The sequence below is a fragment of the Bos javanicus genome, chromosome 14 (assembly GCF_032452875.1).
Source record: "Bos javanicus breed banteng chromosome 14, ARS-OSU_banteng_1.0, whole genome shotgun sequence".
In the NCBI taxonomy this organism is placed as follows: domain Eukaryota; kingdom Metazoa; phylum Chordata; class Mammalia; order Artiodactyla; family Bovidae; genus Bos; species Bos javanicus.
This window is the reverse complement of record NC_083881.1, coordinates 76,276,904-76,565,261: the sequence shown is the minus strand read 5'-3', so window position 1 is coordinate 76,565,261 and position 288,358 is coordinate 76,276,904. Positions and strand designations below refer to the sequence as shown.

Below are 288,358 nucleotides of genomic sequence, written 5' to 3'. Positions count from 1 at the left end.
AGCTGGTTTTAGAAAAGGCGGAGGAACCAGAAATCAAATTGCCAACACCCAATTTAATCATCAAAAAATCAAGAGTTCCAGAAAAACATCTATTTCTGCTTTATTGACTAAGCCAAAGCCTTTGTGTGGATCACAATAAACTGTGGAAAATTCTAAAAGAGATGGGAATACCAGACCACCTGACCTGCCTCTTGAGAAACCTATATGCAGGTCAGGAAGCAACAGTTAGAACTGGACATGGAACAACAGACTGGTTCTAAATAGGAAAAGGAGTACATCAAGACTGTATATTGTCACCCTGCTTATTTAACTTGTATGCAGAGTACATCATGAGAAACACTGGGCTGAAAGAAGCCCAAGCTGGAATCAAGATTTCCAGGAGAAATATCAATAACCTCAGATATGCAGATGACACCACCCTTATGGCAAAAAGTGAAGAAGAACTAAAGAGCCTCTTGATGAAAGTGAGAGAAGACAGTGAAAAAGTTGGCCTAAAGCTCAACATTCAGAAAACTAAGATCATGGCATCCGGTCCCATCACTTCATGGCAAATAGATGGGGAAACAGTAGAAACAGTGGCTGACTTTATTTTGAGGGGCTCCAAAATCACTGTGGATGGTGATTGCAGCCATGAAATTAAAAGATGCTTGCTCCTTGGAAGGAAGGTTATGACCAACCTAGATAGCATATTAAAAAGCAGAGACATTACTTTGCCAACAAAGGTCCATCTAGTTAAGGCTATGGTTTTTCCAGTAGTCATGTATGGATGTGAGAGTTGGACTATAAAGAAAGCTGAGCACAGAATTGATGCTTTTGAACTGTGGTGTTGGAGAAGACTCTTGAGAGTCCCTTGGACTGCAAGGAGATCCAACTAGTCCATCCTAAAGGAGATCAGTCCTGGGTGTTCATTGGAGGGACTGATGCTGAAGCTGAAACTCCAATACTTTGGCCACCTCATGCGAAGAGTTGACTCATTGGAAAAGACCCTGATCCTGGGAAAGACTGAGGCCAGGAGGAGAAGGGGATGACAGAGGATGAGATGGTTGGCATCACCAACACAATGGACATGGGTTTGGGTGGACTCCGGGAGTTGGTGATGGACAGGGAGGCCTGGCGTGCTGTGGTTCATGGGATCACAAAGAGTCGGACATGACTGAGCAACTGAACTGAACTGAACTGAAAACAGTCAAATTCATAAAGTCAAAGAGTGGGATGGTGGTTACCAGGGGCTGAGACCAGGGGGGAATGGGTACTTATTAATCAGAAGTCATAAAGTTTCAGCTAAGTAATATGAATAAGCTCTAGAGATGCACACCATTATAACTATCAACAATAATGCACACTGAAAATTTAAGAGGATAAAGCCCATGTTATGTTCTTATCACAAGAAGATATTTTAAATGAGGGTGAAATATAATTTAAGTGATGGGGAGAAAAGGTAGAAATGCAGCAGCAGCAGGGGCAGAGTCAGCAGCACCCTGCCACTCAGTCTCCTACCCACCTGCTTTCCAGAGGGACAGTGAGCTAACCCGTGTCCTGGATTTCATAGCAGGAAGGTAAGACTAGAAAAAAAAGCATGACCCCCACACCCCCACAGATAACAGTGTGGTAGCTTTGCAGTTGTGTCAACTACACATTTGACTATGCTGAACTACATTTCCCAAATTTTTGAGTTAAAATGAACCATTAGGAAGAATTCTTTTTTTTTTTTTTTTTTCTAATTTTTGTTTGTTTGTTTCGTTGACTGTTCTGGGTCTTAGTTGTGGCATTTGAACTCTTCAGTGGTGACATGTGGGATCCAATTCCCTAACCAGGGATCAAACTCAGGGGCTCCTGCATTGGGAGTGTGAAGTCTTGGCCACTGGGCCACCAAGGAAGTCCCCATAAGGAATATCCTTGAGTAAGATTTAGAAAACAGAAGTGAAGCAGCAAATCATTTTGATGTTTCACACTGACAATGAAGCCCTTCTTGACCAAACCTAAACCTCCTTTGAGCCCTCATCCTTTGAATTGCTGAGCAGTTTAGCAAGAGTACCCACACTGCTGCCATCTAATCAAGTTCCTCTTAGTTTTCCTCCATTCACTGACCCCTCACTCTGCGTTGGCTATTAATCCTCACATGTCTTTGCTGAGTTTGGAGTTGAGTTCAGTTCTGGACTGAAGTCTCTTTCCCCTACTGCAGTAGCTTGAATAAAATCTGCCTTGCCATTTGTAACCAGCATGCTAAGCAATTTTTCTTTTACAATATACACTGTGTTATAGATGATGGCCCACCCCTTTGCTGTAATTGTTGTATATCTGCTGGCTTATCTCATTAGCATGAGGCGGTAAGTAAACTTGTAGCTCTTCCAGCTTCACCAAAGTCCTCCTTCAGCTGCTCCAACTTCTGGGTCTGGTGTATGCTTAGTTCCAACAGGAAGGGCCTCAGCTTCGGTGAGATACTCATGCTGTCAAGGTGAGTGCTGATAAAACTAAGATTTCAGTTTACCCTTGTGAGCTCCAGCCTGTTCTTGTTCTCCTTCCCTTTTACATCCACTATCCTTTCTGGATGACCTGAACTTCAACTTCCAGCTGCAGACTTGAGGACTAGAGACATCATAATCAGTCTTACTAGAGACAACATAATCAGCTCCCACAACTAAATAAAGTCAAATCGCTTTAACAGGCAAATCCTCTTCATTTTCAAAGCTAGAAATAGAAGAGATTCAGATACAGATGCAGATAAAGAGCTATAGACGGCCCTATACATAGATGAAATATATGCAGATGTAGATACAATTTCCTAGAGCTTCCATTGCTCTAACTGATACAAGGAGCAAAAGTATATGCCATTTCACGTATCCCTTGAGTTCAGTAGTATTCAAGTATGTCAGTCACTCAGTGGCAAAGAATCTGCTTGCCAATGCAGGAGACTCGGGTTCAATCCTTGGGTCAAGAAGATCCCCTGGAGAAGGAACTGGTAGTCTACTCCAGTATTCTTACCTGGGAAATCTCAGGGACAGAGGAACCTGGTGGGCTGCAGTCCATGGGGTCGCAAGAGAGTCATACATTACGTAGCAACTAAACAGCAACAAATGTCTGTGACACTGAAAAATAAGAGTGTAAAACAAGAGACTTGGGCTGGGGTATCAACCCCCATTCCTGGCATTCTCAGCACTATCAGAGATTCTCCAAATACATCAGAAGCTTCCTTTGAAACAGGATCCTTACTCCATGGTGTGTATTCTTGAAGATTCTAGGTGAGACTACTCCATTAAAAGGTGAATCATCCAGTATTAGGCTCACTGGCACAGCTCCTCTGGTGCCCTGAGAATTACCTTCTGCACAGCATGTAGGTGAGCTCAGCCATTGGACAAAAACTCTGGAAAGCGAAATGAGAAACTTCCATGACCATGCCTTTTCAACACATGACTCAAAAAACAGCAATGGGAGTTGCAAAAAGCAGAGAATCAGAGACGAGGGAGGCAAAGAAGAGACATTTTGAAAGACTAAATTGTATAGTGAGTTGCCATCCTGAAAGGTTTACAATGTTTTTCCTGTTTATTCTTCTTTTTATTGCATTCTAAGAGAAGATCTGTCATGACAGATGTAATGCTGTCAGTCTTGCTAAACGTGTATCATTAGCTCAATGGTACAGATATGCAAAAAAGAGGCTCATAGAAGGGAAGCTGCTGCTGCTAAGTTGCTTCAGTCATGTCTGATTCTGTGTGACCCTATAGACAGCAGCCCAACAGGCTCCCCGTCCCTGGGATTCTCCAGGCAAAAACACTGGAGTGGGTTGCCATTCCCTTCTCCAGTGCATGAAAGTGAAAAGTGAAAGTGAAGTCATGTCAACTCTTCAAGATCCCATGGACTGCAGCCCACCAGGCTCCTCTGTCCATGGGATTTTCCAGGCAAGAGTACTGGAGTGGGGTGTCATTGCCTTCACCAAATAGAAGGGAAGTTCAGTTCAGCTCAGTTGCTCAGTCATGTCCGACTCTTTGCGACCCCATGAATTGCAGCATGCCAGGCTTCCCTGTCCATCACCAACTCCCGGAGTTCACTCAAACTCACGTCCATCAAGTCGGTGATGCCATCCAGCCGTCTCATCCTCTGTCGTCCCCTTCTCCTCCTGCCCCCAATCCCCCCCAGCATCAGAGTCTTTTCCAATGAGTCAACTCTTCGCATGAGGTGACCAAAGTACTGGAGTTTCAGCTTTAGCATCAGTCCTTCCAAAGAACACCCAGGGCTGATCTCCTTCAGAATGGACTGGTTGGATCTCCTTGCAGTCCAAGGGACTCTCAAGAGTCTTCTCCAACACCACAGTTCAAAAGCATCAATTCTTCGGCGCTCAGCTTTCTTCACAGTCCAACTCTCGCATCCATACATGACCACTGGAAAAACCATGGCCTTGACTAGACGGACCTTTGTTGGCAAAGTAATGTCCCTGCTTTTCAATATGCTGTCTAGGTTGGTCGTAACTTTTCTTCCAAGGAGTAAGCATCTTTTAATTTCATGGCTGCAGTCACCATCTGCAGTGATTTCGGAGCCCAAAAAAGATAAAGTCTGACACTGTTTTCACTGTTTCCCCACCTATTTCCCATGAAGTGATGGGAGAAGGGAAGGGACTTGTGCAATTCATATGCCTCTATGTTACTCCAAAATTTATGTTCTTAATACCTAAATTCTACTGTTTGTAGAATTATTTGTAGAAAAAAATTTTACTGTTTGTAGAATAAATTCCTGATTTATTAATTTTTAATTAATTTTTATTGAACTGTAATTGCTTTACAATGTTGTGTTAGTTTCTGATGTACACAAAAGTGAATCAGTTACACATATACACACACACTGTTTTTCAGAGTTCCTTCCCACTCAGGTCACCACAGATCTCTGAGTAGAATCCCCTGTGCTGTGCAGTCTGTTCTCATTAGTGAGCTATCGTAGACATAGCAGTGTATATATGTCAATCTCCAGATCTCCCAATTCACCCCATCCCTTTCCCCCCTTGGTAATGATAAGTTTGTTCTCTACATCTGTGGCCCAATTTCCGCTTTGCAAATAAGTTCGTTTGAACCATTTTTCTAGATTTCACATATAGATGATCTTATATGACATTTATTTTTCTCTTGCTGACTTACTTCACTCTATATGACAGTCTCTAGGTCCATCCACATCTCTGCAGATAGCACTAGATTTTTCCTTCTTATGTATCGGTCAGTTCAGGTGCTCAGTTGTGTCCAACTCTTTGCAACCCTGTGGACTTCAGCACGCCAGGCTTCCCTGCTTTACCCCTGATTTAAATGTAAGTATGCTAGTCACATGCGAAGAGTTGACTCATTGGAAAAGACTCTGATGCTGGGGGGGATTGGGGGCAGGAGGAGAAGGGGACGACAGAGGATGAGATGGCTGGATGGCATCACTGACTCGATGGACATGAGTCTTGGTGAACTCCGGGAGTTGGTGATGGACAGGGAGGCCTGGCGTGCTGCGATTTATGGGGTCGCAAAGAGTCGGACACAACTGAGCGACTGATCTGATCTGATCTGATCTGATGCTAGTCACATTATCAGGCTGAAGACCCCTCATGTCTATTCTTCCATAAAAGCAACAAGATACTGAAAAATTTGTCAAAATCAATTTTTTCTATACTTTAGAATCTAAGTCAAAAACTGTCACAATCTACGGAGAATTTATTTAAGAAAAACTTCTGAGCTTTAATTAATACAGTTGAGTTGGTAGGTTTTAAATTCACCCTATTCCCATCCTCCTTCCCCTAGCTCCAAATCAGCCTTGAAAACCAACAGCTCTGAAATCTTGCAGCTGTAAAAACAAGCGGTGTTGCAGGCATTGAAAAGTGATAAACTAGGAGCCCCTCAAAGAGCACCGCCTCCAGAGCATTCTCCTCATTGGACCTATCTCTCAGCTCCTTGAAAAACTCCATATGCAGGTCTTGAAAAAATCCCTAACAGCAGGATATCCAACACAAACAATCAACTGCAATTTTGTTTAACACAGCAATAGCCTAAAGCAGCAATGCCAGTTTAGGGGGCGAATTGGACAGGGGAAATCCAAACCCAAAATTTAAAAGGAAGATCTGGAGGAAGAGACATCCAGAAGACATCCACTTTGAAAAGTGCCAATGTATTCATAAATATCTCGAAGGCCACCTGCACATCCAGGACTGTGCAAATGCCCAGAGAAGGCCTGACGGGGCCCCAAGCTCTCACTTTTGTCTGAACTGAGGCCCTGTGAAAACTCAAAATGAAGCCTAAGTTAGATTAATAATTTGCCTGAGCATAGAAGGAATGCCTTAACCTACACAGAGCTCCTTAGCAAAGACTGGAAGACTTACTGGCCCCAAGCACTTATGGGAACCTCTGATTAGTCATTCAGTTCAGTTCAGTGGCTCAGTCGTATCTGACTCTTTGCGACCCCATGGACTGTAGCACACCAGGCCTCCCTGTCCATCACCAACTCCTGGAGTTTACCCAAATTCATGTCCATTGAGTCAGGGATGCCATCCAACCATCTCATCCTCTGTCATCCCCTTCTCCTCCTGCCCTCAATTTTTCCCAGCATCAGGGTCTTTTCAAATGAGTCAGTTCTTCACATCAGGTGGTCAAAGTTTTAGAGTTTCAGCTTCAGCATCAGTCCCTCCAATGAACACCCAGGACTGATCTCCTTTAGGATGGACTTGTTGGATCTCCTTGCAAAAGGAATCTCTCTCCTTGTGAGAGTCCAAGGAACTCTCAAGAGTCTTCTCCAACATCACAGTTCAAAAGCATCAATTCTTCTGCGCTCAGCTTTCTTTATAGTCCAACTCTCACATCCATACACAATTACTGGAAAAGTCATAGCTTTGACTAGATGGACCTTTGTTGGCAAAGTAATGTCTCTGTTTTTTAATATGCTGTCTAGGTTGGTCATAACTTTTCTTCCAAGGAGCAAGCGTCTTTTAATTTCATGGCTCCAGTCACCATCTGCAGTGACTTTGGAGCCCCTCAAAATAAAGTCAGCCACTGTTTCTACTGTCCCCATCTATTTGCCATGAAGTTATGGGACTGGATGCCATGACCTTAGTTTTTTGAATGTTAAGTTTTAAGCCAACTTTTTCACTCTCCTCTTTCACTTTCATCAAGAGGCTCTTTAGTTCTTCTTCACTTTTTGCCATAAGGGTGGTATCATCTGCATATCTGAGGTTATTGATATTTCTCCTGGCAGTCTTGATTCCAGCTTGTGCTTCATCCAGCCTGGCATTTCCCATGATGTACTCTGCATACAAGTTAAATAAGTAGGGTGACAACATATAGCCTTGACGTGCTCCTTTTCCTATTTAGAACCAGTCTGTTGTTCCATGTCCAGTTCTAACTGTTGTTTCTTGACCTGCATACAGATTTCTCAAGAGGCAGGTCAGGTGGTCTGGTATTCCCATCTCTTAAAGAATTTTCCACAGTTTATTGTGGTCCACACAGTCAAAGGCTTTGGCATAGTCCATAAGGCAGAAGTAGATGTTTTTCTGGAACTCTCTTGTTTTTTTGATGATTCAGCAGATGTTGGCAATTTGGTCTCTGGTTCCTCAGCCTTTTCTAAATCCAGCTTGAACATCTGGAAGTTCACGGTTCACGTGCTATTGAAGCCTGGCTTGGAGAATTTTGAGCATTACTTTGCTAGTGGTTGGGATGGGTCATTAGCTGACTACTAAGCACAGCTAGGGGAGAAGGCAATGGCACCCACTCCAGTCCTCTTGCCTGGATAATCCCATGGATGGAGGAGCCTGGTGGGCTGCAGTCCATGGGGTCGCTAAGAGTAGGATACGACTGAGCAACTTCACTTTCACTTTTCACTTTCATGCATTGGAGAAGGAAATGGCAACCCACTCCAGTGTTCTTGCCTGGAGAATCCCAGGGACAGGGGAGGCTGGTGGGCTGCCGTCTATGGGGTCCAACAGAGTCAGACATGACTGAAGTGACTTAGTAGTAGTAGTAGTAAGCACAGCTAGTAAAGAATTCAGAGCTGCACATTGAGGAATACAAGTTTTTTTTCTCAGGGCTGCCAAAATAAAGTACCAAAACTGAGATGTCTTAAACCAACAGAAACTTATTGTCTCATTGTTCTGGAGGCTAGAAGTTCAAAATCAAGATTTCAGCAGGGCCACATAATCTCTGGCCGCTCTAGGTGAGAATCCTTTCTGGTCTCATCCAGCAGCAGGTGATTTCTGCCAGTCCATAGCACTTCCTGGTTTGTAGATGCAAGACATCGGTTCCATGCTCTTTTCTCCCCGTGTCTTCTTTTCTCTCCTTGTCTTTCTTATTTCTTCATAAGTAACATAAATTTTTGTTGAAATTGGACATTTTAGATAAAATAAATGTCACAACTCTGAAAATAGGATCCCTCCTCCCCAAAGTTTGTTGTTATTGCTATTGCTTCAGGGGTGTGGTGTGTGTGTGTGTGTGTGATTGCTTAATCACTTTCCTAGTCTAATTCTATAAAATTCATATTATGGGTTGAATTATGTAACTCCAAAAGACATGTTTAAGTCCTAATACCTGGTACCTTAGAATGTGACAATATTTGGAGATAGAGTCTTTACAGAGGTAATTAATTTAAAATGAAGTCATTAGGGTGGGCCCTAATCCAGTATGATTAATGTACTTTCACATTGATGAAAAACAAATGAGTCCCAAATAGAATAAACTTAACTAAGTTTATACCGTAGCACACTGTATGCAGACTTAGAAAGACATAGACAAAGGATTCTTGAAACCATCAAAAGAAAAATACTCATCATGTATAAGAAATTCTCAATAGAGTTAACACCAACTTCTCATTAGAAACTATGGAAGCCAGAGGCAGTGGAACTATACAAAGTGTTGGGAATGGGAGGGGGAGACTATCAGTCAAGAATTCTATATTCAGGAAAACTATTCCTCAAAATTGTGAGAGAAATCAAGACACTACAAGACAAACAAATGCTGAGGGAATTCACAATTACCAGTTCTATGGGAATCTTCCAGTCTAAAATGAAAAGACACTAGGGGGTAACTCAAATCCACACAAAGAAATAGATTATTAGTAAGGATAACTACACAGATAAATATAAAACACAATATAATACACGTTTTGTAATTTTTTTCTTCTTCTGTCTGATTTAGAAGACAACTATATATTACTATTAATACAAATTTTTGTTGATGGTCTTATAATGTTTAAAGGTATGATTTGTAAAACAATAATATCACATAGAGAAAAGGAAGGAATGGAGCAAAGTTTCCCCATTAGAGCAAAATTTCTATATACTATTGAAATTAAGTTAACATTAATATTAATCTAAATTAGATTGATTTAAGTTAAGGTGCCAGTTGTCAGGGCAAACACTAAGAGAAAAACTTTTTAAAAAGAATAAGCAGAGAATTTAAATGGTACACTAGAAAATATCTATTTCACACAAGAGAAGGAAGTAATGGAGAAACAGATGAATAAAAAAGACATATAGAAAACAAATAGCAAGATTTCAAATATAACTCCTACTTTAACAGCATTTACAGTAAATGTGAATAATTAAATGCTATGATGCAAAATGTAGAGACAGGTAGGATGGAATTTTTTAATGATCCAGTTAAATATGGTATATAGAAGATAGTAAAATTCAAAGACACAAATAAGTTAAAAGATATATAATACAAATAGCATGCAAAAGAGAGCTGGAGAGATTACACTAATAAAAGACAAACTTTTAAGAAAAAAATGCTACTAGACTGGAAAAACATTTTATAATAATAAGAGAATTGAGTTACAAGAACAAATAATTATAAAACAAATTACAAACAAATAATTACAAAAACCTAACAACTGACTCCCAAATATATAAAACTAAAATAAAAAAAATTAGAGATAGGAACAGAAAATTCAATGATAGTTGCTCTTGAGAATTCCCTGGGAGTCCAGTGGTAGGAATCCTTGCTGTCACTGCAAAGGGCTGGGGTTTGATCACTGCTGAGGGAACTAAGATCCCACAGACTACATCATGTGGCCAAAAAAAGAAAAAAAGAATTAAGAAAGTAAATAGCTGCTCTCAAAAAATTGATAGAAAAACTGGAACAAAAATCTGGAAGAATATGTATAACTTAAAAAATATCGTCAACCCACTTAATCTAACACCCATCATCAGCAATATTCATAAATATTTTCTACCACAGATGGAACATTTTACAAGATAGATAATATGTTAAGTAATGAAATAAGCATTAATAAATTTAAATGGACTTAAGTCATAGAAATGGAGTTAAGTTAGAAATCAAAAACAGAAGGAAGCTACAGCAATCAAGACAGTGTGGTATTGGCAAAAGAAGAGACAAACAGATCAAAGGAACAGAAGCGAGATCCCAGAAATAGACCCACCCAAACGTAGTCAACTTATCGCTGACAAAGGAGCACAGGCAATTCAATGGAGAAATTCTCAACACACGGCACTGAAACACTGAACACCAAGGGCAAGAGAAGATAGATAGATCCAGACACAGAGTAGACATTTTTCATAAAAATTAACTCAAAACAGTTCATAAACCTAGATATAAAACACAAAACTACAAAGCTCTTGAGGACAACATAAGAAAAACTCTAGGTGGCCTAGGGCTTAGTGATGACTTCTCAGACACAACAAAAGCACAACTTGTGGGGGAAAAAATGTGATAAATTGGACTTTTCCTAATTTAAAAACTTTGGCTCTGCAAAGACACTGTTAAGACAATGAAAAGACTAACTGCAGACTGAAAGAAAATCTTTGCAAAATATGTATCTGATAAGGTACATGTATCCAAAATATAGAAAGAACTCTTAAAACTTAGCAGTAAGAAAACAAACAACCTAATCAAAAAGTGATCAAAAGAACTGATAAGCTACCTTATTAAATGCTGCTAAGTCACTTCAGTCATGTCCGACTCTGTGCGACCCCACGGACGGCAGCCCACAAGGCTCCCCCGTCCCTGGGATTCTCCAGGCAAGAACACTGGAGTGGGTTGCCATTTCCTTCTCCACTGCACGAAAATGAAAAGTGAAAGTGAAGTCGCTCAGTCGTGTCCGACTCTTCGAGATCCCATGGACTGCAGCCTACCAGGCTCCTCCGTCCATGGGATTTTCCAGGCCAGAGTACTGGAGTGGGGTGCCATCGCCTTCTCCGACCTTATTAAATAAGATATGGCAAATAAGCACATGAAGAGATGCTCCACATTGTACGTCATGAGGGGACTGCAAATTAAGTAAAACTACACACTTTTAAAATGGCTGAAATCCTTGACAGCACTAACAATACCAAATATTAGTAAGGATGTGGGCAATAAGAACTCTTATTTATTGCTAGTGGGAATCCAAAAGTGGTATGACAACACTGAAGACAATTTGGCAGTTTCGTAAAACATTGACCACTGGCTTACCGTATGATCCGGCAAGGCACTCCTCGGTATTGACCCAAATGAGTTGAAATTAATGATGTGCACACAAAGTTCTATTCACAACTTAACCAAAACTTGTAAGCAGCTATGATGCCTTCAAGGGTGAAAGAATAAACATCTGTGTTAATATTAATGGAATATTATTATGTTGTACACAATGGAATACTACTCAGCAGTTAAAATACATGATAAAACATGGAGACATCTTAAAAATGTATATTGTGAAGTGAAAGAAACCGGTTCAAAGATACTACAGGCTACTTGATTCCACCTGTTGAAAATTTAGCTAGGCTACTCCATGGTAGCACTGCCTTGACCTCCATTTTGGAGGGCAAGAAACTTGCAGTGGCCTTAAACTGACATCAGCTCCACATGCAAGAACATTGCCCAGAGAGCAGCCTGCAGAGGCACAAGAAAATCAAGTTCCCAATATGACTTCCCCCAGAGCCCTTGTGATAGACTCTCACCCCTCCGCCCAGGGCCTTCCCCTTGTGTGCTCCTGAGATAAGACAGCTGCCGAGCTTATCAAAGTCCCGTTCCTCTTGGTTTGAACTAACCAATCTGGCTTAGCGGGAAACCCTGAAGCACTCCACCCATGGACCTTAAAAAAAGCCCATGCCCCACATCCTGTCTCTCTCTCTGCCTGCACCCTGCCTTGACCTCCCCATGTGCTCCCCCAGTGTATGCGGTGCACTTCCTCTATGATCTACGGGCAATAAACTTCTCTATTTCTATTCCCTTGTGGCCTCTTGTTGAACCAGAGCTCACCATCTGTCATCGCAAAACTCAACAAAAGCTAGTTTAACAAAGGCACAACAGTTGGCATCTGGAAAAGGCAACATTACTGAGACAGTAAAAAGATAAGTGGCTTCCAAGGATTTGGAAGGAGGGAAGGATGGATGAACAGGTGTTGCAGAGGTTAACTCGGGGGCAGTGAAGCAATTTGTATGGTACCATAGTGGTGGATATATTTGTGAAAACTCATAGGATATACAACATAGTGCGAACTTTAGTGTAATATTGGGTCATCAAGTGTATCTCTAGCACTAGATCCAGCGATTGTTGGATCACATGGTAAGCCAACTTTTAGTATTATTTAACATATTTAACAAGATATTGATAATAGGGTAAACTGAATAAGGGTAGAGGAGAATGATGGGAGGAGGAGTAGGTGGGAAGTTTCTGTACTTTCTGCTAAATTTTTCTGTAAACCTAAAACTGCTCTCAAAAAATTAAGCCCACTAATTTTTTTCAAAAGGTACAGCAAGTTTGCTGGATATAATATCAATCTGCAAAAATCAATTGTATTTTGATATATGAGCAAAATTAAGAATAAAATTTCACTCACAATAGCACCAAAATGAATGAAATACTTAAGAATATATTTAACAAGAAAAGTACAAAGCATACACTGAAAATCATAAAACTTTGCTGAGGCCAATTTTAAAAAGTGTTCGTCACTCAATCATGTCCGACTCTTTGCAGCTTGCCAGGCTCCTCTGTCCAAGAGGCAAGAATACTGGAGTGGATAGTCATTCCCTTCTCAAGGGGATCTTCCCAACCCAGGAATGGAATCCGGGTCTCCTGCATTGCAGGCAGATTCTTCACCATTTGAGTTACCAGGGAAGCCCCAGACCTCAATAAATAGGCATTCTGTGATTATGGATTAGAACACTCAATATTGTTAAGATGACAATTCTCTCCCAAATAGATTCAGCACATTCCTATCAAAAAACTTCTTACAGAAACCGACAAATTCTAAAATTTATATGAAAATACAAAACACCTAACAGCCAAAATAATTTTGAAAAGGACAAAAAGTTAAAGAACTCTTATTTTCTAATTTCAAAACTAACTGTAAAAGCTAAAACAATCAGACAACCTAGTAATGGCATATGTGTGTGTGTGTTAGTCTCAGTCGTGTCTGACTCTGTGACTCCATGGACTGTAGCCTGCCAGGCTCCTCTGTCCATGGGATTCTCCAGGCAAGAATACTGGGGTGGGTTGCCATTCTCTTCTGCAGGGGATCTTCCCAATCTAGGGCTTGAACCAGAGTCTCCTGTGTTGTGGGCAGATTCTTTACCCTCTGAGCCAATAGAGAAGCCTGGTATTGGCATATAGACATGCAAATATAATTGACCCTTGAACAACACAGATTTGAACTGTGAGGGTCCACATGTAGGCAGATTTTTTTTAAACAGTAAGTACTATAATACAGCACTACATGATCTGCAGTTGGTTGAATCCACAGACGCAGTTATGTGAAACCTCAGCTATGGAGGGCAGACTAAATTTATGTGGATTTTTAAATGTGAGAAGAGCCAGTGCCCCTAATCTCTGAGTTGTGTAAGGTCAACTGTATGTAGATTAATGAAACAGAATTGAGAGCCCAGAAATAAAGCCTTATATTTCAGCCAACTGATTTGTTTTACAAAATTCCAAAGCAATTCATTGGGAGGAAAGGGTAATCTGTTCAACAAATGGAACTGGGGTTAGATCCATTAGATACATATACAAAAAAGATCAATTTTGGCCTTTGTCTTAGAACATACACAAAATTAACTCAAAAGGGATTATATACTTGAATGTAGGAGTTAAAACAATAAAACTTTTAGAAGAATATGTAAAAGAAAAGCTCAAGACCTTGTATTAGGGAAAGACCAAAAGCATAATCCATAAAATTAAAAAAATTGTTAAACTGAACCTCATCAAAATTTAAAACTTTTGGACTTCAAAAGTCACAATTAAGAAAATGAAAAGATAAGCAAAAGACAAGAAGCAAACATTTTCAAAACACATGCCCAATAAAGGACTTATACCCAGAACCCGTGAAGAATGCTGACAACTCAATAAGATGAGCCATCAAAAATGTTTAAACACGTTAACATACATTTATGAAAGAAGATGCATGAATGGCTGATGTAAAATGTTACACGGAAAAATGCTCAAAAATATCATCCATTGTTGCTGTGTTCAGTCACTCAGTCTTTGCGACTCCATGGACTGCAGCACTTGAGGCTTCCCTGTCCTTCACCATCCCCTGGAATTTATTCAAACTTATATCCATTGAATCAGTGATGCGACCCAACCATCTCATTCTCTGTCATCCCCTTCTCCACCCGCCTTCAATCTTTCCCAGCATCAGGGTCTTTTCCAATGAGTCGGCTCCCTGCATCAGGTGGCCAAATTTTTGGAGCTTCAGCTTCAGCATCAGTTCTTCCAATGAATATTCAGTCCTTCCAATGAATATTCCTTTAGGATGGACTGGTTGGATTTCCTTGCAGTCCAAGGGACTCTCAAGAGTCTTCTCCAACATCACAGTTCAACATTGTCCATTAAGGAAATGCAAATTTAAATCACAATGAAATGTCATTTCACACCCACGAGAATGGCTCTAATAAATCAGACCGACATTAGCAAGTGCTCGTAGCAAGATGTGGACAAATAAGAACCCTCTGATGTTATCAGTTACAGGGTAAGGTAGTTCAGGCATGTTGAAAAAGAGAGCTTCCACGTGAAGAAGCCAGAATGCTTCCACATACGTCTGTGTCTCAAGCTCCAAAAGGACAGAAGTTTCTTTGTTTGGTACCCCACCTATGTGTCTCTTCACCAGGTTGCTGACTCATATGTAATAAACTGGTCACCTCGTGAGTAAATGAATTTTCCTGAGTTCTGTGAGCTGTCTAGCAAATTAACTGAACCCAAAGAGAGGGCTGTGGACATGAATTGGAGCAAACTGCAGGAGACACTGAAGGACAGGGAAGCCTGGCATGCTGCTACTCATGGGGTCGCAAAAAGTTGGACACAGCTGAGCAACTGAACAACAAGAAAGGACAGGGTTGTATAAACCTCTTGTTTGCAGCCAGTTAGTCACAAATACAGGTAAAACCTGGGTTAGCAACTGGCATCTGAAATGGAGAGCAGTCTCCTGGGACTGAATCTTTACCTTGAAATTTGATTCTATCTCCAGGTATGTAGTGTCCGAATTGAACTGAATTTACAGACACCAGAACTGCATGTGCCAAGTATGGTTCCTCCCCTGATTGAAAACTGAGTGTCTCAACACCGACTCTGAGGGAAAGTGGGGATGTTAGTGTGACGTACTAGGGGAGCAAGAGACACACACATCCACCAGAGACGCCTGTGGAGTGCAGAAGGGGTCTGCGGGGTCCTTTGGGCCCCATTTGTGGCATGAACAGTAACTGGGGGAAAGCGTGTTTCCCCTTCGCGGATGGTCCCACAACTGGGACAAACAGAGACACAACCACCAGGTCCTTTGTGGCCATCCTCCAAACAGAAGGGCTAGAGTGGGGTCAGGGACCACCAGTGTGACGAAGCAGAGTAGATGCCAAGATACGGCCACGTTCTGTCCAGGTTGCCATTTGAGAAAGCATCATACTTCCCCGTTGCCGAGAGTCTAATAGTATAAATTACGTGGAAGGCAAGGACCCAGTGCAGGACTTAATAAATCAAGACCCGCATGAGGTCAGGCCCCTCCCGCATAACCCACGGTGGCAGTTGCATAAGCCCCTTAAAGTTTAAAAGGGGCTTAAAATGTAAAATTTCAACCCAGGAGAAAGGAAAAGATGGAACAGGGGGCAACACGGTGAATGTAATCAAGCTTCAAAACTTAAGGACTGAAAACAACAGAATTTATTCTTAACTTAGACACGACTAAGTTTTCTGCCTTGGGCAAAATAAGAACTTTGAGGCAAAAATCAAAGTGAATTATACAGAAGAGAAAGGAAACGGCATTAGAAAAGCTTCTAGAGCAAGAACCTACCCTCCACTGAGCTCCCCAGATTTGAACTTCTAGAGGAGGCGGCAGCAAAGGCTGACCCGCAGTTGGCGTGAGGATGCGCGCGCAGCCCTGGGACCGGCAGGGCCTCCGCCCTGGGACCGGCAGGGCCTCCGCACACGCCGAGGGCTGCAGCCGTGGCAAGGGTGAGCTGCCATGGGAGCGCGTCAGTGCTTGCAAGGAGGCCTAACGAGGAGGCCTGGGAACTCATTATTTACTTGTTTTAATAATTTACAGACCAGGAACAAAGGTTTACTTCTACAAACAGTGATTTTTCAACTGAGAGAGCTTTCAGCAGTCTTGCCCCTGAACTTTGGATTCTGGTTAAATTACTGTCTGTTCAGATTTTTTTCAGACTCATATGGACAGAGAAATCGTGTTTCAATACATTATTTTACCTTTCTTGAATTTGGTAAAAACTGGAAAAGATGTTCTGTTTTGTTTCTCTCGTTTGTAAGCTAAGTGGCCCTTCTTGTCTAAGGAGATGGCTTAAGCTTACTTTCCGTATGTCTTACTCAACATTAGGCTGTTTTTAATTTTTATCCTGTTCAGTTTAAAACACTTCAGTTCGGTTCAGTTGCTCAGTCTTTTCCGACTCTTTGTGACCCCATGAATCGCAGCACACCAGGCCTCCCAGTCCATCACCAACTCCCGATGAAGATCTTTTTTGTACAGTTCTTCTGTGTATTCTTGCCACCTCTTCTTAATATCTTCTGCTTCTGTTAGGTCCATACCATTTCTGTCCTTTATCAAGACCATCTTTGCATGAAATGTTCCCTTGGTATCTCTAATTTTCTTGAAGAGATCCCTAGTCTGTCCCATTCTGTCGTTTTCCTCTATTTCTTTGCATTGATCGCTGAGGAAGGCTTTCGTATCTGTCCTTGCTATTCTTTGGAACTCTGCATTCAGATGTTTATATCTTTCCTTTTCTCCTTTGCTTTTTGCTTCTCTTCTTTTCACAGCTATTTGTAAGACCTCCCCAGACAGCCATTTTGCTTTTTTGCATTTCTTTTCCATAGGGATGGTCTTGATTCCTGTCTCCCGTACAATGTCACGAACCTCCATCCACAGTTCATCAGGCACTCTGTCTATCAGATCTAGGCCCTTAAATCTATTTCTCACTTCCACTGTATAATCATAAGGGATTTGACTTACAACATACCAAATTATATTATTTAATCCTATCTTAGACACTGACTGAGCTATATTTTGCAAGTTGGTATAATATTAAAACACACAGTGTTTTTATACATGTGAGTAGAAAAATATTGGTAAATAATCAAATATGATTATGGATTTGTGATCTCATATTTCAAAATGATCAAAAATCATTTGATCATTTTGGCTTGGATCATAAGTCTCCAACTGTGACAAAATGGCATGTACTTCAAACAAGGATTGTATTTTTATAGAAAAAAAAAATGGAGGGAAATTATTTGAAACTGAAAATCTCAAAAACTTTTCCGTTGCTGATTATGTTGTATAACATGTTAACATGCTGGCAAATTCCCCACAAAATGCATAAGGACAAAATGTCTACCACAAAGGTACATAAATACTTAGAAAAATGTCTATATTCTTTTTTTTTTTTTTAGATTTATTTTTACTTGTTTTTAGCTGTGCTGGGTCTTCGTTGCCACACGCAGGCATTCTCTAGTTGTGGTGAACAGGGGCAACTCTTCATTGCCCAGGACAGTCTTCTCATTGTAGGGGCTTTTCTTATGGAGCACAGGCTCTAGGTGCCCGGGCTTCAGTATTTGCAGCACATGGGCTCAGTAATTGCAACTCTCCAGCTCTAGAGCGCAGGCTCAGCAGTTGTAGCATGGAACTTAGCTGCTCTGTGGCATGTGGGATTTTCTTGGACCAGGGATGGAAACTGTGTCCCCTGCTTTGGCAGGCAGATTCTCAGTGAAGGTGAAAGAGGAGAGTGAAAGGCTGTCTTAAAACTCAACATTCAAAAAACAAAGATCATGACATCCGGGCCCATCACTTTATGGCAAATAGATGGGGAAACAATGGAAACAGTGACAGACTTTCTTTTCTTGGGCTCCAAAATCACTGCAGATGGTGACTGTAGCCATGCAATTAAAAGACGCTTACTCCTTGGAAGGAAAGCTATGACAAACCTAGACAGCATATTAAAAAGCAAAGACTTCGCTTTGCTGACAAAGGTCCGTATAGTCAAAGCTATGGTTTTTCCAGTAGTCATCTACGATGTGAGTGCTGGACCATAAAGAAGACTGAGTGCCAAAGAACTGATGCATTCAAACGGTGGTGCTGGAGAGGACTCTTAGTCTCTTGGACTGCAGGGAGATCAAACCATTCAATCCAAAAGGAAATCAATCCTGAATATTCATTGGAAAGACTGATGTTGAAGCTGAAACTCCAATACTCTGGCCACCTGATGTGAAGAGCCAACTCATTGGAAAAGATCCTGATGTTGGGAAAGATAGAGAGCAGGAGGAGAAGGGGGTGACAGAGGGTGAGATGGTTGGATTGCATCACTGATTCAATGGACATGAGTTTGAGCAATCTCCAGGAGACAGTGAAGGACAGGGAAGCCTAGCGTGGTGCAGTCCATGGGGTCACAAAAAGTCAAACACAATTGACAGAACAACATCAACAACAACAAAGACTACTAGGAAATTCCCGAAAAATGTTTGTATTCTTTATGAGAAATGTAGGAAAGATTTTTTTTTTTAAGGAAAGAAAGAAGATTAAATAGAGAAAAAAACATTGTGAGAGGAAGGAAATAATTGGAAACAAAGAGAGAAGGAAGGAAAGAAAAGAGAAAGAAGAGAGATCTAATTTATTCTCTGCTATTAATTACATTGTATATTCAAATCTCAGGAGTTCTTCCAAAGTAAAAGTGCTTATATTGATTTATGATAATGCTTTGAGAGGAATGGCCAATATATAAAAACCACTGTTTACAAGACAATATAATTTGCTCAGTTCATGTGAGGTGGTACTCACAATTAGACTTATGAAGAGAAAATGATAAATGTAAAGGATAAATGCCAAAATAGTAAATGCACTTTTTAATTTTGAAATTGGTCTTGAAATCTTTCATTGTATTGAAAAAAATAGGACAGTGTCCAGTTTGACTTCAGTATCGTCATCAGTCCTCTAAGTTTTGGCCTGACCCTCTTTGGTGTAACCATATTTTATTGTATCAGTTAGGACTGCATGCAAATAAGTTACAGGAAATTGAAGTAGCTTTTAAAAATATAGTCATCTTTTTTACTTGCCTCAGAGGAAGGCTGAGGTAGAAATTGGTCCAGTGACTTACCCTCTAATAGTTACTAGATAGATGGCTGCTAGAACTCACGCTTAGCACCAGCAACCAAGGCCAGAGGAAGACAAACTCGCAATGCTGCCTCGCAAGTTTCTTTTACCAGAAAATCCAGAAAATTCAGGGAAATTCTCCAGTTCAAGGGGCAGGAAGAGCCGCTGGATCAGCCAGCCAACAGTGACAGCAGTCGTTTGCAAAAGCTGTTTTTATTTCTTTGAACTAAGATCCTGATTATGAAATCAAGTTCAAGTGCTCCATAATAAGTTACAAGGAATTTATTTCAAAAGAACGGAATAGTCTAGCAACTAGATTAATCTTTAGTTTCCTACTTTGCATTATACCCAAAAATGCCAGTATTGCCCCATGTTGCATACCTCTTTCTGTGAGAACTTGCTTTGCCCCAGCATCTGTGTCTGCTGGGGAAGGCAGCTGGCCCAAAGGCACGCAGCACACTCAAGGTTCAGGGCTTGTGGTACTCTCTTAAGACCTGGTGCTCTCTTAAGACCTGATCAGAAAGATGAGCTAGACCAGTATGATTCCTCAGTTAAGAAGTGAAAACTGAAAAACAGAGGCAGAAGCAGTGGTGGTTGTGAAATGCAAGTGTTCCATAAACCTGAAATGGACCCATGGTAAGCAGTATTCAGGTACAGGGAAAGTTTTGACAGCAGAAGTTTATTAAAGTACATGATGAGTGCCCTGAAAGTGTAGTTTAAATTTTTTTCTTGCATGATTCAAGAATCAGTCAATTAAAAAAAAAACAACAGCAAGCCTAATGTATACCTAAAACTGACGCATGTTGATATATTGCAGAAACCAACACAATATTCTAAAGCAATTATCCTCTAATTAAAAATAAGCAGATTTAAACAAAAAATAAAAGCACCTGAATGTGAAAAAACACAGCAGGCCTAGTGAGTTGCCCACATTAAAAAGAGAATGCACATTTCAAGAAATATCTATTCATTTTATAAATAAGGAAAATAAAATGCTATTTATTCCATTCTCTGAATAAATATTGACTTATAATCATGAAGCAGAAAAGTAAACAGTGTTAAATCTCAACTAACTCACCCAGAAAATTAAACCCAGTCCTTTTTAAAATTTTTTATTTTATTTGTGGTCTTCTTTGCTGTGCACGGGCGTTCTCTAGTTGCAGAGAGCAGGGGGCTACTGTCCGCTTGCGATACATGAGCCTCTCATGGCGGTGGGGGGGTGCGGTTCCTTGTGGAGCACAGGCTCCAGGGCAGGTGGGCTCCAGCAGCTGCAGCACATGGGCTCAGCTGCCCCATCACATGTGGAATCTTCCCAGATGAGGCAATTGAACTCATGTCTCCTGGATTGGCAGGCAAACTCTCAACCACGGAACCACAAGCAGAGTCCAGCCCTTAGGTGATTAACCACAGTGTCAGACACAGCTTCCCGCTGCTTTGGGGGTGTCTCTGGGAGTCAGCACTATTGCTGAAGATGGCAAGACCCAAATCAAGAACTACCAGACTGATGCTTTGATGGCACCTTACCCAGCAAGAAGCAGACCTGGAACTGTGAACAGAGCTCCCTGGACCTGCATTACTGTCAGAAGGCAGTGACAGCTAGTGGGAGTGCCACCACAGGGCGAGAAGGGCTCTGTGTGTGCGAGCCCTCCGGCCCCACAGCTTGACTCTCAGCCCGAGACGCCCCGTCCTGGGAAGACCCACAGTGGCTCCAGCCCCTCCTCTGCCCCCCATCCTTCTCCCAGGGCAGCAAAGGGGCACCTGGGTACATGGTGATCCCACCCCAGGATCCTGAATCGTGGCTTGCCTAATAATAAATATTCATTGGAAAACTGGAAGGAGCATATTAAAAAGTAACATATACATATTACTACATGTAAAATAAATGGCAGTGACTCACTGTATAACACAAAGAATTATACTCAATATTTTGTACCAACCTATATGGGAAAAATATCCCAATCACTCTGCTGTACCCCTAAAACTAACACAACCTTGTAAATCAACTATACTTCAATAAAAGTAAATTTTTAAAAAACAATATTAAAAGATTATGACCTAGTATTTCACGAGAATATAAGTTCTACCTGATGGCACTTTAGAAGTCTCTTTACAGAAAAGAACACTGAAACTTCTATCTTTTTCTGGACCAAAGTAGCAGATTTTTAAAAAATGTATAATAATGCCAAAATTCCACTCATCGAGTACTTTAAATGTTTATCTTCTAGGATTTTTTTTTTTAATTTTTCATGTTTCACAATAGTTCCATATGACTACCATCTAGAAAATATCTCAGCATAGCAATCATTTTTCTTATTCCCTGCTAACTTCACATATAGGTGTTAGCTGCTGCTGCTGCTGCTGCTAAGTCATTTCAGTTGTGTCCGACTCTGTGCAACCCCATAGACGGCAGCCCACCAGGCTCCGCTGTCCCTGGGATTCTCCAGGCAAGAACACTGGAGTGGGTTGCCATTTCCTTCTCCAATGCATGAAAGTGAAAAGTGAAAGTGAAGTTGCTCAGTCATGTCCAACCCTCAGCGACCCCAAGGACTGCAGCCTTCCAGGCTCCTCCATCCATGGGGTTTTCCAGGCAAGAGTACTAGAGTGTTAGAACAGTTCTCAAATGAAGAGTTCATAAAATGAATTTGTAAATGTTGGATGGAACCTATCTTCCAGGTCTAATGAAGTGAGCAAAGCCACCAGACTGTATTAGACAAGTAAATTTTAGATAAGTCAAGTGAAACAAGTTAATCGACAACATCAGAAATTCTCCAGTTGTCTATAGAAGGATCCCTGGGCGTCTGTGGCTGTCTTGTTTCTGGTTGAATGTGCTGATGAAGTCAGGACGTGGCCACTGAGGCCCATTCCCTATCTTGGAGGAATCCGACGGAAAGAGTAGTTCCACTGAACTCAGGGAAACCCAAGGGCCTCGCAGGGCTGTGTGCTAGCACGACATTTGAGATTATTTAGATCTCTGTCATTCATATTTGAAAAAGTCAGCAGTTTGCTTTTGCTTCTGGTGACAGGCAAAGGCAAAATAGCCTTTATGGCTCAGTGTCTGCAGCCAGGAAAGGTCACACGCACAAACTGGGAAACTATTTTTGATAACTTGGACTTGGAAAGACCAGCCTAGTGCTCTGTGAGCTATTTAAAACCTGCTCTGGATTCTCAGGCAACACCAGATCCTCTGATTACATGTTTACAAGCCAGTCCTTAAAGATTCATAGAGCTCTCCACCCCATAGCCAGGACACCTAAAGTTATTCACTTCAAAGTGAAATCTAAATACTAGCGGAATAATCTCCATAAACACCTGTGCATGCAGATGACTACAATTAGCCCCATTTTAGAAATCAGCCAATAAACTCTTTGTCTAGTATCGTCAGGAAATTCCACAGTAAATTTGGATCTAAATCATACACTTTTCCAACTTAGTTACAGCTCTTAGGATAAACCTGATGTACTAGAAATTAGGGCCTTCTCAGGTGGCTCAGTGGTAAAGAACCCCCCTGCCAATGGAGCAGATGCAGGTTCGATCCCTGGGTCAGGAAGTTCCCCTGGAGAAGGAAATGATCATCCACTCCAGTTTTCATGCCTGGGAAATCCCATGGACTGAGGAGGCTGGTGGGCTACAGTCCTTGGGATAGCAAAGAGTTGGACCGAACTTAGTGATAAACAACAACAACAAAACCAGAAATAAAGTGTTTGGAGTATAAGGTTCGTTCTGACGAGCATGAGAACACTGATTAAATTATCCACCCCAGAACCAGACTGGCCATGTATGACCTTTGGTTGTTTGCTAAGCTTCCTTACCTTAGTTTCCCCATTTTTCAAATGGGGCTGATACTAATAAGCACCCCATAGATTTTCTGTGAGAACAGAATAAGTTTAATATTCGTAAAATGGTGAGAACAACTCCATGGAACATTGTGAGTATATCAGGAGTATTAGCCAACAGTAGTGCACAGCAAGAGAGCTTATTCTCCATAAAGACTTATTTCTCATCACCAAGCAAGGAGACCCAACCAGTCCATCCTAAAGGAAATCAGTCCTGAATATTCATTGGAAGGACTGATGCTGAAGCTGAAACTCCAGTACTTTGGCCACCTGATGAGAAGAGCTGACTCATTGGAAAAGATTCTGATGCTGGGAAAGATTGAAGGTGGGAGGAGAAGGGGACGACAGAGGATGAGATGGTTGGATGGCATCACCAACTCGATGGGCATGAGTTTGAGCAAACTCTGGGAGTTGATGATGGACAGGGAGGCCTGGCGTGCTGCAGTCCATGGGGTCACAAAGAGTCAGACACGACTGAGCGACTGAACTGAACTCATCACCGAAAGTAATGCAGTTACATGTCTGAACAAAGGAAATCCGCACTGCCCTTCTGTGACACTACTGATCTATTTCTTCTATCTTGCTCTGGGATCAAGAATCCCTACCATTCGTGAAACAGTGGGTGTGGAGATTTGTAACAACAAATATTGACTGTGCAAAAGTCTATAAATACCTTATTTCTCTGTAGTTGAAATTAATTTTATTCTCAAATGCTAATTTGTGGTAGAAAATTAATTCAAGGTAAAACTTAGTCATCTTCAGTTTAAAATTTAGCCTCTCAAGACTGTCCCATCTTTCTCGTCACCTTTATGCCCTTTCCCCAGCAGTAAAGTTCCTGAAATGCTGGAAGTTCCTGAGAGAGTCATCCTGGGCTTGTGGGAGTGGAGCGGTGTGCTGGCGCGTCTCAGGTAAGACTGCGCTGAGTGAAGCTTGAGCTACTTGATCTTGGGCATCCGTCTCTGTCTCCACCACGCCTCATGTGTGGCCTCAGCTGACGTAACCTGGAGTCTGGTTGCCTTGACGTGGGCGGCCCACTCTGCAGACCCTAGCATAGGGTTCTGTCACCCTAGTCCTGGGCTCCCCTCTCAGATCTTAATTCTTAACCAAAAATATTTGTTGGGGGAAAGATAGATCACCTCATGCTCTCTTTGCACAAATCTGCTATACCACTGTTTCTCTCAAAGCATTTTTTTTTTTTTTTTGGTGCTAGACTGTATCAGTCACCCTTTGCTGCATAACATATTATCCCAACACTTAGTGGTTTAAAACAAAAAACATGTATTGTCTCAGTTTCCGTTGGTCAGAAATTCAGGAGCAACCTATGGGTGGTGGGTGGTTGTTACCTGGGGTCTCTCCTGAAGCTGAAGTCAAGATGTTGAAACCAAGCAGGACCCTGTGGGTCTCCCAGGCACAAATCCCTTCTGTGTCCTTCATTTCTTGTTTGTAAGAAACAGACTTCAACCTCCTTGGTCTTCCCTGAGTTCCAAAGAGCAGATTCGGTCTTTAATCAGGGATGGAAGGGAATGAACCCAGAAATAAGGTGAAGATATAATAGTGCAACCTTGGACATGGAAGCAACCTAAATGTCCATAGACAGATGAATGGATAAAGAAGATGAGATACATATATACAGTGGAATACTACTCAGCCATAAAAAAGAGTGAGATGTTGTCATTTCAAGCAACATGAATGAACCTAGAGATTATCATACTAAGTGAAGTAAATCAGAAAGATAAAGATAAATACCATATGATATCACTCATGTGTGAAATTTAAAATGCAACAAAAATGAACCTATCTATGAAACAGAAACAGATTCATGGATGTAGGGTACAGACTGGTGGTTGCCAAGGGGAATGGGGGTAGGAGATGGATGCAGTGGGAAGTTGGGGTTAAAAGATGTAAGGTTTCATATATAAACTGGATAAACAAGATTCTATTGTATAGCACAGAAAACTATACTCAATATCCTATGATAAACCATAATGGAAAAGAATATTTAAAAAAAGAATGTATATGTATGTATAACTGAATCACTCTGCTGCACAGCTGAAATTAACACAGCATTGTAAATCAACTATACCCCAACTAGCCTTGGGTCAGGATCCTGATTCCTCCTCAATGAATTTAGGTAACAGTATCTTCGGCAGAACGAAGGCCCCTCCCCAGACAGAAGATGGCAACTTCAGGCTGAGCCCAAGATGCCAGGAGTACAGCCCTATCCACCCACCATCAACCAATCAGAAGAAAGTCACATACCCTGCAACTCTGAGTCCAAATTTTGCCTGTAAAACCTTCTCCCCCCAAACCATCAGGGAGTTCAGGATGCCTGTTTTCCTTGCTTGGTGCTGCAATAAGCCTTTCCCTGGTCCAGACTCCAGTGTCTCAGTTTTTCTGGCCCCACTGTGCATCGGGTGCACAAACCTTTGTTCGGTAATACCGTCAGCAGGGCTGCAGTCATCGGAAGGCTCAGCTGGGGCTGGAGGAGGTGTGCTTCCAAAGTCACTCATGTTGTTGAGGGCCCAGTTCCTCACCATCTGGGCGTCTCGGGAGAGATTCTGAAGACACCCCAGGACATGGCAGCTAGCTTTTCCCAAGGCCAATGATCTGAGAGAGAGAACAAAAAAGAAGCCACGTTGTCTTTCGTGATCTAGCCTAGCGAATCGCATACCATTCGACTGGGCGCAGTGACACGGCGGAGCAGTTCTACACGAGAGTGCCAACACCAGGAAGAGGAGGTCACGGTAGGCCATCCTGGAGGCCGACTCTACACGCATCTTCTGCCAGGTTCCTCTTCTCCCAGAATTCTGCATGGGGTACAAGGCGCTAGTCATTCTTTCTGAGCCCCAAACTCACCAGAGACGGTGCAGGCTTGGGAGTTTATTGTCTGGCTTCTAATTCTCTTCCAACACTTTTTAAGTGTGTGACCTGGGAAATTTACTTAATATTAATATTTCTGCATCCAAGTCCTCATTATAAAACAGAGCTAATAATGCCACCTACAGTGAGGTGTCGTGCCGTGCTTAGTCTCTCAGTCGTGTGTGACTCTTGGCGACTCCGTGGACCGTGGCCTACCAGGCTCCTCTGTCCATGGGGATTCTCCAGGCAAAAGTACTGGAATGGGTTACCATTTCCTCCTCGAGGGGATCATCCCAACCCAGGGAGCGAACCCAGGTCTCTTGCATTGCAGGCAGATTCTTTACTGTCTGAGTCACCAAGGAAGTGAGGTGTAGGGAGAATTATAAAAGATAACCCAGGTCAAGCACTTAGGACACTCTGGCCTATTGTTATTGTTCAATAAATATTAGCATCATCACTGACATTCAAAAAGATTTCATCCAGGGAAGCAGAGAATGGGCAGGCAGGGAATAAAACTCCACATTGTATCTGAGCTCTCTGACTCTTCTTTCTAAATCCTCCCCATATATCTTTCTCATATCAGGGGTTTATTTTTGGATTTTGAGCTTCCGTTTTGGTTCTTGTTTTCTAATTCCCTTGCCCTGTGACTTAAAACTGCTCTTGTATATGTATCCTACAGTCTCAGACTCCATAATGTTGTGGCATACTCTTTAAGCCTACAGCTTTGGTTCGTGATACTTATCAAGATTTTGAAATTTATTGAGCATTTTTCTCTCCTAAGCACCTGGTCTTGGAAGCTTTGATGCCCTGTTTTAAAAACGCAAAGCCACTACAGAAACAATAGCAATTGCTTACCAAGGGCCAGGCCCTAACGGAGATGCTTCATGCATTAACTCATTTAATCACTGCAACAACTGCTTCTCATAGATATTATTACCCCATTTTACAGGTGAAACAAGCACATAGAGGGTTAGTGGGCAAGTCCACAGAAAAGAAATAGCAGAGCTGATCTTTGTCCTTTGAACCAAGGCAACCCCGACCCTGCAGACCCCCACTTCCCACCCACGCCCTTCCCCACACTGCAGGCTATGTTCGTGTCCACTGCCTTGCACAACCTTTCAAGAAAGTGCTCTTGCTATTCACTTGTTCTTTTGCATTCTCCTTTTCTTGTAGCACTTTATCTCAGCCTCAAGGACACTTCTTTTAGCTTTTTATTTTATATCATTTCAGACTTACAAAAAAGTTACAAAAATAACACAAAGAATTCCTTATAACCATCATCCGAATTCTGCAAATGTTAATATTTTACCATATTTGCTTTACCATTCTCTCTCTCTCATCTCTCTATGTGTGGAGATTATGTGTATATAACCATATAAATTTCCTGAGTAAGTTGCAGACATAAAACCTCTTTGCCCTTAACTATTTCAGGATTTGTTTACTAAAAACAAAGATAATCTTTTACGTAGTTTAGTACAATTATCAACAGCAGGAAATTAACAATTCTAACAATACTAGCAGTGGAATGCCAGTAAATATTTAACAACAAGCTCTCCAGGTTTTAAAAAAATGGCCCTGGTTTGTCTTATTTGCTACTCCCCATCATATAAATACTCACTGCTGCTGCTAAGTTACTTCAGTCGTGTCTGACTCTGTGTGACCCCATAGACAGCAGCCCACCAGGCTCCACCGTCCCTGGGATTCTCCAGGCAAGAACACTGGAGTGGGTTGCCATTTCCTTCTCCAATGCAGGGAAGTGAAAAGTGAAAGTGAAGTCGCTCAGTCGTGTCCGACTCTCAGTGACCCCATAGACTGCAGCCCACCAGGCTCCTCCATCCATGGGGTTCTCCAGGCAAGAGTACTGGAGTGGGGTGCCATTGCCTTCTCCATAAATACTCTCACTATGGCTGATTTCAAGCCAACAACCTGATGTCACTAAATTTGGAGTTGAGAAGATGTTCCAGTCAGCTCTTGCGGACAAATACAAAGCAACCTCAGCACATCATTGAAAATAAACATTCAATTACTAAATAGCTATAAAAATTTGCAGAGCATTAAAGAAAAAAATATATATTTATAATAATCAAAATATTTTCCTACTACTTCATTTACCTATGCTCCTTTAGTGTCCTCCCCAGGTTCATCTAAGGATAGTTGTCGTCAAGTGCCAGGTAGAGAAAATGAGGCTTAGCAATTTCATGTAAAAGATTAACATGTCCTACTTATGAAGCAATGTTTCACATGACCTTATTGGTCGATGTGGCTTCCAAAGCAATTAACAGAAATTTGATATCTAGAATTAAAGAGATGATAATCCTGTGCTATGATTATTCTCATTTGTAATTTAAATAGCTGCTGATAATATGAATTTGAAGCTGTAAGACTGAACCTGCAAAAATGAGAATAACAGCAACAAACTTTATGTCACAAGAATCAAATTTTGCCATGTAACTATGGTATTTGAGCATAAAATTGATATGAATCTTATTTTGAATTGAATATGCACACAATAATATTCTCTAAGACATTTGAGACTTTTTTTGAATACACATAGGAAAAAAAAGATAATGATCCCAATATATCAGTCTCCCCCATCCCCCCAGGAATAAAACATTAGGAAGAAACTGTTGATTGTGCAAATGGCATTACTCACACCTTCAAACTATCATCGGAGAAAATACTCAGAGAAAACTGAAAAGAATCTTTTATTTTTTCCAATTATTCCCTTTAATTGAGCATAACTTACAAATTCCATAGAGAAAGTACAGGGAAAAAGAATATAAGCAACTCTTTTATTTAATGAAGCAATCATGCAGATTAATTTTAAAGAGATACACATTATGTATTAATAAGACAATGTGAGCCTACAACAGACTAGGTTTGAATTTAGGCACATTTCCCTAGTAGTTCACTTTGGAATTAAATGTGTTATAGTATTTTCACTATTTTTGATTGAGCAGACATTTAATTTTTATTTGGAATTCGAAGCATCCTCGCAAAGCTGTTTCTCATAGCTTCCTGCTCAGGCAGCTCTTCGTCAGCTGCATTAGGTGAAAAAGCCTTTGATAAAAACTACAAATCCGTGATCTTCATCAAAATAAAATGAAATACAAAGAATACTAAAATTAAATAAAACCTATCCCACAGAGAAAATATTATAGGTAGATAACATGGAGATGTGATCATTGGGATCAGAACTAAAATAGATGAACAGTTTAACATGAAAAACCGATAGAGTGATATCTGCATAGTTCTCTAATGATAAAACAGAATCTAGGTTAAGGACCTATGAAACAAGTTGAGCTATCTTGGAAGGTGTAAAATAAAACTGAAAGGAAGGAGATGATATCGGAGGGCGTCATTGTCAGGATTTTGCTTCAATGGTAGGAGCACGCCTTAGTGATCATACCCCAGGAATGTGTCAGGGTTGCAATCCCTTGCTGCCTGGCCAGCATGGGTCTATGGAGATTTTCTTTAGGGCAACACAAGTAAACAAATCCCAAACTAGAAAAAGTTCATACTATAAATCCACAAAACATCACCCAGCTGTGTTTCCATCAGAGGGTAGTAGGTTATTTGGTGTGATTTAAGAGGCAGGAGGGAATGGGGGGAGTGAAGTGAAGCAAAAGTCACTCCCACGTGTCTGACTCTTTGCGACCCCATGGACTTTACAGTCCATGGAATTCTCCAGGCCAGAACACTGGAGTGGGTGGCCCTTCCCTCCTCCAGGGGATCTTCCCAACCCAGGGATCAAACCCAGGTCTCCCACACTGCAGGAAGATTCTTTACCAACTGAGCCACGAGGAAAGCCCAGAACTGGTGTGTTGACCAACAATTCCCTCAGCCTTTTCTGAGCTTTATTCCTTCCCCTCACCCCAAATACCTCCACTGCTAGGGCTAATATTTCAGCCACTAATCTCAAACCACATAATGAAGGATGCACCTTTTTGCTATTGAGTCATTATGCGTTCAGGATTTTCTCTTAAAAACTAGTGTGAAGGGTAAGCCATTTGCCTAACACCTTTTAGGATAGTCAAACACTGAGATTAATGGAGAAATAAGAGTGTGCAGAAGATAACTAACTAGGACACACGGACAAATGTTAGTCAATTCTCCCGCACACCCGAGGCTAACCCTTTGCCACTTTTAAGGTGCACATGTATGTCAGGGTATAATCACAATCATAAAACCTCATCTTACTGAATGTTTACTATGAGCCAGACACTGTGCTCAGTACTTGGTTGCCATTATTTATTCGTTTTTCAATTATTAAGGGTCAAACACTATTTTTGATACATGGGTTTTAGCGATGAAAAAAAAATCAGATAATATGCCTGTTATCACAGAGTGTACATATTAGTGATAAACAAAATGTCAATAGGTCAAATGGCTATGTTGAAAAATAAAGCAGGGAAAGATGGTTAGAATTGATTCTTTTGAACTGTGGTGTTGAAGAAGACTCTGGAGTGTCCCTTGGACTGCAAGGAGATCCAAACAGTCCATCCTAAAGGAAATAAGTCCTGAATATTCATCGGAAGGACTGAAGCTGAAGCTGAAACTCCAATACTTTGGCCACCTGATGCCAAGAGCTGACTCATTAGAAAAGACCCTGATGCTGGGAAAGATAGAAGGTGGGAGGAGAAGGGGGTGACAGAGGATGAGATGGTTGAATGGTATCACCAACTCAATGGACATGAGTTTGTGTAAGTTCTGGGAGTTGGGGATGGACAGGGAGGCCTGGCATGCTGCAGTCCATAGGGTTGCAAAGAGTTGGACATGACTGAGTGACTGAACTGAACTGAACTAGAACTTCTAAAGAAGGGTAAATCATGGTGTAGTGTCCACGGCCAGTAATAAAAATTTTCCCAGTGCTCGCTGTGGGGTGCCTAGCATCCTTTGCTTGTCCCTATGTGGTCCTTACCGTGCTCTACTCACAGTTCTGTCTATTTTCTAACTCTTCCACTGGGCTGTGAACTGCTGGAAGACAGGAACAATCATTGATTTTTATGTTCACAATATCTAGCACAATCCTAAGACCACAGCTGGTGGCCAATAAATAATTTCTGGATAAATAAATTAGCATTTAAGTTAGAATTTAAGAGAAACCTTTTGAAGAAGGTAACTGAAGTAGCCTTCATTCTAGATATTCTTTTCTGCCTTCCAACATACTCTCAGTGCATTGGTCAAGAGCTTGGACAGCAGAATCAGAAATTCTGAGATTAGATCCTCAGCCTCAATCTCATTAGATGTCTGTCTACTCCACTTCTCTAGGTCTTAGTTTCTTTACCTGCAAAACATCAACAATAAAGATTTCTCATTTTTTGCTGCTATATTATATATATATATATATATATATATATATATTCTTGGCAAAAAACCTAATTCTTACCATTGCTTCATACATGTTAGCTGTCATTATTATGATAGATACTTAACACAAGCCTATAATTATATACAGATTATCTCTCATGGACAGAGGAGCCTGACGGGGCTTTAGTCTGTGGGGTTGCAAAGAGCTGAGCATGACTGAGCACACAGCTAGCCTACCTTCTCCAGGTTTAAGTCAAGAACTTTTTGACCACGGTATGCTCAGTCATTCAGTTGTGTCTGAATCCAGTGGACTGTAGCCTGCCAGGCTCCTCTGTCCATGGAATATACTTTTTCATAATAAAAATGTTGCCACCTGCTCATTCTTTCTATCAAAATCTTCCTTATCTTTTGAGGCCTTGAAGACCAAATAGTTTTTGAAACTCAAACAAAACCAGAAGGTTCAGATGGAAACTGTAAGGTGGTGGATTGACATTTTGGATTAGGAGTTCTCAAAACTCCACTAAGAAGTTGTCTCTTCTACTTGTCATATGATTAAGAAGAAATGCAGAGTGTGAATTCATAAATGGCTTCCCTGGTGGCTCAGCTGCAAAAAACCTGCCTGCCAGTGCAGGAGACATGGGTTTGATCCCTGGGTTGGGAATATCCTCAGGAGGAAATGGCAACCCACTCCAGTTTTCTTGCCTGGAAAATCCCATGGACAGAGGAGCCTGGTAGGCTACAGTCCATGGGGTCACAAAAGAGTTGGACATGACTTAGTGACTAAAAAAATAGTTTCTGAATGTTCCAGTAATGGTTTGTATGCATGACTAGCTACAGAACTGCTCTTCAGAAACAGAGTTAGGCCCTAGGATACAGAGTGTCCCTGGGTGTATCCACTCTGTAAGGTGTTCTAAGGACTTCAGTAGCTCCAGTTTGCCTTTGATGGCATCAACATATTGTCCACTCATAAAATAAAAAGAATGATGAAATTGCAGCATGATGAAATTACAATGACATCACATGGTTCAACAATTTAATAGCTTCACTGAGTTCACTTTTTAAAAGCTTATGAATTATTTTTGTTCTCTTTCTAATGCCAGTATACCAAAAGTCACTTAGATTTTCCTCTTAAGAGCGGTTATATCAGATTTACTGTTCATGTCCAATAATGATATCAATGATGTCTGCTCCTGGACACTCTTACTTCTGTACATTGCCCTTCTACACTCTTCTACAAGACCCTTGCCTATAAAGAACCTGAAGCAAAACAAAGCTACTCTGAAACTGTCTATTCACATTAAGTAATTGAAACAATGGAAACAAAAATTGAAACAAAAACCAATCAAACCAGTCAAAAAACCACTAAACTAAACAGTGAGATAGCTGTCATCTAATATTGTTTTCTTAACAAAAGGAAAAACAAGAGGGAAAAAATCCACAAGATGCTGAAGCAAAATTGGATGATTCAGTGTGATAAGCCTCCAAACCCCCCCTGTTCTGAACCACTTCTAATTCACCTTGTTGGTGAAGGAGGGATTCTTCACCCTAAGTAGTTAGATATCTGAACACATGACCCCCAAAACTGGACAGATGAGCACGACAGCAGGTTATCAGTCACAGAACTCACACCTTCGGGTCAGAGGACACTGCCCGCCGTGCAGAGCCATGCACGCCAGAGCAGAGGGAACCAACAGAGACCGTGGGAGTCAGGCTTTGCAGGAATAAGCGGATCACCCCTGGAGGACGTGATCGCTTGTTGGAATAATTTCCAGGCTAGCACAGAGGTAAAACCCAGTAGCTTAAGGACTAAGTACGGCAGGTCCAGCTGAAAGAGGTACTAGGCAGGGGAGGAACCTCTCCTGTAGGGTGGGAGGCGTATCTACGAGAGCGGGAGTGGAAGGATGTCACGGCAGCACTGGAAATCGAATGTCCTCACCCCTCTCTACTGTCGAGTAAACAAATTCCTCAGAATTCTAACACTCCAATACTTAGCCTTTAAAATAAAAACTAAGTGAGTCATCTTATTTTTGTCATACACATGAGTGATGGGAAAAACTATCCCATGGCAGAAACTAGCCTTGAGTTTGATTCACGGTGAGTCACACTGAATTGGAGAACTTATCTGAGGCTTGATGGTACTTAACTGTTTACAATTATTTTTTGAGCACCAAAGCAGAGTGTGAACCTGCAGCAGAAACATTGTTATGTGTTCATTAGATCCTTCTAATGTTACTGCTGAGCACACATTTTCTCTCTATCTCCAAGCTACTTTTCAACGACGTGTGGCCATGAAACTAAGTTTTGGCCAATGAAATGAGGGTAAAAGCTAAAAATGATACTGTCAGGCCCATGTGAGAGTATTTGTTTTCTCCTTCCTTTCCATTGATGACCCTGAGAGCCACGTGTTGAAGATGACAACCTCACAAGATGGAGGCTTTTAGCCCCTGAATGACTAGATGACAGTGGTCTTTCCCCAGAATATCTCATTGGACAAAGACTAAAATAAGTGAACTAAAACAAGGTTTTATTGTGCTAAATCTCCAAGGTTTGAGAATCACTTGTTACAACAGATAGTTTAACCCTCATAGATAACCCCTGTACACAATGTTAAGAAAGCTTCAGATAGGAGAGCAAAGCCTAGGTATTGTTACAAATACTAGATATAATTTCTTCTGAATTATCCTTTTCTCCTATGATTGCTTGTGCTATCGAAAACATCTCTAAATTGTTTCACACAAAAGAAAGTCAACTCCTCGAGGCATGGTGTAAAGAAAACCAATAATTAAATATATTAGAACAAAGATAAATTCTGAACTACACTAACCAAGAGTGGGGCAAAAATAAATGGGTAGACAACCTACTATGTTAATGGAAAAGTTTTTAAAAAGTTAAAAACAAAAGATGATAAGAAAAGAACAGGAGAATAAATGAGAGATTATAAGAATCCAATTGAGGGGCCAAAGTACATCATTACAGATAAATGAATTTAAAACATAATGGACAGAGATGAAAGTTGAATTATTAAATAGATGAAAAATTTGAGAAAATCACCAATAAGATCAATCACCAGATAAGAATATGGCAAAGGTTTGCCTACTGAAATGATCAATTTCAGATTGGAGCACAGATGGCTACAATTCAATAGAAGCATTCTGAAACCAAAGAACTAAACAAATGTAAGAACAAAAGCCTCCAAAAAATTACTGCCAACTAATAACCCTCAAATAATGATTCCAGCAGACTGAACACACATAATCAACATTCATCAAGCCATAACTTGGTAAAATCATGATACTTTAAAAATAAAGAAAACAAACATAAGGAAGAAAAAGAGAGGAGAAAGAGAAGGACAGGAAAGGAAAAGTTAGGAAAAGAAGAAATCTTCAGACATCAGGTAGGAAAAAACTCCACTGAAAAGGAGAAAGAATTGAGGCACTGCTGCTGCTAAGTCCCTTCAGTCGTGTCCGACTCTGTGTGACCCCAGAGACGGCAGCCCACCAGGCTTCCCTGTCCCTGGGATTCTCCAGGCAAGAACACTGGAGTGGATTTCCATTTCCTTCTCCAATGCATGAAAGTGAAAAGTGAAAGGGAAGTCGCTCAGTCGTGTCTGACTCTAGCAACCCCATGGACTGCAGCCCACCAGGCTCCTCCGTCCACGGGATTTTCCAGGCAAGAGTACTGGAATGGGGTGCCATCACCTTCTCCGAATTGAGGCACAGCATGATGCAAAACGAAACATAGCAGAGAGGCACATCCAGAAAACTCTAAAAGAGAAAAAAAAAAAACAAAAACTCATATGGCCCAAGGAAATAATACTCATCCAAGAAGTGAGAAAATCAAACAGACCTTCCATCTATTTCAAAGAAACTGCAAGAACATAGGACTCATGGGTTCTTATTAAGAGAAAAAGAAAGCAAAGCAAAAAACCCCCCAGAATTCCAAATTACTGAACTCAGAAATGGAAAATACAAGTAAAAGGACTGGGGGTGGAATGAAAGTCACGTAAGTGTGAAATAAGTGCCTGAACTGTGGTGTTGGAGAAGATCCTGAGAGTCCATTGGGCTGCAAGGAGATCCAACCAGTCCATTCTGAAGGAGATCAGCCCTGGGTGTTCTTTGGAAGGAATGATGCTAAAGCTGAAACTCCAGTCCTTTGGCCACCTCATGCGAAGAGTTGACTCATTGGAAAAGACTCTGATTCTGGGAGGGATTGGGGGCAGGAGGAGAAGGGGACGACAGAGGATGAGATGGCTGGATGGCATCACTGACTCAATGGACGTGAGTTTGAGTGAAGTCCAGGAGTTGGTGATGGACAGGGAGGCCTGGTGTGCTGCGATTCATGGGGTCGTAAAGAGTTGGACACGACTGAGCGACTGAACTGAACTGAAGTGAATTGTGTTCAAAAAACAGTGGTATAAAGTTGACCCTTGAGCAACACATGTTTGAACTGTGAAGGTCTGCTTATCTATGGATGTTTCTATCTATCTGTAGATTTTTTCCAGTAAATACATATTACACCACTACACGACTCACAGGTGGTTGGATCTGCAGATGGAAAACCAGGGATATGGAGGACCAATTGTAAAGTTAACATGGATTGTTTTTGCTTCACCAAGCGATCAGCACCCCTTATCTCCAAGCTGTTCAAGAGTCAGCTGTGTATATACAATGAAATATTGTTCAGCCATTTAAAAAAAAAACAAGGAAAGCCTACCATTTGTGATAACATGGATAAAACTTGAAGACACTATGCTAACCAAGTCAGAGAGAAAGATAAATACTATACGATCTCACTCACAGGTAAAATCTAATACCAACAAACAAAAAAAACAAAAAACACCAAGCCCATAGGAAAAGAGATCAGATTTGTAGTTGCCAGAGGCAGAGGTTGGAGGTAGGGGCAGTTAGAGAAAGGTGGTCAAAAGGTATAAACTTCCAATTTTAAGGTGAGTAAGTACTAGTTTTAACATGTATAACATATTAACACTGCTATGTAAACAGAAAAGTTAAGAGCATAGATCCCAAGAGTTCCCATCACAAGGAGAAATTTTTGTCTTTTGATGGTATCTGCATGAGATGACAGATGTTAACCAAACCCTCTTGTGGTAATGATTTCATAACATGTGTAAATCAAATAACACCAGGTTGTACACTGGAAACTTATACAGTGATGCATGTCGATAAACCTGGTAAAGCAAAATGAAAAAAAAAAAATGAAAAGAGGTAGGAAAAAAAATTCAATTTCACCTTAAACTGAAGAACACAATGAGACAAAACAAATGGACCGTACGAAAAGTAGAAGTGGCATACAGTTTGACAAAATAAAAAAGAATTCGGCTAACCAACAGGGGTGCAGGCACCAAATCGGAGCAGTGGAGTCAGGAAGCCAAGGCTTCGGGCCCCGGCTTCAATTCTGCTGCTGCTGCTGCCAAGTCGCTTCAGTCGTGTCGGTGCAGCCCATAGACGGCAGCCCACCAGGCTCCCCCTGGGATTCTCCAGGCAAGAACACTGGAGTGGGTTGCCATTTCCTTCTCCGATGCATGAAAGTGAAAAGTGAAGGTGAAGTCGCTCAGTCGTGTCCAACCCTCAGTGACCCCATGGACTGCAGCCCACCAGGCTCCTCCGTCCATGGGGTTTTCCAGGCAAGAGTACTGGAGTGGGGTGCCATTGCCTTCTCTGGGCTTGAATTCTAGCTTCACTGATTTCTTAATTAGTGGCCCTGGGTGATCGTGACATTTTCTTTACCTTAGTTTTTTCATGTAAAATAATAAGGATGATGCCTCTGTCTTGTGGGACTGTTGTAAGCATTCTATGATTTAATGCACTTAAAGTATTTAGAGAAGTGCTTGGCCCTTTGTAATCACTCAGTCACTGTTTGCTTTTGTTAGTAATGCCCTCATTTCCCACAGCAGAGACTTTAATCAATACCATTTAAAGTGGAAATAAGTAATTTTTAAGTATGACTCCAACTTCTTAATGCACTTTATTTTCTCTTAAGCTCAGATAAATCTTTCAGAACATAATGGCCCATTGAGAGGAATCTTATTCCTCTTAAACATGAATAAATTTAAATATAATATTTTTCATTTAGAATATGATGTCATTAAAAAATCACTTTCACCAATTTATATACCTATGCTTCCATTTATGCATATGTATAGAAAAGCATCTGGAGTAAAGTTATTTCTAAATAGGGGACTGGCAATGATTTTTTAACTTCTTTAAAAAACTTTTTTAACAAATCACTGCAGATGGTGACTGCAGCCATGAAATTAAAAGACGCTTACTCCTTGGAAGGAAAGTTATGACCAACCTAGATAGCATATTCAAAAGCAGAGATATTACTTTGCCAACAAAGATCCGTCTAGTCAAGGCTATGGTTTTTCCAGTGGTCACATATGGATGTGAGAGTTGGACTGTGAAGAAAGCTGAGCACCGAAGAATTGATGCTTTTGAAGTGTGGTGTTGGAGAAGACTCTTGAGAGTCCCTTGGACTGCAAGGAGATCCAACCAGTCCATTCTGAAGGAGATCAGCCCTGGGATTTCTTTGGAAGGAATGATGCTGAGGCTGAAACTCCAGTACTTTGGCCACCTCATGCGAAGAGTTGACTCATTGGAAAAGACTCTGATGCTGGGAGGGATAGGGGGCAGGAGGAGAAGGGGATGACAGAGGATAAGATGGCTGGATGGCATCACCGACTCAATGGACATGAGTCCAAGTGAACTCCAGGAGTTGGTGATTGACAGGGAGGCCTGGCGTGCTGTGATTCATGGGGTCGCAAAGAGTCAGACATGAATGAGCGACTGAACTGAACTGAACTGAACTGAACTTCTTTAAATGGCAATCCACTCCAGGACTATTACCTGGAAAATCCCATGGACAGAGGAGCCTGGTAGGCTACAGCCCATGGGGTGGCAAAGAGTCGGACACGACTGAGTAACTTCACTTCACTTAACTTCTTTATATAGATCCTTTGCTACTAAAATAAAATTAATATTACAAGGGAAGGAGAAAATTTGTTTCTTGCACTGTGGATTGTATATCTTTAGGTGTTACATACTTAGCTATATTTACTGTTGCAATAGCAAAGGATTTTGTACAAACACCATGCTCCTGGCAAAACTAGCTGGTTATAGTCTGTAGATCTTTTGGTTCAGCTCACTACCTAATAGAGCCTGCAGGAGGTTTTGGTGTTTTGGGTTTTGTTTTTTTTTTTACTGTATTTATCTTTTAAAAATAATTTTAAACATTCTATATTGTAAAAAGTACTACAAACTCTTGGAACACTTCAAACAAAAAATGTGATGTGAAAAGCAAATTCTGTCATCGACAGTCCCCTCTTCCATTTCCATTGCACCACCTTTTTAAAAAACATTTAACTAAATAGTTGATTTGCACTGTTGTGTTAGTTTCAGGTATACAGCTTCAGATTTTTTTCCATGATAGGTTACTACAAGGTATTGAATAATGCTCCCTGTGCCATGCAGCACATCTTTATTGTTTATCTATTTTATACATAGTGGTGTGTATCTTTTGATCCCATACTCTTAATTTATCCCTGCCCTTCCTCTTTCCCCTTTGGGAACCATAAGTTTATTTCCTAAGTCGGTGAGTCTGTTTCTGTTTTGGAAATAAGTTGATTTCTACTATTTTTTGGGCTGCACAGATAAGTGATATCAAATAATAATTGTCTTTTTCTGCCTGACTTGCTTCACTTAGTATAGTAACGTCTAGGTCCGTCCATGTTGTTGCAAATGGCAATATTTCACTGTTTTTTATGGCTGAGTAGTATTCCATTGCATGCATATGTGTGTGTATATATATATATATGTATCTCCGCCATGTCTTCTTTATCCACAACTTATTACATCATTTCAGACATTTTCTAAGCACCTACAAATGTGCACACATGCATAGAAAACATAAATCTAGTCATCATTTTTTACATACATAAGGTAAAACTACAAATATTGTTCACTGCCTTTAAGTCAGTTTCCTGGGAAATAGACTTGAAATGCAGATTTGCATGCAGAAGGTTAACAGGGAACTGATCTCAGGAATAATCCCTGTGGTGGATTAAAGTAAGTACTGAACTGCTGTGCTAAGAGCGTTGGTACCCAGGTTGCTCTCGGCAACTGCAATGATTCTATACAACTTCATCCTAACTTAACCTATCCCACTCTTACTACCAGAATTTACTTACGAATTAGATCAATATTCGGTTTCTCCAATGGAGTAATATGGGAACAAACAGGTCAGAGTTCAGAACCTGGGACTGGTATAAAAATCCACAAGAATTCTGACTTTCTATCGTTTCAATCTTCTGTTTATTTCACAGCTTTGAATGAGTTTTTCAATGCTGACCAAGACAGGCACGTTGTCCACATATCAGTTATTGCTGCAGTAATGATGCATAACAAACCAAATCAAATTCAATGACTTGTAAAAACAAGCATTTGTTCTTAAGTTTATTACATTTTATAGCATATATTTTAGTTACCATTAAGTTGTGAGCATTGTATCAAGTCATTAAATTTTCTTTTTAAACATGAGCTGTAGTCACGTATTGATGTGAGAGTTGGATTATAAAGAAAGCTGAGCGCTGAAGAATTGATGCTTTTGAACTGTGGTGCTGGAGAAGACTCTTGAGAGTTCCTTGGACTGCAAGGAGATCCAACCAGTCCATCCTAAAGGAAATCAGTGCTGAATATTCAATGGAAGGACTGATGCTGAAGCTGAAACTCCAATACCTTGGCCACCTGATGCAAAGAACTGACTCATTTGAAAAGACCCTGATGCTGGGAAATATTGAAGGTGGGAGGAAAAGGATGAGATGGTTGGATGGCATCACCAACTCAGTGGACATGAGTTTGAGTAAACTCCAGGAGTTGGTGATGGACAGGGAGGCCTGGTATGCTGCAGTCCATGGGGTCACAGAGAGTCTGATACGACTGAGAGACTGAGCTGAACTGAATTTATTTGGTAGTATACACTACTAGACATCGATGTGCATAAATTTTGGGACAACTCTGATTTTTTTCTGCTCATTGCCTTCTCACTCTGCTCTTTGTTCCAGTCACACTTGCCTTCCAGTTGCTTATCAATATGTCAGACACATTCCTGCCTTAGGGACTTCGCACTGGCTGTTTCCTTGGTGTGGGGGAACGCTCTTTTCCCTTACCTTCTTGAAGCTTTTTCAAAAATCCCAGTAAAACCTTCTGTGATCACTCCGTTTGAAATTGCAACCCTTTGTCCTTTCTTTAGCCTCATCTTTTTTTGAACAACACTTAACATCTAATACCCTAACAACAATACCTTATAATATTCATCATCTAATACCTAAATTATTATTTATTTGCTGTATTTACAATTTATAGTCTCTCTCCTTTGCTAAAACTAAGGTCTATGAAAATAAAGATTTTAGTCTAATTTTTTCACATATAAATCCCCAGTGCCTAGAAAAGTGCCTAGAACTCACTAGATGCTCAGTAAAGATTACTAATTAATAAACATCTAGAAGTAGAATTAGACTGTATTTCTGAACTTCTAAAAGTTAAATTTACACCCAAAATTGGCTTAAGAGTAGGCATTTTTAATCAGGTCACATGTTATTCAGTACACTTTATAGTGTGTCCAGATTCAAGCAAAAATTTTTTAATTTTATTAAAATTATTACCTATTCATAGGACACTTATACTTCTTGAAAGTTAAAAATTGATCATTAATCATACACAAGGCTGTCGAATTCTGTTACTAGAAAAACTGATCCCACTTCTGTTTAGTTAGCATGTCCCTAGTACGGCTAGATCATTACAATCCAACTTCTTCTTCTCTTGGCATAATTTAAGAACAGAGACAAAACTAAAAACCATTATTAAAGTCTCACATACGCTTTCTAAACTTCTTAAGCACTCACTAAAGAAGCAACAACCATGTACTCAAAAGGAATTTGCTTTCATTATTTATAACAGATACATGAGGTTTAGTGTTTTATTTAGGAAATTACTAATTTCCTACTTCTCTAGTCCTTGCTTTTTTCCACATTTCCACACCTTCCTTGGATACATTACTCCTGTTTAATACACGTTCTTCCCTTTGAGATTCTTATGGTGCACGTTCTTATTCTTTTTCTTATTTTTTCCCCCATTTTCTGTACTTAACAAGAACTCTAAAATACTGCTGTTCTAATTTTCATTATCTTAAAGGCATATTTTCAAACTGACTTCACAACAAATATCTGTAAGAGTATTAGATATTGTTGGTTTGTTGGCATTTGTTTCTATTAATCTTCAGTATGTACTCTTTCAAGAGAAAATACCCTTTTACACTCATGAGCACAATTTTTATTAAAAAAAAAAAAAAGTCACAAGGGTTGTTAAAAATATAAAGAAACTGAAACCTTAGTGTATTACTGGTGGGAATGCAAAATGGTGTAACTACTGTGGAAAATGGTATGGTGAGTACTCAAAAAATTAAAACTGGAATTTCCTTGTGATCCAGAAATTCCACTTGTGGTTATTAAAGTTAAATTAAAAGGATTAAAAGCAGATATCCAAGCTAATATTTGTACACCCATATCAATAGCAGCATTATTCACAATAGCCAAAAGGTGGAATTAATACAGGAGTCCAAAGTAAATGAATAAAACAAAACACAGTATACATAACCAATGAAATATTGTTCAGTCTTAAAAGGGAAGAAAATTCTGACACATGCTACTACATGGATGAGCATGAAGACACCATGCTAAGTGAAGTAAATCAGCCACAAAAGGATAAATATCATGATTCTGCTTATATGAGTTACATAGAGTAGTCGAGTTCATGGAGACACAAAGTAGACAGATGATTGCCAGGGTAGGCAGTGAGCATGGGGGTGGGAAGTTAATGCTAATGGCTATGGGGTTTCAGCTGGGAAGAGAAAAATGTTCAGGAGATGGATGAGGTGACGATTGCTCAACAATGTGAAAACACACCATGTCACACAACTGTCCACTTATAAATGGTTAAAATTATAAGCTTTACATTATAAAGCTTTAAACATTTTTAGTGCCCAAGAACAGATAAATTAGAGTAAACACTCTTTTCAATTAAGAACTGTGAACCGCAAATTCTTCCAAAGATGTTATAGATGGTAGCCCTGTTCATGGGGTGCTTCGGGGTGTGTGTGCTCAGCTCCTTAGTCATATCTGACTCTTTGGGACCCCATGGACTGTAGCCCGCCAGGCTCCTCTGTCCATGGAATTTTCCAGGCAAGGATACTGAAGAGGATTGCCATTTCTTCCTCAAGGGGCTCTTCCCGACCCAGGGATTAAATCTGCACCTCCTACCACTGAGCCACCTAGGAAGATCCCAGATGGTGTTTAGGAAAAGTCTTATGAAAATGGACAACAAAGAAACCAGAAACTTTAGTCACATCTTTACTATGCAGTTTCAGTTACAGTTTTTGAAATGCATTCAATATCATCAAAGCTCATATTATATTTAAGGATAAAAGTTTCCCTACACAGAAAATAGCTTTTGTTGTTTATGATAGATAATTACATATCTATATGTAACTATAACTGTACAAATTATATAAGTACAACTGTCCTCTACATGTAGAGCCACGACACTCCTCAATAATTCAGTAGCACTTGAGCACTTGACGAAGATAAGCTCATTTTCCTCTTAGTTATTTACTATCAAAGATAAATAGACGACTTCTTAGAGTGTCTGAAAAAATAAGCAGAGAAGATACCACAGTCAGTAAAGGAACTGTTGTTAACAACATGCTTTGGAATCATCTGTGGTTCTTGTTGGAGAAGGCAATGGCACCCCACTCCAGTACTCTTGCCTGGAAAATCCCATGGACAGAGGAGGCTGGAAGGCTGCAGTCCATGGGGTCGCTGAGGGTCGGACACGACCGAGCGACTTCACTTTCACTTTTCACTTTCACGCATTGGAGAAGGAAATGGCAACCCACCCCAGTGTTCTTGCCTGGAGAATCCCAGGGACGGGGGAGCCTGGTGGGCTGCTGTCTATGGGTCGCACAGAGTCGGACACGACTGAAGCGACTTAGCCACAGCAGCAGTGGTTCTTCTGTTTCTCTAAATATCAAAGAAAAGAAAATAAGTACTGTTCATTAGTTATGATTTCTGAAAAAGATATGCTCTGCAATTCTAAGGAAATAGACACATATGTTCCAGACACCTATCACAGACTTTTCAAGGTGTTGAAAATTTCATCAAATTGAAACCCAGTTTCAAATATTATTACATCCTGTTCTCACATTGTGGGCCCCAGTTTTTGGTTTAAATTATGGTAAATATAGAAATGAGAACAGGAAACTCTGATCTCTCACTAGAATGTGAGCTAGGGCCATTGAAGCTCTCTAAGCCTCAATTTCCTGAAAGCTAAATAAATATGACTGATACTATCTACCTTGCAGTTATAAGAATTAGATATAATGTCCCTGGAAAATAGTAGGAATTTAGTAACTCATTATTAACATAAGTATATTCAATAATAATAGTACAAGAACTTGGTGGCACAGGGGCATCTGTTTGGATTATCTGTATCCTCCTGTTAACTTTGTGTAGTACTCACACACAACTAAACTGGTAAGAAGAAATAACTGATGTTAATAAAGGATAATGAAACACAATTATCATCTGTTCTTAGGACTCGAACCCAAGGCACAATAGAATAAAAGCTTTTTATAAATTTTAACCCAAACTGCTTTTAAATTATTTGTGTACAGGAAACTGTACACTAGGCATCCCAGTTCCGGGACCCCACGTAGAGGAGACAAGGCCCCTTGGCTGCTGGGGAGAAAGCTGGGACAGATGGAAGATGTGAAGAAGCCTAGACTCCACTTGTGACGAGTACACAGGTGCTCACTTGCCTGCAGGCAGGGCAGAGAGAGCTCTGCACTAGCAGCTGTCCCCTCGCCTTACTCCCCAAGCCAAGCTGGGCAGACATACCAGCTCCACTCAGTCCATGCCATGGCACAGGATGTAGGGCAACCCGGTCCCAGAAAGGGATGATGTGGTCGTACATGGATGACCAACAGGCCTGGGCAGTGATCTGTGGGAGGCAGCAGTGACCACGGTCGACACTTACAGAGGCAGCACCACAGATGTAGCCCAAACTTTTGGCAGCAATGTAGGTGCTCAAAAAACTCCTTGCAACCAAAACACTGCAACCCCAGTCCCAGCTGAGACATGCCTTGGCCCTGCCCACTCCACACCACAACTTTGCGCTAGATCTGGAACGCCCACAGAAGGGGAAGGGATGTGATTTTCAGCCTGAACAGGCAACATCTTGGACCTCTGTGAGTGCAAGAGCCTCCCTTTCCTATGTACTTCACTTCTTTGGGGAAAAGTCTCCAGGTCAGGAAGAAGAAAGGGCAGATACTTAAAGTGAGCTCAGCCTGCCTGAGCTAATCTTCAGGGCTTCCACTCCAACAACTGGGGAGCAGACCCCACCCCGGGCAGGGGGACCACAGTGATGGGGCAGGAAGTCCTGGCTCACGCCCTGCACGGGCTCTAGCTCCTCCAACACAAGCTACACACCCAGACAAGATGACAGTGGCCAGCACACCCGCAGGAAAGACGGGGCTGGCATCCACACCAGATCCAGCCCTCCCTCCAAAGGCATGAAGCAAAGCAGTCTACACAGGGAGTTCCACCAGAATAGATAACGGTTTCATCTAAACTCATAGATACAGAGAAAGTGAAGTGAAATGAAAGGCAGAGGAACTACTTCCAGTTGAAAGCAAAAGAAAAACCCTGAAAAAATAAATAATGGAACATAACTAGTCTACCAGACACTCACTTCAAAAAGCTGGTAATAAAAATGCTAACTGAATTAAGAAAGAGTGTCAATGTAAATGTACATCATTTTAATAAGGAACTAGAAACTATAAAGACCACCCAATCAAAAGAGGATAATTCAATGCCTGAGATTTAAAAAAAAAAAAAACACTTCAGAAGCAATAAAAAACTGAATAAATGACACAGAGAATGCATACGTAATCTGGAAGGTAGGATAATGGAAATCATCCAATCAGAACAGATAGAAAACAAATTTTAGAAAGTAACATACGAGAACCATAGGATAATATATTTGTGCCAACATACACATAATAGACGTTCCAGAAGGCAAAGAGACAAAAAGGAATCAAAAATGGTTTTGAAGAAATTATGGCTGAAAACTTTCTAAACCTGAAGAAGGAAATAGATTTTCAGGTCCTGGAAACACAGAAGATCCCAAACAAATTAACTCAAGGCATATTATAATTAAAGTTGTAAAAGTTAAAAATAGAGAGTTCTAAAGGCAGCAAGAGAAAAACAAAGAGTCATATATAAAGGATCCCCTGTAAGGCTATCAGTTGATTTCTCTGCAGAAATTTTGCAGGCCAGAAGGGAGTAGCATTATATAGTCAAAGTCCTGAAGTGAAGAAACGTGCAAACTAGGATACTCTACTCAGCAAGTTACTATTTAGAAATAAAGAAGAGGTAAAGAATTTCTCAGACAGGCAAAAACTAAAAGAATTCAGCAATACCAAACCTACCTTAAATGAAATGTTAAAAGGTTTTCTCTAAGGGCAAAAGAAGCAAGAATCTATAGGAAAGGGACAGTCTCAAAAGGAAAGGCACATACACTGTATGGATCGAAGATAACTTATATAAGTCAGTATGTAAATTTTTTAAACACCCAAAGTGAACAAGTAACTATACCTACAAAAAAGGATAAGCATGAGATGTAAAATATGAGATGAAAAAAACAAAATGTAGGAAAGGATGGTAAAAAAATGAGCTTTAAGAATATGAACTTAAATTATTACCAGTTTAAATCAAGTATATATAATTGGGGATCAACATATATGAATCCCACGGAAATCACAAATCAAAAATGTATAATAGATATGCAAAAACCAAAAAGAAAGGAAGTCAAGCCCACTACAAAAAAATCATCACATCACAATGGGAAAAACAAAAAAGAAAAATGAACAAAGAAATTAAAAAAAAAAAACTGGAAAACAAGGAATAAAAGGGCAATAAGGACATTGTTTTTTAGTTGCTAAGTCATATCTGACTCTTTTGGAACCCATAGACTGTAGCCTACCAGACTCTTCTGTCCATGGGACTTCCCAGGCAAGAATACTGGAGTGGGTGACCATTTCCTTCTCCAGGGGATCTTCCGGACGCAGGGATCAAATCTGTGCCTCCTGCTTGGCAGACAGATTCTTTACTACTGTGCCACCAGGGAAGCCATGAGTACACACATACCTATAGGTAATTACTTTAAAAGTCAACGGACTAACTGCTCTGATCAAAAGACACAGGGTGGATGATTAGGTTAAAAAAAAAAAAAAAGGAAAGCAAGAATCTTCAAAATGCTGCCTACAAGAGACTCACTTCAGGGTGAAAGACTGAAGGTAAGGTGAGGGGATGGATATTTCATGCAAATGAAAATGACAAGAATGTAGGAAAGCAATACGCATATCAGGCAAAATGCACTTTAAAGCAAAGACCATTTTTTTTTTAAAAAGAGGGACATTATATAATGATAAAGAAATCACTACAAGGAGGGAATATTACATTCATTAACATATATACACCCAATACAGGATCACATAAATACACAATCGAATACTAAAGGAGAGGGAGAAATTACAGGAAGGAAATGACAAGCCACTCTGGTATTTTTGCCTGGAGAATGCCGTGGTCAGAGGCTACAGTCCATGGGATCGCCAAGAGTAGACACAAGTGAACAACTAACAAGGACAATAATAATAATAGTAGGAGAATTTAACACCCTACTGACATCAACAGACAGATTCTTCAGACTGAAAGTCAATAAGGCAATAGATGTCCTAAATGACACAGCAGAACAGTTGGACTTAATTGATACCTACAGGGCACCACATCCAAACAAGAATATACTTTTTTCAAACGTGCGTGGAACACTCTCCAAGGCAGGCCACACAGCAGGTCACAAAATAAGCCTCAACAAATTTAAGAGTATAAAAATTATATCAAGCATTTTTTCCAACCACAAGACTATGAAACTAGAAATCAGCTACAAAAAAGAAAAATAGGAAAAGAACAAACATGTGGAGACTAAACAACATGCTAACAAAAAACCTCATCAGTCAGTTCAGTCGCTCAGTTGTGTTCGACTCTTTGCAACCCCATGAATCACAGCATGCCAGGCCTCCCTGTCCATCACCAACTCCCGGAGTTCACTCAAACTCATGTCCAGATGATGCCATCCAGCCGTCTCATCCTCTGTCGTCCCCTTCTTATCCTGCCCCCAATCCCTCCCAGCATCAGAGTCTTTTCCAATGAGTCAACTCTTCGCATGAGGTGGCCAAAGTATTGGAGTTTCAGCCTCAGCATCATTCCTTCCAAAGAAATCCCAGGGCTAATCTCCTTCAGAATGGACTGGTTGGATCTCCTTGCAGTCCAAGGGACTCTGAAGAGTCTTCTCCAACACCACAGTTCTAAAGCATCAATTCTTCGGCGCTCAGCTTTCTTCACAGTCCAACTCTCACATCGATACATGACCACTGGAAAAACCATAGCCTTGACTAGACGGACCTTTGTTGGTAAAGGAATGTCTCTGCTTTTGAATATGCTATCTAGGTTGGTCATAACTTTCCTTCCAAGGAGTAAGCGTCTTTTAATTTCATGGCTGCAGTCACCATCTGCAGCGATTTTGGAGCCCAGAAAAATAAAGTCTGACACTGTTTCCACTGTTTCCCCATCTATTTCCCATGAAGTGATAGGACCAGATGCCATGATCTTCGTTTTCTGAATGTTGAGCTTTAAGCCAACTTTTTCACTCTCCACTTTCACTTTCATCAAGAGGCTTTTGAGTTCCTCTTCACTTTCTGCCGTAAGGGTGGTGTCATCTGCATATCTGAGGTTATTGATATTTCTCCCTGCAATCTTGATTGCAGCTTGCGCTTCTTCCAGCCCAGCATTTCTCATGATGTACTCTGCATATAAGTTAAATAAGCAGGGTGACAATATACAGCCTTGACTTACTCCTTTTCCTATTTGGAACCAGTCTGTTGTTCCATGTCCAGTTCTAACTGTTGCTTCCTGACCTGCATATAGGTTTCTCAAGAGGCAGATTAGGTGGTCTGGTATTCCCATCTCTTTCAGAATTTTCCATAGTTTATTGTGATCCAGACAGTCAAAGGCTTTGGCATAGTCAATAAAGCAGAAATAGATGTTTTTCTGGAATAAGCATCTGAATGCAGAGTTCCAAAGAATAGCAAGAAGAGATAAGAAAGCCTTCCTCAGCAATCAGTGCAAAGAAATAGAGGAAAACAACAAAATGGGAAAGACTAGAGATCTCTTCAAGAAAATTAGAGATACCAAAGGAACATTTCATGCAAAGATGGGCTCGATAAAGGACAGAAATGGTATGGACCTAACAGAAGCAGAAGATATTAAGAAGAGGTGGCAAGAATATATAGAAGAACTGTACCAAAAAGATCTTCACGACCAAGATAATCATGATGGTGTGATCACTCACCTAGAGCCAGACATCCTGGAATGTGAAGTCAAGTGGGCCTTAGAAAGCATTACTACAAACAAAGCTAGTGGAGGTGATGAAATTCCAGTTGAGCTATTTCAAATCCTGAAAGATGATGCTGTGAAAGTGCTGCACTGAATCTGCCAGCAAATTTGGAAAACTCAGCAGTGGCCACAGGACTGGAAAAGGTCAGTTTTCATTCCAATCCCAAAGAAAGGCAATGCCAAAGAATGCTCAAACTACCGCACAACTGCACTCATCTCACACGCTAGTAAAGTAATGCTCAAAATTCTCCAAGCCAGGCTTCAGCAATACGTGAACTGTGAACTTCCAGATGTTCAAGCTGGTTTTAGAAAAGGTAGAGGAACCAGAGATCAAATTGCCAACATCTGCTGGATTATCGAAAAAAACCTAATAAGTCAATGATAAAATCAAAGAGGAAATCAGAAATACCTCATGACAAATGAAAATGAAAATACAACTTTCCAGAATCTGTGGGATGCAGCAAAAGTAGTTCAAAAAGGAAAGTGCATAGTAATGCAGGTCTTCTTCAAGAAAACAAGAAATATCTCAAATAAAACACCTAACCTACCCACTGAAAGAATCAGAAAAAGAGCAAAGTCCAGAGTCAGCAGAAGGAAGGAAATAACAAAGATCAGAGAGGAAATAAATAAAATAGAGATTAAAATAATTGAAAAGATCAGTGAAACCAAGAGCTAGTTTTTGAAAAGATAAAACTGATTAAACTTTATCCAGGTTTACTAAGAAAAAAAAGAAAGAGGACTCAAACAAAATAAAAAAATAAAAGAGGAGAAATAGCAACTAACACCACAGAGATACAAAAAAATTGTGATGCCATGATTCTCTACACCAGCAGTACCTAAACTTTTGGTGCCAGGGACTGGTTTTGTGGAAGACAGTTTTTCCATGGACTGGGGGGAAATGGTTTGGGGATGATTGAAGTGCATTAGATTTGTTGTGCATTTTATTTCTCTTATTATTATATCAGCTCCACCCCAGATCATCAGGCATTAGATCCTGGAGGTCGAGGACCCCTGTTCTATATAAAGAACCCTAAATTCTCTACCCTAAAAGTATTCAAACTAATAAGTGAATTCAGCGAGTTGGCAGTATACAAGATAATGTACAGAAATCTGCTGCACTTCTATACACTAATAATTAAATAACAGAGAGAGTTTAAAAATTCCATCTAAAATTGCAAAAAATAAAAAAACCTAGAAATAAACTTAACCAAGAAGGTGAAAGATCTGCACTCTGAAAAATATAAAACACTGATGAAAAAACTGAAGATGATTTCAAACAATGGAAACATATCTCATTCTCTTAGATTGAAAAAATTAGCGTTATTAAAATGTCCATACCACCCAGTGCAATCTACAGATTTAATGAAATCCCTATCAAAACACCCAGGGCTTTTTTCACAGAACTAGAATAAACAATGCTAAAATTTATATGAAAGCACATAGGAAACCTTGAGAAAAAGGAACAACCCTGCCTGTCTTCAGACTATACTACAAAGTCACAGGAATCAAAACAGAATGGCACTGACATAAAAGATACATAAATCAATAGAATAACAAGCCCAGAAATAAGCCCATACACGTGCATTTAAGTAATTTACAACCCAGGTGGCAAAAACATACCATGGAGAAAGGATAGTTTCTTCAATAAGTGGTACTGGGGAAATGTATACTCACATGTAAAAAATGAAAATAGAACATTCTCTCAACCATATACCACACAGAAAAAAAACTCAAAATGAATTAAAACCTAAATATAAGACATCGTGAAGTCGTGAAGTCGCTCAGTTGTGTCTGACTCTTTGTGACCCCATGGACTGTAGCCCACCAGTCTCCTCCATCCATGGAATTTTCTAGGCAAGAGTACTGGAGTGGGTTGCCATTTCCTTCTCCAGGGGATCTTCCCAACCCAGTGATCAAACCCGGGTCTCCCACATTGCAGGCAGATGCTTTACTGTCTGAGCCACCAGGGAATCGCTGCAATGTAAGACATATTACCACAAAATTCCTAAAAGAGAACATAAGCTAAATACTTCGACATAAATCATAGCATTATTTCCTTGGATCAATCCTCTAAGGCAAAAGAAATAAAAGCAAAAATAAATGAATGAGACATAATTAAACATAAGAGCTTTTGCATAGCAAAGAAAATCATCAACAAAATTAGAAGACAACCTATAGAATGGAAAAAAAATTGCAAATGATGTGTTCGATTCCTGGGTCAGGAAAATCCCCTGGAGAAGGGATAGGCTACCCACTCCAGTAATTCTTGGGCTTCCCTGGTGGCTCAGTTGGTGAAGAATCTGCCTGCAATGCGGGAGACCTGGCTTCAATCCCTGGCTTGGGAAGATCCCCTAGAGATGGGAAAGGCTACCCACTCCAGTATTCTGGCCTGGAGAATTCAGTGGACTGTAGAGTTCGTGGAGTCACAAAGAGTTGGACATGACTGAGCGACTTTCACTCACAAGAGTCTAATACCTAAAATATACAAACAGCTCATATAATTCAGTATTTTAAAATCCAATGAGAGTGTGGCAGGGGCCACCACAGTGTTGTGAAGTGATTGTCCTCCAGTTAAAATAAATAAATAAATAATTTAAAAATCAATGGAAAAATAAGCAGAAGATTTTTCCAAAGAAGGCATACAGATAGATAATAGGCACATGAAAACATGCTCAGCATCACTAATTATTAAAGAAATGCAGATCAAAATCACAACCAGGTACCACCTCACATCAAACATCAGAAAATCTATAAATAACAAATATGAAGAGAATTTGGAAAACAGGAAACCCCTGTACACTATTGGTGGGGCAACCATAGAGAAAACAGTATGGAGGTTCACACACACACAAAAATTAGAACTACCATATTATCCAGCAATTCCATTTCTGGTATATATCTGAAAAAAATGAAAATACTAATTTGAAAAGATACACAAGTACCAATATTCAAACTATTATTTACAATAGTTAAGACACAAGTGAAAGCAACTCAAGTGCCTAGCAACAGATGCTTGGCTTGAGAACATGTAGTGTGTGCATATATATAATGGAATGTGCGTCATAAAAAAGAAGAAATGCTATCATTTGCAGCGACATTAGTGGACCTAGAAATACGCTTAGTGAACTAAGTCAGGGTATCAAACACTATACAGCATCACTTACATGTGGAACCTAAAATGTAATACAGATGGATGTTTATTCAAGACAAAAACAGACTCACAGAGAGAACAAGCTTGTGGTCACCAAAGGCGAGAGGAGAGTGGGGAGGGACAGATTAGAGGTATGCAAGGTTCCTGGACATGAGAAAATAAGCTTGTGGTCACCAAAGGCGAGAGGAGAGTGGGGAGGGACAGATTAGAGGTATGCAAGGTTCCTGGACATGAGAAAACAAGCTTGTGGTCACCAAAGGAGAGAGGAAAGTGGGGAGGGACAGATTAGAGGTATGCAAGGTTCCTGGACACAAACTGCTATGGAGTGGTAGTAGTGTTCACACGACTACTGTATATAAAGAAGATAAGCAACAGATACTCACTGCAGAGTACAGGGAACTATACGCATTACCTTGTAATAAGCTCTAATGGAATGCAATAATCTGCTAAAATACTGAATCACTCTGCTGTACACCTGAAACTAACACAATATTTTAAGACAACTCTACTTCCATTATGGAGAAGGAAATGGCAACCCACTCCAAGTAATCTTGCCTGGAGAATTCCATGGACAGAGGAGCCTGGCAGGCTACAGTCCATGGGGTCACAAAGAGTCAGGCATGACTGGGCAATTGTCACTCACTCATACTTCCATTAAAATAATAAGTAAACAAAGTACTTATATTTTTTCCAAAAAAAATAATGATTTTATTTCCTTTGGATATACACCCAGAAATGGAACTGCCACATTACATGGCAGCAATGTTTAAGTTTTTGAGGAACCTCCATACTGGCTTCACCAATTTACATTCCCACCACCAAAGTACTGGCTAGGGCTTCCAATACTACGTTAAATAAAAAAGACGAGAACACGTGTCCTTGTCTTGTTCCTGATCTTAGAGGAAAAGTTTTGAGCTCTTCCATGTTTAGCATGATGTTAGCTGTGAGCTTGTCATACACGGCCTTTAATATGTTTATGTATGTTCTCCTTATACCCAGTTTTCAAGAGTTTTTATCATGAAAGAATAATAAATTTTGTTGAAACTTTCTTCTACCTCTACACTCAGTATGTTGAGAGTTTTTTTAATACCTCCATTTCATTCCTTAGGTCTAGAGGTCCCTAGCCAGTCTACCTTTTTTTTCCCACTGTTCAGAGTTTCTTTTTTGCTTTATATATGATGTCCAGAAGTTTTCACTGTATTTACTGGGAAGAATAGGGAAATACATGTCAACTTAACCTTCTCTGGAGCAAAGTCCTCCTGTGATGATGTTTGGAAGTGGGGTCTTTAGGAGGTGATCAGGCATGGAGGGTGGAGCCCTCGTGAGTGGGACTGGAACCTCTATGAAAGAGGACCCACAGCAATGTCTCTACCTTCCACCATGTAAGTCACAGAACAACAAAAAACAGCCATCTGTGAACCAGGAAGTGGGCTCTCGCCAGACACAGAAATTGCAGGCACCTTGATCTTGAACGTCTCAGCCTCTGGAACTGTGAAAAACAAGTTTCTGTTGTTTACAAACCACCTAGTTCACAGTATTTTACTATAGCAAACCCAGACAGAAGAGACTAAGCCTCCTGTTTAGCAGTTTTAAAAATACTGTAACATAGCAAACAGCGATATGCAGATTTTCTCATTCATCAGAATCTGAAGATTTCTCATACAGTTGATATTGTTGTGAGTTGTTATGAGCTGAACGTGTCTCTCTAAACATTTTTATATTGTAGTCCTAACCCCCCAATACCTTGGTTGGTGGCTCAAAAGGTAAAGAATTTGCCTGTAATGAAGAAGATCTGGGTTCAATCCCTGAGTCAGGAAGATCCCTTGGAGAAGGAAATGGCAACCCACTCCAGTACTCTTGCCTGGAGAATCCCATGGACGGAGGAGCTCGGTGGGCTACAGTCCATGGGGTCGCAAAGAGTCGGATCCAACTGAGCGACTAATACTAACCCCCAATGCTTCAGAATGTGACTCAGAGATAACGTCTTTGAAGAGGAAAATAAATTAAAATGAGGTCTTTGGGATGGCCCTAACCCAATACGACTGCTGTCTTTCTAACTACAGGAAATTTGGACACACCACAGGCACAAGAGGTAGATCATGTGAAGACACAGAAGAAAGCTGTCTACAAGTCATGGGGAGAGGCTTCAGAGTAAAACAATCGTGCCAACACCTTCAGACTTCTAGCCTCCAGAGTTTTGCAAAAATAAACTTCGGCTATTTAAGCCACCCAGCCTGTGGTACTTTGTTATTGCATCCTCGCCAATTGATGCAGTACCAGAGTATTAAAATTATTTAATTACAGAAAATGTTTTCTACATGATAGAAGATAGTTATCTTTTCTTATCTCTTCCTTTTGATTTAGACTAAAAAATCACAATTGTAATAGCCAGCATATGCTCAAAAAGAGAATTTCTTTTCCTCAAGAGAGATATTCGGAGTAAACAGTTAAAAGTTGAAAATCCGGAAAGTCTTCTGCTATTGACTCTGTTTCATAGCTTGCTGATTAAAGACTCCTAAAATCACGAGAGATATACCTGTCTGGAGCAAAGGCAGATGGTGCCAGAAAAGAAAACAGTCTTGAAAAATGAAGCCATGTAAATGTGGAAAATAGCCATATGGAATCATATGATGAGTCAAGTAAAAGAGAGACTGAAAGTTAGATGTACGTTCAGAAGAATAAATGAAAGGAAGAAAGACAAGAAGGACGAAGAGAGTGACGGGAAAGCCAAAAAGAAAAGGCACTCGAGAAGGAAGAAAACAGAGGAAAGGAGTAGGCTGGAGAGACTGAGAGAGGAAAAGATTGTGAAATCATTTTTTTTTTCTTTATTTAATGTTGCTAATACATGCTGATGGAGCTCTTCCAGAGTGGAAGTGTTCATTTGGCTTGATAACAATTGTTTTGGAGAAAATGGCTAACGTGCAAAAAAATAATGTCATGAGTGTTTATGAAATAACTCCTTTGGTGTGTTCAGTTTTTGCAGTGGTCAGGCAGAGTGATTGGAGAGGCAAGGGAAGTTCTCTAACATGATGACTTTCCCCCAAATGGCAAGGCATAGAAAGCAGAGAGAGGCTTTTCCTCTTAGTAATTGGTTTCAGCAGTATTACAGCTTCCAAGCATTTGTCAATACTGTTACCAATGACTGTTTTAATTCTTGTTACCGGCTAGTAACGATTCACGCTCTCATTCTCCAGAGTATTGCCCTCACCCAAGTGACACCCCCTTGCCTGGACAGAAACTAATAAAGGGAACCTTAACTGTGATACGATGTCTGCTCTAGAGCTCCCCTGCTGCTGCTGCTGAGTCGCTTCAGTCGTGTCCGACTCTGTGGGACCCCACAGACGGCAGCCCACCAGGCTTCCCCGTCCCTGGGATTCTCCAGGCAAGAACACTGGAGTCGGTTGCCATTTCCTTCTGCAATGCACGAAAATGAAAAGTGAAAGTGAAGTCGCTCAGTCGTGTCCGACTCTTAGTGACCCCATGGACTGTAGCCCACCAGGCTCCTCCGTCCATGGGATTTTCCAGGCAAGAGTACTGGAGGGGGGTGCCATCGCCTTCTCCAAGAGCTCCCTTAGGGGAGAATAAAGCCTGCCTCTAGTTGAGACCACAATTTTGCTTAGCTTTTAATTTCCTGCTGTACCCTGCTTCCTTCCTTCCCCTTTATCTTTAGCATGTTCCTGCAATAAATCGCTTACAATTAAGATCCCCAGCCTCAGGCTCTGTTTATGTTCTAGAATGCAGTGTTACAAAGCAGTCTCTAAGGATGAGATTCTGGAGCTGCAACACCTGCCTGGTGAATGGCACTGAGGACCCATCACGGGCAATACGTGTAGCAGTCACTGTCACTGAATTGCTGTAGTTGTGTGATTGTGAAGACTTTCATTTCTGGCAAGCTGTAAATATGTGTAAGGGCTTACAAAAGCCGGTGCTATGGCTGGGGCATGTGAGAAGTATTAGAGAAAGCAGGCATAAAGATTGGAATGAAATGCTAAGTGTTACTGATTCATGGAAAAGAAAAAAATTAGTCTCAGATTTGTTAACCAACAACTTAAATATGATACTCAGAAGACTTCCTTGACTGCCTTTAAATAGAACCTCATGGTCTTATAGTTGAAACACTGAAGATCAGGGATGGCAAAGTCAGTGTTCTGATAGGGAAAGGGGAGAACTGAGATCTGGGATCAGAACTGAGAGGGAGCCTCTGGGGCCTTCCTGGGACAGGTCCCGCCCTCAAATCCTCTGCTTAGGTCCTCTGTGAAGTCCCTAGATAACAGCATCTGATGCATATTTCCTGAGCTATTTTTACAGATGCTAAGGTCTCCTCTCCCCTCACCAAATGGATGATGTTAACTACATAGTCCCCAGCCTGCTGGAGCCTGATAATGTGAGCCCCTGTGACACTGCCCTGTTATTTCACCATCAACCAATCAGATGATCACAGGCCCTGGGACTTCGCCCCTTCCTCACCTGGCCTTTAAAAGTGCTTTCCTGAGACCCATCGAGGAGCTTGGGCTTTTTGAGCACTAGCTGTCCTGGACTCCTTGCTTGGTCCCTGTAATAACGCTGCACTCTCCTTCACCAAGACCCAGTGTCGGCAGATTGGCTTTATGGCACATGGAGGCTTGGATCCCAGTTTGGTTCAGTAACAGGCTGAGGATCACCAAGTAGAAGAACTTCAGAAGCCTGAATGTCTGCATTCCTCTGAGCCCTCTGGGCTTGCAGAATTGATCGACTTTCTCTTACTGACAGACAGATCCAACCTTCACTTCCCTGCTTGAAGGGTCTGTGGAGACTTCATATGAGGCCAAAGCCTGGCAAGATCACATTGCCTTCCTCAGCATCTGCTTCCATCTCCTTGGCTATGGACACACGATCAGGGTCAAATCTGCACAACAAGACTGGAGAAGTGCTCGGCCTGCTAAGGGAGGAGAGAGAGTGTATGCTAAAGTTGCTGTAAGACCTTGCTGATGTATCCCGGCAGGAATCAAGAAAATGAGGGTCAGATTAAGCCAGATGGAATATGAAACTCCAAATGGGTGTTTTTCATTATAAGGATATCCTTCCGTAAGACGTTAACATCTTGGTCAAGGCTGTGGGTGAGTGTTCCAATATGCTACTGGGATAGTCCTGGAACTTCAGAAAAAAGAATGGCCCTCATCAGGCAAAGATGTCAGATCCATCATATCAAGTTAGTGGGAGAAGGAGTCAAAGGCTTGGAGAAGTGGGTACGCAGGGATGTGTTCACAGTGTGAGATTGGAAGACCCTCCATGTGACCATGTGCAGAAACTTCTGATCTTACATTCAGAATTTACCCTCAAATTCCCTTGGATCTACCCGTCCCCCTGGTGGCAGGAGGAAGACGGCACTGGGAGAAGAGGAATGATTTACATTGCTTAACTGCGTGAGGAGCAGGGGTCTCATCCCAGTGTCTGCCTCTGGTTCTCAAAGGCCTCCACGGAGGCAGCGCTTCTCTAGCTTAGTCTTTAGGCTTTCAGACTATTGCCTCTATTTTGCAGTTTAACACCATTGATCCACAATTAACTGAAAAAGGCTTTTAAATACTCCTCTAACTATCTGTGTGAGATAAAATTTTCTTTATGTAATTCAGCTGGACAGTATATTGTATATGACTGAATGCAAAGTAGGTAAGAGAATTCATTGATCAAGCCAAACTAAAGGTATTGGCAAAAAAAAAAAAAAAAAAATATATATATATATATATATACACACACACACACATACTGTTTCTACTATTTGTTTAGAAAAATATAACTTCTTTTCATGAGTCTGCAAGGTTAACATTTGACAAGTTTACTGTTATTGGTATTTTAAAATAAAGGAATACATGAATGTTTTCAATTGTCTCACTTTTGACTTCCCTGTGGCTCAGGCGGTAAAAGCGTCTACCTACAATGCTGGAGACCGGGGTTCGATCCCTGGGTTGGGAAGGTCCCCTGGAGAAGGACATGGCAACCCACTCCAGTATTCTTGCCTGGAAAATCCCATGGACAGAGGAGCCTGGTAGGCTACAGTCCATGGGGTCACAAGAGTCGGACATGACTGAGTGACCTTACTTTCACTTTGGCTTATAATACAGTAAATATGTAGCTACTTTGCAAGTCTGGTATTAAATGAGATCGTGCAAGGACACTGGAGGCTTCACAGGTGGTGTTAGTGGTACAGAACCCACCTGTCAATGGAGGAGACACAAGAGCCATGGATTTGACCTCTGGGTCTGGACAATCCCCTGGAAGAGGGCATGGCAACCCAATCCAGATTCTTGCCTGGAGAATCTCAGGGACAGAGGAGCCTGGTGGGCTACAGTCCCTAGGGTCCCAAAGAGTTGGACACGACTAAAACAACCTAGCATACACATGGACAGTGCATGGTATGTATATACACAGAAATAATAACAGACTATCTTCATTATTTTGTCCACATAATAAATCCTTTGAGTGCCACTCAAAAATGACAGACGGCATTACTATTTTTACAGACCCTTCCTGGCACATGGTGGGCACTCAAATGGTATCAATGTCTGTTCTCATCCTTTCTCAACTCTCTTTACACAAGGACTATTCATTCATGACATAACCAAGTGAGCTAAATAAGAAAAATAAGAAAACACATTTTAAAAGCAAAACAATATATGGTAAAGGAACACAGATGTAAGCTACATTAACAAAAGCTCTTTGGAATCCTCCATAATCTCCAAGAGTGTAAAGAGTCCTTGAGATTAAAAGGCTTGAGAACTGCTAATCTAAAGGATAGTAATCAGAGTTCTACCTCTTCCATAAAAAACTGAACCAAACAGAAGCTTGAGCAGAGCATCCTAAACTCTTAAAATGATTGGCATACACCAGTTTGGTCAGCACCATCCTGACAAGACAGCTCCTGCCATGAACTCCTTGTTCTATGGCCTCCCAGCTTCTTTGGGTCTTGCCTGTTCTCAAGCCCAAATCATCAGACTAAAATCCTGTATCTTTCCAATAAACTGATTTTGCTTAAATTTATAGGGTTTAATTTCTCTTGACTGTAATCCAATCATGCTAACAGATAAAGCATCTAACAATACTCCTTTATTAGGTCTGAGTCTGAAACTGTTCCCTCACGGTGCAAACTCTGTTCTGTCAATGAGTTCCTGCCTATGGAGGCAAGCATCTCTGACATCAGAGGACCCACAACAACAAACGAGGAATTTAGCTGAAAGTGTGGGAAATCTCAAGTCTCTTCTCCATGGGCTGTTTTAAACAGTAAGCCCACAGACACCACCTCCTTCTTTGATTACATGTTGACAAACCAGTCATTAAAGATCTACCTAGCCCTTTATCAGAGTCAGAGTGATTGTTATGTTTTATCTTCAAAGTGTGGTACACACATCTGTGGAATAGTCTACAAAATAAATATGGGTATTCCTGGAAATGTTACCAGCCACATTTTGGAAAGTACAGCAATTAAATCTTTTTCCTTAGGTCCCCAGGGGGATACATATTTAAAAATCCTGGCTCCACACCTCACACCACTCAATGCAATCTTGGCTCCCAGAATAAACACGAATGTTTAGCATGTGTACAGAAGGAATTTGAAGGCAGCATATTTATTGAACAAATTTTCTATAAGGTCTTCTTTTAAACTACAGTAAACAATTGATGTTGCAAATTTCACTTCCCTCAAAGACAAATTTTACATTTCTCCTTTCTGTCAAGGTTATCTAATTTCTTTTTATCTTTCTTGGAAGAATATGTTCCCTGGGAGGACCTATATACTATCTTTTGTAAATGCAATAATCAAGCTCTAGTTTAGGTAAGAGATTTACAAAACCCATGGACCTATGTATGGTCTGAGAGTCAACAGACTTAATATCTAGAATTAGAAAAGATACAGCCCTGCCCTACACCTCCGTCCTCAGACCGTATCTGGAGAGATGACATTCATTCTCGGGTCTCACATATATAGAAAATATATAAAGTAAAGAAAATTGACCAGGTTGATAAATCAGATAAAAATCAGATATTTTACAAAGAAATTAAGAATAATTAGCCTAGAGAAATAAGGGTCATGGCAATAGTTGCCTTCAGCTCCTTCACTGAAAGAGGTAGTAGATCCCACCAATTTATCACCAATTTGTGAAGGCTAAAGGCTTTCATTCTATAACTGTTCTTGTTTGTTATTTAAATAGCTCCCATGTCTGAATCTGAAACAAATTTTGAGTTAATGCAAATAACTATGCATCCTACATCATAAAAATAATTTTGGGCTTCAAGTCAATCAGTTAATAAAAATGAAATAGCTCTAAGTATGTGTCCTATTTGTAATTGTATAAAAACATAGAAATGCTTTCCTAGGCATTTAGGAATACTAAGAAATGTACACAGAATGAAATGAATCACATTTTAAGATGATAGTACTAGAAATTTAAAAGTGGACACAGCAAATGAAGTTGTCTTCTAAACATGAAATCAAGGCCTCAAATAGGTTTTAGGGAAGAGAAAAAGATTTTATTTTTAGCAACTTTTGTTAATAGTGTAGTTTAGATTTAACAGAGAAGGAAAAAACAAAAAGAATGAATGAGTGGGATAGGCAGGTTATAATTTATCAAGATGTGAAAAGGGAAAGTCTCCACACTAAAAAAAGGCATCATCTCAGGGCAGATGCTGCCACCAGTAGCATGTAATAGAGTAAGTACAGATGTATCTCTACACATGGACATCACCAGATGGTCAACACTGAAATCAGATTGATTATATCCTTTGCATCCAAAGATGGAGAAGCTCTACACAGTCAGCAAAAATAAGACCAGGAGTTGACAGTGGCTCAGATCATGAACTCCTTACTGCCAAATTCAGACTTAAATTGAAGAAAGTAGGGAAAAACACTATACCATTCAGGTATGACCTAAATCAAATCCCTTACGATTAGACAGTGTAAGTGAGAAATAGATTCAAGGGATTAGATCTGATAGAGTGCCTGAAAAACTGTGGATGGAGGTTTGTGACATTGTACAGGAGGCAGTGATCAAGATGGTCCCCAAGAAAAAGAAATGCAAAAAGGTAAGATGGTTGTCTGAGGAGGCCTTACAAATAGCTGAGAAAAGAAGAGACACAAAAGGCAAAGGAGAAAAGGAAAGATATACCCACTTGAATGCAAAAATTGTACCCATTTGAATGCAGAGTTTCAAAGAATAGCAAGGAGAGATAAGAAAGCCTTCCTCAGTGTTCAGTGCAAAGAAATAGAGGAAAACAATAGAATGGAAAAGACTAAAGCTTTCTTCAAGAAAATTAGAGATACCAAGGGAACATTTCTTGCAAAGATGGGTTCAATAAAGGACAGAAATGGTATGGACCTAACAGAAGGAGAAGATATTAAGAAGAGGTGGCAAGAATACACAGAAGGACTATAAAAAAAAAAAAAAAGACCTTCATGACCCAGATAACCACGATGGTGTGATCACTCACCTAGAGCCAGATATCCTAGAATGCAAAGTCAAGTAAGGCTTAGAAACCAACAAAGCTAGTGGAGGTGATGACATTCCAGTTGAGCTATTTCAAATCCTAAAAGATGATGCTGTGAAAATGCTGCACTCAATATGCCAGCGAATTTGGAAAACTCAGCTGTGGCCACAGGACTAGAAACGGTCAGTTTTCATTTCAATTTCAAAGAAGGGCAATGCCAAAGAATGTTCAAACTACCGCCCAGTTGCACTCATCTCACATGCTAGTAAAGTAATGCTCAAAATTCTCCAAGTGAGGCTTTAACAGTATGTGAACCGTGAATTTCCAGATGTTCAAGATGGATTTAAAAAAAGCAGAGAAACCAGAGATCAAATTGCCAACATCCATTGGGTCTTTGAAAAGCAAGAGAGTTCTAGAAAAACATTTATTTCTGCTTTATTGACTATGCCAAAGCCTTTGACTGTGTGGATCAGAACAAACTGTGGAAAATTCTTAGAGATGGGAATACCAGACCACCTGACCTGCCTCTTGAGAAATCTGTATACAGATCAAGAAGCAACCATTAGAACTGGACATGGGAAAACAGACTGGTTTCAAATTGGGAAAGGAGTACATCAAGGCTGTATATTGTCACCCTGCTTATTTAACTTATATGCAGAGTGCATCATGAGAAACACTGGGCTGGATGAAGCCCAAGATAGAATATAAGGGAGCAATATCAATATGATCAGATACGCAGATGACACCACCCTTGTGGCAGAAAGCAAAGAACTAAAGAGCCTTTTGATGAAAGTGAAAGAGGAGAGTGAAAAAGCTGGCTTAAAACACAACATTCAAAAAACTAAGATCATGGCATCTGGTCCCATCACTTCATGGCAAATGGATGGGGAAACAATAGAAACAGTGACAGACTTTATTTTTGGGGGCTCCAAAATCACTGCAGATGGTGACTGCAGCCATGAAATTAAAAGACACCTTGTCTTTTAACTAAAATTAAAAGAAATTTGCTCCCTGGAAGAAAAGCTATGACCAAACCAGACAGCATATGAAAAAGCAGAGACATTATTTTGCAAAGATAAGTCCATCTAGTCAAAGCTATGGTTTTTCCAGTAGTCATGTATGGATGTGAGAGCTGGACTATAAAGAAAGCTGAGTGCTGAAGAATTGATACTTTTGAACTGTGGTGTTGGAGAAGACTCTTGAGAGTCCCTTGGACTGCAAGGAGATCAAATCAGTCAAATCTTAATGGAAATCAGTCCTGAATATTCATTGGAAGGACTGATGCTGAAGCTGAAGGTCTAATACCCCGGCCACCTGGTACGAAGAGCTGACTCATTTGAAAAGACCCTGATGCTGGGAAAGATTGAGGGCAGGAGGAGAAGCAGACAACAGAGGATGAGATGGTTGGATGGCATCACAGACTTGATGGACATGGGTTTGGGTGAACTCCGGGAGCTGGTGATGGACAGGGAGGCCTGGCATACTGTGGTCTGTGGGGTTGCCAAGAGTCGAATACGACTGAGCGACTGAACTGAACTGAGAGCAAGCATGCCAGCTGGCTGCTGCAGCTCCACTAAACTGTACCTTCTTAAGAAGCAGCCATGTGAATAAAGGCACTTGATTTTCATTTTAACAAAAAAGTTGTCTTTAAGTATAAATTTCACTCAGTTTTAAAAATATACCTGTTACCATATGCTAGACACTACATATCTAGGAATATGTAGACACATGATCTCATTCTTAAAAAAGAAAAAGTGTATAGAACTTTCACACTGATGGTTTTACAAGGGTGTATCTCTTTTTTTATAAATACAAGAAACATTTATTAAACTCATAGCATGCTAAAACATTACTAAGAAATGGTCTACAAATATACAAATGGCTCTCAAGGAAACAGGGAGCCCTATGTTGTTAATAATTTCTCTTTTTAAAATTTATTTATTTTAATTAGAGGATAATTAAAATATTGTGATGGCTTTTGCCATATATCAATATGAATCAGCCATAGGTATACATGTTTCCCCTCCAGAAGGATGTATCTTTATGTAGAATTTGGAGAATCTGTTTCCAGACACTTCAGAGAAGAAAGTATTCAACAGTAATTTTAAATATTAAATGATTTTTCTTTCAAACTCAATGGAAAGAAACTGAAAGCACACTCAAGTTAATTATAATAGAAATTTCTATAGAGAAAGACAGATTTTTGAAATGTATCTGTGAAGGCTTGATCATTGGGATCAAAGCCAAGCAGAATTTAAGGGTTTCTCGGGAATAGGAAAAGAACAGTTGTTTTTTTAAAATTCTTTCTATAAAAATTCAGATTTTTTTAATGTATCTTCCCATAAAGATATAGGAAACAGTAGATGATTTACTGGAAAAAAATGAGCTAAAATTAAGTTGTTAGCTGAGACTCATTTTCAAGAGTTGTTTTATTTTTTGAAAGATATTAGTCCAAAAATCAACATTTAAGAAGCAGATTAATTAAGCAGCATCCCTCTTTTGGAACAGGGGCTGTAAGGCTAAGCATTCTGCAAAACTAAGTGGAATAAATTGTTTATGAGAGTCCCCATGGAGCCAGTATAAGTGTCAGTAGGTTTCATCAGACAGATCTCAAGGCAGAAAAATGTCAATGATAAAAATCACTAGTAATATTTTCAAGTCTATTGCCATTCATCATTGGAAAAGATTGACATCAAAAGGTATAATTTCAGGCCTGTGAAGTAGTGGAAATGAAGAGCGAATTTGGAAACTTGGCCAAAATAATTCCCCTTCAAAGTCTGCCAGGAGAAACATAAATCTCTGCTCTTACACTCTACTTGAATTTAGCAATCTGAGAATCCTCCTGCACTAACCTGTGCCTTTTGGAAGAAAGAAAGCAGACAGACACTTCTGACATACAATTTGAGAAAGCAAGTGCTCTCCTCTACCCCAAAGTATCTCCACAGCTAGTGTGAGATGCTGCACCCCATAATTAGATGTGCATTCTTTCTGAGTCTTGAAGGGCTTTTGTGTTTGGTTGTCTTATGCAATTGAAAAATATTCTTGGGAAGAGTAAATCTATCAGTTAACACTTATTAACACTTTAGAGAGAATTAGTTACTAAATAAGGGAGTGAGAGATCTGAAGCAACACGAAAGAAGAAAAGCATGAAGCAGGGTACACCTGCAACAGATTCCAAACACTTCTCAGTCATCCCCAGGCTTTGTAAATGTATGTGCATAATACCATTAGTAACAATAAATAGTGCTCATTGAATATATTCTATGTGGCAGCGTGCCAGCCCCCTCCCATGGATAGCAGATTTGAAATGAACAGTCAAAAACTCTCAGATGCTCCAAATATGACTTCGTTCACTTCTCTAAGAGTTGAATATGAATTAGTATGTAAGTACCCATGTCCACTAATTGAGGAAAAATATAAATTTGCCCACCAAAGTAATTCCAGACACTTTCAACTGAAAAGAAGTAAACTCAGAACTTAATCTCAGTGCAAAATTTCAGCCTCTTGATCTCCTCTTCTCCTTGGTAAAGATGGGATGTAAAGACGGGCCCAGCCCAATGCCTTCAGTGATGCTCACAGGCCTCCACTGTGGGAAGACAGTTTCTCTAGTCCGGTCTTCAGCCTTTCAGGTTATTGTCTCTATTAGAGATGTTAACTTTCCATTTGGAAATTTAAAGATAAGCAGTTATACTGACTTTTTAATTCTAGGCTGAAAACTCCAACTCCATATTGACTAATAATGAAAGCCCAGGACAAGAAATAAAACCTCAGGAAACACTAAGAATGAAGAAATTCTCTGTCAGTGCTGCACAAGGACGCTTCATTACACATGCATTATCGTCCTGAAGCTTGTTCGAAGGGTTACTGAGCGGAAAGTCTATGATTTTCCTCAGACGCAACCAAGTGCAGAGCCTGGCCAGCTGCTCACACCTATTTTCACTGTCATTCAGAGAAACAAGACCACAATCCACAATGAACCCCTCAAATTGTTACAGCATTAATTTCAATGATCTCACAAAGGTCTAGGACCAGAAAATCAAAGAAAGAAGGGGGAAGATATGCTCTCATGTGTTACTCTTAAAGAGAGACTCTAGGGAGAAATACCAATAACCTCAGATATGCAGATGACACCACCCGTATGGCAGAAAGTGAAGAGGAACTCAAAAGCCTCTTGATGAAAGTGAAAGAGGAGAGTGAAAAAGCTGGCTTAAAACTCAACATTCAGAAAACTAAGATCATGGGATCTGATCCCATCACTTCATGGCAAATAGATGGGGAAAAAATGGAAACAATGACAGACTTTATTTTCTTAGGCTTCAAAATCACTGTGGATGGTGACTGCAGTCATGAATTAAAAGACATTCGCTCCTTGAAAGAAAAGCTATGACCAACCTAGACAGCATATTAAAAAGCAGAGACATCACTTTGCTGACAAACGTCTGTATAATCAAAGCTATGGTTTTTCCAGTAGTCATGTACAGATGTGAGAGTTGGACCATAAAGAAGGCTGAGAACTGAAGAATTGATGCTTTTCAACTGTGATGTTGGAGAAGACCTTTGAAAGTCCCTCAGACAACAAGGAGATCAAACCAGTCAATCTTAAGGGAGATCAACCCTGAATATCCACTGGAAGGACTGAAACTGAAGCTTCAACACTTTGGCCACCTGATGCAAAGAGCTGACTGACTGGAAAAGACCCTGATGCTGAGAGAGATTGAGGGCAGGAGGAGAAGGGGATGACAGAGGATGAGATGGTTGGATGGCATCACCGGCTCAATGGACATGAGTTTGAGCAAACTCCAGGAGATAGTGAAGGATAAGGAAGCCTGGCATGCTGCAGTCCATGGGGTCTCAAAGAGTCAGACACAACTTAGCAACTGAACAACAACAAAGGAAGATGCTGAAACATACCTTCCTTTGGAGCTGAGGTGCTCTTCAGAGATTGTATCCACTTGGGGAGACAAATCTCTAGGTGTCTCTTATTTCCCTGCACTTCTGAGTGGAGCCATGGATGGCCTTTGTTCTGGATGGTGTTTTCAAGAATGTGTGTAGAGCAAACAGCCTTGTAGGATAGTGGTGTCTCCCACTCGAGAATACAGATTTATTTATTGGCAAAATAAAATCATGTCTTCCTCCAGAGCAAAAATTGGGGAGGTTTGATTGTGGTGCATTAAAAAAAGATTCCGGTTTCTTAAGCTTGTGGTTTTAATTGCATGTGCAGCATCTTCCCCAGGCCGCTCCACTTCACTTCTGACTTTGGGAAAAAGAGGAACCTCATGCTGCTTTTGGTGCTGTGATTGATACAGTCCTTTGTGTCTGATCTGGGTATCCTCTGACAGCAGCCATGAAACTGGCTGGTGAACTTGTGGGCTTACAAGTAGGATGACACCCCAGCAGCTTCACAGCTTCTGAAACTCAAAAAATCCTGTTCATGCCTTAATGCAGCACTTTCTACAGTTGACCCCTGAATAACTTGGGGGATTAATCTGTGTATAACTTGTAGTCAGCCCTATGTCTCAGCAATTCCCCTGCATCTGTAGATGCAACTGGACATGGACCTTGCAGTACTGCTGTACTGATATCTACAATTGAAAAATATCCACATGAGAGTGTGTCTGCACAGTTCAAACCCATGTAGTTCAACTGTAGAATGCTGTCCTGTTTTATCCTATTAGTATCTACCATAGGTTAAGAACTGTTGGAGAACAGCGAATCAGACAGCTTAGGCTAAGTTGTGGTGTGGTAATGAAGAATCTCAACTATCAGTTTCTTTAAACACTGCTGCTGCTGCTGCTAAGTCACTTCAGTTGTGTCCGACTCTGTGCGACCCCAGAGATGGCAGCCCACAAGGCTCCCCAGTCCCTGGGATTTTCCAGGCAAGAACACCAGAGTGGGTTGCCATGTCCTTCTCCAATGCATGAAAGTGAAAAGTGAAAGTGAAGTCGCTCAGTTGTGTCCGACCCTCAGCAACCCCATGGACTGCAGCCTACCAGGCTCCTCCGTCCATAGGATTTTCCAGGCAAGAGTACTGGAGTGGGGTGCCATTGCTTTCTCCGTGCCCTTATCCAGGACACACCAATTTGTAGCAGGGGAAAAGAGCAAGAGTGGAGCCATAGGATGACTCTTGGTGGTTCTGTTCTGAATTGCTGTAAGTCGCTGCTACTCACATTTTCTTAGCTAAAGCAGATCACCTGTCAAGGCAGACCCAGTAAAGAGGGGCAGCAAGTATTTTGACATTAATACAGTCTACAGTAAAGTGAATCATGTCTTACTGTTCCTTGAATCCACACCACCCAAGACAATAGTTTGCACAAAGTACTAGGTTAAACAAAATTTAGCTAAAGTCTTAATGGTAATCTTCAGTTCAGTTCAGTTGCTCAGTCGTGTCCAACTCTTTGCAACCCCATGAATCGCAGCACGCCAGGCCTCCCTGTCCATCACCAACTCCCGGAATTCACTCAAACTGAAGTCCATCGAGTCAGTGATGCCATCCAGCCATCTCATCCTCTGTCGTCCCCTTCTCCTCCTGCCCCCAATCCCTCCCAGCATCAGAGTCTTTTCCAATGAGTCAACTCTTTGCATTAGGTGGCCAAAGTACTGGAGTTTCAGCTTCAGCATCATTCCTTCCAAAGAACACTCAGGACTGATCTCCTTTAGAATGGACCTTAGGACAGGCTAAAATGTTTGCCATAAGACCAGCTAATATTGTGATTTGCACTTTGCTTTCCATTTCCCTAGTTGTTTCCCAGAGGTTTATACAGACATCTCTGTGGAACCCCGTGTGTTTCTTAGTTAAGACTATTAATGTCTTAGAATTCCAAGCTCAGAAAAATTTATTGAACCCATACTTTGGGTCAGGCATTGTTTTAGAATTTGAATAGATGGTAATATGAAGAAAATAAAGTTCTTGTTCTTATCGAGCTAAAAATCTATCAGGAGACTTTTCATAAACAAACAAACATGCCATTTTGTGACAAGTTCTATAAAGAAAAATAACAAATAATATTTGTGAACCCGTTTTTATGAACACTTAGGAACCCACAGCAAGAGTACAAAGGGAGGCTTACCTATATGGTCTTTGTCTAAATTAGTAGTTAAATCTTTATTTAGCAAAGAATATGAAGTTGCACAGATTTCATGACATACATATATGTTGTGAATTAGATGAAAATAATCTTCCTGCTTGCTTTTATTATTTTAATCACTAATTAAATCTTCATTAAATAAAGAATATGCAATGTGTTTTCATGAATTTTACGTGGGTTGTTCTCAACTCTCATTGTTTCTGGTTTTCAAAAATTTAAGCAGTCTGCTTTTTTAGGAGATTTTCCGTTTAATTTTTATTTTCAGGTTTTCTTATTTGGGGGTCTCTGTCTTGTAATTTCAATCTGCTTTCAACTTGTCCCCATTCTCAATGATCTAAAGAATAGTACACATACATACACATACATACATGTGTACATATGTATACATATGTATGTGTATATATAATAAAATTGTATTCAATGAGGTCATAATTTGAATATGTATTTATCCAAAAATAAAATAAATATAAAGATTAAAATTTTGATTCATGTTTTCAGAAGTGTTCTACTGTTTCTAAAATGCTTAGAGTTATCTATTAAAATTAAGCAGCAAAATTCAGTTCGTGACTAAAGAACATAAAAAATTTTAATTATATAAATAAAACAAACATTTGAATTTCATTTTCAAAGTTTTAATTAAATCTTATTACATTTTTGTCAAAGAAGGAAAGCTATTTGTAATTTTATATTTTGGGCCTGATTGCCTATTATGCCTATTAAGCTTATTATGTGCCTATTATGTGTCTATATGTGCCTCTTATGTGCCTATTATGCCTATTAGGTATAACATGTAAAATGTAAAGATTTGATATTGTTTCATATGTTGTGTTGAGATCTACTTACATACAAACTTAGAAGTAAATATAAATTTTTTAAAAATGTTCCTCAGGGCCCACTTGCAATTATTGTTCCTCAGGTCCCAAACAATTTTTCTGAAGCATGAATCAAAACAGAAAAAATACGCAGGGCATACTGGGAAACATTACTTCATTACCCAAGAATTTTTGGTATTCATGCTTTCTGAAAGGGTTTGAGAAGTTAATTAGCAGTTGTGTTTTTTTTTTCTTTCAAATTTTACTGTAATCATGTACTTTAATATCTATGTATCTGCTTAAATTTTTAAAATTTATTTATTTTTTACTTGAAGGATAATTGCTTTACAGAATTTTATTGTTTTTTGTCTTTTTCTCTTAAATTCTTCCACTCCTTTTTGAAGTGCCGTCATTCTCAGCTGTTGGCAATAGCATAATCCACAAATATTCACAGCATTTTGAAGACCTAGAGAAAAGATGTAAAAGACACTTCCCTGGGGCCTAAACAGTGTTAGTCACAAAAGTGTAAGAGTAGGATGGGGCTGTGCCATGCCAGTGCTGAGGAATGTCTCCTGAGTGACGAAGGTTACCTGTATGTCATCTAATAACATCTACTTTGGTGTGTTTTTCTAATATATGGGTGCCTCTAATGCATGGAACCATGCAATGTCTTGGAGGCAGTGGTAAAGGGTTTAGGTTTTATTTTGGCTATAAAATCTTTGGGGAGTTTTGAGCAAAGATGTGGCCTGATTTTACATTAATTTAAAAATTATTTTTCTGAATGCAATGTGAAGAATAAATTGTAGGAGATCAAAAATAGAAACAGGGAGACCAGTTTGAAGACTATTGCAATGGCCAAGTGGAAAATGATGGTTCAGACAACAGGGATGAATGTAGTCAAACTGGTCTAATTCTGGCAATATTTTGCAGGCGAAGCCCAAAGGATTTGTTGACTCATACCTCCACACTTCTAAGATTAATTTTCTTCACTTTGAAATGGAGTCTTATTAAAATTGGACTTATATGAAGATTAACTATTATAATCTTTATGAAAGTATTCTCAGGATGCTTTGTATATAATAAGCATATAATAAATATCAGCCATTAAATTACTTTTAAGGCATTTATCTGATAAACTCACTTTCCCCAAATATCCTCTTCCATGCCTCTAAATTTTGCACATTTATATTTCTATAATTGGAAACACATTTGATCCTATTCTGTTCCGGTCCAAATCTTCCTATCTATCTATTAAAGCTTTGAAAATCAAAAACCTTTTCAGACTCAAAGGAATGAAAAGAAAGTACTGAAAACAGCAGAGAATGGACTTGTGTTGGAGGGACGAGCGATCTTCCTCTTTACAAGTCAGTGGCATACACTGACCACCTGCTAACTCTGAAGCTGACTAGTGAGTACCACAGAGTACTAATTCACTAGCACTTCATTAATATTTTTTAAAAAATTTCACCTGTGTGCATGAATAGATCCATAAAAATAAAAACTAATCTTCTTCTCAAGAGAATAGTAATAATCTTTGCCTAACTGCCCCAGGAACCATTTTACCTCCCTAATGAAAATATATTTTGCACTGAACTGCAGAGACCTCATATTGAACAGGGGTTATATACGATACACAACAATACACTGAAAATTAGACCTAGACGGCATTATCGTTATATGTTTTACAGTTAGTAAATTAGCTGAGCTGTAAATAATTCTCCACATTGAAATTCTGAATATAGACTTCCAGTATCACAGAGCTAAAGTTGTCTTTTCAAATAGAGGAAAAATTACAAAGCCCATTGAATTTTAAAACTGGTTTCTCAGTTTTAACAGTCCTATCCCCCTCCTCTATCCATGGAATTCTCTAGGCAAGAGTACTGGAGTGAGTTGTCATTCCCTTCTCCAGGGGATCTTCCCAGCCCAGGGATGGAACCCGGGTCTCCTCCATTGCAGGTAGATTCTTTACCATCTGAGCCACCGGGGACGCCCCCCAAAGTTATCTTTTCCAAACAGAGGAAAAATTATAAAGCCCATTGAATGCTAAAACTGGTTTCTCCGTTTTAACAGTGCCATCTTAATTATGCAGTCCAAAGTGGATTGGCAAAGTGAAGACAGTTTCTCAAAGCAATTAACCCTATGTGATATTCAAAATGGCTGCCACGATAGTCATGACTGATTCAGCCAGGGCTGAAGAAGGGGGAATTTTAAACTTTGTGAATAATGAAAGCAGCTGGCCCTTTTGGCTAGCAGTTCAATTCAATTTTGTAAGGAAAAGACAGGAATCAGAAAGGCACTACATTCTCAGGCAGAAACACCAAAAAGAATGACCCATGTTATTGAAGGGGTGACTCTATCAGCCCATAAGACAGACACAACATTTGCAGAGAAGGAAGAAAGATAACATTTGAAAAGAATTACCCAGTGATGTATGCTTTAAACTACTCTTGAATGATAGCAGGAAATTCCCCTCTGATAACAAGAATATTGCGCTTTTTGCTCCATTGAACTTAGTTGCACTCACTGCCCCTCCCTCAACATACATATTATCTTGGGTCTGACTCCATGAAGGCACTATTACAGTTCCATAAATGTTGTTTATCTTTATCTATTTCTTCCATTAAATTGTAAGCCACTGTTTAAAATAAGGATGACTAAGAAAGATCCTGACAGGGAGTGAGTGGTTCTATTCTGAACATGTCAAGTTTGGGATGCCCGTGAGGTAGCAGCCTGTCTTACCAAAGGAATACATATCTGCCAATTAACCCCTAATGAAAATTTTATTACTGGATTTTAAAGCTAATTATGTCATTCTGCAACAATAAATTTCACTCTAACTTGCTGCTTTCAAAGAAAGAGATCCTGTGTCAAGTCATCGTACAAAGTAGACATTCGCTTAATGACTCCAAAATTGACTTTTGTGAACAGAATGCTATTTTTACTTGATTATACCCTCTAAAAGAAATATGTATTTCCAGCGTGGCAGTGTTCATGCTGATAAATGGAGCCCCACCACTTGTCAAGAAGTGCTGGGCCAAGTTTGGATTCATTCAAACAGGTTTCTGAGAATGGAAAAGGAAATTGGGAGGCAGGGAAGGCTGACTCAGCGGGAGACTCTTTGTTAAAGTAAACACGTGCTGCACACATACTGAGCCACGTGGCTGCTTTTCAAAAAGCAAAGTACAGGGAGAAATTTCAGCTGTTTCCTGCAAACATGCTCACTTACACTTCCCTGAAAGAGAGGTTTTTATTACCTGCAAGAACTGAGGAGCTTGTTTATTGGGAAGAAAGGGACAAAATGGTGGGCTGGGTCGGGGACCCCTGGAGAGTCATCCCAGAAGCAGGCTGGGCAGGACAAAATACCCGCAGCTGAGGGCTCCTTCCACGGGAACAAGTGGCTACACAGTCTTCCCTCCAGAAGTGCACAGTCACATTTTTTCCTCTTACAAAATCTGCTAAATCAGTTGGCAGCAGAATCTGGGTGTGGTTGGGCTGGGATGTCAGTGTGCATGGTTGACACCCACTCAAATTCTCTAAGTATATTTAAAATGCAGACAGCTTAATCCAGGGCTCTTAGGATCACCAGGACTCAGACTGTTGTCCAGGCCCTTGGCTGTTGACCGCATCACCGAGTTCATGGACCTCTGTTTATTTATTCAGTAGATATTTACCAAGAACCTACTAACCGCTGAGCAGTGTTCAAGGCGCTAAAAAGACAGCAATAGAGGAAAATACAGATTAATGTTTCTATTCTAAAGGAATTTACCTTTTACTGGGGGGAGATAAAAGGTAAACAAATAAGATTTCCAGATAGTGATAAGGACTAAGAAGAAACTAAACTAGGGTAATGTGAGACGTGACCTTGACATTCAGTAGAAGGAAATCCTCTCCAAGGTGCTGGGTTGGCACCATTGGGGCATGACCCTTCAGAGCCCCTGTGAGGATCGCAGACTATTCAAAAATCCAAGTCTATGCAGAAGATGGCACAGTCATCCCTCTTGGGCAACAGCTCTGAAGGCTCCTGCCTGGTCCTTACTTTGGCTACAAAAGGCTCTTTATGATCTAGAAGCAGGAATGTTGTCAATAACTCTGATATGCTCTGAAATTATGGGCCTCTTTCAGCAAATGCTCTCGACTGAAATACCTGCTCCCTCCAAGCATGCTCTGACTTATGACCTCTTTGATTATTTTTCTTGACTGCCTTAATATCGGTGGTATTAGTTTTCATTTAACCTTGAGCCTTGCCTGTTTTTTCTACCACCTTACCTACACTCTCTTGCTTGCTTTCTGCAACAAGCAAGCTTGCCAATCCTCTCTAGGGCTTAACTCCAGTTGTAACTTGGATGAAACATGCTGCTGACATGCCCCACAATGATGACATCCTGGCAGGATCTGGTCTTTGCTTTCCCTGTGCCAGTGTCAGGACTTTTGCCAACTGGCTTATACTTACAAATGCTCCAGCGATGCCTTTTAAATCTATACTATCTAGAATATTTTGCCAACTTAAGATTAAGATGTTACGATCTGAACACTTGGTAGTAAAAGGTCTTGAATGAGGTATCAAATGTCTAAGATTGCTAGTTGGCAGAGAATAACTCTACCCATCAGTACCAAAAATGTCAACTGCTTGTATATCCCTGGACACAAGAATTCAAAGTAAGTCACAGGAGAGTTTGACTTTGTAAGCAGTAGCATTTACTGGAACTGTAATATCAAATCTGTGCCAAAATGGCTCCAGAGAAGGACAAAAGGTTCACGTTAAACTGAAGTTCCTTAGGAACAGGAACTAAGAGCCGCATGAAAAAGCCTGACTGCCTTAAGGAGAATGAAATGGAGGTAAAGATGGAGAGATGCAGAGAACAGACATGGTGCTGACTGAAAAAAAAAAAAAAGAAGAGAAAAGAGCTTGTCTGAAAATTTTCAGCATGTATGTGGCATGGTGGTACTACCTGCAGTTGGAGTATGGAGACTCCGACACAGTCTTCAAATAAACACCCTACTCAGCTGGCCCATCGGAAAATCTCCTTAGCTCTTTAGGTGAATGACTTTGTAAGCAGAATCTACAGAGCTATTTTAAGGCACCTCAAACTCTTTAACATAGCAACCTGCTGCTACTGCTGAGTCGCTTCAGTCGTGTACAACTCTGTGCGACCCCATGGACTGCAGCCTACCAGGTTCCTCCATCCATGGGATTTTCCAGGCAAGAGTACTGGAGTGGGTTGCCATTGCCTTCTCCATAGCAACCTAATCCCCTGTCTAATAAGTCTTGGGTAGGAATTCTTATTGCTACCTTGCTTCCTCTACCTGAGGTATACTTCTCAGATTGTTGACATTTTTGGTCCTGATGGGGAGAGTTTTTCTCTGCCAACCAGCAGGCCTAGAGTTTAGATATCTTATTCAGGACGCTTTACCACCAAGTGGTCAAAGTATAGCATCGTAACATCACACTCTCAGAAAGAATCTTATTGGCCCTACTGAGCTTTAGGTTGCTTTAATCTGGGCTATCTGTCTAGTCAGCTATGCTAAGCCTTTGGGGTTGAGGACCTGAAGATTCTGTGCTATAAACATGGTAGCCATGGGTGTGACCAGGGGGAAGATTTCCTTTAGATGGAGGGCTGGGTGAGGGAAGCAATGATTAGTAGACACGACCAGCAAAGCTATAAAACCCAGTCACCACCCATAACCACCCGTGAGGCCACACTTTCTTGGCCAACACCCATGAAGAATCAGGTGCTTCCAACTTATATGAATGCTTGAATTGTCCAGTGTTGGTGTAGAATGTAGTACTAAATTTGTGCCCTTTCCAAAAGCAAACCAGATTGGAGACATGCTAAGGATAGAGATCTTGTAAATTGTAATCTAATAGAATTTCTCTAACTAAACAAAAACTCTGAGGTAATGGTGAATAAGACTGTGAATAAAATATAGTTTAGAAGGAGCTAGAAAATGGAGGCAGGCTTCCTCACACTTGCATATGCTGATCGTCTCCCTAGAACGCCTTTCCTTCCACCGTCTTCTTGGCAAAGTCTTATTCGTTCTTCGAGACCTAGATTAACCATCCCTGCTGGTCATCTTTTTCATATGTGGTCCACTTTTCTCTTTCAGATCAAAGGCAATCTCTTCAGATCAAAGGCAACACAAACCTGGTTTCATCCTCCACTGCAGCAGTTCTCACACTAACTTCTACGTGCTGCTTCACGACACTGCGTCTGAAATGAGACTTTCAAGTCCCTCCAGGGCTAAAATAGTGTCTTATTCGACTGCATATTCCTGGCGTCTACCTCAGTGTCTGATACAGAGCTGGTGTTCAAGAAACGTGACTGAATGAGAGAGAGTAAAAAAAAGTATGTTATTCATTTGGCACAAGCGTAGTCTAAGGAATCTTCTAGATAACTGAAGTTTATACCCTCAGTAATCAAAACTTTTAAAATGTTTTATGAAGGCAGAAATCTTTAGCAATTGTCTTACAGATTTTTCTGCCTCATTAAAGAAATGAAATTATAATGAATACTCTATAAGCTATTCAAATTCCTTTTTTTTGAATCTATCATATTTTTCTCTAACATGGTCTCAAGAAAGCTTAACTCAGGCTCCACATCCTCCAGGAACCCTATCCCATCAGACATCACTAGATACCATCTTATATTCACAGAACCCCATCTGTATACTGCTTACACTGTTATGCAAATTATCTGTTCACATGGTTTCACTACATCATATGGTCACACACATCCTATGTCTCTGTTAGACGGTGGGCAGCTCTGGACAGGAGACCATAACATTCATCTTTTCATTGCCAAGGCCAACCAGAGCATAATAGGTCTAAACAAATGCTGACCTTAAGTGAATAGATGTTATTATTGTAAAGATATTATTATGCCCAATTTTTCTGTTTTAATAATGTTAAATTTTTTATATTGTTTCTTTTTTCCTTCCCAATTATTTCATGTGACTTTATCAGATTAACTGTCTCAAGAAAGCTGCCCCTGTCCCTTGTACCAATTCAATGACTTACAAACTTTTTGGGTCACATATCTTGATTAGTAGAAAGTATTTGAACCCACATCTCTATCAAATAAGGGAGAACAAATTTGCATATAAATTTATACACATTTTAAAATAAATTGCATACATGTATTATAGTACTGATATTTTGTGGATGTACACTCATAACCAGAAGCAGAAAAAAATAATTGAAAGGAAAGGTTAGATAGCAATGAAACCAATATTTTAAAACCAATGTGGTATTTTATTGTGTTTATTAACAATATAGAGTATTTTGCTCCCAGTTAGTGAAATTATCTTTTTTTCAATCTTGGTATAATATTTAGTGATATAATATTTTGATGGCTTGGGTTCTAAGTTCAACTGAATCAGTGCTAAATATTAACAGCTATCACAGATGAAAAAGACACTTCAAAAATGTTGACACAAATGGATTAAGTATATATCATTATCCTTAGTTTTAAAACACGAAATTCATGTTCACTCCCAGACACCAATTATGCCAAAGTTTTGAAATTCAGATAGGCAATTCAGTTCATCTTGATGTCACCTTGATGTAGGTGGTAATGGTTTAGTCGCTAAGTCATGTCCGACTCTTGCAACCCCATGGGCTGTAGCCTGCCAGCCTCCTCTGTCCATGGGCATTCTCTAGGCAAGAATACAGGAGAGGGTTGCCCGTTCCTTCTCCAGGGGATCTTCCCGACCTAGGAATCAAACCCAGGTCTCCTGCATTGCAGAGAGATTCTTTACCAACTGAGCTATGAGGGAAGCCCATAGGTAGTGGGTTTAAAAAAAAAAGAAAAAAAGGCTAACCAAAAGGATTCAAATTTTTCATTTAGAAGATGATACTGTGGGAAATTCTATTTGGAAAGTTGTAAGTAAGGAATTTTACAGATGGCACACCTGTATCACTTTCAGCTATAATACCATATATTAATATAAACATTTCCAAACATCTGTTTTCAAATAGTTTCCACAATACAAAGTTTCCCCCAAATTGTTTATTTTCTATTCACTGTAAAAATGTGCCCTTTATTTTGATGATATGTAAAGGATAAGTGCACTCTGCAGACAGCCTTTTGTCATCAGTGAAAAGGTCAACACATTTTCAGCACTTATCTTTTTGTAAATGAAATACTTAATTTGTTTTTAAATTCAGCAACTCCTTAAGCACTTTTCAGTGGAATAATCAGTGAATTTCTCTGGCAGCAAATATTAACATTGTTATTCCCTATCTTATTACAAAGTCATATAAATATTTGATGTCATTTTGGAGTTGTGTTCTTGTGAAATTAGAAACATCATTGTTGATGCACTCCTGACTTCAGAGTCACTGATGAAAAACCTGGCTAATCAATGATGCAGTTAAGATCTCACGTATGAAAACATTCACAATTTTTAAATTCCATCAAAGCAATATACTTCCCATAAAACAATTTAAAAAAAATCAACAAGGATTCTCTTACTGCTGAGAGTTTATCTTCAATATACTCTTCCTTCAGAGGCACAAAATTATGATCAATCATGAGCTTTCTTTTTGAAATGCAATCTAGCAAGTATATTTTGAGACATGGTAGAAATGCTGATAGACTCACTCAGTTCTAACCCTGCCTAAATTCTGATGTTTGTTCTATTATCTGTTTCTCAAAGTCTTTAGAAAACTTTCTGTGTATCTTCTAACACTGCTGACAACGGACTACATATTAGTTTGTCTTATGTGGAAGGAAAACAGTTTTCCAAGGGGTCTTTTATTAGCAAGGAAACTTTTGAACATTTGTCATTAACGTCAGTGAAATTTCATTAAATGCCAGATTGAGTAACTCTTGACTTTGAAAATTTCTGAAAAACTTGTAAAAGATTGTCCTTATTTTTTTTTAATGCCTTGTTAATCACAAACACATCTCAAGGCACAATACATGCAGATAACTATCTTCATTAACAAGAATACCAAAAAATCCACATTTCAAATGTTTTCATCATAACTTTGATTCCAGGGGGAGATGGCTTTTTGTTAGATCTGATTAGATCTTGTTTAACAATTTGCAGAAAAAGCTTATTCACAAAGAGCAGTGTCACAGCTAAAATTTTCTTTTGTGTCCAATTGTGCTTGCGTTTTAAATTTTATTTGCTCTCACTTTGTGGGACTCTTTTAAGCGAGTTGTCCATTTCATGAACGTCAGTTAAAACTTAAGGCATGTCCCATAACTTGCAATGCCTCACAGTGAAGGATTGGAAGGAGCTTCCCTTTGTTCTGGGGGATGTAATTTCCACTTTCATTTCCATGTGATGCCAGGTCAAATACTAATACCATACATCCATGGGCTACCCATTGATAGTCCATTGTCAATCCTTTTTATTAAATGTTAGTAAGGACTAGATTCTTTTTTTAAAACCATTTCTAAATAAGTAGAAGTTTTAATATTTTCTTCCCAATCTACTACTATTACTACTGCTGGATGGTCTTGTCGTACTTTGGAGAAACTTCCAATGTTTGGTCGAAAGAGAAAACGTGTCCATCCTTTAAGAGATTTCCATCCATTGAAGTCTTAAGACTTGCATGATCTTCAGCACCAGAACATACCACTTATTGTTTGGTGTTATTTTCATGTTAAGTATATTTGTCTTACTGCCTTAATTAAATTATAAGCAAATTGAAGGCATGGCATACTACTTACTCATTTCTTTTTTTCCCTCATATTACCTAGGACAATACGTTCTCTAAAAGATATAAAAGGCATATCTTTTCTCATGCGGAACTGTTTGCAAATTCTCATATGTTATTGTCTTTTTTGTCCTGGATTGCAGTTTCTATAAGGAAACCTATTCTGTGGATTCCTCACATCTGCCACATAACTTACAAGAACTTCAAATAAATATTTGTTGATATAAAACCAGATAACCAAACAGATTTGGGCAGTAATCTCATTTTACACAGAAACAAAGTCAGTAAACTTTTGAGCAGGGCTTTAATGGAATGCTGAAGAGTACAAACTAACTTTGCTGCTGCTGCTAAGTCGCTTCAGTCGTGTCCGACTCTGTGTGGCCCCATAGACAGCAGTCCACCAGGCTCCACTGTCCCTGGGATTCTCCAGGCAAGGACACTGGAGTGGGTTGCCATTTCCTTCTCCGATGCATGAAAGTGAAAAGTGAAAGTGAAGTCGCTCAGTTGTGTCCGACTGAGTGACCCCATAGACTGCAGCCTACCAGGCTCTTCCGTCCATGGGATTTTCCAGGCAAGAGTACCGGAGTGGAGTGCCATTGCCTTCTCTGACAAACTAACTTTAAACAGTACTAATTACCTGCACCATTCCCATGAACATTTCATTCAATTAACAGATGTATTATAAGAGAAAAACATGCACATCTTCCCACAAAGGGTACATATGCTTTCAAGCAATAGTATTAAAGTAATAATTTAATGATAAAAGACAAATTCTATGAGGAAATATTCATTTATTCTTTCATTCAATCAAGTAATGTTTATAGTGTGTTTTCCATGTGCTAAATATTAATTATAAATGTAGCATAATAAAACAGAAAGCAGAGGACATAAAGTAAAAACCTGATAAAGTAAATACGTTGTATAATCATCATGTGATAATCCATATTGAATAGAGACTTAACAAAGCTGTTACACACTCACAGGAAGCTATTCACTTCTGTTTGTAAACTCACTGTGCTTGTAAATTCTCTGTTCAGTGTTGGCCTGCTTACCTCTCTGGACTATATGCTCCACTGGGGCCCAGAGCAGGTCTGAATTAATACTACTCCGCTCCTAGTGTGTATCACAATGCTGGCATAGAATGAAGTATTCAATAAGAATATGTTGACTAATAATATAAATGGATGTATGGGGTGAAAACCACAGCAAGAGTTGCATATATTTAAAAATCCGAAAATAGAGATTAGGTTGTACACCTTAACCTTATACAGTGCTCTATGTACACAAGTTACATCTCAAAAACTGAAAGAATAAACGTAGAGGGAATGATAAAACTGAAGATTAAGCTGTCTTTATTGAAGATATTTGAGAAAAATAAATTATTCAAGCAAATAAGTCTTTATGAATAAATGATTTTTTAAAAGAATAATTTAAAGATAACTTTCTGTTGTATTTTGGTAGGGGCTGATGCATTTGAGAATTCAGTGATTTGCTCAATATGGAGCTCCATACCAAGGTCACAGGTGTGAAGCCTTGTAACGAGGCCACAGATTCAGGGCCCTACACCAGGGTCGTCTTCAGGACTGAGCCCCAGAGCGACCATCACCATGAGTCTCCCTGATCTAAACTTGCCAGCTCTCTCACCCCATATGAGGGTGGGTAAAAATACCCACCCTAACCAATCTCCTAATGCCACCCTCCCAGCAGGAATTTTCTGTATCTTGAGGCTATAAAAATTGGCTTCTAACCCATGAAAAGCATCGCCTCTCCCTGGTCTGTCAGGAGGTGTCAGTCCGCTGTGCTCTCCATGTCCACATTATCTCTGTTCTTTGTTCTTAGCAAATTTACTCCTTCCTGAAATACTCTGTGTCTAGAAATTCTTTACCAACCCATGCTCAGTAAAACACTCAACATATATTACTGAATTCAAAGAGCCGGACCCTGTGCTGGGTGCTGAGATGCAGGAGAGAATAAGATAAACTTGGTCTCCGTCCACACGGCATTTAAAGAAAACCCGAAGGTACTGAAAGGCTCAAAGATTATTTTCCTAACATGTAATATAAAACAAAAGGCTTATAACTACAAAAACTGCACAACTGACAACATAAGCAAATACCTAACAGGTCTTTAACTATACTTTGGCAAGTATAACTCCTGGTCCCACATGATGTTCTGTGGCCTCCAATATAATCCATGCTGTGGCACACTGCAGGTCATCATTCATACCCTTGTGCATGCATGCGTGCTCAGTCACTTCAGTCGTGTCCGACTCTTTGAGACGCTATGGACTGTAGCCCGCCAGGCTCCTCTGTCCATGGGATTCTTCAGGCAAGAATACTGGAGTGGGTTGCCAGGCCCTCCTCCAGGGGATCTTCTCGATCCAAGGATCTAAACCAAATTTCTTGAGTCTCCTGCACTGGGAGGTGGGTTCTTTACCTCCAGCGTCCCCTGGGAAGCCCTCATACCCTTGTACCTTGCTGGAACTCATTTCCACCAAGGCTCATCTTTTACTTGCCTAAATCTACTCACCCTTTACGTTTCTCAACACAGCTCCCCATCCAACATCTGACACCACTTAGATGATCACATGCTGTGTGTGAATGCCTCATCACTGTATTTGCCATACTGAAATGGTGATTTACTTGTCTGTCTCTTTTCCAGACTCTGAAGTTCCTCTAGGACAGAGGCTAATTTTCACTAACTCTGCGTTCTTTTTTAAAAATAATTTATCTCTATTTGGGGCTGTGCCGGGTCTTCGTTGCTGCAGAGGCTTTTCTCTAGTTGCAGCGTGCAGGCTTCTCATTGCAGTGGCTCCTCCTGTTGCAGAGCAGGGCTCTAGGCTTCAGCAGTTGCAGCCCGTGGGCTCAGTAGTTGCAACTCCCGGGACCTAGAGTGCAGGGTCAACAGTTGTGGTGCATGAGCTTAGCGGGTCTGCAGCATGTGGGAGCGCCTTGGACCAGGTATTGAACCCATATCTCCTGCATTGGCAGGCAGATTCTTTACCATTGAGCCACTGGGGAAGCTCTTGATTTTGTATCCTTAATGCCTACTACTATACAACAGGTGATCAATAAATGTTTGTTAACTTGAACTGAAACCCCTGTGTTTTCTATTTAGAAACCTACATCTGCCTAATGTAAGAGTGAAGACTTCATGTGACAGCCTTTATTTCCAAATATCTTTAAAAAGCATCTATCAATACAGTCTATGAGATGTCAGGAAAGACCATACTGAAAGTATTCACAAACTTGGTTACACTCTCTTTTTTCTCATCCACACCTTAGGTGGACATGAGAATCTGAGCCAGAGAAGGGCATTATGTCCACCATCCTGATCACATAAAGCCCACACCTTCTTAACACTTCAAATACCAAACGATAGCCTAAGTCAGACAAGCCTAGGGTCTAAAACGCTACTCAAGTGCTAGAGGGAAACATTCTCTGGTACCAGAACTCTTCCTGGGGTAGTAAATGAGCTTTCTCAGAGACAGAAGGAAACAAAAAGAGATATGAACATATGAAAGTATCTACCATCTGTGAATATTATCTCTGATTTGGCACCTCAAATACACAGGAAGTTCCCCTCATTGATTAATTATCTCTGTGTTATCCATTGCCACAATTGTGCTTCATAATAAACCACTCCAAATTCAGGGCTTTAAAGTGACAAGCATTTATTTTGTTCACTACAAGTTGACGGTTTTGAATGAGTTTAGCTGGGCGGTTCTTCTGATCTCAGGTGGATTTCCCCACAGATAGGGGGCCCGGCTGGTAGCCGGCTGGTCTAGGGCGGCCCGAGCTGGGAGGTCTGGACTACCTGGCTCTCTTCTACACGTCGCTCACGTCCTTCCTGCAGACTAGCCTAGGCATGTTTGCAAAACACGGCCGAGGGGAATGGTGAGCAGGCCCGATTATGCAAGAGGGAAATAAAAGAGCATTTGTGCTTTCCAAGTCTCTGCTTGTATCAGGGAGGCTAACATCCTATTGCTCAAAGCAAGTCACATGCCCAAGTCTAGAGTCAAAGTGGGAGGAAACGTTCAAGTCATAGGGCAAACACAATGGACTTATGGAGGCCATTAGGTGGGGTCATTAACACAACTAATTGATGGACACCTGGATTCCTGAACCTACCATGACACTAAACTTCAAAAACCCATTCAAGAGAAACGGACATTTCCACATAATGAATTCTGGATACTTCAGAAAGTAGAGTTCTCTAAGAAATATACTGTGTGTTTAAAAGTTTTGAAGTTTTATTTGGAATTTGGCACAGTTTCACAAATCTACAGATTTTTTAAAGATATATGTATTCTCCGTCTGAGGTACACTCCTCATATATAAGGGTAAAAGAAAGCTATGCAAAAACAGCAATGGTAAACTAAAAGTAATTTTGTCAAATCCAGCAAAGTAAAACTGATAAGACAGGTAATACAGAGCATCCAACAAGAAAGAATGTAACAGAAAAAAAAATTAACCTACGAACTGTGCATGTACAAGTATACACATGCATCCCCACAAATACATGAAAAAGTTTAGGCAAATATTTGGGATGCATACTAAAACAAACAACCCAAGACCAAAACAAACACAAATCTGGAAAATTGAATCTTGCTGTATTTGAAGAAAATAATTGCATTGGCTGTGTTTTTTTTCAGATAGCAAGAAGCCACATGTTGGTAACATCTTTTGATACAAGGGGATATATGTAAAAACAGTCTGTCAATAGTCCCACAGGTCAGGTTTTCTGAGAAACTGGAATGCCACTCGGGATGCACAGGTGCTGTGTCTCTGCAACTGCAGTATTGCAACGGGGGTCCTGTTCATCTACGACTGCTCAGCCCCAAGTACCTGCGGCTCTTCACTCCAGCTGTCTTCCATACTCGTGGCTAAGCCTACCTTTGCTCCTACAGTGACTGTTTCATTCCTTCAGGAAACTAGAAACTTTTATTTCACAGCCATTTTCATCTAACTGCTTTTACTTCTACTTCATGGCCTCTGGTTACTGCTTCTCTCTGTGAAGTTTCTTTGTTTCCACGCCATTCTATCATTTACCTCTCTCTCTCTCAGTGTCTAGTACAATCATCTTCCAGAAGACTGTGGCAAAACCTTAGTCCAGACCATGTCTTAAACTACAGTCTAATTTAAATATGAATGTCTTTGGGTTAGGACCCATCACTGCTCTGCTCAGTTGTTGTCAAGTGTTTGTATTACTGGGGGGGAAAAAAAAAAAAGAATCCCCCAGTTAGGGGTATAAGTATTACAAGCACACTGAGGCTTCTCAGAGTGGGGTAGCCTCGTTGTCAAGCTGCTCTTAATTGACAGTTTAATATAAAGTGAAAGTGAAGTCGCTCAGTCGTGCCCCACTCTTTGTGACCCCATGGACAGTAGCCTGCACTAAGCTCCTCTGTCTATGGGATTTTCAAGGCAAGAGTACTGGAGTGGGTTGCCATTTCCTTCTCCAAGTTTAATATAAAAACCACTACAAACAAGAAAAGGCTGATACAAGAATGCAAGGACAATTCACTATGAGAAAACCTGTTTATACAATCCCAGTGTGTGTTTTCTCAACTCAGGAGACACTGACAGGAGTCTTACAATGTATCCCAGTTCTGACGCTAGCTACCTAGAGACAGATCATCAGATCCCATAGGTTAAGGGCTCAGTTCTTCAAAACTGCCTCACTGACCACTTCAGAAGCCAGTCCCCAGCTTAGTTTGTACCAGTGCTGTGGGCTATAGACGGGAAGTTCCCATGACCCCCTTCATGAGTTTAAGGAATTTGCTAGAGTGGCTCACAGAATTCAGAGGAATGCTTTCTTATTAGATTGCTGGTTTGCTATAAAAGGATGTAACTCAGGAACAGTAAGAAAGGATGTGTAGGGCAAGAGTTGGGGAAAAGTGCAGAGTTTCCATGCTCTCTCCAAGCACACGACTCTCCCCACAAGTCACATCATTAACATAAACTCAGGAGTAGTAGAAGGGGAGTTCTTATGAATATCAAGGAACTTTTCTCATCTTATTACATAGGAAATTCCAAGGGTATTAGGAGCCGTGTGCCAGAAACAACTGAAGACCAAATACATATTTCTTACTATAAATCACAATAATATAATAATACATCCATGGGCAAAGGGGAAAAATGGAAAGATATATTGAAAAAAAGAGCTGAATCATTTGAAAAGACCCTGATGCTGGGAAAGATTGAAGGCAGGAGGAGAAGGGGATGACAGAGGATGAGATGATTGGATGGCATCACCGACTCAATGGACATGAGTTTGAGTAAACTCCGGGAGTTGGTGGTGGACAGGGAGGCCTGGTGTGCTGCAGTCCATGGGGTTGCAAAGAGTCAGACACAAGTGAGCGACTGAACTGAACTGATATTGAAGAAAGCAGTTGATGTACTCAGATAGAGTTGACATTATTTCACATAGCTTTCTAGTAAGGTTCTTAATCTGGTGGGTCTAAATAAAGAAAACTGTAACATTTTGCTTGGGAAACACAGATGTAAACATTCTTTAATGAAAACACAGAAGTGATGGTGAGATTAAAGTGGAGTTACAGGTACCCAGGAAGACCTGAGTGGAGCCGTGGTCCCTGAGCACTGTATATACAGTGGGGCTTAGGATGGAGGAGGAAACGGCAACCCACTCCAGTGTCCTTGCCTGGGAAATCCCATGGGCAGAGGAGCCTGGCGGGCTACAGTGCACAGGGTCGCAAGAGAGTTGGGACACGACTGAGTGGTTAAACAGCAACAAGGATGGAAGAAGATAATGTAATGAAGAGATACATCACTGTGCCCCCTAAATAAAAAAAAAAACTTGTATGAAGAGAGAGTAAAGAGAGAAGGAATCACTGTGCTGGTGGAGAGAGGTGAGAAATTCTTGGCTGTATGTTGACTAAAGTTGTTTTGAAAGCAAGGAGTTTCTAGAGACTTTAAGCTGTTGGCACAGCTGCATGCAAATCCCCTTTGTCTCCCCCTAACTGTAAACGAAAAATGTTACACACGAAGAATCACTTTTGTGGGTGAGATTTTTTTTTAAGGGTTGGGATGTTGAGAAGGAATCCAAGAAAAAGTGTCTTGAGATTCATGCCTAGCGTGGGGCAGAGAGGACACCAGCCGTGTGGGATGAGAGATCTGTGAAAGTAAACGTTAGTTTGACGCTAACACAGCCTGAAGACACCATCGGACACTGTCTCTGGAGAATTCAGAGAAGCTGTAGGAGGGAGGGAAGGCAATTGGACTTCTCATAGGATGCTGTCTGAGTCGTTAGAGTTGGTTTTCTTTAAATATCAAAAGGTGAACCAGCCTCAACTGACAACTGAGTTAACTAGTACATGTAGTAATTCAGTTCATGATTTTACAAGAAGAAAAAGTGGCATTATGACTCCATGGGAAAGGATGCATATATAAGAGAGAAAAAAAAGCAGCAGCCACCATTCCATACTGATTCAGCTAGGGAAGGATGGAGTCTTATCTGTGTGCTAAGTCACTTTGGTCGTGTCTGACTTTTTGCGACCCCATAGACTGTAGCCTGCCAGGCTACTCATCCATGAAATTCTCCAGGCCAGAATGTTGGAGTGGGTTGCCATGCCCTCCTCCAGGGGATCTTCCCAACCCAGGGATCAAACCCGTGGTTCTTAGGTCTTGTGCATTGGCAGGTGGGTTCTTTACCACTAGCACCACCAGGGAAGCCTTGTCTGAGTTTAACCAGGTATTTGGTCAAGGGATCATCCATTAAAAATTATACACCTACTCTGTGGCAGGCTCTGTCTTAGGCATTGGGAATAAAGCCACGAACAAAGTAGACGAAAACACCTGTTCTCAAAAACTTTCCATTCTGGAGGGTAGAAAAAGACATTTTGAAAGTGAATGGTAAAGCTCTTGGTGGTTTCGTAGCTAAGTCGTGTCCAAATCTTTGTGACCTCGTGGACTGTAGCCCTCCAGGCCCCTCTGTCCATGGGATTCTCCAGGCAAGAATACTGGAATGGGGTGCCATTTCCTTCTCCAGTAAAGCTGTTAACAATAGGCTATTTTTGGTATACTGAAAAGTATACTTTGAAAGTAGGGGATATGAATGAAGAGAATTTACATGGTGAGCAAAATGACGTGGAGAAACTACCTCAAGGTAACAATGGAGATGGGCCTTGAAAATTATAGAGTGATTAATTCACAATTTAAAGCAAGGGTCAGTAAACTCATTCTGTAAAGGGACAGATAATAAATATTTTAGGCTGTTATTCAGGCTATACTGCAACTTCTCAACTCTGCTACTATAGCTCAAAAGAACTCACAGACACTACAAAAATGAGTGTCCTTGGTTCTCCTGGGAATAAAACTTTATTTATAAAACAAATGGCAGTCTGCAAGCCATCGTTTACCTATTCCTCCTCTACAGTCAGGTTGGTTGTACTCAAACTTGGCTTCATCTGTTCCTTAATGCATGACCTTGTATAAATTACCCCAATTCTCTAACCTTCATATTTCAAAAGAAGAAAAGAAAATAATGCACCTAAATTGTCATAGTTTCTGGTTCATAATAAACTCTCAAAAGATCTTAGCCATTATTACTATGTGGCTATTTTTATTGTGATAATAAAATAGCTACTGATATTAAACTTTCTCCTTGATGAGTATGTGTGTGTGCATATGTGTATATAGATGCTTGTATAGGTGTACTTGTATACATGGAAATGTATGCTTGTGTGAGACTGATCTAACATCCACTTTCTAGATTATGAAAAGATTAAAGAGTGTGCAAATAATATTTCACCAAAAGTGAATATATTGGAGTTTTCATGGCAGAGGGGCTTTGAGTACCAAAATCACTTCACCTTCTGAGATCATCCCACTGGATCTGGAGGACCAAAACCCAACATAGATAGAGCTTCTGGGGCCCCAGAGCATTATTTTAGACAGAATAACTTAAGCTTTGGAATTCAATTGCTGCAAGAGCTACAGTACAGAAAGAATCAATGGATACTAACGTGAAATTAATCCCGAGTTGATGTGACAACTTTGTAGAGCAAAGAACTTTGAGAGAAGGAAGCAACATGAAGGAGGAGACTCAGAATCCAGCACGGAGTCACCATGAGACTGCTGTTGAATACTCAGTGACACATGCACGTGGTGAGACTTTTCAAAACTAGACAAAAATGGGCCGGGAGGCTGTAACGTGGACGATCCTCAAAGCTCACACAGAACTCGGAGATGTTTGAGTGCTGACCAGCCAGATTCCGGGAGTCATTTGAATACCCACAGTCTATTCTAAATCAGTCCACCAAAAAAAAAGCTTAAAAGCAAGGCTTAAGAGAATCTAGTCAAGGCAGGTGTTGAAACTGTCCACAGAGCCCCCAAACCTACCAACAGTGTTTCTAAGGGTTTCTGTCACAAAACTCTTGAAAGCAGAAGGCCCTTGACTACAAATTTTGAAACAAATCAGAGTCCTTATGACTGGAGCAGCTGGTCAAATCACATAGTCACTACTGTACGGTGTTAGAAACGGATCTGCCTTTGGTAAAGACCAGCCCATAATTTTTCTGCCCTTGGATATTACTCTCATAATGGGTGTCTTGGATGGTGTCCTAATGCAACCGCAAGACTGGGCCCAACCCTCCTGAAAGAGGTCACTGCAGCAGATGAAAAATAAAAGACAGATTGCCTCAAACACCTGGTCGTGGCATGCTTGTGGGCTCCACATCAAAAAAGGGATGGCATGGAGAGGAAAGATGTATTCAAAGCAAATATGAAAATCTTCAAATGCCAGGGTGCAGCCTTGAGAAACATGCCAAGAAGTCAGTTACGGTTCTCGTGGTAGGAAGTCCAGCCAATACCAATGGCCTGATTGTTCCAAGCCCATCCCCAGGGAGAACTTTGATTGCTTGACTCTTTTGGATCTTAACTGAGCTGATATGCTCTGTTAAACTCGGTGTAAAACTTGGTGTGACTTCTTTTTTTTTGTGGCTGTGCCATGGGGCATTCGGGATCTTAGTTCTCTAACCAGGGAGCAAACCCATGCCCCCTGCAGCGGAAGTGCCAGGCCCTAAACCCCAGACCACCAGGGAAGTCTCCAGTGTGACTTGCAATGGTGTGAAGAATGTCATCATCTGGGGAAACCACGCCTCACCTCAGTATCCAGATGTCAATCACGGCAAAGTGAAAGCGTACAGAAAGGAAGATGGTATTTCCGAAGATGAAAGATGACAGCCGGTTCAAGGGAGGATTCCTCATGGCCGTGCAGCAGCATGGCACTGGGGTCATCAGGCCTGAAACCTACCCAGTGCGGTGTCGGCTGCAAAAGCCGTCTGTGACCACCTCAGACACCACTTCAGACACGTCCGGTGTGGAACCCCAAAGGGAGAATTTGTGTCCTTTACGTGTTATCTCTTAAGGCAACTTTTACAGTATTTTGGGTGATCTGCTCATTACCTGTTATAATCAAGAACAAGACCTGCAAGGTGGTTGAAAGTCTCCCTATTAACGATTCCTCAGATGAGAGAGGATGGATCTTACTGCAAGGGAACGGGCAAAAAGAAAAGAAACTGCGTTTGCACTGCTTTCCTCTACATGACTAAATCATCATTTTGATGTCACTAAGTGCCCCAAAGCGGAAAACTCTAAAGGTTGTCTTTGACTCTAGTATCAAATAATAATAAGGCTATACTTAAATTGTGAAAACAACACATTTTAAAGATAGTGTGTTTCTTGGTATAAACTGGTAACAATTTATCATCGTGTTGTTAGTGCTGCATCCTAAATAAAATATGTACTCAAAAAAAGGGAATCTAGTCAATTATTAAGTAACTTAGCTAACAGAACAAACTTTCACAGTTTAGCACTCTTTAAAAAAAAAAATACATAAGGAAACAAAACCCAGAACTCAGCAGGCTCACACTTAAAATGCCCAGCATGCAATTAACATTTGCTAGACATGCAGAGAAGTATGAACTTGTTTCTCATACCAGATTTATAATCTGACAATAGAAACAAACTGGGAAGTGATAAATGATGGCATTAGCAAATAAGAATGATAAAAGAGCTATCTTAAACATATTCAAGTATCTAAAGGAAAATATGAATATAAAGAAGAGGAAAGAGAAGATTTTTTTTAAAAACGCCAAATATAATTTTCTAGGATTGAAAACTACAGCAACTGAAGTAGGAATTTACTAAATGTTCTTAAAAATATATTAGATACTATAAACGAAGAAAAAAAATCAGTGAAACTTGAGATCTATTAAAAAACAATTGAACTATCCAAACTGAAGTGAAGACAGGGAAAAAAAAAACCACCTCTAGAAATAAACTGAAACATTAACAATGAAAACAGAGCCTCAGTAGCCTATGGCGGGGTGGGGGGAGCGTGGCGGGGGAATTAAGTAGTAATTATTTAAAATATGCCATTCCCAGGTGGCACTAGTGGGAAAGAACCCACCTACCAATGCAGGAGACCTAAGAGATGTGGGTTCAATCCCTGGGTCAGGAAGATCCCCTGGAGAAGGGCATGGCAACCCACTCCAGTGGGAGCCTGGTTCCTCCAGTTCTGTTTCTCTTTCTCAAGAATGTTTTTGCTATTCAGGGTCTTTTGTGTTTCCATAACAATTTTAAGATTTTTTGCTCTGGTTCTGCAAAAAATGCCACTGGTAATTTGATAAGGATTGCACTGAATCTGTAGACTGCCTTAGGTAGCATAGTCATATTGACAATATTGATTCTTCCAATACACAAGCATGGTATATCTATCTTTCCATCTGTTTGTGTCTTCTTCAGTTTATTTCATCAGCATCTTAAGTTTTTGGAGTACAGGTGTTTTGTCTCCTTAGGTAGGTTTATTCCTAAATATTTTATTCTTTTTGATGTGATGGTAAATTGAATTGTTTCCTGAATTTCTCTTTCTGATCTTTTGTTGTTAGTGTATAGAAATGCAACAGATTTCTACGCATTAATTTTGTAACTTGCAAATTCATTGATGAGTGTTACCAGATTGACCAATGAGCTCTGGCAGTTTTCTTATAGCATCTTTCGGATTTTCTGTGCATAGTATCATGTCATCTGCAAACAGTGACAGTTTAACTTCTTTTCCATATTCAATTCCCTTTACTACTTTTTCTTCTCTATTGCCATAGCTAGGGCTTCCAAAACTATGCTGAATAAGAGAGGTGAGAGTGGACATCCTTGAAATGAAACTAGATTATTCTTTAACAAAATACACAAAAGTAAGCTCAAAATGGATTACAGATCTAACTGTGAGACCAAAAACTATAAAACTCCTAAAGGAAAACATGCACAGAATACTCTCTGACATAAATCACGGCAGTATCTTTTTCAGTTCATCTCCCCAAATAAAAACAAAAATAAACTAATGGGACCTACTTCAACTCATGCACAGCAAAGGAAACAATAAACAAAATGAAAAGACAACACACAGACTGAGAGAAAATATTTGCAAATGATGTGACTGACAAGGGATTAGGCTCCAAAATTTACAAATAGCTCATGATGCTTAAAATGGGCAGAAGACCTAAACAGAGATTTCTCCAAAGAAACTAATAAACACAAGAAAAGATGCACAACATCACTCATTATTAAAGAAATCAAAACTACCAGGAGGTCATCACCTCACATCAGTTAGAATGGCCATCATCAAAAAATAGACAAACAGTAAAGGCTGGAGAGGGTGGGGAGAGAAGGCAATCCTCTTACACTGTCAATGGGCATGCAATCTGATACAACCGTTATGGAGAACAGTATGGAGATTAAAAAACTAGTACTAAAACTACCTTGCTATACTATGCTAAGTCACTTCAGTCGTGTCCGACTCTGTGTGACCCCATAGATGGCAGCCCACCAGGCTTCCCCGTTCCTGGGATTCTCCAGGCAAGAACACTGGAGTGGGTTGCCATTTCCTTCTCCAGTGCATGAAAGTTAAAAGAGAAAGTGAAGTCGCTCAGTCGTGTCCGACTCTTAGCGACCCCAAGGACTGCAGTCTACCAGTCTCCTCTTCCATGGGATTCTCCAGGCAAGAGTACTGGAGTGGGGTGCCATTGCCTTCTCCGATGACCCAGCAATCCCACTACTGGGTATGTAGCCTGAGGAAACCATAGTTGAAACAGACACACGTACCCCAGTGTTTGCTGCAGCACTATTTACAACAGCTAGGACATAGAAGGCAATGGCAGCCCACTCCAGTACTCTTGCCTGGAGAATCCCATGGGTGGAGGAGCCTGGTAGGCTACAGTCCATGGGGTCACGAAGAGTTGGAAAAGACTGAGTGACTTCACTTTCCCTTTCACTTTCATGCATTGGAGAAGGAAATGGCAACCCACTCCAGTATTCTTGCCTGGAGAATCCCAGGGACAGAGGAGCCTGTTGGGCTGCCGTCTATGGGGTCACACAGAGTTGGACACAACTGACGAGACTTAGCAGCAGCAGCAGCAGTACATAGAAGCAACCCAGAAGTCCATCGACAGATGAATGGACAAGGACATTGTGGTATATATACACAATGGAATATTGCTCAGCTATAAAAAGCAATGTATTTGAGTCAGTTCTAATGAGGTAGATGAACCTAAAGCCTATTATACAGAGTGAAGTGAGTCAGAAAGAGAAAGACAAATATCACATACTGCTATATTTTTAAATGGATAACCAACAAGGACCTACTGTACAGCACATGGAACTCTGCTCAACGCTAAGGGCAAGGCTAGATTGGAGGGAAGTTTGATGGAGAATGGATACGTGCATATACAAGGCTGAGTCCCCTTGCTGTTCAGCTGAAACTATCCCAACACTGTTAATGGGCTACACTCCAGTACGAAATAAAAAGTTTAAAAAATATATCAGAAAAAGTAAATTTCAGGACAAATAAGACTAACATCTTAAGAGGGAAACTGTAATGGTAAAGTATATATAACTATCCTAATGTGTAAACACCTAATAAAAAGTCCACACAATACATGAATCCAGAACTCACAGAATGAAAAGTGCATCCATTGAATAGATTTATAGACATTTCTTTATTCATCTCAGTAATTGATAGAACAAAGTAGACAAAATTCAGTAAAACTACAGAAAGTCTGAAAAATACTATCATCCACTTGACTGAGCCATTTATAGAATTATCTTCACTCTCCGCAACAAGAGAACACACACTATTCAGGTGCACATTTTCACCAGGAATGCTGGAAAAGACACATAACAAAAGATATATGGAAAATTCCCAAATATTTGGAAAATGTACAACCTATTGGAGATCCAACCAATCCATCCTAAAGAAGACCAGTCCTGGGTGTTCACTGGAAGGACTGATGCTGAGGCTGAAACTCCAATACTTTGGCCACCTCATGCGAAGAGTTGACTCACTGGAAAAGACCCTGATGCTGGGAGGGACTGAGGGCAGGAGGAGAAGGGGACGACAGAGGATGAGATGGCTAGATGGCATCACCGACTCGATGCACATGAGTTTGGGTGAACTCCAGGAGTTGGTGATGGACAGGGAGGCCTGGTGTGCTATGATTCATGGGGTCGCCAAGAGTCGGACATGACTGAGTGACTGAACTGAACTGAACTGAACTGATTTCCTAATAACTGATGGGTGAAAGAAGAGATCACAGGACTATCAGAAAATATTTATAACTAAATGAAAATTAAGATAAAATGTATTTAAATTTGGGGGGTATATCGAAATAAGGGGTCAGAAGAAACCTGTGCTCTGAATGCTTATTGTAGAAAACAAAAAAGGTCTCGAGTGAATAATGTAAACTTTCACCTTAATGAGCGAGAAAAAGAAGAGAAAATAAGCCCTAAATAATAGAAATATGGCAATGATAAAGGTAAAGGAAATAAAACGAAACAGAAATAAATAAAACAGAAGATGAACAAACAAAATTAATGAAACCAAAGCTTCTTTTTTTGAAGAGCTCAATCAAACGAAACACTTTTAACTAAGCTTACTGAGTGAAAAAAGAGAAAGTATAAAATACTAATATTAGGAATAAATGAGACATCAAACATTGAACAAATGTTAAAGAATAATAGAGGAATAAAATAAATAACTTAAGGCCAAAAAATATGACAAGTGAAATGGAAAAAAATCTTGACAGACATAAATTACCAAAACTGGCATAAAAAAGACATATAAAATTAAATTTTTTATCTACAAACACACTTAAATTCATAATTTACATTTTCTCCAAAAGGAGACTCTTGTCCTAGAGAGCTTCACTGATGAAAGCTATCATGTAAACCAATTATACTTCAATAAAAAATAAACTACAGTTTTTTGGAAAACCTTTCAAACATTTAAGAAGTAAATAATAAAAATATCACACAACTTCCTCATAAAATAGATAAGAAGCTACCATGCTCATCTTACTGGGCCAAGCTTACCCTGAAAACAAATCTAGAAAAAGACATTACAAGCAAACTACAGACCAATATTCCCAATGAATTTGGATTCTTTAATATTTTTAAAATTTAGCTAGTAGAATCCAACAATATATAAAAAGTATAATACACGAAGAACAAGTTTGGTTTACTTCAGGAATGTAACTTGGTTTAACATTAATCAATTTAATTCATCATCTCAACAATCTAAAAAGAAAAAAAAAAAGATAAAATCATCTCAGTAGAAGCCCCTTGAAAGCAACTGATAAGTCAACAATCATTCATGATAAAAACTCTCAGCAAACTAAGAAAGGAAAGAAACTGCCTCAACCTGGCAAAGGACATATGCAAAAAATCTAGAGACAATATCATATTTAATAGTAAAACACTGAGTGATTTCCCTAAAATTAGGAACAAGACAGGGATGCTCTTTCTTATTACTTCTGTTTAGCATTGTACTGTGTGTTCTAGCCAGTACAATAAAATGAGAAAAGTAAATAAAAGCATGCAGAATGGAAAGGAAAAGTAAAACTCTCTTTATTTGCAGATATATGATCAGATCAGATCAGATCAGATCAGCTGCTCAGTCGTGTCCGACTCTTTGCGACACCATGAATCGCAGCACGCCAGGCCTCCCTGTCCATCACCAACTCGCGGAGTTCACTCAGACTCACGTCCATCGAGTCAGTGATGCCATCCAGCCATCTCATCCTCTGTCGTCCCCTTCTCCTCCTGCCCCCAATCTCTCCCAGCATCAGAGTCTTTTCCAATGAGTCAACTCTTTGCATGAGGTGGCCAAAGTACTGGAGTTTCAGCTTTAGCATCATTCCTTCCAAAGAAATCCCAGGGCTGATCTCCTTCAGAATGGACTGGTTGGATCTCCTTGTAGTCCAAGGGACTCTCAGGAGTCTTCTCCAACACTACAGTTCAAAAGCATCAATTCTTTGGCGCTCAGCCTTCTTCACAGTCCAACTCTCACATCCATACATGACCACAGGAAAAACCATAGCCTCGACTAGACAGACCTTTGTTGGCAAAGGAATGTCTCTGCTTTTGAATATGCTATCTAGGTTGGTCATAACTTACCTTCCAAGGAGTAAGCGTCTTTTAATTTCATGGCTGCAGTCACCATCTGTAGTGATTTTGGAGCCCAGAAAAATAAAGTCTGACACTGTTTCCACTGTTTCCCCATCTATTTGCCATGAAGAGATGGGACCGGATGCCATGATCTTCATTTTCTGAATGTTGAGCTTTAAGCCAACTTTTTCACTCTCCACTTTCACTTTCATCAAGAGGCTTTTGAGTTCCCCTTCACTTTCTGCCATAAGGGTGGTGTCATCTGCATATCTGAGGTTATTGATATTTCTCCCGGCAATCTTGATTCCAGCTTGTATTTCTTCCAGTCCAGCATTTCTCATGATGTACTCTGCATATAAGTTAAATAAACAGGGTGACAATATACAGCCTTGACGTACTCCTTTTCCTATTTGGAACCAGTCTGTTGTTCCATGTCCACTTCTAACTGTTGCTTTCTGACCTGCATACAAATTTCTCAAGAGGCAGATCAGGTGGTCTGGGAACACAGGATCCTCCCGGACCAGGGATCAAACCCATGTCCCCTGCACTTGCAGGCAGATTCCCAGCCACTCAACGACCAGGGAAGTCCCCTTGATACTTTTAATGTGTCAATTCTTCCTAAATTTATCTACATATTAATGATCCCAAACTCCTAGAGGTATTTTTAAAATAAAAATTAAATAGCTAATTTTAAAATTTATATGGAAGTGCAAAGAACCTGGGAGAGTCAAAGCCATTTTGAAAAGAACAACAAATTTGGAAAATTTACACTTCCTGGTATCCATACTTTTCAAAATTATTATAGTCAACACAGTGTGATAAAGATAGGCTTACAGTTAAATGGAATGGATTAAAGAGTCCAAAATGATGCTGAGTTTTCCCAAAGTTAAAGGATTGTCTTTTCAACCAATGATATTGAAATAATAGTATATCCATCTAGAAAAAAAAATAACATTGATCTTTTCCTTGAGGATACCTTATGCAAAAATTGATTTGAAATATATTACAGTTCCAAATGAAAAGGTTAAAACTATAAATTTCAAGAAGAAAACATGTAAAAACTTATTTTCTCTATTGCAGTAGGTAAACTTTATTTTCTCTATAGGAGTAGGTAAACTTTCTTAAACATGTCATTCGAAAAGCATGAGTCACAAAACAAAGAGTTAATAAACTGAACCTTAGCAAAATAAAACCTCTGTTCTTCAGAAGACATTGTTAAGAAAATGAGGAGTCAGTTTCACTGCTTCTGTGTAAAAAATTGCTCCAAAGCTTAGTGACTGAAAACAACAAACAACAATGATCACCTCTTACAGTTGTTGTGGATTAGGAATACGTGAATTTCTTGGCTGTCCAGTTGTGGCTTGGAGTGTCACATGCAGTCATCTGAAGGCTGGACAGAGGCTGGAGCGTTTGTTTCTAACGTGCCACATCTGACTGGCAAATTGCTGCAGGCTGTTTATCAACAGGTCTTAGCTCTCTTCCCAAAGACATTCTTTAGAACAAGCAATCCAAGAGGAAAGGGTAAAAGCTGCAAACGACTTTCACGACCTGGTACCAGGAGTCACGTACCATTGCTTTCACAATTCCTCTTGGAAAATCTGACACGGGTCTGCTCTAAAGATGAGGAGACTGTCCAGGAGCGTGGGTACCAGGAGGCAAGATCTCTAGGGTCCATCTTGGAGGCCTGCCTACCACAGCAAGCCACAGTCTGGGAGAAAAGATTCACAACACATGGATCTGACAAAGGACTGGTGTATGGAACATACAGAGAACGGACAAAAACAATTTGAAAAGGACAAAAGACTGGAACATACACTTAATAAAAGGAAATAAACAAATAGGCCATAATCACATGAGAAGATACTCAGCATCATTGGTTATCAAGAAAACCAAAATTAAAACACAGTGGCTTACTCTTACACATCATTACAATGGCTAAAATCAGAGAGGACTGATATTACCAAGTGTTGGAAAGGAAATAGAACAGCTGGAGCAACTCCCATACATTGCTGGTGGTAATGAACAATGGTACAACCACTTTGGAGAAGAGTTTGGCAAATTCTTATAATTAAATATATACTTACTATGTGACCTAGCAATTCCACTCCTAGGCATTATTTATCCAGGAAAAATAAAAACCAATGTCATCACAAACACCTTTAACCCAGTGTTCATAGAATCTCTAGTCATTATAGCCAAAAAAAAAGTCAAGAAGCAACAGTTAGAACCGGACATGAAACAACAGATGGGTTCAAAATTGGGAAAGGAGTACAACAAGGCTGTATATTGTCACCCTGCTTATTTAATTTATATGCAGAGTACATCATGTGGAATGCGAGGCTGGATGAACCACAAGCTGGAATCAAGACTGCAGGGAGAAATATCAACCTCAGACATGCTGATGATACTATTCTAATGGCAGAAAGTGAAGAGGAACTAAAGAGCCTCTTTGATGAGGGTGAAAGAGGAGAGTGAAAAAGCTGGCTTAAAAAAATTTTGAAAGTTTGAAAAACTTTGAAAAAACTAAGATCATGTCATCCAGTCCCATCACGTTAGGGGGAAAAAGTGGAAGCAGTGACAGATTTTATTTTCTTGGGCTCCAAAATCACTGCAGACAGTGACTGCAGCCATGAAATCAAAAGATGGTTGCTTCTTGGGAGGAAAGCTATGACAAACCTAGACAGCGTATTAAAAAGCAGAGCTATCACTTTGCCGACCAAGGTGCATATATTCAAAGCTAAGGTTTTTTTCAATAGTCATGTACATGTGTGAGAGTTGGACCATAAAGAATGCTGAGTGCCGAAGAATTGATGCTTTTGAACTGTGGTGCTGGAGAAGACTTCTGAGAGTCCCTTGGACTACAAGGAGGTCCAACCAGTCAATCCAAAAGAAATCAACCCGGAATATTCCTTGGATGAATTGATGCTGAGGCTGAAGCTTCAATACTTTGGCCACCTGATGTGAAGAGTCAATCTATTGGAAAAGACTCTCATGCTGGGAAAGATTGAAGGCAAAAGGAGAAGGCGGCAGCAGAAGATAACATGGTTGGATGGCATCGCTGACTCAATGGACATGAATTGGAGCAAACAGCAGGAGATAGTGAAGGAAAGGGAAGCCTGGTGGACTGCAGTCCATGGGGTCGCAGGGTTGGACATGACTTAGTGACTGAACAACAAAGCCAGAAACTGGAAACAAATTAAATGTTTACCAATAAGACAAATAGAGGGAGGCACTAGGGCCAGTTTCTGAAAGTTTGGCAGATCAAGACAATAGAATAATAGTCAGCAATGAGGAAAGAAGTGACTACTGCTGCACAAAACAGGAACGAATCTTTAAAATATGCTGACCTGAAGAAGTCAGCCACAAAAATACACACTGCATGATTCCATTTACCCTAGATCCTTGAAAAAGAAAAAAATATTCTCTAGTGACAGAAAGCAGATTGGTGGTTGCCTAGGACCAGGGGTAAAACAAGGTAATACAGTACTTAGAGGAGCAAAGGATGTGGAACGAATCTGTGTAAAAGAGAGAGAGTATAAGTGAGGGGAAAACGGAGAGGCTAGTGCAGGTTTTCTCATCTTCAGCATACCGCCATTCGGGATCTGCTCATGCTTTGCTTCTGTGGGGTGTGTGTGTGAGTGTGTGTGTGTGTGTTGGCCTGTGCACTGAAGGATGCTTAGCATTCTGTGGCCTCTACCCACAAGATGCCAATGGAAACTGCCCCCAGCTCCCTAGCTGTTATTAATACAGTTAAAAATGGCTCACAACATTTACAAATGTCCTCTGAGACACAAGATGGTCCCCAACTGAGAACCACTGGGTTAGTCGGTTTATCATATTGATGCGCAAAAAATTGTCCCCCCTATTTAGTGCCTTAAAGCAGTGAACAATTTATTACTTCACAGTGACTGTATGGGTCAGGTATTTGAGTTGAGGGTTTCTGGTTAAAGTCTCTAACGAGGTTGCATTCAAGATGTCTGATGCCTGACTGGGGCTGGTGGACCCACTTCCATATACAAGAGGGTTCCATGCACATGGAAACTTGCAGGAGGTCTCACATCCTTGCTGGTTGCTGGCTAGATATTCAGTTCCTTGCCACATGTGCATCTGATAAAGCTATTGATATGCCTTCATGACATGTAAACTGCCTTCCTCAGAGCAAGTGATCTTAGAGAGAGTAGCGAGAAGCCACGACACCTTTTTAAGACCTGCTCTTGGAAAGTACATACTGTCACTTTTATGGTATTGTATCCATTAGAAATGTCACTAAATACAACCCACATTCATTTGAAAGGGACTTTGTCTCTACTTTTCGAAGGGAGGAGTACTGGATAAATTCATTGGCGTATTTTCAAATCTTCAGAGATGCAGAGAGAGTCTTTAACAAAAGAGCTGGGGGAGACCATGAGCTCTTTAGAAAAAGAAAAGGTAGATGAGAGTAAATTAAATCTGAAAGGATTAAATTATTTAATGGATAAAACAAAATGATCATGTAGAAAAACTCAAAGGCAGATAAATGACATGATCCCAGGGTGGTAATGGAGTTGTGAAGCAAAAAATAATAGAAGAAAACAAAAATGAGAAAGTAATGATTTTATCTCACATCAATATCTCAGTTCAGTTCAGTTCAATTGCTCAGTCGTATCAGATTTTTTGAAACCTGATAGACCACAGCACGCCAGGCCTCCCTGTCCATCACCAACTCCCAGAGCTTTCTCAGACTCATGTCCAATGAGTCAGCGATGCCATCCAACCAGCTCATCCTCTGTCGTCCCCTTCTCCTCCCACCTTCAATCTTTCCCAGCATCAGGCTCTTTTCAAATAAGTCAGCTCTTTGCATCAGGTGGCCTAAGTACTGGAGTTTCAGCTTCAACATCAATCCTTCCAATGAACACACAGGAGTGGTCTCCTTTAGGATGGACTGGTTGGATCTCCTTGCAGTCCAAGGGACTCTCAAGAATCTTCTCCAACACCACTGTTCAAAAACATCAATTCTTCAGCGCTCAGCTTTTTTATGGTCCAAATCTCACATCCATACATGACTACTGGAAAAACCATAGCTTTGACTAGATGGACCTTTGTTGGCAAAGTAATATCTCTGCTTTTTAATATGCTGTCTAGGTTGGTCATATCTTTTCTTCCAAGGAGCAAACTTCTTTTAATTTCATGGCTTCAGTCACCATCTTCAGTGATTTTGGAGCCCCCCAAAATAAAGTTTGTCACTGTTTCCATTGTTTCCCCACCTATTTGCCATGAAATTATGGGACCAGATGCTATGATCTTAGTTTTTTGAATGTTGAGTTTTAAGCCAGTATCCACACTATATAAATGTATCTACATTTATATCATCAATATCTACATTATATAAATTGTACATCACATCTAATTATATATTGTAATTGTACATTACAATATATGCATTATATATACATCAATATCTACATTGTATAAATTGATTTTTGTGAATACTCTAGCAATAAAATGGATAATGGACCAACAATAAGATACCATTTTTGCCCTGTGAAGAGAATATACCCAGATAAGACTTATACCATGATGACTTTGGCACAGTGAAGAAGGATAATCACATACTCTCATATGGTGGTGTGGGAAAACTGAGAATGAAAATGATAATATCAGTAACTTATTATGTGCCACGTAGTTCTAGTTATTTTATTTGTAGCAACTCATTTTCTTTTTACTACAACATCATGTGGTGGTATTAAACCAACTTTTTGGGTGAGGCACAGACTAAAGATTTTGGCCAAACCTCATAGCTCATACGAAGCAGGAGTGTTGACTTATTCAATTGACAAGATAAGTACAGTGCCTCAGGCTAACCAGACTTTCAGAGGGCCATAGGGCTTCCCTCATAGCTCAGTTGGTAAGGAATCTGTCTGCAATGCAGGAGACCCCAGTTGGATTCTTGGGTTGGGAAAATTGACTGGAGAAGGGATAGGCTACCCACTCCAGTAATCTTGGGCTTCCCTGGTGGCTCACCTGGTAAAGAATTTGCCTGCAATATGGGAGACCTGGGTTCGATCCTTGGGTTGGGAAGAGTCCCTGGAGAAGGGAAAGGCCATCCACACTAGTATTCTGGCCTAGGGAACTGCATGGATTTTATAGTCCATGGGGTTGCGAAGAGTCAGACATGACTAAGTGACTTTCACTATAATGTTTTACTGTCTTTTAAAATCAGAAAGAAAAAATGAATGCTTAGGCCAAAGAAATGTTTTAATGTATATTACCAGTATGCTATCTTTGTTTCAATGCAGTTATAAATATAATTTTAAATATTACTTTATGGAGGAAGAGGCCCAAGTAAAAGCACCCAGAATCCATGAAAATCTGAATGTGATGCTGGGTGGCAGAGGTGTGTTTTTTATTCCAGGCAATGTGATACCTACACTGACGTCCTTCCTGAAAGGTAACTTGCCAATATATTTCAAGAGGGCTAATATTGTTCACATCTTCAATTACTTTTAAGCATATAAATTATGGCAGTAAGTTAGGACATGGGCAGTGATTTGTGAAAAGGTACTTATAATAGTGTTCATTTGAACACCAAAGAAACATTTAATAATGAAAGGCTGGTCCAATGTTGGCTATCAACTTAGGGGCCCTGGTGAGTACTGGGAACTTCTGAATGGAGCTCAGCAGAGGTGAAAACTGAGGACTCTGGAGAGCCGTAAGGAGAGCAAGAAGTGGGAGGAGGCCTCTGTGTGCAGCAGATGGAGCACAGACCTTGGCCAGGAATGTGTGGGTTTATGTCTCAGAGCACACTTGCCAGCATGTTCTTGAGTTTATTTTTAAAGGAGCTGGACAAGCAAAAAGGTGAGGGAAAGGTTAGAGGAAACAGTACTCTTCAAAGTAGAGATGAGTGAGTACAGTCAGGAACTTTGAAGACTTTGTCCTAACAGGAGGGAAAAGCCCATGAACATGAAAGAAGGCTTGAAGATTGTGTTAATTTTTGTCTCAAAAGCGCTGATGAGCCAATGAAAGATTTTAAGCAGTGGAGTCATGCGCTCCAAAGTATGTGTTAGAATAATCATTGTGGATACAGCTTGCGTGAGATTCAAGTAGGAAGTCAGAGGGTAGGAACTGATGGAGTAGAGAGGAAGACAATGTGCATTTATTTAAAAGATTTTTTGCTGAATCCTACAAATATTCAAGAAATGCAATGTTCTTGATACACAATTCTTTCAAAGGCTTAGTTATGATGGAAGAAAACAGAGAACCAGAAAGAAGTTTTAAAGTCAAGGGAAGCTTTCAGACACAAAAGTCTTACCTAATTATCCTGGAAAGTAATACCAAAAGGGATAATGTTAAAGATATGGCAAGGAGGGCTTCACAGTGGGGATCAGGCAGTGGAGAGGTTCACTTGGAGGGGAGCAGAGACACCCAGCCTGAGATAGAGGAAAAAGAGTAAGCTTGGGTGTGGACACAGGTAATTTATGGAGTTTGGGTGAGGCAACTGGGCACAAATTGTAGAAATCCATGCTGGATGACTTTTATTATCTCTCTGACGTAGAGGATCAGTTCATCTTGTGAGTTACGTGGTCATTACTTTTTTATCTGCAGGGTAGCCTGGGTTCTAAAAGCAAGACACAGAGCCAAGAGCTCTTCTCCAGACTGCTGCTGCTGCTGCTAAGTCACTTCAGTCGTGTCCGATTCTTTGCGACCCCATAGACAGCTGTCTGGGGAGGCTTTACAAATAGCTGTGAAAAGAAGAGAAGCGAAAAGCAAAGGAGAAAAGGAAAGATATAAACATCTGAATGCAGAGTTCCAAAGACTAGCAAGAAGAGATAAGAAAGCCTTCTTCAGCGATCAATGCAAAGAAATAGAGGAAAACAACAGAATGGGAAAGACTAGCGATCTCTTCAAGAAAATTAGAGATACCAAGGGAACATTTCATGCAAAGATGGGCTTGATAAAGGACAGAAATGGTATGGACCTAACAGAAGCAGAAGATATTAAGAAGAAGTGGCAAGAATACACAGAAGAACTGTACAAAAAAGATCTTCACGATCCAGATAATCACGATGGTGTGATCACTCATCTAGAGCCAGACATCCTAGAATGTAAAGTCAAGTGGACCTTAGAAAAGCATCACTATGAACAAAGCTAGTGGAGGTGATGGAATTCCAGTTGAGCTATTTCAAATCCCGAAAGACGATGCTGTGAAAGTGCTGCACTTAATATGCCAGCAAATTTGGAAAACTCAGCAGTGGCCACAGGACTGGAAAAGGTCAGTTTTCATTCCAATCCCAAAGAAAGGCAATGCCAAAGAATGCTCAAACTACCGCACCATTGCACTCATCTCACACGCTAGTAAAGTAATGCTCAAAATTCTCCAAGCCAGGCTTCAGCAATATGTGAACCGTGAACTTCCTGATGTTCAAGCTGCTTTTAGAAAAGGCAGAGGAACTAGAGATCAAATTGCCAACATCCACTGGATCATGGAAAAAGCAAGAGAGTTCCAGAAAACATCTATTTCTGCTTTATTGACTATGCCAAAGCCTTTGACTGTGTGGATCACAATAAACTGTGGAAAATTCTTCAAGAGATGGGAATACCAGACCACCTGACCCGCCTCTTGAGAAATCTGTATGCAGGTCAGGAAGCAACAGTTAGAACTGGACATGGAACAACAGACTGGTTCCATAGGAAAAGGAGTACGTCAAGGCTGTATATTATCACCCTGCTTATTTAACTTATATGCAGAGTACATCATGAGAAATGCTGGACTGGAAGAAGCACAAGCTGGAATCAAGATTGCCAGGAGAAATATCAATAACCTCAGATATGCAGATGACAGCACCCTTATGGCAGAAAGTGAAGGGGAACTCAAAAGCCTCTTGATGAAGGTGAAAGTGGAGAGTGAAAGAGTTGGCTTAAAGCTCAACATTCAGAAAACGAAAATCATGGCATCTGGTCCTATCACTTCATGGGAAATAGATGGGGAAACAGTGGAAACAGTGTCAGACTTTATTTTTTGGGGCTCCAAAATCACTGCAGATGGTGACTGCAGGCATGAAATTAAAAGACGCTTACTCCTTGGAAGGAAAGTTATGACCAACCTAGATAGCATATTCAAAAGCAGAGACATTCCTTTGCCAACAAAGGTCTGCCTAGTCAAGGCTATGGTTTTTCCAGTAGTCATGTATGGATGTGAGAGTTGGACTGTGAAGAAAGCTGAGCACTGAAAAATTGATGCTTTTGAACTGTGGTGTTGGAGAAGACTCTTGAGAGTCCCTTGGACTGCAAGGAGATCCAACCAGTCCATTCTGAAGGAGATCAGCCCTGGGATTTCTTTGGAAGGAATGATGCTAAAGCTGAAACTCCAGTACTTTGGCCACCTCATGCGAAGAGTTGACTCATTGGAAAAGACTCTGATGCTGGGAGGGATTGAGGGCAAGAGGAGAAGGGGACGACAGAGGATGAGATGGCTGGATGGCATCACTGACTCGATGGATGTGAGTCTGAGTTAACTCCGGGAGTTGGACAGGGAGGCCTGGCGTGCTGCGATTCATGGGGTCGCAAAGAGTCAGACACGACTGAGCGACTGAACTGAACTGAGACGGCAGTCCACCAGGCTCCCCGTCCCTGAGACTCTCCAGGCAAGAACACTGGAGTGGGTTGCCATTTCCCTCTTCAATGCATGAAAGTGAACTCATTAACGAGGATAATGGACCATTCTTATGGAACTGCTGTTTGGATTAATTGCACGTACACAAGCTCTTGCTTAGTATTTATCACTGTACTCTAGTGGGGTTCATTTCAGTTCAGTTGCTCAGTCCTGTCCGAGTCTTTGCGATCCCATGGACTACAGGACGCCAGCCCTCCTTGTCCATCACCAACTTCCAGAGCTTGCTCAAACTCATGTGCATCCAGTCTGTGATGCCATCCAACCATCTCATCCTCTGTTGTCCCCTTCTCCTCCCGGCTTCAATCTTTTCCAACATCAGGGTCTTTTCCAATGAGTCCGTTCTTCTCATCAGATGGCCAAAGCGTTGGAGCTTGTGGGGTTAGGGGAGTGAATGTTTAGGTTAGTAGCAAAAGTCTTCTGGTATGACCATGTGCTAAATGCAATTATTTACTCTTGCAATGGTTCTGGGTCACACACTCAGCGAGATCACGGAGTATTAACAGCCTCCTTTTGCGTAAAGCGATCAAGGGAAGAACTCCACGGCCCTGTGAGCCTTACTGGAAGCCAGGCACCCGTTCGGCCGTGAACCAGAAAGTCCAGCCCGCAACACCCACGTCTGGCTTCCAGAAGCCTCTTCCCAAATCTCGGCGGCGGTCCCGCCCCTTGCACAGGCTCAGGCCCCGCCCCCTACCTCCCATTGGCTGGCCTTCCCCCTTCCTCGCCCGCCTCGAAGACCCGGAGGGGCGGAGTTCTCCACAGGCGGCCGCGGTGAAGGCGGCGGGGAGGGGGGCCGGGGCGCTCCCTCGCTGCGCATGCTCGCAGGGAGCCGGATTCCGGGTCCGGGCTTGGAAGAACTGGGCCCGGGCCGGCGCGGGGCGTAGGTGGCGGGGCGCGCGCGCGCTTGGGAAGCGGCGCCGGCTGCGCGGGCACGCGGCGCGCTCCCGGGCGGGGAGGCGTGGGGCCGGCTGGGGGCGGTGCGAGGCCGGGGCGGGGTGGGGGGAGGGGCGGGTGTCGGTGAGCGCGGCGAGCGGGTTCCTAGTGGCTGCGGGCGGCCTGGGCTGCCGGGGCCGCCGCCTGGGTCGCTGCCGCCGCCGCCGCCGTGCCTGCTGAGAGATGGCGGTTTTGGGCGCCGAAGGCTGAGGGCGCTCGCCTGTGGAGGAGGCGCCGCCGCCGAGGCCGCCGGGAGCCGACGGCTTCGCGCCGGGTGAGGACGCCGCGGCGCGCGGGGGCGCGGGGGCGCGGGCCGGGACCCCCTCAGGCGGGGACCCCCTCAGGCGGCGCCCGGGGCCAGCGCGGCCCGCCCCGGGGCGGGAACCCCCCGAGGGCCGTCGGGGCCCGGCGGCTGGCAGTGCGTTGAGGTGGGGTCGCGGGTCCGGGCCCGAGCTGACGAGACGGGCGCCCGGAGCTTCCGTGACTCGGCAGCCGCGGTCCTCGGGCTTCCTCGGCCCGCTCCCTGCCTACTCCTCGCCTCCCCTCAGAGCCCTCGTCCGGGGGCTCGCTGCCCCGGCTTCCACCTCAGTTCCGCCGTCCCGAGGCGAGGGTCCCCGCCTCACAACGCCTTTTTTTTTTTTTCCTGACATGTTATCGCCACCGGTTCTTCCCCGACTCTGCGGCTCCCCCCCAACGCAACCCCCACCTCCACCTTTGTGACCTGCTGGGTCCCAGTGACCTTGCAGTTTTTACTCGTCCTTATCTTATTGTGACTCGGACCTTTCTCCTTTTCGTCTCTTTAGACATTTAGAAATTTTTTGTCATCTGCCCATTGCTTTTTGCAGCCTTTAAACCATCCGTCTTGTGCACAACCAGCCTTTTCTTTGCTCCATAGGTTTCGGAGTTGAGCTTCCTTTGCTTCACCGTGATTCTATGAAACCTTCATCACCAAAGAAGAAAAGTATTTGTTACGTTTGCATTTTTGCTCTTCCAGGATAAAAATTTTTTCCAGGGGTTTTCATGTGGCTTTCTTTTCCTGTTTGATTGGTTTTTATCTCTCTGTGTAGCTAGTGTGCAAAAGATGTGAGTTTCTGCTTTAAAATGTTACTGGTAATAGTAGTGTAAAGGATACAGTCCAAAGTTATCTTCCTTCTCTTTGGATTTTTGTTTTTTGCCTGAAATACCTGGTGTACAGTTGTATGTACATTTCTGCAAGGGTTCATGCTTATGTGTAAATCCACTCTACCTGTCTCATTAAGTCTGTATGTATTATGTAAGCGAAATGGACCTTTTAAAGAAGGAAGGCATTCTTTTATTTATATGACTTGTTTTTAGTCATAAAGTAGATAATTATCTGTGGCTGAATTTATCACTTTTCATAAATAGTTAATATTTTTTAAATTGAAAACAGTGTTGGGAGCTCTTCAAATTGAGAAGTGTAAAGTATGTGGGAAAACCTTTCTTTCTCAGGTAGCTTATTAACATTTTTAAATGGGTCTTCCCTTATAATGCAAAACTTTATATGACCTACAACATAGGGGCTTTGAAAGGCAGTAACAAAAGGTTACATTTTTGGAAGCTAGAATGTTGCATGTAAGGTCTCTGCCTTCAAGAGATAATAATCTGCTTATCCTGTGAAGGCTGAAATTTCTTCTACTTCCTTCCACGATTATTAAGCATCTACTGCATGACTGCAGTGTATTTGGGGGAATATGAAGATGAGGGTGTTAACACTTTCTGCCTTCAAGGACTAGTTAGGCAGGAAGTTCTGTACACAAATGTCTAATTTGTCTTTTAATACATAACATTAAAAGAATCTGAATCATATTGAATTCAGATTCATAGGGGTTAGAGCTCACATCTTATTTCAAGGTGAGAATTAGAGGGGTTATTTCATAGAGCTTCTGGTTTTTGAAATCTTTGGTTTGAAGAATGACTATAGACTTTTGATAGGCTGGGAATCCAGGCAGAGAGAAGGGATTAAGAGAGCTCAGAGTTCATACATTTGGGGAAGAGGCAAGTATGTTTGGATGAAATATAACTTAGCAGTGCCAATATAAGGGGCCTCCCAAGTGGCACTAGTGGTAAAGAACCCACCTGTCAGTGCAGGAAATGTAAGAGATGTGGGCTCAGTCCCTGGGTCAGGAGGATCCCATGGAGGAGGGCATGGCAACCCACTCCAGTATTCTTGTCTGGAGAATCCCATGGATGCAGGAGCCTGGCGGGCTATAATCTGTAGGGTTGCAGAAAGTCAGACACGGCTGAAGCAACTTAATACACATGCATGCATAATGGGTGGTAAAGCTTCAAGTAAAAATTTCAACCAGTTTATGGGCTGTTTTTAAAGCTGGGCATGTAACCTTGGATTTAGTAGGTGACGGGGGTTTTACAGATGATTTTTGAGTTGGGAAGGAAATGATTAAAGCTTTGTTTTCAGAGGATTAATCTGGCAGCAGCTTGTAGCATGAATTGAAGTAGAACTTGGAGGTACAACAGACGTCATTGCTGTGGTCAAAGGTGTCAGGGTGTCAACTCTACTGGCAGTAGTAGGGATGGAGGAAGGAAGTAGAATAGACAGAATTTGATAATGAGAGAGAAAAGAAAGTAAAGTAACTGAGGTTCTGATCCAGGCTGGTTGAGAGAATAGTGGTACATTTTGAACAACATCCACAGAAGCTTTATCTTCAGCCTACTTTACAGCGGTAGTTTTCAGGTAGTTCTCAACCTTTCGGGAATTAGTAACCCTTGCTGAAACTAAAGAAATCTGCTGGCCTGGAAAATTTCCATATATACCTGTGCTTTGTGGATAATTTTCGAGGAGTCTGGACCACCTAAATCTCCTTCATGGAACCTATGGGCTGGTGGGTTGGGAGCAGTGCTTAGAGTTACTGGGGACCTTTTAAAACAATAGAACCTTCAAATGTTTCCTATTACCAGTAAGAACCTCTGCTGTAGAGAGGTAGGCACATCTAGTGACAGTGTCTCCTTAGACTTGTGGTTTTTCACTTACCGAGAATTTTGACTAACTTATTTACTATTCAGTTACAGAACCAACTAATCCAAGAAGTTAAGTGATTTGTCTCAAGTGTTTCAGTTAGCGAATGGGTAAAGTAGAATCAGGAGTTGATGGACAGTGATGGTTTTCTTGTCTGGAAATGTGTACAACCAATTTAACATCAATTGAATGCAATCACTATCTTTAAGTGACCTCATCAGTAGGGAAACTGGGAGGTTCCTTCCAGTTCTTAACATTTTGTGATTCTTGGGTTTTAGATTTTTATTAGACTGTCTGTACCTTTCCTGTTTTCTATGTACAGGGGAGCTAGTGAGACTGATAGGTGAGTTGGGTATATGGAGATCAGATAGGAATACCAAAACAGTCCTGCTCTCATTTATTTCCTTTGTATCTCAGTTTGGGTTGGAGAGGTGGGGCTGGAGGGGAAGTAAGTGGAATAAGAACTTTTAAGAACTTTTATCTTCTATATTCAGGTGTTCCTACTAGAGAATAGTTCTTCATTCAGGAACACTTTATTAAGTAAAAATTAAAACTTTACAGAATACTGAAGTGTGGAGACCTAGTCAGCGATTTTTTTTTCGTTGGATTAAGTAGCTAGTGCTGCATATTATGGTTAAAGTGTAATTTGATTAGTAAACGGTTGACTTTTCTGCCTCTATAGGATTGTCTTCTTGGTAGGGAACCAGAGTAAGTTATTACACAGTATCCTTTATAGCTCTGGAAACTTTGATTCCATAATTATTAGAAAGGCTAGGATCTTTTTTACTCTTTCTATAAAAATATGATGTAATAATAACAAGCACTATACACTAATAAATTAGCCTTAGTGGTGGTTATTGAAATAACTAGCTAGTAGTCCATGGAGAAGGGTGTGGCAACCCACTCCAGTGTTCTTGCTTGGGGAACCCCATGGACAGAGAAGTCTGGTGGGCTACAGTCCGTGGGGTCGCAAGGAGTCCGAAACGACTGCGACGACTTAGCACGCACCCACACATGCAGCTGGTAATACACAGTGGAGGAAAAATGTCTGATAAAAAGCACATACAGAGGTGGTTTTTTTACTCCCTGCTGGTGCTAAGAAGGATATCATATTTTATATATTACAGTATTTTACATGTTTTCATCATGGGTTATATACGTCATCATTTGATTCTCATGACAGCTGAGCAGTAGGTGTATCAGGAATAATTGCCTTTTAGATGAAGACAGTGAAGCCCAAGTGAAAAAAACATGAAGTTTCCAGGATATATGGCAAGCAAGCTAGCAAGTGGCTAAAATTAGAACTAGAGCTAAAACCCATCTTTTTGTTCCTGAGTCAGTATTCTTTTCCCATCAACTCTTCATCTAAAATGGAAATTTAACTGAAGATTTTATGTGAGGAATTTGAATTTACCTGTTTGGAACCTGTGGTAAACTTTTTTACTTTAAAAAAAAAAACAAAAACTTTTTTTACTGTGTAGATCTGAGCTTGTCTGTTTCCTCCTTTGTGTTAAAATGGTACCTTCATTGTAGTTGCTATTGGTAACATAAATTTGAAAATTTTAAGTATTTATCACAAGTAGTTATCCTTCTATCAAGGAAAAAGCAAAAGGTGATTTCTTGTCTGAAAAATACATTGGTGAAATGTAGATATTAATTTCCTTTTAAAAATCTGTTGGTTTTAATTCACTTGTTTTTACATTAGAAGTTCTTTTATAAGCTTTTTTAAATGAATATTTGTATTTTGGAAGCATATAAATCAGGATCTGATTTTCAAAAGTGTGTATCATGATACTTCACAGTTTTTGCCAGTATGTAAGAAGCTTTATCATTTAAAAAGAAATTTACCTTAAAAGCTCTTAGGATACATTTTAAATTCATATGTTTAAATGACTTTTGGGGCGTATATTTTGTAAAGCCATTTGTCAGGTAATTCCTAAGGTTTGTTAGGAATTTGCTGTCTAGGTCTGACCAACCTAGACAGCATATTAAAAATCAGAGACATTACTTTGCCAACAAAGGTCTGTCTAGTCAAGGCTTTGGTTTTTGCAGTAGTCATGTGTGGATGTGAGAGTTGGACTATAAAGAAAGCTGAGCACCGAATAATTGATTCTTTGAACTGTGGTGTCAGAGAAGACTCTTGAGAGTCCCTTGGACTGCAAGGAGATCCAACCAGTCCATCCTAAAGGAGATCACTCCTGAGTGTTCATTGGAAGGACTGATGTTGAAGCTGAAACTCCAATACTTTGGCCACCTGATGCGAAGAGCTGACTTATTTGAAAAGACCCTGATGCTGGGAATGATTGAGGGCAGGAGGAGAAGGGGATGACAGAGGATGAGATGGTTGGATGGCATCACCGACTCAATGGACATGGGTTTGGGTTAGCTCTTGGGAGCTGGTGATGGACAGGGAGGCCTGGCGTGCTGCGATTCATGGGGTCACAAAGAGTCGGACACGACTGAGCCACTGAACTGAACAAAGAAAAACCCACATCTGCCTTGACTCTCCTGGAGCCTGTCATTTGCTCACAGCACTCCGCGGTGTCCCTGCTGCCTGGTTGGCCGGGGGCTCAGGGCTGGGCGGGCAGAGCCGCGAGGATGGCCCGGGAGCCTGCGCTCTGGGTTCAGGGAGCTAAGGGGAGGTTCTGACCGCGGGAAGGGCACGAACGTCGTCTTCTGGGATTGTGTGAATAGTTCGGATTGTGATAATTTACCTTTGTCGTTTTTTCTGGGTTTTGAACAAGTGATGCAGAAAGACAAGGGGAACAGAGGAGCCTTGTTTCAGGTTACTTACTGTGTAACAAACGTGAAAATAAGTGACTAAACAACCAGATTTTTGGCGGGGAGGTTGTTTTTGGGGTTTTTCTTTTTTGTTGTCCTTTCTTTTTTGTTTTTGGTTTGCAAGTTTGCTCTCCCAGGCTGGGCCACTTGAGCAGTTGTGCTGGTTTTGCCGGTGATAGCTTAATGGCTAGCATTCAGTTAGGTGCTGGTCTTCTCTCTCTTTCTCTTCCTCTGTCTCATTTACCACACAGACTTGTCTCAGGGCCAGTTTTCTCCATTGGCCTTTCCAGGATTGCTGGCCTCACATAGTGGCTTAGGGCTTCCAGGAGTGCAAAAGCAGAAGCCACCAGAACTTCTTAAGGCATAGGCTTGGAACCAGCCTAGTTTTATTGCTGCCACATTCTGTTGGTTAAAGCAGGTCACAGGTCCAGCCCAGATTCAAGGGAAAGGGACTAGACAAGTACGTGAATCCCAGGAATCGGGCTTCTGGAAAACTATTTTGGAGGCTGAGACTTGAGCTGCCTGGTACTTTCAGTTCTTGGAGTCTGGGCCTGTCAGATGGAAAGCTGAGTCTCAAGTGCAAATGATAGTGTGTTTGGCTTGTTACACAGATGGGAATAGCCAGTTGTCCTGGGGTAGAAAAGAAGAGAAAGTTTGGGGTCTCTGGGGTTTGACCCAGTGTGCCACCATAATGGGCAGGATCGACTTGCTGTACTTCAGGGTAAGAAAGTTCTAGATCCAGAGCTCAGGCCCCTCTGAAGCAGTGATTTACTCAGGTTAACCATTTGGATCAGACAAATCCCAGTCAGCATCCCGTGCATAGACAGAGATCCATTAGTCCTTGTGATTCAATGCCAGACCTGGGGTAGCAGAGCTCCTGGCCTTAACTAGCCTTGAGCAAAATGGTGCCTCACAAATAGTATTGTCTGTTTGCAGTGTTGGGAAAAGTTTAGGATAAGCTGCCCTTTCTTGGAGAGTGTTATGATGGAGAGAATATTCTTTCCTTTTGGAGACTGGAATGGAAGTCCTGTATCTCACTGTCACTATCTCAGTAGTATGTTGTTTTTTTTTTTTAGTTCGAGTTATATGCTAAGTAATATTATGGCTAACTATGGAATGAAGAAATTAAATGTATGTTTTGTTGTTATTGTAGCTTCTGCATAGAATAATGAATCAGTATATTTCATTTGAAGAATTTAGGTGTAGATTTGGAGCATTTTTTAATTTTGAATAGATTTCTGCCTCCTGGTGCAAATCTCTTTGCAAATTTCTGAGTATAGTAGGATGTTGGCTCTTGTGGGCAGAACTTGGTAATTGAGTGTACGCACTGAGAAGCATTATTTATATAAATAGGAGCAGCTAGGGCACAGAGAAAGGTGTAGATCGAATTACCTTAAGGTGTTTCTTTATGACCCTCCTCCCTGTCCTAAATTACATGAGTGGTTTAAAAATGTGCTAGCATTAACAGAATTGCTGGTGTGATAGCTTTTTATTTAACTAAGGAAAACAAGTTCTTTGATAGCTGTTTAGTATACCCGTAATTAGGGCCACACGGGACGGGTAGAAGCAAACTGCCTTGCGTCCTGACTTGAAGTCTGATACTCCTGTCGTACCTTAGCTCCAGCTTGCCACGGTGAACCACGCTTTGTGTTTAGTTAGTATGGGGAGGAGAATTAGTCAAATGAACTTGCTCTGTATAAATTAGGGCATACTTACTTTACCTTAGAAGTAAATAAATTAGATCTTTCTGCTCTTAAAATCAGTTTAAGAATTAAATGTGTGCATTCCTGCATGTGGGTCAGGAGCTGTAGCTTTAGAGTCAGGCACACCTGAGTTCTGTCAGTGATTGTTAATAGCAGTGTTACCTCAGTTTCTTGTTCTGTAAAAGGAAAAAAAATATCTTCTGAGTTTTTGTAAGGATTCATTGAAATATTATTATAAAGCAGAAAGAAAATGTGGTCCATTGGACATTAGCAGCCCTTGAACCATTTTTACTGCCCTCAATTCATTATTATTAACAAGTTGAAAATTTTCTGTGAGCCAGTCATTTCTCAAGGACAGATGTAGTTTAGTTTGGCATAGGCAGAGCTGCATGTCAAATCTCACCTCTTAGCTTAAAAAATAAGTTGCCAAAAGGTTAAGAGTGAATCTGAGAAAGACACTGACTCAGCATGGCTGAGGTATATAAGCTGGTGATGGTTTGGCTATACAGTCTGGGAACAAGAAACTGTTCACAGCGTCATTGGCTGAAGTACAGAGTGGGTCATAAGTTGTTGAGGTGCAGTCCCTGTATCATGGTCGTCTGGTTTACCAACATATTGGTTAAATGTAGGTTCTGTACTCTTCAATATCTGTGGTATGGTCCTAGTGGAGCTCAGGAATCTTCATTTTTAGTAAATACCTCAGATGATTTTGTACAAGTTAGTTTGAGAGCTGTTGGTATAAACTGAATGGATAATTTGGGGTTCTGATGTTCTTTGAGACCATTTTTTAACCTGTAGGATTCAGTAAATTGTTGTTCGGTCACTCAGTCATGTCCGACTTCACAGCCCCATGGACTGCAGCACACCAGGCTTCCCTGTCCTTCACCATCTCCCAAATTCTGCCCAAACTCATGTCCACCGAGTCAGTGATGCCATCCAACCATCTCATCCTCTGTCGTCCGCTTCTCCTCCCACCTTCAGTCTTTGCCAGCAAATATTGGTCTTTTCCATTGAGTCGGCTCTTTGCATCAAGTGGTCAACGTATTAGAGCTTCAACTTAAGTCCTTCCAGTGAATATTCAGGGTTGATTTCCTTTAGGATTGACTGGTTTGATTTCCTTGAAGTCCAAGGGACTCTCAAGAATCTTCTCCAGCACCACATTTTGAAAGCATCAGTTCTTAGGTGCTCAGCCATTTTTATTGTCCAGCTCTCACATCTGTACATGACTACTGGAAAAACCAAGCTTTGACTATACAGACCTTTGTCAGCGAAGTAATGTCTCTGTTTTTGAATATGCTGTCTAGGTTTGTCATAGCTTTTCTTCCAAGGGGCAAACATCTTTTAATCTCATGGCTGCAGTCACTGTCCACAGTGATTTTGGAGCCCAAGAAATATATATGTATAATGTAAATACAAGGAGAACTTAACATCTGAACCTTTCAGATAGTTGTCCGGCTTCCCAGGCAGCTCAATGGGTGAAGAATCCACCTGCAATGCAGGAGGTGAGGGTTTAATCCCAAGTCTGGAAAGATCCTCTGGAGGAGGAAATGGAAACCCACGCCAGTATTTTTGTCTGGAAAATCCCATGGAAAGAGGAGCCTGGTGGGCTACAGTCTGTAGGCTTGCAAAGAGTCGGGCACAACTGAAAGACTGAGTATGAGCAAGACAATTGTCAAGGACTTGGTCCAAGCAACCTACAGAAGCCTAATACATAGAAATTACAGTGAGAAGCAGGCAAGAGAAGTAACCCTGAAAGAGGCACCCATCACGAGTCCTTGTTTAAAAAGTTTCCCTATATTTCTACAACATATGTTTTTATGAATGAAAGTATTTCTTTTTTAAAAACTGGCTTAGCTGAAACAGTTAAGTTAGATACTATGATTATTTATCCAGTAATCTTCCTGCTTTTCACTTAAGAGAAATTAAGCTACTCAGAAATGGAGATTTTGAATGAAGTGTGTTTAATTTGGAATTTTTTCTTTTGGGTAGAAAGTAGTTTGAATGGGGCCGTGATGTGTCTTTTGTGGAGAAAAGCCATTGCTTCGAATAAGGATATTGATTTGAGAAGAAAGTCGTGAGAGAAAGTTTAAATTTTAAATCGATCAATCCAAAAGAAAAAAACAACAACAAAGCCTTGAAGCTTCTTTTCTCTGACTTGTGTTCAGAGCAGTGGTCCTGACGACTTGCATCTGTGTGACTGTGACCCTCCTCAGTCCTGTGATCCTCTCTCTCATTGGAACAGCAGGTCTTTACATTGGGGCTGTTCCCGGAAAAACTTAAGCTACGTATCAACCTTATTTTTATCGTCTTAGTACATTTTGTGGTTAAAAAACATGCTAAACCCATGATTCTTTCTAAGTTTCAGTGGAAAGGATCAGTTGGCATTTGTTTAAGGAGCCTATTGTTTTCGTCTATTTCCACTGACTGACCAGTTCTTTGGGAAGCAAAGTGACAATAAACTCATCTCTTTTTGTCCTTCAGGCTGTGAAATGTGTTGATGTTTAGATGTGACTACCCAGAAAGGAAAGTGTACATCATACTCAGGAATTTCAGTGTGCTACATTAGAAGTTTTTGGTAATTATAATTTGTTTTAAAAAATTTCATTGTGACTTAATTTTCCTGTAAAGTATTAGCTAAACTGTTTAAGAGCTTAGGCCTTCAAGTTAAACAAACCTAGACTTCAGTTCTGGCACTTATTTATTGGTTTGGCTTCCCAGGTAGCTCAGCCGGTAAAGAGTCGGCCTGCAGTGCAGGAGATCCGGATTCAACACCTGGGTTGGGAATATCCCCTGGAGAAGGGATAGGCTACCCACTCCAGTATTCTTGCCTGGAAAATCCCCATGGACAGAGGAGCCTGGTGAGCTCCATAGTCCATGGTTGCAAAGAGTCAGTCATGGCTGAGACTAAGCACACACGGCACAGTGACCTTGGTGAAGATGGCCTTAGATTAGACCCTAGTTTCAGTGTATGTAAACTGGGTATTTACATGTAGAATGGTAATAGTAATAATAAAACCTATTCGTAGATTCATTGCATGACTTACACCTGACAGTACTGAGTAAATATTCACTAGGATGGGTTTATACCTTGTTTTTGGTGTCAAATGTGTTATAGAAATAATTCTTTTTTTTTTTTTTTAATTTTAGAAATATGTAATTACTCCATATTCTTTGTTATATAAAACCCCAATAAAATCTTAGGGAAGCACTCTATACTTTCCCTGGCAAATGTTTAGTTATGGATAAATGAGGACAGTAGATAGTCACACATCTGATCAAATTTTGCTGCCAGATGAGCTCAGGTCAGTTCGGTTTTTGTCGCCAAATGAGTTACGAAGTTAAGTTTGTAAGAATGGGGATATCTGAAAGTTCATACTTAGCAGCCTGGTTTAAAATTCTTTGTAAAAAGTAAATTAGCACTATGTTTTGTTACTGGAGTAGCCGTAAAGTATCTTGAAATCATGTAATTGTAGAGAGTTTTGCAGTACTATGTACCTTCAAGTGATTCAGTGTGGTTTTGATCTGATCCTTACTACAGATGTGGGCAGTTTGCTTTGTATCTCTTTGCAACATGGTCATGTGATGGACATGCTCCTCAACCTGCTGTCCTCTGTACTGTTGTGGAAGTATTGATATGGCAGAAAAATAGTGGAGTTTCTCAGAGTAATTGAGAGTATTGGAGTGGTGGTAGTGATGAGAGTTACCAGTTTAGGAAGTTACCAGTTTAGGAAGTTAACAGTTATTAGACATCTTCTCTATTTCATTCTGGAAACAATTCCAGTGTCTTAGAGTTAATGGTAACACTTTTCCCCTTCACGAAAGATAAGTTGATATCTTCATTTTACAGATAAGAAAACCAAGCCTCAGAGAGGGTGGTGAATACAACCGAGTAGGAGAACTGAAGTTTGGACTCTGCTGACATTATCCAGCATGCTCTTCTCACACTAGGAACTGGCACTTTGAAACTGGAGAGTTAGCAGATCTCCACGGCTGCTTACTGCTGGGAACTGAGAAGCCTTCATGTATTTGGAGACAGGCAGGCCGCATTGTGGGGTGAATGTCGATTTGGGTTGTGCTGTCTAGTGGCCAGTGCAGGGCAGAGGGGTGCTGGCCTCAGCAGCGGGCCTGGGTTTGGCCTTGACATTAGGAACCTTTCTGTGTGTCCCTCAGCGGTTCTCTCAATCACCTCTCAGCCTCAGCTTCGGCTCTGATTGGTGACTCGGTGCTTTTTGCTACTTCAGAGCAAATACTGTGTATTTGAAAAATACCAAGCCTTTAACATTTTTGAATTTGAAGGAAAGTTTTATAGGCACATATTATTAAAATACTGCACTTTGAAAGAAATGACAGATTATTGATGGAAATGTTTGTCATTTTGAAATATGAACTGTTACATGATGTAATTAACATGAAATTTGATCTTTGCAGAGTGAGAATGTTACATTGGCCTGGATGTTGTTTCCCAGAATACATGGAAATGATTTATTAAACACAGTCCCAGCAGTCTACCTTCTTCATTGTTATGTGTTTATGCTTTTTACACATTCCTTGTTTTAAAATACTTTTTGAACTTTCAGGGAAAGCATTTTTAGTGACCTAGCTTAAAAGCCCCACAAAACCACCCTATTATAAAGTTGCTTAAGTGATAAAATAGTAAAAGAATAGAACATCAGATTGATATAGGAGACTATTCATGTTCAGTCTTGGGTTTAGCTCAGCATTTCTTTTTTTACTATCCTTTTTGTAACACAAATGTAGTGAAAGAGCATTGGCTTTGAGCCCAGGAGATCTGGGTTCAAAATTCTGACTTTGTAACCCTTTGTAACCCTGTGCAATTTACTTAAATTCCTAAAACCTCATTTTCCTTACCTGCTAGAAGAAATAGTAAAGACTGTGAAGGACATTAGAGATAGTTTTGGGGACTTTTTTTGGAAACATAACAAGACAAATAATAGGAACCTAATAAATGGTCATTGTGATTTTTACTATTTTTGGAGGCAGAGACCTGACGATTCACATTCCAGGTTTAAGATTGGCCATGTTTCTGTGTCATTTAGGTGCCCCACGTAAGTGCTGCCCAGCTGCCAGTCACGTAGCCACGCTCTGTCATCTTATTCTGCTGCCTAGGGGGGTATATTTATGAAGCTTTTTTTTTTTTTAAGTATTATCTTAAATTGGTTCTGTAGGTTTAGAACCCAAGTTTTAAGATGCTGTTATTTGATTTTTCTTTTAATTGACTTCATGCACCACAGGAATGAGAAACCAGCCTTCTACTGATACTCAGTAGGGTGTAGGGAAAATGACCAACTGCAAACATTTTTCTGCTTGAAAAGCTTTGGTTAAAAAAAAAAGAAAAAGCTTTGGTAATTTGCCATTACAAGCATAATATTGTGTAAGAAACTGAGAAATTGTGCAGATTAGAAACTATGTCATTTGCATTTTGGTGTAGTTTACCTTTGTTGATGGAAAGACATTTTAGTATCAATTCTTTTAAAATAGTAAAAGAATTTTTTTTTTAAATTATGTTAGTCAATGTTAGTTGACTTATGTTAGAATAAGGTTCAATTCAGTTCAGTCGCTCAGTGGTGTCCGACTCTTTGCGACCCCATGAATCGCAGCACGCCAGGCCTCCCTGTCCATCACCAACTCGCGGAGTTCACTCAGACTCATGTCCAGCGAGTCAGTGATGCCATCCAGCCGTCTCATCCTCTGTAGTCCCCTTCTCCTCCTGCCCCCAATCCCTCCCAGCATCAGAGTCTTAGTCAATAAGTAAAAATGTTTTCTTTTTTCATGTTTTGTTTTTAGTGTCCTGAAGGAGGGGATGGAGCAGGGCGCGAAGGAAAGATTCGTGTGATAGAAGACACAGTAATAGTGCTGGAGTCCTGTGTTTTTAAGGACCGTAACTGTTGCCTTGAGAATCACAATAGTTGCTGCTAAATTTGATGAGTATATTTTCTTCCTCATTAATGTTTTCTAGTAGGTAGAGTACAGACATTTTAATATTCTTTACTTGGAAGTGGAGGAAAACTATTAGTATTTTGGAAAGTTGGTATAAGATACTCAATTATATTTTTAAAAGGTGCGCTTCCCTGGTGGCTCAGAATGTGTAGCATCTGCCTGCAATGCAGGAGATCCCGGTTCGATCCCTGGCTCAGGAAGATCCCCTGGAGAAAGGAGTGGCTACCTACTCCAGTATTCCTGCCTGGAGAATTCCCATAGACTTAGGAACCTGGCGGACTACAGTCCATGGGGTCACAAAGAGTTGGATGGGACTGAGTGACTAACACTTTGTTTTAGAGAGCAACAGCACCATCTTGTGGCCTTCTAGAAAATTGTTGCCAAAGGTATACTGTGAAAACTACAAGCATCAATTAAGTTGTTCTCTGATGCTGGCCAAGGATTCAGTCAAATTTGTATTCAGTACTTCTTACTATATGTAAGTGGGAGATTGGAGTTAGAAAATAAAATGATTTGTACGGCTTTGATCGCAACTTTGTAAAAATAATCAATATTGGAGGAAAATAACAGTATAAAAATGGAAACAGTTGCAAGTTGAGTTGATGTAAAGATTGTGGATGATTGCTACTCTCTGTTTCATGAAATAGGCAGTGTTTGTAGTCAAGCAGTTCTGAGCTAGAAAAATCTCCATGTGTTCTGTCCTCCATTTCTGAATTAATAAGATTACAAGGCCAGAGAAGTTCTGATGCCCTGTCTCATTCAGTCATTTAGTGAGACTTTATCTTGAGCAGATAAAGACTTTATCTTGGCTAAGCTGGTGACTCCTAGGAGTATTTTCTACATGAATTTTTATATGTAAAAAATAAAGGAGTGTTTTCTACATGAATTTTTATCCTTTTTTCCTTCATTTTGGAAGTAGTTTTAAAAGGAGAAAAAAAAATCAATTTGAGAAGTACTGTGGTTCACTTAAGAGAGCACCTAAGAACTAAATAAAGCTATTTGATTTTACGCCTGTAGTTTACTTAGTTGTTTTTTAAGATTCATTTTGTTGACAGTAAGTATCCAAATATAATTATCTAAATAGTATTAAGCACTCCTGTGTGCCAAGCTTTGAGGGAGGCATGGTGAATAGGCCAGGAGTTCTCTGCATTCTTGGAATTTACAGTCTACAATGAAGTGAGAAAAATAAAGATATTTGATTAACACAAAAGTTTGAAATCAAAGGTCTTGGGGGAAAATAGCTATAATTTAGGGTAAAGACTGTTTATCATAAAAAAAAATATTTATCATGTGTCAAGCACTGCAAAGTGCTTTTGGTATTTTTTTTCTCAATGTCATTTGTTTATTTTGGAATTTTGCTTTCGTTTTTGCATATGTATACAAATAAGCTTTTGTGGAAGCTCTGAAACATCTCTGTGGACAGTAGTAGATTGGTATAAAAGTAATTGTGGTTTCAGACCGTGAATTTTTTTTTTTTTTCTTGAGCATGCATGCACATATCATCTGGAAAATAAAGATTATGAAAATAATACAACTTCTTGTTCCACCTGTCTCATAGGATCACTGTAAGGGTATAATGTGACAATGGACTTGAAGTTGTTTTGCAAAATGCAAAGAACTTTAACATGCACATTGTTACTAGCCTGTTGATAGCAATCTATTCACAGTAGGGTGCAACATTTTGAGAGACTTCTACTGGGACAAAGTAGCAAATACTAGTGTTTTATCTCTCTCTCTTTTTTTTTTCTTTTTAATTCTAAATTACTTAAAATCCATCCTGAACCCTCCTCCCTCCTCCCTCCCCATACCATCCCTCTGGGTCGTCCCAGTGCACCAGTCCCAAGCATCCAGCATCGTGCATTGAACCTGGACTGGCATCTCGTTTCATACATGACATTTCACATGTTTCAATGCCATTCTCCCAAATCTTCCCACCCTCTCCCTCTCCCACAGAGTCCATAAGCCTGTTCTATACATCAGTGTCTCTTTTGCTGTCTCGTATACAGGGTTATCGTTACCATCTTTCTAAATTCCATATATATGCGTTAGTATACTGTATTGGTGTTTTTCTTTCTGGCTTACTTCACTCTGTATAATAGGCTCCAGTTTCATCCACCTCATTAGAACTGATTCAAATGTATTCTTTTTAATGGCTGAGTAATACTCCATTGTGTATATGTACCACAGCTTTCTTATCCATTCATCTGCTGATGGACATCTAGGTTGCTTCCATGTCCTGGCTATTATAAACAGTGCTGCGATGAACATTGGGGTACACATGTCTCTTTCCCTTCTGGTTTCCTCAGTGTGTATGCCCAGCAGTGGGATTGCTGGATCATAAGGCAGTTCTATTTCCAGTTTTTTAAGGAATCTCCACACTGTTCTCCATAGTGGCTGTACTAGTTTGCATTCCCACCAACAGTGTAAGAGGGTTCCCTTTTCTCCACACCCTCTCCAGCATTTATTATTTGTAGACTTTTGGATCGCAGCCATTCTGACTGGTGTGAAATGGTATCTCATAGTGGTTTTGATTTGCATTTCTCTGATAATGAGTGATGTTGAGCATCTTTTCATGTGTTTGTTAGCCATCTGTATGTCTTCTTTGGAGAAATGTCTATTTAGATCTTTGGCCCGTTTTTTGATTGGGTCATTTATTTTTCTGGAGTTAAGCTGGAGGAGTTGCTTGTATATTTTTGAGATTAGTTGTTTGTCGGTTGCTTCATTTGCTATTATTTTCTCCCATTCTGAAGGCTGTCTTTTCACCTTGCTAATAGTTTCCTTTGATGTGCAGAAGCTTTTAAGTTTAATTAGGTCCCATTTGTTTATTTTTGCTTTTATTTCCAATATTCTGGGAGGTGGGTCATAGAGGATCCTGCTGTGATGTATGTCAGAGAGTGTTTTGCCTATGTTCTCCTCTAGGAATTTTATAGTTTCTGGTCTTACGTTGAGATCTTTAATCCATTTTGAGTTTATTTTTGTATATGGTGTTAGAAAGTGTTGTAGTTTCATTCTTTTACAAGTGGTTGACCAGATTTCCCAGCACCACTTGTTAAAGAGATTGTCTTTAATCCATTGTATATTCTTGCCTCCTTTGTCAAAGATAAGGTGTCCATATGTGCGTGGATTTATCTCTGGGCTTTCTATTTTGTTCCATTGATCTATATTTCTGTCTTTGTGCCAGTACCATACTGTCTTGATAACTGTGGCTTTGTAATAGAGCCTGAAGTCAGGTAGGTTGATTCCTCCAGTTCCATTTTTCTTTCTCAAGATCGCTTTGGCTATTCGAGGTTTTTTGTATTTCCATACAAATTGTGAAATTATTTGTTCTAGCTCTGTGAAGAATACTGTTGGTAGCTTGATAGGGATTGCATTGAATCTATAAATTGCTTTGGGTAGTATACTCATTTTCACTATATTGATTCTTCCAATCCATGAACATGGTATATTTCTCCATCTGTTAGTGTCCTCTTTGATTTCTTTCACCAGTGTTTTATAGTTTTCTATATATAGGTCTTTAGTTTCTTTAGGTAGATATATTCCTAAGTATTTTATTCTTTTCGTTGCAATGGTGAATGGAATTGTTTCCTTAATTTCTCTTTCTGTTTTCTCATTATTAGTGTATAGGAATGCAAGGGATTTCTGTGTGTTGATTTTATATCCTGCAACTTTACTATAATCATTGATTAATTCTAGTAATTTTCTGGTGGAGTCTTTAGGGTTCAGACCGTGAATTTTAAATCGTTTTACTAGGCTCAAACACATCTTTATGAATCAAAATAGGAACTGTTAAAATCAGCTCATTTTTGCCACTGAGAAGTAAGTTTGTTTATTGTTGTAGCATAAAAATTCGTGCTTCAGGATTTGAGAAACTCTTGGAAAGCATTTTCTGCTTCCTGCTGGTTGTGGAAGCGTTTTACCTGCCAAAAGTTGTTGAGATGCTTGAAGAAGTGGTAAGTTGGTTGGTGAGAGGTCAGGTGAATATGACAGATGAGTCAACACTTCATGGCCCAGTTCAACTTCTGAAGTGTTGGCTGTGCAGTGTGCAGTCAGACATCCTTGTGGAGAACGGGGCCCTTTCTGTTGGCCAGTGCCGGCTGCAGGCGTTGCAGTTTACAGAGCATCTCACTGATTTGCTGAGCATACTTTTCAGAAGGAACGGTTTCGCCAGAATTCAGAAAGCTATAGTGGATCAGACCGGCAGCAGACCAATGACCACTGACCTTTTCTTGGTGCAAGTTTGGCTTTAGGGAGTGCTTTGGAGCTGCTTCTTGGTCTAACCACTGAGCTGGTCATTGCTGGTTGTTGTATAAAATCACTTTTCGTTGCATGTCACAATCCGATGGAGAAATGGTTTGTTGTTGTGTAGAATAAGAGAAGATGACACTTCAAAAATGATGATTTTTTTGATTTTCAGTCAGCTCATGAGGCACCCACTTATTGAGCTTTTTACCTTTCCAGTTTGCTTCAAATGAGGAATGACCGTAGAATGGCCAATGTTGAGTTCTTTGGCAACTTCTCAGGTAGTTGTAAGAGGATCAACTTTTTTTGATGACTGCTGTCATTCGGTTATTGTCCACTTCCGATGACCAGCCACTGTGATCTCCATCTGCAAGGCTCTCATCTCCTTTGCAAAGCTTCTTGAACCACCACTGCACTGTGTGTTTATAGCAGTTCCTGGGCCAAATGTGTTCATGTTGCAAGTTGCCTCTGCTGTTTTCTGACCCATTTTGAACTCAAATTAAAAAAAAAAATCACTCCAATTTGCTTTTTGTCTAAATCATTTCTGTAGTCTAACATAAATATCAATTAAATGGCAGGTAATAGTCACTAGCAAAAAAAACATAAAGTGAGAAATGAGCATTAAAATGACGTATAACATAACCACATTTACTGAAGAATGTAATCCATTATCAAATGACAAAGTTCAACAATGCAAAACCGAAATTATTTTTGCACCGACATAATAACAAGTGGTCTGGCTCTTACGGGTTTGCTAGGCTCTTGTAGCTTGGTCTTGGCATCTCACCAGCACTTACAGCATTACTGTTGGGAAAATCTGTACCATGTTCTAAGTAGCTGTCTTTCCCCCAGACTTTTAGAGTCTGCTTTATGTATGACTGGGGGATTTGCTTATGACTTCTGAATTATTCTGAATAGTTAGGGACAGAAAGTGTTGAGTTTCATGAGCTCTTCTCTTGTTAATATATTTTTGGATATTTGAGTATTTAATAAGTCAAATGAACATTTTAGGTAACAATTATCCTCTACTTTTGTATTGAACGTTTTTTAATTGAGACTTTATTGTGGGCTGTCATGTTGGTAAGGTTGCGCATGGACTTGGTACTCAGAATTATCCAGGCCAAGATGGGAGGGTGTACAGGTGGTTTATGGTCCCACCTGTATAGGGTTTTCCTTAATATTTTAATTTAAAAGTTTCAGTTCTATGCTATATAAGTATACTGTTTAACATAGCCACTCTTTTTACCATTTCTACAGGTTAAATATTTCATTCATTGTGAATCTTCATTCAACACACGTTTTTTGAGTGTGTAGTAAGGGCTGAGCAGTGGGCCAGGGGCTGGAATTATAAAGATGAGAATTAATAAAGAAATTTCCAGTGTAGTGGGGGTAGATAAAGAAAAAACACGGTTACAGTGCTATGTTTGCTTGAGCTGAATCTTGTGGGATGATTAGAAATTACGTAGATGAGCAGTAGGAATAATGTGTAGGAAGTCACGGTGCCCAGATGTGTCTGTGAGAAGCACTTGGGGCCCACTGGCAGAACCCCCTGGCAATTCTGACATGCAGCTCGGTTGAGGAAAGCTGGTAGTGGATTAGAAATGTGTCATTAGTGAGCTTTGGATAAAGAGCTTTGCTTTTTTTTTTTGAGAAAACCAGTTATTTTCCCTAGCTGAATTTTAATGAACAGAGGTGGCAGAGACTGTGTATACTTAATGCATCTGAATAACCACAAATATTATAGTTTGTTAGTAGCTAGAATAGACCTGTTTCTCGTCTAGACCCTATGCTCTAAGCAGTTCTGCCATGGCTTTACTTGTAGGCGTGAACTGTGAAGGTGAATTGGAAAGAAAGGAAATCACGCAGGGATGGGTGCTGCTGCCTGCCTTGAGTTCCTTACCTACCACGTCCCTTGTAAAACAGGGATTGTTGTCTGCGTTTATTGACCGTTGTATTCCCCAGTGCCTCAGAGTGCCTCCTTCACCGAGGGAATTGGCAGTTAATCCCCTCCTTAACTTTCCAATATCGGAGATACCTGCATTTTCACCCATTCTTTTCTCTCTCTAGTCTCACTTGTAAGGATTGTGTTTCTGCCTCTGGGTTAAATCTCAGCCAGTGCTTCTCAGAGATCTTGCCTTAGCAGTCATTGTCTTCTCTGTGACGTCAACATTTTCCTGCCTGAAAGCCCATTCAGGTCTCTTCTGTCTTCAAAAACAAAGCTATGTACCCCTCCCTTTAAGACTGCAATCCTTTTCCTTTATTATCACGCATCTGAAGAGGTTTCTGGCTGTTGATTTGCTTCTGAAGCTTGGCCTCTGGGCCTCCCACTCTGTTAAAATTGCCCTTGCTGAGGGTCTGGTGGCATCCCTGTAGTCTAGTAAACTGTTTTCTCTTGTACGGATCTTACTGGAGTACTTGCTGGGCTGAGCCACTCTTCTTCTCCTTCAAATTCTTAAACTTTTGTTTTTTTTTTCAATTCTGTGCACAGTCCGCATCTACCGTTCCACCTTTCAATATTGCTGTTCGCTAGGTGCTATCTGTACTGCTAATTGTGTGCCAGTGGCCTTTCCTGGGTGAAAGACCACCTGTCGCAGCAGGTGGCTTCCGTTGGTTCTTGAGCTCCTGCTTATGGGATGTCATGTGAACATTTACCTCTAGCATCTATTTTCTGAGCTCTGTCTCAGTTGGTCAGTAATAATTTTGGGGGGCCTTCACTCAGCCAGGCTTTAGCCTGGGTTCTGGGAATGAATGAGATAGAATTTCTGCCCTTGGAGGTAGATACAAGGTTGGAGATAGAAGTAAGAGGGTAAAATAACTGAACATAATCAGAATTACTAGGAAAGATAAAATAGGGTGAGGTGGTAGAGTTGAAGGAGCGGGGCTCTTTCTGTGCCTGGGCTAACTGGAGATTCTTTTCGGATGGATTATATTTGAGTGGAGCCCTGAGGCTGAGAAGGTAGCTGAGGGACTGTCAGATGGAGCAGGGGAAACAGAGAAGAGGGGAGGAGAGAGGTACGAGTTGTAGGGGCAGCAGGTCACATGGAGCCAGGTTTGAGTTTGGGTTTAGTGGAGTTAGAATGAGAGACCTTTGGAGAGCAAAAGAGTTTTTGCGATGATCCTGCTTTGGAAAGCTCGCTCTGACCACTGGATCGGGGATGGATGTGAGGGGCATGCAAGCATATGACGTGAGAGGAGGAGTCGAGAGGCGGGGCAGGGAGACCACATGCTGCAGTCTAGGTGAGAAATCATGAAGCTTGGATAAGAAGGTGGTATTGGAGAGGTGAGAAGTAATCTCTTTTATCCCTGCATCTGATTAGTCCACCAGTTATTATAGATTCTGGACTTACTATCGCTGCTGCTTCCTCTGTTTTTAGTCTCTTTCCAGCCTAGCTCACTGTCAGGCTCCCCTCACAACACTGTTAGAGCAGTTCTTCCAGAGTGGGAGTCCTTCCCTGATGAAAATGCACTGGTGCTCTGAGGCTTTCTCAGTACTCTTCAGGGGCAGCTTCTTTCTCGCTCCCTTAAGGGCTCATCTCTTGAAACTCACTCTCCACAAACTTCCCTGAGCGGAATCAGTGATGTATTCGCTGTCCATATTGGTGGCCTTGTCTGAGTACAGAAGGCTTGAAAGCACTCTTTCCTCTCGTATGGACAGCCTGACAAAGGAGTCCTGCACTGCTCATCTCCGCTGTTGACCATCTCTCAGAAGCCTTTCCAGACACCTTGTCACTGTCCCATGGAATCTGACTTAGATGCTCCTCTGCTGTTGTTTAGTCACCAGGTTGTGTCTGACTCTCTGTGACCGCGTGGACTATAACACTCCACGCTCCTCTGTCCGTGGGATTTCCCAGGCGAGCATACTGGAGTGGGTTGCCGTTGCCTTCTCCAGAGAATCTCCCCAACCCAAGGACTGAACCCACGTCTCCTGCGTGGGCAGGCGGATTCTTTACCTCTGAGTCACTGCTCCTGGGGAAGCCCGCCCTTCCTCTGTATTTCTGCTGCATTCTCTGCACTGCCCTGTCAGCTTGATGCTGCTTATTGCTTTGTCTGTTTTTATGGTGAAATTATAAACTCACTGAGGGCAAAGAGCCTATCAGAGATGAGTTTTGTATTCCTAGTGTCTAACACACTACCTGATAATATGCATTAGTAGATTTATATGCTGAATGACTTAATTCAGAAGTGTTAAAAGATGCCTACTTTGATTATTGATTTCATTATTGATACCTACTTTGATTATCAGATACCTGCTACCTGCTTTGTTTACTAATCAGCTCTGTTTTGTCCCATGGCAAATTGATTGTCTTTTACTAGAAAGGTTAGAGGCCTGAGTCAGGATTTCATAGGGAGCGTATGGAGGCCCAGACCGTGTTTATTGAGTGGATCCCTGTCTGACGGTGCAGAGAGCCGCAAGAGAGAGTGGGTGTGAGGTGGCCATTTGGTCACGGAAGAAGAGGAAGATGTTTCAGCAGAGGGTGAGGTGGCAGCTAAACCGCATGGGTGGAGAAGTGAGCAGGAGGTGAGAAAGGTTGGCTCTTCCTTTAAGAGGTTATTTGATCAAAGCTTTTGGTCTTTCTTTTTATTGTCTTCTTGTTTTTTTAAATAACATAAGCCTCAGGTCGATTTGATGGCTGAAAAGAAGAGGGTATAAATGGGAGGAGAGAGTATATTTAGGAGGTGAAAAATGTGTAGGTACTTAGTCACTTTGGAAAGGAGAGTAGTCTTCATTTTCAGAGACTCAATACTAGGACAGGGTCTTGCATAATATATTTTTATAAGAATCTCCCTCAGAAATTATTTAAAATATGGTAGATGGGGTGAGTATCTCAGAAGGCCAAAGAGTTGAGTTTAAAAGCAACCTCACTGTTCAGAAAAATTTATTGATAGAATTGCAATAAGCAAGATTATATTTTTTATAAATGCTTTGTCATTGTCTTATATGTAATGTTTTCCTGTGTTATGTGCTTAATAATTTAGTATTTATATATCACTTTGTAATTCACAAAGTGCTGATACAACAGTAATTTCTCCTAAGACATGTGCTGCTGAGAGAGGTTAAGTTACTTGTTGAAGGTTATGTCAGTTTACTTATTAGGCCTTTGTAAGCCAGACTGTTTTCTTAGCCATTTGTCAATATTAACCCATTTAATTCTCTTAATAAATCTATGAGGTAGGTACCATTATTTTATAGGTATAAAAACTGAGGCAGTGTAGGGTAAGGAAGCTTGCCAGTAGTGGAACCAGGATTTGAACCTAGACAGTCTGGCTGCAGAATTTACTCTCTCAACTACTGTTATGGTGTCTTTTAGTAAATGTGGGTGCAGAAGTTCAAAGTCAGACTTGCCTCTGGAAATAGTTCTTATTTTCAATCGTTGTTACTCTCTTCCCCCTACTCCCACCCCCATCGGCCAGACTGAAGGACTGCTATCAGTGAAAGTTTACTTGTTGACAGGATCTGAGTTGGGTTTCTTCTAACATTACTAGATATTGAGAGTTTTATATTAAGTTTGCTGTAAATGTAGTGTTGTTTTTGTTTTTTTACTAACCTCTGACTTGGCATCTGGTCCTATCACTTCATGGGAAATAGATGGGGAAACAGTGGAAACAATGTCAGACTTTATTTTTGGGGCTCCAAAATTACTGCAGATGGTGATTGCAGCCATGAAATTAAAAGACGCTTACTCCTTGGAAGGAAAGTTATGACCAACCTAGATAGCATATTGAAAAGCAGAGACATTACTTTGCCAACAAAGGTCCGTCTAGTCAAGGCTATGATTTTTCCAGTGCTCATGTATGGATGTGAGAGTTGGACTGTGAAGAAAGCTGAGCGCCGAAGAATTGATGCTTGGTGTTGGAGAAGACTCTTGAGAATCTCTTGGACTGCAAGGAGATCCAACCAGTCCATCCTAAAGGAAGTCAGCCCTGAATATTCACTGGAAGGACTGATGCTGAAACTCCAATACTTTGGCCACCTCATGCGAAGAGTTGACTCATTGGAAAAGACTCTGATGCTGGGAGGGATTGGGGGCAGGAGGAGAAGGGGACGACAGAGGATGAGATGGCTGGATGGCATCACTGACTTGATGGAATGAGTTTGAGTGAACTCTGGGAGTTGGTGTTGGACAGGGAGGCCTGGCGTGCTGCAATTCATGGGGTCACAAAGAGTCGGACACGACTGAGCAACTGAACTGAACTGAACTGACTTGGAAAATGGCAAAACTCAGTATTTCTGTCAGCTCCAAATGGAAATATCTTTGATATTTGATCTCAACTGTCCTTTACTTTTTGTGTGTTATAGTTACTGCTAGCTTAGCCTCTAGTGTGAAGTAAAAGCATTAGTTGCTCAGTCATGTCTGACTCTTTGCAACCCCGTGGATTGTAGCCCTCCATGGCTCCTCCGTCCATGGGATTCTCCAGGCAAGAATCCTGGAGTAGGTTGCCATTCCCTTCTCCAGGGCATCTTCCCCACCCAGGGATCAAACCTAAGTCTCCTGCACTGCAGGCACATTCTTTACTTCCTGGTCTGAGCCACAAGGAAGTACAAAGTCTGTCGTTGATTATTAATTGCTTTTTGGGGAAGGAATTTGCATTCTGTACGGACAGGAAGATCTTGTAAATTTTGCTGACTGGAAGTTTAGTGAGTAAAGATGTAGGAAATAAACTAGGAAATAAATTGCAGGGAATTAATAGGCAGTAGGTATAAGGGTATATGTCCTGATAATTTGAGGAGGCATGAGCTTCCCTGGTGGCTCAGAGGTTAAAGCGTCTGCCTGGAATGCAGGAGACCTGGGTTCGATCCATGGGTCGGGAAGATTCCCCTGGAGAAGGAAAATGGCAACCTACTCCAGTACTCTTGCCTGGAGAACCCCATGGAGGGAGGAGCCTGGTAGGCTACAGTCCATGGGGTCACAAAGAGTCAGACACAACTGAGCAACTTCACTTTCACTTTTAAGGTTAAATTCAGCGAGGCTTTTGACTGTTACAGTAAGGGAAATGCAGTAACAATACAAGTATTTGAAAATTTGAGAAAGGAAAAGAAATTTTTATTAATTAGGTAACTGATTGAGTAGATTGATTACACAGAGTGAGTTGAGAGCATGGTGGTCACATAGTGTGAAAATCTGAAACTGGGTGGAGATAAATAATAAGAGTTGGATATTAATACAGACTTAGGAAATTTGACATTTTGAGGATAAATACATTTTCCTCATTAAAAAAAAGAAAAACACACCTCCTGTGTTCGTCCTATAAACTGGCATGTGTTGGGCACTAAAATAAACTTTGAAGTTTACTGCAAGTACAGAAAGGTGGAAGGCAGATGCAGAAAGGTAGAAGAGAGAAAGTTGTGATTATTAGATCCTATGATTAAATAGGCACTTTTAGATTAAAAACAAAACAAAACACCCAGACTACAGTTGGAGGATAAAAAGTTCCTGTGGATGCTGGTCTTCGTTAGTCCATTGTCTGGCAGATACTGCAAGTGCTCTTCAAGTCACTGGAGTTACATGAGTCAAAAGCGTTATTTTCACTCAGTGGCACTTGCAGATGTGATCAGGAGGGTGAAATTCCTGTGTTTTGCTTTTAAAGGATTAGTCAGTGAAGTTTATACAGAGGTTAGTGTGGACAAGTAAATTTTTAAGAAATCTTCTAGGTTCTATCCCAAATAATTAAAAGTACACATTGAGACCTCAGCACCAAGTTTATTTGAAGGTAGAGGAGAAGGCACAGTGGTTGAGGGCTCCTGGGAAGAAAGCCCTGTAGGAAATAGAGAAGAAATGCGGACACAGACATAGAGAACAGACTTATGGACACAGGGTGACGGAGGAAGGAGAGGGAGGGACGAATGGAGAGAGTAACTTGGACACAAACATTGCCACATGTAAAACAGATAGCCCATGGGAATTTGCTCTAGGACTCCAGGATCGCGGGGCTCGGTCACAATTGAGAGTGGTGGGATGGGGAGGGAGGTTCCTGAAGGAGGGGACATACAGGTACCATGTTGATATTTGGCAGAAACCAAGGCTGTAAAGCAATTATCCTTCAATTAAAAATAAGTAAATTTTTAAAAATTAAAATTCAACCCAATAAAAAGAGAATAATGTTAATGTTGCAGTGTTAAATTTGAAATGGTTGTACTTAGCCTGTTTCCTTGAGATGGGAATGTGAATGTGTAACTGGGAAGTGCTATGCAGACATAGGTAGGGGTGCTCTCGGCCGGCGGAGAGCTGGGGGTCTGAGGGGCTCGAGTTCCGTGGACAGGACACAGCTCCTGGAGCCCGGCACGGGGTCGCCCCTGCCGTCGGTGAGATGGAAGGGGGCGAGACCCAGGGTTGGCGCAGATGCCGAGGCTGGAGTGAGGGCGGCGACCTCAAGTGGGGAGGAGGCGTAGGACTGTGTTCAGAGGCCACTCGGGAAGGCGGAAGTAATCTCGGAATCGTAGGAGACCATGGTGGTGATCATTCGGAGAGCTCGATAAAAGGGAACGATTCTGAAGTTGAAAGGAACTGGGTACTGAGAAGGGTTTTCTTCCTTCCTCTCCCCTTCTGCCCACGTGCAGTCACCTGGGCTTTGAAACTGAGGCCTCGTAATATGTAGTCCAGATAAAATGGATCTTTCCTTTCTGAATATTTCGGTCCTACAGAGACTGTAAAATTTAACAGAAGTGTGCTTTATTATATCAGGATTCTAGTGAAATATTCTTGAGATACATCCAAAAGCTATCTCGGCAGTTAGAGCCATTGCATTGTTTTCTAAGGTTACCCTTTAGGGTCCCCATGTACCCAGGACTGAGACGTTCCCAAGAAGCAGGACTCAGCCTGGATGGTCTGTCTTTATCTTTGCCGCATTCATTGAGTTTTAAATTTTAATTCATTGTTAAAATTCATTGAGTTTTAAATTTTAAATTTTGTTGCCTAAATGGCTTTTTAACCTTTCAAGTTCCATGTCCATTGGACTAACTTTCTTTATCAGCTGATATGTACCATCCTGTCTTGTTGCTGGGATGTTACCTGTGTATTAACGTCCTCAAACTAGAGTACCAGTGTGGAAACGGGAACCACTTTTGTGTCCTTGCCATACCCACTTTAATAGACTAGGCAGTCACTAAGTATATTTATTAATTGATCCAGGCAGATGGATACATGATGATATTTCTCTGCCTTTTCTAATCCGTAATGCTGTGCATAGTATGCAAAATGAATCAGATCTGTTGGATTTTTTAAAAAAAAAATTTGCTTCTGACTCAAGAATGACATCTTAAAGTAAGCAGGCAATTAAGATCAAGACAGTATGGTACTGGCACAAAGACAGAAATATTGATCAATGGAACAAAATAGAAAGCCCAGAGATAAATCGACGCACATATGGACACCTTATCTTTGACAAAGGAGGCAAGAATATACAATGGATTAAAGACAATCTCTTTAACAAGTGGTGCCGGGAAAACTGGTCAACCACTTGTAAAAGAATGAAACTAGAACACTTCCTAACACCATACACAAAAATAAACTCAAAATGGATTAAAGATCTCAACGTAAGACCAGAAACTATAAAACTCCTAGAGGAGAACATAGGCAAAACACTCTCCGACATACATCACAGCAGGATCCTCTATGACCCACCTCCCAGAATATTGGAAATAAAAGCAAAAATAAACAAATGGGACCTAATTAAACTTAAAAGTTTCTGCACAACAAAGGAAACTATTAGCAAGGTGAAAAGGCAGCCTTCAGAATGGGAGAAAATAACAGCAAATGAAGCAACTGACAAACAACTAACCTCAAAAATATATAAGCAACTCCTACAGCTCAACTCCAGAAAAATAAATGACCCAATCAAAAAATGGGCCAAAGAACTAAATAGACATTTCTCCAAAGAAGACATACAGATGGCTAACAAACACATGAAAAGATGCTCAGCATCACTCATTATCAGAGAAATGCAAATCAAAACCACTATGAGGTACCATTTCACGCCAGTCAGAATGGCTGCGATCCAAAAGTCTACTAGCAATAAATGCTGGAGAGGGTGTGGAGAAAAGGGAACTCTCACACTGTTGGTGGGAATGCAAACTAGTACAGCCACTATGGAGAACAGTGTGGAGATTCCTTAAAAAACTGGAAAAAGAACTGCCTTATGATCCAGCAATCCCACTGCTGGGCATACACACTGAGGAAACCAGAAGGGAAAGAGACATGTGTACCCCAATGTTCATCGCAGCACTGTTTATAATAGCCAGGACATGGAAGCAACCTAGATGTCCATCAGCAGATGAATGGATAAGAAAGCTGTGGTACATATACACAATGGAGTATTACTCAACCATTATAAAGAATACATTTGAATCAGTTCTAATGAGGTGGATGAAACTGGAACCTATTATACAGAGTGAAGTAAGCCAGAAAGAAAAACACCAATACAGTATACTAACACATATATATGGAATTTAGAAAGATGGTAACAATAACCCTGTGTACGAGACAGCAAAAGAGACACTGATGTATAGATTAGTCTTATGGGCTCTGTGGGAGAGGGAGAGAGGGTGGGGAGATTTGGGAGAATGGCATTGAAACATGTATAATATCATGTATGAAACAAGTCGCCAGTCCAGGTTCGATGCACGATACTGGATGCTTGGGGCTGGTGCACTGGGACGACCCAGAGGGAGGGTATGGGGAAAGAGGAGGGAGGAGGGTTCAGGATGGGGAACACCAAGGAGTATACCTGTGGCGGATTAATTTCAATATTTGGCAAAACTAATACAATATTGTAAAGTTTAAAAATAAAATAAAATTAAAAAAAAATAAAAATTAAAAAAAAATAAAAATAAAAAGTTAAAAAAAAAGATATTTTCTGAGTGAGGCATTGATAGGTCTGTAACCTTGGAGGACTGGAAATGTCATTTATTATCTACATTCAGGACTCTCGCTGTTCTTGGCAGTTGAATAGTAATGAGCTCTTATACAACTCTGTGATATTTTTAAAGGATTGAACTGGACGTAATCAGCTTACATATAACTAGCCATATATGTTATGACCTAAATTAATTTGGACGAGTAACCAGTTCACTCAAAAGTTTGTTAAAACTCAGACTTTGTTTTTTCCTTTTGCCACGCCTGGTCACACAGCTGTTTCAGTGGCAGAATTGGAAATGAAATTCAAATAGTCTGACTGCAGAATTGGCCCTTGAAAACTCTGTGGCATGTTGTCTTCCACAATTCGTTCCTCTTCTGTTCTCTGTCCTGGTTATGGCTCCGTTGTCCACCCAGATAACGAAGTGGGACATTTTAGTTGTGTGGAATCCTCCTTCCTTCTAAGACTCAGCTATCCATAATCATCTGTCAGAGATCTTACATGTATGCTGAGCTTTCTCCTTCTCATACCCAGTGCTATGGTTCAGATAAACTTGTTACTTTAAATCTGGACCCATTTCTACCGAAGTATTCTTCTAAAATGCAGTTCTTGCTATGGAAACCTATCAGTGTTACCTTCAGGATAAGCTTTAAACTTTAAACTACTGTGCTTTGTTTATTTTGGATACCATATGAACTATCCCATAGGGTTCTTTATGGTTTAGATTACTGTCTGCCTGTGGGCCTCCTCCCTTTGCACCAGTCTTACAACAGTTTTCTGAATGCTCCATATTTTCTGTGATTCGTTATTGAAGAATTGCACTCTAACACAGTTTATTCGAAGGTTTCTTTCTCTGTGAACCTCTTCCTGACTGAATCACCCACTTTCTCTCATGTGCCCCAGATGTAGTGGTTGCCATTTTGCATCTGTTTTAGTAACTGTCACACTGAAAGCCGCTTATCTTTTTATAGGTTGTCTCCTCACTAGACTATGAGCTCCGTGGAAGAAGGAATCGTGTCTTACTCATCTTTATATCTCCAGTGTCTAGAACAGTTCCTGGTACAAAGTAAGTGATTAACTAAGACTGTATTTAGCAGTTAAACTCCAGACATGTTGATAGTTAAGTATACCTATGTAGACTGAGAATGTATTGTCATAAAAAATATGGTTGTGGACTTTTAACACTTCTGAGCCACAGTTTTCTCATCTATAAGATGGAAATAGTACCTCCCTACTCATACAGTGTCACTGTAATGCTCATATTAAAGAATATATGTATAGGTACAGAAGCAACCTAGGTGTCCATCAGCAGGTAAGTGGATTAAGACGTTATGATGTGTGTGTGCGTATATGTGTACAGTGGGGTATACATTTTAAGCGGCCAGAAAAAGGAATGAAATTTTGCCATTTGTATCAACAGATGAACTTGGAGGGTATCATGCTCAGTGAAATAAGTCAGACAAAGGCATACTGTATATCACTTATATGTGGAATCTAAAAAAGCAACCAACTAGTGAATGTAACAGAAAAGAAAGACTCAGAGATACAGAGAATGAATTAGTGGTTACTGGTGTTGACAGGCAAGGAGGAGGGGTAATATAAGGATAGGAGATTAAGAGGTATCAACTATTATGTGTAAAATAAGCTACACAGATATATCTGTACACTTGGGAATACAGCCACTATTTTAAAATGATTATAAATGGAGTATAATCTTTAAAAATTATGAAACTATACTGTACATCTATAACTTACATAATATTGCACATCAGCTATACTTCAATAAAAAATTCATTATCACATTAAAAAATCAGGTATGTAGCAGTACTTTCAGAGAAGGCAATGGCACCCCACTCCAGTCCTCTTGCCTGGAAAATCCCATGGGCGGAGGAGCCTGGTAGGCTGCAGTCCGTGGGGTTGCTAAGAGTCAGACACGACTGAGCGACTTCACCTTCACTTTTCACTTTCACGCACTAGAGAAGGAAATGGCAACCCACTCCAGTGTTCTTGCCTGGAGAACCCCAGGGACGGGGGAGCCTGGTGGGCTGCCGTGAAGTGACTTAGCAGTAGCAGTGGCAGCAGCAGTACTTTACGTGTATTTTAAGTGCATGCCTGCTAAGTCACTTCAGTTGTGTTTGACTCTTTGCGACCTTATGGACTGTAGCCCGCCAGGCTCCTCTGTCCGTGGGATTCTCCAGCAAGAATACTGGAGTGGGTTGCTATCCCCTCCTCCAGGGGATCTTCCTGACCCAGGGATCAAAACTTTGTCTCTTAGGTCTCCTGCATTGCCAGGCACATACCAGGCATTTACCACTAGCACCCCCTGGGAAGCCCTTAAGTGCCATGCAACTTTGTTATTAAACGAAATATGAAAGCTAAGTGTTGAAGTAGATGATTTTGTTTGCTGTATATCTTGCCTGTTAAGGCAAAGTAGTACTATTTTTGAACCATTTTTATCACTTGCAGTTTAAATTTTCAGTTACTGGTGACTAGAGGCATGTACTCTAGCGTCTGAGGACTGGTCTGTATAGAACAAAGGGAGTAATAGCTCGGGGGTGGAAATATGGGAACAGAAAAAGTTTTAAGCAGTTAGCACGAACAGCCTTTTGCCTAGTTGGCAGTTTCATAGTCTGCACAGCGTTTTAAACTTTACAATTCTTTTTAAGTAACTCTTCCTCAGTCTTTATCCTCAGCAGTGACCTTTTGGTCTAATTCACTAATAAAGTCCCTCAATTTTCTTTTAATCTACCTCCAGATTAATTCATATCTTCACTTATCCTTCGATCCCTCATTTACTGTTCAGGGGAAGAAGTACTTCCTTTTCTTGGAAGACATCTGTGGGAACGTTGTGGCTTTTCTTTGTTTGGCTTATCAGGCTGCAGGCGTACTCCCTACCTCATCTGAGGAATTGATGATCGACACTTTTCTATGTCTACTTCCTTGTCATCATGTATTTTTTACACTTTTTAAAATTCTGTAATTTGAACATGCCAGTTCTGGATTGTATTAATATGCAGAAGTTAATAATAAAAGCAAACCTTTGGGAACCAGTTACTCTGCTCAGAACTGGGTCAGTACCAACACAGTTAAAGAGGTACCTGTGAGTACCTCTGTTACCTACATTCCCTGCCCTGCCGCAACCCCTGAAGTAACTGCCATTTTCAATTTATTTTTAATTATATTTTTAAAAAAATAGTATTACCACAGATATGTTTCTTTATTTTGAATTTAATATTATGTTTAGAGTCTTTTTAAAGCTTGCACAAATGATGTTTTAAGAAAAGTCTAGTTTATAAACAGATCTTTATATTTCAATGAAAATATCCAAGCATCATAAAAGAATGATAGAAAGGCTCAGTGCATATTCAAATTTATAACAAGAAATTAACCATGGAGAAATATTTTTGTACAATGTGGATATTGCTGTACCATATATAAAAGAAAGCTCCTTAGAGTGCAGAAGTGTAGCCAGATGTATCTCCACACTGTGGTTTCTTGAATTTGTGATGAATGTTTCAGTTAGATTCATAGCGTCCTCCTTGAGGAGTGGTGACTGTCCTTTGCTTGCCCTTTGCACCTCAGCAGTTCTTCGGTGGGCCTCATTCAGCTGTTCATACTGATCACGTAAGCTTTTGAGACACAGGATCCACAGTGTTCCCATGTTTCTGGATTGTTTTCTTTTTTTCTGTTGTGTAATTGTAGCATTTTCAGAAGAAGTACATAGCAAAAGATGAGGCTATGGTAACTGCCAAAAGAATTCATTTCTTCTTTGTCGTTAAGAATTGGAAGTCTTCCTTGATGCTCAGTGTAGAACATTAAGTCTTGGAGGTGGGACTCAGTGAAAGAAAGATGTTACTACTTTGAACTCCTTTTTGTCTGTTTTCATTTACCATTCTGTTTTCTAAGATCCATTCATGTTGTTGCCTACAGCTATAGTTCATTCATTCTCACTACTGTATAATGTTCCATTGTGTATTAGCCTAATTCTTTTAACCATTTTTCTGCCAGTGAACATTTGAGCATATTGGTGATGGCTTTTATTATGAAGAATGCTTAAATTTGGAATGAGTATCAGTGCAAAATTTTTGTAGTATGTACCTAGAATTGTTTGTTAAGGACATGCAAATGATCAACTTTATAAAATAATGCCAAGTTGTTTTCCAACAAGTTTACCAAATTTAATACCTACCAGCAGTTTAAGCTTTGCCAGTTTAAACAACTAGCAGCAGTGTGTAAAGAGTCACCACTGCCCCACCTTTTTTTCTTTCCATTATTTAGGTCAAAATTCCTAGTCTTTACCATTCTTGTGAGTTTGAAAATAGCATCTCTTGTGGTCTTAACTAGTATTTCTCTGATGAATAATTGAGATTCTGTATTTCTTAAAAATACTTCTTGGCCAGACAAGTTTCCATGTCTATAAAATTTCTATTCAGTTTGTTTTCTTTTCCCCACATTTGCTTACTTTTTTTTTTTTTTTCAATTTTTTTGTCAAGGTTCTTACATAGTTTAATTACTAACATTTATTCAGTTTTACATTTTGTAAATATCTCCCAGTTTGTGGCTTGTCTTTTAGTTGTTTGTTTTTAATGATGTGTTATGCTAAATAGAAGTTCTCAGTTTCCACACAGTCAAAATATTCATTCTTTTCTTCTTTGGTTAGTATGCTTAAGAAATCTTTCTTTTTGGGAGGACGCAAAACAATAGTATAATTTCTTTTAAAACTTTGTCTTTCATACTAATATCACTAGTCCATCTTGAATTGATTTTGTGTATAATGTGAGGTAGGAATCCAGTCTAATTCTTCCAATATAGATAATATCAGGACCATTTAATTGTCCCTCCTTTCTCACAGTTCTGCATTGCTACATCTGTTGTATTAGTATGTCCTTAGATATGTAGGTCTTTTGGGAAATTTTATTTTTTACTTTTTATTTTGTGTTGAAGGATACCAAATTAACAATGTTGGGATAGTTTCAGGTGGACAGCAGTGGGACTCAGCCACAGGTATACATGTGTGCATTCTCTTGTGGGCCTCTTTATATTGTTTCACTTTATTTGCTGTTGTTTTTATTCAGTCGCTAAGTTGTGTCCAACTCTTTGCAACCCCATGGACTGCAGCATGCCAAGCTTCCCTGTCCTGCACTAACTCCCGGGGTTTGCTCAAACTCATGTCCATTGAATTAGTGATGCTGTCTAACTCTTTTATGCTCTGACATGAACTTCTCCTCTTGCCCTCAATCTTTCTCAGCATCAGAGTCTTTTCCAGTGAGTCAGTTCTTCACATCAGGTGGCCAAAGTATTGGAGCTTCAGCTTGCATCAGTCCTTCCAGTGAATATACAGGACTGATTTTCTTTAGGATTGACTGGCTTGATCTCCTCACAGTCCAAGGGACTCTGAAGAGTCTTTTACAGCACCACAGTTCAAAAGCATCACTTCTTCAGTGCTCAGCCTTCTTTATGGTCCTACTGTCACATCTGTACATGGTTACTGGAAAAACCAAAGCCTTGACTCTGTGGACCTTTGTCAGCAAAGTGATGTCTTTGCTTTTAATATGCTATATAGGTTTGTCATAGCCTTCCTTTTCTCCAGACAAGAATCCCAGAGTGGGTAGCCATTCCCTTCTCCAGGGGATCTTCGCAACCCAGGCATCCAACCCAGGTCTCCTACATTGCAGGAGGATTCTTTACTTCCTGAGCCACTAGGAAAGACCCTCCAAGGAGCAAGCGTCTTCTAATTTCAAGGCTGCAGTCACCATCAGCAGTGATCTGGGAACCCAAGAAAATGAAATCTGTCATTGTTTCCACCTTTTCCTTCTTCTATTTGCCATGAAGTGATGGGACAGGATGCTATGATCTTAGTTTTTTGAATGTTCAGTTTTAAGTCAGCGTTTTCAGTCTCCTCTTTCACTTTCATCAAGGGGCCTTTAGTTCCTCTTCACTTTCTGCTGTTAGAGTGGTATCATCTTCATATCTGAGATTTTGATATTTCTGTCACCAATCCTGATTCCAGCTTGTGCTTCATCCAGCCCAGCATTTCACATGATGTCCTCTGCATAGAAGTTAAATAAGCAGAGTGACAGTATATAGCCTTGACATACTCCTTTCCCAATTTTGAACCAGTTAGTTGTTCCATGTAAGGTTCTAAATGTTGCTTCCTGACCTGCATACATGTTTCTCAGGAGACAGGTAGGATGGTCTAGTATTCCCATCTCTTGAAGAATTTTTCACAGTTTGTTGTGATTCATATAGTCATTGAAACAAATATTTTTTGGAATTCCCTTGCTTTCTCTATTATCCTACAAATTTTGTTAATTTGATCTCTGGTTCCTCTGCCCTTTCTAAACCCAACTTGTACTTCTGGAGTTCTCAATTCATGTATTACTGAAGCCTAGTTTGAAGGATTTTGAGCATAACCTTACTAGCATGTGAAAAGAGTGCAATTGTATAGTTTGAACATTCTTTAGCATTGCCCTTCTTTGCAACTGGAATGAAAACTGACCTTTTTCAGTCCTGTGGCCACTGGTGAGTTTTCCAAATTTTCTGGCATATTGAGTGCAGCACTTTCACAGCATATTCTTTTAGGATTTGAAATAGCTCAGCTAGAATTCCATCACCTCTACTAGCTTTGTTTGTAGTGGTGCTTCCTAAGGGCCACTTGATTTTACACTTCAGGATGCTGGCTCTTGGTAAGTGACCACACTATCATGGTTATTCAGATCATTATGATCTTTTTTGTATAATTCTTGTGTGTACTCTTGCCACCTCCTCTTAATCTCTTCTGCTTCTGTTAGGTCCTTAACGTTTCTGTCTTTTATTGAACCTGTCTTTACATGAAATGTTCCCTTGATATCGCCAATGTTCTTGAAGAGATCTCTAGACTTTTCCCATTTTATTGTTTGCCTCTACTTCTTTGCATTGTTCATTGAAGAAGGTCTTATCTTCCCTTGTTATTCTCTGGAACTTTGTATTCAGTTGGTTATATCTTTCCGTTTCTCCTTTGCTTTTCACTTTTCTTTTCTCAGCTATTTGCAAAGCCTCTTCAGACAACCACTTTGCCTTCTTGCATTTCTTTTTCTTTGGAATGGTTGTGGTAACTGCCTCCTGTGCAGTGTCACAAACCTCTGTCCATAGTTCTTCAGGCACTCTGTCTACCTGATCTAATCTCTTGAATCTATTTATCACCTCTACTGTATACTCATAAAGGATTTTATTCAGGGCATACCTGAATGGCCTAGTGGCTTTCCCTACTTTCTTCAATTTAAGTCTGAATTTTGTAATAAAGAGTTCATGATGTGAGCCACTGTTAGCTCCAGGTCTTGTTTTTGCTGACTGTATAGAATTTTTCCATCTTCGGCTGCAAAGTACAAAATCAATCTGATTTCAGTATTGACCATTTGGTGGTGTCCATGTGTAGAGTTGTCTTTTGTGTTGTTGAAAGAGGGTGTTGGCTATGATCAGTGTGTTCTGTTGGCAAAACTCTATTAGCGTTTGCCCTGCTTCATTTTGTACTACAAGGCCAAACTTGCCCGTTACTCGAGGTAGCTCTTGACATCCTACTTTTGCATTCCAATCCCCTATGCTAAAAAGGACATCTTTTTTGGTGTTAGTTCTAGAAGGTCTTGTAGGTCTTCATAGAACCAGTCAACTTCAGCTTCTTGGGCATTAGAGGTTGGGGCAGAGAGTTGGATGGCTGTGATGGTGAATGGTTTGCCCCCTGCTCTTCCCCTGTAGCATATTGGACACCTTCCAACGTGTTGGGCTTATCTTCCACTTGTCACATCTTTATGCCTTTTCATATTGTTCATGCGTTCTTGTGGCAGGAATACTGCACTGTGTGGTTCGTAGCTTCGTTGAGTCACACGAGCTCCTTCACCACAGCCAGGCTGCGATCCATGAGGCTGCCATTGTATTTACCCTTCACCAAGTCTTGCCAGACATTTATTTGTTTTAGTATTTTCTAAGAACTGTGACTTTGTTGATATTCTCTGTTACTTTTTTTTAACTTCATTAGTTTGTTTTTTTATTAACTTTTGCTTTCTTAGGGTTTACTGATTACTATCTTTCTAATTTAACAGATTGTCCTGTTAACTCATTTATTTTCAGCCTTTCTTCTTTTCCTAGGACAAGTCATTAAGGCTATAGATTTGCCTCAAACTGTAGCATTTACTGTATTCCAAAAATGTTTGTAATTAAGTTACATTCATTTTTTAGTGTTTTTTTGGAAGCCTTATGTGCTGCAATCCATGGGGTCACAAAGAGTCGGACACAACTTCACAGCTAAACAACAAAACATTTTTATTTTTTGAAATTGTATTCAGTTATTTATGTTTGGTTGAGCTGGGTCTTCATTGCTATTCAAGAGCTTTGTCTAGTTGCAGTGAGCAGGGGTTTTGCTCTTGTTGAGACGTGGGGGCTTCTCGTTGCGCTGGCTTAACTTGTTACAGAGTACGTGCCCTAGGGCAGGAGGCTTCAGTACTTCTGGCTCGAGGTTTCTACAGCACAGGCTCAGAACTTGTGCCCTGTGGGCTCAGTTGCTCCTGATGTGTGGAATCTTTCCAGACTGGGGACCTCACCTGTGTCCTCTGCATTGGCAAGTGGACTCACAACCCCTCTTCCCAGGGAGTCTAGTTTTTAGTATTTTTAGAAAAATTTCCATTACCATTTCTGATGACTCATGCAATATTTAGAAGTGTTATTATTTTCTATTTGTATTTTAAAAATTAATCTTTTATTACTGATTTTTAACTTAACTGCATTTTGATCAGCGCCCAGGAACAAAATTATACATATTCTTTGAAATTTAGTGACATTTTCATTACCTCCCAACATATGTATTGTTTTTCTATATGTCCCATGTATTCTTGAGAAGCCGAGAAGGCAATGGCACCCCACTCCAGTACTCTTGCCTGGAAAATCCCATGGATGGAGGAGCCTGGTAGGCTGCAGTTCATGGGGTCGCTAAGAGTCGGGCATGACTGAGTGACTTCACTTTCACTTTTCACTTTTATGCATTGGAGAAGGAAATGGCAGCCCACTCCAGTGTTCTTGCCTGGAGAATCCCAGGGATGGCGGAGCCTGGTGGGTTGCTGGCTATGGGGTCGCACAGAGTTGGACACGACTGAAGCGACTTAGCAGCAGCAGCAGCAGCATCCTTGAGAAGAATGTTTGTTTTCTAACACTTATTAGGTTCTGTTCATTAAATTCTTGTTCATCATTTTTTGATTCACTTGATCTATAGAAAATTAGTGTGTGTTGAAATCACCCGAATCAGTGGTCAGTTGGTCAGTTTCTTCCTGTAGTTCTAACAATCTTTACAGGCTTTTATCCTCCTGGGAGATTGTGAATTATTATTATTATTTTTTTGCCTTGTCTGGATAGAGATTTGATTTGCTTAGAAATGTTTCAGGGTAGAGAGAGGCTAGGAGAAAGCACAGGGTGTAGAATTCTCTTTTTAATTTTCACTGTCAACTGGGAAAGCAGTGTACTCACAGTACTGAACTTAGAAGCTGCGTTCTTCAGGTTCCTTTGGGTTCTCAGATGCAAGTTAGAGCTCTTGATCCTTTTTGTTCTGTCTCCTCTCGGGCTTCTTCCATTTGTCCTTATTACTTCATCTCTTGGTCCATGCTGGTGTTCCCACTTTCAACCTTTGGGGGCACTCACCACATCTGCCTTATTTTCATCTTTCCAGGTTGATTGATCCTTGCTGAGATGGTTGAACTGGAGTGGCATCTCCTCATCATTTGTAGGGGACTGCTGCTCTGTGTTTGAACTGAGATCAACAGAGGATTAGCACTTCACTTCACCTAAGCATTCTCTCGATAGAGGGGCCAGCATTTCCTCTGGTAGCTCATCAGGTCTTGGAGGCTTAGAAGTTGGAGAGTGACAGTCTTTTGGTTTTACTGAGTATTTCATCTTTTTTCCAGAGAGGTCTCACTCTCTTTCGCACACCCTGATCTGACTTCTGGTGGATACGGCAAGGTCCCAGTCCAAGGTGACTCACTTCCTGTTCTCGACCATCACTGTTCTTGAAATTCTTTACTTTGCCAGTTTTAGTGTCCCTCCGAGGCTGTCACTGTAGTTGGAGATCAAACCAGTCCGTCCTAAAGAAAATCAGTCCTGAGTGTTCATTGGAAGGACTGATGCTGAAGCTAAAGCTCCAGTACTTCAGCCACCTGATGCAAAGAGCCAACTCATTGGAAAAGACCCTGTTGATGCTGGGAAAGATTGAGGGCAGGAGGAGAAGGGGACAACAGAGGATGAGATGGTTGGATGGCATCACCGACTTGATGGACACGAGTTTGAGCAAGCTCCGGGAGAGGGTGAAGGACAGAGAAGCCTGGCGTGCTGCAGACCATGGGGTTGCAAAGAGTCGGACACGGCTGAGCGACTGAACAGCAAGCTGATGCTGCCATTTCTCCCGTTCCTTCTGTAGCTGCTCTTCTGCTTGTTCTCTCACAACTGGGGCATCAGGCTGAGCTTTGCTGCTCCAAAGATAGAAGCTGCCTGAAAGCTAGATAAGGAGATACAAGCAGAGGAGACATCTGTTAGGAGTACTCTGAGGCTTTAAATGCAGTTTGGGTCTCTGGAAGGGTCCTCTTGTCGTCATACCTATAATATCTTGAGAGCAGTTGTCTTTGGTGCTCCGCGACTGAACGTCCTATCTATAGAGCTTCACAGTCATTGTCCTCTTGTACCCGCTACAGCTTGCCTTTTTCCACTGTTTATCCTGAAGTCATGGCCTCTGTCACGGCCTCTGCTGCCTTAGTCATGACAGCAGTCGTGGGCTCCATAGCAATCATGTTGTTTGCCTTCAAAGCTCTCTTCATCTCTTCTAGGTGAATAGGCAAATCCAGGCCGTCTGTGCAGGACAGCTTCTCTGGTCCATATTTGTTTTGTGAAAATTCTGATTTCTTTTTCAGTGAAAAGAACCACCATCCTTATCCCTGTCCTGTCCTTGATTAGCAGTGTTCCCTGGAATTCTGTTGTCTAGAGATTCTTTACTGAGGCTCTGGATGCTGAACAGGGACTCCAGGTTCTCAAACTGAGCATAATGAAAACCTTTCAACCTCCCTGCATTACTGGATTCTCATGGTAAATGCTCGGTGCTGATAACTCTCTAAAGAATTCCTGAGTGGAGACTCCTGCCTCTCACAAATTGGGCTCCCTAGAAAGACAGTGTAGGGTGGCAGATGGGGAAGTGGCCCTGTTCCCAGCAGCCTGCTGAGCGGTGGGCAGGATGGAGCAGTCAGTCTCAGGTGCTGTGCCGTGCTGTCATCGTAACTGTGCCAAGTGGTTGAAACAGCTGCCAGATAGTCTGTTTCGGGGTCGCAGATGCTGTCTCTACCATGCTGTACCATTCCTCAACCCGGAAGTCTGTTAGGGACTGCCCATCCTTTTTGGCTGAGATCACTTTGTTGGGCTGGGAGAAGGAACCAAAGCTAGGCTGTTTTTTTTTTTTAAAGCATGCAAATTTGGAGTTCTCTATCTGCTTACTTAGATTGAATCTTGTATCATTTTCTTTGTTTTCCCTAATAATGCTCTTTTTCTGCTATTATAACTCAGCCCAGCTTTCCTTTTGTTTGTATTTGCCTAATATGTCCTTTTCCATATTTTTGCTTTCATGCTGTCAGCATCTTTATTTTATGGGCATCTCTCATCTTACTCTTGAATTTCCTGTTACTATGATTATTTCTATATTTGCACTCTCTTTCTTTTGCTTTCTGATAATGCTGGTTGTTTATGCCTTTTTTTTTTCTTTCCTTTTCTAGCCATTTTTTGGGAATTGAGTTTTTTTTTAAATTGTATTCTCTTCTACTCTGCTGGTTTGGAAATTACACTCCTATTTCTGTTCTTCTGTGGTTACCCTTGAAATCCTGCTGGGAATGCTATGTAGTCCAGAGTTAAGCCAGAGCACAGGCCCTCTGCCGGATGATGCAGAGAGTTGACCTTATCAGTTCCTGTCCTCTCACTCCCTGCCCAGCCCCTCCACTCTGTGCTTCTGTATTTTAATGGTTTATTCTGGTTTTATTTACATACCGTAATAAGATGTCACTGTTGTTATTTTATTGGCAGTGTTTATTTAGACGTACTTGTATGCTGACCAGTTTCTTTACTCATCTTTCCCTTCCTGCATCTCAGAGCACCCTCCTGTGTAATTTTATTCTTTTTTGAAAAATGTGTCTTTCAGATTTTGTCGAAGTAAAGGCCTGCTGTTGGTAAACTCTTTTTGGTTTCTCTGGCAAAATCTTGATACCTTCTGTGTTCCAAAGAGAGTTTTGGTGCTTGAATAAATTTTCTCAGTTTTCGCAGATAGGTGCTTGTTCCGCCTTCTTTGTTTCCATCGCTGCTTGTTGAGAATTCTGCTGTCACTTGACTCTCTTCTGAGTGTCGTCACTCTTGTCTCTGGCTGCTTTTAGCATGCCCTGTGTTTTGGTGCTGTGCGGCGTGACTGCTGTGTGTCCCTGGGTGTCCAAACGTGAGTGTCTTCATGTTTACCCCAACTGTTTTATTCAGTGTTTCTTAGAATTGTGAACAAGTGTATTTCACGGGTCTAGAAAACTGAGTCATTTTGTCTGCTAGTATGACCTCCTCTGTCTTCATTTTCTGAGATTATGAGTAGAAATATATGTCAGGTCACATTTTATCTTTTCATGTCTTTTAGTTTCTCTTTGATTTTTCAAGCTGTTTATCTCAGCATTACTTCTAAATGAATTTTTAAACTTTATATTCAAGTTTGGTGATTCTCTCTTAAGTGCTATCTAATCTGAATAAACTATAGGCTCTAATTAGTAACAATATATTGATATTGGTTCATTACTTATGACAAATATAGCATCCTAATGTAAGAAATCAATAGTAGAGGATACTGGGTATAGGATATATGAGAATGCTATTTTCTTTACAACTTTTCTGTAAATCTGAAACTGTTCTAAAATGAAGAGTTTAAGCAAATTTGAAATGGTTCTTTTTCAGATATGCAATGCCATTTTCATGGTCTCTTTGCTTGACCAATATGCCTTTTATTGCTAAAACTAATTTTTTAAAATTTATGTTTAATAATTTTTATTATTTTTATGTTTATTAAATTACGCTTAATAATCATAATAATAAAGTCCATAAGGGTAAGAAACATATTTATATTACTTTTTTCAATCTTGCCCTTAATGTTCATCTTTATCTTAGTAGGTTAAAGGTGAATAGAATTTAGCCTTAAAATAGTTGCCATGCAGGAGAAAGCTGAAGTAGCTCAGCTTTGTGTTTTATTTAAAAAGTAAAAATAGGGTAGGGCAGTGAAATAGAACTTGAAAAAGTTATCTGTAAAAGGAAACATGCAAGATTTACTGGGGACAAGGTGTTAATTGTATTGAAAATTATAGTCTCTAGTCTAATATATGAATAAATTAACTTTTTTGTAGATTTAAGCTGAATTTTGGGACATGGCCACTGCTTCACCAAGGTCTGATACTAGTAATAACCACAGTGGAAGGTTGCAGTTACAGGTAACTGGTAAGTTGTTTTCACAGTAATTTAAACTAATAGTTCTCTGATGAAACTTTCTTTTTAATACCTAATTTAGCAGACTTATTTCATAAGTATCTTTTCTTTTAGATTCATGCCATGGTGTATTTGTTGCAATAGGCCTCAAAGATAGAAACTCTGTAAAAATATTTATTCCATGAGTATTTACTGAACCTGTACTGGATGCAGAGGAGCTCTATCCTTTTTGGTAGTGGCAGAATTTGGGTATTAGAATAAGCCCTATTGAACTGAGCTGGTTTTTAAATGATTATTAGAATGGAGAAAGATGCTAAAAGCCCTTTTCCATGCATTTAAGCCATTCATTCAATCATGGGCAAATATTTGTTAAGTGGAAATCCATATATGAAAACACAAGACCCTAGTACTCCAGGGACTTACTATATAATGTCAAGCAGGTTTGTTTTGCATGGACAGTTACCATGCAAAGTGACTATTAACTGGATGCAGTGAGCACTTAAAGGGAAGTGTCATAGTTCTGCTTGGAACTGGAGATGGCCTACAGGTCTGTGAAAGTAGGGTAAGAGAAGGATTCACAGACGGTAACACTTTGACTCTTGTAGGAAGGATTAGAGTTCATTGCAGATTGGCAGCCAAAGGTATGGGAGGGAGAAGGAACAGCAAATGTAAAAGCATGGAAGAGCCTTGGTTCAGATCATTTCTTCTAGCTAACTGGAGTAATGATTCAAAGAGTGGTCCTTAAACCAGCAATTTTACTTGTATAAATTTATCTTGCAGGTATTTATATTGTTTATATATGCATATAAATAATGTCCACATATAATGTATGTGGATAGTTTATATGTAAATATCTGCAAGATAAATTAGTAGGAGTAACAGAAAAAGAATCTTTAATACCAAAAGATTGGCAGAATTCTAGATAAACAATGACGTGAAATGAATATGTGTACCAGTAACAGCCAAGTTCTAAGGTAATATTTTTAAGTGAAAGAGCAAAGTATGAAATAGTGCATATAGCCATATGGATATGAAAAAGGAGGGGTGTTTGTATGTGGCTCTGTGCTTAGAACATTAGAAGTAATATTTGCCTTAGGAAAGGCAGGTTGAGTTTTGGATAAGAAGGAGATAGACTGTAATTCCCATGGTACTCATAACCATCAGGTCAGCTGTTAATAGGAGTTTTCAGTGAACAGAGCTAGAAGACGTTTATTGTCTTAGCAAAAAACCAATCCCGAGTTCATGCTGATATTGCTAATTCTAAAGAATAGCTGTAGTCTGTAAATAACTATTTTCCACTAAAAGTTGTTTTTACTTCATTTTACTTTATATTTCTGTTTTCTCTTAACTTCAGAATTTTAATTCTAAATAATATCAGCACAGGTATATCTGTTTTATCCTAACACACACACACACACAAGAAGTCTTAGCAGTGTTAAAGTTACTGAAAGTAACAGGCCCTCTCATTGCAGTTTTAAGATTTCTGTGTGAGAAATGCCTCATATGCCTCCTTCATATGTATAGTCAGAGTTATTTTTACATTTGGTTATTTTACATTTGGTTATGCCACCAACTGGGTTAGTCAGATTCATTGCTTTCAGTTATTTATTTTTTATTTAATTTTATTTTATCACCATATAAGGCATTTATACAGTTCTAGAGTCAAAATTGTTAAGTCAGGATGATATTTGGAGAAGTCTGGGTACTCTGTCCATTCCTTCCCCTTCTTTCTCTTCCCCTTTGGAAACATTTTTATTAGTGTTGTTTTATCCATCTGTTGTTTTTTTTTGAAAATATAAGCAGGTATACACATTATATGCATGCATATCTCTCCTCTCAATCTTCCTAGTTCTTAGCATCTAGTTCCTACACCTTGCTTTTCTTCATTTAACAGTAATATCCTAGGGTAATGTCCATAGCAGAGTATTCCATACACCTTTTTATCGCTGCCCAGTACTCTGTTAACTGGATGTACCAAAGTTAATTCAACTAGTGCCCTACTGATGGACATTGGGTTCCATTTTTTGCTATTGCAAATAGTGCTACAATAAAGGGCTTCATGTGTCATTAGGATAGAATTCTAGAATGAGATTGCTTGATCAAATAGTAAGCACGTGTGATACTATCAATCACAGTTGACCCCTGAACCACAGAGATTATGGTGCCGAGTCCTGCGCATTTGAAAAATCTGTGCATAACTTTACAATCAGCCCTCAATATCCATGGTTCCATATCCATGAATACAGCCAACTCCTGATGGTATAGTACTGTAGTATGTCCTTATCTTAAAAAATCTGTGTAGAAGTGTATCCCCATGATTCAAACCACTGTTGTTCAGAGGTCAGCTGTTGTGAAGTTCCTTTCCATAGGGTCTGTACTATTTCTGTGTTCCCACCAGGTGTCTGTGAGAGTGCCTGTTTTCCTATAGCCTCATCAAGATACACTATCAGGCATGATGACACTTAGGTAAGAGGCAGTATCTGAAGTGTCATTTTATATATCATTTCTTTCATTATGAGTGAGGTTGAGGCATATTTCAGGGATATTTGTATTTAGTTTTCTGTGAACTGTGAACTTACATATTTTCAAGCAATTCCCTGATGATTCTGATGTGTATTCCACATAAGTGTAATTCCTGATACTTATGCTTTTCCTCTGCTAAGCTTAGAGCTGTATCCTTGGTTATTCACTGTTACTTGTGCAGCACCTGTGGCTACCATATCTGAGGTGTGACTTTCTTCTTGGTCTTTATCTACTGTATGAGTACTTAACTGAAGTAACAAAGACCTGGTCTAGCTGATTTGGGCCAAAAGGGACCTTAGATAAAAGCTATCAGGTAGCTAATAAATAGAATCACTCGAAGCCTGGAGAACCAATTGGAAAATAGATATGGACCAAAGGAGTGTAAGTAGCCAAGATAGTGCCTCCACAGTATTTATCATTTTGAGTATCAGTTAATACAGCTAAAGCCTTTGACTGTGTGGATCACAACAAACTGTGGAAAATTCTTAAAGAGATGGGAATACCAGACCACCATATCTACCTCCTGAGAAATCTGTATGCTGGTCAAGAAGCAACAAGTTAGAACAAGACATGGAACAACAGACTGGTTCCACTTCGGGAAAGGAGTACGTCAAGGCTGTATATTGTCACCATGCTTATTTAACTTATTTGCAGAGTACATCATGTGAAATGCTGGGCTGAATGAAACGCAAGCTAGAATCAAGATTGCCAGGGGAAATATTAATAACCTCAGATGTGCAGATGACACCACCCTTATAGCAGAAAATGAAGAAGAACTAAAGAGCCTCTTGATGAAAGTGAAAGAGGAGCGTGAACAAGCTGCCTTAAAGCTCAGCATTCAAAAAACTAAAATCATGGCATCTGGTTCCATCACTTCATCTCAAATAGACAGGGAAACAATGGAAACAGTGAAAGACTATTTTCTTGGGCTCCAAAATCACTGGAGATGGTGACTGCAGACGTGAAATTAAAAGACACTTGCTCCTTGGAAGAGAAACTATGACAAACCTAGACAGCGTATTAAAAAGCATAGACATTACTTTGCTGACAAAAGTCCATCTAGTCAAAGCTGTGGTTTTTCCAGTAGTCATGTATGGATGTGAGAGGTGGACCATAAGGAAAGCTGAGCACCGAAGAATTGATGCTTTTGAACTGTGGTGTTGGAGAAGACTCTTGACAGTCCCTTGGACTACAAGAGGAAACCAGTCAATCCTAAAGGAAATCACTCCTGAATATTCATTGGAAGGACTAATGCTGAAGCTCCAATCCTTTGACCACCTGATGTGAAGAACTGACTCATTAGAAAAGACCCTGATGCTGGGAAAGATTGAAGGAGGGAGGAGAAGGGGATGACAGAGGAGAGACGGTTGGATGACATCACCAACTCAGTGGACATGAGTTTGAGTAAGCTCTGGGAGTTGGTGATGGACAGGGATGCCTGGCATGCTGCAGTCCTTGGGGTTGCAAAGAGTCGGATAAGACTGAGCGGCTGAACTGAACTGAGCATCTTAACACACACACACACAAGTTGTTTATCCATGCATCTACTACATCTTGGTTACTTAGATGTTTTGACAGTTGTATAAACAAACCTGTGATAAATATCCACTTGGAGGCTTTGTGTGGACATAAGTTTTCAGCTCCTTTGTGTAAATACCAAAGAGTGCAATTATTGGATCACATGGTAAGCCTATGTTTAGATTGTAAGAAACCGTAAAACTATCTTCCAAAGTGGTTGAACCATTTTGCATCTCTGCCAGCCATGAATGAGAGTTTCTGTTGCTCCACATTCCCCCAGCATTTGTTGTGGTTAGTGTCCCAAATTTTGGCCAGTCTAATATGTGTGTGGGCTTCACTGGTGGCTCAGTGGTAAAGAACCCACCTGTCAATGCAGGAGACATGGGTTCTATCCCTGGGTTGGGAAGATGCCCTGGAACAGGAAATGGCAACCTGCTCCAATATATCTTGCCTGAGAAATCCCATGGACAGAAGGAGCCTGATGGGTTGCAGTTCATGGGGTGGCAAAGAGTGGGACATGACTTAGCGATTAAACAACAGTAGGTGTGTAGTGATACCTTACTGTTCTTTAATTTATGTTTCCCTGATGACGTGTGTTGTTGAGCTTACTTGCTATCCATGTATCTTTGGTGAGGTGTCTGTTAAGGTCCTTGGTCCATTGGGTTGTTTGTTTTCTTATTGTTGACTGAAGAGTTTGTTGTATGTTTTAGACAATAGTTCTTCATCAGATATGTCTTTTGCAGGTATTTTCTCCCTGTCTGTGGCTTGCCTTTTCATTTGTCTTGACTTTGTCATTCACAGCGCAGTTTTGAATTTTAATTAAGTGATACTTGTAAGTTATATCTTTCAAGGACCATACGTTTGGAAAGTGAAAGTGAAGTCGTTCAGTCGTGTCTGACTCTTTGCGACCCCATGGCCTATAGCCTACCAGGTTTCTCTGTCCATGCGATTTCCCAGGCAAGGATACTGGAGTGGGTTGCCATTTCCTTCTCCAGGAGATCTTCCCAACCCAGGGATCGAACCCGGGTCTCCCGCATTTGTCATTATCTAAAAAGACATCTATCACCATACCTAAAGTCACTTAAAGTTTTTCCTGTGTTATCTTTTACGAGTTTTAAGTTTTGTGTTTTGCCTTTAAGTCTGTGATACATTTTGAGTTAATTTCTATAAAGGATATAAGATCTGTGTTTACATTTATTTATTTGCATGTGGATGTCCAGTTGTATGTGCACCATTTGTTGAAAAGATGTCTTGTGCTGTTAACACCATCCAATACTGCCTTTCCCTTCTTCCAGTACACAGATAAGTCCAGCGTATACTGAGGAAATGACTTTCATTTGGAGTGAAGAACTTTGGTTGGGGGATGTCTAGGGAGAGATCTATTCCTTCTGTATCACATCAGTGATACAGAGTTTAGAGCAGTTTGGAACAGAGAAGGATGAAAGTGAGTTTTGCCATCACCCTAATAATAACACTTCAGAGGTAACATTAAACACTGTTTGATTGTTTTATGTTGCTGGTATATAAGTATAGTATTCCCTTTGAATCTCTTCCTGTTCTTCAGTTGTGAACTGAGGACTGCTGTATTTCAAATAGTCTACTTCTGCTCCGGCTTTTTTCACTTCATGTTTCTGTGACTACTTGTTTGCACCACTGTCCCCTCACAGTAGAGTGTGAGCTTGCATCAGCATGTTTATGTTCACATCTTAACATGCGATACCCACATGACATGGAGATGGCTTTCCCTTCTTATCTCAGACTCACAGTGTTCATCGGTGACTGACTACAGAAATGATCTTAATAAGTTCTTATGACTACTTGGTAGTCAGTACTTTGCCCTGAAATTATGTATTCCCCATTTGAATTAGTAGTTTTAAAAATTATTTAAAAATCAGATGTTTAGCCTAAATTAAACAAGTCTTCCTCAAAGTCGGATAAATTCACTTTCAAATTCACTTTCTGTAAAGAGGTATGATTAGCTTCTATAGTGACATTTTGATTTCAGAATTTTTCTTTGAAAAGGCAGATAACCTCCTTTTTTTGAAACCAACTTCCTAGGAAAAGCATTTTTTTTTTTTTTTAAATTGCCAGTGTTTGTGTAATTTCAGAAGGGTAAGTTATGAATACTACCTCACGGAGAGGTTAATAGATACATTGAATCTGAAGACACTTACCTTTCTCTTAATGCTGGAGGCAGCTTAGAATTAGCAAAGATGTGGAGAAATCAGAACTCTTATACACTGCAGCTGGGTGTGTAAAATGGTACAGCCATCATGGAAAATAGGTTATTCAACAGAATTACCATGTGTGTGTGTGCATGCTAAGTCGCTTCAGTCCTGTCTGACTCTGTGCAGCCCTGTGGATTGTAGCCCGCCAGGCTCCTCTGTCCATGGGATTCTCCAGCAAGAATACTGGAGTGGGTTGCCATGCCCTTCTCCAGGTGACCTTCCCCCCTCAGGGATCAAACGTGTGTCTTTTAGTCTGCCGCATTGCCAGGCGGGTTCTTCACCACTAAAGCCATCTGGTAAGCCCCAGCCATTGCACTCCTAGGTAAGAGAAATGAAAACAGATGTCTACACAAAACCTTCTAAGTGAATGTTTGTAGCAGTATTATGCACAGTAGCCAAAAAGTGAAAACAACCCAAATGTCTTATCAGCTGCTGAATTGATAAATAAAAAGTGGTATGCCTATACAGTGAAACATTATGTGTAAATAAAATGAATGAAAATACTCATGTATGCTACAACCTGGATGAAGTTAGAATGCTAAGTGAAAGAAGCCAGTCACAAAAGACCATGTTATGTGAATCTAAATCCACTATTTGAGATGTTTAGAACAGGCAAATCTATACAGACAGAGAGTAGATGAGTCATTGCCTAGGGCTGGTGGGGTGGAGGGGGTGGGATGAAATAGAAGGGTGACTGCTTAATGGTATGAGGTTTCTTTTTGGGGTAATAAATATATTTTAAATTGCTTGTGGTGATGGTTGCACAACTCCTGTGACTATAATGAAAACTATTGTGCAGTTTAAATGGGTGAATTATATACTATGTGAATATATTTCAGTAAAACTACTTAAAGCCAAATGGTTCTCAGGCGTTAACAATAGCCCTTTTGTATTGTTTCTTCATCTTGCCAGCAAAAAGAGTCTGAGTTGCTCAAGAAGCACGATTCCATTCGTATTGATTTATACTATTTTGTGTGCTAAGTCGCTTCAATCCTGTCTGACTCTTTGTGACCCCATGGACTGTAGCCCGCCAGGTTGCTCTGTCCATGGGATTCTCCAGGTAGGAATACTGAAGTGGGTTGCCATGCCCTTCTCCAGGGGATCTTCCTGACCCAGGGATCGAACTCAAGTCTCCTGCATTGGCAGGCAGATTTTTTACCACTAGCACCACCTTGGAAGTCCCTAATAGTTGGACACAACTGAAGCGATTTAGCACACCCACACTTTGTGGCTAAATATATTCACTAGTGGTTATCGTGTTTCTTGTTAGTTTCTAGTGCCAAACTAAAAAGAAAAAAGAACTGGTTTGGAACAGCAATATATACAGAAGTAGCTGCAGATGGAGAAAGTAAGAAAACAGCAAAATCCAGTAGTTCTTCTAATCCAAAATGGGACGAACAGCTAACTGTGTAAGTATCTGGTGTAAAGAATGCAAAATTTTCAAACGAGTGTTGTTTGGGGAATGTTTTTCTGGTGATGGATTTTTTTTGGTGATTTTCTGTTGTTATTTTGGTAAGATAACTTCAGAGTAAGGAATTCTATATTTTAGTGTGACTAGACAATTTTAAATGTGAAAAAAGTTTTGGATAATTTTATTTTCTTTAGAAATGAAGCATAATAATCCTTGGTTTCGCTTTACAGACTTTTCCCATATAATCATATTTTCTCTTAATTGTCTTGTAAAAATAAATAGAGCAGAAAACCATTTGGCATTTCTGAAATACAGTGTTACAAGTTTGTGTATAGTAAAAGTATTATAACTAATGCAGTCAGCTTAAATCTTTAGATATTTGTTCAAGTAGAAGTAATGTTATTGGGAAGTCTTAATAAGACTTTTGATGTATTGTTGGTGTTTTGGTTTGTCAATTGCAGAAATTGTTTAGGTATTGAATTCCTAATGTACTTGAAAATAAATGTTTTTATTTATAATTCAGCTAGTTTACTGTTTCATGTAGTATTTTTCCTTAAATAAACTGAATTCGTGACTTTTTCAAAGTTATTAAGTGAATGTATTCTCCTGTATTTTTGTTACAATTTTACCTTTACAGAAATGTGACCCCACAGACTACATTGGAATTTCGAGTTTGGAGTCATCATACTATAAAAGCAGATGCTTTGTTAGGAAGAGCAACAGTAGATTTGAAACAAGCTCTGTTAATACACAATAGAAAATGTAAGTTTTTTGTTCTAATCTTTGTGTTTTTTTTTAACTTTATTTTAGACATTCTTAAAATATCCTGAAGTCTAAAAGCCAAAAAAAAAAAGTTTTATATTTATAAAAGGAGAGATTCATTTATTGCCTGTGACTTTTTAAAAATTTATAACATATGAAATACAAAATATATTCACTGGCATTTCTCTATCCAAGAAATTTATACAAAATAACCCGAGTCATCTGTGAATATACCCTTTTATCAGTGATCATCAGTGATTTATTTTATATTCAAAGACTTGAACACAATGATCATTATCTGAGCCTACTCTTTGTTTCTTAGTTAATAACAATTTTGTTTGTACAAAATAGATTCTGACTCTTTAATTTTCTTTTTTCATTATGTAATTCATGTTTTGAAAATATGGAGTCTATAGAAAATCACAGAAGAATATAAAAATTACCTGTAATTTTTACTATCCAGAGATAACTATAGACACATTTTTTTTCTTCTTTTGTTATCTATTGGTTTATCCTCTTTTTTCATTTAAGAATATAATATGAACGTTATGTTTCCGTTACATAAAATTTTTCTAGCATAAGAATTCATAAAAGTAGTTTAAGTATTGTAAACTTTCTATCATGGTATACAAAAATTTGGGTGTATATACTTGTTACTTCTAATTCTAAGAAATTGCTTTTGTGAAATTCTCAAAATATTGTGTGATCCAAAGAGTATTAAAAACTGGATGATTTAACTGATTTCTTATTTGATGTTTAGGCAGTTTCTAATAGTTCACTCAAATACAACTGTAAATCTTTATGTTCATCATCTTATTTCCTTAGAAATTTTCTTATTCCTAACAAATGTGCTAAAATGCTTATTTTTAAAATGTTAATTTTTAAAAAAAAATGTTTTTAACAAAAAATTCATATTAACTGAAAAATCTGTTTTTAATATAGTTTTTGGACATAAGGAGTTATGAGTCAAGAAAATGTAAAAGCCACACTGATTTTTATGTATGGGTGCATGCTAAGTCACTTCAGTCATGTCTGACTCTTCGTGACCCCCATGGACTGTAGCCCACCAGGCTCCTCTGTCCATGGGATTCTCCAGACAAGAATACTGGAGTGGGTTGCCATGCCTTCCTCCAAGGGATCTTCCTGACCCAGGGATTGAACCCACATCTCCTGCGTTGGCCACCAGCGCCACCTGGGAAGCCCCAATGTTTATGTATAGTGATTTAAAAAAAAAATTAAGCATTGAAAGTTTAATTCTCTGTTACATTATGGCTTTTGGTCATTCAGTTCATCTTTGTGACAGAAAGTAGTAGGTCTTGTATGCAAAGGTACGTTGCTTGGTCTGATGGTGGCTGGATTTGTACTTTTCCCCCAGCTCTGTGGCATTATTGGTATAAATATGTAACACCTCTCAGTTTACCTGTGTTATTTCAGAATTGACTATTCGGTTTCACCTCTTTATATGCTGTTTCTACTCTGGATTAAGCTTTTACACGGGACCTCTTTCCTAGTACAGTGATTTTTTTCTCATAATCTCACAGCCTAGAGATAATGAGTGCTAATATTTTGGTGAATTTTGTCTACATGTGTACATGTATAATAATTGGGATCATATTCAGCTTCATATTCTGCATAACTCTCCATGTTATATCTTGTGCATTTCTCTGTAATTCAGTGGTATTCTTTGAAAGCTAATTTTAGTAGTTTCATAATATTTTACCACAAACCATGATTTTTAAACTATGTTCCTACTGTTGCCATTTAGATTGTGTCCAAATCTGTTACATTAGGTTGTATTGAACCTTCCTATAAAGTTTATAATTATGCTCTATACAAAGATTACAATGTTTATCTGCCAAAGTGATTTTGTGGAAAGGTTGTAATGTCTGTATACTTGGAGATGAAACTCTTATGAACTGTATATACTTAAAATTATCTCTTATGACTTAATTAGGCAGAATGTTCTCAGAGGAAAAACAAAATTTTATAAACATTCTTGCATGTCTAAAGTCAGAGGTTTCAGAAATTATAGTAGGAACATACTGTACACCCTAGGCAGTCAGTGGTTTTTTTTGTTTTTTTTTTTTTTGTTAATTGAAAGGTATATTAGTTTTCCAGGGCTGCCATACCAAAACACCACAGACTGGGTAGCCTAAACAAAAGAAATGTACTCTCTCACAGTTCTGGAGGATAGAAGTCTGAGATCAAGAGGTTGACAGGGTTGGTTATTTCAGAAGACTTCTTGGCTTGTGGCTAGCCATCTTTACCTTACATCTTTACGTGATTTTCCCTATGTATGTGCATCAGTTTGGTTCAGTTCAGTTGCTCAGTTGTGTCCAACTGTTTGTGACCCCATGAACTGCAGCATGCTAGGTATATCTGTGTCCAATTTCCTTTTCTTGAAAGGACAGCAGTCGCATTGGATTAGGACTACCCTGGTGATCTCATTTTAAGTTAATTACCTTTTTAGAGATCTTCCATATAAAAAAGTCACCTTCTGAGGTACCAGAGGTTAGAGCTTAAACGTATGAATGGTACTTAGCTTATAACAAAAAGGGAAGTAAATTAGTAAATTAACTTCAAAAATTAAAAATGTTATTGAATCATAGTGCCTTAAATGCAAGAGAAACCTGTGAGCATTAATCCCAGTCGCTCATTTTGTTGATTAAATAAATTAACCTAAGTTAATTGCTTGGGGCTTCCATGGTGGCTCAGATAGTGAAGAATCTGCCTGCAATGTGAGAGACATGGGTTCGATCCCTGGGTTGGGAAGATCCCCTGGAGAAGGGAAAGGCTACCCACTTCAGCTTTCTTGCCTGGAGAATTCCATGGACAGACGAACCTGGCGGGCTATAGTCTATGGGGTCACAAAGAGTCAGACATGAAGAACAGAAATAATCACAGATTTTGAACTGGAGTACAGATTTTCTTATTCTTAGCTGCTTAATTTTAAGTAGAAGTAATAGAAAAGTAATATGGTTCTAGACAACCTTGTGGAATTTACAGATATACTCATAGTTGATAAAATCCTTGGTTGCCTTTGATTCAGCCTCTTGGTTTAGCACTTGAACATTGTCCCTCTTCAGATTTATGAGGCTAACTTCTTCCTGTACTCAGGGCCTTGACCTTTTCTTCTCATAAGCTCATGTTTTTATGTATCCGCTCTCCTGATATATTTGGGATAGAGCCAAGGATTAATTCATTTGAATAGTTTTTTTTTTAATCTGTTTTTGGTTTTTGAAGGTATTTGAAGGTATTTGAAGGTATTTACTTCTTCAGGCTTCATGGTGTAATATGAACTGGTTTTTGAAGGTATTTACTTCTTCAGGCTTCATGGTGTAATATGAACTGGTAGTCAGCCATGCTGCTGTTCAGTTGCTAAGTCATGTCCAGTCCTTTGTGACCCCGTGGACTGTAGCCCCCCAGGCTCCTCTGTGCATGGGATTTCCTTGGCAGGAATACTGGAGTGGATTGCCATTTCCTTCTGCAGGGGATCTTCCTGACCAAGGGATCAAACCCACATCTCCTGTGTTGGCAGGTAGATTCTCCAGGCCAGAATATTGGAGTGGGTAGCTGTTCCCTTTGCCAGTGGATCTTCCCAACCCAGGGGTTGAACCCAGGTCTCCCGCATTACAGGTGGATTCTTTACCAGCTGAGCCACCAGGGAAGCCCAAGAATACTGGAGTGGGTAGCCTAGCCCTTCTCCAGCGGATCTTTCTGACCCAGGAATCGAACCAGGGTCTCCTGCATTGCAGGTGGATTCTTTACCAACTGAGCTATCAGGGAAGCCCCTGATATAAATCTTCAAATTCTATAGAGATAATTGGGCATTTCAAAGGGAGAATAGGGGAGTAGAAAGAGGGGTAAGTGGAAACTAAGTGGAGTCCAGGAAGTGAAAAATTACAACGAATTGATCAGTGTAAATGTAATTAGGCCAGCTTTCTCAACTGCTTAGAATTTTATTCTCCCACAAAGCCTGAGACCCCATCCTTCCTGATGATTACGTTTTAGAGGAATAGCTTTGAGAAAGACACTTCTGAATAGTGGACACACACACATCTTACAGGGACAAAGGCAGGCTCCCTCATTGTAAGCCCTTTCTAGTCACACCTCTTGGAAAGGGTGGCCTGTCACAGGTGTTGCCTGAAACAAACAGTAGATTCTTTCAAGGCAGGCTAGAGTCTAGAGTCTCCTTGAATTATTAAAATGTGTTACTGTTTGTTAAAGTGTTTTCATTTGGGGAAGAGGGGGGTGGATAAAATCTTTTGTGCTTTTATTTTTACAGCCAAGGTTGAGGCTTAGTGGAGAAGACAGCTCAGAGGAGCCTTAGTTGAATTTGGGCAAGGAGAAAATCCTTGTCATTATATTCATGGGTGAACAGTGTAAGAGCAGTGTAGCTAATTCTAAGGTTGGCCTGAATACAGAATTTCATTTTATATTTCAGTTTTGAAAGTGTCAGAGCCACTTGAAACACTCCAGAGAGGAGTCAGATAGCTGCCTTTTAAACACTGGGATTACACTGTTTTTTGTTTTTCATGGCTTTTTAGCTTTTTGTTTTTGTTTTTCATGGCTTTTTAGCTTTTATCAACAAAAGTATTTTGAAATCCATTAAGATCACTTCAAATTGAATATGTCCAAAATGATTTACAGTGAACATTATCTCTTTAACATTGGATGATAGAGAAACAAAGCAGAAGAATGTGTCATTTATTGTAGAAGACAGAGCATAGTCAAATTTATTAAAATATTTTGTTTTTAGCCTAATTTACTTGGTTAATGCTATTTGTTTAGTTTACTAAGTCTTAAGTTCTCCTTTGAAAATTCACTTAGTATCAGAACAACTTAAGATATTTTAAGCCAAGGATTTGAACAAACAATATTTTTATTACTGGTGATACATGTGTTTCTAGTCTTAAGAAAGATTTTTAGGATTGAAATTACTTGGTGGAAGGGAAAATAGTATTAAGCTTCTTAGCTATGCATGGCTGTCTAGTTGCTTTCCTTAAAACTTAAAATAATTTGTACATAAAATGTAGCATATGAGAGTGCCCATTTGGAAATATTTGCCATACTGATAGATAAAAAAGATGAATATTTTTCTTACCAGAACATTTCTTTAACTTTTAATTAAGTTAGATGTTTATTGATCAATCATATTTCATCATTTGTGATTGTCATTTTCTTACTTTTTTTTTTTTTTGCTGGTTTGTTCCTTTTATTCTTCACTAATTTGTGAAAGCTCTTTTTTTCTTCCAGCTAATCATTTACCTCCTTATTTTTGTTCCCAGTTTTTATTTACAGAAGTTTAATATTATTTCAGTCATTAAAGTTTATTCATTTTCCATTATTACTAAGCTCAAGAAATCCCTTCTAGTACTTATATTTAATAATTATCCATTTTCTTCCACATTGTAGCTTTATTTTTAATTTTTTTTTCATAAATTCTGAAATTTATTTTGTTACATAATAGGAGATGGGAACCTAGCACACTAGCTCATAGTATGATGTGATGGAAAGACTTAGAATTCAGAAAATCTGGTTATTCTTGAGACTGTTCCTTACAAGCTTTTGTAACCTAATGTACTCATTCTTTTCTGAAATCCTGTTATCATATTTATGTGTATGTTGGCTAGCTTCCAGAGTGGCCCTTATATATTCTTATCTTCTATTTCATACATTTCTGTAGTCCCCTCCCACATTGAAACAGAGATGGTCTGTGTGAAAAATAGAATATGCAGAAGTAATGGTATGTGACCTCCAAGACTTGATCAGTGAAGAGATTTCAGCTTTTGCCCTGGTCTCTTAGATGCCTCACTCCAGGAAACAAGTCACCATTGTGAAGACTGTCGACAAGTCCGTGGAGGGGCCCAGGTGGAAAGGAAACTGAGGTGGCTTCATCAATGCCAGCTTGTCAGCTCTGTGCATGAGTCACCTTTTAGGCAGAGTTTCCCACCCCTCCCAAACTCCTGGCCCAGAGAAACTATGAACAAGATTAAGTGGCTGTTGTTATTTTAAGTGACTGAATTTTAGGATAATTTGTTCCTTTGCAGTAGATAGCACTATATGCAAGCACTTTTAAAAAACAGCTTCAGAATGTGACTGTGAGCTCCCGTCTAATTCTATAAAATGCCGTGAAGACCAGGATTTTTGAAGATCTCTTGTTTTCTGTGGTACAGAAAGAGTATATGTTTTTGACAAGCCCATGGTGAAAGACTGTTGTTTTGCCCAATCAAAACTAAGGAAGAGGACTTCCTGGTGCTTCAGCATATGGGAATCCACCTGCCATTGCAGGAGACATGGGTTCCATCCTTGGTCTGGGAAGATCCCACGTGCCGTGGAGCAGCTGAGCCCCTGTACCCAGACCTTGTGCCACAGCTCCTGAAGCCTGTGCACCCTGGAGTCCACATGCCTCAACTACCGAGCCTGCATGCTGCAGCTGCTAAAGCCTGAGGGCCTGGAGCCTGTGCTCTGTCACAGGGGAAGCCTACGTACGCACCGCAAGGAAGGGTGGTCTCTGCTCGCCGGGACCAGAAAGCGTGAGTGCAGCAGTGAGGACCAGCGCAGCCAATCAGTGAATGAGACTAAGCCAGAGTGTCTTGGAGGCAGGAGGAAAATCAGCTACTGCCTCGCAGGTTTTCTGAGGATAGCCTTATCTCCATAGTTGATTTTAAACTTTATTAAGCACCTGCCTTTTGTCGAATACTGAGGACATGCCACTGAATTAGATCTCTGCTCTCTTGGAGACTTCACTTAAGTTGGGGAGGTGGGCTCCTGCTCCCAATTCTGGTGGTAAATCTATTGAAGGAAATAAGTGAAGTGATGGTAGGAAAGAGGCCTGCTTTAGGCAAATCCAGGTTTATCCTGCTTTCCCAGAGTGCAATATCTGACACACACCATGCATTTGCATACTGAATGAACAAATATGTCAGAGTTGGTTTGTTTATGCAATAATGGAATAATACCCTCATATTCCACCCCCAGCCCCCCACACACGTAGAATTATTAATGTGATAGTTCTCTCAGTTTAATGACTCATAAATGTTATATCCCAGTCTTCCATGTTTAGAATTGTGAAAGGCTTGATGTTATAAAGAACCTCCCACTGCAGAACAATTAGGTCCTGAATAGGGCGGCTTTCTATGGCCTTGATGAGTTTTGCAAAGAGGCAAGGGTGGTCTGCAAGGCCCTTCTTCGAAAACAAAAAGGCAAAGAAAACTTATGAGCTAGAGTTATATTAGTGGATGATGCTGAGCAGTTTTGACTGACAGCCTGCTGGGGAGCTGAGCTTAGACTCCTGTAGTGGGTGTCTTCACACCACTGACACAGTAAGAAACAGACCCTGCCTGTACTAAAGCCCAAAGTCTACCCTAACATTAAGATCAGAAAGTGAACTCACCATCAAAGATTACAAATTACAAAAAGCCACCCATAAGCAGAGGTTGGCAAACATTTTTTCTAAAGGACCAGATGGTAAATATTTAGTCTTTGCAGGTTATATAATCTCTGTTGCACCTATTTAGCCCCGTTGTAGTCAGAAAGCAGCCATTGAAAATATGTACATGAATGAACATGGCTTTGTTCAAATAAAACCTTATTTACAAAAACAGGTAATGGGCCAGATTTGGCCTGTGGTTTATAGTTAGTTTCCTGAGCCCTGGATTAGTGGGTGGAGTAGAGGAGATATTTTAAGAGATAATGGCTGTAGTAGGGTTTTTGAGCACGGATGAAAAATAAATCCATGATTCATGGTATTCAGAGCAAGATGATAAAGAGGAAGTCATGCTTTCATCAGAGTGAAATACCTGACACCAGTGGACGGGAGGCCTGGCGTGCTGTGGTTCATGGGGTCGCAGAGTTGGACCCGGCTGAGCGACTGAACTGAAAGTCCAAAACCATCTGTGGAACAAAATAGGTCATTCGTGAAGATTTATAAATTAGACAACATAGTTAACAATAGTAGGATAGAACAGTAGAAAAATATCTTCCAAGAGTTGAGAGAGATTATCGATACTAAGTGGGCATACCCAGGAAATCTTTCAAGGATGAGAATCCAAACATTTACAGGTTAAAAAAAAAAAAAGAGAGAGAGAAGGAGAACAAGATGATGGAGGAGCAGGTGAACATGGAGTAAATCTGTCTCCACAGACACATCAGGAATATGCCTTCAAACAGAGAAGTGCATGCAGAACACCAGCTGAGAGCCCACAGGAGTACCTGACCAGTGGAAAAGAATATGTAGAACTACACAAAACTTGGTAGGATGAAGGAACTAGGGGGAGAAACAGGAGTGTTCGTAGGACTGGACCTGCCCTCGGCGGGTTGGGGAACTGAAGCAGGGATCCGATCCCCACGTGGGGGCAATTGTCTGAGTCAGAGGAGAAACATTTGAGGCTGAGAGTGAAACAGCTGATCTGTGGCAGCCTAAATGGAATGAGAATCAGACAGCCCTTGCCGCAGCCAAACATACCCCAGACAGAGACGCAGGTCCCCTAGAAGGTGCAGCGGCCGCAAGCCGGTGTTTAGGGATTGTGGAGCAACCCCAGAGTGAGGGCTGCTGTTGACTGTGGAAAGACAGATCGAAGGGATGTGAGGAAGGAGATTGTGGTGGGAAATGCCTGTGGAGGAAAGTCAGGCAGCCATGGAAGCGAGGCGATACTGCTGAGTCACGCATAGTGGGTGGAGCCATCACCATAGCCCCTCTCCCCCCACAGCCAGCATCTGCAGCTGAACAATAAAGAGGCTGGCCCATCAAACGCCTGAGGCACTGAACTACAGAGTAGGACCCCACCCAGGGTGCCCTTTTAAGTGACTGACGCACTGATCTACAGAGTAGGATGCCAGCCTGGGGGGCCCCTCTATATGCCTGATGCGCTGAACAGAGAAGGACCCCAGGCAAGGGACCCTGCTAAGTGCCTGAACGGGCAGAGCTATGGAGAAAGACCGCCCAAAAAGGCCTAATTGCCAGCTACAAGAGGTTAGAAAAAAGGCTCTGGTAGGGCCATAACTCAGAGAAGACGATGGCACCCACTCCAGTGTTCTTGCCTGGAAAATCCCATGGATGGAGGAGCCTGGTGGGCTGCAGTCCATGGGGTCGCACAGAGTTGGACACGACTGAAACAACTTAGCAGCAGGGCCATAACTCCTGCAACGGAGACAATCCGAGTCCCTGCACACTTGGCGCCACCAGGGTCCCCGCAACCCCAGCAGCTGCGCTACCTTCACGCTCAGCCTTCCCTGGGGCAGAGCTGCCACAGGCTAAAAAGTCTTGCATCTGTGCACGTGGAGTCGCTTCAGTTGTTTCCAGCTCTTTGTGATCCTGTGGACTGTGGCCTGCCAGGCTTCTCTGTCAGGGGGTGTTCTCCAGGCAAGAACGGGAGTGTATTGGCCAATACTGGTTGCCGTATCTTTCTAGAGAGCTATATTTCCTGCTGCCATAGCCGCCAACTCCCCCGAGTACCTGATGCTGCCAGAACCCCTATGACCCAAGCAGCTGCACCACCTCCACACCTGGCCCTCACTGCAGACCCAAGTCCTCCAGGGCAGCCTCAGGAGCAAACCCCAGTGGACGACCCACATAAAAAAATAAAAGGTGCAAATAAAACTACAGTTGGAACCCAGGGGTAGTACAGGTAAGAAGACCCAAAACCATCCCACCAACTGTACAAGCTGCAGATTAAATCCACATGATCAACTAGGCACACTCTATGTCTATGGAATATATAAAAGGAAACCGAGAGCCCCCATGAAAGAAAACGCACTAGTTCTGGTAGCTGTGGACATTGGAGGCAAGAACACATGGAGTAGGACCAGACTAGAATCTGGGCTGCCCCCACCGCAGGTCCAGAGCACAGTGTTGGAGGGCATCCTAGGCAGGCGAGGTGGACTGTGACTCCCAGAGAGGGAAAGGGCTGACAGCAGTGACTCAGGAAAAACGTTTATTATTCTTACGTTTTGACTTGTTCTGTACATTCTTTTGTTCTTTTTTTTCTTTTCATTTTATTCCCCCTCTGTTGTAGTTGTTGATTTTCCTAGAAATATGAAATACAGTTAAGCTTTTGAACTTTTTTTTTTCCCCTCAGTTACATTTTTTATTGTTGTTATAAACCTCTGGCTTTTGCATCTCTGTGGGGTTTTCCTTTTTTTTTTAAAATCTTCCTCTTTTTTTAATTTTAATTTTTTAAACCTGTTATTATTTTTCTACATTTATTCCTTTGTTTGCTTTCACTACTGTTCTTTTCCTCTTGCAGTTAATCTTTAACGTATTTATATCTTCTTTATCCACCTATATCTAACTTTGCATATCTAGTCTTTCTTTTCTTTCTCCCCTTTCCGCTCAACATATTTGTTTTGTTTTCATTGCTTTATTCCCCAATTGGCACCTTGCTTTAGTTTTGTTTTCCACCTTGTGCTTTAGTTAATTTTGTTCTAGTAGATATAATTTTTGGTTTCCTTTGTTCACTGGATCAATCTATTGTACTTTAATTTTGTTGGACTGTTTTTTGCTTATAGGAGTATATGTATATGTGAATATTCAGCCACATTTTTTATTGTTATAAACCTCTGCCTTTATGTTGGGCTTTCTTGAAGCTCCGTGGAGTTTTCCTCTTTTCTTCCATTTTTTTCTTTCCTTTTTTTTATAATTTTAATTAAAAAAATTTTTTAAACCTGTTTTATTTTTTCTACACTTATTCCTTTGTTTGCTTTTCCTATTGTTCTTTTCCTCTTGGCAGTTAATCTTTAATGTATGAAAATCTTTATCTAGCTCTTCAAATTTGCATACCTGTTCTTTCTTTCTTTTCTTTCCTCTCAACATATTTGTTAGTTTTGTTTTCATTGCTTTATTCTCCACTTGACACCTTGCTTTAGTTTTGTTTTCCAGTTTGTCTTTTAGTTTTGTTCTTACCTGATAAATATTTTTGATTTCCTTTGTTCGCTAGGTCAGTCTACTGTATTTTATTTTTGCTGGACTGTTTTGACTTTGCTCATGGATGTATATGTATATTCCATTATTTTAATTATTATTTGCCTGATTTTGTAACGGCCATTTGTCTGGGGTTCACCTTTGGTTTCTCGTTTTTGGATATTTGTTTTAATCTCACTTAATGTCATAACAGACAACTTGCGGAATCTTCATTCCTGACCAGAGATCAAGCCCTGAGCCTTTGGAGTGGGAGCACTGACTCCAAGACCTTAGACTACCAGTTTAGTCTCTCAGTCATGTCCGACTCTTTGTGACCCCATGAATAGCAGCACACCAGGCCTCTGTGTCCATCACCAACTCCCGAAGTTCACTCAAACTCATGTCCATCGAGTCGGTGATGCCATCCAGCCATCTCATCCTCTTTCGACCCCTTCTTCTCCTGCCCCCAATCCCTCCCAGCATCAGAGTCTTTTCCAATGAGTCAGCTCTTCGCATCAGGTGGCCAAAGTATTGGACTTTCAGCTTTAGCATCAGTCCTTCCAATGAATACCCAGGACTGATCTCCTTGCAGTCCAAGGGACTCTCAAGAGTCTTTTCCAACACCACAGTTCAAAAACATCAATTCTTCAGCGCTCAGCTTCCTTCACAGTCCCAACTCTCACATCCATACATGAACACTGGAAAAACCATAGCCTTGACTAGACGGACCTTTGTTGACAAAGTAATGTCTCTGCTTTTGAATATGCTATCTGCTGCTGCTGCTGCTAAGTCACTACAGTCGTGTCCGACTCTGTGTGACCCCATAGACGGCAGCCCACCAGGCTCCCCCACCCCTGGGATTCTCCAGGCAAGAACACTGGAGTGGGGTGCCATTGCCTTCTGCCAATATGCTATCTAGGTTGGTCATAACTTTCCTTCCAAGGAGTGTGTGTCTCTTAACTTCATGGCTGCAAGCACCATCTGCAGTGAATTTGGAGCCCCCCAAAATAAAATCTGGCACTATTTCCACTGTTTTCCCATCTATTTCCCATGAAGTGATGGGACCAGATGCCATGATCTTCGTTTTCTGAATGCTGAGCTTTAAGCCAACTTTTTCACTCTCCACTTTCACTTTCATCAAGAGGCTTTTTGGTTCCTCTTCACTTTCTGCCATAAGGGTGGTGTCATCTGCATATCTGAGATTATTGATATTTCTCTTGGCAGTCAGGATTCCAGCTTGTGCTTCCTTCAGCCCAGCGTTTCTCATGATGTATTTTGCATAGAAGTTAAATAAGCAGGGTGACAATATACAGCCTTGACATACTCCTTTTCCTATTTGGAACCAGTCTGTTGTTCCATGTCCAGTTCTAACTGTTGCTTCCTGACCTGCATATAGGTTTCTCAAGAGGCAGGTCAGGTGGTCTGGTATTCCCATCTCTTTCAGAATTTCCCACAGTTTATTGTGATACACACAGTCAAAGGCTTTGGCATAGTCAGTAAAGCAGAAATAGATGTTTTTCTGGAACTCTCTTGCTTTTTCCATGATCCAGTGGATGTTGGCAATTTGATCTCTGGTTCCTCTGCCTTTTCGAAAACCAGCTTGAACATCTGGAAGTTCACGGTTCACATATTGTTGAATCCTGGCTTGGAGAATTTTGAGCATTACTTTACTAGCATGTGAGATGAGTGCAATTGTGCAATAGTTTGAGCATTCTTTGGCATTGCCTTTCTTTGGGATTGGAATGAAAACTGACCTTCTCCAGTCCTGTGGCCACTGCTGAGTCTTCCAAACTTGCTGACATATTGAGTGCAGCACTTTCACAGCATCATCTTTCAGGATTTGAAATAGTTCAACTGGAATTTTATTACCTCCACTAGCTTTGTTTGTAGTGATACTTTCTAAGGCCCACTTGACTTCACATTCCAAGTCTGGCTCTAGGTGAGTGATCACACCATCATGATTATCTTGGTCATGAAGATCTTTTTTGTGCGGTTCTTCTGTGTATTCTTGCCACCTCTTCTTAGTATCTTCTGCTTCTGTTAGGTCCATACCATTTCTGTCCTTTATTGAACCCATCTTTGCATAAAATGTTCCCTTGATATCTCTGATTTTCTTGAAGAGATATCTAGTCTTTCCCATTCTGTTGTTTTTCTCTATATCTACTACTGTGGGCAGGAATCCCTTAGAAGAAATGGAGTAGCCATCATGGTCAACAAAAGAGTCCAAAATGCAGTACTTGGATGCAATCTCAAAAACGATAGAATGATCTCTGTTCGTTTCCAAGGCAAACCATTCAATATCACAGTAATCCAAGTCTATGCCCCAACCAGTAACGCTGAAGAAGCTGAAGTTGAACGGTTCTATGAAAACCTACAAGATCTAACACCCAAAAAAGATGTCGTTTTCATTATAGGGGACTGGAATGCAAAAGTAGCTAGTCAAGAACTAACCCTAGGGAGTATCAAATAAGGGAGTATCAAATAGTGAGAACTCACACAAATGAAATCACTTGAACACAAGACCCAACATCACCCAAGCCCCAGTAGCACCCTGTGCAGGATGCCTCATCTAAACAACAAACAAAACAAAAATGCAAACCCAGTCATCAGCAGACAGGATTACCACCTTACTCAGCCTTGCCCATCAGAGGAAAAACAAACAAACAAGAACTCAGCACAAATCTCACCCTATAGGAAGCTTACACAAATCACTGGACCAAACTTAGGAGGCCAGAAACCAAAAGGAAGACAGAATTCAACCTTCTTAAAGGAAATAATCCAGCTTTCCTTGAAGCCTGGGAAAAGGAACCCTCAAACACAGTGAGTTTAAAAAAAAATAATGAAAAGGCAGAGAAATACTATGCAAATGAAGAAACAAACTAGAAACACAAAAGTCCAAATAAATGAAGAGGAAATAGGCAAACTACCTGAAAAAGAATTCAGAATAACGATAGTAAAGATGATCAAAAACCTTGAAAACAAAATGGAGAAAGGTTGAGAATCAATTAACAAAGACCTAGAAGAATTAAAGAATAGGCATACAGAGACAAACAGCACAATTACTGAAATTAAAAATACTCTAGATGGAATCAATAGCAGAATATCTGAAGCAGAAGAATGAATCAGTGAGCTGGAAGATAAAATGGTGAAAATAACTTCTGAAGAGCAGAATAAAGTGAAAAGAATGAAAAGAACTGAAGATAGTCTCAGAGACCTCTGGGACAGTATCAGACACACCAACATTTGAATAATAGGGTCCCAGAAGAAGAAAAGAAAAAGAAAGGGTATGAGAACATTTTTTGAAGAGATTACAGTTGAAAAGTTTCCCAGCATGGAAAAGAAAATATAGTCAATCAAGTCCAAGAGGTGCAGAGTCCCATACAGGATAAACCCAAGGGGAAACATGCCAAAGCACATACTAATCAAACTAACAAAGACTGAACACAAAGAATATTAAAAGCAGCAAGGGAGAGCAACAAGTAACATACAAGGGAAACCACATACACCTAGCAGCTGATCTTTCAGCAGAAACTCTGCAAGCCAGAAGGGAATGTCAGGATATGTTTAAAGTACTGAAAGGGAAAAATCTACAACTAAGATTACTGTACCCGGCAAGGATCTCATTCAAAATTGATGGAGAAATAAAAACAAAACAAAAACTTTTCAGACAAGCAAAAGTTAAGAGAATTCGGTACCACCAACTGAGCTTTACAACAAATGTTAAAGGGGCTTATATAGTCAAGAAATACAAGAGAAGAAAAAAGATCTACAAAATCAACCCCAAACAATTAAGAAAATGGCAATAGGAATATATATATCAATAATTACTTTAAATGTAAATGGATTAAATGCTCCAGCCAAAAGACACAGACTGGCTGAATGGATACAGAAACAAAACCTGTATATATGCTCTTTACAAGAAGCCCACGTGAGATCTAAAGACATGTATAGACTGAAAGTGAGAGGATGGAAAAATATATTCCATGCAAATGGGAAGCAAAAGAAAGGTGGAGTAGAATCCTCATATCAGACAAAATAGACCTTAAAATGAAGATTACAAGAGATAAGGAAGGACACTGCATAATGATCAAAGGATCAGTCCAAGAGGAAGACACAACAATTGTAAACATCTGTGCACCCAACATAGGAGCACCTCAGTACATAAGACAAACACTAACAGACATAGAAGGAGAAATTGACACTAACACAATAGTAGGAGATTTTAACACACCAATGGACAGATCATCAAAACAAAAAATTAATAAGGAAACACAAGTCTTAAATGATACATTGGATGAGATGGATCTCATTGATATCTTCAGGACATTGCATCCGAATGCAGAAGAATACACCTTCTTCTCAAGTGTGCATCGAACATCTTCCCAGATAGACCACATGTTGGGTCACAAATCAGACCTCAGTAAATGTAAGAAATTTGAAATCGTGTCACGCATCTTCTCCGACAACAGCGCTATGAGACTACATATCAGTTACAAGAAAAAACTGTAAGAAACACAAACACATGAAGATTAAACAACACGTTTCTAAATAACCAGCAGATTACTGAAGACATAAAAAGGGAAGTCAATAAATTTGCAGAAACAAAACAATGAGAACACGACAACTCAAAACCTATGGGATGAAGCAAAAGCAGTTCTAAGAGGGAAGTTTATAGCAATATAATCCTACCTCAAGAAACAAGGAAAACATCGAATAGACAGCCTAACTTTACACCTAAAATAACTGGAAAAAGACAAACAAGAAACACAGAATTAGTAGATGGAAATAAATCATAAAGAGCCGAGTTGAAATAAATGAAAAAGTAATGAAAGAAGCAATAGTAAAGATTAATAAAATTAAAGCTGTTTCTTTGAGAAGGTAAACAAAAGTCACAAACCTTTAGCCAGACTCATCAAGAAAAAAAGAGAAAATCAAGTCAACAAAATTAGAAGTGAAAAAGGAGAGGTTACACTAGACAATGCAGAAATAAAAAGGATTTTAAGAGACTGTTATGAACAGCAATATGGCAGTAAAATAGATAACCTGGAAGAAATAGACAGATTCTTAGAAAAGTTCAGTCTTCCAAGAAGAAATAAAAATTATCAACAACCCAGTTGCAAGCACTGAAATTGAAGCTGTGATTAAAAATCTCCCCAAAAAACAAAAGCCCAGGACCAGATGGCTTCACAGGAGAATTCTATCAAACATTTAAAGAAGAGCTAATTCCTATCCTTCTAAAACTCTTTCGGAAAATTGCAGAGAAAGGAACACTTCCAAACTCATTTTATGAGGCCACCATCACCCGGATACCAAAACCAGACAAAGACAACACAAAAAACTATAGGCAGCATTACTGATGAACATAGATGCAAAAATCATCAACAAAATTTTAGCAAACAGAATTCAGCAACACGTCAAATAGCTCATTACACAATGATCAAATTGGGTTTATTCCAGGGATGCAAGGATTCTTCAATATACGCAAATCAATCAGTGTGATACACCATATTAACAAATTGAAAGATAAAAACCATATGATAATCTCAATAGATGCAGAAAAAGCCTGTGACAAAATTCAGCATCCATTTATGATTGAAACTCTTCAAAAAATGGGCATAGAAGGAATCTACCTCAACATAGTAAAGGCCATATATGATAAGCCTACAGCAAGCATTATTCTCAATGGTGAAGAAATGAAAGCATTTCCCCCTAAGATCAGGAACAAGACAAGGGTGTCCACTTTTGTCATTATGATTCAACGTAGTTCTGGAAGTCCTAGCTACAGCAGTCAGAGAAGAAAAGGAAATAAAAGGAATCCAGATCAGAAAAGAAGTAAATCTCTCACTGTTTACAGATGGCATGATGCTGTACATAGAAAACCCTAAAGATAGTATTAGAAAATTACTAGAGCTAATCAGTGAATTTAGGAAAGTTGCAGAATAGAAAATCAATGCACAGAAATCACTAGCATTTCTGAAAAATCAGAAAGAGGAAAAGTCAAAGGTGACATAAACAGATGGAGAGATTTTCCATGTTCCTGGGTAGGAAGAATCAATACTGTGAAAATACTGTAGTACCAAATTTAATCTACAGATTTGATACAATCTCTATCAAATTACAAATGGCATTTTCCCCAAAACTAGAACAAAAAATTTCACAATTCATATTGAAATACAATAAGACCCTGAATAGCCAAAGTAGTCTTGAGATAGAAGAATGGAGCTGAAGGAATCAACCTTCCTGACTTCAGATTATATTAGAAAGCTACAGTCATCAAGACAGTATGGTACTGGCACAAAACAGAAATATAGACCAATGGAACAAGATAGAAAGCCCAGAAATAAACCCATGCACCTATGGCTACCTTATTTTAGACAAAAGGAGGAAAGAATATACAGTGGGGCAGAGATAACCTCTTCAATAAATGGTGCTGGGAAAACTGGACAGCTACATGTAAAGGAATGAAATTAGAATACTTCCTAACACCATGCACAAAGATAAACTGAGAATGGATTAAAGACCTAAATGTAAGACCAGAAACTATAAAGTTCTTAGAGGAAAACATAGGCAGAATACTCAATGATGTAAATCAAAGCAAAATTCTTTATGATCCACTTCCTAGAGTAACGGAAATAAAAGTAAACAAGTGGGACCTGATTAAACTTAAAAACTTTTGCACAGGAAAGGACACTATAAGCAACATGAAAAGACAGCCCTTAGAATGGGAGAAAATAATGGCCAATGAAACAACTGACAGGATTAATTTCCAAAATATACAAGCAGCTCATACAACTCAATACCAGAAAAACAATCAACCCAATCAAAAAGTGGGAAAAAGACCTAAACAGACATTTCTCCAAAGAAGACATGCAGATGGCTAACAAACACATGAAAAGATGCTCAACATCGCTTATTACTAGAGAAATGAAAATCAAAACTACAATGAATTATCACCTCACACCAGTCAGAATGACCATCATTAAAAACTCTACAAACAATAAATTCTGGAGAGGGTGTGGAGAAAAGGGAACACTCTTGAACTGTTGGTGGGAATGTAAATTGATACAGCCACTATGGAGAACAGCATGGAGCTTTCTTGAAAACTAGGAATAAAATCACTGAATGACCCAGTGATCCCACTCCTAGGCATATACCCTGAGGAAACCAAAATTGAAAGAGACACATGTATCCCGTTGTTCATTGCAGCACAATTTACACTAGCTAGAACATGGAAGCAATCTAGATGTCCATCGACAGATGAATGGATAAAGAAGTTGTGGTACATACACACAATGGAATATTACTCAGCCATAAAAAGGAATGCATTTGAATCAGTTCTAATGAGGTGGATGAACCTAGAATCTATTATACAGAGTGAAGTAAGTCAGAAAAAGAAAGATAAATATCATATTCTAATACCTATATACAGAATCTAGAAAAATGATACTGAAGAATTTATTTACAGGGCAACAGTGGAAAAATAGACATAGAGAATAGATTTATGGACATGGAAGAGGGGAGGAGAGGGTGAAATGTATTAAAAGAGTAACGTGGAAACTTACATTACCATATGTAAAATAGATAGCCAACGGGAATTTGTTGTATGACTCAGGGAACTCAGGGACTCTGGATCAACCAAGAGGGTGGGATGGGGAGGGAGGTTCAAAAGGGAGGGGATATATGTATACCTATGGCTGGTTTTGTATGTGTATTTAAGACTATACTTCAACTAGTGTTTGTATCTTCAGCATGTGTACTTTAATCAGGTGGTGAATTATTCTTTCAGTCTTTGGTAGTAACTGGAAGTTGTCTTATGCTTTTGGTATTGCTTTGTAAAAGATTTTTATTTCAGAGAGGAGTGTTCACCTTTACCATTTAGTATAGTGATTTAAGTGTTGATCATTCCATTCAAGGAGAGTCATAATTTTTAATGTTAAATAGTGAGATTTTGGTGGCTCAGATGGTAAAGCGTCTGCCTACAATGCAAGAGACCTGGGTTCGATCCCTGGGTCGGGAACATCCCCCTGGAGAAGGAAATGGCAACCCACTCCAGTACTCTTGCCTGGAGAATCCCATGGATGGAGGAGCCTGGTGGGCTACAGTCCATGGGGTCGCAAAGAGTCGGACACGACTGAGCGACTTCCCTTTATGGATATAATGTTCTCTGTGACTTTGCATTTGGACCTTATGACAGTTCCTGCTGCTGCTGCTGCTGCTGCTGCTAAGTCGTTTCAGTCGTGTCCGACTCTGTGCGACCCCATAGACGGCAGCCCACCAGGCTCTGCTGTCCCTGGGATTCTCCAGGCAAGAACACTGGAGTGGGTTGCCATTTCCTTCTCCAGTGCATGAAAGGGAAAAGTGAAAGTGAAGTTGCTCAGTCGTGTCCGACTCTTAGCGACCCCATGGACTGCAGCCTTCCAGGCTCCTCCATCCATGGGATCCTTTGATGCTTTTATGATCTCCATTTTGTGATGAGGAAACTGAGGCTTTAAGTAATTTGACTACTTAAAATACAGCTAGAAGTCCCTGAACTGAAATAAGGAACCCTCTTGATTCTCCTGCAGACATTTTGCCTTAACCACAAGTCTTACCTTGTACTATGGGCCATAGAGCAAGTTTGGGACATTATTGAGCTTGTTATCTAGATTGGTTTGTATTTTCTCTGAACGTTATACTGTGTAAAGGGACAATTAGAGATGATTCCAAAAGTATGTGGTGAAAGGAAAGGAGTTCCTCATCTAGATGTGAAAGGAAGTGATCCTGGTATGGTATAGAAGGGCCTACAGATAAAAACACAAATAATTCCTTTCACACGTAGCCATCAAGCACTAAATAAGAGTCATTCTTGATATATAGTTTTGATTTCTGAAACATGTTTTTGTACATAACAAAAGCTTTTAAATTAGTTTTTCTTTTCCCCCCCTCCCTTAGTGGAAAGAGTGAAAGAACAATTAAAACTTTGCTTGGAAACCAAGAATGGTGTCGTGCAAACTGGTGAATTAACAGTTGTGCTTGATGGACTGGTGATTGAGCAAGAAAATATAACAAACGGCAGCTCATCTCCAGCCAGTAAGCTAACTTTGGGTTATTAAAATTTGAAGGGAAAAAAAAAAATCAAGAAGTATGTAAAAAACCTAGTGTCTGTCTCTTTTGTCCTTCAGTAGAAGTACAGCAAAATGGTGATGCCTTACGTGAAGACAGAGAGCCTTCAGCAAGCACGACCACCAGGTAGAGTGTTTTATTTTGGCGTTTGTGGCAAAGTAACACCACATTTCCCATATATGAAGTTTCTAACCTTCGTTTAGAGTTTGCCATAGACTTTAAAAGCTTATATCTAAATGTATTATTTGGTTGAATTCTTATCAAAGTGGTTTAAAAAAAAAAACCACAGCTGTAACAAGATATATTATTGGAATAAAGTGTATATCTCAGTGGTTTTTAGCTTAGCAGAGTTGAGTAACCGTCACCAGTGTCTTATTTCAGAACATTGTCTTCACCCTCAAAAAGACACTGTACCCAGGGGTATTCTCTCTCCACCCCTCTTTTTTCCCAGCTCCTGCCAGCCACTCACCTTCTGTCTCAGTGAATTTGCCTTTTCTGGCCATTTCTTGTAAACGGTGTCATACAATATATGACCTTCTGTCACTGACTTTTACTTAGCATATGATTCATCCATGCTGTAGGAAGTATCAGAACTTCATTCTTTTTTATTTTTTATTGGAAATGGCTCTTAAAAATCTGTGTTTAGGCATATTTTATCAGTAAATACAGTCAGGTGATGTGGAAAAATGGTTATCTCACTGCTGTCTGAGTTGGCGGCTTCCTGATTACTGTTACTGATCTGTAACCACTAGAAGATAGATATTGCACTAATTGTGGTCTCTTCTTAGAGGTCACCCTGCCATCTCAGCAACTCCCATAGATTCACATTTGATGACAGTTAATAGAGACTTTCTGTTTGAAATAATTTGAATTAGAATAAAAGCATGTAATAGATCAATTATAATGGAATGAATATGTGAAAGTACATTGCTGTGAAATACATTTGAAAAATCATGCTGGTATATGAGACAAAGTGTGACTTTAATATAAATCTACAGTTACTGATATTGCTACTAAATTGCTGTTAAATGATCTTCACAGAGCCTTTGAACAGATCAGTATGTCTTCTGAATATATATTTGGCTTAAATAAATGTATTTATTTAGTATCCACATGATTATTCATATAGAGAAAATTCAAAAGTGAAAAGTCATTCAGTCGTGTCCGACTCTTTGCGGCCCCAGTCCATGGGATTCTATAGGCCACAATACTGGAGTGGGTAGCCTTTTCCTTGCTCCAGGGGATCTTCCCAACCCAAGGATCGAACTCAGGTCTCCCACATTGCAGGTGGATTCTTTACCAGCTGAGCCACAAGGGAAGCCCAAGAATACTGGCGTGGGTAGCCTATGCCTTCTCCAGCAGGTCTTCCCGACCCGGGAATCAAACTGAAAGGATACAGCAATTAGGTAGATTAAAATGCTCTAGTGTGTATGTGTATGTGTGTGTGTGTGTGTGTGTATATATATATATATATGTATCAAAAATTATAATTTTTGAAATGAAATTTTAGATGGTTAAAGGAGCCTGAATCACTACAAACCTAAAGATTAATGTTACCTATTACATAGCAATACATTTTGAATTAAAGATTAGTTCTACAGCACCAGGAAAACTTGAGTTGCATTCTTTTACTATGTCTCCCAGGTCACTGATCCTTGCTGAGTGGCTTAGGGAAGGGTGTACAAAGCAGATTCACTTGAGAGAAATTTCAAAGCTTTGTGTGCCTGCTAAGTTGGTTCAGTTGTGTCTGACTCTGTGTGCTATGGACTGTAGCCTGCCTGCCTCCTCTGTCCATGGGGATTCTCTAGGCAAGAATACTGGAGTGGGTTGCCATACCCTCTTTCCAGGAGATCTTCCCGACCCAGGGATCGAACCCAAGTCTTTTAGGTCTCTTGCATGGGCAGGCAGGTTCTTTACCACCTGTGCCCCCTGGGAAGCCCTTTCAAAGCTTTACCTGCCCCAAATTCCTGAACACATCTTATTCCAAATATGTGGGTGACAAGGAAAAGTGTTGATAATTTGTCCAGGTGCTTCCTGAGCGCCTGTTTGGTGCCAGGCACTAGTCCAAGCACTAAGAACACTAGGCCTCTTCCTGTGGAATTTTCATTCTGGCAGGATAGAGGTAGATAGTAGACAAGTGGGGAAAGAAATTAGCTAATTGGAGATAGTGATAAGATCTATGAAGTCATCGAAACACAGGACAGGGTGACAGGAATGTAAAGGAACCCTTTATAAAGAGAAATGTCACGGAATCATCTCTGTGGAAGTGCCATTCAAGCTACAATTAAAAGGCCAAAAATGTGCCATCCATACAGAGATTTGAGAGAAGAACATTCCAGAGGAAATAGCAAGTAGAACAAGGACACTGATTCTTTCTAGTTAGTTTTTGTTCTGTGCGCGTGCTCGTGTGTGCTCAGTCCTGTCTGACTCTTTGTGACCCTGTAAACTGTAGCCCACCAGACTCCCCTGCCCATGGGATTTTTCAGACAAGAGTACTGGAGTGGGTTGCCGTTTCCTCCTCCAGGGAGTCTTGCCAACGCAGGGATCAAAACCATGTCTGTTACATCTCCTGCATTGCAGGCAGATTCTTTACCACTGAGCCATTGGAGAAGCCCTTTTGCTCTGCAGATTCTTCTAACTCTAGAATATATTTAACCTTTCTTTGATAATCTTGTAAGTCATTATAATTTTACTCCCTGTATCTAATAGTTTGTAATAAACATTTGAAGACTCTTTGGCATGATTTTCGTATAAAATTGATATACTAATATATCTATTGCAAGGTAGGCAAGGAACAGCTTGGAGAGAAATAGATCAGAGAGATAGATGAGGTGGGGCAGGACTGAGATGTGCTCTGATTTATTTATTTTTTTAAATTAAGAAAAAAAAATTAAGGCTGCTCTGTGGACAAGACATATAGGGTTACCAGTGTATTTGGGAAGGTTCTCCTGGTTACTTATGTGATACTGCCTAACTCTATGCCAATAAGATTTAAAATGCTTGATTTTGTAATTGTAGACATATTTATTTATTTCCAGTAATGAATACACTGTAAATTCTTCTAACTCTGGAATATAATATTTAGCTTTCTCTGATGATCATGTGGAGAAGGCAGTGGCACCCCACTCCAGTACTCTTGCCTGGAAAGTCCCATAGACGGAGAAGCCTGGTGGGCTGCAGTCCATGGGGTCGCTGAGAGTTGGACACGACTGAGTGACTTCACTTTCACTTTTCACTTTCATGTATTGGAGAAGGAAATGGCAACCCACTCCAGTGTTCCTGCCTGGAGAATCCCAGAGACGGGGAGCCTGGTGGGCTGCCGTCTATGGGGTCGCACAGAGTTGGACACGACTAAAGCGACTTAGCAGCAGCAGCAGCAGATCATGTACTCATTATTTTAGTGCTGGTAATAGCTTGTGATCAATATCGTAAGACGTTTTTGGTCTTTTCAGTACTCAACAGTTTGGAATTGATTTTTATAAGTTTCATGACCTTTTTGAAAATATTTCCAGACATTTAAAAAATAAATCTAATATTCTTAAACTTAAATATTTAAAATATACAATTTGATCATTGCTTTGAGGTACTTTTGACAGTATGATTATATATCTCAATATACGTTTACTGTGTGGATACACTTAGAACTGAAAGTAATTTAAACTTGTGCTGCTGCTGCTAAGTCACTTCAGTCGTGTCCGACTCTGTGTGACCCCATAAACGGCAGCCCACCAGGCTCCCCGTCCCTGGGATCCTCCAGGCAAGAACACTGGAGTGGGTTGCCATTTCCTTCTCCAGTGCATGAAAGTGAAAAGTGAAAGTGAAGTGGCTCAGTCGTGTCCGACTCTTAGTGACCTCATGGACTGCAGCCTACCAGGCTCCCCTGTCCCTGGGATTTTCCAGGCAAGAACACTGGAGTGGGTTGCCATTTCCTTCTCTAATGCATGAAAGTGAAAAGTGAAGGGAAGTCACTCAGTCGTGCCCGACTCTTCTTGACACCTGGACTGCAGCCCACCAGGCTCCTCCGTCCATGGGATTTACCAGGCAAGAGTACTGGAGTGGGGTGCCATTGCCTTCTCCAATTTAAACTTTTAAGTATGTAATAAAATGTAAAAAATAAAATGTTTTAAAAACATAATCAAGATATCTCTTGTTCATTACTCTTTATACCTATCATTTTGCTTAACTTCTGATGAAAAGTTATATGATTGTTTTTAATTCCTTGAAGTAAGATATCTTTTTTGTTTGTTTTTTTGGAGATTGGCTGCTGAAGATACTAACGGGATAGATAATTGTGTACCTACAAACACTGTAGTACAAAACTCATGCTGTTCATATGTAGTTAATGGGGACAACACACCATCTCCATCTCAGGTTGCTGCCAGACCCAAAAACACACCAGCTCCAAAACCACTCACATCTGAGCCTGCCAATGACACTGGTAAGCATGGTTACTTATGACACATTATTTAAATGAAAACCAAATTTTTTGTATCTGTACATATACTTTTCTTATTGTACAATCTTTCTTAATCTTCAGTTTTATAAAAGGAGTTTGAAGATTACACCACCTGAATTTTTTTTTTCATAATTTGATTTTCCTAGATTATTTAGGAAGATATTCCAAAAGTACATTATAATAGCACATTTCACTAAGCAAGTACAAGTACTTGCATGATAGTCAATCTTAGGCTTTATGCTACAAAAAAAAATACTATTTATAATGTAGAATGTATTTCTAAAAGCACTTTAGGGAATTCATTGATTTGTTGTTAGTGATGAATGATTCCTTTAACCGTTTTGGTTAAATGCTTCTCTTTTGCCAGACAGATATTTACTGCTTGGCATGTAACTTAGTAAAAAAATGTATTGTGAGGTGATACAGCACTCTGAAAGTTTTATATTTTCTAAGGAGAAGTGTTCTACGATTATAGAAGGACTGTCTATGGAAGAATTTTTTCTGTAATCCTGTTTTTCAGTGGATTCAGCTGTAATAGTCATACATCATTTTTTGTTCGATCTTTATAAATTAACTCTTTCAGTTGAATTTCTTGAAACGCAAACATCATAAGATTACTAGTGTATGTCTTGAGGCTAGAATTGGCATCCTGTCTTTCGATCCCAGAGCCTGTATTCTTTCCCTCATCTATTTATGGGATTATTCAAAAGTAGAAACATGTAAAGAAGTAATTATATGAAAATAGATGGGGATGGGTTTGTAGAGAAGACTGTTGTATATTTATACTGAAGGTTGGGGAAATATTTACTGTGTGCATGTTGTGAGTTTTTGTAAATGTGGGAACTGACATGGTTTTCTGAAAATGTAATTTATTAATGCTCCTCTTTTTTTATAAAAAAGATAGGCTTAAACATCCTAAGTCCTCACAATAAGTTGATGCTTTCATTATTAATTTAAGGTGTCTGGAAAATGAGAGAAAATAAACACAGATTACCAGGCTGAAATGAGTGAACAGGATCATTTGTTTTCTGATTCTGGTATGCTTTCTAGTCAGAACGTTTGTCTCAGATTTATTAGCAAAGGGATAAAGGAACAAATTAAAAACAGACCAGTTAAAACAATTCCCATTGGGAATTCCCTGGTGGTCCAGTGGTTAGGATTCGACACGTTCACTGCCAGACCCAGGCTGAGGTTTAATTATTTGGGGGACTAAGATCCCACAAGCTTCAAGGTGCAGCCAAAAAGCCCCTCCCAAAACAAAAAATATGAACACCAGCTTTTATGCCTGATGTTCCATCTTATGGATCTGTATGAAAAAGCATCATAATGTGATCAGCATCCTTGCTAATTCCAAGAGAGTAAATACAGTAGTGAGTTTCATAGAACTCTGCTTATATTATGGATCCTAAGTTAAATTTATAGTTTTAAAAAATAGTCTGGGAAAATAAGTGTGGGAAGGACCACCCATGTATATACTGCTGCTGCTGCTGCTAAGTTGCTTCAGTCGTGTCCGACTCTGTGCGACCCCATAGACGGCAGCCCACCAGGCTCCCCCGTCCCTGGGATTCTCCAGGCAAGAATACGGGAGTGGGTTGCCATTTCCTTCTCCAATGCATGAAAGTGAAAAGTGAAAGTGAAGTCGCTCAGTCGTGTCCGACTCTTAGTGACCCCATGGACTTCGGCCCACCAGGGTCCTCCGTCTATGGGACTTTCCAGGCAAGAGTACTGGAGTGGGGTGCCATTGCCTTCTCCCATGTATATGGGTTACCACCAAATAATCACCCATAGAAAAAAGGTTTATATTAGTACTAGAGTTCTTAATAATAAAACATAAATCCAGGGCATTTGACCTATAGATCTGTAGATTATCAAATAGTTACCTATATTTACTCATACCAAAAATGACACACAAACTAGGTATCCACCCATAAGGAAATTTAGATTGTAAGTATTGTAACTCCCTTGAGAACGCTCTGAAGAGGTTGTAAAAATAAAAATACCCTTATGTGACCAGACTTGATTTGTTATATGGGATTATCATTAGATTCATTAGAGTGGTAGATCCAATTCTGTTATTTCTGTAAGTAATTAGACATCAGGACCAATTACTGAGTCTATTCTTTTTTCATGAGAAGTATAAGAATTTTGAATGCTCATTTTAGAAAGGCTTATACAGTCATTCTATTTCATACTTGTCATCACCTTTCCAGTTAAAAATGTATGAAATTTGGAGATTTAGCTCTTCTTCCTAAAATATTTAGCTGTTAGAATAGATTGGGCAAAGTATCTATTGACCACTAGATAGTTGCATGTTTGGGCTTGTGGGCTTATTCAGATGTTGTTGCAAAAGAGAGAACTTTCTGAGTTCCCTCTCATTGTAGAATCTCCAGTTTATATTCTGCTTCTAATTTTGTACTTACAGACTGCTTCTGTTGGGAACAGATTTGCCTTCCACATTCTTGTCTTATCCTTGCCTGAAATTTCAAGTTGAAAGCAAAACACACACGAGGAACTAGAAATGAAGGCGCCATTGTAAATAATTCCCGTGACATTCTCCATAATTGCAAGGAAGCCTAAGACGATCAGAATAACAGCTAATATCTGTGCTACACGTGTTGCAAACACCATATACCCACCGATCAATACAGCTCTCAGGATAACTCTCTGAAAATAGGCACTTTTCTCCTGAAGGAACTGAGGCCCAGAGATCCCAGCTGGTGGAGGAGCTGTCCCTGACACCCACCTCGGTGGTCCTCTCCTCCCCGCTCTCCTGTTCATTTAGATGTGTGTGATATCTGTAGTGTCTCAGTGTTGGGTTGTTCATCTTTTATACCTTTGATAAACTTCAAATAATATTCCCCCAGTCAACTTAGTGATTGTTTGCATGTTCTTTGACACATGACAAAACAATCCAACTGCCCTCATTCCATTGGCTGGTTTAGAAAGGCTTCTGGAATCTACTCTGTTGGTAGAAACCACTTTATCAGTGTCTTCTGTATGATCTGGCATCCCTCAGTAGGAAGATGAATTCAGGTATATTTTTCAAGGGGTAGTCTTCTTTAAGGTGTTGGTGTAAAAATAGGATTCTTTTTTCTGTAGTCAAGAACTTTAAAAATCAGTTTTCATTGTTAGAGTGGTGATGGAGTAGAGTGTGCATATTGTGTGTGTAACATATTACATGTTTTTAATCCATTACCTGTGATTCCAAAATCCTAAAATCCTTAAAACCAAAAGTTTTTTGGTAAACTCACTCGATAGCAAAATGACTAGGACTAACTTGAAGGTATTTATAATTTTTTTCTGCTTAGTATGAGTATCCTGTTTCACTCCAGAAATGATACTCTGTTTAGCTACAGTGTCTAGCCCCCAGTCTGACTTGATATTAGTGTAATAGATAATATATGTGCCATACTACCTTTCTACATTCCACAGTTATGAATTCTGAAACACACTTGGCCCTAAGAGTTTCAGATGAGGGGTTGTGGTCCTGGAACTGCAGATAAATGATTTCTTTTCACCAAAGACAGTATTGTACATGAGGGCTTTGGAGGGGAGGGCGTTTTCCCTCACCCCAACCTGTTCTTTTGAGTCTTAAGAAGATCCATTTGCTAAGTTTAGTTGGTAAATACTGATACTTTACGCTAAAGTGGGAGGCAGTCATGATTGAAAAGATTAGATTTGGTTTCTAACAGGACTGCGTTCCAGTCCTAGCTCTGTCATTGAACACTTTAACCATGGGTTGTCATTCAGTTGCTCAGTCGTGTCTGACTCTGCAACCCCATGGACTGCAGCATGCCAGGCCTCCCTCTCCTTCACTATTTCCCAAAGCTTGCTCAAAATCACATCCATTGAGTCGGTGATGCCATCCAACCATCTCATACTCTGTCGTCCCCTTCTCCTCCTGCCTTCAGTCGTTCCCAGCATCAGGTCTTTTCCAACGAGTCGGCTCTTCACATCAGGTGGCCAGAATATTGGAGCTTCAGCATCATCATCAGTCCTTCCAATGAATATTCAGGACTGATCTCCTTTAAGATTGACTGGTTTGATCTCCTTGCTGTCCAAGAGATTCTCAAGAATCTTTTCCAACACCACAGTTGGAAGCATCAAATTCTTCGGCACTCAGCCTTCTTTATGGTCCAACTCTCACATCCATACATAACTACTAGGAAAACCATAGCTTTGGTTTTTCTATATGGACCTTTGTTGGCAAAGTAATGTCTTTGCTTTTTAATACCCTGTCTAGGGTTGTCATAGCTTTTTTCCCAAGGAGCAAGTATCTTTTAATTTCATGGCTGTAGTCACTGTCTGCAGTGTTTTTGGAGCCCAAGAAAAGAAAGCCCATCACTGTTTGCATTTTTTTCCCCACCTATTTGCCATAAAGTGATGGAACCCAATGCCACGATCTTAGTTTTTTGAATATTGAGTTTTAAACCAGCTTTTGCCCTCTCCTCTTTCACCTTCTTCAAGAGTCTCTTTTGTTCCTCTTCTCTTTCTCCCATGAGGGTGGTATCATCTGCATGTCTGAGGTTGTTGATACGTCTTCCAGCAGTCTTGATTCCAGCTGGTGATTCATCCAGCCAGGCATTTCACATGATGTACTCAGCGTATAAGCATGTGATCTTGGACAAATTTAGCATTCTAAAAATTTAGGTTCTCCACTTATAAAATGATACAAATACTTAATAATACCTTACAGGATTGTTTCAAAGGTTAAATAAGATAAATTTAAAACATCTACCATGTTTCTAAGACAGAGGTATTTAAGAAAAATATGATTTTCTTCTTTACTTTTCCCCCTTGCCCTTAGCTTCTAGAAGAAATGACTTTTTCTAATGTATAATTATTGTTTTATTAATAAAACAGAGCTCAGTGTAGTAAGGCAGAACTAACCGATTTCACAAATTTATTAGACTTTTGCTTTTAGTTTTTTATTTTGAAATACAGATTCACAAAAAGTTACCAGGAAATGTACAGGGAGGTCCCGTGTTCCCTTCATTGGCCTCCCTGAATGTTAATGTCTTGTATAACTATAGTACTGTATGAAAATGAGGAACTTGACATTGATACAGTCCCCATTTCACCGGTTTTACCTGCAGAGAGAGAGAGAGAGAGAGTGTGTGTGTGTGTGTGTGTGTGTGTGTGTTCGCGTGTGTGCACGTGTGCAAACGTGCGTGCAGTTTTGTCATGTATGGCTTCACGTAACTAGCACTGCAATCAATACACGGAACTGCATCATCACCAAAGGCTTCCGTGTGCTCCACCTCCTTTAAAGCCATAGCCACTTTCAGGTGTGAATTGTAAAGAAATTTAGTGTATATATATGTGTGTGTGTGTATATATATATATATATATATATACAAGCAGTTTTTCATGTCATACTTTTTAAAAGGGGCAGAAATGATACTAGGTACTTCAGTATTCCCTCCTTTTCCTGCTTTATTTGGCTGAACCATTAGAGGACAATGCATGGTACTATGAGATGTACATATCATAAAGTCCATGGGAAATTTACTTCTCAGAGGTAAAACCTGAAGTGAGGGAGATCTGCCTCCTAAATCAAAAGTCATAATTCATAAAGTCAGGCTTGAGATACACTCATTAAGAAACCAAGTCAGAGGGTGTGATCTCACATCTGTAGAGAAGGAAATGCTTTGCAAAAGCGTCTACTGTCATTGCTATCACATGGGATTTTAATTATTTGCCTCCGTACAATTTTTTGTTCTTTCCTGAGGAGGGAACCTATGATCCCTCCCTCCCTGCCTGCCTCCTTGTTTCTCATCGTCTTTATTGTCAAGTTTATCCATTCAGTCATCCTTGTATCATTTGTTAAAGAGGTATTTATTTTGCAACTACAATAGACTGAACGCTGCCTGGTTGCTGATTATATATGCATTAATCAGAGTTTCTCAGCTTTGGCACTCTTTGACATTTTGGGCTAGATAATTCTCAGTTGTGGGTGGCTGTCCTGTGCATTTTAGGATCGTAGCAGCCTTTCTGGCCTGTACCCACTAGACGCCAGTAACACCCACCCATTCCCCTAGTTGTAACAACCAGACATGTCTTCAGACATTGCTAAATTTCTTCAGTGGATGTCCCGTTGAGAACCATTGATATATATGAATAGTCATCCCTCTAATCAAATGCATGCTCCCGGTACCCCACTGAGAACTTGCCCTGCTATTAACATCTTGCATTACTGTGGCATATTTTTTATTAATATAATTAATGAACCAGTATAAATGCATTATGATTAATGAAAGCACACAGTTTATGTTAAGTTTCCTCTTGGTATTGCCTGGGTTCAGTGAGATTTGAGAAATGCATATTGCCATGTGCTGACCATCACAGTATCATTCAGAATTATTTCACCTTAACAGTCACTGTGCTCCAGTCATTCGTCTCCTTTCCCACACTCCTAGCAGCCACGGATCCTTTACTGTCTCTCTAGTTTGGCCTTTTTCACAGTGTCATATGTAGCCATTTCAGATTGGCTTCTTTTACTTAGAAATACGAATTTAAGCTGAGTGCCAAAGAATTGATGCTTTTGAACTGTGGTGTTGGAGAAGACTCTTGAGAGTCCCTTGGACTGCAAGGACATGCAACCAGTCCATTCTGAAGGAGATCAGTCCTGAGTGTTCATTGGAAGGACTAATGTTGAAGCTGAAATTCCAATACTTTTGTCCACCTGATGCAAAGAGCTGACTCATTTGAAAAGGCCCTGATGTTGGGAAAGATTGAAGACAGGAAGAGAAAGGGACGACAGAGGATGAGATGGTTGGATGGCATCACCGACTCGATGGACATGAGTTTGAGTAAACTCCGGGAGTTGGTGATGGACAGGGAGGCCTGGTGTGCTGTGGTCCATGGGATTACAAAGAGTTGGACACGACTGAGCGACTGAACTGACCTGATGAATTTAAGGCTTTTCTATGGATTTTCGTGGCATGATATCTCTTTTATGTTTGTTGCTGAATAATAAATATTCTATTGTGTGGATGTACCATAGAGTGTCTATCTGTTCACCTATGCTTTGTCCACAACCAAGCATTGTGGAGGTTTATAGTTTTTCGCAATTATGAATAAAGCTGATGTAAATAGTCACGTGCAGGCTTTGGTGTGGACCTAAGTTTTCAGCTGAGCTGGGTTGAGGACTGTCACTTCGGGATCTTACGATAAGAGTGTTATTCCTTTTGTAAGAAGCTGCCAGTGCCACACTGACACCCAAAACGGCTGTGCCCTGTGCGTTTCCACCGCCAGCGAACGAGAAGTTGTGCGTTTGGAGGATAGTTTACTTTTAAAATTTTGAAGCAACACTGAATCTTCTCATTCAGAGAGAATTCTGTCTCCAATCTATGCTTTAAACCTTTTAGAAATGTTTTTTCTTTTTCTTCAGATAGGTCTTGAGTGTAATCTTGATGTTGAACTTGAATCTATCTGATCATGGTGCTGAAATGTTTTGGTCAAATTAATAATTGGTTCTAATTTTTTTTCAGTTGATTCTCTTGTGATATAAATAAGTACTCTTACCTCTCTCAGTGAGTTTTACCATTTTATATCTGGTATTTTTCACTTCTCTTTTGTCTTAATGCATTTTCGTACTTAAGCCATAGTATTGAAATGGAGTGGTAATTGTGATCTTCCTTGTTTTGTTCTGATTTTAAAATTTGTTCCTGATCTTGATAGAAATTCTTCTAATGTTTTACCATTAATATATCATGCTTACTCTTGGTTTCTGGTGGATAATCTAGATTATTTTTGAATTTTCCTAGATTCCTCTTATCAACAGTTTTATCAATATTTTTTGATCCTTTTTGATTTGTATTGAAAATTAACATGTAGCTTTTAACTTTTAACCTGTTAAATATGTTTTCCTAACATAATTTCCTATTATTGACCCATTGTTTAATTTATTCAGTTTCAGTTTCAGGGTTATATTACTCTTGAAGAATAAATTAAGAAACTCCTTTTTCTTTTTTGCCACCAATGTACTGTTAACATTTCAGAGAACACGGGGGCAATCTGTTCCTTGAAGGCTCAAAAACTGAATCTGTTGACTTTTGGAGGGATACTATTCGATCTTTTATCCCTTTTACATTTCTACTCTGATTGATCAATTTTTATTTCTCTTGAGTTAGTTTAGTTAATATTTTAGACTTACTAATATAAAGTTGTACATGGTATTCCAAATGCTATTCAAACTATATTTTTCTTTATAAAATTTGCTAAGGCACTATTTCATAGTTTTTCCAACCTTACTTGTAAGAATTCATCTGAAGCATTTGCTAAAAATACAGATCCCAGAGATTCCCTAGGAGATTCAGTAATTCTAGAATGGAAAATGAGATCTATACTTTCTATAATATCCTACAGATTCTAATCAGGTTAGGAAATTCTGATCTATTATATTTTTCTTATAATTCCTTTCCTTCTACCATTTTCCCCTGGGTCTGGAATTGAATGCTAAGCTCATTTATGGCTGTTCGTTCTTGCTGCTGCTGCTAAGTCGCTTCAGTCATGTCCAACTCTGTGAGACCCCACAGACGGCAGTCCACCAGGCTCTGCCGTCCCTGGGATTCTCCAGGCAAGAACACTGGAGTGGGGTGCCATTTCCTCCTCCAATGCATGAAAGTGAAAAGTGAAAGTGAAGTCGCTCAGTCGTGTCCGACTCTTCGCGACCCCGTGGACTGCAGCCTACCAGGCTCCTCTGTCCATGGGATTTTCCAGGCAAGAGTACTGGAGTGGGGTGCCATTGTTCTTATACCCTTGGAAACCTCTTTGCCATGTCAAATATTTCATACACGTATTTTCATGCCATTAATTTCCTTAAAGTTTGTAATTTCATAACTATCTTTTTTCTTTAACTTATAATTATTTAGGGTTTTATAAAAAAATCTTCTAAGCTAAACTGGTTGCACGTGGGGGAGAACTATCATTTTTATAGACATGTAAGCATCCATCTTCTTACTAGTAAAATGGGTAGTATCTTCCTCATAGCATTGTTCTGTGGGAATTAAATAACATGATCCTTAAAAAATGTTTTACAGAATCTGCCAGACTTTCAGTAAACATTTCAGTAAGTTGTATTTTGTTTTGTTTCTAGTTTACTTGAATTATGATCGGTTTCACCTCCTGATTGTAAAATTGGAATTTTCCTTTGGTCCTTTACGTGTCACTTTTTTTTCTTAAAATGCCTAGATTGTTTGGATGGAATATGTATGTAATGAAAACTCAGAACTCCTCTAATGCTGTTATTTAGAACAGGTTTATTGACTGTGTCATTCAATCCTTCATGTACTTAATGTTTCTACTAATGTTCTTTTTTTCTGCCTAGCTTTGAGAGAGATATGTTTACTTCTTCTGTGATTTGTCCTTACTTAACATTTCTTGTTTTCATATGCTAGGTGCATTGTAACTGTTGAGAATACACAAGTGGAACAAGTCTGACAAAGTGTTGAGTTTTGAACTAAAGGAAAAATAAAAACAAACTGTTTCAGAACATGAGAAGGAAAACAGTCTAGTAGGCAGCCTGGGCCGAGGGTGGGGCAGGTGAAGAATTAAATAAGGTGCCTGAGCGCTGCCTTTCTGAAGGAGTGGTTGAGCCTGCCCGCTGCGTGATAAGAAGCAGGAGCTCTTCTGAGGCCAGCGCAGCGGCCAGAGCACGTCCCTGAGGGGAGGGAGTTGGCTCTGCTCACAAGGTGGAAGGGAGACCCCTGTGAGAAGTCAGGTGGAGCTGTGGGGCAGACTTATGTGGAGTCTTTGTCATGAGCCATGGTAAAGAACTTGGAATTTACTCTGGGTGCAATAGGTGTGTTTAATTAGGGAGTGAAAAGATCTTTTGTATGCTTTAAAGAGATTACTTTGGCTGCTGTTTGGAGAACGGGTTGGAGTTGGACCAGAGAGGAAGCGAGCAGACCAGTTAGGACGCTGTTGCAGCGAACAAGGAACAATGAGGGGGGCGGTGGTGCAGATGGAGAGAAGAGCTGAGAGCACTTGGAGGAGCAGAATTGTTGTGGGAGAGAAGGGTTTGCCTTGAACAACTAAGAGCTGCTGTTTAATAATTAATTTTCCGCTTCTGTTTTTAACACTTTGTTAGCATGTGTTATGTTTTAGTATGATAAGGGTTTATGATTCTTTCTTATTGGGCTGGATTATCTTGTCTCAAATATTCCTCTTTTTCCATTTAGTGTTATTTTGCTTTCCAAAGACTGTTGCTAATCTTTTCTTTTTTTTGGAAATCAATTTCTACATTGTTCAAGATTGAAAGTTAAATGAAAAAGTTCACTTTTAGACATCATATATTCCATGAATTCTGAATATCATATAAGAGACCAGAATTTACTCTCTCTGTACACATTCTCTTTTCTTCATGTTTTCTAAGTGTTGAGTACAGGTAGCACTGTGCATTTTTATTTCTTATGTTTTGTTATTGATATTTTCCCCAAAGTTGCTCTCCCCTGTAGTTGGTACAGAACTTGATTGGTTCTGTTTTGCTCCTACAGTTTGATTCATTTTAATAGTACTCATTTCTCTTCTTCCCACTGTTTACATCTCTTTCTTTAAAAATCTACCTGACCGTTCCATTACTCTTAATTATGTCTCCTTCCTCTGTTTCAATTAGAACTTTGCTGTGTAATTTTCTAATAGGTTTTCTTCAATAATCTATTCCCTTCCCAGTTTTAATTTGACTTTCTAAATTATGTCAGTGGATCTCAATGCTGGGTTATTTCTCCAGCAAGTGTGGAATGAATTCCTGGATCTTTTTGCAGTCCCCTACAGTACTGTCTTAAGAGTTAATGCCACTTTATATTTGACAAGAATTCTTTTGATATTAGCTGTATTTGCATAGGAAAAGGGAGATTGAATGGGGTCATTTTGAAGTTTTTATATAACCCATGTAGATATTCAGAATTTATTGTGTGGAGGAAAAATGTTTGTTCATGTTGATTTCTCTTTGCTTAAGTTTGGGTTATTGTTACATATATATTCTTATGTTTTTATTATTTAACATTCATCTCAAAAATACGAGCCACAAAAAGTATTATCTGTCTTATTTCCATCAGTACCTAATACGCTGCTTGGTGTGAATTAGGCTCTAAATAAACACAGTTGATGAGTTAATTGGGCGCTTGGTCATTTCTCAACAGATCATCTTACTGATTTTCCCTTTTCAGTTAATGGAGACTCACCCTCATCTGTACCGACTGATAATGCTCCCAGCACGGGTACTGCAATAGGATCTGGAGAACCCGCCTTGTCTTCAAATTGCACTAGTACTCCTGTTGAAGACCCTCCAGTTCAAGAAACACTGACCTCCTTGGAAAACAATGAATGTATTGTCTCTAACAGTGCAGCCTTTGGATCTGAAGCTCAAAGTACATTAGATCCTTCCACCTCCAGTTCTGCAAGTAGCTCTGCTTTTGAAGCAGCCAAATTAAGACAGCCCGACGGATGTGTGGAACCTGTCCGGCAGCAGTCTGGAGGTGCCAACACAGAAACGCTGCCATCAGGGTATGTTATTTATTTATTTTTTTTAAAGATTTGTGACTTACATTTAATTGCAACTTTTTGGTAATAACCTGAGTGTTGAATATGTATATGAAATTTTTCCTTTCAGTTATTTGAAATCTAAGTTGGAATCTAATTCATACAATTTATTTGCTACAAACCAAGTATTTTTTAAAAACTAAGAACAATTGCTAGTTATAGTTATAGCATGTGCTACATGACAGGAAGAGGAAAAAACCTTATATTAATTTGCAAGACTGTTGATTTGATTCTTGGCTTACTTTTAGAGAAGAGTGACCCTGACACACTCTATAATAGCCTCAGTTCTCTAGCTTTCTTTACTGTTGCCTCCCCAGGCTAAGCTTGAAGCAAGTAGCCATCTTTTTTTCTCAGTTTATACTCAGTGCTGGGAAGGATCTAATAAGCCTGCTGAGAAGCACTGTTAACGAACTCAGGTTTTCATTGAAAGTGAAAGTCACTCAGTTGTGTCCCTTCTCTTCGACCCCATGGACTATACAGTCCATGAAATTCTTCAGGCCAGAATACTGGAGTGGGTAGCCTTTCCCTTTTCCAGGGGATCTTCCCAACCCAGGAATCGAACTGGGGTCTCCTGTATTGCAGTCAGACTCTTTACCAGCTGAGCTACCAGGGAATAATTCTTCATCTTTTAATTTTCCATGGTAATAATTCAGCTTCCTATGATTTTCTTTAAAGAATATTCTGTGTATTCCATTTGGTCATCTCTCCCATATTCACTTAATATGTTTTGAGCTCCTTTGAGAATCGAGTGCTGCTGCTGATCTGACAGGAGGCAGCTTGCAGGTGGTAACGTGAGCTGTGGGGAGCAGCCCTGAATACAGATGAAGATCCTTCCTCTCCACCGCCACTCCCTGCCACCCTGCTCTGCTGCACGCCCCAGTTCCTGACAGGCCAGGGACTGAGACCAGTCCATGGCCCTAGAGTTGGGGACCCCTGGTGGATGCAGTGTCCTGTATCCAGGACAGTGTACACAGTCCTACCTCCTACAGCCGTTAGAACTGTCTCCTCTCGCAGCTGTGAAAACGGTGCCTCTGGTGGTCTCTGCCTCCGTGCCCTCATTCTCCCATCACAGCTGCTGTGCCCGCAACCCTTTCTGACTTTCTGAGCTGTTTTTCTCGGTGCTCTTTATTGGATTATAGAACTTTGCCTGTTGCCTGATTGTGGTTTCAGGCTTTGGTCTGCTCCTGAATGGGTGCTTCTCTTGAGTCTTGCATTCTCCCATCGCTTTAACTGTTAAATTTATATGTGCAGGCCAGACCTTTCTCTGAGCTTATTTTTATCCACTTACTGGAAATCTCCACTGTTTCCTGCAAGCATTTTTGGCCATGAAGTATCTTTCCTTGCTCTCAAAAACCTCTCATTGTTCCTTTGTCTTCTCTTTGACAACTTATCATTAGTCATTTATCTTAGTCTCACGTGTCTGCCCTTATGACATTGATATGTAAGAAGCTTTCCATACTGTCAAGAACCTCTGATCTGATGGGAGATAAAAGTAAGTAAATAGTCATTGACTGTACAATTTAATTAAAGCTAAGCTAGAGGTCCAAGTTTAGGGTGCTGTGGAGGGAGCGGAGCATGTGTAGAGGGGGTTAATAGGATATCCTGTGATACTGAGATCAAAGAATACTTTCTGGAAGAGATGACCCTTCAGTGGTTTCTAAAAGAGGAGTAGGCGTTAGCAAAGCAGCAAAGAAGGCACATGTGGTGCAAGATTTCATCTTTAGGGGAGCTATCTGCATGTTCAGCTCTCTGATACCCATACATGAATAAGCTGACCTCAGGAAGTGGTATTTTGTTACAGCTTGAGTTGAGCATTCGAGGAAGCAAGCTGTGTAATACTGAAGAATAAACAGCCCTCCGAAGAGTTTTGTATACCTGCTGAAGCTTTGGAGTCCTGCCCCCTCCACCCTCCTCCACTCCGGCCCCCAGAAACCATGGATAAACATACAGGAATTTTAAGCAGGAGAGTGGCACAGTCATATTTGCATTTAAAGATTATTCTAGAAGTGGTACAGACAGATGAGGAGTTAAGGAGACAAAGCAGAACAAAACAGACCAGGCTTTTGTAAATGAGAAAAGTGGGCACATTCCTGTTTAAAATGATAAGCACATAAACTTAATTCTGTGGGGCCAGGTAAATGCTTCTGTGTGCCTGTAGCCACTGTATGTGAACTTTGCATGAAGAGAAGTTTGTAGGAATCTACATGAGTGAGGAATCTAGACGAGTGATTTTCAAATCACAAGTTGCAGCCTGTTAATAGATTGTGACCAGCACTTGAAAGCATAATAAAGCAAATCAGTATTGACCAGATTGGAAACCTGGAGTGTGTTAAGTAAGCATTTTTTCCTGGCAGTTTGTTTTTCCGGTATGTTTTTGTGTGTATAAAATCTGTAGGTGAATAGCAGCCTAGGACAAACAGATATGTTTATATAAGATGTATTCTTACTAAAAGGTTAGAAGCAACTAACCTGAGTAAGAAATTAAAATAGACTGCCCCAAGGTGGATGCTAGTCTTCTGGGCTGATGTTACGATGGGTTGTGGGAATTAGCTGTGGGAGGTGGAATGCGAGAGTGGGGCCAAGGTTGGTTCTTCTGGCTTAGGCAGTACTTGGCTTCTGTAACCACCTTAGCAGTTTGCAAATCTACATCATCTTCCTTCTTTCCTCAGAAATCTTTCTTAGTTCCTGTATTTTATCTCTTTGGTGACTTATTTCACTGGTGCCCAGAATTACGAGCGTTCTGAAGGGAGCCTGTTCTAGCCTGGAGGGTTATCCAGCGTGGTCTGACATAAGCCCTTTGCATTTGCTCTCACTTCCGTGTGGAATGTTATTCCTCAGATATGTGCATGGCTCTGCCCAAATGTTACCTTATTCCAGAGGTCTTTCCTGATTCCCTCTGGCCAAATCAGGCCCCCCCGCCGTCCTTATCCCAAGCCCCTGCCTTATTTTTTTCCAACCTTCTGTTAAGAAAATTTACAAACATGCAGGAAAATGTAAAGAATTTTACAGTGAACACCTGTGTATCTGTCTATCACCAAGTTCTAGAGTTGACATTTTACTCTCTTTGCTTTATCGCATATCTCTGCACCTCTCCATTTGTCTAATGTTTAAGTCTAATTCAGTAAGTTGTAGTTGTACATTTTGCCCCTCAAAACTTCAGCTTGCATGTCATTCACTAGAGGTCAGTATTTGTTTATGGATTTTTAGGTAAAGTTTACATAGAAATGTGTAAGTCTTAAGTATGTCATTGATGAGTTTCGACAGGTGGAAATAACCCAAACCTTTATCAAAATTAGAGTGTTATCATCACCTTAGAAAGTTCTCTCAGGCCCCTTTCAGTCAACCCCCGCTCCCGCTTTTAGGGAGGCAACAGTGTACCTCCCTGCAAGTGTTTTTCCACAATAGATTATAGATTAGCTATGTTAAGTTGGTGGAACTTAACATAAACGGAATCAGTATAAACTCTTTTGAGTAGGGTCCTTTTAATCAGCATGGTGTTATTTGTATTACTTTTCAACACTTAAATCATTATGTGACGTATTTATGTGTTTATCAGTTTTCTCTCCACTGCACCGAAAAGGGAGCTTTATTTTGTCCGTTTCTGTATCCCTTGTGCCTAAGACGACACCTGCCATATAGCAGGTCCCAGTAAACGTAAGTGAACTAGTGCTTGATGCAATGGTTTTGAGTGAGTGAGCAATTGGGCAAAGGCCCTGGCTTGCAAATGCTTAGGAGGAAATTGTTAACAAGGTCAAAACCTACTGAAAATTCAAGTAAGATAAGAACTGAAAAGGCACCTTTGAATTTAGCAACAAAGAGATTATTTATTGTTGACCTTTGACAGAATGATTTCTGGGAAGGAGAGCTACATTCTGACTGCTGTGTGATGGAGTGAATGGGATGGGTGGAAATGTGATAGAAAACTGTTTGAAGGAGTGAGAAGTAGTGCATGCAGGTTTTTCCCTGTGAACACACGGGGAAAGAGGAATGTTTGGTAGAAGCAAGCAAGAAAAGACCCAATATTGAGGAGTAGTTTTTTGGTTTAAAAAATGAGAGTGACCTGAAGGGTGGGCAGGAGAGAGATTAGCAGGCCAAGCAGCAGCGGAGAGGGGCAGCCATTGACCGTGGTTTGTGAGAGCCCAGTCGTCATCCAGTCAGTAACTACATTCTGTCATTTTTACTGTAATACATTTAACAAAATTCTCCCACTCTTATTATTTCTTTCTTTTTTTAAAATAAGGTCTTTTTCAGCAGTAAGTTTTAGAAATGTGTGTATATGAGATAAGGAAGCCATATCTGAATACTAGGGACAGGAGAGTATTATGGTTGAAGGTGACATGTAGCAGTTATAAATTAGCACATATCCCTTTGAAATCGAAGAATTCTGTTGGGAAGTCCCATCACTCAGCCTGGTAACTTGTGCCTGTTTGTGGCAACCCACTCCAGTTTTCTTGCCTGGAGAATCCCAGAGACAGGGGAGCCTGGTGGGCTGCCGTCTATGGGGTCGCACAGGGTCGGACACGACTGAAGCGACTTAGCAGCAGCAGCAGCAGGAGTTTCCACTGCGGGGATGCTCTAGCCTCTAACCAGTTCTGTTCTGGCCCATTGCTGCTGCAGGACACACGGGCTCAGCTCTAGCTGGCTGTCACTGAGTCCCCGGCCAGGCCCGAGGCAAGCCCCTTACCCTTGTACCGCCTTCTCCCCCGCCAGCACCTTCTCTCCTCCCTGCTGCCCGACATTAGCTCTGGTCACCCCACACGCACGGGGGCTCCTTCTCGGCAGTGGTACTGCCCCAGAAGGTAAACTCTCACTCTGGGAGTGACAGTTTAGCAAGTTACCTCCCTGTGAACCAGCTTCTGGGGGAGGAGGAGAAGCACCCTGAGACCCTGGTCACTGGGGCGGGTGGTGGAATTAACCAGGCTCCTCCCCCGTGGGCCAGGAGTTCTTTGTTGCAAGAATGTTGTCAGCATAGCACAGCTGGGAACATGGCACATCCACAGCCTGGGTGACCTACCTCAGGAAGACACGGTGGGGCATGACAGGAGTTTTTGCTCTTACTATGTTAGTACCTACATAATAGTCCTGATTTTGCCTTTTGGCCCACAAAGTCTAAAATATTTACTGTCGAGTACTTCACAGAAAAAGGCTGCCTTCGCTTGATCTAATGAATGGAATGTAGAAAATTACAAAGATAATATCCAAAAGGGGGTCTGGTCTTCATATGATGTGTGTAGCAAGCAATTTAGTTTGAGTAAGATAAATTCTCTTTGGAGGAAAACCCTGAAATCTGGAAGCGATATGGAAAAATTAATTGGAAAAAGTAAGAACTAGTGGCCAGAATTATAGTTGGAACCTAAGTGCTTACTAAATATTGAATATTAAATTAGAAATATTTCCAGCTAACTTAGGATCAAATTAGAAATGGCTTCATAGCCCATTTTATGGATGGTGCACTAGGTTATGTACATTACACTCCTCTTACATTACACTCCTTGCAATTCAGGAGACCAGGTCTGGAAGATCCCCTGGAGAAGGAAATGGCAACCAGTCCAGGACACTTTCCCAGGGATGGAGAAGCCTGGCAGGCCATAGTCCCTGGGGTCGGAAAGATTTGGCCATGACTGAACAACTTTAAGTTTCACTTTTCTCTAATTAAAAAGAAGTCAGATTAAATTGAATCCTCGTGTTTGAGAAAGGAAAATATTTCCCATTTATTCTACTTTCAGCTGAGAACAAGAATGTTAAACTCAGAAATAGGAAGTTTTTGTTTTTAACGTTTGAAGTTTTTTCTTCTGTGCCATTCCAAGGAGAGAGTGGAGAGTGTAGAGGAGAGAACGAGGGTGGGGAGAGGAAGAGGTGGAGTGTGTCTGAGACGGAACAGAGAAAGACAAATGAGGATGTCCTTAAACTCAGAGGCGCACCAAAGACAAAAGAGGGGTAGCTATACACAGAAAGAAGACCCTGTATGCAGATGGAAAAAGGAACGTTCATGGAACTGTCTCACTACATACTTTAATGCAGTTTCTGCTAAAATCTTTTAGATGTGTATTTTTTTCAGTTGCCAAAAACAGATATTACTTAATTGACATTTTGTCCTTTGGGCATGATATTAGGGTGACAGGTCCTCAGCTCTTGATTAAATTTCTGTTTGTGATGATTTGGAATTCCATGAATTAGTCACTTTAAAAAACTTTGGGTGTTATTCTGTCTTCCTCTGCTAAATGTACTTACTGAGTTTCCAGTGTGTGCTGTGTGGTAAGTCGCTTCAGACATGTTCGATTCTGTGCGACCCAATGGACTGTAAGCCACCAGGCTCCCCTGTCCCTGGAATTCTCCATGCAAGGATACTGGAGTGGGTTGCCGTGCCCTTCCCCAGGGAATCTTCCCCACCCAGGGATTGAACCCACATCTCTCATGTCTCCTGCATTGGCAGGTGGGTTCCTTAGCACTAGCGCCCCCTGGGAAGCTGGGAAGTTTCCAGTACTGCTAATGAAAAGGGAATAATTAAGCATTTACAAAGCTCAAAAGAAACAACTTCATTTTGTGGGTATACATGACTCTTTAAAACGTACCTGTAATTTTTTGGCTTATAAAAAGGAATCGTTCTTCAGATAGTCTGTAGCTTATTCTTTTATTTCTGTATTTTTATTAAAGGTGGGAACAGAGAAAAGATCCTCATGGTAGAACCTACTACGTGGATCATAACACACGGACGACCACGTGGGAGAGGCCGCAGCCTCTGCCTCCAGGGTAAGGTAGCGTCTTCTCCAGCTTCAGCTGTGTTGTATACGTGGAATTTTAAAAGTTCAGTTAATGCAGTATAAAATGGTTCTTTCCTACTACATGTTACGTTTCCTTGATTTGCTTTTATGAATAGTAAATGTTCAGTAGATGAGATTTGTTACCCTGTATCTCATTTACAGTTAGTCTGAAGGGCTTCCTTAAGAGATTAAGAGATGTCGAACACTGGCATGAGTTTACTGAGAGGAGTTGCAGACTTCTGATCCAGTGTCAGTCCTTGCTATTTTTTTAAGGAATGAGAGTCATATTTAGGGCAATTTGTGTGTATGTTTCCTCATAGACAGGGATCTAAAGTATGCTGTTGCATGATATTTACGTAAGAGATCCTAGTGTTCAAAATTATTATCTAAAAGATCATTACAAGTAAAATTGTATTAATTATGGCTGAAGTTAATAGAGCATTTTAAATGAAGAGGCATTCCTATTATATACTAAATAAAGCTTGTGCTGTTAGGCTGTTATTCACTAACAGTCCTTCCAGATGCAACTCGGAGCTCGCCAATATAAACATTCAAAGTCCAGAAAATTAAAGGCAACAAGTGTGTTATCTCGTGAAATTGGTTGCTGAAAGGATATCGAAAGCCTATGAATTAATAATACAGATTGATAGGAGGTGAACGGAACCCTGGAGGGTAGGGGTTCAGGAGGACAGGGCGTCTTCTAGCTGGTGGAAAAGGGTATTCCGTTGGCTGAGAGAGGATTGAAACAAAGGCATGACGGGATGAGACGTCTGACACATTTGGGGCCCACCAGGAGTTGATTTGGCCCCTCGGATGGGTCCCTTGAAAGAAAGGAAAGTGAGGGTGAGGCTGGAGAAGGGCAGTGAGGCTGAGGTGGTGACTGGGTTCATTGTTTTGCCATGCCAGCAAACGGTGATAGGCAGAATGGCATGGCTCCATCTGCACTTTGGTTCAGCAGAAGTGTAGCCGCAAAAGGTGGATTAAAAAGCTGTACAAGTTGAGTTAAAACCCTTCACATGGACAGGGATGATAGAGGCAGATTGCTTGGTATACAGTTAGCACTCAGTGAATATTTATCAAAGAAAGAGGGAGAGTAGTCACATGGATAGTGTTCAGTCTATGACCTCTTTTTTAGACAGTCCTTAGAAATCATGTATGGGAAGAATGGGAAGGTAATTTAGCTAAATAGATAGCAAGTTACATGTCTGTAATTTTTCTGAAGAATATCAATATTTACATTCTTTTGAACTCATCATCTCTTGGACTTGATTTTTAAATTATTTAGGTAACATGTTGCTTAACTACTTTCCAGTTTCTTATATAAAGAGATGGTTGTTTATTTTCATTTTCACTGCTGCTCCGTTTATCTTTGCTAGTTGGGAAAGAAGAGTCGATGACCGGGGCAGAGTGTATTACGTGGACCATAACACCAGGACAACCACCTGGCAGCGGCCCACCATGGAGTCGGTGCGGAACTTTGAGCAGTGGCAGTCCCAGCGGAGCCAGCTGCAGGGAGCTATGCAGCAGTTCAACCAGCGATACCTCTACTCGGTAATTAGGAAATTACAGGCGTTAACGCATCTTTTTCTTCCAGACATCTTCCCTGTTCTCCCTTAGTGACTTTTCTTAAATGTTATAGATTGTAAGATCATTTTTAGTTGATCTTTAATAACTAATTCACATTTCTGATATGCATAAGCACTTTAAGTTTTTTTTAATCCTAGTTTACATAGCTATACACTCATGCTTTTGTCCTTATTAAGAGGTAGTCTCATAAATGCAGTTTCTTAATAATATAATTTGTCTTGGTCAGTTCCCAATCTTCTACTTTCGGTTATAATCATTTTGTTTGCTTTAAACAAACCTGGTTGCCTCCTGACTTTACTTAAGGCCAGTCTGGCCATATCCCAGCTATCCTGGTTCCATCCCAGCTTTGTAGAGATGCTGTCATCTGTTTTGGCCCACTAAATATGTATTCCTGGGATCGGAGATAGTTTTGTCCAAAAAAATTTAATGCTGTCTGAAAATTTGATCAATTGGTGATTTACTGCCATAAGCAAGCATCCACGGGAGTGTGGAGGATGGGGGGAGGATTTCTGTCTAAATAGATTTGATCTCAAGAAGTAGAACGTATAAATCTCAAGTACTGGGCATCTCTAGGTAGTGTTTCAGGGCAGCTTGAAACCCCAAAATGTGGAAAGAAATTAGGAAAGATACACAAAGAAAACAGCTCTTCAGAATCCTGCCTTGGGCAGGCTCATTCAGCTCTGCGTTTTTGGGAGGTTAAGTAGCAAGGTTTGGTTGCTCTCATTTGCAGGTTGGTCCACTCTCCTGGTTGTCTGATCATCAGAGAGTGGGCCGGCCCAGCCTGCTCAGCATCTCGTGTGGTCAGTTCTTGGTTCCTGAGTAGCTTGTGCAGAAATCTATGGGGATGTTCCACCGTTTAGCTGTATGTACTAAACAGATTGTGTGTGTGCATTTGTTTTGGTTGGACTTTGCTGTATCTGTGGAAAACCTTGGGGAAACAGGGCGGAATTAGGTAATAGTGTGCATCAGAAGTGTGCTCTTCTGCAGAAACAGAATATCCTAAGGTTGAGATTTAGTTGTCTAAATGATATTGAGTACAATTTATAGTATCTGTTATGAAGTTATAAAATATTTATCAAGATGTATATATTGTATCATTAAGAAATGATTTTTCAGGTAATAAGTTTTTGTCTTTCTTTAAAAACTGATGGTAAAAATGTTTATTTTCTTTGAATATATTTCTGAGTTGTCATAATATGTGAGCATTAATATGTTTTTATGTATGTTTGAATATATAAAATATACTAATACAAAGGTAAAAGTTTATTTTTACAAAGATAATTCTGGAGTTTAATATTATTATGTTAGTAGACATTTGTTTTAAAGAGAACTGTGGTAATTATTCTGTTTTTCAGCAAATAATGTTACCTCATTTAAACACTACAATTTTCTATATGTTATTCTCTCATGTCATTTCACTCTTATGGACTGTTACAGAAGGGCTAAGAGATTAAAGTGCTAATGTTGATACATTATTTGTAAATCATTGTAGAAAAACTAATAATTTATCACTTATTTAACTCCTCTTAACTCATGACAATTTTAGAATTCTGTGCCTTGAAATTACTATATTCACATTTCTTTATCATATTTTTTAGAAAATGACTATTAAATGTGATTCAGCCAAGTGCTTAGTTTATGCTTTTATATTAAAAATCTGTTCTTTTAACTTCTCCTAATCCTTTTCTCCATTCAGGCTTCAATGTTAGCGGCAGAAAATGACCCATACGGGCCTTTGCCACCAGGCTGGGGTAAGCTAATGTGTTGTTGATAAAAATATTGAAATGTATATATAGCAAATAGTTATTAAATGCCATGCTCACTCTTTTTTAGAAAAAAGAGTGGATTCAACAGACAGAGTTTACTTCGTGAATCATAACACAAAAACAACCCAGTGGGAAGACCCCAGAACTCAAGGGTATGTATATCCTGGAGCCTTACTTAAGTGAGCTTACGTGTCGGGAGACAGAATCAAGTGAACCTCAACTCAGACGTTTTTAGCACCTTGAAAATGTTCACCTTGTGTCTCTGTGACTTTTATCTTTTAGTTTGCAGAATGAAGAACCCCTGCCAGAAGGTTGGGAAATTAGGTATACCCGGGAAGGTGTGCGGTACTTTGTTGATCATAATACAAGAACAACAACATTCAAAGATCCTCGCAATGGGAAGTCATCTGTGTAAGTGAAGTTCTGAGATGCTGTTTAATGAGAACATAAAGTTTGACTTCTAATTTAGCCTCAAGCAAATTTTACATTATGTATCGAAAAAATCTACGCAAGTAATAATCTAATATACCTGTTTTGCTCTACTGTATATATTATAGAGTGGATTTGTGGCATATAATTCCTTAAGAAGAACAATAGTAAATATTTATCTAGTGATTACTATGTGCCAAGGATTCTTCTAAGCACTTAATTTATATAAAGCACTAATTTATATAAGCTTTTATCTTCTAACAGTTCCTTGAGGTTGATACCCTTACTTTCCAAGTGTGGAAACTGAGGCCTAGGGAGCATAACTGACTTATGCAAAGTCATACAGCAAGTGATGAGAGTGGTTTCAGACCAAGGCAGTCTGTCCACGGAATGTGTGCTCTTAACAGGCACATCCTGCCTCTGCAACATCAAGGACTGAGACATTTAACACGGTTTTCCTGGTAAAAATAGCTTAATTAAGTATTTGAAAGGTCTCTCCTTCATCCTTATTCTTAGATGTGATGTCTTTACATTACTAAGAAAATGGAAGCAGCCATTAAAGTTATTCATGAATTCCTACTGTTACATCTCTCTACCAGTCAGCATCTGTCTTCCCTCTTCATCCTGAAGTTAAATTGTCGTTATTCCTGTCAAAGGCCAATCCCTCTGCTGGTGCTCCAGATCTTTCCCCTGTCTTCCGATTAGCTACTCCAACAGTAATTTTCATACCATCCATCTTTCTCTGCTGTATCATTCCCATCAGGTGTTACTTCTCTGAGATTAGAAATGGACAAATGGAAAGCCATGATTCATCACCTTATGAGTCCATTTAATGGAGAATTCATTTTTATTGCTACCTCTACAAGAAAACTCGGAGAAGGCAATGGCACCCCACTCCAGTACTCTTGTCTGGAAAATCCCATGGACAGAGGAGCCTGGTAGGTCGCAGTCCATGGAGTCGCTAAGAGTCGGACACGACTGAGCGACTTCACTTTCACTTTTCACTTTCATGCACTGGAGGAGGAAATGGCAACCCACTCCAGTGTTCTTGCCTGGAGAATCCCAGGGACGGGGGAGCCTGGTGGGCTGCAGTCTATGGGGTCGCACAGAGTCGGACACGACTGAAGTGACTTAGCAGTAGCAGCACAAGAAAACTACCTGAACGACTTGCCTGTGTAATTGCTGTTTCTAGTTTCTCTCTCAAACCAACAACAAGAAAGTTTCACTGACCCTGACTGACCTTACTAAGGGGACCAGTGTCCTCCACTTGGCTAGTCCCTAGGTTGGTTTACAACTCTGTCTAATTTGACACAGTCAGGAGTATTTGAAGGAAGTTTCTCTCTCCTGAGAAGTAGTACAGGGACTCTGCTTCCTGATTACCTTCTGCCTGTCTGGTCTTACTTCTTCCTCTTCCTTTTTGTGGGTGACGGGGGACCCTTCTTTCCTGTCAGCCTGTTAACATTGACCTACCCAAAGTGCCTCCTCAGATCTCTTCTCTCTGCTATCTATACTCATTCTCTGGGTGAATCTTACCCAGCTCACAAATGTTTTTCTCTAGCGTTTCACTTGTAATTTTGTTGCTACTTACTTGATAGCTATTCTTAACTTCTTCCTGATAACTACCATCAGTCAGACTTATTCTTCCTGGGATATTTCCCATCTCAATGGAAGGGACCTCCACTCTTAGGTGTGTTTGAGCCAAAAATCTTGGAATTGTCCTTGACTACTCTCTCTCTCACGTCACATACATCATGAGTTCCAGTTACATCAGCTTCGAATGTATTCAGGACCAGCTGTGTCTCACATCCACTGCCGTCACTTTGGTCCAAGCTACCGTGGTCTCTCACCCGGAGTGCTTCTCTGAGTATCACTCTGCTTTCTACCTACACTTCGTGTAACACTGTCCCCCATACAAGACTTTTTACTTTTTTATTTTTTCTTTTAAGTAAGAAGTTACTCCACAAAACCCTTCCGTCGCTTCCATCTTAATCTGAATAAAAAAGCAGAGTACTTGACTGTGGCCTCTAAGCCCTTGGAGCATCTGACCCCTGTCACCTTGTCAGCCTCACGTCTGACATTTCTCCTCATTCACTCTGCCTCAGCTTCCCTAGCAACTTAGCTGTATCTCAGACATCTGAGGCTTCCTCGTCTGGGCTCTGATTTCCTCTGGTTGGCATACGCTTTTCCCCAATAGTACCTGTATGACTTACGCCCTCCATGTTTTCTGCTCAGACGCTGTTCTGTCTATGAATCCTACTCTGTTTATTCTGTTCACAGTTGAAAAATTCTTCTCTGCACTTCACTCCTTGTCCTTTTTTCATCTTTTTTTCCCTTTTTTAGGAGCGGGAATGGTGACACGTTTATGCTCTTCTAACACTAAATGTATAGTTTACTTTTTCATTGTCTCTTGTCTGTTCTCTTCACTAGTACATAGACCACACAGAAAGAGGTGTTGTTTTTCAGTTTGTTTTATCAGCCAGTAGTACTCTGTCTAGAACAGTACAGGGTACATACTGAGCATTTTGTAAATATTTGTAGAATGAATTCAGTTGAAGCTGACAGCAGAAGAGAACATTTTCCATCCATTCCAAAATGTTCCCTAGGAATGTAAAAGTTCTTTATGCCTGTCTCGTAGGCTGTCGCTCAGTGGGCAAAAGACCCAGGTGCTCTCAGTGTGAATAGAACTTCCCCTAAATGCCGCCCACCCTGCTTTTTCCCTCACTGACCTACTGAGCTGGGTGACCTGGACATCACTTCCTAGGAGCTCAATTTTGCTTTGCTTACTCTCTCCAGCAGTATTTCTTTTGATTTCAGATTAACTTTAACATGTGATAGAATATCCTTTCCTGTCTCTTCTACCTAGAGCCTCTTGTCCTCCCCTCCTTGGATTTAAGGGTTAGCAAGTTTTTTTTTTAAATAGTCATAGACTTTCATATTTAACTAACTTTTTAATATAACATAACATTTAATATTTGCACTCTAATTCATGGTTAAAATCTAAAATGTGGTGGAAAGTATAACCCCAGAAAAAGCAATATATACCATCGGCAACAAGTCCTGGTGCCAATCCTGGTGTTATGACACAATTCAGCTTTATATTTTCTTTATATTATAGGTATTATGCCTATCGCCCCCTTCCCCATCTATATTCCTGCAAATTCAAGTGTTAGTTTATATTTTCTAATAAAAATGTAAATCTCATTATGTTAGTGAGAAGTAATCCTTTGAAACATATATTTTTTTCACCTGCAACACTGTATTAGAAGTGCTGGGTTATTTGAAAATCTATCCTTTTTTTTTAATATCTTTTAAATTTTTTAAAAATTTCATTTTATATTGGAGTATATTTAATTTATAATATTGTGTTAGTTTCAGGTATTTAGCAGAGTGATTTAGTTATACATATCCACTCTAATATTCTTGCCTGGGAAATTCCATGGACAGAGAAGCCTGGCGGGCTGCAGTCCCTGGGGCTGCAGAGTAGGACACGATTGAGCACACATGCACGCATCAGGTCAGTGCAGTCACTCAGTCTTGTCTGACCCTTTGCGACCCCATGGACTGCGGCACGCCAGGCCCCCCGTCCATCACTAACTCCCGGAGTTTACTCAGACTCGTGTCCATTGAGTCGGTGATGCCATCCAACCATCTCATTTTCTGTCGTCTCCTCCTCCTGCCTTCAATCTTTCCCAGCATCAGGGTTTTTTCAAATGAGTCAGTTCTTCGGATCGGGTGGCCAAAGTATTGGAGTTTCAGTTTCAATATTAGTCCTTCCAATGAATATTCAGGACTGATTTCCTTTAGGATGGACTGGTTGGATCTCCTTGCAGTCCAAGGGACTCTCAAGAGTCTTCTCCAACACCACAATTCATAAGCGTCAATTCTTTGGCGCTCAGCTTTCTTTATGGTCCAATTCTCACATCCATAGATGACTACTGGAAAAACCGTTGCCTTGACTAGATGGACCTTTGTTGGCAAAGTAATGTCTCTGCTTTGTAATATGCTGTCTAGGTTGGTCATAACTTTTCTTCCAAGGAGTAAGCATCATTTAATTTCATGGCTGTAATCACCATCTGCAGTGCTTTTAGAGCCCCCAAAAATAAAGTCTGCCACTGTTTCCCCATCTATTTGCCATGAAGTGATGGGACCAGATGCCAGGATCTTAGTTTTCTGAATGTTGAGCTTTAAGCCAACTTTTTCACTCTCCTCTTTCACTTTCATCAAGAGGCTTTTTGGTTCTTCTTCGCTTTCTGCCATAAGGGTGGTGTCATCTGCATATCTGAGGTTATTAGCATTTCTCCCACCAATCTTGATTCCAGCTTGTGCTTTGTCCAGCCCAGTGTTTCTCATGATGCACTCTGCATGTAAGTTAAATAAGCAGGGTGACAATAAACAGCCTTGATGTACTCCTTTCCCTATTTGGAACCTCTGTTGTTCCATGTCCAGTTCTAACTGTTGCTTCCTGACATGCATGCATACATATATCTGTTCTTTTTCAGATTCTTTTCCCATATAGGCTATTACAGAGTATTGAGTAGAGTTCCCTGTGCTATATATATAGTAGGTCTTTGTTGCCTATTTTAGTTTATTATTTTTTAATTTTAATTAAAAAAGTTTTTTTCATTTTTGCCAGGCAAAAGTATCTTTGTGTGGATTTATATTCCACACCTCTCCCCCACAAAGAAAGATAGCTATAATGTGCTAAAGGGATTCTTTTAATCTCTAGCTAAATTTTAGATACTTACATAAGTTCTCTGAAACTTTTCAAAGAGAGGTTAAACTATTGATAATTAGGCTTATTTGGTATGTTGAATTACATGGGCCGCTACTGCTGCTGCTAAGTCGCTTCAGTCGTGTCCGACTCTGTGTGACCCCATAGACTGTAGCCCACCAGGCTCCCCCGTCCCTGGGATTCTCCAGGCAAGAACACTGGAGTGGGTTGCCATTTCCTTCTCCAATGCATGAAAGTGAAAAGTGAAAGTGAAGTCGTTCAGTCGTGTCCCACTCCCAGCGACCCCATGGACTGCAGCCTACCAGGCTCCTTTGTCCGTGGGATTTTCCAGGCAAGAGTACTGGAGTGGGGTGCCATTGCCTTCTCCGAATTACATGGGAAGCACTGTCAAATGTAATGATAAAACTTCTTAGATTCTACAGCTAAATGTTAATTAATGTAAATGTTCTAGAAATTATATGGCATTCCTCAAATTGGGTATATCCTGGAATAGTGTTGCGTCATAATTTTAGTTTATCTTAAGATGTTATATGTTGCATAAATAGCCAGATTTCTTTTTCAGTTGCATTGCAGTTGATTCTTTAATCATGCCGTTTCAATTCTTTGACATTTATATTACTTTGATGCTTTTACAAATATGAAGATCTTCCAGAAGATTCATAGAGAGGACTTTTTTACAAATATAGGTTTCTAATAACTTTTAGATCATACCACTTAACTGAGTAAGAAATTACAGAATTCTAATGGAAAACCTGATGGCTTCATAAACTGCTAATAAGAGATCAAGACCAATAAGAATAATTACATGGGACTGAAAGAACAATACGATTTATGTTTTAAATGCTTTTTTTGTCTGAAATACTACTGGCTTTTAATATTTGTTTTCCAGATATGAGAAAACTTTTCCCATTATGCTAACTGTAACTATGTATAATATACATATATATTTAAATTCTATCACATATTTTCACTGTTTTGTACATTTTTTATTTATTTGGAGTTACTCACATATTGAATATTGTTCCTGCGTCTTCACTCTGTTACGTGGGAATTTCCTCCTCTTAAAAATATTTTTTACTATTACCCTTTAGTTTGTTATGCTAATGACAAATCTGTTTTTTGTTTTTCTATAAATGCTTTCATTTTTTCCCAAAAGATGTTTTTGCTTATATACAGTTCTTTTGTTTGTTGTTATATGTTCCTAGCACAGTAAGTAGCTTCTTTATGTGTTGTATCCTTTAAGTACATTAACTAACTGCTTTACAAAAGATCCATCCATGCACATCACCCCCATCTGTGTGTGTATATCATGTGTCCTCGTTGCTCAAGTCTCTGTTGGCCCCTAAATATTACCTTCACTTCTCTCCCAGCAGGTGTTACAGAGTAACTTTCCTGTCATTTGTAGGACACCAGTCACTCCAGTTTCATACTGAATAGTGAACATCCAGCTTTATTATTTATTAATATATGGTTTGTTTTTCTTTTTCTTTAGAACTAAGGGTGGTCCACAGATTGCCTATGAACGCAGCTTCAGGTGGAAACTCGCTCACTTCCGTTATTTGTGCCAGGTACTGCGGTGGTAAATAAACCTTCTGTTCATAATCATTTAGTTTTCTTGTTACAGGGCACACGTACTGTAACTTACATGATATTGCAATATTATTTTTGTTTTCAGTCTAATGCTTTACCCAGTCACGTAAAGATCAATGTGTCCCGGCAGACGTTGTTCGAAGATTCCTTCCAACAGGTAAGAAAGATGTACCAGAATAAAATTGTATAGTCAGCCCTCTGTATCCACAGATATAATAGCATCCATGGATTCAACCAACTGTGGATAGAAAATATTCTGTGGTGGGGTGGAGGGAGATTTCCAGAAAGTTTCAAAAGGCGAAGTGTGAATTTGCTGCCGCTAGCAGATTGTTTTATTGTGCCTTGCTTTATTTCACTTTGCAGATACTGTGGTTTTTACAGGTTAAAGGTTTATGACAGTCTTGTGTTGAGCAAGCCTCACAGCACCATTTTTCCAACAGCATGTGCTCACTTGGTAGTGTCTCTGTCACATTTTCATAATTCTTGAAATACTCCAAACTTTTCAATATTATTAATTTGTTAAGGTAATCTGTGAACAGTTATGTTTGATTTACTGTTCCAAAAAGATTCAACTTGCTCAGATCACAGTTAGCATTTTTTTTTAACAATAGAGTATTTTTTAAATTAGGGTCTGTACATTGTCTTTTTAGACATAATACTATTGCCCCCTTAATAGACTATAGTACAATGGAAACATGACTTTTATATGTACTGGGAAACCAGAAAATTAGTGTAACTTGATTTATTGTGATATTCTGTTTATTGCGGTACTCTAGAACCAAATCTGTAATATCTCTGAGGTATGCTTGTGTGTATGTGGTATTTATATTGTATTAAATATTATAAGTAATTTAGAGATGATTTAAAATTATATGGGATGATGCACATAAGATGAGCACCCCCATATTTTGGTATCTGTGGAGCTGTCCTAGAACCAACACACCTTGGATACTGAGGGAAATCATACAACTTGAGTCATTATATTCGTTATATCTAAAGGGAGTTAAGGTTTAGAAGTTTTTAGCCATTTAGAATACAACTGTGACAATGACTACCACTTACTGAGTGTCCCTTATAATAATAAAATCCATCATGTATTGAGTGATTTTAATATGCTTAGCACTGGCACCTTCCATTTATCATTTCATTTAATTCATCACAAAATCCCTTTGAGGTAGCTCCTGTCATTATCTCCCATTTTGCAGGCACAGGTACCTAGGCTGAGAAACAAAACCATTCTACTGTGAATTAGATTACTAAAATAAAGTATAACGAGCTCTGGAACAAGTTGACATATTTTGACACCTATCTAGTTTTTTACTAAGACCTTATTAACTCAAAGCAGAAAAGTCGTGATATGAGACTAAATTAAAATTAGATTGGTATAGGCACTGTATTCCCTTTAAATAATTCTTTCATACCCTAAGTGTTAATACTCACATCCTCCTGGTTTCTGTTAAACGTCATGACCTCAGACCTTGTCCAAGCACTCATTTAAGATGGCAGTTCTCTGCTCACCTCCCTCACAGTCCCATTGTAGCCAGTCAATGTGCTTCATTCCTGTTTGTAACACTTCTCCCCACCTGTGGAGAAGGACTGGCAGCCCACTCCAGTAGTCTTGCCTGGAGAACCCCATGGCGCCTGGCGTACCACAGTGCACGGAGTCACAGAGTTGACACAACTGAGCGACTAAACCACCGCCAACACCTGACACAGTTTACCGCCCTTACCAGAATGAAACTCCAGGAGAGCCCAGCTATTTTGTTTACTGCTGCTTTGCACAGTACCCAGAAGCAGTGCTTTGCACATAGCAGGTATTAATAAACAGTTGGTGGCATGAACAAATGAATGTAATACCTTTGCTGAATTATCTGTAGAATAAAGATGAAAAACCAAAATATTGCCAGTTCTTTTTTTCTGATGAGGTTGAGAATTTTTCTTCTCAGTCCTCTCCCGAAGTATTACAGTGATGAATTAAAATTCTCTGTGTGTTCAGGTACACAGGGACTTTTATGTATAGAAGCCAAAATGGAATAACAGTTCATAAGTCAGTGATGTTCAAATACTAGCTTCAGTTTAGTCACTTGCTGCAGTTTGGACAAGTTACTTAATATAGCTATCATCAGCAACTCTATTTGATTTAATAAATTCTTATCTTGTTCCAAGCTCTGTGTAAACTTTTTTTTAATACATACACATCTGAATTCATGGTAGATTTTACTTGGCTTTGTCCTCTGGCTTGTGGAGAATCGTGCCCTGTGAGCCCATGACTCGCTGTAAAGTGGAGGCCAGCTAGTGAGCTGTCGCCTCACCCAGGCCAGTCTTGGCTATGGAATGTAATTTGCTTTATCTGGAAGTAAAGCTTATTTACTAGTAACCTTAGTGTGAGCCTTTAAGGCTTATAAAAAATCTAGTGTAGATATAGTTTTAAGATAAAACTTTTTATGCTAAAATTCATCATCTTATAATTAATTATTCACAATAGCTGAGTTCCTTTCCTACTGAGAAATGGAATGTGTGGTGTAAGCAGTAAATTCTACTTCTCATTAAGTTGCTCATGAAAAAAATTTGCTAGTCACCTTTTATAATATTTCGGTAAAATTCGGAGAGTGACAGAGAAGGGAATATTTTCTAACCTGAAAAACATCCTGTTTCAAGCTGTTCCTCTCTTGCTACTAACCCAAAGTAGAACTACCATTTAACACCAGAAGAGGGGAAAGAGATTTGTGAAAGTTAATCAGAGAAAGCTTAGTAGAGTAAGATGCATCTTTGCTAGTTTGTGGAATAAACCAGTTGATCTCTTTGAATTAAAAGCATTGTTGTATAAGGTAACGAAATGTGTAATTTTGAAAACACAGATGAAATTTAAATAAAACTGTTTTTGGAGGAAACTTGTATTGCATATGAATGTTTAAGCATCCATGTTTTTGTTTTTAATTAGATTATGGCATTAAAACCCTATGACTTGAGGAGGCGATTATATGTAATATTTAGAGGAGAAGAAGGACTTGATTATGGTGGCCTAGCAAGGTAAAATAAAAGACATATCTGCTTTGAAATAAGTGTATCTCCACTGTAGATATATTCTTGAAAAGATAACATTTTTTCAGTAGCAATCTAGAATTATTTTTAAAAACAAAAATTGAAATATTCACGTAAATCTAGCAGTAACCATTATTATTATGTTGTTGTTTATCCCATGCATTTTCTCTGTGTATTCATTTGACCCTTGAAAACATAGGGGTTGGGGTGCTGACCCCTATGTTGTCAAAAATCTGTATACTGCTACTTCTGTTTCAAAAACAAAAGAGTATGGAATTAATCAATACAAGCTACTATACATAAAATAGATAAGCTACAAGGATTTACTGTATAGCACGGAATTATATTCAATATCATATACAAACCTATAATGGAATATAATCTGAAAAATTTAACTGAAACACTTTATGCCTTAAAACTAACACAATATTGTAAATCAACTTTACTTCCATTAAAAACAACATAAAACAAAGGATTTGATGATTGATTTACCAAAGGACAAGAAGCTAAAGCAGTTTGGATAAAATCTGGATTCAAATCCCTAGTTCTTTCATTTCCACACACTGTGATCTCTAATTGACTTTTGCTGCACTTAATTGATTTTAAGATATTTGTAAAATGAAAATACAGGTTCTATATTTATTGAAAAAAAAATCCACATATAAGGGGACTTGCAGAGTTCAAAAGCATGTTGTTCAAGGGTCAACTGTATATAAATTTGAATATATGTGTGATATCATACATATTTGCTGATTTTTTTAAAACAGAATTGATCATACAATTTGCAAAATATAGCAGCTTGATTTTGTTATTTTGTATATCATGGATATCTTTCCATATCAGATATAGACCTTATACTCATGGTTGCATAATCTTCCCTTGTTTGGACATAGTATAGTTGATGAATCAGCATGAATAAGGTTGTTTCTTATTTTTTGCTATTATAACAATTTATGTTGGTTTGGTGTTTGTGTTTTTAATCCAGTCTGAGTCCTTTTGACTAAATAGTTTTCCACATTTACTAAATATTTTTTTAACAGACACTTATGAAGCAATAAGAACGGGAGATCCTTTTTAATTTTTTTTTCAATTGCTTTGCTCAGACCTAATTTGACAGCAGTTTATTTTTTAGTCAAAGCATTTTCATTAAATATTTACAAAGAATTAAATTTTCTTTTCTTAGAAACAGCTCTCTTTTTGAACTCGTACTTCATGGGTGTTCAAAATTACATAATCACAATTTTAGTACAGCTGACTTAAAAACAGGTAGACAACTAGAACTGGCGGAGTTATCAGAGCTGGTTGTGTTAGTATATTTTCTCATCTAAGTTTTTTTGGAAGAGAAAACTGCCTGTCACCGTGGATATTCATATCACATATATTGTGATTTGTCTCAATTTCAAAAATGTTCAGACATTAAAAAGGCACATCTTAGAAATGAAATATGGTATTGTTTTTACAGTGTATGACTTTATAATATTCACATTCTTAACCATTTTTTACCTCAACTGTTTGGGTTTTGTTCTATATTTTGTTGGTTTTAATGTATCTAATGTACATAATCAGTTACTGCACACCATGTTTTTCTTATTCCCAAATTATTTATTTTAATTCATGTATTGGTTTTGGTTTAATCAGTTCACAAGGGTGATATATCCCTCTAGTTTTACGTGTTTGAGAATATGTTTTCTGCTGCTTTTGTATTTAAACAAGAACTTCACTAGATATAAATTTCTCACACAATACTTGTTTCTCCAGTGCTCAGTAGACACTGCGTCACTGTCTTCTAATTGAATGTAAACGCTGTCAAATAGGAGGCCAGCCCCTTGTAGGGAGCTTTTTTCCTCTGGGTTCCCATACAGGTCTTTTCTTTGAAGTTCATTAATTTCAGTGTTGATTGTTTTATATCTTTTTTTGGAGCTTATTAAGATCTTCCTTAATTTAAGGGACATTTTCTTCTATTAGGTCTTTGAATATTTTTTCTGTTCCATTTGTTCCATTTTTCTTCGGGAACATCAGTCATGGGTATGTGGACTCTGCTCTCTCAGTCGTACATGTCTGTCATCTCTTCTCAGGTCACTTTCATCTTTGTGCTTTTCATTCTGTTCTGATTTTGTCCGCGCATCTCTGTTTGCAGTACTGCCCTGTGTTTTGCTGCTTCTAATGTGACTTTTCATCGTTGGTGGTTTTACTGTTTTCCTCTCTAGGCTCTGCTTACTCATTCGTTGTCTATTTTTTCAACCTCTTGTAACTCTTTATTTGAGAGTATATGGAAGAATATGTTAACAGGAACTCTTCTACCTCTTATTACTTAGAATTTTTCCTTCTTTTTTCTTACTGTTAGAGTATATAGGTTAGATGCCATGCTGTGGTCATTCTTTTTTTCAATGTACCCAGTTTTCTCTGCGCTGATTGCTGAAAGTCATCTGCAACATCTGGGAGTTTTATTTCTAGTTTTTTTGTCTAAACACATTCTCACTGATGCTGCTGCTACTGCTAAGTCACTTCAGTTGTGTCCGACTCTGTGTGACCCCATAGATGGCAGCCCACTAGATCTGTTCAGTTCTCTTCCGGGGGACATGTGTTACTTCAGCCTCACCATAGTGGGAAGTCAACTTGATTCAGCTACTATTTTGGGACTGAATTTCGTTTTGTAAATTGGTTTTAACATTTCTCAGTTGATTTAGACTCCCTTCTCTACCCTTCATTAAGTTTCCAAGATTATATTTTTAAAGTTTCAAAAAAGCATTTCTGAACAGGCTACCAGGCCAGACCTAGCTTGCATATTGATGGCCCCCATTGTGATTTTAATTTTTTTATATTATTTGACAACATTAAAGAAATCACTAGATTACTCTTATGAATCAAGATTTTCGGCCTCTTTTTAAAAACAATTGCCACACCTTCTCACGTGGCATCAATTGCTGAATCAGAGTAGCTGCTTTCCCTGTTGGGTATCATACATTCTTTTTCACTTCCTGCCCACCATAGCCAAGTTGTCTAAGGACTATGATAGATGCCTAGAAGTAATTCTTCCTAGACCAGTGGTAACTTTTATCTGGGATACAATGAGGAATAGGGGTTTGTGACTGAGTAGAAGACTGTGAGCCCATGCAGAGAAGGAAGCCCCTTGTACTCACTAATATCTTTAGGTATTTGAGTTTGGAACCCTGTATTAGAAGAAATTGCTATGGAAGACAGTCTTTGCATATTGAGTTTATTTTATAATACAAATTATTTATCTTTTACCTAGTCAGGTTTTCTGTATTGGACTTTTTAAAATGAGACAAATTACATGGTAATAGGTTAGATAATGCCTATCCCATTTAAAGATTTCACCTTTTAAAATTTTAGTTCCATTTTTAATCCATTGCCTGAAAAAAACAGTTAAAACTGTTCCATAGCGGCCATGCTGTGTTTCCTCAGTATCACCAGCAAATATTCACTGAAGCCTATTGTTCAGGGCTTCCCTGGTAGCTCAGTGGTAAAGAATCCACCTGCCAGTGCAGGGGACATGGCTTCCGTCCCTGGTCTGGGAAGATCCCGCGTGCTGCAAGACAGCTAACCCGTGTGCCACAGCTATTGAGCCTGTGCTCTAGCACCCAGAGCACAGCTCCTGACACCCGCGTGCCCTAGAACCCTGTTCTGCAATAAGAGAAGCTCTTCCAGTGAGAAGCCCGAGCACCACAATCAAGAGTAGCCCCGTCACCACAGTTGGAGAAGGCCTGCATGTAGCAACGAAGACCTAGCACAGCCATAAATAAATAAAATAAATCTTCCTTATAAATCTAGTGTGTATAGGTTGTCAAGTGCCTATAAGAGTTAAAGGTACAAAAAATAGAGACATGGCTTTTGTTTTTGAATTGCTTACAGTCTGGTGGATATAGTGGTCATGTGGGCCAGTCACGTGCAGAAAAATGAATAATATTGTGGGATTGTTACCACAGAGTATTAAGTGACTGAGACACTGAAATACACTGAAAAATGCTTCCAAAAATTGCTGAAATAGATATCAGCTGAACTTGAAAGTGGGATCCCCATAGGCTGAGTGGAAGTTCAGGGTTCATACACAAACATATGGCCTAGGAAGAAGCACACAATATGTGAGAAATACCTAGTTTATAGTTTGGCAGTGGGAACTGGCAGGTAATTTAGAATGGGCGGCTTAGGAATTGGACAGTAGAGTTGTTAAAGGCTGCTGAGTAGAGATGTGATGTTATGTATGAATTTATTTAAGGTCTGTTTTTAAATTTATATATGGTTGCTAAAAATAATATTGACTTATCTTCTTCTAGAGAATGGTTTTTCTTGCTTTCACATGAAGTTTTGAACCCCATGTATTGCTTATTTGAGTATGCTGGCAAGAACAACTACTGTCTACAGATAAATCCAGCATCAACTATTAATCCAGACCATCTTTCATACTTTTGTTTCATTGGTCGCTTTATTGCTATGGTGAGTCTTGACTTTCCATTACCTATTTATTTATTTGAATTTTGCTTATTCCAAAAGTATTTTAGAGAAGATTTTTTTTTTAAGTGATACATATCATCCTTGGTTATATGTGTTCACAAATTTGGTTACCAAGGAAGTTTGCCTAGAGAGTATCAAAATAAGTTCCTGTGTGAAATCAAGATTGTGAATATAAGGATTATTGATACAGCCAGTTGGTCTTTAGAAGTCCTTTCATTTAAGCCTAATTGTAGTATGACCACTTTTCAATAAGGGGAAAATCCGAGTTGTACGTATAATCATTGAACTTGATTGATATTTTTGGAATTTTCATAGCTTTGCAGAAGATCTTGTGGGACTATAAACTTCTTGAGAAGTGTTTGTGTATATATATGTATTTGCACTTTATTATCTATCCATTCATTCAGCAAATATTCATTGCCTGCTATGGTATCATAGTATGAACGGGATGAAACCATGATAAGACACAGTCCTTGTTCTTAGGGATATAAATATTGTTAGAGGGAGACAATAATAAATATATACTGAGGGAAAGGAAGTGTTGCTCTGTTATTTAATATGAGTAGAGGAGGCCTGTCTGATGGGCAACACTTGAACAGAAATAAGAAAGCAAGGGATTGAATCATGCAAATATTTTGGAGAACAACATTTGAGGCACAGGGAACAACCTGAAAAAAAAGATCTTGGGTGGAAGTACGTTTCTGAATGAAAATGTCATAGCTGGCGCATAGAGGGAACATGGTAGGAGATGAGATGGAGGCAGTTTGTGGGATCATTCAGAAATTCAGCTAAGGGTTTTGAGCTAGGAGTGGTGTGATCTAAGGAACATAATATGACCGTGGATTTGATTAAGCTCAGTTTGCTGCCTTGTAGAAAGAGACTAATTGAGGGCAAAGAAAGGCAAGAGGAAAAGCAGGAAGACCACTCGCAACAGCTCAGCTGAAAGATGGCACCTGAGTCCTCAAGCTCGGACTCAAGAGCTATAGCCGTGGAGGTGGTGAGGCGTGCTGTGTGGGTTCTGGATGTATCTGTACATAGAGGCAATCAGGTCTTCTGTCCATTTAGATGCAAGATGTGTGAGTCAGGTGTTGCACCAAACTGTAAGGTCTGTGCATCTGGTTGCAGCTGCCATTTCCCAGGATGGCAAGTTTGTGACAAAGAGGAAATTTGTGGGGGAGGGACTCCAGAATTGGAATTTGGTTTAAGATTCCTGCTGACTTTCGAATAGGGATGTTGAATAGATAGTTGGATATACAAGTCTGGCAATGAGGGGATATCTCAGTAAGACGATATAACCATTTAAAGAATCAGTGTAGACAGAGAAGTTGTTTAAGGACACTTATAAGTTGGGGAGATAAGAAGGAACTGGCAAAAGAGCCTTGGCAGGGGAGGAGATAGGAAAATAAATACACATGGTTTCCAGAAGACCAAGGAAGAAGAAAGTGTGTTTCAAGAAATAAGAAGTGATCAGCTGTGTCGAATGCTGCTGGCTGATCAAGATGAGGTTCAAGAAGTAAATGTTTGATTTGGCCAGGTGAATGATATTCATGTGCAGTGGAGAGGGAAGGTGGATGGGAGGAGCCTCAAGAGAGAATGGAAGGAGAAATGGGGACAATAAATATAAACTAATCTCTTAAATAGGAAAAGATGTACGTGAAGGCTGTATATTGCCACCCTGCTTATTTATTTATATGCAGAGTACATCATGAGAAATGCTGGGCTGGAGAAAGCACAAGCTGGAATCAAGATTTCCAGGAGAAATATCAATAACCTCAGATATGCAGATGACACCACCCTTATGGCAGAAAGTGAAGAAGAAACTAAAGAGCCTCTTGATGAAAGTGAAAGAGGAGAGTGAAAAAGTTGGCTTAAAGCTCAACATTCAGAAAACGAAGATCATGGCATCTGGTCCCATCACTTCATGGCAAATAGATCGGGAAACAGTGGAAACAGTGGCTGATTTTATTTTTCTGGATTCTAAAATCACTGTGAATGGTGATTGCAGCCATGAAATTAAAAGATGCTTACTCCTTGGAAGGAAAGTTATGACCAACCTAGATAGCATATTAAAAAGCAGAGACATTACTTTGTCAACAAAGGTCCGTCTAGTCAAGGCTATGGTTTTTCCTGTGGTCATGTATGGATGTGAGAGTTGGATTATAAAGAAAGCTGAGCACTGAAGAATTGATGCTTTTGAACTGTGGTGCTGGAGAAGACTCTTGAGAGTCCCTTGGACTGCAAGATCCAACCAGTCCCTCCTAAAGGATATCAGTCCTGGGTGTTCATTGGAAGGACTGATGTTGAAGCTGAAACTCCAACACTTTGGTCACCTGATGGGAAGAGCTGACTCATTTGAAATGACCCTAATGCTGGGAAAGATTGAGGGAAAGAGGAAAAAGGAATGACAGAGGGTGAGATGGTTGGATGGCATCACCGACTCGATGGACATGAGCTTGGGTAAACTCCAAGAGTTGGTGATGTATAGGGAGGCCTAGTGTGCTGTGGTTCATGGGGTTGCAAAGAGTCAGACATGACTGAGCAACTGAACTGATGAATCTCTTAAAGGAGCCTCCCTGGTGGCTCAACTGATAAAGAAGCCACCTTCAGCGTGGGAGCCCTGGGTTGGGAAGATCCCCTCGAGGAGGGCATGGGAACCCACTCTAGTATTCTTGCCTGGAGAATCCTGTGGACAAAGGAGCCTGGAGGGCCACAGTCCGTGGGGTTGCAAAGAGTCAGATACGACTGAGCAACTAAGCACACACACACAAAATCTCTTAAACTTGCTCTAAAGGATTAAAAAGAAATTGGGCAGTACCATGAAGTATGTATGGAACCAAGAATGGGAGGAGAATAAAACATTTATATGCTGCCGATGATCAGTAAGAGAAGAAGGAATTTGATGAGGTCAGAGAGATAGGGGATATGGGAGCAGTAACCTTGAATAGGAAAACAAGGACACTCTGTCCAGTGCACAGAGAAGTCATAGCTTCTCCACAGTAGGAATACATAGATTCAGATACTGTTAGGTTTGTGCAAATGTAATTACAGTTTCAGACAGTGAATTTTAATTCATTATAACTAGACTTAAACACATCTTTATTAATCAGAATAGAAACCATTACAATCAGTGCATTTTTGCCAATGAGAAATAAGTTCGCTTATTCCTGTGGCATAAAAATCCGTGCTTCGGAATTCCACGAACTCTTGGAAAGCATCTTCTGCCTCCTGCTGGTTGTGGAACTGTTCTCCCTGCAAAAAGCTGTCGAGATGCTTGAAGAAGTGGTGGTCTGTTGGTGAGAGGTCAGGTGAATATGGTGGATGAGGCAAAACTCCGTGGCCCAATTCATTCAACTTTTGAAGCATTGGTTGTGCAACGTGCAGTCAGATATCATCAGACACTGTCATGGAGAAGAATTGGGCCCTTTTCTGTTGACCAGTGTTGGCTGCAGGCATTGCAGTTTTCAGTGTATCTCATCGATTTGTTCAGCAAATGTCTCAACTGTAATGGTTTTGCAGGGATTCCGAAAGCCGTAGTACATCCGACTGGCAGCAAACCACCAAATAGTGACCAGTACCTCTTTTTGGTGCAAGTTTGGCTGTGGGAAGTGCTTTGGAGCTTCTTCTCAGTCCAACCACCGAGCTGGTTGTCACCAGTTGTCATATAAAATCCACTTTTCTTCACACATCATCATGTGGTTGAGAAATGGTTCACTGTTGTTGCACAGAATAAGAGAAGACACTTCAAACTGAAGATGTTTTAAATTTTCGGTCAGCTTATGAGACACCCACTTATTGAGCTTTTTCACCTTTCTGATTTGCTTCAAATGCCAAACGAGTATAGAATGATGAGCTTTGAGTTCTTCGGCAGCTTCTCATATAGTAAGAGGATTGTCTTTGATGATCTTCTCAGCTGGTCATTGTCAACTTCTGATGGCCAGCCACTACATTTCTCAACTTCAAGGCTGTCGTCTCCTTTGTAAAACTTCTTGAACAACTACTGCGCTGTGCGTTTGTTAGAAGTTCCTGGGCCAAATTGCATTGTTGTTGTGAGTTGTCTACGTTGCTTTACGACCCATTTTGAACTCGAATTTAAAAAAAACAAATCACTCAATTTGCTTTTTGTCTAGCATCATTTCTATAGTCTAAAGTATATAGTAAACAGCAAGTAATAGTTATTAGCAAAAAAGAACACTATAAAGCAAGAAATGTGCATTAAAAGGATGTATAATACAACTACATTTATTTAGAATGTATTCTGCCATCAAATGGCAAATTTCAACATTGCAAAAACTGCAGTTCTTTTTGCACCAACCTAATACTAGTGAGCAGGTGTTGGGGAAGCACAGAAGTTCTCTCATGGTGGCTATTTCCTCGGTGAGATGGAGAGCACGCTCGTTAGTGCAGAGTGAGGAGACAAGGTTTGAAGGTACACGGGACAGGTGGCCAAGCGGTTAAGGTGATTGTGCTCTGAAGGTCCAAGGGAGTAACTTTAGTGACTGACGATGGAATCTAAACTGAGTAAGGGGAGGACTTCCCTGGTGGCCGAGGAACTAAGACTCCTGAGCTTTCCACTGCAGAGCGTGTGGGTGCCATCCTTGGTTGGGGGAACTAAGATCCCACATACCATGTGGTGGGGCCAAAATTTTCAAGAAAAACTGTGTAAGGGGAGAAATAACTTCATAATGGGGCTGAGCGACAGTGACAGGCTAACAAGTTCGCTGGAGTTTTTTAGATCCCAGTAGGGTCAAAACTTGCTAGTGTTTACTGCTGAAGGTGGTGAGCTGGAATGTCAGGAGCTCTTTGGAATTCAGTTTATGAAGGAATTGCAGTCAGTGCTAATAACAGTGTCGAGGGTATGGTGTTGAGAACATTTAACTAAGTTAAAGACTAAGATCACAGAAAGGATTAAAACGTGCCAGTAGTAAAAGAATCATCAGTGCAGATCATGAAATCTTAAAAATGATGACGGTTGTGTTAAAAAAGCATGGGACTGAATGAGTAAAGGGGGGAAACCGGAAGATCTAAGGATGACTGCAGTGAGGAAGTAGGGGGTAGTGAGCCATGAACGTAGAGGGCTGGCATGGTCTTGGCACGCTGGGGCAGGTGAAGGAGGTGAAATCAGTGATGAGAAGCAACAGACACCCACTCCCAGACTTGGTGACACGGGGATAGGAGAGAGACAGCCTATTCCTAATCCTGTTCCTAGGATTTGAAAGGAAACAGGGTCCTCAGAAAAATGCCAGATTTTTGTTAGAACAAGATGCGAAAGGATGAATTGAGAATGTGGGGGGATTTTGCTAATGATGGACCATGAGCTTGAAGAGGACAAAACATAGTAGGGTGGTTTTGAAAGTTAGGTAAGACGTGAGACACGGACTCAGATTTCAAAGTAGACAGGCGGGTGGTGGTGAGAGTCAAGGTACTGCAGCTCTGGGGCTCTCTGCATTGGCTATTGTGAAGGCAATACAGGTTAGTCCTAGAGCTCTCTCAGGCAACTGTGGGATAAGAAAGGAGTTGGGGAGGGGTCTTCCCAGGTGCACAGGGACCCCCAAAATGCCTTCTTTTCTGTGTCCAGTGGGGTTAATGTAATTCATGAAACGTATTTAAAAGTGGGAGTTTGATAAGGCTCCACTATCATCCTCTTTTAAAGTTATTGACAGGATATCATATAGCTAAGTGTTTGACCTCAGTTAAAGAGATACTGTTTTCACTCTAAATTTGTTTTTCATGCTTAGCATCTTATAGAATATTTTATTTTTTAGTTTTCATGATTTCAATCTTTTAGTTTTCATGATTTATGCTGATTAATTATTAAGTACTTTTTTGCCTGTAAAGGCTTATGATACCTCTGTTATCATTGTGCCCTGAATAGGAAAATTGCTACTTTGTAAATTTTTTTAATTTTTTGTTTTTCTTGGCAGGCACTCTTTCATGGGAAGTTTATTGATACTGGTTTCTCGTTACCCTTCTACAAGCGTATGCTAAGTAAAAAACTGACTATTAAGGATTTGGAATCCATCGATACTGAGTTTTATAATTCCCTTATCTGGATAAGGTTTGAAGATTTATCTTTCAATAAGGTATTTTCTTGAAACCAGTTTTACATATTTTGTTAATTAGTGGTTGTATCTCTCTATCACCCAGAGACAACAACATTGAGGAATGTGGCTTAGAAATGTACTTTTCTGTTGACATGGAGATTTTGGGGAAGGTTACGTCACATGACCTGAAGTTGGGAGGTTCCAATATCCTAGTGACAGAGGAGAACAAAGATGAATATATCGGGTAAGGTGACTGTCCCTACGTTCTACAACTGCCAGAGCGTCTTAAAACTGTCTTTCTATACCCTTGTCTTTATGCCTTGTTTGCTCCTCTGGGGACATGTTTCACATTCATTCCCTCTTTCAGTGATCCTTTTTAATTATTTTTTTCTACTCAATATTCCTCTTAATTTATAAACATGTTGCAAAAGCACTCAAAAATTCAAATATAATTTTAAGAAAACTCACTTCCCTTGCCTCTGACATACATTTATTTAAGTTCTTCCCAACAGTACTAACATTCTTGGAAAAAAGTGTATATGATGACCTCCACTTTCCCACTGCCACTTACTGTATTGCATCCTGCCTTGTCTGGATCAAAAATCAGAGAACATTGGTGCTAAAGAAGGGCTTTCCAAAGCCCATGCACTTCTTCATTTCTAGATGAGGAGATGGAGGCCCTCTGTAGATAGTAGCAAAACCAAGTCTGGAGCCGCACCTGACTAGCACTGTAATACTCATTCCTATTCCATTTCACTTTCCCTTTTTAACTTATTCTTTTAATAGTGCTCACCGCAACTTCTGATTTGAAACTGTGCTCACTTGAATTCTACAATCCATAAAACTTACTGATTTTCTTCACTTTCTCTTTTAATGATGGTTAAGAAGTACTCTGTGTTTTAAACCCTTTTACCTTACATAGAAAGTACCATCTTTTTAAATACCATCTTTATTTTCAGTTTAATGACTGAGTGGCGTTTTTCTCGAGGAGTACAAGAACAGACCAAAGCTTTCCTTGATGGCTTTAATGAGGTTGTTCCCCTTCAGTGGCTGCAGTACTTTGATGAAAAAGAATTGGAGGTTAGGATCTTTTATTATGCTATTATAGGGAAAGTTAATGGGAGGAGGGTCTGTTGTTATGCTTCTATAATAGAATGTCCACAAGCTTTAAAAACATATGGCACCATCTTCAATCCGCTCTCTGATTCATCGAAATGTTTAGGGGGTGTAAACCTCCAGCACTGAGTAAGGGTCTTAAGGTCTCCCAAATGTGATGCTGTCATAGCGCAAAATCATCAGTCAGTGCCAACTCTTAGGGCTCCTGAAGAGTGCAAACTTATTAATAATTGGGGGAACTCAAGTAGGGGAAATCATACAATATTTGTCTTATTGTGACTGCCTTATTTCAGTTACCATAATGTCTTCATGGTTCATCCATATTTTAGCATGTGTAAAAATTTTTTGCTTTTTAATACTGAATATATACAATATACAGATATACATATATAACATATATGTATATATTTTCAGTATTTACTCTATATATGTAAGTAACATATATATCCTGGAGGAGGAAATGGCAACCCATTCCAGTATACTTGCCTGGAGAATCCTGTGGACAGAGGAGCCTCATGGGCTACAGACCATGGGATGACAGAGTCAGACACGACTGAGTGACTGAACAACAACATATATATGATAAACAGTAAGAAAAGGCAAAAACATGTGACACTGAGAAATGAACTCCCCAGGTCAGTAGGTGCCCAATATACTACTGGAGAAGAGTGGAGAAATAGCTCCAAAAGGAACGAAGAGGCTGAACCACAGCAGAAGCAACGTCCAGTTGTGGCTATGTCTGGTGGTGAAAGTAAAGTCCGATGCTGTAAAGATCAGCAGTGCATAGGAACCTGGAATGTTAGGTCCATGAATCAAGGTAAATCGGAAGTGGTCAAATAGATGGCAAGAGTGAACATCGACATTTTAGGAATCAGTGAACTAAAATGGACCAGATTGGGCAAATTTAATTCAGATGACTATTATATCTACTACTATGGGCAAAAATCCCTAGAAGAAATGAAGTAGCCATCATAGTCAACAAAAGAGTCTAAAATGCAGTACCTGGGTGCAGTCTCAAAAATGACAGACTGGATCTCAAAAACGACAGACTGGTCTCTGTTCATTTCCAAGGCAAACGACTCAATATCACAGTAATTCAAGTCTATGCTCCAACCACTAATGCCGAAGAAGCTGAAGTTGACAGGTTCTGTGAAGACCTACAAGACCTTCTAGGACTAACACCGAAAAAAGATGTCCTTTTCATCATAAGGGACTGGAATGCACAAGTAGGAAGTCAAGAGATACCTGAAATAACAGACAAGTTTGACTTTGGAGTACAAAATGAAGCAGGGCAAAACCTAAGAGAGTTCTGTCAAGAGAACACACTAGTCATAGCAAACACCCTCTTTCCAACAACACAAGAGATGATTCTACACATGGACATCACCAGATGGTCAATACCGAAATCCAATTGATTATATTCTTTGCAGCTGAAGATGGAGAAGCTCTATACAGTCAGCAAAAACAAGACTGGGAGCTGACTGTGGCTCAGATCATGAACTCCTTATTGCCAAATTCAGACTGAAATTGAAGAAAGTAGGGAAAACCACTAGACCATTCAGGTATGACCTAAATCAAATCCCTTACAATTATACAGTGGAAGTGACAAATAGATTCAAAGGATTAGATCTGATGGGCAGAGTGCCTGAAGAACTAGGGGCAGAAATTCATAACATTGTACAGGAGGTGGTGATCAAAACCATCCCCAAGAAAAAGAAACGCAAATAGGCAAAATTGTTGTCTCAGGAGGCCTTAAAAATAGCTGAGAAAAGAAGAGAAGTGAAAGGCAAAGGAGAAAAGGAAAGATATACCCATTTGAATGCAGAGTTCCAAAGAATAGCAAGGAGAGATAAGAAAGCCTTCCTCAGTGATCAGTGCAAAGAAATAGAGGAAAACAATAGAATGGGAAAGACTAGAGATCTCTTCAAAAAAATTAAAAGATACCAAGAGAACATTTCATGCAAGGTTGGGCACGATAAAGGACAGAAACGGTATGGACCTAGGAGAAGCAGAGATTATTAAGAAGAGGTGACAAGAATACACAGAAGAACTATACAAAAAAGATTTTAATGACCCAGATAGCCACAATGGTGTGACCACTCACCTAGAGCAAGACATCAAGGAGTGCAAAGTCAAGTGGGCCTTAGGAAGCATCACCATCAACAAAACTAGTGGATGTGATGGAATTCCAGCCGAGCTATTTCAAATCTTAGAAGACGATGTTGTGAAAGTCTACACTCAGTATGCCAACAAATTTGGAAAACTCAGTTGTGGCCACAGGACTGGAAAACAGATTGAGTTTTCATTCCAATCTCAAAGAAGGTCAGTGCCAAAGAATGTTCAAACTACTGCACACTCATTTCACTTGCTAGCAAAGTAATGCTCAAAATTCTCCAAGCTAGGCTTCAACAGTACATGAACCGTGAACTTTCAGATGTTCAAACTGGATTTAGAAAAGGCAGAGGACCAGAGATCAAATTGCCAACACCCAATTTGATCATCAAAAAATCTAGAGAGTTCCAGAAAAACATCTGCTTCACTGACTAGGGTAAAGACTTTGACTGTGTAGACCACAACTGTGGAAAATTCTTAAAGAGATGGGAATACCAGACCACCTTACCTGCTTCCTGAGAAACCTATTGCTTCTATGCAGATCAAGAAGCAACAGTTAGAACCAGGCATGGAACAATGGACTGGTTCCAGATTGGGAAAAGAGTACATCAGGGCTGTATATTATCACCGTGTTTATTTAACTTTTATGCAGAGTACATCATTGAAGTGCCAGACTGGATGAAGTGCAAGCTGGGATCAACATTGCCATAAGAAATATCAATAACCTCAGATAGGCAGATAACACCATCCTTAGGATAGAAAGTGGAAAGGGACTAAAGATCCTCTTGGTGAAGCTGAAAGAGGAGAGTGAAAAAGGTGGCTTAAAACTCAGCATTCAGAAAACTAAGATCATGGCATCCAGTCCCATCACTTCATGGCAAATAGATTGGGAAACAATGAAAACAGTAACAGACTTTATTTTCTTGGGCTCCAAAATCACTGCAGATGGAGATTGCAGCCATGAAATTAAAAGACACTTGCTCCTTGGAAGAAAAGTTATGACAACTTAGACAGCATTTTAAAAAGCAGAGTCATTACTTTGCCAACAAAGTTCCATTTAGTCAAGGCTATGGTTTCCAGTAGTCATGTATGGATGTGAGAGTTGGACTGTGAAGAAAGCTGAGCACCGAAGAATTGATGCTTTTGAACTGTGGTGTTGGAGAAGACTCTTGAGAGTCCTTTGGACTGCAAGGAGATCCAACCAGTCCATTCTGAAGGAGATCAGCCCTGGGTGTTCATTGGAAGGACTGAGGATAAGGCTGAAACTCCAATACTTTGGCCACCTGATTCGAAGAGCTGACTCACTGGAAAGATCCTGATGCTGGGAAAGATTGAAGACAGGAGAAGGGGACAACAGAGGATGAGATGGTTGGATGGCATCACCAACTCAATGGACGTGAGTTTGAGCAAGTTCCAGGAGATGGGGAGGACAGGGAAGCCTGGCGTGCTGCAATCCATGGGGTCACAAAGAGTTGACTGATACATCACAAAGGTCACATCTGATACACATAATACATATATGTGTGTATTTTCTTTATCCATTCATCAGTCACTGAATCTTTGTCTTCATTCCACCTTTTGGTGATTGTGAATAATGCTGCTCTATACATGAGTGTACAGAATATTCTTTGAGACCCTGCTTTCAGTTCTTTTGAGTAAATACTCAGGAGTGGTATTGTTCTATCAAATAGTAATTCTCTATTTAACTTCTTGAAGAACCGCTACCGTTTTCCATAGCAGCTGTACTATTTTCCATTCCCACCAAATGTATATAAGGCTTCCAGCTTCTCCACATCTTTGCCTATACTTGTTATTTTCTGTTTTTGTTTTTAATAGTAACAATTCCAGTAATAATAGTATGAGGTGGTAGTTCGCTGTGGTTTTGATTTATGTTTCTCTGATGATTAGTTATTGTGAATTCTCCAAGTCTCTCCCATGTAAATTAGAAGGTAGGGAGGGCCATTTAGGAAAGTGCTTGCATTTCCCCCTGCCACCTTTTGGGGGCAGTATTTTAACTTCAGCCATCTTGCGTCCTCTGTTAAGAAACTTGGTTTGTCCATGTAATCAAAATGTGCATATGAAAAAATTAGCATTTTAAGTTTTATAAAGTAATAGTCCTATGTAGGACTTAGCCTTCTAGAAACTCTGACACAGGAAATACATGAAAATCAGGACTCAGAGCCTGAATTACAGGCAGACTCTGTAAACCTTAGTTAATGGCTCTTTCCTAACAGCTTGCTTACACAGATTAGCAGAAATGCATTAGTAGAATGAAAGATACTTTTTAGAGTAGTATTAATCATTTTTTAAAATCACCAACTGTATTAAGAATCTGAAGAAAATGAAACAATTTTGCATCCTCAAAATGCTTACATCTAAAATACTCTGTACCCTTGGTTAAGAACTGCTGTCTTAGAGGCCACTCAGTGAGAGAGGGGTGTTACGACAAGAGCCTGACATCAGAACCCAGAGGAAACTTAAGACAGTAGATAAAGAAAGATATTAACAGGTGCATACTTTTATATCACCCATGGTAGCGCTTACAGTCTTCTCACAGGACACCTTGTGAAATAGTCTGGCTGCATGATAATTTTCTAACCCAGATAAGGAGACTAAAGGCCTAATTGCTTACTGATTTGCTTTTAGCTCACAGTACAGAGCTATGAGGAAATAGAAATTTGTTTTGTTTTGTCCTGTCTTTCTCTTGTTTCTTCTTCTACTCGCATTCATTGTCTCTTTTAACCATGAATAATACCACAGTAAAGAATATTTACATCATTATCCAAAAGAATGGTTATCCATAATCATGCCCCTTTTTTACAGGTTAAAATCTGTTTGTAAGAAGATCAAACAGTCATTCTGTATAAAAACTCTTCATCACACTAGGAATAGAAGGTAGCCTTCTCAGTTTGGTAAAGGGCCTCAACAAAAAAGATAAATCCTAACAGCATTCTAATGGTGATACCTTGGATATTTCTCACTGAGATTGGGAACTCAGTGATGTCCACTCTCACCACTTGTGTTCTCCATTGTACCAGATTCCGAAGCCAGTGCAATAAGGCAGAAGTAGAAGCAAAAAGCATAAAGTTTGGAAAGAAGTAAAACTGCCTTTATTCACAGATGATAACATGATTGTCAATTTAGAAAATTCTAAGGGACCTACCAAAAAACAACTAGAAATGATAACGAATTTTAATAATTCATTGTAGGGTGCAAGCTTAGTTATTTAAAAAAATCAATTGTGTATCTTCTGCATGCTAGCAGCAAACATTTAGAAATTGAAACTTCAAAGTTTCATTTACTAAAGCATTAAAAAAAAAATGATAAATGTAGCCAAAGCCATGTAAGAACTCTAAAAACTGGAAACATTGCTGAGAAAAATTAAAATTTTAATAAGTGGAGACATATTTCATCATATGTATTGGAAGATTCGGTATTATAAATATCAGTTTTCTCCAAACAGCACAATCCAATCAACATCCTGGTAGAATTTTCTGTAGAAATTGATCGGCTAGTACGCTGCAGTCCATGGGATCCCTAAAACTCAGATATAACTGAGTGTCTTCACTTTCACTTTTCACTTTCATGCACTGGAGAAGGAAATGGCAACCCGCTCCAGTGTTCTTGCCTGGAAAATCCCATGGACAGAGGAGCCTGGTGGGCTGCAGTCCATGGGGTCGCGAAGAGTCGGACACAACTGAGCAACTTCACTTTCACTTTTCACTTTCATTCACTGGAGAAGGAAATGGCAACCCACTCCAGTGTTCTTGCCTGGAGAATCCCAGGGATGGGGGAGCCTGGTGGGCTGCCGTCTATGATGTCGCACAGAGTCAGACATGACTGAAGTGACTTAGCAGCAGCAGCAGCACTTCTAAAATTACAAGGAAATGCACAGGTTCTAGATTAGCCAAAACAGTTTTGAAAAAGGACAAATCTTACAGGATAAACGTTTACTACCTGATGTCAAGGATTTTTATAAGCCATAGTAATTAAGATAGTGTGATATTTGTGTGAGGATAGACAGACAGGTCAGTGGAACACTTTAATTAGAGTCCAGAATAGATCCACATATATATTGTCAATTATTTTCATCAAAAGTACTAATATATTTTGATAGGGAAAGGGGAAAAGTCTTAAACAAATGATTCTGGATTAACTTGATATTCATATAGAAGAAAATTAATTTTGACCCTGTCAGCTCATAAAGATTAATTTGAAATAAATTATGAACATAAATATGAAAACTAAAAATATAACATAGTAGAAAAATCTTAGTCTAGACAGAAGTGTCTTAGGAAGAACACAAAGGATGTTAGATTTCATCAAAATTAAAAACTTCTCTTCAAAAGATGCTGTCAAGTGAATGAAAAGGCAACCTACCTGCTGAGAGAAACTCTTGAGACAAAGGTGTTACATCCAGACTATATTAAAAACCTATCACTCAATAAAAATACAGTTTTTAAGTGGACAGAGGCTCACTTCATTAAAGAAGCTCTATTGATGGCATAGAAACACGGGGAGATGCTCACTAATCATTGGGGAAATACAGATTCAAGCTGAATGAACCGTCACTGTTACACACGCCTCCGCTTATGCCCTAGCGGTCCCACTAGTAGTGCTTACTCATGTGGAAATGAAACATGTATGTTCACAGAACTTTTCCATAAATGTTCATCACAGTTTTATTCATCAAAATCAAAAATTCGAAGTAACCGAAATGTCCATCAACAAGAGAATGGGTAAATAAATTGTTGTATATTTATGTAATGAAATACCACTCAGCAATATGAAAGAACCAGGGGTGCCCCTCACAGCGTGGATGAATCTCATAAACATTCTACTTGTGAGAAAAGAAAACAGAAAAGAGCGGATGAGTGTAGTCTGTCTGCTGCGTTCAGAAATCTAACCTGTGGTGAGATGACTGAGGTGGTTAACAGGTGTATATACTGCTGTCAAAATGCATGTAACTCTGTACTTAAAATATGCATGCTTTATTGTGTCTAAATTATAGATCATAGTTGATATGAGAAATAAAGTGCAGGTTATTATGCCCAAAATAGTTTTCATCCCATATATAATAAACTAGAGTTACTTGAGAATTTTACATATCTAGAAGATTTTATTCTCAAAGCCTGGATAGATGAATAACAGGAGGTTAGTATACTTTTAATTTTAAATAGGTAAGGTAGCATAGATTAAAAAAAAGAAGAAGAACCAGAAATTTATGTTTAAAACTTATTTGTAATGTATGTGATTTGGGATATATGTGTAGTAAAAGTGATTGTTTTTGTATAGCTGATGTTTTTCTTGAAGAATAGTTACTTTTGAACGTTTTTAAGTTCAGTAAACATGAATAAGATAAGAACCAAAGAATTCTGCATGTTAAATTGCCACACAATTTAGTTAGACTTGCTTTACTGTGATCATTATTTGATGTACACATAGCCATTTGACATAATTAGCATGTGCATAGCTGGGCATTAGCAGATTTCTGTCCTGTAGTTACTGTCTTCACTAAATCTTTCCTCTGACCTGATACTGTGCTCATTCCCCAGGTTATGTTGTGTGGCATGCAGGAGGTCGACCTGGCAGATTGGCAGAGAAACACTGTGTATCGACATTATACCAGAAACAGCAAGCAAATCATTTGGTTTTGGCAGGTATTTGCTTTTATCTTCTTGACACTAAATACTGAAAGAAAATGTTTTCTGATGAAGTGGTAATTTGAAAAGTTAATTTTTAAGGTTGAGACTGCTTTTGGACATGGTATTTAGTCTTTGAATTTTAAATTAGAAGTGGATAGTGTAAAAACTTGTTAAAGGATTTTCCATTTCTTATTTCCTAAATGAAAGAACAAATGACCATCTTTAAATAATAGTTTAATGGTAATGGTTTTAGGTATAATATTTTTTCTAGTAGTATGAAAGTATTCTATAAATTCTACTTAATTTTGGAAGTAAAAGAGGAATATGTTTTTAATGAGAAAGTCGATGAAAATACTTAATTCCTCTAAAGGTGATAATATGCCAGCAAATTAGAACAATCTAGAGGATAATGTTCAAGAATGACTTTTCTTTCCTTTCCTTTCTCTCTCCCCCTCTCCCTCCTTCTCTCTTTGTCCATCAGGGGAACTGAGTAAATAAATTGTAATATATCCGTTCTGTAATTCCATACCTTTTTGTCATTCTTTTTCTTAATGCAAATTAACAAAAATATTGGAGAATAATGTTTTTCAATACAGCATTAAGCTTAAAAGGAAGTTGTATCTATTACTTGGCTTAAAGGAAAATATCTATTCTATCTAGACGAAGTGTCTGCTAGTGTATGAACACAACCTCTGAGAAGGTGGCGGGCGCCTGGGCAGAGAGCTGCCCTGAGGCAGAGGTGTGCGTGGGGGCATCCCGCTGCGCCCTCCTACTGCCTGAGGTCCACACCCCATGCACATGTTATCTACTGCAAAAAGTAAATGAAAAGTGGGAATAACTCTGTTTTCAAACCTAACACATCAGAATTGCATCCATACAGAGCACATGCAAGTATCTGTAATCTTCCCTTTTGGCTCTTTACCAGCTTCCTTGTTCCTTTTGTTCCCTGACACTCCCTTTGGGCATTTCTTCCTATACACCTGAGGAGCTTAAGCACTGGGTTATATAAATCCAAATGAATAGTTGTATTTTCTAAATGGGATTTCCCTGGAGAAGGAAATGGCAACCCACTCCAGTATTCTTGCCTGGAAAATCCCATGGACAGAGAAGCTTGGCGGCCTATGGCCCATGGGGTCACAAAGACTCAGACAAGACTAGCAGCTTCACTCACTCAGCTCATTCCAATGGGTTTGTTCTGGGGAAAGTGGTGAGATTTATGCCAGCCCTGTTCACCTCCATTTCTACGTCTTGATGAAACATGTTGCCTCAGCGCAGTTCTGTGCAGAAACATTATTTTTTCGTATTTAGCACAACATTTTGTCTTATTATTAGCTAAAGTTTAGTCTCTTGTTTTTAAGATACATTTCTACTCTCACACTGTCCCCTAAGTTCCTTACCTTCTGTTGTAAGACACTCAGAGCAATTCAGATCAGTATTACCTGTCTATGTCCACTTTGAAAAGAAATAGTCCATGAAGAGAGATATTTTTAGAAGAATGCATACTTTGGGTTTTCAAGTATGAAGAATATAGTTGGGAAAGTGATGTTTAGTGAAAGAAAATATCAGAAACTGCTGAGAGTGGCAATTGAGAAGGATTTGTTCACCGTCACCGTCAGTAGCTTGCAGGGTAGTCCGCTCAGGTCAGGATAACAGAGCTTTAGAGCTCAGTTAGACCTGAGTTCAAATGTTAGTTCTGCCACTTAGTAGCAGGTTGAGAAGGACAAATTCTTTCACCTCTCCAGGCCTCCGTTTTCTTTTTTTCTGATTACTTGTTTATTTTTGACTATGCTGGGTCTCTGTTGCTGCACACGGGCTTTTCTCATGTTGCGGCGAGCAGGGGCTCCCCTCTGGCTGTGGTGCATAGGCGTCCCATCGAGATGTCCTCTCTCTTGTGGAGCACAGGCTCTGGGGCACGAGGGCTTCTGCAGTCGTGGCCTGTGGGCTAAGAGGTGTGGCTCCTGGTCTCTAGAGCACAGGCTCAATAGCTGTGGCCCACGGACTTAGCTGCTCCGTGGCATGTGGGATCTTCTGGATCAGGGATCGAACCCATGTCTCCTGCATCAGCAGACAGGCTCTTTACCACTGAGCCATCAGGGAAGCCTGGCCTCCGTCTTCTGAACATGTGTCGTGGGGATGCTAATGATAGTTCCTGTCTCATAATACTGTTGTTAGGGCCAAATACACAAGAAGCATATGGCGCATCCTCTGTTTTCATTTTCCTCTTAAAAATAGGAAATTGGGCTTTGAAATCAATACAAGAGTTGTAAGTTAATTTGAAAATAGAAATAGAATTTTAGTACGAATAACTTTAACCAGGTCGTAAAGTAAACTTGCTCTTGTTCCGCAGTTTGTGAAGGAGACAGACAATGAAGTGAGAATGCGACTACTGCAGTTTGTCACTGGAACCTGCCGTTTACCTCTAGGAGGATTTGCTGAACTCATGGGTAAATGCGGTTTTCTCTGTAAATAATTTTGTGATAATGCGTCTAGACACACAGCAGACTTAAGCCTAAGGATTATTCTTCTATGCTTTAGGTAGGGCATCTACTGAAAGAAAGACAAATTAATGCTTAATATCAAGTACATTTGTAAGATAGGTTTGAAAGTCTGCTCTCAGAGGCTGGTTGGCCATTGCTTTGTGAGGGGATCACAGTTCTTAGACACTGATCTTTCTACTTTGTGATTCCTATTGCTGGATCTCTGCAGCATTAACAAGCTTCTCTGGGCAGAAGCCATTTACATTGTAGTTTATTCTGTATCATTCATGTTGATTCTGTGATGTGTTCTGGTTTGACTAGTTGTCAAAACTAAAAAGTTTAAAGGACCAAATAAATTTTGTCATATTTTCCTGATTTAGGAAGTAATGGGCCTCAAAAATTTTGCATTGAAAAAGTTGGCAAAGATACCTGGTTACCAAGAAGCCACACATGGTAAGTTCAAAAATCTTAAATAGTACAGTGACTGAGTATAATTGTTGATTCATTAAAGTAGTCAGAATTTTAGTTTTTACTGATTAATATGGCACTCTATAACTAAACACTTTAGAGTGACTGGTTAATATAAATACTTGAGAAATGTATTCATTGATTCAAAAAATATTTAAAGTACCACTAGGTATAAAATAAAATAAGATTGAAGTGCTCCCTGCCTTTTATGAAGTTTGTACTCCATTGGGGGTGGGGGCACAAAAGACAAACAGGTCAACACCTCTTTACGAATGCTAGGAGTCCTTTAAAGGGAACCAGGAGAACAGCTGGAGAGGAATCCCCACCAGATTGGTGGTCAGGGAAGTTTCTTGGAAACAGTGATGTTTAAGTTGAGTTTGATGAATAGCATGCTGTGGGAAGAAATGGGGAGTATATACTTTGTATAGTCATTTTTAAAGGAAATAAAAGATGACTTGGTATGAATGGAACTTAATGATTCCGAGGAGGAAGATAAAAGAATTTGGAAATGCAGGCAGGGGCTACATTATGTAGAGGTTAATAGGCTATGATGAGCAGTTAGATTCTAAATACAATTAGGAGCCATTGAGGAGTCTTATATAAGAATAATGAGATCTAAGAAAAAACGACTCTGGCAGCAGGGGGCGGGCGGGAACTGGGCGAGTGAGACCAGGGAGGTCAGAGCTGTTAGTCATCCAGACAGAAGATGGTGATGGCCCGAAGGTATGCGTTGCTGTCAGGAGGTCAAAGTCAGTTTTCACACTGTCCTCTTTTTTGCCTTTTTGTTGTTTTGACATTTGCACTTGTGGTACCAAAGTAATGGTGGGTCAACAGCTGTTGCCTTAGCACAAGTCAAGGAAAAGGCAGTTGACACCAAACTGCTGTCTCTGCATTTTTCAACACCACACATTTGAAGTTTAAAAAAAAAGGAAAGAAAAGGCCAGGCTTATTGAAAGTTGTTGATTATGAAGTAGTAAAAACTATTAACTTTATTAAATCTTGACACTTGAAGTGTATGTGGTTTTTTTTTTAATATTCTGTATGACAAAATAAATGGCAAGTCTACATGAAACACTGATTTTTGTCTTGTGAAGAAGCTCTTAGTTGTCAAGTTGAAAGCTGAAGAGCTTGCTTTTTTTGTGAAATGCTCTAGTTACTTGAAAACATAACAGACTGTTTCATTCAGACATTTTTCTTGAAAATTAAGTAAAAGCTCATCATTTTAAGGAAAACAGCTAACAGCATTTATTGGTGATGATAACATTGAGGTTTCATACAAAAATCAGAATTTTGGAAAACTTGTATATTCAGCTTCTCAGCTTCCCAAGACTTTTAATATTTTAAAATTCATTATAACTTGGTGAACCTGTATTTCCAAATAACTGATACATGATGTTATAAACTCATGCATGAGAAAAACATCCAGAGTGCAAAATAAACCAATGGCTTTCATATAACAGAATACAAAGGGTTCTGTGATATGATTTCAAAACCCATATTATGCATAACCTTGTCAAACTTAGTATATCGTCAAAGAATAGTATCCATAATTATCTGGAAAAAATTACTTGAGTACATCTCTGTTTTCTAATTGCATATCTGTATGGGAAGAGTTTTCATATGCTTAATCTAAAACAATGCAGTTTGATAGTATAAACACATAGGTATTAGAATCCAGATGTCTTCTATTAAACCTGACATTAAAATAATTTGCAAAAATATGAAACAAGGCTACTTTTTTCACTGCTTTTTTGAAAACAGTCACTTTTTTCATAAAAATAACTTACTTTCATTTTCACAGTAAATTATTTTTAAAATTTATGGTAAATATCAATAGTTATAATTCACATAAACAGAAAGCTCTTTGGATTTCTCAATATTTTTAGATGTGAAAAAGGATCCTGTTCACCAAAAACTTTTAGGAACACCAGGTTAGATTAAACTGGTGAGTTCAATGCAGGAGAGATTGTTGAGGCAGGGGACAGAGAATTCATAACCAAAGGAGATGGAAAGAATTGGGATTCTGAGTGTGAGTTAAGGAATTCACTTTTGATGAAAACAAGAACATTTCCTTTGTTGTAACAGAAGAGGAAGAAAAGTTGGGTTAAACTACAAATAGATTTTAGATTTTGTGAAGGAAAAAAGAGTTGATCAACTGTTGATTTTTTTCCTCCAAGTATTTATAAGGTGAAGTCACTGGCTAACAGTGAAGAAGGGAAAGACTTGGAGAAAGAAAGGGAGAGTTGTCAGGGACGAGACAAGTGTTTTCTAGAGAAACATGGCTGAGAATGCTGGGCAGCATTGGATTGCCCACTTGGATCTAGTAGTTAATGTGAAGTCGTCAGATATCCCCTGCAGTAATTTTCAACTGATTAGGTACAAGGAATGAGAAAGTAGAAGGCTGAATTCATTCAGAGTATGAGTAAGTTCAAAAAGGAGAGATAAGATTTTAAAGTATTTGCAAGGTAGTGATTTTAACGATGGACCATGACTTCTATAAACTATTAGGTTGGTGCAAAAGTAATTGCAGTTTTAGACCATGAATTTTAAATCATTGTAACTAGGCTCAAACACATCTTTATTAATCAAAATAGGAACCATTACAGTCAACACACTTTTGCCAGTGAGAAATAAGTTTGTCTGTTCCTGTAACATAGAAATCCATACTTTGGGATTAGACAAACTCTTGAGGAAAGCATTTTCCCTGCAGAATGTTGTCCAGATGCTTGAAGAAGTTGTAGTCAGTTGGCGAGAGGTTAGGTGAATACGGTAGATAAGGCAAAACTTCATAGCCCAATTGGTTCAACTTTTGAAGCACTGCTTGTGCAGCGTGTGGTCGGGTGTCGTGGAGAATTGGGCCCTTTCAGTTGACCAATGCTGCCTGCAGACGTTGCAGTTTTCAGTGCATCTCATCAATTTGCTGAACATACTTCTCAGATGTAATGGTTTCACCACGATTCAGAAAGTTGTAATGGATCAGACGGGCAGCAGACCACCAAACTGTGACTGTGATCTTTTTTTTTTTTTTGTATTTGACCATGACCTTTTTTTGGTGTAAGTTTGGCTTTGAGAAGTGCTTCGGAGCTTCTTCTCAGTCCAGCCACTGAGCTGGTCGTTGCTGGTTGTCATATAAATCTACCTTTCATCACATGTCACAATCCAATCGAGAAATGGTGTGTTGCGTACAATAAGAGAAGATGGCATTTCAGAAAAACAGTTTTTTTAAAATTTTCAGTCAGCTCATAAGGCACCCACTTACAGAGACTTTTCACCTTTCCACTTCCTTTCAAATGTGGAATGACCATGGAATGGTCAACGCTGAGTTCTTCAGTCACTTCTGCAGTGGTAAGAGGATCAGCTTTGATGATCTTCTCAGTTCATCATTGTAACTTCCGATGGCCAGCCCTTACGGTCCTCATCTTCAAGGCTCTCGTCTCCTCTGCATACTTCTTGAAACACCACTGCACTGTACGTGCATTAGCAGTTCCTGGGCCAGATGGATTGTTGATGTTGTAAGTTGTCTCTGCTGCTTTATGCCTCATTTTGAAATCAAATAAGACAATCACTCGAATTTGCTTTTCATCTAACATCCTTTCCATAGTCTAAAGTAAATATAAAATAAACAGCGTGGCCACAGGACTGGAAAAGTTCAATTTTCATTCCAATCCCAAAGAAAGGCAATGCCAAAGAATGCTCAAACTACCGCACAATTACACTCATCTCACATGCTAGTAACGTAATGCTTAAAATTCTCCAAGCCAGGCTTCAGCAATAAGTGAACCATGAACTTCCTGATGTTCAAGCTGGTTTTAGAAAGGGCACAGGAACCAGAGATCAAATTGCCAACATCTGATGGATCATCGAAAAAGCAAGAGAGTTCCAGAAAAACCTTTATTTCTGCTTTATTGACTATGCCAAAGACTTTGACCTTGTGGATCACAGTAAACTGTGGAAAATTCTGGAAGAGATGGGAATACCAGACCACCTGACCTGCCTCTTGAGAAACCTGTATGCAGGTGAGGACCTAACAGAACTGGACATGGAACAGCATACTGGTTCCAAATAGGAAAAGGAGTATGTCAAGGCTGTATATTGTCACCCTGCTTATTTAACTTATATGCAGAATACATCATGAGAAACGCTGGGCTGGAGGAAGCACAAGCTGGAATCAAGATTGCCAGGAGAAATATCAATAACCTCAGATATGCAGATGACACCACCCTTATGGCAGAAAGTGAAGAGGAACTAAAAAGCCTCTTGGTGAAAGTGAAAGTGGAGAGTGAAAAAATTGGCTTAAAGCTCAACATTCAGAAAACTAAGATCATGGCATCTGATCCCATCACTTCATGGCAGATAGATGGGGAAACAGTGGCTGAATTTATTTTTCTGGGCTGAAAAATCACTGCAGATGGTGATTGCAGCTATGAAATTAAAAGATTCTTACTCCTTGGAAGGAAAGTTATAACCAACCTAGATAGCATATTGAAAAGCAGAGACATTACTTTGCCAACAAAGGTCCATCTAGTCAAGGCTATGGTTTTTCCAGTGGTCATGTATGGATGTGAGAGTTGGACTGTGAAGAAAGCTGAGCACTGAAGAATTGATGCTTTGGAACTGTGGTATTGGAGAAGACTCTTGAGAATCCCTTGGACTGCAAAGAGATCCGACCAGTCCATCCTAAAGGAAATCAGTCCTGGGTGTTCATTGGAAGGACTGATGTTGAAGCTGAAACTTCAATACTTTGGCCACCTGATGCAAAGAGCTGACTCATTTGAAAAGACCCTGATGCTGGGAAAGATTGAGGGCGGGAGGAGGGGACGACAGAGGATGAGATGGTTGGATGGCATCACCGACTCGATGGACATGGGTTTGTGTGGACTCTGGGAGTTGGTGATGGACAGGGAGGCCTGGCATGCTGTGGTTCATGGGGTCACAAGGAGTCGGACACGACTGAGTGACTGAACTGAACTGAATCATTAGCAAAAAAAAACATAAAGCGAGAAACGTGCATTAAAGTGATGTATAACATAACCACATTTATCAAGAATGTATTCCAGTATCAAATGGCAATTTCAACAGTGCTGAGACTACAGTTAACCTTTGCACCAACCTAATACTTACAATGATGGGCTGTGGCTTAAGAAGTGAAGATCAGAAGAGTCTGTGGACAAGGTAGGATGGTGAGAAAGTATTGGGTTAATAGGTTGGCATTTTGATTGAAGTAAGTTGGGGAAAACAGATAATCAGAGAATAGAGTGTTTCAGTTAATAATTTCCTTCGCTGCTGGTGACCAAGTTCAAGGTATGATACTAAAGTAGGGGAACAGATCCCTGAAGAAGGGCGAAGACCTGGGAGGCCGTAGCGTTGCCTGTCATCTGAGTGAACGAGAGGACTGTGAAGCAGGGGCCAGAGGTGTCAGTGAGCGAAGGAACATGGTCAGGAAGGAGGTGATAGCAAGAGTGCAAAAGGCTTCATCACCAGATCGTTTGCTTCAGAGGACGAAAGTGTGTTGGCTGGCTGCAAAGGAAATGGACTGTTTCAGACTAGCTGAGTTTTAGTTAAGGCAAGAGAGGAGCTGTTAAGACTGTCTCCAGGGGATCTTCCTGACCCAGGGATCAAACACAGCTCTCCGCATTTGCAGGCAGATTCTTTACCATCTGAGCCACCAGGAAAGCCCATTAAGACTATAGAAGCCTGCAAATCATGTAATATAAGTTCAAAAGAACGGACTGGAACGCTGTGAGATGGAGGGCACAGGTGGAGATACTGTTCAGATCGGGGGAAATAGAGTAGATCAGGACCGGGGTGAGGATTTAGGTGAAAAGATGACGCAGAGAGACTTGCGTGTCCGGCAGTGACTGAGGGGCGCGGTGCGGTACCTGCAGTCTGGGGAGGCAGTCCTGAGGGCCCTCAGGCGGGGTCCCACTGCTGCGGTCCCCAGGGCTGTGCTTAGAGAGGCGGCTGCTCTCTGGATATGGGGACAGCAGGCGACGTACGTGTGAAACGAGCTAATGGGGTACTTGTCCCTCCCCTTTTTACATATAAGAAAATAGAAGTAGTGAACACTACCTACTCCAGTGTTAGTTTAGTTTAAAAAGCTAAACTAAAACAGTATTCTGATATTCACATAGTAGGTACTCAGCAAAAGATGAGTATTTTTAGTATGTTTTTGTCTTTTTGTAAAGCAGCACAGAACAGAATAGCTCATGTCTTAGAGCCATGGTTTTGAATGCTTTAAAGATACCCATTTTCTTACATGGTTCAACTCAACATGTACTAAATGTCTCCTGTACGCAAAATGGGTCTGTGTCAGGAGAATAAAGGGGACTCTGCTCTTGTGAACTTTAGAATCTAATGGAAGAAACCAGTCAGTCATAATACAGAGTAAATCCTAAATAGAAATAAAAAGACCTTATGGAGAGCGGAATTACGAAGTCTGTATAACATGTTCAAGAAGAATTCTTGGAGGAAGTTTTGTAGCATTTGGACTGATTCTTAATAATAATTTCATAGGCAGAAAGGGTATTCCGGAACATCAGAGAGCCGTAAATAAGAGCATAGCCGTAGAACAGACGAGCGTGTGGTCTGCCTGGAGAACACTGAATAAGCGGTGGGGCTGCACCAAGCGGCCCAGGCCGCCCCTCCCACTCCCCCTCCACAGGAGTTAGCAGCAGCAAAGGGGCTTTGCACTTGCATGTCTTTTTAATAAAGGACCGCTGAAGGTGATGTAAGGCCAGATAGATTGTGAAGAAGTGAAAAAGAAAACTGTACACAAGACCAGTAGGCAGGAAATTCTGATGGTACAGATAAGAGGAGGAGGAAGTAGATGCAGGTGGATATGGCAGCGACAGAGATGATCGGGGGGAAACGGCGGGGAGACCTGATGAGCAGGACAGTCTGACACAGGCAGGGGATCGGCTGTCCTAGTGTGGGGCTCCTGTTGGGAAGTCTCCCCCGGCCTCAGTCCACTGTCAGACTGCGCCTCAGGCAGAGGCGGCGGGAGGGGCCGGGGGAAGAGCGCTTCCCTTGCTTGGTACTGGGAACAGCTTTTCAGAGGGAAACATGGTCTGAGAAGAACACAGTTTTAATTGGCTGCCTTTCCTGTTTCAAAAGGCTCTCTCCTGATGTAGTTTCCTGACTAGGGCAGATAACTGGTAGGAGGAGTAGAAGGGAACTGGAGCATCTCTAGAAGCCTTCCACATGAGAAGATAAAAGTACAGAACGGTTTTGACTTCTCAGAGCTATCTCACTAGACCCTAGTAGAGTGGGGACCGAAATCCAAAACTCCTGAATCCTGACCCAGATACTCAGTGATGTATCTTAGAAAATTAAATGTTAGTCTACACCTGTGTAAATTGTAAAACAATACACTGGTGATTTAAGCATTTTCCATGTTTTTTGTATTTCATCAGTTAATCCCAGCAGGGAATTCTCTCTGAGTCTGGCAAGACTGCAAGCGTATTATTTTAGAAATAGTTCTACATACGACAAGTGAAAGTGAAAGTCGCTCCCTTGTGTCCGACTCTTTGCGACCCCATGGACTATACAGTCCATGGAATTCTCCAGGCCAGAATACTGGAGTGGGTAGCCTTTTCCTTCTCCAGGGGATTTTCCCAACCCAGGGATCGAACCTAGGTCTCCTACGTTGCAGGTGGATTCTTTACCAGCCGAGCCACCAGGGAAGCCCAAGAATACTGGAGTGGGTAGCCTATCCCTTCTCCAGCGGATCTTCCCCACCCAGGAATAGAACCGGGGTCTCCTGCATTGCGGGCGGATTCTTTACCAACTGAGCTACCAGGGAAGCCCAACATATGACAAGATACTTGAAAAGACAAAAGTATATATTTGGTGATAGACAGTCTCCACCCTAGAATGTAAGTTCAGTGAGAACATGGACCTCAGTTTTTCATCTCTATCACTAGCTCCTGGGAGAAATACCTGGTACAGAAAAGATTCAGTAAGTAGCTGATGAGTGAGTGAATTCATAGGTGAATGAGTGAAAGAAATGGACTCTCTTAACCCAAGAGAAGTTAGGGGGACTCCAGAAACAATGTGACCTGAACTATAGAGAAGAGGAAAAATATTCCAGTGGTTTTATCCATTACTGCTACAGTTACATTTGTAATTCCAGCTTTCTCTGGGAAACACTAAAATATTTTTATGAATAGGTCTTAAAATTGAGTCCATTGCTATAAGAAAATTTATATATTTAATATGTTCACTAAGTATTAATATAGTAGTAAATTGTCTGTTAGAATACTTCCAACAAAATTTTTATATTCTTCCTGTTCAGTTTTTCAAATGTATTTTTAAAATATATTGTATTAGAAATATTTTGTTTATTTTATTGAAAACACATTTTGTTTTTGTTTTTGTTCAGTTTTAATCGCTTGGATCTACCACCATATAAGAGTTATGAACAACTAAAGGAAAAACTTCTTTTTGCAATAGAAGAAACAGAGGGATTTGGACAAGAATGAATGTGGCTTCTTGTCTTGGAGGAGCTCTTGCATTTAAATACCCCAGCCAAGAAAAGTTGCACAGATAGTGTATATAAGCTGTTCATTCTGTACAGTGAATTTTCTGAATCTCTCAAAAGTATAAATGTTTTCCGTTCTTCCACAGAAATATGCAAAACAGCTCATCCTTTTCTACTTTTATTTATTGTTCCCTTGAAATGACTGACCAGGAAAAAAAAAATCATCCTTAAATTTTGAAGCAAGCAAGAGACTTTATTAAAAATAAGTATATATCTATATAAGCATATATGATAGTGGCTCTAGTTTTATAGAGCTCAGAGTGTATTAAACGTGACAGCCACTCATTTGAAAGTAGTCTGGATTTGCTTTACCTTGTTTTCTGTTATCCAGGGGAAGAAGTTCAAATTGCTCCATGTTTTTTTCCCTGATGTAACATCTCTTGAGGGTGTTTAGCTGCAATGGCTGTTCAGGAAGGTATTAAGGGCTTAGGCCAAAATCTTACTTTGAATATGTTAAAAAAGTGCTGCTGGCTTTTCTTAAGATGGGTGCTTGAACCTGTCAGTTTATTTTAAATAAATACAGTAGTTGAAAATTTTCCCTCTTTGCTACATCACTAATACAGTCAGTCAAAGTCATTAATGAAACCCTAACTTACATGAGTAAATCATATACTAGATCTACTACCATTTAGTTTATTCTGGAAATTGGGGAGAATTCACTGAGCAGCATAGAGGTTTGTTTACATGTTACTTTGAGATGCTAGCTTTTTGTGGAATTAAAAAGAATCAGACACTTCTGTACTTTAGTTTTAGTATCTATGATGTTCTTTAAATACAGAATAAATTGATATAATTTGATACTTAGGAACATATAAAAAGGTAATGTGAACTTTTCTGCTTTTGTGTTCGAAATTTTGGTTTTATAAAACCAGATGGATTGAAGACTTACATAAGCATCTAAATATTCAAATAAGTCTAATGATTTCCTATTACAGTTTGAATATCTTCATTCCTCTTAAATTCATAAAAGTTCTATGTATCTGAATAAGCATATAAAAAATATTTTGGTCTTCCCCCCTTTTTATATAAATTATTATTTTTGTCCTAGGTAAATACTTTGTTTTTCATTATCAAAGACATTTACTGAACTACAAAAATGTGTAACAATCTGATGTGAATGGTATTAATGCTACTTTAGCAAGTGGGGCTTCCTTATTAATATAAAAATTTAAATTTCCACTTGTATCATTTCAGTATACACTATAAATTTCATTAACGTAAATTTTTTTTAACCATGGAACTGACATCTTAGAATGTTACCAGTAACATATTTCACTAAGTACATACAGATAATACTAGTATACAATTTAACTTCTCTAAACAATACTTTTTGCTTTGCCAAAACTTTTTCTACATATTTAGATTATGTTCTACGTTTTTATTCAGAATTCATAGTAAAGATGAAATAAAAGTCAGTGATCCACTTGGTTGAATACTTTTCCCAAATCCTCATTCCTGACTTTCTAGTTATTCTCATGCCTAAAGAATAAAAAATAAGAGAATGAGTGTACAGGACAGATTACGCATGCGAGGGTGCCCAGTCTTTGAGAAGGGCCACTTGACTTAGACCACGAGGGCAGCGCCGCTGAGCTTCGCTGAGACGGCAGTGGCTGTCGCCCAGCGTGCGGAAAGGGCCATGTGGCAGGCCTGACGGAGCTCTCAGGGTGCCCGTGCCTGCCTCCTCACTCCTGGTAAGAAACTGCTGTACCACAGGGGCTTCAGAGAGGAAACCAGCGTCCTGGAGAGCTCGTCAGGCTCTTCTGTCTGATTCCTAGAAACCCAGGCCTGTAGGCACGATATCCCGGCTTGTCTGGTACGTGCACTCTGGCCGTGAGAGGAACCTGAGACCTGTGTCCTCCCCTCCCTTGGCAGTGCCCGTCCTGGGCTGGGCTGAGCAGAGAGAAGTCGAGTGCAAGGCCCCCGGTGCCCGACCACAACCCCGCAGTGGGTGCAGAGGCGGGCCCAGCGCCCTTCACTCCCAGCACCGCGCGTCAGCGCACGAGTCCACCCATCAGAGCAGCTGCCTGCCTGCCAGGGAGAGAGGCCACCCGTGGGGTTTGTGTGTTCAGTGCTTGTGGGGCAAAAGGGTTAACCGACACTTGCGCCCTTGGGCCGCAGCTCAGACACCCTAGCTTTTCCCGTTTTCAAAACTAGGTAGATTGGTGCGCCAACAGTGCTGTGGGCAGTACCTTTTCTGTTCATAAAAAGGACCCCTAACTGGTACATTGTGTCCAGACTGGGAAGACTCCAGATACTTGACAGGAAACCACAGCTGCGGACTTCCCGGGATGGGAAAACTCTTACGGGCCTGTCCCTTTGGGATTCCCGAGCTGTGACCCGGGGCGATGGTCGTTCTGGAGCTGCACGGATGCGCTGCTCCTGATGCTGCTGTAAGGTCATCTGAATGTCGGGAAGCCTGACATGGACCGCCAGGGCCAGCTTGGTTTTTGTCCATCTGAGTGAACTGGTGCCAGATGAAGCCTGTCACAGGCTTTTTGAGTCTGAATATTTGGTTGAACCTCAAAAGAGTCTCCAATGGGCATTACAGAATCTACCAGAAATATTCTGTGGTTGAAGTAGGTTAAAAAAAAAAAAAAAAGGGCAGGGGGATCCCAAACCAATAACAAAGAGTAATAGTACAAAACTGGCACCTTCTGCCCTCACTTCCACAGCACATGCACTGTAGTTGGAACAGAAGTGGCATTCTCCTCAATTCCAAATTTTCTCTCCCCAGTCTTTGACCAAGGACAATCAGATGTTAACAGCATTTTTAAATATTTACTGATACTCTTGGTAAATACATGTTGTTTAATCCTCAAAATTCCATCAAGTTCTCAGGGTGTTTTGTTTTTTCCTTGATGTAATTATGTTTATTTTAAAAAGTGAGTCTGAGAAAAATCATTTTTACAAAATCTATAACTAGTCCACTCAGATAGGAAAATTTCTGGCAACAAGAGTAGGATAATAGCCACTTTCCAAGTCAGAGGTCTGCTCTCATTCTTAACAGGTGCACAAGCAGAGGCAGCTGTAATCACCCGTAGCCCATGTCTATGGGATGCTTAGAAGACAGAATACAGCAAACTTCTGCTGACATGTATGTGGGGAAATAGGCATCTCAAACTAGCAGTCAGCTCTGGACACAAGAGCCGATTAAGTGGGCACTGCACAGGAAGGGGAATAATGGGGCCCCAAGAGCTCACTCCCGGAAGCAGCAGTTCTCATCCAGAGTGGAGACATGCCAGGAGGCAGTGTGAGACCTGGGAGGTCAGACTCCTGGGAAGTCAAAAGAGGCTGAAAAAGCACACAATCAGAATCTCAGGAAGGTGCCACTTCTTGGAGAAGGGGGAGCTAAAAGGGGCGGGGGAAGAAACACAGCAGCTCTATAAAAGACCCGGCAACCACACTCCTGGACGTTTATCCCAGAGATGAAAAGCATGCTGATAAAAGTCATACCTTATGTTCACAGACGCCAAAGTTGGGAAACCACCCAAATGCCGCAAGGTGGCTAGTTTAAATAAACTGGTACGCCCATTCAGTGAAATATAATCAACAATAAAAAGGAACTGTTGACTAAATTTAGATGGATCTCAAATGAGTTATGCCAAATGAAAAAAGCCAATCTCAAACGATCACATTCTGTATGGTTCATTTATATACTGTTTTTGAAATGCCAAGATTATAGAGGACTACAGAGAATTATTAGCAGTTGTCAGGATTAGGGATGGTGGCAGGCAATGTGTGTGATTGTAAGGGACAGCACTAAGAGTTTCTGTGATGGAACACTTCTGTGTTTTCATCATGGCAGTTACAGAAATTTACATGTGACACAACTGCATGCATGACACATGAGATGACTTAAAAGTGGTAAAACCTGAATACTGTCTGCGGACTGCACAGTCTCCTGGCTTTGATACTGTACTGCCGTTACCTGTACCATCAAGGCACACTGAGGGGAGGATCCGCAGGACCTTTCTGAGTAGTACTTTTTGGCAACTTCTTACAAATCTATTGCAAAGGGAAAAAATTTTAAACAGCTCTACATAATATCAAAGACAGATCCTCCCCTCCATAAAAGGCTTTATGACTAAAAGAAATCTTATTTTTACAAAACTATTTCATTTTGTAAATTACTGAGGATGTTACTGAACTAATCCAAACTGCTTACCTCCCATTTGATAAAGTGGCATTGCTGGTTATTAAATACATACAAAAAAGTCATACCTCCAAAAAATGACATTCAAAGTCACTCTAAAGAGAAAACTGAAAACGAGGAAATTTCAGATGAAAATGCTAAACAGGAGAGAAAAAAAAAAAAACAGTAAAATCCTTAAACACTAAGTACTAGTCTGAATTATATCTAAATAATAATTGCAGACGAGAAAAATCCAAATTAGAAATTCAGAACTGGACCAAAAAACATGAAGATGTGAAATGCCTACTAACTTAAATCAGGGGGAAAAAAAAAAAAACACTGAAGAAAAAGAAACATCTCAAAAGTGAAGACAAGCAGTAGCTATCAGAGAAAGTGATAAATATAAATGTCAAAGATCTAATATACATACAAGATGGAACAGTGTTTCTCTAAAGGTGGTCAATAAGGCCATTCTGGAAGGAGGGACGATTTGAAAGACAACTGGACTGGCCTTTTTAAAAACAATGCTGTGAGAGAAAGATGGGTTACTGTTCTAGATTTTAAAAAACTAAGGTGGAAAATTAAATGCAATGTATGATCTTTGAATCTTGGTTTCTAGAAGTATAAGACATTTTGGGACATTTAAGGATATTTGAATATGGCTGGATATTAAAGAATTGCTGTTAACTTTCTAGTTGTAATATGAATTTGTGTTTAGAAGGATGTCTTTATTCTGAGACAATGAATGCTGAAATATTTAGGGATGAAATATGTTGTCTACTATTTCAAAAGTTTACAGATACTTGTAAATATATGAATATTTACACATAAGTAAAATATAGCAAAGATTAGCAACTGTTGAATCAGAGATGGGTATAAATAGTCCAATACTTTGAGTGTTTGCTTCTGTTTGAAAATACACATGATAACCACAAAGAGTACATACGCACACTGTATGTTTTCCCTTTGAGAAAACTCCACCTAGACATACACTCAGATGTCTCTAAGTGACATTCAAGACACCACTTCTCACAGAACTTAGGGTCTGCACTGGGCACCCCAGGGATCACTGTCCTATTTAAACACCATCGTTTCCATTTCTCCTTGAGTTCCACGTTCCTTTCACCCATTAGGGAATAGACTTTGGGCTCACCAACCTAGATAGCATATTCAAAAGCAGAGACATTACTTTGCCAACAAAGGTCCGTCTAGTCAAGGCTGTGGTTTTTCCAGTGGTCACGTATGGATGTGAGAGTTGGACTGTGAAGAAAGCTGAGCACCGAAGAATTGATGCTTTTGAAGTGTGGTGTTGGAGAAGACTCTTGAGAGTCCCTTGGACTGCAAGGAGATCCAACCAGTCCATTCTGAAGGAGATCAGCCCTGGGATTTCTTTGGAAGGAATAATGCTGAAGCCGAAACTCCAGTACTTTGGCCACCTCATGCGAAGAGCTGACTCATTGGAAAAGACTGATGCTGGGAGGGATTGGGGGCAGGAGGAGAAGGGGACGCCAGAGGATGAGATGGCTGGATGGCATCACTGACTCGATGGACGTGAGTCTGGGTGAATTCTGGGAGTTGGTGATGGACAGGGAGGCCTGGCGTGCTGCGATTCATGGGGTCACAAAGAGTCGGACACGACTGAGCGACTGAACTGAACTGAGTGACAAAATCAATCCACTTTTAAGACTACCTCACGTTTTAAAAAAGAAACCACTCCATTTTCAGTCCTCTCCTGACAGCTCTTTCCTTATGCAGGCTGGCTCCAAGACACATCAATTAACTGCTGAGCTCCTGTCACTGTTGCTTCTCTGCAAGGGCTCAGCTTTTCAGTCCAACTTGAAAATGCACCCCTCCTAAGCCAGCGCTTCCGCACTGTAGCTTTCCTTTCTTGATCCCCATCCTGACATGCTGCCGTCCCCCTTGGCAATCTCATGCCCTGCTGTATCACTGGCAGCTTGGGTGCAGTCATCTCTGCCTCTCAGCCATAGAGACGTCTCTACCACTCTTGTGGGAACCATTTCTTTTGCCTTGTTATTTGTGAAGAAATCTAGAGTTTTGTGTATCTGTTAAATGGTCACAACGTTAAAAGAACAGTCATAGAACAGTTATAGTTAATGTATTTATTATCTTTAAAATCTGATGAAAAGGCAATGCTCCTTAGGTACTTCATTGAAAAATTCTCAGTTCTTGTCACTGAAACCTCTAAGTAGCTGAGCAGCTTCTGTCTGTATCTAAAATGGAAGAATGCATATTATAAATAAACAATACAGCACAGAGATCAACTTGTGAAACAAGTTTATAAAGTAGTTTTCTAAGAGTTTCAAAAAAAACCAGACTAGTACACAAAGAATAAAATTCCTTAGAGAACTCAGAGATGAGACGCTTGGAGAATTCTTTCACATTAGCACACATTCCTTGCCTTTTATGTTTTAGAAATCTTACCTGATCTGTTATATATAGATATGTCAAACAGGAACAATTCTATATTGTAGTGAGAAATTCATACATGTTTGTTGGTAGTAACTAAATATTTGCTATGTGTGTGTATTCAGTCGTGTCCAGCTCTTTGCAACCCTATGGACCGTAGCCCGCTAGGCTCCTCTGTCCGTGGGATTTTCCAGGCAAGAATACTGCAGTGGGTTGCCATTTCCTTCTCCAAAAACATTTGCTATATACATTTGAAATAAGCACTATTATTTAATAATATGCATTTAGACAATGACATTTTTAAAGCAGTTCTTGATTCCCCTTTCCTTCACGTGCCTCAGTGGAAACCTGTTTGCCTTGTTCTGGAGATGCTGTACCTGTTTATCCTCCTCTGTGTGCGCTGGGTAGTCCTTGGCCTTTGTTAGCCAGAAAGCAGCGAGCTTTTTGTTGTGCAGCTTCAAATATGTCTTTCCTAGAAGGAGCAAGTTTTTGCTGTAGAAGTTTGGATCCACTGTACGTAAGAAAGAAAAAGGATTTACATTTTATCTCCAGTGAAACAGTATTGCTCTTATTTTGCAAGGCTTAAATTTTCTGGTCTAAATGCCAATACAGTAGGTCCCCTCCATTTGAACAAGACCCATTCTGAGAGTGCACACATTCGTACGTCTGTTTGGTTCCTAAGTCCAAGAAAGTTAGCCTAGGCCAACTAATACAATGGGCTATGTAGTATTGTAGTGGAATACTTTTCACAAATAATACATAAAAAACTTTACAGTACAACAGCTGGCATCCAGGGGCTGGCACTGAGCGGACAAACAGAGTTACTTTGTGGAGGAGGAGGAGGAGGAGGGGAGATGGCAGAGCTGAAGGGTCGTCAGTCAGCACAGGAGATACCAGCTATAGCCCTGCTGCTCTCACACCTGCTTCCGGACCTCCTGGGCTTGAAATGAAGATACTGCACCTCCACAGCACTGCCCAGCACACGGAAGCCCACACTCCTGTAGGGGATGCGCACGCTGACAGTGTACACCAGATACGTGAACTAACGTAACTATCTCTTCAGGTTCCCAACTTGAAAGTTTGTATGTAAGGGACTTACTGTAATATACTAGGCTAAAGAGGATTCTATTTCGCTCAACTATTCCTATCAAAAAATTTTGAGATAATTACTATTTTTTGAGTGTCTACTTTGTGCTAGCCATTTATATTACACATATTTCTTATTTTCACAGCAATTTTATAAAACTGGTACTCCATTTAATAGATGAAAACCTGAGGGGTCCTGATAGACAATAAGCCCCACCTCTTTTGTTCCCTGGATCCTAAGTGCCTAGAACAGTGCCTCGAACTGTGCTCAGTATGTACTTGGTGCCTGAGTAAATGAAGTCATGATGAGTGTGTGTGCGTGTGTGTGTGTGTACACACATTTGATCAGCCTTTACTGAATGTGGGCTATGTTTGGTGGTGGTGCCCAGTTGTTGTCTGACTCTTTGTGACCCCAGGGACTGTAGCCCACCAGGCTTCTCTGTCCACGGATTCTCCAGGCAAGAATACTAGAGTGGGTTGCCATTTCCTTCTCCAGGGGATCCTCCTGACCCAGGGATCGAACCCCTGTCTCCTGCATTCCAGGCAGATTCTTTACTGCTGAGCCACCAGGGAAGCCCGTGGGCTGTGTTTAAGCACAGATAAAGTCTCTGCTCTTTTGGAATTTGTAATGAAAAGCAGTGACAAGCATTAGCACATATGAATGTAACATAAGAATAAAGAGACTGCTTTGACAGGAGTACAAATTTTAAAGTTCTATGGGAAACCGAAAAAAGCAGCTAAGAGGTTACACACGGGCTGACTTGGGGGCTGAGCAGAATTTTAACATCTAAGTGGAGAATATGTTTGGCTGAAGCAAAAATGTGAACAAAAAGCCTATGAAGGAAAGCATGGGACTGTCTTACTGCATTAATTTATAGTTTCCTCCTACCAACCTGGGACCCTTCTATTTTTAAAGTATAATTTTTCCTGGATATGATTTATGATTAACTACATTTGTTTCTTAACCCAAACTTGTTTTAGTTCTTTAATCCGAAGATGTTTGTAAGATGCCATGCTGATGTGCGTAAGGCTTCCTCAGAGTTAAGCAGACTCCGTCATTCCGCCCCCGCTTACGCTGCCCTTTGGCAAGTCTGCCCAGTCTTCTGTGCTAAGCGACGAGGGTGCCATGTACGCAGAAGACAGTCACATCTTCCCTGAATTTCGTTTCAGACGGAAACAGTCACACTGTGGACTGCTAAGGGCCATGAAGGGGGAAATAAAGGGTACTAAAAGCATGGGAAGAGCTTCTAAACCAAACATCAGCCATAAGCAAAGGCCCCCGAGAGGAGGTGACCGTACAGTGAAGCCTGGAGGATGATGGAATTACCAAGGGTCATTTGGCTCCATAAAAGTATGACCATGTTCTTCTCAGCAACCCAAATGCTTAAGTCTCTTAAGGTGCTTTTTTAACTTTGTAGTTATACTTCTAAGTTTGAGAAAAATGCATTCCCACATCATACCCATGATAATGTAAAACTACCATCATGAGAGGATGTCAATGGAAGGTCATTAACAGTGTCAGAATTAACACATAACAGAGTTAACATTCAGACAAAATTCTTTAGAAGAAATGTGTTTCAAAAATGCTTTGCTATTATGAAAGCATTTGAACAAGTCCATATGAGTAGGCTCTCAAATTTGGTAAATTGTTTTAATTTTCTTCTGATTAAGTTTTATAGACATATTGGCAATGGTTTTTTTTTGGGGGGGTGGGAGTATTTGGACCTTAGGCTTCTGTCTCTGACGTCTCTAGTTTCTGCCGTTAGAAAGGATAAACGTAAGCTAATGTTTTCTAGGCTGGCTGTTTCTTCAAAGTAAGGGTAACATAAAACTCTTCACCACAAAAGGCTATCTGCAACAGAACAAAGACTGACCTGGTTTAAAGCAGAGTTCTCATTTAAATGCCATCTGAAATTTGCTAAGACAGTTGATCTTTAAAAAGTGTCTTTTGGTAACTCTGTGAGGTGACAGGTGTTGACTGGACTTGATTTTGTGATCATGATGTGTTTCATGATGTCTGTGAATATCAAGTCATGCTGTACACATGAAGCTCATACAGTGTTATATGTCAATTATACTTTGGTGTTAAAAAATAAAAATTTTAAATGAAGATAAATACATGCTTCTGATTTGCTGTGCAATCTTAAAGAGTTAATCCGTCAAAGCCTCCTCTCAAAAAGGAAGGTTGAATTACATCAAATGAAGGACTGTTAGAACTGCAGCTCTAAATTCACAAGTAGTCTATTTCTTTCTCAGGAGATCTTTACTAAATAAGGACTTCTAAAAATTATTTGAGGACTTCCCTCGTGGTACACTGGACGGGAATGCAGGGGACACGCATTCTACCCCTGGTCTGGGAAGACCCCACAAGAAAAATTACTATTACATGTCTGACATTCATACAGTTATATGAAATAAAAAAGGTTACCTTGCTCTGCCCTGTGAAAGTAGCCGAGGGCCTGTCAAATACACAAAAATTGTATTTTCAATACATTGAAAAGGATTAAGACAGAGTACTGAAAAAGCATTTTTTCAAAAGATCTATTCCTACATTAAATATAGGAAGTAAATCAAACCATCCTAAAATACTGATCCCCTTAAATAACAGTCAATTCATCAACAATGAGAGTTAATATAGCAAAATTGAACATAACACTATTAAATCATCAGAATACAAATTACATACATTTCTAGTAATAACTTGATTGTTACTCAGAACTCGGACTGAAACCAGCATCACATGAAGAGAGGAAAGATCATTATCATGTACAACTCAGATTATTCTGACATTTTTCTTCTTCAATCAGAACAGTGGCTTTATGAATAAAAACTAGATAAAATTAAAAGGTGTGTTTACAGCGATACACAGGTTGGGCCAATGTATCTCTAAGAGTCCTTTGTAACAGAAACCCCTACATAAGATGCTCATGTCCACCTGCAAGTCCCTGCTAGTCCCTTTTCGTCCCACTTAAACCTGTCTCCATAGTACGGCAACTGACACTTAATCTTTTAGATACATAACTAATTTGTTGGAGTAGAGATGATTCTTTTTTGTGAGAATGCATTCTTTTTAATAAAAACAAATATTTCACAACTCTACCTCAAATTCTACACTATAGCTTCACAGAAAACACTGTGATCAAGTATTGGGAAATGTTTTTCAACCGTCTCCTTCCTTACCCTGAAAATTTTGTGATAAGTAAACCCAAAATATGTGCCCTGAAATCCCTTTCAGGTTTTACTTTTAACAGGAAAAGCAAAGACCTTAGAAATGAGACTATAAGGCTTTCAAACCTGCTTTTACAAAATGCTCTAAGTACTATCTATCAATACAAACATGCTCTAATTCCCAGACGGCTGTTATCTTACAGAATGTGTGCCATCTGGGCCACCAGGGAAGCCTAGAATGTGTCCCTAAAATATACTGAGAAGCAATTGCGTATTTCCTGCTCTATTTTATAATTTTCATATGTTACAGATTTCAAAAAGAAAATGAAGGTAGCTTTCAGCCACGGGGTTCTTTAGGGGCAATAAACCAGAATGATCAGCCATTCACCTAAAAGGGAAACAAACACTCACCATCACGGATCATAAGCATTAGGTCTCTGTGATAAGAGCCGCACGGGGCCATCAGAACGTGCTGGCGGCCCTCGATGCTCAGAGCTCCGGATGAGTGGACACCGCAGAGCGGCCCAGCGGTTAAGAAACCAGAATAACCAACAAAGGACCTCACACTACCTCCTCATAGGTGGAGCTAGGCGGAGTTGCAAACAGCACTTGAGCAATCCTTCTTTGATACCAAGGCATTTCAGCAACTGTGTAACACCTATAGGGAAAGAAAATGACACATGTATTCAAATTGCACCTTCTTTTTTTCTCTTAAAGAGAACTAAGCATATTAACATATATAAAGGGGATCTTCTCCTACTGTATATTTAAAGAGCTTATATTTCTCATAATACCCAGTAGGTTAATATTTATACTGAGTTATTTAGAGACTGACTGATATTGCTCCATTAATCACGGTGTATTTTGTGACTAGGTGTAAACAGTAAGCAATATTTATAATAGTAATGATACTACAGTGTATCATTCACCACTGAGTACTCACTTTGTACAAAGTGCTGAGCTGAGTGATTATCTCATCTACTCCTTACAATAATAAAATGAGATAGAATCATTACCCCTATTTTTTTTACATAAAAACTAACTCAGAGAAGTTTTTAAAAAAACAAGAAAAATAACAAAACATGGTATACTTAAATGACAAGAACAACCAACAAGTTTACAAATGTGAAAGGGAGAGGCAGTAATGAACATCCGATAGTAGAGGAGGCCCTTGCTGCTTATCCATCTTAAACACAGCAGTGTGTGCCTGTCCATCCCACACTCCCTAAATACTCCTTCCCCACTCACCTTCCGCCCCCACTAGCAGCCCTAAGCTAGTTCACAGCACAGGGAGCTCTGCTCAGTGTCACGTGGCAGCCTGGATGGGAGGGGGTTCGAGGGAGAAGGGACACATGGATATGTACGGCCGAGGCCCTGGCTGTCCACCTGAAACCATCACAGCATCGCTAACCAGCTATACTCCAGTACAAAATAAAAAGGTTAATAAAAAAAGTAACAGCAAAACTCTCGACAACTTTCTGAAATAAGGAGGAAAAAAGTGTTCGATCTTTGATTAGGGTCTGAAGTCCTTGAGAAAGAAACTAGTTCATTCATATTTGGTCACCAGCATCTGAATTACTATCCCTCAATCATCATTAATTCTCACTCAGTATGTGTTTTGTTAAACATGTCCTTTATCCAGTATTTACTTCTCTTTAAAGAGAGTTTGATACGGGACTTTGCACCCCTCATGCTGCTGCTGCTGCTAAGTCGCTTCAGTCGTGTCCAACTCTGTGCGACCCCATAAACGGCAGCCCACCAGGCTCCTCTGTCCCTGGGATTCTCCAGGCAAGAACACTGGAGTGGGTTGCCATTTCCCTCTCCAATTGCACCCCTCATGGAAGACAATAAATACTCAGCTCTGTAGACCACACATAAAGAAAATGGTGGTAAACCTAAGACTCTCAAACCAGTAAGCATTTAACACACTGGTGTATGCTCATACCAGCAAAATAAGGATGTGCTTTGAAGAGAGATTACATAAAAATGGAAAGATACTAAAATTCCTCAGATGAATCACACTGTATTTGACATACTTTGAAGATACAAAGACCCTCTGAGGCCATCCTATTTTTATATAGTTAGCTTAATCCAATTCCATTTAGTCTGGTAAATGAGAATAATCTTTCCCAAAAAAGGGAATGTAAAGTTTAATGAAAAGTTTCAATGCCTGTTTAGTCTTAGTACCTGTTTCTAAATAATCTGAATAACAATATTTAACAAAATCACAATCAAATTTAATATTTTCTAAATACTAAACACTAAATAACCACTACAACTGTAAGTTAATCTAATGGATTAAACACTCTTGACTCCCAAATATTTGAAACATTTTACTTTTTTATATACTACAAAATAAGATGATAGTAAGTACCACTGAAATATTTATTTCAAGAAATTTTCTTACCAAATACCCATAAGGTGAATTGAAGTAGCGTCTTTAGGGTTCAGTTCAATTGCTTTCTAACAAGAAATGAGAAAATAAATCATATTTGTTTTCTAAACACCAATAAGTACGTTACCATATTTGCTGACAAAACCCATGATTTAAAAAAAAATGCAACCAAGAATTTCATTTTTCTAAGATAATCAACACCAATTTTCTTCCTTTTGACTCTTTAAATTTATTTCAGCACACTATTAATTACTTAGATTACTATTTTATAAGAATCAGAAACTGATAGCAGGATATAGCAAGAGGAAAGAAAACAAAATCTGTGAATGAATCGAATTTGACAACAGTGATAATATATCACTCAGTTATATCTTCAAGATTAAAGGAAAACAAAATAATAGTTCTTTGTGGCAAGTCCTATATGACTGTTAAGTAAAATTATTCTTTGTTAGAAAAACAAAATACATAATTTTAGAAAGTCTCTTCCTATGTGCAAATTTGGTTTAACTTCCCCATCTATATTTAACAAAGGGAGAATAAATACTACTTATTCACAGAATTCATTAATAGAATAATTATGTACAATATAAAATATACTGATAGTCTCCCTAGTTTCTATTTACTATGTGCAGGTCCTATATGAATTAATGTAAAGCATAAACTACAGAACTACAACAACAACTTTAAAAAAATTGCTCCTCAGTTTTTCATTATTTTGTTGAAAACCACTAAGGAAATCTCACAGATTAATGTTAATCCTATTAAATATATATATTAAAAAAAAAAAAAAACCCTTTTTAAGACTTCCTAGCTTACACTTTTCTATAAAAACACATTTTCACTTTCAGTTGATAATGTGTGAAATACACATTTTTAAGTACCTGTACTAGTTACTACAGTGACTCTGAAGTCAGACCAAATAGGGTTCAAATCACAGCTCAGTGACCTCTAACTTTTTGACCTTAGCAAGTTCTATATTCTTTCCAAGCCTGAGTTTGCTCTTGTACAGAATCAGGAAAGCAGTACACTTAACTTATACGGTTGTGGTAAAAATTAAATGAGCAAGTTAACAGGAGGTGCTTAACACAGTAATATTTTCTATCATCAGAGTCATCATTATTTTTACTTTTTTGTAAGTCTCATAATGTTAGTAATGAGAGAGAGAATAGCTAAATAAGGCTAATCACCTATGACTTGGCGGAAATCTCATTACCAGTAATATGGGTAGGAATCACCATTGACCTAATTTTGACTTTTCTATAAATAAAGTGATGTGCTTTACACAGAAGAATATATTTTAAAGTATATACAGCTCATATTCTAAGCAGGCTTTCCAAATCAGAGTTCCACCAGAAAATTAACCCCTACAAAATATTATACAAGTTACTATATTTTCCATTCTGCCAAGAATGGTACAGAGCTAGTCCATTTTGATGCAAAGGAAAGAAGTTAATTCACCATATACAACTTATGCCTTGGGATATTACAGTTTAATTTACTTTTAGGATGTATTCAGAGGGGCTATACTTAAGCAAATCTTTTCTTTTATAATCCTTTCTGTCATAAGTTTAAGTTTCTTCAAAAACAATACCGAGATAGTAATTCCTTATGGTTTTAGATGTAATAATGGAATGTGAAATAGAAGTAGTTTAAATGATCTTTTAAGTATATAAACACTAAACACTGTCATTTAAAAAATATAGTTAATATACACACTTAAAAACTTAAAAACATTGCTTATTTTTAAATAATCTATAGTCTTCACAGTTTCTTTGAAGTGTATGTTAATTTATTATATGCAGTGTTTCATTATTCACTTGGAAGTTATCAGGTATTTCTACATCCCAAGGCACAAAATAATCTAAGTGATTTATCTAATGCATCTGAGATTCTATTTCACTGAATCTCTAAGATAACATAAAAGGTATGACATCATCATTTTATATACCACTAAGAAAAAAGCACTGCTGATTATATATAATGCAATCTGATTTCAAAGGTCTTAAAATGTGAAAAATCTATATTACTAAATCAAAATATGTATGTATGTATATCAATGTATATGTGTATGTGTGTGTATGTATACATGTATATATATACTATTGATGCCCAAATAAGAAGCTAAGTCTTCTGACTCCTAGTCCAGTGCTCTTTTCTGCTAGTCATTACAATAATTAGGAATTGAATCAGTAACGATAAATATGTTTGTTTTCATCACTTTCTCTTAATTTGGATTTTTGAGATGGTCTATAATATCAAAAGATAAATACACTGGGTTTTTAGCTGCAGTTTTTTTGTTGCTTATTTTTGGACAATAGAATAATGTGTAAGTACAACATGAAACATACAAATTCCTGGAGAGTTTCTGGCACCTAAGGAAGAGCTTACTATAATAAGTAAATGAACTTTGGGGGAAATATTAAAACACAGAGATCATACTCATATATAGTACTATTACCTTTGCAAGTGGTATGTCAATTATATTAGACCGCTGGATGAGACCATACCTCCTGGCACGCAGGACTTTGTATAACCCCCTCTCACGTTCTCTGGTCTTGGCCAAATGACTTGTTTAGGCCGACAGGTTATTACTAAGTGTGATGCAAACATGCTTGATAAAAGTCTGCACAGTGGAACTTTTCCCCTGGCACGCTCACTCTTGGAAGCAGTGACTATGTGACACAGAAGTGTGGGCTACAGCACTAAATGATGAGAAGAAAAGTAGGGAGAAATGCCACACGCGAGAGGGCATCTCGTCCATTCCTGTCCGAGCTGAGGGTCCAGGTGAAGGGAGCCCTTTAAATGACCTCAGCCACAACAAGCAGAATGGAGGCACGACTGTGCACGGTTAGTCCACAGAATTTTGAGAAATAATTTGTCACTGTTTTAGGCCACTGAGCTTTAGGTGGTTTGCTATCCAGCAAGAAATAAGTGAAACAGAAGTCTACTCAGAAAACTATTGACTCTTCAAGTCCATCGGTACCTCAAAATGCTCCTTGATAATGTAGGCATTTGCAATTTTAGCCTTGATTCCTTCATAATCTCCAACATCACCAATACAGATTGCATACCACTAAAAACAGAAGAAACAAGGTATAAGAGTACTAATATTCCATAATATCCCATTCAATACCAGGCTGCAACTCCTCAGTAGTTATTCTCACTTAACAAAAAGCTGAGCACAAAACCTGTATTAAATATACTAGAAAATACAAATAAAAAGTAGACATAGCCCGTAAGGAACTTAAGTCAGGACATGTTTATAGAGAACTATAATATAAGACAGAGGTCAGTGTATCTCTAAGAAAGTTACCAACACAATGGGGATATAATGATTCATATTTATGATATGAATATAAATTTATAAAAATGTGCAATTTAACATTATCGTTTTATTTTCTCAACCTATTTTCTGGGCACTGTTTCTTATTTCACAGCCACGTTACTATAGTAATAACGGCCATATCTATCAATCGTGACTTTGTCCTCACGCCCATAGCTGGACAACAAACCCAAACTGAGATAATCTGAGCTTCTTCCCTGAGAACTGAAACCAAATATCCAAGCTTCATAAACCTAGGTGCTGGCGAAAGTCAGACTCAGGACAAGAAATGTAAATCAAAACCACAATGAGGTTTATCACCTCACACCAGTCAGAATGGCCATTGTCAAAAAGTCTACAAACAATAAATGCTGGAGAGGGTGTGGAGAAAAGGGAACCCTCTTGCACTGTTGGTGGGAATGTAAATTGATACAGCCACTGTGGAGAACAGCATGGAGCTTTCTTGAAAACTAGGAATAAAATGACTATGACCCAGCAATCCCACTACTGGGCATATATACCCTGAGGAAACCATAACTGAAAAAGACACATGTATCCCAATGTTCACAGTAGCACTATTTACAACAGCTAGGACATGGAAGCAACCCAGATGTCCATCGACAGAAGAAGGGATAAATATATGGTACATATATACAACGGAATATTACTCAACCATAAAAAGAACAAATTTGAGTCAGTTCTAGTGAGGTGGATGAACCTGAAACCTATTATACAGAGTGCAGTAAGTCCAAAAGAGAAAAGCAAATATAGTATATTAACCCATATATACAGACTCTAGAAAATTGGTATTGATGAACCTATTTGCAGGCAAGGAATGGAGATGCGGATGTGGAGACTGGACTTATGGACACAGAGGGGGAAGTGGGACGAACAGAGAAAGCAGCATCAACACATACACACTACCACGTGTAAAACAACTTGACCGGAATGACACGCATGACGCATGCGCAACAGCAGCTGAATAAATACGCCTTCCCTGTGCAAAAAGAACATGTACAAATATGGACATATTCCGGGCCATAAACAAGTCATAACAAATTTAAAGGGTCTGTATGTTTTATTCTTAATATAAACAAGAAACGGTGGTGGTGGGGATCAGGGCAGATGGAACCATCCCCTAAAGGGAGCATTTGCAAATGCGTAAAGACAGAATTCGGCTGTCACAATGACTTGGGGGCTTCCCTGGGGACAGTCTAATATGGTAAAGTAAGGTCCTAATCCAAAATATCAATAGTGTCCCTTGGCCTCCCCACCATGTCCATTGAAAAGATTATTCTAAACCAGTCAGGAAATCTAGAAGCTAGTGGAGTCACATGTAAAAAGTTACACTAGGTATCTGCTGTCCAGCTGCTATACTCCTATCTCCACACGAGACAGAAATAAAATGTGAGGAAAATGAGAAAACATTAGTCCCGTGTTTTTACAACTAGAACTAAAGAGAGAGGTAACTGATGGAACTAATGCTTCAGTTTAAAAATAAGCCTTCACAAAGTAATTTATCGAGCACACTAATGAATCTAGAACAGATGTTCAAGAACACAAAGAAAAATACTACTTCTTTTTGAAAAACAGTTTATAAAAATAAATTTCTTCCCTACTTCTTTAAAAGAGAGCGATTTCGTTCCTATGTAAGTTACATATAACAGATAAGTACAGACCAAAATCCGTTTCAATACACGGTAACGGTCTCATTACTTAAGCACCTCACCTTATGGGCCGCACAACTGGATTCGTTTTTCTCTAGTGCCCTTTTCGCATACTCTAGGGCTTCATATACCAAGAACTTTTTCTCCTCTTCCGAGGTTCCACTAAGCTGAGCTACATCACGTGATGCCCGTGCCAAACGCCACAGTAACTCTGCATCTTCACTGATGTGAAATAAATATAAAACAACAACCATTTTAGCTCACACTTTCATGGTTAAAGGTCATATCACTAATGAATACATACGGTCTTTCAGGTCAGTGAGGACATAGCAAGCAACACAATATCAAAATCCATAATTCATAATGTTAAATTTATTATTTTCTATCACACAAATCTATATGTGCTAAAATTTCCTCCAAAATATCCAATATTGTATACAAACATTAAGTTACCTGTAATATCTAAAATACTAATTTCCTTAGAAAATATCTTTATATTTGAATTCTCTAAACAATTTCCCTACAAAATTCAACATATAACTTGACATTTGAGTTCAGTGGCACTGTGCTTCAGACAACTCACTAACTGCTTCAGACAGGACTATAAAATATATTAATTTAAAGACAAGGTTATGCACTATGAAACAAAATGCTGTATCCATAGCTCCAAATATAGTACCTGGCATACAAAAATATATATGATAAATACCTGTTAATGAATGATGATTAAATATAATGTAATATCAAAATAAATCTTTGAATATGTCACCCATACCATGATGCATGGAATATTTAAAGCAAGGGCTCTGGACTCCTTGAAGAACTGCCGTTTAAATAAAATTATATAAGATAGAAATGTCTAACAAATAAAACAAATTGTGCATGCATGCTCAGTTGCTCAGTCATGTCCAACTCTTTGCAACCCCCATGAACTACAGTCCACCAGGCTCCTCTGTCCATGAAATTTTCCAGACAAGAACACTGGAGTGGGTTGCCATTTCCTCCTCCAGGGGATCTTCCCGGCCCAGGGATCGAACCCACGTCTCTTGTGTCTCCTTTATAGCAGATGGATGTTTTACCACTGTGCCACCTGGGAAGCCATTTTAATAAAAATTCCTTTTATTAAATGTTTCTCTTTCAACCTACTAAGTTATACTTTAAAACAAAAATAGTATTCGATGGGGAACACGTGTATACCTGTGGCAGATTCATGTTGATATATGGCAAAACCAATGCAATATGGTAAAGTTAAAAAATAAAATAAAATAAATAAATATTACTTAAAAAAAAAAATTGAGTGAAACTAAAGGTAGGGACTTCCCCGGTGGTCCAGGGGTCAAGAATCCACCTGCCAATGCAGGGCACATGGATTTGATCAGTGGTTCAGGAAGATCCCACATGCTGTGGAGCAGTGAAGCGCATACACCTGGAGGCCGTGCTCCTCAGCAGGAGGAGCCACCACAGAGAGCAGCCTGCGCACGGTGGCCCCGCTCTCAGCAACCAGAGGCAGCCCACGTGCAGCAGTGAAGGCCCAGCTCAGCCCGAGACAGTTAAATACGTAAATCAAAGTAAAATCTAAATAAAATATCATTAAAAAGAGAAACGGAGGGTAAGTAGCAATAGCGTATCTATAATCCAGTGAATATAGAATAGCCTCCTGACAGCCTCCCTGGTGGCTCGGTGGTAAAGAACCACCTGCGATACAGCAGACCTGGGTTCCACCCCTGGGTCAGGAAGACCCCCTGGAGGAGGGAATGGCAACCCGCTCCAGCGTTCCTATCTGGAGAATCCCATGGACAGAGGAGCCCGGCAGGCTATAGTCCATGGGATCAGCAAGAGTCGGACACAACTGAGCCAGAGAACAACAGCCACCTTATAGCTTATGTTGCTATTACTGAAGTGACTATAAAATGCCAAGCCAACCACCTCAAGTTACTGAGGGGACGAAGGAGAAGAAAAGTTGGATCCTACAGATATTTAGGAAGTGAAATTGATGGGTCTTCTGGGGAAAACTGGTTTGGGAAAATCTAAGAAAGTCGGTTGAAAATGGCTCAATATTTTTAGTTCAGTAGATGAGGCAGATCAATGACCTGGAAATGCCATTTAGCCTGATTTGACTTATTTTATTGGGCTGAATCTCCTCTTCCCATCTCCATTCTCCCCCACAAAATGAGTACACATTAATGTGCTGGACTAAGCATGCATGCTAATATTAAAAATAGGAAAGGGATTATTCAAAGGTGACAAAAAAATCCTAGTTCATTCAAATCCTACAGCAGTAAGAAATTAACTCAGAAGAAATGAAAAATATATGACATAGATAAAGACAATAAATGTCTATTTAATGACTACCTTGTATTCAAAGCAAAGTAACAAAAAGAAAAAATGTCATTACCTAGAATGAGTAAGTAGAACCACCTTTTCTAAATCAATTAAATATATGTAGCACTTTTGAGTCACTTAACATAAGAAAAAAAAATACTATAAATTAAACTCTAAGAAATATTACTTTGAAGTAAAAACTTTTAAAAACTATAAAAATTCCAAGCACCAAGAATATGTTAATTATTAAATAACAGAAAATTTCAGTCAACAGCAAACCTAGGCCTATGATACATCACCCACCTTTCCTTGTACTGGGTTAGCAACTGGTAAAGTTTTTCTGTTTCTCCACTTTCATATAAGTAGTCTGCTTGTTCAAGGACTTCTTCAATTTCGAAGACTATAAAAGAAAAAAGGCAAAATAAAGTAAGTCTTCCCAAGCCAGTTGGCAATAATTCTAAGACACATGAACACTTTTACATAGAAGCAAAAGAAATCAGATACAGAAATCACCTATAAAGAAAGATCAGAAATTCTGAACAATCAAAATGTGAAGTGTAGTAGAAATAAGTATGAAGCTATTACACATAATACTTAATATTCACTTACTTAATGAATATGAATATTCATGTTACTTAATATTCATTTATTAAAACCTTCAAAAATAAAAAATTAGAAAACTTACTCTAGTACTAACTAAATATGACACAGTTTTAAAAATGAAAAAAGTAATTCCCTGTGAGGAATTTATGATACCCTTACCTTCCACACAGAGCCTTTGTTATTGCTGCTGCTGTGGTGCGCTTAGTCATGTCCCACTCTGAGACCCCAGGGACTGCAGCCCGTCAGGCTCTGCTGTCCATGGGATTCTCCAGGCAAGAATACTGGAGTGGGTTGCCATTTCCTACTCCAGGCTCTACTGTGTACATAGATACACACACACACACACACACACGTATGAAAATGAAAAGTGAAACTGTTAGTTGCTCAGCTGTGTCCAACTCTTCACGACGCCATGGACTGTAGCCCGCCAGCTCCTCTATCCATGGAATTCTCCAGGCAAGAATACTGGAGTGTGTTGCCATTCTCTTCTCCAGGGGATCGTCCCAACTCCGGGACAGAACCTGGGTCTCCTGCATTGCAGGATTCTTCATCTGAGCCACCAGGGAATATATATATATATATATATATATATATATATATACATATATATACACACATACACATCAGACTGACATTCAAACATAGTAAGTTATTAACAAAATATAACAAATACAAATAACTCTAAGTGTTCTTGATGTTTAGCTTAGGCTTACCTTTGGCTGCAGCATGAACCAGAACAGCCTGGGAAATGACTTGATAAGTTTCAAAACCCAAATAAGACAGGGCAGAAAATAAAAGACTTCTTTTGAAAGTTCCTGAGTTTCCCATCACCTATGGAAAGAATTATGATCAGGGTTGTGAAACAGAAAATTTGAAGAAACTGCTACCACAAGCAAAGAGTACATCAATTTTTTTCCCACCCTCAAAGCAATCAATCCTAAGAGTATTACAAGTGCAAAATTTACTTTGACAAAAATAATTTTACTTTGACAAAATTTTTACTTTGTCAAATTCTTCTGTAAAACTATTTCACATAGCTACTTTATTGAGAGAGCACATCATGTTAAGGAAAGACTCTTAGCAGCTAATGATGGTAGCTTGATGTAACAATCTCAGTTATCCTGGTAAATGCTAGATTGGAAGATCTACATTCTATTTGAAGAAGCATGGATATTATAATTTCTTGAAACAAAATAAGAGACACCAGTATATAATCAGTATCAACCTTAAGAACAGACAAGATGAAGAATATCAAACACGGCAATTATATATAAATAACATATACGGCTTTAAATAAAGCTATCTTCAAAAGTGACCCATGAAGTTTTAAAATAAACAATGAATAAAATAAAAAGCATATCCAAACAGATTTAGAAATTCATTGTCATAAATATGGGCAGAATTCTCAAGACCAATGGCAAAGGAATATATGGTTATCACTACAGAAATTCTTCTCTTTTCCCATGACACTTTTCCTTTCACATAGCATCTATTTTTTCCTGTCAATTTATTACCATCTACATAAAAACAAGCTATCCTACCTTTGTAAGCTGTAACTGTTCCCTTCTTAAAAACAAAACAAAAAGCTTCCTTTTGACTTCTCATCTCCCTTCAATCTCATTTTTCAAATTCTCTTTTCAGCAAAACTCTTTTAAAAAGTTGTCTGGAGCTCTGTCTCTATTTCCTCTCTTCCCATTCTCTCTTGAACTCATACAAATCACACTTCTGTACCCACAACTCCACTGACAGTATTCTAGTTAAGGCAAGCAAGGATGCTATTTCCTAGAAAATTCTCATCTTACTTGATCTATCAAAAGCATTTGACAGCTGTTCACTCCTTCCTTTAAAAAAAAAATAAATGAATATTTAATACAAGAAATTTTTTAAATGTTGCCTTATTGAGAAATTGGACTTCTCTGGTGGCTCAGATGGTAAAGCATTGTAGTGGGAGACCCGGGTTCAGTCCCTGGGTGGGGAAGATCTCCTGGAGAAGGAAATGGCAACCGACTCCAGTACTCTTGCCTGGAAAATCCCATGGACAGTCCATGGGGTCACAAAGAGTCAGACACGACTGAGCAACTTCACTTATTGAGAAATAAGTGATATAAAAACTGCATATGTGTAACATGCAGCATATGTGAAGGATACATGTAAACCTGTAAAACCATCCCACAATCAAGATAATGAGCACATCTATCAATCCCCCAAATTTCCTCATGTCTCTGTTTCTTTTCTAAACTCTCCTTGGCTGCACTGGGTCTCAGCTGCAGCACGTGGCACCTTCTGTTGTGCTGCCAGTCTCCTCTCGAGTTGTGGCTCACAGGCTTAGCTGCCCTTCAGCATGTGGGATCTCAGTCCCCAGCCAGGGCTCGAACCCGTGTCCTCGGCCCTGGAAGGCGGATCCCTAATCCCTGGACCACCAGGACCGCCCCCTCATGTCTGATTCATCCAACCCCCTTTTCTTCAGTACTTGCTGTGTTCTCTCACCCTTGAGACGCTCTCCACTTGGCTTTAAGAATACTACTCTCGAATTTACTCCTGTTCAACAGCTGCTCCTTCTCTTCTGTTGGTTCCTCATCTCCAAAACCTCACTGTCCAGGTGTGTCCCGTGCTCAATCCCAGAGCTTCGCTCCTCTATTCATATCATTTCGGTGATTTCATTTTGTCTTATGGCTTGCAATGCCATCAACATGCCAAAAACATGCAAATTTAATATAGCCAAGAGGTCTACTCTTAACTTCAGAATCATATATGCAGCTGCCCAAACAACATTTATGTCCACATACAGCGTAAAAGGTGCCTCAAGCACCAGCCAGTGACTGTCTCCCTCAAATTCACTCCACTCAGTCTTCCCCTTCTTGGTAAACAGCAACTCCATGCTTACAGTTTCTCAATTTGAAAAAACAAAACTTTCTCTCACAACCCAAATCTGAACCGTATTTTAGCTTCTCATAAGTATCTAGGATAAGAATGAGGAATTCAACATACTATAGTTTGCTGAGTGCTTTATTTACTTTCTTGAGCTTGAATATCCAAGATACCAAATACAACTGGATTACAAACAAACCAACAGCAAAGCAGTAAAACCAAATTTGACACAGTCACATTTCTTTCATTGAATGTTCTGAGTTTACTCATAGTTACCAAAGAGAACGGAGACCCGGCAGGAGCACAGCAGATGGGGGTGGAGGGTGTGCATGGTGATGGCGGTACAGGGAGAAGAGGGGGAACCACTAGGATCTTTCAGTAAGCCCCTGGTTTCACCTACTGTTCTGGCAGGTGTACCACATAGAAGAAAAGATGGCACAGATTATCACAGCTTGAGGAAACTATATATTTAGGGTGTCTAACGCCCCTGCTGATACGATGCTCAGTAAACAATATCCTGGCTTTCTTAGAGGGGAGAAAAAACACTGTTGGGCAGCTGACATTTCTATTCCTTATTCTACCTTAATGACGTGACAGCTGACCAGTGGAACTTTGACATCAGTTTCGTTAAGGTGAAAGAGCTCTCTGCTCACTTCTGAGAAAGTAAACAAAAATCATGTTTCTAGAACTCAAATAGTCAACTGAAAGAATCATAACTTTGTGACACCTCTGAGATGCTAACAACTTGTGAGACTGTCTGAGCTAGAATTTGCCATTTCACCTCGAACATTAGGCATTACTCAACACAATGTCTTTCATACAATGAAGTCTGAAAAATATATGTGTTGAAAAAAAATGTTGAACAAAAGAAGCCAGCTATCTCTTAGACATGTCTTTCCTTCAACATTGATTATACTGTTTTCAAGCTAGAAGGAATTAAAAACTACAGACCCATCACCAGATGGAAAGAATGTGTCACCTTCATCTCCTGCTTTTCTCTAACTTCCGGCCAGCTCCTCCTCCTCCTCTTAAATGGTGGACTTAAATTGTTCCCTTTGGTCCTGTCCCAGGAAACAGCGCCACCACCCACACTACTGGAGGAGACAGAACACGGAGAATCATCCTTGACTTCTTCCTTTGAACTCCCTCATCAAAGCTATCTTTTAGGTACACAAATTTCACATCACTGACATCCTTTTATGGTATCCACTTATTCCATTTCCACGGCTACCACTAAAGTACAAACCACCACAGCATACTCATCCTCTATACCGAACCGAAAGTCGCTCAGTCGTGTCCGACTCTTTGCGACCCGTGGACTGTAGCCCGCCAAGCTCCTCTGTCCATGGGATTCTCCAAGCAAGAATACTGGAGTGGGTTGCCATTTCCTTCTCCAGGGGATCTTCCTGACCCAGGGATCGAACCCAGGTCTCCCGCATTACAGGCAGATGCTTTAACCTCTAAGCCACCGGTAATCTTTTAGTTTCCAGCATCCACACTAGCCTACCTATTCCTGACACTGGGCAGTTATTTTTTAATTCAAATCTGAGCTTATGAATTCTCTGTTTAAAAGTCTTTCATAGTTTCCTATAACCTTTAGAATAAAATAAATACTTAACATGGTCTACAGGTTTTCAGAATTTAGTTGTGGTAAGCAGCCTTGAAAACGGTCCCCACTGGGTCCTAGTTTAAGACAGCAACCTAGGAGGATGCTGAACCCACCTCCCACACAGACACAGCAGACCTACAGTTACATTTAGTAAAGAAAGAAAAGGTTTCTTTCTCTGAAAGAAATGCCCAAACCAGCTGAGTGACTCCTTCATATCAGGCAAAGGAAGAAAAACCCACTTCAAAACAGGTAGGAAAGACTGAGACAAAATTTTCCCACAAACCACAGTTTTGGTGAGGAGGGAGGCAACTCACAACCCTGAGCTTCTCCCTGAGGAATGAAGGGTTTGAACCCCACAATGGGCACCCCAACTTAAAAGACCTATACCTGAGAAATGAGCGCTCAAAGTATCTAGCTCAGAAAGGCAATGGAGCTCGGGTCTATGACATGTAGAAGACTGCAGCGCACTGAGAAGTGGCTCTTAATGGCTCACTCAAGCTCACCTACCCCAGCGTCCAGCACAGAGGCAGTTAGCCTTTCCATGAAAGAGCCTTATTGGCTTACATTAAAACTTCAGCCTGAGGAGCAGGCATCTACTTTAACATGTGTCTAGGGGCCTAGAGTAATCACTTCAGAGAACTCAGAGGGCGGGCATGTCACGGCACTCTCCCTTGGCCATGCTGCAGGTAACCAGTATCTCCCCCAAGACCTGTGCATACTGAAAGGGCTTCCCTGGAGGCTCAGACGTAAAGCGTCTGCCTGCAACGCGAGAGACCCGGGTTCAATCCCTGGGTCAGAAAGATCCCCTGGAGGAGGAAATGGCCACCCATTCCAGTACTCTTGCCTGGAAAACCCCATGGACCGAGGAGCCTGGTAGGCTACAGTGTATGCATTCCCAAAGAGCTGGACATGACTGAGCAACTTCACTTTCACTGGTGGCTCAGACAGTAATGCATCTGCCTGCAGTGCAGGAGACCCAAGTTCTATCCCTGGGTCAGGATGATCCCCTGGAGAAGGCAATGACAACCCACTCCAGTGTTCCTGCCTGGAGAATCCCCATGCACAGATGAGTCTGGCGGGCTGCAGTCCCTGGGGTCACAAAGAGTCGGGCCGACTGAGCGACTGACACTTTCACTTGGTGCTCCAGTCTGCGCAGCTCCCACCAGGGGGCGCTCCTGGTTCTCTTGACTCTGATGGCCAATGAGGCTTAACGTTCATGAGTTTCACAGACCTGTAACAAACAAGAAAACAGTTCTACAGTGGCTAGCCTCCCTAACCCCCAGGGCACAGTACAGTTAAGTCCTCTACACGTGAACCTTCAAGGAGCAAACTTTCAAAGACGTGAACGTGCATTCTCATCCTAATCACCTAAGTTAGTTCACATGACCAGTGTACACTGTCACCTGCATGCATCCTCCATAAGTGGTTGTGCTTTTGTGCACTTTACTGTCCAGTACTATTACACAGAGCACAGCAGTAGGGTATCTTTATTTCATGCCCAGGATGCTTGGAAGCAAGCGTAACAGTGGCGGTCAAGTAGCTGGTACTGCTAAGAAACAGTAACGATGGAAACAGAAGTGAAAATAATTGAGAGAGGGGAGCAAGGCGAAAAGATAGGAGACATTACTTGTTCTTAAAACATGAATCGTTCCACATGATTTTAAAGCAGCAGCAGGATTCTAAAGAACAAGATCACAGAACACATGAGGTCTGCTGTCGATGATGTCAACAGTAACACCAAAGCGCGGAAGAGTGATGGAGAAGACGGAGAAACTGCTTGGTTTGTGGATGCAGGGTCAGCATCAGCCTTGAGTCCCACTAAGTTTAACACTGATTCAAGAGAAAGCTAAAACCCTTTATGAAGACTTGAAGCAGAATCACAGCGAAGAATCAGAGGACGCATCTCTTAACGCCAGCCATGGCTGGTTTCATCAGTTCAAGGCGAGAGCCAAATTTCACAACGTAAAAGTAAGTGGTGAGGCAGTGAGTGCAGACAGAGAGGCTGCCCAGGAATTTCCTGAAATGCTTTGAGAAATTATTGACGAAGGTACGTATTTACTCAAGCAGGTTTTTAACGTGGATGAGACAAGCCTGTACTTGAGAAGATGCCAGACTGAAGTTACATCAGTATGGAGGAAAAATGACGCCAGGCTACACAACAACAAAGGACAGGCTAACTCTGTTGTTCGGTGGCAATGTTTAGGCGACATGAAGCTGAAGCCTTCCTTAGTTTATCATTCAGAGAGCCCTAGAGCCACTGAAAACACAGCCAAGGGCTCTCTTCCTGTTGCATGGAAGAGTAACCCCAAAACTTGGGTTACACAGGCCATGTTCCAGGACTTGTTTTTCCACCACTCTATCCTGGAGATAGAGAAATACTGCTTGGAGAAGGATGCCCCATTCCACAATGTTTTGCCGTTCAACAACACTCGATGTCACACCATATTCATGGATGACTTTCATCCCATGTACTGCATCTGCCACAAAATATTCATTGCTCATCTAACTCATGGACTAGGCAGTTAAGAGTCACTTTCAAGAAATATTATTCATGTCATACTTTATCGAATCAGGAACAACCTGTGACAACTTTGGAAGAACTATAACATCTACAAGGCATAAAAAAAAACATTGACTTTGCTTGGTGTGAAGTTATGGCCATCATCATGAATGAGGCTTGAAACAAGCCCACAGTCTGTTCACAATTTTCTTGGATTTGAAAAAGTGGATGAGGAGTTCAAAGAGGTCTTCAGCAACTTAGTGACCCTCAGCAAGAAGCTGGAACTAGATCTGCAACAGGACGACTTAACTGAACTCATGGCTGTGCAACATGAGGAGCTTACTAATGATGATCTGATGGAGGTCTTTCCTTGGAGGTCCAAGGAAAGAATGAAGAGAGACAAGTGAAAGAAGTAACTAAAGAACCAAAGAGATTCATGGTGCAGGAAACAGCAAGGGCATTTTCTTTATTTGAGGAGGCACTGTCAGTTTCTGAGGCACAGGACCTGCATGCAGAACGGTACACAAAGGTTGCAGGAGCCATCAGAATGCAGTCCAGTGCTATCATGTCATCTATGATAAGAAAAAGACCTACTACTCAGACAGCACTGGATCATTTTATCAAGAGGGTGGATAAAATAGATCCAGCAAGGAACCAGAACCTATGCCATCAACATCAGGTGTGAGTCATATTGCAACTTGCCCTCCGTCCCCTTTGCTGATGACCCTTCAGCTCTACTTGGGCTGTTCAGTCACTCAGTCGCAAACCCAAAGACCACAGCACACCAGGCTTCCCTGTCCTCCACCATCTCCCAGAGCATGCTCAAGTTCATGTCCACTGAGTCAGTGATGGCATCCAACCATCTCATCCTCTGTCATCCCCTTCTCCTGCCTTCAATCTTTCCTGCATCAGGGTCTTTTCTAATGAGTCAGCTCTTTGCATAGGCGGTCAAAGTATTGGAGCTTCAGCATCACTCCTTCCAATGAATATTCAGAATTGATTTCCTTTAGGATTGACTGGTTTGAACTCCTTGCAGTCCAAGGGACTTTCAAGAGTCTTCTCCAACACCACAGTTCAAAAGCATTAATTCTTTGGCACTCAGCCATCTTTATGGTCCAACTCTCACATCCATGCCTGGCTACTGGAAAAACCATAGCTTTGATTTTATGGACCTCTGTTGGCAAAGTAATGGCTCTGCTTTTTCATACACTGTCTGGGTTTGTCACATCTTTTCTTCCGAGGAGCAAGTGTCTTTTAACTTCATGGCTGCAGTCACCATATGCGGGGATTCTGCAGCCCCGGAAAATAAAGTCTGTCACTGTTTCCATTGTATTCCCATCTATTTGCCATGAAGAGATCAAACCAGATGCCATGATCTTCATTTTATTAATGTTGAGTCTTAAGCCAGCTTTTTCACTCTCCTCTTTCACTTCTATCAAGAGGCTCTTAAGTTCCTCTTTGCTCCTCCACCCCGTAAGGGTGGTGTCCTCTGCATAGCTAAGGTTACTGATATTTTCTCCTGACAACCTGATCCCAGCTTGTGCTTCATCCAGCCTGGCATTTCCCATGTTGTACTCTGCATGTGAGTTAAATAAGCAGAGTGACAATATAAAGCCTTGATGTACCCCCTTTCCCAATTTGGAACCATTCTGTTGTTCCATGTCAGGTTCTAACTGTTGCTTCTTGACCTGCACACAAGTTTCTCAGGAGGCAGATAAGGTGGTCTGTTATTCCCATCTCTCTAAGAATTTTCCAGTTTGTTGTGATCCACACAGTCAAAAGCTTTAGTGTAGTCAATGAAGCAGAAGTAGATGTCTTTCTGCAACTCTCTTGCTTTTTCCATGATCCAACAAATGTCGGCCATTCAATCTCTCATTCCTCTGCCTTTTCTAAATCTAGCCTGCACATCTGGAAGTTCTTGGTTCACATACTGTTGAAGCCTGGCTTGAAGGATTTTGAGCATGACCTTGTTAGCACGTGAAATGAGTGCATTTGTGCAGTAGTTTGAACATTCTTTGGCATTGCCCTTCTTTAGGACTGGAATGAAAACTGACCTTTTCCAGTCCTGTGGCCACTGCTGATTTTTCCAAATTTGCCAGTATTATTGACTGCAGCACTCTAAGAGCATCATCTTTTACGATTTGAAATAGCTCAGCTGGAAATCCACCATCTCCACTAGCTTTGTTCACAGCGATGCTTTTTAAGGCCCACTTGACTTCACACTCCGCGATGTCTGGCTCTAGAAGAGTGATCACACCACTGTGGTTATCTGTGTAATTAAGAGCTTTTTTGTATAGTTTTTCTGTGTATTCTTTCCACCTCTTCTTAATATCTTCTGCTCCTATTAGCTCTACTATCGTCTACCTTTTCTCTCTCTTCCAGTCAGGAACTCTTCTTGCCCGTTCGCTCAATGCCAGCCCCCATATGTCAGCTTCAGTACTGTACCACTGTACTTTTCAAGGTAAAATACTATAAAATATCAGATGTTTTATTTTTGATGACTTTTTAAATGTATTATTTGTGTGAAAAGTATTATATTTTTCCTATATGTATAGTATGACCTATTACAGGATCATACTATACAGCCAACACAGTACAAGACTGTGCTAGTTAGATACCTAGGCTAACTTTGTTGGACTTAGGAACAAATTGGACTTAACGAATGTTCTCTCAGAATGGAGTTCACTCATATATAGAGGATTTACTGTACAGAGAAAACAGACCAAACTTCCAACCTTTCTGTGACAGAGGCCTATTAGTTTATCTTCAAAGCTAGGCCTAAGGGAAGGTTGCTAATTAAACACACAGATAAGGACCAGCTGTAATCCTCTTTTATAAGGCCTCAGAAAAAGACCTTAATGAAATGGAAATCAGGGATTTATCTGACAGTGTACAAAATAAGCCATAAAGATGCTCCTGAGCTCAGGGGGAAAACAGATGAAGGTCAGAATTTCAACAAAGGAAAAGAAAATACAAGAAAGCAGCAAACAGAAACCACAGATCTGAAGAATACAGTAACTAAATTGAAAAATACAACAGAGGGCTTCAACAGTAGACTGGAAGAATGAAAGAAGGTATTAGCAAACTCAAAGGCAGAGCAATGGAACTCATGTAATCAGAGAATCACAAAGGGAAAAAAAAGAATACAGAAGAGTGAAGATAACTTAAGGGACTTAAGGGACAGCATCAAGCAGACCAATCTTTGTATTGTAGGTGTCCCAGAAGGAAAAGAAGAAGGGCATAAAACTTATTTGAATAAATGGTGAAAAATTCCTTTACCTAGGAAGAAAACAAGTATCCAGATCCAGGAAACCAAGGCAAAAAAAAAAAAAAAGATGAATCCAAAGAGACCCACACCAAGACACATGAAAACAAAAGTGACACAACAAGCAGGAGACCTTAAAGCAGCAAGAGAAAAGCAACCTTTTACACACAAGGGATTCCCTGACCCCGCCCTGCAAGATTTATCAGCAGATACTTCAGCAGAAACTCTACAGGCCAAAGGGAGATAAATAGACAGGATATATTCAAAATGCTGAAGGGAAAAACTGCCAAATAAGAACACTCCACCCAGAAAGTTGCCCTTTAGAATTGAGGCAGAGATTCAGTTTTCCAGACAAGTAAAACCTAAAGAAGTTTATCATCACTAGAATGGTCTTACAAGAAACCTTAAAGGGACTTAATCTGAAGTGAAAAAGTGCTGATGAATAACAGGAAAACACATGAAAGTATAAATCTCACATATACGAAAATTCAAAAATCTAATGTCATAAAGATGAGTTAATCACTTATAAAGCTAGTAGGAAATTTAAAAGACAAAACTAGTAACAATAAGTACAATAATTTGTTAACAAACACAAAAGATAAAAAGAAATATATTGTGATACCAAAAACATAAAACATGCGAGCGGGGAGCAGCAAAAACTTACAGCTTTAGAAAACATTCAAACCTAAGTTACTATCAACTTAAAATAGGCTGTTAAAGCTCCAAAATGTTTTATGTAAGCCTCATGGTAACCACAAAGCAAAAACCTATAAGAGATACACCAAAGAGAAAGACAAAGGAATATAAGCATTCTATTTCGAAAAATAAATCACAAAGGAAGACAACAAAAGAATAAACAAAGGAATAACAAAACAACTTAAAAAAATTAAGAAAATAGCAATAAATAAAAGAGTTAGTCACTGAGTCACATCTGACTCTTTACAATCCCATAGACTGTAGCATGCCATGTTATTGGAATTCGGCCCATGGGACTCTCTAGGCAAGCATTCTGGAGTGGGTTGCCATTTCCTTCTCCAGGGGATCCTCCCAACACACGGATCAAACCCAGGTTTCCTGCATTGCAGGCAGATTCTTTACTGTCTGAACCATGCATGCGTGCATGCTAAGTCACTTCAGTCATGCCTGACTCTATGTGACCGTATGGACTGCAGCCTCCCAGACTCCTTGGTCAATGAGGATTCTGCAAGCAAGACTACTGGAGTGGGTTGCCATGCCCTCCTCCAGGGGATCTTCCTGACCCATATCTCTAACATCTCCTGCATTGGCAGGCAGGTTCTTTACCACTAGAGCCACCGGGGAAGCCCGTCAGAGCCATAGCTATCAATAATTAGTTTAAAAGTAAATAGACCAAACTCCCCAATCAAAAGACAGAGAGTGGCTGAATAGATTGTTAGGAATTTTTTTTTTTTTTTTTAACCTTGTGTATTTTTTATCTTTGGCTTCAGAATTAGCAGAACAGACCTCTGACCTGCTTCTGACCTGCCTGGACACTGCTCGGATTCCATGCTTGCCTGCAAGCACAGTAAGTTAGGCAGCACTTTAGATAAGATAAGAAAGGGAGTAGATAAGAAAGGGAGTGGGTCTTGAATCCAAGGAGGCCTGGCCAACCCTCTGGGCTCTAACAAAATCGTAAGACTCACAAAGTGAAACAAACAGCATTGTAAAAGTTAAAAAAAAAAAAAAGTTGCATTATTGTATGCAAACTGATGATGATAACCGATACAACAGAAGTACAAAGTGCCATAAGAGATTACTATGGAAAATGACACACCAACAATTTGAATCCAGAAGAAACAGATCAATTCCTACTAGCAAACAACTTGTCAAGACTATTATAAAATTTTTTTTTCTAATTTTATTTTTAAACTTTACATAATTGTATTAGTTTTGCCAAATATCAAAATGAATCCGCCACAGGTATACATGTGTTCCCCATCCCGAACCCTCCTCCCTCCTCCCTCCCCATACCATCCCTCTGGGCCGTCCCAGTGCACCAGCCCCAAGCATCCAGCATCGTGCATCGAACCTGGACTGGCAACTCGTTTCCTACATGATATTTTACATGTTTCATTGCCATTCTCCCAAATCTTCCCACCCTCTCCCTCTCCCACAGAGTCCATAAAACTGTTCTATACATCAGTGTCTCTTTTGCTGTCTCGTACACCGGGTTATTGTTACCATCTTTCTAAATTCCATATATATGCGTTAGTATACTGTATTTATGTTTTTCCTTCTGGCTTACTTCACTCTGTATAATAGGCTCCAGTTTCATCCACCTCATTAGAACTGATTCAAATGTATTCTTTTTAATGGCTGAGTAATACTCCATTGTGTATATGTACCACAGCTTTCTTATCCATTCATCTGCTGATGGGCATCTAGGTTGCTTCCATGTCTTGGCTATTATAAACAGTGCTGCGATGAACACTGGGGTACACGTGTCTCTTTCCCTTCTGGTTTCCTCAGTGTGTATGCCCAGCAGTGGGGTTGCTGGATCATAAGGCAGTTCTATTTCCAGTTTTTTAAGGAATCTCCACACTGTTCTCCATAGTGGCTGCACTAGTTTGCATTCCCACCAACAGTGTAAGAGGGTTCCCTTTTCTCCACACCCTCTCCAGCATTTATTATTTGTAGACTTTTGGATCGCAGCCATTCTGACTGGTGTGAAATGGTACCTCATAGTGGTTTTGATTTGCATTTCTCTGATAATGAGTGATGTTGAGCATCTTTTCATGTGTTTGTTAGCCATCTGTATGTCTTCTTTGGAGAAATGTCTATTTAGTTCTTTGGCCCATTTTTTGATTGGGTCGTTTATTTTTCTGGAGTTGAGCTGTAGGAGTTGCTTGTATATTTTTCAGATTAGTTGTTTGTCGGTTGCTTCATTTGCTATTATTTTCTCCCATTCTGAAGGCTGTCTTTTCACCTTGCTAATAGTTTCCTTTGATGTGCAGAAGCTTTAAAGCCCAGAGATAAATCCACGCACATATGGACACCTTATCTTTGACAAAGGAGGCAAGAATATACAATGGATTAAAGACAATCTCTTTAACAAGTGGTGCTGGGAAATCTGGTCAACCACTTGTAAAAGAATGAAACTGGACCACTTTCTAACACCATACACAAAAATAAACTCAAAATGGATTAAAGATCTAAATGTAAGACCAGAAACTATAAAACTCCTAGAGGAGAACATAGGCAAAACACTCTCCGACATACATCACAGCAGGATCCTCTATGACCCACCTCCCAGAATATTGGAAATAAAAGCAAAAATAAACAAATGGGACCTAATTAACCTTAAAAATTTTTTTTGAACAGACCGTTTAAGACAACTGAGTCAGTAATCAAAAGCCTCTCAACAAAGAACAGCCTAGGACTAGATGGATTCACTGGTGAATTCTATCATTTAAGGAATGAATACCAATCCTTCTCAAATTCTTTCAAAAGTTGAAAAGGAAACTGCCAAACTATTTTTATGAGCCTAGCATTACCATACCAAAGACAGACAAGAACATTAAAAGAAAAAAAAAAAGTACAAGCCCATATTCCTGATGAACATAAATGCAAGAATCTTCAACAAAATTAGGAAATGAAATTCAACAATACCTTAAAATAATCATAAGCCAAGATCAAGTTAGATTTATTTAGAGGATACAAAAAAGGTAACATGTGCAAATCAATCTGATATACTACATTAACAAAATGAATGCCAAAAATCGTACGATCATCAATAGATGCAGAAAAAGCATTTGACAAAATACAGTATCTATTTAAGATAAAATTCTGAACAAAGTGGGAATAGAGGGAATGTACTTCAACAAAATAAAAGCCATAAACAACAAGCTCATAATCAACATTACAATGAATCGTTAAGTCAGAAGTTTTCAGAAGTTTTTTCTCTAACGTGAGAAACAAGACAAGGATACCCTCTCTTTCCACTTTTATTCAGTATAGTATTGAAAGTTCCAGCCAGAACAATTAGGCCAAAAAAAAAAAAAGTAAAACTGTCAGTATCTGCAGATGACATAATAGTACACACAGAGAACCCTAAAGACTCCACCAAAAAACTATTAGAAATAACATATACATTCAGTAAAGTTGTAGCATACAAAATCAATATACAAGAATATATTGTTTTTATATACTAATAAAAAACTATCAAAAAGAGAAATTAGGAAAACAATCCCATTTATGATTACACCAAAGAGAATAATACCTAGGAATAATAAACTTAACCAAGCAAGTAAAAGACCCGTACACTGAAAAGTATGACTGATGAAAGAAACTTAAGAGAGTGTACTGGAAACACATTCCACGTTCATGGTTTAGAGGAATTAATATCGTTAAAAGGCCCATACCACCCAAAGCAATCTGCAGGTTTAATAAAATCCCTATCAAAATTCCAATGGTGTTTTTCACAGAAATAGAACAAACAATCCTAAAATTTGTATGAATTACAAAAAATTCGAAGTAATCAAAACAATCTAGAGAAAAAAGAGCAAACCAAAGGCATCATGCTTCCTGATTTCAAACTAAATTAGTGATCAAACTAGTATGGTATTCACATAAAAAACAGACATATAGACCAATGAAACAGAACTGAGAGCCTGGAGATAACCCCATGCCTATGTTGCCAGTTAATTACTGTCAAGAATATATAATGGAGAAAGGATAGTCTCCATGGTGTTGAGAAAACTGGACAACCGCATGCAAAAGAATGAAACTGGACCACTTCCTTACTCCATACACAGAAATGAGCTCAAAATGAATTAAAGACTTCATTTTAAGACCTGAAACCATGAAACGCCTAGAAACATAAAGATAAGCTCCATGACACTGATTTTGGCTATGACTGAATTTGACACCAAAAACAAAAACAACAAAAGCAAAAAAAAAAAAAATTAAGTGGGATTTCATCAAACTAAAACAACCTCTGCACAGCAAAGGAAACAATGAACAAAATGAAAAGGCAACCTCAGTTCAGTTCAGTTCGGTTCGGTAACTGAGTCATGTCCGACTCTTTGGGACCCCGTGAATCGCAGCACGCCAGGCCTCCCTGTCCATCACCAACTCGCGGAGTTCACCCAGACTCACGTCCATAAAGTCAGTAATTCCATCCAGCCATCTCATCCTCTGGCGTCCCCTTCTCCTCCTGCCCCCAATCCCTCCCAACATCAGAGTCTTTTCCAATGAGTCAACTCTTCGCATGAGGTGGCCAAAGTACTGGAGTTTCAGCTTTAGCATCATTCCTTCCAAAGAAATCCCAGGGCTGATCTCCTTCAGAATGGACTGGTTGGATCTCCTTGCAGTCCAAGGGACTCTCAAGAGTCTTCTCCAACACCACACTTCAAAAGCATCAATTCTTTGGCCCTCAGCTTTCTTCACAGTCCAACTCTCACATCCATACATGACCACAGGAAAAACCATAGCCTTGACTAGATGGACCTTTGTTGGCAAAGTAATGTCTCTGCTTTTCAATATGCTACCTAGGTTGGTCATAACATTTCTTCCAAGGAGTAAGTGTCTTTTAATTTCATGGCTGCAGTCACCATCTGCAGTGATTTTGGAGCCCCAAAAAATAAAGTCTGACACTGTTTCCACTGTTTCCCCATCTATTTCCCATGAAGTGATGAGACCAGACGCCATGATCTTCATTTTCTGAACGTTGAGTTTTAAGCCAACTTTTTCACTCTCCTCTTTCACCTTCATCAAGAGGCTTTTTAGTTCCTCTTCACTTTCTATCATAAGGGTGGTGTCATCTGCATATCTGAGGTTATTGATATTTCTCCCGGCAATCTTGATTCCAGCTTGTGCTTCCTCCAGTCCAGGATTTCTCATGATGTACTCTGCATATAAGTTAAATAAGCAGGGTGATAATATACAGCCTTGACATACTCCTTTTCCTATTTGGAACCAGTCTGTTGTTCCATGTCTAGTTCTAACTGTTGCTTCCTGACCCGCATACAAATTTCTCAAGAGGCAGGTCAGGTGGTCTGGTATTCCCATCTCTTGAAGAATTTTCCACAGTTAATTGTGATCCACACAGTCAAAGGCTTTGGCATAGTCAATAAAGCAGAAATAGATGTTTTTTCTGGAACTCTCTTGCTTTTTCGATGATCCAGCAGATGTTGGCAATTTGGTCTCTGGTTCCTCTGCCTTTTCTAAAACCAGCTTGAACATCAGGAAGTTCACGGTTCACGTATTGCTGAAGCCTGTCTTGGAGAATTTTGAGCATTACTTTACTAAAGTGTGAGATGAGTGCAATTGTGCAGTAGTTTGAGCATTCTTTGGCATTGCCTTTCTTTGGGATTGGAATGAAAACTGACCTTTTCCAGTCCCATGGCCACTGCTGAGTTTTCCAAATTTGCTGGTATATTGAGTGCAGCACTTTCACAGCATCATCTTTCAGGATTTGAAATAGCTCAACTGGAATTCCATCACCTCCACTAGCTTTGTTCATAGTGATGCTTTCTAAGGCCCACTTGACTTCACATTCCAGGATATCTGGCTCTAGGTCAGTGATCACACCATTGTGATTATCTGGGTCGTGAAGATCTTTTTTGTACAGTTCTTCTGTGTATTCTTGCCACCTCTTTTTAGTATTTTCTGCTTCTGTTAGGTCCATACCATTTCTGTCCTTTATCGAGCCCATCTTTGCATGAAATGTTCCGTTGACATCTCTAATTTTCTTGAAGAGATCTCTAGTCTTTCCCATTCTGTTGTTTTCCTCTATTTCTTTGCACTGATCGCTGAGGAAGACTTTCTTATCTCTTCTTGCTATTCTTTGGAACTCTGCATTCAGATGTTTATATCTTTCCTTTTCTCCTTTGCTTTTCACTTCTCTTCTTTTCACAGCCATTTGTAAGGTCTCCCCAGACAGCCATTTTGCTTTTTTGCATTTCTTTTCCATGGGAATGGTCTTGATCCCTGTCTCCTGTACAGTGTCATGAACCTCAGTCCATAGTTCATCAGGCACTCTATCTATCAGATCTAGTCCCTTAAATCTATTTGTCACTTCCACTGTATAATCATAAGGGATTTGATTTAGGTCATACCTGAATGGTCTAGTGGTTTTCCCTACTTTCTTCAAAAGCAACCTAGTGAAAAGGAAAAAATATTTGCAAATCATATATCTGATAGGGGGTTAGCAACTAAAATATATTAAGAACTCATACAATGCAACAGCAAACAAAAAATCATGCATTAAAAAAAAAAAAATGAGCAGAGGATCTGAAGAGACATTTTCCCAAAGATTTAAAGACAGCCAACAGGTACATGAAACGGTACTCAACATCACTAATCACCGGCGGGGCGAAGCAGATTAAAACCATAATGAAATCTCACCTCACACCCATTAGAATGGCCATTATCAAAAAGACACGATATAGCCGTTCTTAATTCATAAGGTTCATGGAAACATTTCAGTAAACAAATCAGGTAATGTTTAACATATAATGCCTGGTTGTAGTAATGGTTCAACAAATGTTAGCTGTTATTATCTAAACTATGATCATTTCACTAAAATGGAATTTTTAACTCCCCAAAGCTCTAATTTGGAAACTTGAGGCTAATGTCATACTTAATACGCCTCCTGATGAAAGAGAAAGTGGAGAGTGAAAAAGTTGGCTTAAAGTTCAACATTCAGAAAACGAAGATCATGGCATCCGGTCCCATCACTTCATGGGAAATAGATGGGGAAACAGTGGAAACAGTGTCAGACTTTATTTTTGGGGCTCCAAAATCACTGCAGATGGTGACTGCAGCCATGAAATTAAAAGACGCTTACTCCTTGGAAGGAAAGTTATGACCAACCTGGACAACATATTAAAAAGCAGAGACATCACTTTGCCAACAAGGGTTGTCTAGTCAAGGCTATGGTTTTTCCAGTGGTCATGTATGGATGTAAGAATTGGACTACAAAGAAAGCTGAGCGCCGAAAAATTGATGCTTTTGAACTGTGGTGTTGGAGAAGACTCTTGAGACTCCCTTGGACTGCAAAGAGATCCAGCCAATCCATCCTAAAGGAGATCGGTCCTGGGTGTTCACTGGAAGGACTGATGTTGAAGCTGAAGCTCCAATACTTTGGCCACGTGATGCGAAGAGCTGACTCATTGGAAAAGACCCTGATGCTGGGAAAGATTGAGGGCAGGAGAAGGGGACAATGGAGGATGGGATCGTTGGATGGCATCATCAACTCGATGGACATGGGTTTGGGTGGACTCTGGGAGTTGGTGATGGACAGGGAGGCCTGGCATGCTGTGGTTCATGGTGTTGCAAAGAGACGGGCAGGACTCAGCGACTGAACTGAACTGAATACTCCTCCCATTCCTCTGTTCACATCATGAAACATCAACTCATGTGGCTATAAGCTCTGACAAGGAAAGGGATCTATCCTTACGGTCATTCATCCCTCCCTCACACCAGAACTCTGAACATAGCAGGAGATTAAAAATGTGTGTTTAAAATAATGAAGCCTCTAGTTCAAACGATACATACCCAAAGCGCAACCTCGCCCTTCCACCCTGTTTCACAGATTACACAAACCAAGACCAATCAGTCTAACAGAAATGCCAAAACTGGGATGACAGTCTATCCCAACATCCTTCCTTACATTATGCAGATGAAGCAAGAAACTAGAAAATAATTTTTTAAACCTACATAGCAAAAAAGTCTGAGTCGCAGGAATTTTCTTTTCACACCGCAAGCTTTCCCAGGTACGACAGACTGACAGCCTCAGGAGCCGTCACCGTATCGGGCCATCACTGAAAGGGAAAAGCATCTCACGGCGGTCAAGGGCTTTCTCCCCACAGGCAGGAGCAGGTTCTCCCGGGCCCTCGCTTCTCCTCCGACCCCGGTTTTCAGAAAGGAAAGCAGGCTTGCGCAAAGGGGAGGACCTACATCCCTCGCGGTCACGGGAGTGCTCCAGGCGCACGGCCCTGAGGTCCTTCCTCAGCTCCCCACACACCCTAAGGCGACGCGGGGCCCCCGGGCCTCAAGAAGGAAGGCGCCGCCGGAGAACGGTCGCTAGGGGAGGAAAGCGGGAGAGCTGGGGCAGCGAAGGTACCTCAGAGGCGCCGAGTCGCCAAGGAACGCGCTGCCCCCGGCTGCCGGCAGCACCTGCCGGAAGTCTAAGTCCCCAGGCGGCGCTACGTCCCACAGGGAAAAGGCACCAAAAGCGCACGGCTAGCGCCATGTCGTATAACTCTCAGTGCTGACTTCTCACCTCTTCCGCCGCAAGGAGCGGGGCAGAGCTAAAGGCGTTTCGTCTCTCCAGAGGGAGTCGCGCCTGCCCACTTCCGGTTTCACGTCCGCTTCCGGTTTCACCCCCGCTTCCGGTACCGCGCGGCAGCTTCCGGCGCACTACGTCCGCGGGCGGGCAATGCCCCATTAGGTGGGACGTAGTGGCTACTCTCCCCTGCGCCCGCTGGGACGCGGCCCGGAAGATAGCGACTTTCTGGCTGCAGACTTCTACCCATCCTAGGAGTCTGTCTTGGCTTTGGCACAAGGGCAGATCAGCATTCCGTAATTTACGTCAGATCAGATCAGTCGCTCAGTCGTGTCCGACTCTTTGCGACCCCATGAATCGCAGCACGCCAGGCCTCCCTGTCCATCACCAACTCCCGGAGTTCACTGAGACTCACGTCCATCGAGTCAGTGATGCCATCCAACCGTCTCATCCTCTGTCGTCCCCTTCTCCTCCTGCCCCCAATCCCTCCCAGCATCAGAGTCTTTTCCAATGAGTCAACTCTTCGCATGAGGTGGCCAAAGTACTGGAGTTTCAGCTTTAGCATCATTCCTTCCAAAGAAATCCCAGGGCTGATCTCCTTCAGAATGGACTGGTTGGATCTCCTTGCAGTCCAAGGGACTCTCAAGAGTAATTTATGTATGCAAATACAAAATGCTTTAAAAAAAAAAAATAATAATTCTCTGCTGCCTCCAGAGGTGGGGAGAATGCTGGTACTGGAGGGTCCGTTAAGGAAATAAATGCTTGGGAGGATTAAACTATTCTATGTAAAGGAAAGAATGAAGGAGGAGGAGGATGTCAGAGAGAAGCCAGAGACAATGACCAGCCTAGGGACTTCCCTCCTGTTCCAGTGGCTAAGACTCCATACTTTCAACTTAGAGGGCCTGGGTTCCATCCCTGATGAGGGAACTGATCCCGCATGTTGCAACTAAAAGTCCACAATCTTCACCTAACAAGGGGCTTAGCCGAATAAACAATGACCTGCCAAAACTGATGCAGTAAGAAGGACTAGAAAGAGGAACCCTTTGGGCAGAAGGTTGACAGCTGTTATATGCTTTGGATTGTATGGTATGAAACCCCTGGCTTCCCCTCAAAATATTCAGTACTGTGGGCCTTGCTTCTCACTGGACTAGAATTCTTTTGAAGGGAAAGAAGAGGTTTTGAACCTACCTCAGAGTTGATGTGAGAGAAAATACAGGCTGAAAACCTAGTAAATGGATTACATGAAAAATTTTTATGGCCAATAAGGGAAGATAGTTACAGTTTTGTTTTGTTTTTTAATTAGGTTACACTTATATAGTACTCTTAATACTATGTAGTGAATTAACACACACTTTCATTTCATTTGATCTTCCCAACTACATTGTGAAGTGGTATCCAAAATTAATAAACAAGTGAACTATAGCTTAAAGAGTTTTATTATTCAAGGATACATAGCTGGTAAGTATTGATTGGTCGTTGCTCAGTCCTGTCCAACTCTTTGCGACCCCATGGACTGTAACCCACCAGGCTCCCCTGTCCATGAGGTTTTTCAGGCAAGAATACTGGAGTGGGTTGCCATTTCCCCCCTCTAGGGGATTTTCCCAACCCAAGGATCCAACGCCCATCTCCTGTGTCTCCTGCATTGGCAGGCGGATTGTTTATCATGGAGCCATCAGGAAAGACCAGTAAATATTGGTAGAAGGGTTGAATTCATGTCTTCCAACAAGTTCAAAGCTTCGTCTATGGGATTTCTCCTTCCACCGGTTGATCAACCACATTTCTTCAGGATTATATCAGTGATATCCCTATTGTGTTTATTTTTAAAGCATTTTGTAAAAGATATACAGGTCCTTTTCACAATTTACTTTCTCTTTAAAAAAAATTTCTACTGGTAGCTTTCTCAATATTGCTGAATAATAGGTTTTTACCACTGAATGGCATCATAATCCTGAGATCGACTTTCTGATATTTAAACCAGAGTTAAAATTTTAATTAAATTTTTTTTTTGAAAAAAAAAATCTAGATCCTTAGAAAAGTTGCAAGAAATCTGATATATTCTTTGCCATCCATTATTTTTAGATCCTTAGAAAAGTTGCAAGAAATCTCATATTTTCTTCACCTAAATTCATCCATGATTAACATTTTGTCACATTATCTTTGTTTAAATATCATACATATAACATGTATATTTTATTCCTGTTATTATTTGCTATTATTGAACTTGTTAAGAGTAGATTACACATATCATGACTCTTCAAGCCCAGAAACAAGGACATTCTCTTATTTAGTCCTAGTGAAGTGAAGTGAAGGTCGCTCAGTTGTTTCTGACTCTTTGCAACCTCATGGACTATACAGTCCATGGAATTCCCCAGGCCAGAATACTGGAGTGGGTAGCCTTTCCCTTCTCCAGGGGATCTTCCCAACCCAGGGATCGAACCCAGGTCACCCACATTACAGGCAGACTCTTTACCATCTGAGCTACCAGGGAAGCTCAATAATACTGGAGTGGGTAGCTTATCCCTTCACCAGCAGATCTTCCCCACCCAGGAATCAAACTGGTGTCTCCTGCGTTGCAGTTTAGTCCCAGTATAATGATCAAATTCAGGAAATCAAAGTTGACAGAATATTATTGTTTAATATACAAGGTATGCTTATTGTCCCAATGCTTTCCTTCATAGTAACAATTTTCCCCAACTCAGATAAAATCCTGATTACTTGTTGTGTTTAATTGTCCTGTTTCTTTAGTCTCCTCAAGTCTGTGATATTTCTTTCTTGGCTCCAGGGACAGTATCTTTGCTTACCTCCCGTGAGCCTCAGATTTCCCTCTGTGATATTTTTTCTGTCAGGATTCCTTCCCATTCTATTTACTTCCTTGTCACCCTCCCCTGTCCCCTGATCACACTCCACTATTCCTTACCTAGGTAATTCCTATTCATCTTTCAACTCTCTGTCCAAATGTTACTTCCTCAGAGAAAATTTTCTTGATTCCCCTTAGTATATTTTCATTTTCTTTATGACTCTAAGCACATTTCATAATTTATTTTATATATTTGTGATTATTTGTCAATCTGGAATAAATTTTAAAGATAACAATGATAAGAATCAATAATATGTGCCTTCACTATACTGTAACCTCTATGATGTGTCAGATTTTTGCATATAATAGGGCCTGACACAATTTCTTCACTCATTAAACAAATATATTTTGCTCTTCTATAGTATGCCTGGGAGAAGTCAATGGCACCCCACTCCAGTACTCTTGCCTGGAAAATCCCATGGATGGAGGAGCCTGGTGGGCTACAGTCCATGGGGTCACCAAGAGTCAGACACGACTGAGTGACTTCCCTTTCACTTTTCACTTTCATGCACTGGAGAAGGAAATGGCAACCCACTCCAGTGTTCTTGCCTGGAGAATCCCAGGGACAGGGGAGCCTGGTGGGCTGCCATCTATGCAGTCGCACAGAGTCGGACACGACTGAAGCAACTTAGCAGCAGCATGGTATGCCTGATATTCTTCTAGGCTGAATGAATAATTCTTAGTGGAGTATATATTTCAACTGGGAAGAGATAGTAAACAAGATAAAAGATATGATAGATAATAAAAGATATAATGTGTGTGTTAGTCTCTCAGTCGTGTCTGACTCTTTGCAACCCCATGCACTATAGCCCACCTGGCTCCTCTGACCATGAGATTCTCCAGGCAAGAATACTGGAGTGGGTGGCCATTGCCTTCTCCAAAGATATGAGACAGTGCTAAATGCTGAAAAGGAAGATAAGCAGGAAGGGGTATAGGTATGCTTCTTTGTAGGCATTACAGTTTTAAATAGGTTGGTGGCCACAGAAGAAATCACTGAGTGAGAAGGGGGAATGAGTCATTGAAGATATATGGGGGCAGAGCATATCATGTGGCATAGTCAATAAAGCAGAAATAGATGTTTTTCTGGAACTCTTTTCCTTTTCCCATGATCCAGCAGATGTTGGCAATTTGATCTCTGGTTCCTCTGCCTTTTCTAAAACCAGCTTGAACATCAGGAAGTTCACGGTTCACATATTGCTGAAGCCTGGCTTGGAGAAGCTTGAGCATTACTTTACTAAAGTGTGAGATGAGTGCAATTGTGCAGTAGTTTGAGCATTCTTTGGCATTGCCTTTCTTTGGGATTGGAATGAAAACTGACCTTTTCCAGTCCTATGGCCACTGCTGAGTT

The 288,358-nt window shown here is 40.0% G+C and overlaps 2 protein-coding genes, 1 long non-coding RNA gene and 2 pseudogenes across 13 annotated transcripts; 2 read left to right on the top strand and 3 right to left on the bottom strand.

The window, feature by feature from the left end:
• Positions 1 to 906, bottom strand: part of LOC133260757 (solute carrier family 7 member 13-like) — a 14,578-nt pseudogene extending 13,672 nt beyond the window's left edge.
• A 19,268-nt stretch (positions 907 to 20,174) lies between these two features.
• On the bottom strand, positions 20,175 to 28,372 carry LOC133260758 (uncharacterized). Its single transcript, XR_009740952.1, has 2 exons — positions 28,320 to 28,372; positions 20,175 to 25,955 (listed from the first exon to the last, which is right to left on the bottom strand). It is a non-coding gene; the product is annotated as an uncharacterized LOC133260758 (long non-coding RNA).
• A 58,960-nt stretch (positions 28,373 to 87,332) lies between these two features.
• On the top strand, positions 87,333 to 89,829 carry LOC133260188 (malate dehydrogenase, cytoplasmic-like; annotated as a pseudogene).
• A 16,518-nt stretch (positions 89,830 to 106,347) lies between these two features.
• Positions 106,348 to 244,080, top strand: WWP1 (WW domain containing E3 ubiquitin protein ligase 1). 7 transcript variants are annotated; one of them, XM_061439438.1, is made up of 25 exons: positions 106,348 to 106,573; positions 135,798 to 135,892; positions 148,242 to 148,332; positions 155,860 to 155,998; positions 156,638 to 156,762; positions 176,594 to 176,731; positions 176,824 to 176,890; positions 181,021 to 181,202; positions 192,392 to 192,728; positions 199,419 to 199,514; positions 200,902 to 201,076; positions 202,809 to 202,863; positions 202,946 to 203,030; positions 203,161 to 203,289; positions 209,532 to 209,607; positions 209,715 to 209,786; positions 212,571 to 212,659; positions 216,967 to 217,126; positions 223,066 to 223,199; positions 223,289 to 223,429; positions 224,145 to 224,265; positions 231,969 to 232,073; positions 234,406 to 234,502; positions 234,916 to 234,988; positions 243,384 to 244,080. In XM_061439438.1, exons 3-25 carry the CDS (start codon positions 148,263 to 148,265, stop codon positions 243,481 to 243,483), a joined length of 2,766 nt encoding a protein of 921 aa, XP_061295422.1. In that variant the 5' UTR covers positions 106,348 to 106,573; positions 135,798 to 135,892; positions 148,242 to 148,262; the 3' UTR covers positions 243,484 to 244,080. The 7 variants fall into 7 exon arrangements, with proteins under 7 accessions (XP_061295422.1, XP_061295423.1, XP_061295424.1 ...); XM_061439439.1 differs by lacking the exons at positions 106,348 to 106,573; positions 135,798 to 135,892 and having other exon boundaries at positions 148,170 to 148,332; positions 176,827 to 176,890; XM_061439440.1 differs by lacking the exons at positions 106,348 to 106,573; positions 135,798 to 135,892; positions 176,594 to 176,731 and having other exon boundaries at positions 148,175 to 148,332.
• Positions 244,081 to 247,176: 3,096 nt separating this feature from the next.
• Positions 247,177 to 284,257, bottom strand: RMDN1 (regulator of microtubule dynamics 1). Of its 5 annotated transcripts, XM_061439449.1 has the most exons (11): positions 283,992 to 284,082; positions 283,586 to 283,689; positions 265,378 to 265,495; positions 264,365 to 264,461; positions 261,802 to 261,961; positions 259,734 to 259,823; positions 256,763 to 256,818; positions 254,926 to 255,013; positions 253,616 to 253,646; positions 250,479 to 250,612; positions 247,177 to 249,905 (listed from the first exon to the last, which is right to left on the bottom strand). In XM_061439449.1, the coding sequence occupies exons 3-11, from the start codon at positions 265,490 to 265,492 to the stop codon at positions 249,855 to 249,857; spliced, it is 822 nt and encodes a 273-aa protein (XP_061295433.1). In that variant the 5' UTR covers positions 265,493 to 265,495; positions 283,586 to 283,689; positions 283,992 to 284,082; the 3' UTR covers positions 247,177 to 249,854. The 5 variants fall into 5 exon arrangements, with proteins under 5 accessions (XP_061295433.1, XP_061295430.1, XP_061295432.1 ...); XM_061439446.1 differs by lacking the exon at positions 283,586 to 283,689 and having other exon boundaries at positions 283,992 to 284,256; XM_061439448.1 differs by lacking the exons at positions 283,586 to 283,689; positions 283,992 to 284,082 and adding an exon at positions 268,512 to 268,881.
• Positions 284,258 to 288,358: the final 4,101 nt, after the last annotated feature.

Bases quoted from the DNA above. Each gene is read 5' to 3' on its own strand.
- WWP1 (XM_061439438.1), top strand. From the start codon at position 148,263: ATGGCCACTGCTTCACCAAGGTCTGATACTAGTAATAACCACAGTGGA. The intron at 156,763-176,593 runs GTAAGTTTTTTG...CCCCTCCCTTAG, and splicing joins GTTAATACACAATAGAAAAT to TGGAAAGAGTGAAAGAACAA. The intron at 217,127-223,065 runs GTGAGTCTTGAC...TTTTCTTGGCAG, and splicing joins TTGGTCGCTTTATTGCTATG to GCACTCTTTCATGGGAAGTT.
- RMDN1 (XM_061439446.1), bottom strand. From the start codon at position 284,120: ATGGCGCTAGCCGTGCGCTTTTGGTGCCTTTTCCCTGTGGGACGTAGC. The intron at 253,647-254,925 runs GTAGTGTGAGGT...TGTATTTGACAG, and splicing joins CTAGCTCCACCTATGAGGAG to GCCCTCGGCTACTTTCACAG. The intron at 250,613-253,615 runs GTAACCTTTTTT...TCTTACGTACAG, and splicing joins CTTTCACAGGGCAGAGCAAG to TGGATCCAAACTTCTACAGC.